Source organism: Pieris brassicae, chromosome 10 (genome assembly GCF_905147105.1).
Source record: "Pieris brassicae chromosome 10, ilPieBrab1.1, whole genome shotgun sequence".
Classification (NCBI taxonomy): Eukaryota; Metazoa; Arthropoda; class Insecta; order Lepidoptera; family Pieridae; genus Pieris; species Pieris brassicae.
Window position 1 is genome coordinate 11,784,210 of NC_059674.1, and position 225,404 is coordinate 12,009,613.

General features: G+C 33.4%; 8 protein-coding genes and 1 long non-coding RNA gene across 21 annotated transcripts; 6 read left to right on the top strand and 3 right to left on the bottom strand.

Annotated features, from left to right (window-relative positions):
* Positions 1-6,964: 6,964 nt before the first annotated feature.
* LOC123714876 (dual serine/threonine and tyrosine protein kinase-like) lies at positions 6,965-29,142 on the bottom strand. 4 transcript variants are annotated; one of them, XM_045669504.1, is made up of 23 exons: positions 28,951-29,142; positions 28,092-28,218; positions 25,968-26,115; positions 25,263-25,423; positions 24,721-24,837; positions 23,511-23,906; positions 22,023-22,210; positions 21,468-21,565; positions 21,193-21,404; positions 20,099-20,215; positions 18,312-18,426; positions 17,341-17,645; positions 16,962-17,115; positions 16,355-16,442; positions 15,784-15,951; positions 14,397-14,526; positions 13,976-14,094; positions 13,417-13,508; positions 12,445-12,577; positions 11,680-11,858; positions 10,615-10,840; positions 9,898-9,983; positions 6,965-9,302 (listed from the first exon to the last, which is right to left on the bottom strand). In XM_045669504.1, the coding sequence occupies exons 3-23, from the start codon at positions 26,074-26,076 to the stop codon at positions 9,076-9,078; spliced, it is 3,420 nt and encodes a 1,139-aa protein (XP_045525460.1). In that variant the 5' UTR covers positions 26,077-26,115; positions 28,092-28,218; positions 28,951-29,142; the 3' UTR covers positions 6,965-9,075. The 4 variants fall into 4 exon arrangements, with proteins under 4 accessions (XP_045525460.1, XP_045525459.1, XP_045525461.1 ...); XM_045669503.1 differs by lacking the exon at positions 28,092-28,218; XM_045669505.1 differs by lacking the exon at positions 28,951-29,142 and having other exon boundaries at positions 28,092-28,504.
* Positions 8,151-15,618, top strand: LOC123714877. The gene is made up of 5 exons (XR_006754368.1): positions 8,151-8,287; positions 9,044-10,007; positions 10,618-10,877; positions 11,697-11,882; positions 15,570-15,618. It is a non-coding gene; the product is annotated as an uncharacterized LOC123714877 (long non-coding RNA).
* Positions 29,143-29,838: 696 nt separating the features above from the next.
* On the top strand, positions 29,839-53,557 carry LOC123715370 (protein boule-like). Of its 2 annotated transcripts, none has more exons than XM_045670353.1 (4): positions 29,839-30,486; positions 45,679-45,741; positions 47,296-47,449; positions 48,228-53,557. In XM_045670353.1, exons 1-4 carry the CDS (start codon positions 30,112-30,114, stop codon positions 48,395-48,397), a joined length of 762 nt encoding a protein of 253 aa, XP_045526309.1. In that variant the 5' UTR covers positions 29,839-30,111; the 3' UTR covers positions 48,398-53,557. The 2 variants fall into 2 exon arrangements, with proteins under 2 accessions (XP_045526309.1, XP_045526310.1); XM_045670354.1 differs by having other exon boundaries at positions 48,246-53,557.
* Positions 53,558-60,580: 7,023 nt separating this feature from the next.
* Positions 60,581-84,888, top strand: LOC123715582. Of its 5 annotated transcripts, none has more exons than XM_045670721.1 (6): positions 60,581-60,754; positions 79,495-79,681; positions 79,975-80,119; positions 80,782-80,859; positions 81,552-81,599; positions 84,767-84,888. In XM_045670721.1, exons 2-6 carry the CDS (start codon positions 79,559-79,561, stop codon positions 84,814-84,816), a joined length of 444 nt encoding a protein of 147 aa, XP_045526677.1. In that variant the 5' UTR covers positions 60,581-60,754; positions 79,495-79,558; the 3' UTR covers positions 84,817-84,888. The 5 variants fall into 5 exon arrangements, with proteins under 5 accessions (XP_045526677.1, XP_045526680.1, XP_045526676.1 ...); XM_045670724.1 differs by lacking the exon at positions 60,581-60,754 and adding an exon at positions 62,188-62,348; XM_045670720.1 differs by lacking the exon at positions 60,581-60,754 and adding an exon at positions 62,189-62,428.
* A 10,858-nt stretch (positions 84,889-95,746) lies between these two features.
* Positions 95,747-130,493, top strand: LOC123714942 (apolipophorins). Its single transcript, XM_045669638.1, has 59 exons — positions 95,747-95,886; positions 99,516-99,542; positions 100,259-100,455; positions 100,669-100,833; positions 100,919-101,068; positions 101,358-101,550; positions 101,676-101,839; positions 102,028-102,098; positions 102,553-102,718; positions 102,944-103,126; positions 103,662-103,814; positions 103,946-104,093; positions 104,611-104,731; positions 104,911-105,073; positions 105,285-105,479; positions 105,550-105,729; positions 105,814-106,351; positions 106,498-106,674; positions 106,745-107,091; positions 107,175-107,390; positions 107,986-108,106; positions 108,176-108,551; positions 108,916-109,144; positions 109,686-109,840; positions 110,496-110,655; positions 111,549-111,770; positions 112,617-112,789; positions 112,904-113,012; positions 113,133-113,289; positions 113,575-113,744; positions 114,436-114,581; positions 114,894-115,145; positions 115,743-115,884; positions 116,065-116,209; positions 116,445-116,636; positions 116,880-117,118; positions 117,384-117,482; positions 117,934-117,987; positions 118,065-118,230; positions 119,200-119,381; positions 119,738-119,937; positions 120,532-120,661; positions 121,145-121,316; positions 121,446-121,564; positions 121,996-122,124; positions 122,322-122,465; positions 122,964-123,129; positions 123,552-123,757; positions 124,081-124,212; positions 125,334-125,438; positions 125,575-125,759; positions 126,493-126,724; positions 127,010-127,157; positions 127,767-127,907; positions 128,069-128,184; positions 128,518-128,632; positions 129,077-129,192; positions 129,729-129,923; positions 130,182-130,493. The coding sequence occupies exons 1-59, from the start codon at positions 95,814-95,816 to the stop codon at positions 130,197-130,199; spliced, it is 9,885 nt and encodes a 3,294-aa protein (XP_045525594.1). The 5' UTR covers positions 95,747-95,813; the 3' UTR covers positions 130,200-130,493.
* A 703-nt stretch (positions 130,494-131,196) lies between these two features.
* Positions 131,197-182,496, top strand: LOC123714860 (talin-B-like). Of its 3 annotated transcripts, none has more exons than XM_045669472.1 (87): positions 131,197-131,258; positions 131,645-132,244; positions 134,367-134,504; positions 136,214-136,363; positions 136,592-136,695; positions 137,014-137,149; positions 137,796-137,987; positions 138,435-138,516; positions 138,751-138,919; positions 139,069-139,241; positions 139,661-139,816; positions 140,113-140,198; positions 140,494-140,579; positions 141,106-141,199; positions 141,808-141,885; positions 142,104-142,222; positions 142,638-142,751; positions 143,216-143,338; positions 143,409-143,520; positions 143,756-143,833; positions 143,903-144,027; positions 144,121-144,225; positions 144,510-144,671; positions 144,939-145,152; positions 145,584-145,732; positions 146,450-146,552; positions 146,626-146,697; positions 147,017-147,156; positions 147,444-147,536; positions 147,645-147,806; positions 148,060-148,270; positions 148,591-148,724; positions 148,798-148,900; positions 148,973-149,044; positions 150,385-150,506; positions 150,732-150,824; positions 150,910-151,074; positions 151,699-151,909; positions 152,025-152,173; positions 152,256-152,352; positions 152,719-152,790; positions 152,859-152,971; positions 153,210-153,302; positions 153,802-153,960; positions 154,208-154,418; positions 154,852-154,994; positions 155,379-155,487; positions 155,873-155,950; positions 156,329-156,450; positions 157,253-157,351; positions 158,194-158,352; positions 159,245-159,443; positions 159,785-159,852; positions 160,364-160,444; positions 162,461-162,586; positions 162,958-163,065; positions 163,570-163,659; positions 163,959-164,075; positions 164,433-164,551; positions 165,514-165,646; positions 166,036-166,187; positions 166,834-166,963; positions 168,097-168,197; positions 168,935-169,097; positions 169,675-169,767; positions 170,460-170,534; positions 170,829-170,988; positions 171,301-171,413; positions 171,553-171,678; positions 171,794-171,967; positions 172,628-172,770; positions 173,198-173,332; positions 173,760-173,846; positions 174,404-174,506; positions 174,927-175,036; positions 176,267-176,391; positions 176,723-176,865; positions 177,135-177,197; positions 177,368-177,479; positions 177,957-178,035; positions 178,793-178,928; positions 179,891-179,977; positions 180,096-180,216; positions 180,505-180,617; positions 181,063-181,153; positions 181,923-181,987; positions 182,389-182,496. In XM_045669472.1, the coding sequence occupies exons 3-87, from the start codon at positions 134,369-134,371 to the stop codon at positions 182,482-182,484; spliced, it is 10,365 nt and encodes a 3,454-aa protein (XP_045525428.1). In that variant the 5' UTR covers positions 131,197-131,258; positions 131,645-132,244; positions 134,367-134,368; the 3' UTR covers positions 182,485-182,496. The 3 variants fall into 3 exon arrangements, with proteins under 3 accessions (XP_045525428.1, XP_045525430.1, XP_045525429.1); XM_045669474.1 differs by having other exon boundaries at positions 152,028-152,173; XM_045669473.1 differs by lacking the exons at positions 131,197-131,258; positions 131,645-132,244 and adding an exon at positions 134,057-134,160.
* An 8,240-nt stretch (positions 182,497-190,736) lies between these two features.
* On the bottom strand, positions 190,737-192,820 carry LOC123715775. The gene is made up of 2 exons (XM_045671063.1): positions 192,629-192,820; positions 190,737-192,264 (listed from the first exon to the last, which is right to left on the bottom strand). Exons 1-2 carry the CDS (start codon positions 192,780-192,782, stop codon positions 191,696-191,698), a joined length of 723 nt encoding a protein of 240 aa, XP_045527019.1. The 5' UTR covers positions 192,783-192,820; the 3' UTR covers positions 190,737-191,695.
* Positions 192,821-193,543: 723 nt separating this feature from the next.
* LOC123715731 (vinculin) lies at positions 193,544-224,281 on the top strand. 2 transcript variants are annotated; one of them, XM_045670979.1, is made up of 26 exons: positions 193,544-193,787; positions 201,084-201,191; positions 201,950-202,095; positions 202,698-202,803; positions 202,938-203,039; positions 203,938-204,070; positions 204,266-204,347; positions 204,656-204,773; positions 205,245-205,366; positions 205,773-205,839; positions 206,613-206,722; positions 207,577-207,679; positions 207,874-208,010; positions 208,422-208,552; positions 208,967-209,115; positions 209,491-209,556; positions 210,165-210,276; positions 210,879-210,972; positions 211,535-211,724; positions 212,020-212,256; positions 212,537-212,666; positions 220,261-220,373; positions 220,824-220,914; positions 221,320-221,340; positions 221,426-221,490; positions 221,880-224,281. In XM_045670979.1, exons 1-26 carry the CDS (start codon positions 193,731-193,733, stop codon positions 221,985-221,987), a joined length of 2,898 nt encoding a protein of 965 aa, XP_045526935.1. In that variant the 5' UTR covers positions 193,544-193,730; the 3' UTR covers positions 221,988-224,281. The 2 variants fall into 2 exon arrangements, with proteins under 2 accessions (XP_045526935.1, XP_045526936.1); XM_045670980.1 differs by lacking the exon at positions 221,320-221,340.
* On the bottom strand, positions 215,764-219,041 carry LOC123715732. 2 transcript variants are annotated; one of them, XM_045670982.1, is made up of 3 exons: positions 216,739-219,041; positions 216,438-216,663; positions 215,764-216,363 (listed from the first exon to the last, which is right to left on the bottom strand). In XM_045670982.1, the coding sequence occupies exons 1-2, from the start codon at positions 218,287-218,289 to the stop codon at positions 216,613-216,615; spliced, it is 1,602 nt and encodes a 533-aa protein (XP_045526938.1). In that variant the 5' UTR covers positions 218,290-219,041; the 3' UTR covers positions 215,764-216,363; positions 216,438-216,612. The 2 variants fall into 2 exon arrangements, with proteins under 2 accessions (XP_045526938.1, XP_045526937.1); XM_045670981.1 differs by having other exon boundaries at positions 216,438-219,041.
* Positions 224,282-225,404: the final 1,123 nt, after the last annotated feature.

A 225,404-nucleotide genomic window follows, 5' to 3' on the forward strand; every position in this document is an offset into this window, starting at 1 on the left:
TCATATGAATTGGTCAATTCTTATATTATTTGTATCGCACCTATGATATAATACATTATTAAATTTATATCAACTACTTTTGAGTTTGTATGACAGAAATGCAGCACCTGCAATTATAACTTTGCTGTCAGATTCGGCCATAAAGAAGCACTACCAACTACAGAATTGACACGAATGCTCATCTAAATATCTATCGTGCAAGCATTGTAATCCTTGGTTCTTATTGTTGCTCGCTAAAATTTTGGCGTAAACGTTAAGAATGAACTTTCGTTTACACTAAAAGATCTAGAAATAATGATTTTGGTCTACCTCTAGCTCTACGTTTGTTTGGTTTAAACGTACCTTAATAATATATATAATAATAGAAAAAAGTTTATTGCCAATGTTTGAAGCATCAACAAATTAGCTTGCGGTTAACTTTAATTAACAGATTAGCAACCCAACAAAGCTGGAATCATTACACAACTACTAATTGTAACTACAAATTAACCGTAATTGATTATGAATGCCAAATCAAAGAGTAATTTTTTATAATGACTGACGGCTACTAACGACAAATATTTATGAAGGCAATTCGAAATACGGCAAATAAACACAACGATTACCTTTATAATTAACGAAGTAATTATATTTTAGTAATTTATTTAATTCGAAATACTAGCGGACCTGACTGACGTTGTTCTGCTGACACGCGTCTTATATACACAAAAACAATCAGCAAAATCGGACGCTTCTTAGGAGTTTAGTTAAAAAAGATTTATATTTTAAAAAATACCTCATATATTTATATTATGTTATGTATGTAATAATAATATAAATTTTAATACAATATATTTTTACATATTGTATTAGTATAACTTTTTCATTAAGTGGACTTTCTTTCGATATGAGCACTTAACATTGGCGCTTAATAATTCTATACAGTTTAAAAACCTATAACTCGTTCTCCTATACATGTATACTTGCACCTGAGATTTTTAAATTATTTTCTTAAAACTTCTTCAGTTACATAAAATCTAAAATCATTATCGATTCGCAAGAAATTGAAACCAACCCCCATGACTTAAGCTTTGATTAAACGCTTGTGGTTTCGATATTGACGAAGCGGTAAGATATACTATCGAAGTTCCATGAAAGACTAAACCTGTACTACAATATAACTAGTCCACACACATATTAAATTTTTCTCCAAATATCGCTTGCCTGTTCTAGTTAGTAAAAAAGACGATATAGATATCGCATACGAATTATCTGTCAACAGGGAGCGCTAATCCCGCTACTATGAATAACTCCGGCGCAGTAATTGAATGAGAGAGCGTCACGTGACACGCACCGCCCGTGATTACTGATCTAATTAAGTCACATTCAATCCCTCTAGACTAAGAGCTAGAACTAAAATCTAAATATGTTTTTATACAAGAACTCTAAACTCCATTAATACTTTTAATGATGTAGAATGGATATGAAGTCCCCTTACACGGAATGGGACTGACAAAATATTTGCGTCTCTTTCAGAACTAATTATATAAAAACGAACAGCCTCATTTAAAGAATTTAAAGATATGTTTATTACGTATATAACAGCTTGTTGGCTGGAAGTCTTCCGCGGTCTGGTTCACTAGGCTGATTCTTTTACGAAGTAGCGAACTGTGGAATAGATTGCCTGGGATATACGACCTCCAATTGTTTAAAAAAGAGTATAAAATGGGTACGCACTCACCATTGGCTTATTGCATTATTTTTTGAACGTCCAATAGCTTTGTTTGTTAATAAAAAAATAACATTGCTTGTTATTGGGGTTCTAACGCAGATTTGCCTACCAACGAAGTACAGTTTTAATAATAAGCAGGAGTTTATTAGAACCTTATTGTATTGTATACATAAGATTGTGTTCTTAAAATGTATAACAATCTCCTAGCCTACAGAAAGTTACGAACAGTCACAGAGCACTAACAACAGAGAATCATTACTATTGGAGTAACTTAAAATACTATATATTACGTGTACGGCTTTTCTTTTCGTAACGTATTTACGCTGTGTTTATAATCTATATACATTCTATTAAAATTAAAATAAAAGTCAAAGTCAAAAATCATTTATTCATATTCATTGAGCAGTGTTGGCCTAGTGGGTACAGCGTGCGACTCTCATCCCTGAGGTCGTAGCACCAACGATTTTTCTTTCTATGTGCGCATTTAACATTAGTTCGAACGATGAAGGAAAACATCGTGAGGAAACCGGCTTGCCTTAGAAAAGTTGATGGCGTGGGTCAGTCACAGAAGTCTGATCACCTACTTGCCTATTCGATTAACAAATGATCATGAGACAGATACAGAAATCTGAGGCCCAGACCTAAAAAGGTTGTAGCGCCATTGATTTATTTTTTATTTTATATTCATTCAACACAATGTACTTTATGAACGTATGTATTAAAGGCGCTTTATTGCTGATTTCTATGCTCTATGTTTTAACCCAATAAAGTGGCAGACTGTACATTTCATGTGTAAATGTGCTCGCTCTGACTTACTCAAATATCACATTTCATTAATTAATCGATCTATATAATCGTTTAATAACTAAAACTTTGTCACTTGAAATTGTATTCTAACGTACTAATTGATTTATTCATTTTCTTGTTTTATACAAAATTATTGTCGAGTTTTTGGGTCTAAGGCGTGCCGCTTTCCTAATGTTTTCTTTTCCGTACGACCGAATGTCAGGTGCATAGCCGGGGTTAAAACCTACGGCCTCCGCAATAAGACTAGCACGATGATACACTAAATACCACTCACAGAACACAACTTAATGACGTAATTACAGTATGTTGGTAAACCGACTAACAAACAGTAAATCATATATTTTTCTGTTTAAAAAAGAATATTATCCATTTTATAGAAAGTTCAATCAGAAATAAGTTGTTTGTGTTCGTCTTCATTGCGAGAGTAAAAATCAACAAGTTAGCCGAGCGAGGGGAAAGTAAAACAGAAGCCGAAATAATCCTGCGATCTCTTCAAAATATTTACACGAACAATCCGACAGAAAGAATAATTTTGTTCCCTTCGTTCGTTCCCTGGACTCTTTATAGATTAAGCATCTAGATGTAACGGCTTCAACACGTGGTTTGTTTTAGTGTTTTGGGGCAGCCACATTCATGCGTTTGTTTCATACTTTACCTTTCCTGTGATTTTATTAATTATTATTCATTCCTTTTGTACTCATTTGTTGTTTATATTGTGTTCAGATTCGATTGAACATTGCATATCACCCTCTCATATATTTAGTTGTCTAGTGCAGCTTTCTCATATATACATTACATATACTATACAGATACTCCAGACATTTAACACATATAAACATGAACACACATTTCACAGTGCACTGGCTAGCAAGCTGTACATATTGTACTGTACTGTACTGTATGCATTTTTGGCTGTAATTAAATGAAGCAAGCTGGTGATCGGGAACTGATCCAAAATCTTTCGCATTTTAACGTTACTTGCTGATCACTATAAGATTTAAAAGTACAGATGGTGGGAAACGACCAAGTTTAAAGTTTGTTGTGGTTAGTATAGAATGTAAAGATTTCAAAACTTCAATTTTTATTTATGGAAACTCATAATAAATTATCTTTAAAGATCTGTAGACAATGATAAGCAGCTTGTTAGGTATGTGCTATCAAGAAGTAGTTTGTGTGTGTCCGAAAGAGTGTATGTAGATACTGTATCCCGCGTTATATTTTGTCGTTATTAAATATGTAACCGTATCTACATATTAATATTATCTTTGCGAGCTTTAACGAAGACGAAAAACCGAGTTAGTAAGGATTGTTTGAACAGAAGTGTATCCAATACTTTTTACTTGTTTCTGTATAATTTCATATCTCGATATTGTATGCGCAGATGGCGATTTATACCCTTAGCAGAAACTTTTTGATAAATTCATCAAGTCCCCGTATTCGTATACGACAATAGATTTTTAGATTGAATGTATGTGGAGTACCTGGTCAAAAAAAGCCGTGTCAGGTGCAGCAGGAGCGGTTGTGAATGAGAAAAATACTGTCAACTCCTTGTAGAAGAAATGACAATGTTTTTTGTTTTCTGTTGTGTTGTTTTACTTATATCAAAGAAAAAAAAATTATATTTTACAGACAGACTTTATCTAATTCCTTACGTGATAACATTAGCCTCCCAATTCAGCTTCATCACACAGAATGAAAGGCGACCCATCGACACACTTTTATAATGTCGTTCGTTGTAATTGAATTTATATTTTAAAATTACCCAAAGAAATAAAAACAAATCAAGCCTGGCAAATAAAAATGCCCCACCTCCTGGTAAACATGTTGGATCAACGGTTAACAGAAAACACAATAAAAAATTGATAAATAAGTTTATACCCTACAAAATTAAAAAATGTGTTTTCATATCTGCAAAAATCTACGACACGTTTCTAACACATATGCAGTGTGTTAGAAGAGCGTTAATTGTCTGTATACCACAGAGCTTCTGCTAGGCGTTGTTTAGAAATCCTAAGCTGCACCAACTTTTTAAAACACTTTTCTTGAACTTTGTAAGTAACAATAATGAACTGTTATTATTTTCCCCTTAATTCACAAAATTGTATTGCAAAACCTGTGTTCAATTGTATGAGATATTTCTCATTTATTATATACAAATATTTATAATTTTTAAATGAGATGCCTTAGGAACGACCCAACTTACATAACATTCTATTCATGGATTTGCATTATATAATTAAATATTGTTTATAAACAGAGCAACACCTGCAAAAAATACCTTTATTTTCCATATTATAAAATAAATTTAAGTCCTTATTGTTCACTATTTTGCTATTTACAACGCATGTAAATTACACAAGAAGTTTTTCTCATTAAAGTCGAAATCTATTCAGAGTTTTTCACATGTCTGCTTAAGCTAATAAAGAGATGAGCATGCGGGTAGCGATTAGGGAGCGGACCCAACTACCCGCATCTTATTACCGAGGGTCGATTGTTTCCAGAGTCCCTGGAATTCGGGTCATCCATTAGAGGTTTTTCTTACATTTTTAAATAACGATGTTTGAACCTTGATCTTTGTTTAAATAGATAAAGGTCTTCCGGTTACAGTATATAGTAAGTAACGTGTATATTATAAAATACGGCTAACCTAATATATACAAGATTCGGCTCAGTATTTTATGTTTCTGGCTTTGTGATGATTATTATTCTGAGTTTTACTTTCAGCACTCGAACTTATTTTTGTAATTTATATTAAACTCACCAAAAGACACACAGCAGCAAAATTTGCAAGCAAAACACTTTTCGAATAACAATTATTTTGTAAATACTTGTTACTACTAATTACTCCTCAATAGGCGTAGGTCGAAATTAAGTTTTACGTGCAGTTCAATTCTGAATTGTTGCCTCGCAAATCTCGTTTATCATCAAAACAAAAAAAAAACTTGCAGTCAAAACCGTTTACAACGTCATCGTTTCGAACAACATACAGGTTTTATTGACCAAAATCAAAGGTCCCGGCGGGTAAAAGTATTAGGTACGTAATAACTACGTCACCGGCAGTTACGGCACTCTTTTTACGACCAAATATGACCCTTCAATGTCGTTTTAATAGATTTTGCCTGTGTATCTATTCGGCTACCTGCTCCCGCCAAATGTCCAATGCCGAACATTAACCATATATACCATTACATACCCTGTCTGTATTTTAATCAAAACAACGACTGTCAAAGTTTGTATCAAGAAATCATAAAAATAGATCTTTTGAAAAATTCAACCCGATTTATCAATTAGAAAATAACTATGTTTTAAGTTCTGGTAGGCGCCCGATAGGGCCTTAGGCAGATCCATTTTTGCATCACTGATTGGCTTTTTAAAGGTGTGATTCTGTGTATTTTTTGGAATAGATTGTATTATTATACAAACGTACGGCCGTTATAACATCGTTATTGTGTACATACACTACGCAGAAGTTTCTTACGTTTTATGTTATCTTAAGGAGCAGCAGATAGTCTTCTAATTGTGAAATATAGATACATCGAAACTCGATAAATTACCCATTGAGATAACCGTACTTGTCAAAACTGTAACAGACTCAGTTACAACTTTTTCTATTAAGTGTTTCTATGTTTGGAATTTCTATAGCAGAAGAATAGCTTTAAATTTAATTTCAAGTGGCCGTACTTGATGACGAATGCTTCCTCACTGAACTCTGTTCACACACATCACTGAAAGGGCGTATATTTACATAATACTCGTATTTAGATTCACCCGCGCCGCTCGGCCAGACTAAATAATGCATGCAAATTCGTGGGAGATTTAATGAAAACCTAGCTCTTATTTGGGTTTATAAAAAACCAGACAATTGTTTTCTGGCCTCGAAACTCGAATGGAATTTATTTTCGGCTTACTTGCAGGTAATAATTTAGTGTTTTTACAGTTGTATTGACGTTTATTTTAAGCCTGTATGTGTAATGTTAATTTACGCTTATTAAAGGTATGAAAGCGAAGGCTAGGCGCTCTCAACCCTGTTACGTGTTTGAATGACGGCTACGTATAAGAGTTTTAATATGCGCACCTAACACTTGTACGTAATGTCAAAGAAAACATCTCGAGGTAACAGTATGTCTAAGACGCAAAAATCGGTGAGTCACGTTCCCTGAGGCTGATCACTAAATCAGTTAAAAAAACGTTACCAAGGTAATATAGATATGCATTTGTTTTTTCTTTTCATATAGATACGTAAACTTATAAACTAGCTATGTAATAATTTGTCTGGTATCACTTTGAAAATAAATACGCGCCAAACTAATGAGACACACAGCGTCCACATTTATGAATAGCAGATGTTCTTTAATAGTGGAGTCAACTAATTTAATATCGTACAGAAACAGTATTTTAAGTTATTAGGTAAATTAACTATATATAGGGAATAAGAATAAAAAGAAGAATCTGAAAAATATTTTATTATGATAAATAGCATTTAATTATTGCTTACAGAACAAAAATAAAACAACATTTGAACCTTAAATTTGTTCAAACATCTATAATATTTCAACATAGAAAACATAAGTAGCGAATAGTTCCATCGTTTGAAAATACTTTTATATTATCAATATGGCGGAAACATAACTTTATTAGACTGACACTGAATATATAAGGATGGAAGACTTGTGCTGTGTGAATTAACAATCATTATCTATAGATATCGCAAATGTGTTGAAGCGTGAAGTGGTGGTCGAAATAGCGACACTTTAGTACAATATTCGAATCCCTTCTAACATTATCTTTTCGCCGAAACTATAGACTACATAACACAAATAAAGCCAACAATATAATAAAATGCATATAAAAATCAATTACGAGATCACTTGATCAAATTTCATTGTTCAATAGGGTGATTTCCTTAATTTCATAAAACCAAATTGAAAATGCGAATATTTTTAATTTATGCTTAACGGTCAGTCTTAGTTTAGCTCGAATGTTGTGTATTTATAATTTTACAGTAACGTTTAATAGTTCGTTTAAACATCGAACGTGCCAGATATGAGGTAGCAGACAAAATAATTTTCATCTAATCTGTATAAACGTTTGTTTACAAACGTAAGGCCACCAATCAGAGGCCGTATCTGGCCAGTATTTGTCTGTGCGTGCCTAATTTGGAAGGTATTGTTAATGGAACATTTCTGCGCGGCCATAGTGACTGTGATAATGTGGCTTAATGTTTGACACGGTATAACCGTCACGGTTGATTGCGACACGGCACGTGTCATGCTCAATGACTGTATATATAAAGGAACCTTTAATGTAATAATAATATATAATACGTGACCTCTATATATATTAAAACATGTTTTAATACCGTTTATAATTGCGCTATACTAATATATATAAGCAAGAAGCGTATATTAAAACATACATATATTCAGATCTTTCCTGAGACCTCAGAAGAAGCACTTAAGACTAATGTATTCATTTAGAATAATTTCATTATCATTTTTAATTTAGCACCACTGAAACATTTTAATCTAAGGATATACCGAAAGTTTTTATTGACACGTTACTATAAAACTTGACATTTTTATTACTTCCACTCACCCGTAAATATGTGCTACCAGTGCATGTCTCACTGTTATATTCTATTACGAGTCGTTCGGTAAAAGAGTCAACAGCTGAGTGTGAGAACTCAATGGATGCAAGCGGAAGCAGTACGGGAGTGTGATGTTCTTAAAACAAATACTTAAGTGTTAACTAGACTGACGTGACTTACGGGTGAGTCCAGACTTTAGCCCCCGATAATGACCTAATTAGTATCACACGTTTGTATAGATTATAGAATAATCTTTGTTTGTGGTAATATTAACTGATTGTGTATAAAACGATTCAAACAGATTTTACAGTATTCATAACTTTGATTGCGTTATCCCTGACAGTTAGATTCACCCTTATCAGCCTTACTTCATATTTTTTAATACTACATACTTTTAACTGATACAAGCGATAGAAAATCTATCACTTATTATACTTATCGTAGTGCTTTTGTTACGCAAACAATAATTTTATTCGTAAATTGTTGTGAAAAATTCAATACAAAATTTTGGGAGAAAATTTACGAATATTTTTATCTCTTATTATAGAGAATAGGTGTTGCTAAGTTTATTGGGCAATGATGGCGTAATAGGAGGCTTATGGAATTGAACTTACAGATGCGGTATCAAACACTGAATAAAAAGAAAATAATACAATCGTGTCGCGTTTTGCAAACGCGACGATCCATCGCTTTCTTATAACTGTTAAGTGCCATATATTTAAAAAAAAGCAATCATAGATTGAGTGCTTATAAACAAAACGCAATTTCGATAAAAATCTATATCAATTTCCTTATAAAACATGGATTCAATCTTTTTTATGTGGGAACTGTATTTATACATCGTAACCATGGTAACGCTCTTAAATCCACATTTAAGGCCAATATCATTTGTCATTTTTTTTAAATTGAAATGTATTTTTTTCATATTTTGCCAACAGTTCAAAAATTTTGTCACAAACAACAAAGGCCGTCAATCATCCAGACCTGTCATATTAAGACTGTCATCTTCGGAAAGACTGTTCCGCTGTGTGAATATAGGTCCGGGTTCATCTTCGATAAGAGCAGCGCGTAATACTGCCTCAAGCCGCGGTTGGATATCCCCCAATAAGGCTCTTTGGCAAGGCTCTGTGGCCCAACAGGACTGCATTATGTCCCAACACTCGTCTGAAAACTGGGGCAAGCGTTCCGGTCGAAGACCTGAAAATATTGTCAATTAGGTTTATAAATAACTGGAAACGAGAAATTTTTGTTTCATCAATAAAGCATGCAGTGTTTATAAATATAGTTGAGAGATACAGATAAAGTTAAGAATTTCCAACAGTGCTGCCATCTTATGAGCAAAAATATGTTCGTTCCCAATTTAAATAAATTTACAAAAAAAAATCAGTAATTATATCACGATTCGATCATGTAGATTTAACTCTATTGTTATACGCATTTCCTTTATATTGACTTGATTATATACGAGTCGCAGTAATCGAAATGAGACAGACCTATCATCAGCACTGTCATTTAAGAACTTTCTTTTACTCTTATTCGTAAAAAGAACAAAACATTATTTACTTCTTTTCATCGTAGCGTAAACGCAATTTGACAGAAAGAGACAAATGAGTACTTTATAACAGTTGCAACAGTGGCACTGAGGTTGACTTGGTTTTTATAATTGTGTCATTATTAAATCATTTTTGAAGGCATAGGCAGGGACCGTATCTATTTGTCTATACTTTCTAAAATAAAAAGGAAGTTGAGATGTATATGCATTGTATTGTAAGATAAATGACTCTGATCTCACCTCGTTTTACCTTACTCCAGAGCTGTTCCTTGTTCTGGAAAGTCTCAAAAGCAGCTGGCAAGCGGATACTTCCCGCACAGAGATACCTGCCATGAACATTTAGTTATAAGGTATTTTATTATTTATTTATTAAGACTTCGTTACACTACAATATAAAAAAATGAACATAATTAAATCAAAAGGAGGGCAACTGGCGACCTTATTGCTATGAGCGATCACTTCCAAGCAACCACTGTGAGTAAAGAAAAAAAAAGTATTAAATTACATAAGATAGGCAAGAAGTGCAAATATATATGATATACACAGTTATTAAGACAAAACTAAACAGGAAACAAACAAAAAACAAACTAAACTAAAAAGATGATACATTAAAAATAAAAAGTAAAAAGACACATAAATCACGATAATTTAAGATAAGTCTCACGTCAGTAAGTAGTTAGTAAGAAAGCTCGGGATAGGATGTGGACAGGTAATATTTGGACAGAATAAATTTAAAGGTACTTAAAATAACAACATAAAATTAAAATAATCTTTTGACAATTAAAACATATGGATATCTGCATTGACGATTATAAAAACTTTAAAAAAACCCATCAAAGTAAAACTATATTTTAAAATTGCAAAGCTAGAAATTTTTAACTTCAAAACATTACAAAAAGATATCGTCGAGATAACTTTTAAATGAGTTCGTTAACTGAAAATATTTTTTTTTCTTACCAGAAGAGTATCCCAAATGCATACACATCGACCGCACTCTGATATCTTCCGGCCAGCAGTTCTGGTGCCATATGTACAGGTGTTCCTACCAAAGACCCCGATACCAGCGCTCCAGCGGCACAGAAGCCCAGATCAGATAATGCAGCTCTATTCTCGTTGTTCAAGAGGACATTCTTGAGTTTAATATCTCGATGGACTAGGCCTAGGGAGTGAAGATGTCGGATGCCTGAAACCAATACAACCACATTTTCATCTTCTCAAAGGTTTTCTTCGCACCAATTCTTGGTATAGAATATTCAAACACGTAACGTGAGGGATAAAAAATTGCTAAAGTACCTCTTAAAGCTGACTCAAGGGTTTTACTCAGAATTGATTTAGTCGGTGGTTATAAATATCCGGGTATAACGATCTGGGTTCGACACCTGGTTCTTTAAAAAATATATACGTTTGTTACTGCTTAGAAGAAATACACAGACTTGCCTACAATAGCATATGGAAAAGTGTATCTGCCGTTTGCCCCAGTTGGACAAACTAGTCTACTATATCATCACATAGATATTACTGCATCTAGAGTTAAGAAAAATAATTGTACATAATTCATAAAATTACAGTTAAATTCGCACACATAAATACATAGTATTGGCTTTGGTTAACATAGCTTTTACACATTGAAAGAAAACATTTTTTTAACCGGATTAAAGCTATTTGTATTATTATAAACTTATAATTATTTTACATAATTTTAAATTTAATTTTTACCGACTTTTTGCGTGCTTTACAGCGTGCATGGTTACGGTGACTGATGACAAAAAGGCGTTGAATGTCAAAAGTATCACAGCTGTAGAGAAAGCTGTGTTATCTGTATTTATTTCTCCGCAGTTGGTATCGGAAAAAAATAAATTTAAAATTATGTAAAATAATTATAAGTTTATAATAATAAAAATAGCTTCAATCCGGTTTAAAAAATGTTTTCTGTCAACATAAATACATGTTAAAACGTGTAAACTTATTGTTATTGTTATTCTACGGAGCCTTTAAAAACAATACTTTATGACACTAACTTACCTTCAACAATATCACAGCTGACTCTCATCCTTTGGGCAAAACTGAGTCCAGCTCTTACGGCAGTGTGAAGATCGCGAGCCCATCTCTCTGAGACCAATGTGACGCTAACACATCCGCCACCGCCACGCTGTACCAAGGACCCGAGTAGGCGGACGATACGCGGGTGGGACGGAATACTCCTGAGTTGGATAACATATTTGAAGGTGTGCTTTTTATAACATTCATGTACATTTTCGAAAATAATATATAGTTTATTTGCCTATTAATATACTTTTCACGTTCATCAAGTACTCTTACAGTTTTAGTATATTCAGGATTAAGGACCTTCAGAACATTTATTTGCTTTCATTATCAAGACTTTATATTTTTGATACATTATCCCGAACAGTTTTATATAGTTGTTGACAATACGCGCACAGCGTTTTCCATACTTTTTATTAATAATACAAGGGCGAACGTTATTTTGGCGTTCTTTAGATTAAAATTTGGGTGAATTAGACCGAACCGAGCGTTGTCATAAAATGTTACTATTTATAAGAAAACACTAAACATAGATTTAAATGTAATCATCTAAACTTATATTTTAAAGCTAAAGAGTTGGGTTGAACGTGCAAATACCGTGATCACGCACGCTGTAAAGTTCGCGAAACGTCGGAAAAATTTAAAGTTATCTATGTATTAATCAGGGTATATTTTTAAATTGATTTATGCACCGTTGTATAGAATTGATGTATATATAAAATTAAATGTATACAAGAAGATCACCTGGTATAGAAAAACTCCATAGCTAGCTCGTGGTAGTGTCTATCGTCAGCAGGCAATACAGACTTAGCAGCCACAGGCGTCGTTCCCGCCCATGAACCACGCACTGCGTATACCACACCGTACTGCCCTCGACCTAATGAATAGCACGTACATATTATACTGACTGGTTAAAATGCTTATATAGTATGTACTAGTATATAATTTTGTTGTCTAAATAACTAATAAATATATAAAAATACTAGCTGCCCCCGCGAACTTCGTTTCACGTTAACATGACTACTTAGCCTACCTATAGTACATATCAACATGGAACATTTTGCTATGCTACCCCAGAGAATGTTCGGTTTTCCTGAATGAAAACTTTTTACATGGTTCTGTGAATTTTTCTCTACATAAACCTCAGAGTTTAAGACATAAGTTTTTAATTTACAAATAAAAATAGGGGTTATTCGTAGAGGGGTGAAAATTAAGAGAGTATGCATTTTTGTTTGCTGTATCATGATAAACAAAAAAAATATAAAAAATTAAATAAAAGTTTAGGGGTGGACCACCCTTATCACGTAGGTGTTTGAAAGATAGATAGTAGCCGATTCTTAGACTTACTGAATATGCATTTAAAAAATCATAAGAATCGGTCGAGCCGTTTCGGAGGAGTATGGGAACGAACATTGTGACACGAGAATTTTATATATTAGAGATTAATTATTTATGAAATTTAATGAGTCTAATTTATTCGGTTGTAATAATTATCCGTTGAATTATATATAATAATATATAAATATAACCATCTGGGTTCGACTCTAGGTAAAAAAGTTATACGTTTGTTACTGCTTAGAAACCAACTTGCCTACAATAACATATGCAAGTGTAGTTGTTATTGCAACAGTTGGAAAAACTAGACTACTACATCTCGTCTGCATCATCTAGTTAAGAAAAATAATTGTATCCATAAAAGGACAGTAAAATTCGTACCGATTTCTCGGCCAAGGTCCGGTACGCCGTACATCAGAAGATCACACATTGATGTACTCTCTAGACACAACCGGGCGAAGAGCGGAGCGTACCTGAATGAAGATTTTATCATAATAATTACCAATATGTAACATATTATTGATTTATTAAGACAAAAGTTATGAGATAGTTGCGACGTGATACGGTCAACTACCATTTTACAATGTAAAGTACTTGGAAATAATTTCATTCCTAGATTTATATGCGGCTCTTAAAAAATGTATAGGGCGAGTCGTAATTACTATTTCTATCAGTTGGTTACATCTGTGTCCACATACATTTGACACGTATTTCAAATACTAAAAACTCTCTTTAATAAAAAGAAGGTTTATATTTTTGTTCAATTCAATCGATTTTTCGAGGTCTTCCTTCGCATTGAAAAAAAAAATGAATTAATTTAAGTCCTTTCTGACAATATGCTATTGACACGTTAAGCGATAATCGAATTTTAAGGATTCATATAGCTTGTTTCATCAGTAGACTTTTCTAAACTAATGTAAATGTATACAAGACAGCTCACTTCTTTCTAATGGTGAGTTTGACGTCTTCAGTATTATGCAGACGAGCAGTAAGCGCCGTGTCCAGTGACGTCAGCGCCGCTTGGTATCGCCCATGAGCGACGCTCAGACGCTCCACGATCTGTGAAAAACATTAATGCTAGATTTAAAATTTGCATTTAAAGATTTGTTTTTTTCATAATTATATCCATACATGACGTCGTCACATCAAACGTCAAACACCACACCGACTTAATGACTAACACGGACTCCCCAGTCTTCACCAGTCTTGAAGTCTTATATTCTTGATGTTATACTTCTTTTGACGCGTTAGGGAAAAATGATAAGAGTAAATTTTTACGTCACAAAAAACTGACACCCTAAAGTTAGCTATAGTCAACATTTTAGCTTTTTTGAAGTTATATAGTTTAACACACGTATTACCTGTTCGGAGATGAGGCGAGCGAGCTTATGCGTGGAGAGGGACGCGAGTGTGTGTAGCGCCACCTGCCGTCGCCAAATTGGACTTAGTGCACAGCACGCCGATTCGGCTTCGCCAGTCACTACTCGCAATCTGATAAATTAATTAAAACCATTAGTTAAACTTAAAACTATTCATAGATCATATTAGTGATGTTGAATTAATTCAATGCTTTCTGTTTTTTATGCGAATAATACGCAACAAAAGGAATTTTTACAAATAAATAACGCTCTTAACTTTATTGTGCAAATTGGGATTTTTTCGATTAAAGCAAGAGATTATATCGCTTGCCCCGGGAAACAAGTCACTATTAAGGGGCCGTTTAATTTTTACAAAAACATTAAAAATATGAGGATGTCTTCACTCCACGGAAATTATTTTGTGTACAAGGTTAGTAATACTCGTTTACTTAATTTACTTTCCTGAAGAATAGCAAACAATGATTTACGTTACTATAGTATATAGTATATATTATACAGTTTTAGTTTAGAGTGTAATTCTACTAAATAATCAAAATAAAGAGTGGTAATACATTATTACGTTACGTTCTAGACATTTGTCAAAATGTCCGGTTACTGTGTCGTCCGTAATTAAGTTTGGATATTTTTTTATATAATAATAATTATTATATTATGATATAGTTACTTTAACTATTTATACTAAATGCCCAACAAAAATGTTTCAATCGAAATCGAATGAAAAAAAATGTTTTTGAGATATATACATATATATATATTTGTATATGTAATGTACTAAGTTTCCTAGTAATAAAATAGCATTATCTTGATAAACTTTTCCTGAAAAAAAAAGATAGAAGAAGATGGCGATTCCTTTAAGGACTCTGCAGTTAGGTAATGGAAATTACTTCCCGTCCCTTTAAATTTCTTCTGTACAAACATTACCTGTCCACATTGTATCCCTAACTTTCTTACTTACTACTAATTGACGTGAGACTGATGTTAAATTATCGTGATTTATGTGTCTTTTTCCTTTCTATTTTTAATGTATCCTCCTTTTAGTTTAGTTTGTTTTTTTTGTTCCTGTTTAGTTTTGTCTTAATAACTGTGTATAACATGTATTTTTGCACTACTTGCCTATCTTATGTAATTTAATACATTTTTTTTCTTTACACACAGTGATTGCTTGGAAGAGATCGCTGGAAAGCGATAAGGCCGCCAGTTGCCCTCCTTTTGACTTAATTATGTTCATTTTTTTATATTGTAATGTAACGAAGTATTAATAAATAAATAAATATTTTGCTTTTACAACTTTGTTCCCCGAGACAAGCGATATGTACCGTTACTTATTGTGATATACTTTACAATAGATTAATAAATTAAGCCTACCGACCTATAGAACAGTCTTCTAATGGAGTCTAATAAGCTCCTCAGTAGGGAGAAGGATGCGCAAGGCTGCAAGTCGATCCGATCCGCCGCAGAAACCACTTGCCGCATCGCTTCACTCGCCGGACGACCGCCTAGCTCTTCTCGGCAACACAACTCCAACGATTCTAGACACCTGAAAATGCATATTATCTAAAATGAACGATACAAATTAATATACACAACGTTTATAGAAGCATATTTTTAAAACAAAATATTCAATTTTGATTGAAATAATAAAAAGATTGCAATTAGACGAATCTACTTATTATTATGTAGTATATGGTATTGTCTTTTATTAACATAACTTTTATAGATTTAAATAAAACACTTTTTTACCGGATTGAAGCTATGAATTATTATAAACTTCTAATTATTTTACATCATTTTAATTTTTTTTTTAATTTAAAAATTATCGCAGTCCTGTAAGCTAAGGAAAAATGTATTCAATATGTTTTAATTATATTTTCCAAAGAAAGTTTCATACAGTTTCCATGTATAATGTACAATTCTAGTATATGTGTATGTATTAAACTTACCTCTGTAAAGTACCAAAGTAAGTGTCTTTGAGGCAATCTACAAACTTGACTAGCTTCACACTTATCTTGTGACTTAGTTTGGACAGGACTGAAATCAAATAAATTTTGATATTACTTCAACTTTCGCTTACAAATAGTTTTAATGTATGTTTGTTATTAGTCAGGCTAGGCCTAGTTTAAACGCTAGAGCTTATATAATTATATTCGATCGCTCAACGATTCGTTGACTTTTGTATAGTTACAACCTTTAGAAAGTAATTACAAAATGTAATTATTTTTGCGTAAAATAAAGTGATTTTTGCTTGTTTTATTAAAAATATATTTTTGTAATACTCAAAATGAATGCTGAATGTATAATTTGACAAACATCTCTCATTTAATACTATCACCGTATTGTCTTGTTGAAAATCAATACAAAACAACAAACATCTTACTACAGCTAGTATGTAAAGAAATAGCTTACTCATATAGAAATAAATTTAAATATGTTAAGGCTTCGTAAGCTTTACACAATAATTAGTGCTCTTTACCCAAAAAAACTATTATACAAAAAGACAATTAGTCAGAACAATGCTCATATACCTAGGCTTAGGGAAATTGAACATACCTGTCCTTTGCACGTCAAGCGAAGCCTGCTTGGTGGATAAGGTAGTGTTTGAGCAAGTGGATACCGTGCTTCGACCACTAAAACTTGGAGAAAGGGGGAGCGACTCAGTTTCGTTCGCTATTGGGATTGTACCGCTGAGAGGCTGTCTTGTACTCTAAAAGTTCAATATTCTTACTAAGACCTTTTTTTTGGATGACACGATAGGAATAACTAGAGACCTAAATTAATATATTCCGAAAACTTTTACGAGTAAATGTAATATAGCCATCAATTACTGCATAGCCAAAATGCAGAAGGGAATGAATTTTTAAATTAAAATGATAAAACATAAGATTCCATAATCCGGCTCGAAGGACCAAATAATGCAACCTTTATTTACCTTAAAATAATCTATATAACTCTGACTAGCTCCAAAGCTTTCCTCATTAGACATCACAACATCATAATCATCGATGTTAAAACTATCGTACGACAGCGCTTCTTCACCATCCGACAAACTCACATTGTCTTCCTCATTGTCCACCAAATGGCACGAATCTGCCTCATCCAAATCGTTTTCATTTCTAGTACTACTTTGTGGCCGATTGATTTGGCTCAGTCGTATTGCTTTATTCGGAGACTTTCTGGGTGTGTAGAAAATTGAATTCGAGATCATGAATTGCCTGTCTTGATGACACGGGAGATCTAAAATATTAAGATTAAATATTAGTAGTCGCTTGTTAGATATACGACCGCTCGTTTAGTATAAATATGCAGCAAATAAAATAGTATGTAAGAAAGAAATGCAAAATGGAGGACTGTCTATAAAAGTCATTTATTCAATTTAGAAGATACCTGTTTATAGTATATGGGAAATATTATATAAGTCAAGCATATGGGCACAGAGGGCACTGGCACACGCATCACTTCCATATTACTTACGTGCTCGGACACATACGCGCGAAACAAGCACGACTAGTTTTTGTGGTTACGTGCGAGTGTAGGTTAAAAGATGTCAATGTCACGTGTCGATAAAGTTTGAGTAACAATAACTTTGAAATGTAAGTATGAGAATTTTAAGATAATAAGTATGTGGAACTAATGAATAATATGCATGTGCTACTAGTATATTACCAAGTAGTTTAGAAAAATAATAAAATATAATGAAGTGAGCTGGTACAGGTATAAACGACTTATTAGTCAACAATCGAAATTAGTTTTAAGTAAACTTCAATTACGAATCAAGCAATTGTTTATTAGCTAAAGATGAGAGAATATTAATTAACTTTAATATTTTAACCACATTTCCTGTCCTTCCTGTCCTCAACATTTTTCTGAAATAATTAAGTAATTAAATTTAAAGAACCCTACCATCAACGCTCCAATCCATATTGTGTATTTCATATTTCATCTCCTGTAATACTTCTTGCATTATCTGCACCAATTCCTGTTTCTTGTCACCCTCCGAGAACTTAGCATTTATAGTCTGTAAAAATAATTATATTTTTTTTACTATACACAAACATGTACTTTCCTATTTGCATAGTATTTTTTCATGCATCGTAATGCAAATTAAAATGTCAAGATTTATGACAGAGTTACCCGTACACCTCAAAAAAAAATCAGTATCATTGCACGATTTTATCTAAAGGGAAAGTTTTTAATTTGCTGTAAGTATAAGCTAAAACATAAATTATTAAACCTCAACAAAAATTGACTTAGTATAAGCTAGAGGGTTCAAAGCCAAGTTGCCGGTAGTAGATAGATGTAATTTTCAATAGAAAAAAATTACTACTATTTTCTATATATAATCGATTCATAACACTTATGTTGGACTGTACTAAACATTCGGTCCTTACAAATGAAATTGGAGTTTTGTATGGGAGGACCAACAAGTAGATTTTTTGTAAATAACTAGTCCAGCCATAAGTTCTGTTACAAATGAAAATGCATTTTTTAACGAAGTAACGTAACTATTAAAATTTATACCTACATATTTATGAAAGTCACAGCAAAAAAAATATATTCTATTCGAAATGGCTACCTTTGGTTTTTATACAGGACGTTAGTCTTTTGATTTACGCACTGTTTCCAAGGGAAAATTCACCACTGCTTGCTCCAAAGATATTTTAAGCGACCCAATGTCATCGTTTCTTTCATGTCGTCTAAAACCGACCATAATTTAAAGTCGACCTCATCTCGTGACTAGATGTAGAATCCTGCTGAGAAATACACGATATACTTTTTAAAGTGTATTGCTGAGACGTCTCACAACATGATCCAAGACTGTATCTTGATACACTTACACATCTTGACTGAAGGATTCACTCATTTGTCAGAAAACTGTAGTCTTGTAACTCCTTAATAAGACACGCCCCACCAAACCATCACTGACGCAGGATGATGACCTTGTTGTAACTTTCCGACCAGTTGAGCAGCTTCTTCAGAACTGTGAGCGTACACTTTATCATTTTGCTTATTGTAGTGTTCTTCAATCGTAAAATTTTTTTCACCTGCATTGCGCAACAGAAGACGTTTTGATCGACTTTGACTTTTGTTTGACTCTCTTTAGGCGTAAATATTGATTTAGGACATGTCCTATATATCGACGATAAGCACCGAGCTTCAGGTCTTGTACGCGACAGGATCCCAGCGGGAATCTTCATTTCTCGCGATAAATTTTTAGTTCCTAATGGGCTTTCGACGCATTCTGGCTTTAACAGCCTTTCTAGTTCTAACAGCACGCAGCCGTAACGATCTTTTCTCGTCTTCGAAAGACGAAGTGTATTTGTATCTGTTGATAGTACGATATACGAACATACAGCTGATACCAAACTTTTTAAGCGTTGAATATGGCCGACGGCTCCATACACACTTAGTGCAATACGATCACTGCAATCCTATTTTCTTTAACACCCCATTCCATATTGTAATTTGAAAATCAACACGAAAAAGTATATGAAATGGCGTAAAATCGAAAGAAAACTTTTAAAATAATATACGTTCTAAATTCAAAAAAATTAAAAAAAAGAAAATTGTAACAGTATTTATGCCCAGACTAGTTAATATCGATTAAACTCAACTCAAAATGTTTTTATTTTTATAGCTAAACAAGTACACTTAAGTAAAATTAATTGTAAATTTATTTATTTACTCACTTCATACAAATACTGTTCCTGTTTGGCAACATACTGTATCTTTTTAGGCACCACCTGTAACTCTCTCGCCAGATCAAACGAAGACAATATCAACTCTTGAAGTACCTTTACATGTATCTGAAAAATTATACATTTATATATAAATATCACTGTTAAATCTTGCTTTAAAAGAATTCTGGAAGCTCTATAAGAGACATATTTTTTATGTTAGTATCAGCGAAAATGTTTTAAATTGCTTTTGTAGCTGTTAAATTGTATTATTGACGGCCTGAGCTGGAAATTTTTATATATTTTGACAATAACTATTGCCTTGGTTAAGAATAATGTGGGGTAGAAATAATGTGACATTATATTGGTGAAAGAATTTTAGAAATGAGCCCAGTAACTTTTTGTTTATTCGTAATAAACATAAAATATTTCCCAATCAAGTACTATGAAAAAAATATTTTATATATTTATTTATAGTAGTGAAACTTCTTTATCGACGTTGTAAAAAAAAACCGTCACAGTTTCCCGTTACGCGTCACATTTTACCGTTACGCGCCATCTTTTTATTTCCCCTACCACGGTTGATTCGAAGAGATTCGAAACCATTAATAACAAAAATATATAATAACGATAACAATGACAGTAATCATTCTATTACAATTAATGAAATTCTGTAATAATCTTAGTAGTAATAAGATGAAATGAAATAATTATATTATTTGTATTCATGTCTATGATAATAAAAGCCTTTTGTTAAACTTTATCTAATTTAAGATAATTTTCCGAAAAATAAGGTCATAAAGAAGTTGCACTTCTTATGTGTGTACACTAAGTACACAAACACATTTTGTTTTAATATTCTTTTAACTTATCACAACGTTTTTAACGACTTAATTATTAAAAGTCCAGTAACAATGTAAAAACAAATTGTTAAACATTTTGCACATATACTTAAACCATCTCTCATACGTCAAAAAAGTATTGGTTTTTGACAAACAGGAGTTCTTGTTCGCGCTAAGTCTTGTTGAAGCTTATCTACATACAGACGGCAAAATTAATGAAAAATGAATTAAATTCGTATAGAGCATTTATTACTAACAACTCACCTCACTTAGAACCGAGAAGTGTTCCAATATGCAGTTCTGTACACATTCAGTCGCGAACTTAAGCACATTATTTATCAACACAGTTCTGCTTTTAACTGTACGTACGACTGGGTCTCTCTTACGCTGTGTATCCGTCTTATCTATGTTCTTAAAAATATCTGAGTCGTCTAAAATCAGCCATTGAGATTTTGCGCGATGCTTTGCGGAGATTGCTGCAAGTATTGCCGTGGTTATTAAAAAAAAAATTATATGCTAAGGCGATACTAGGTACTTACAAGCAACTTCCCACTGATCAAGCAACTCGTTCAAGAAGGCTGTCTTTTCCTCTTGAGATCGGATTTCTAAAGCTTTCCGATCCAAGGACTTTGTGGCACTGTATAATCAGAATAACATTAAATTCAGAATTTTTAATTTAATAGTATTACTACAGAAATTAAAGTTTTTATTATTTTTTGCTTTTCAAGAATGTTTTTATTGCAGTTAAGTATGCAGTTTTTATCAAAGTTGTTACTCCTTGTTGCAGAGCAGTGTTGCTCTACGGGCTTCGGCATGCGAATCTCATCCCTGAGGTCATAGGTTCGATCCCCGACTATGCACCAATGGACTTTCTATCTATGTGCGCATTTAGCTTTTGCTCGAACGAATATGGAAAACATTGTAAGGAAACCTGTTTGCCTTAGACCCAAAACGTCGACGGCCAAATGACAATGAAACAGATAAAGAGATCTATGGTCCAGACCTAAATGGGTTGTAGTGCCACTGGTTTTTTTTTCTTATTGCAAAAAAATGCGAGCGAAATGTTTGATAATTAACTACAATTAAAGACTCACGCAATTCCATCTTTTAAAAGATCTCTGTCAGACTCGGGCAGTTCTTCACTCCTATACGGCGATTCAGTCGACTCAGTCGCTTCATTCACTTCCATTCGTCGGTCCTCACTCAGACTGTCCGAGAAAAGAACGAAAAGGACCTGAGAGCTGGAATTAATTTCCTTTATTTGATGGAGATCCAGACAATTCTGAAAAAATACAATTTATTTTACTATTATTAAACATTGTTATTTAATCATTTACACTGTTGGAGTAATACAGTAGAATTAAAATAATTAAGCAAGAGGAGGGTACTGTGAGAACAAAAAAAATATTAGATATGGTGATTAAAAAATAATGCAACAAAACAAAACAATTAAAACATATGTGTACTAGAAAGGGATAATATAAGAAGTACACATCCTTACCAATACATATCCGAACCGATTTTGGAACGCAACGAAATTTGACTGACATCGCCATTATATTAATCGTTTGAATGCCATGTAATCATGAAGTTACATACATATAAGCCTTACCCAGTATGGAATAAAATCTTTAAAATATATTATTCATTTAGTCACACTTTATTGTACAACATAAAACCTTTAGTATGTAAGTACAACATTTAATGTTTTTTTGAGTCAAATAACGTTTTTTTTAATTAACAAATAAAATACAACGCGCGGCCTTACCGCTTTTGATTCATGCTTTTTAGAAAATATAAGTTACAGTATTTGTAAGAGCCAAGGCTGTACAGTGTACATTTTGCTCACTCATGCTTTCTTAGAATTATAAGCGTGATGATCCCTATGTACGTGCCAAAGTTGATACATTTTACGTACGTCCATGGCACGTACATTTTGATCACTTATAAACGTGAGTTACGCCTCGAGAGTATAGCAGGCACTCTCTTCTACATTACAGCTATTCGTTTCATAGCAATTAACTAAATCATGGGAGTTACACCCCGAGAGCATAGCCAGACGTAGGCACTCTCTTTGACTTATTAAGAAAAACACTTTTTGAACGGTTTAAACCTATGTATTATTTTTAAAGCTTATAGTTATTTACATAACTCTAAATTTTAAATTTTTTTCGCGTTTCGCGTACTTTTCAGTGTGCGTGGTCACGGTGACTGCGTAAATAACTATAAGTTTTAAAAATAATACATAGCTTTAATCCGTTCAAAAAGTGTTTTTCTTAATGTGTCAAAGCTATTTTAACAAAAGACAATACTCTCTTTGACTGTTAAATTTGCATTCATTCGGTACATAGCAATTAGCACGTCATTATTTCGCCCATATTCTATTGTAATACGCGAGTGGTTAATATAGAGTAAACCAAGAAACCTCTTTTATTTAAAGCACCCGATGACCCAGGAACCGTACATTTTGGTCCTTCGAGCCTTCCAGGAACCGTACAGTACTAAAACTTTAACTTGATGCACTTTTACGAGTTAATGCGACAAACTTACATAACATATATTAAGAGACCGTAAAATCTCACCTCTACACTGAAGACCGCCGGTTCACAGCTCTCCTTCCAGACAACGGGATAAATTTTCTTGACTATATCAACTTTCGTGACATTATACAAATCAAAGGTCGCCCAAAAATCATCATCGCTTCTCGAAACCGACATTTTATTAATTGGTTCGTTGAAGATATTCCTTCCATAGCGGTCCAGCGCGTAGAGATATATCGGGGAGTAATTCCGTAAAATGCTGTCTCGTTTTTGATAAAAATCTGAGTAGAGCTCTTTTAGACCGTGTAAGGATGTCTGGCCAGAATCGGTTTCAAGGTCCGGCGGAATGATTATTCGAAGACCATCTTTGAGGAAGGAATTGTTCAGTTCGATTTCAAGCATCGTTGTGAGGTCGTTACTGTCTTGACGAAGTATATCCTAAAAATATAAAATTACACATCAAATTGATAAATTAGGTTAATAATAATAATAATCAATGGCGCTACAACCTGTTTAGGTTAGGCCCAGACGGCCTCAGATTTCTGTATCTGTTTCATGATCATTTGTAAATTGAATAGGCAAGTAGGTGATCAGCCTTCTGTGCCTGACTCACGCCGTCGACTTTTTGGGTGTAAGGCAAGTCGGTTTCCACACGATATTTTCGTTCACTGTTCGAGCGAATGTTAAATGCACACATAGAATGAAAATCCATTGGTGCACAGCCGGGGATCGAACCTACAACCTCAGAGATGAGCGTCGCACGCTGAATCTACTAGGTCAATGCAGCTCTAAAGATAAATTAGGTTTATACGTGGAATAAAGAGCGTTTTTATCCTGATAACGAATTTATTCACTTATTCAAACCCAAAACTGTAGTCTATAAATCAATTGCACATCAAAATTTGGCAGGTTTTCTTTGTCTGACAAACGAACCTACGGGCTGCTTTAAATGGGTTCGTTGCCAGCCTTTGAGGGAGGAAAATGCTCTTTTTTTAAACAAATTGATTTTCTCTGGTATACTTGTTAGTTCGTGTATTACACGCTTAGTAACTTAATTAATTTTATATTGTTTTATTATTTCGAAACAACGGGCAAATACGCTGATTTAATTTGAGTCACGTAGGTGACTTGTGCCTACACTAAACAATTTTTTTTCTGCGGGAAACTAACCAAAAAATATCGTTTGCTAAAAGTGCTACTAGCTAAGCAACAGAGGCAATACTACAATAGAAAATGTTTGATATTTCAATACCTGCAAAGGCAAAGTGTCCCATGGCTGTCGATTGCACTCCAATTCTTCAACCAGCTCGAACTCACTTGTCCCTAGCGTGAGGTGTACTTGGGTGCTCGACCCATACTGAATGCGTAACTGGAATGTACAATTTAGACATGTTACTCAAACATACACTTAAGAGTTCTATAATCTTAATTCCTTTTATCAGCTCGGTACTTCCTAAATAAATGTCTTAAATCAAGTATTCATATTAAAAACATTTCAATTTTCAAATTGAATCTTCTATTTGATAATAAAGCAATAATAAGCAGCAGCATAACAAACCTATATACACCACATATATTCATACATATAGTGCCACACTGACACATACATTTTTAGATTTTAAGACACGTCGGCTTCCTCGCGTTATTGCTTTTATCATAAGAGCAAAGAATCTATTACGCACTTAGTAATAAAAATCCATTGGTGCAATCGTGATTCGAACGCAAGAGCACAGTCTTGAGGGGCAGAAGCTTAAACGTAAGCAAAAGAAAATAAGAATGAATAATTAGTGGTACCCAGCGGCATCCTCTAGGAAGTGGGTCGGGCAGCAACCGCCTTCCAAGAATGCAGTGCACAAGACGAGCCTTTGCATCGGGACTAGTTCCCAGAATAACCAGCGCAGTAGGTCGGGAACATTGTTCATTTATGTCTTCTACAGTTGATGACACATCGGGATCTGCGCATATTGAAAATGTAGTGTACTTTTTATTTCTATGCCTAATTCTGTTGAAATCTAACAATATTACTATTTCGAGTTAAACTTCACTACAGATTCAATCGCAAGCTAAAATATTTACTTAACTGCCCTATGCTTATTTTAATTATTTCTCAATTAAATTGTTTACAGAAAATCTCTTACGTACCAGATCAATATCTTTAGATCGATCAATTACAAATATCCGCACAATCAGCCATATATAATAGGCATGCAAATGTCATATAAATTTTTACAAAGTCTTATTAAGAACCTAAAATAATGTCAAAGTTAAATCGTTACAATCGGCGTCAAATCTATGGTCCAAATACTCACCTACGTTATAAAGGCACGTTGCCTTTAAAAATTTAATTAAAGAATTAAATGGCAGTGATCTATAACTTCTGGGAAGGTGATTAAACAGTTTTGTAGCCATTGCGTAACAATTGTTGTATACATCGTGGTGGAGCATGCCGGAACCCACAGCCGTGTTCGATCCCTTGTAATATAAATAATGAAATCTTACCACAATTCAACACGTCTCTCACATCTCGCAGGGCGCGGTTCGTGTCTCTGAGCAGAACGCGTAGAGTGCGCAGGCGACCCGCGCTCCTTCGCCATCCGCTTCCTGCCATCACCACCCATGTGACCACTAACCACGATTAGACAACAGCCTAAAAACAAAAGTCCATATGTATCCTATATTTGGAATATTAAAACTACAAAATGACCTGATATCCTAAGGCTCATAAAATGTTTCAGGTTTAGAAATGCAATAATAAAAGAGGCAGACATGACTCGTATCGGATACTTTGATTTTAGAGGAAACTCAACCGAAACAATCGGAGTAATCGCGTCATCACTACACGGAGCAAAGGACCCAGGGATTTTCCCTATTATTCAAGTCCAAGCCCTTTTTATGGAAAACTTATGTGTAAACTACCTAACTAACAATAAAAGTTATATGCTTTTCAATGCTTTCTAATTTTCTTACTAAAATAATAATTAAAATGATTAGCAGCGTTATAAGAGCTTTTTCATATCATACTGAACATTATTTCAGTAGAATAAAAACAAAAAGTAAGGTAAGGAAAACAAATAAATATAAAAAATAACGAAATTAAACTATCTACTTATAATATAAAATAAGGATTGTATGCACTCCAGCGTCTAATAAATGCAAATATATGCAGTTCGATAAGAACACAGGAAACTATTAAATAAAACCGATATTATTAATTAAGGGCCAAAAGGAAATGCGTATCACATTCTAGTACTATTCTAAGATATGAATATAGCTTTGAACTTTGGTAATGATTGGAAAAAGATAAATAGAGTATAAGTCTCTTATTACGATGGTATAATCGTCAAAATATATCGTGTTAATAAAACTAGCCGGTTTACAAAAATATATTTAACAACATGTTGTTCGATAAGGCAGAGAAAAAGTAGTATATGTGTTAATTATACTATTATAATTTGTATCCGATTATTACCGATATCGACACATGTATATTTAATACGTATTTTCGATGTGGTTTGCGAGCGTGTTTTACTAGTTTTAATGACGCATCCATACGCTAAATTGTGAAATCAACACCGAGGCCGTTAGTATATACTTTAGAAATAAAATTTTACACAGAATCTTATAATTTTTTAATTAAAAAATACCATATATGATGAAATAACAATTATGCTAGGTGGACAAATCATAAAAAAATATGAAGCTGGAATGTGGGTTCTTCAGCCTCTCTTCTTTCTTGCTGCACTTAACTTTTAAATGCAATATCGAAAATTACATGGAAATGCTCAGGATCTAGGCATGCATACCTTGCATGCAACCTAATAGAACAGGTATTCTACATTTGAAAAATTACATATATAGTTAAGCAGTTTTATACTAAGCTGTGAATCCAGTAATGTTTATAGTAAGTGGCTTATAATTTACTCAATGATGTATCTTATTCGACGGTGAGGTCATCATAGATAATTTCAGATGTTTTATTATCAACTATTCATGCTATGTGTTATTACTACAATTGGTGCTTATAATTTATAATATTTAATTTAAATCTGACAAGACAATTTGTTGCATTAAAATGGCAACATCTTTAAACAATTTTTTGGCTACAAACATATTTTGTTAGGTAATTGAAATGCACTTAATATTTATATATATTATAAGCAGTAAAGTTAGTTTATAGGGCCACTGCCCTACTGGCCGGGGTTATCTATGCCAACCTTGGTGATGGGTCAACCAAGCTGCCTTGATCTCTGCTATACTGGTGCTTATTTTATAACAAATTGTATGAAAGGCTTTAGTTACAGTAGAGCCCATTGTATTGGTCAAATTATGTTCTAAAACAAACACATTATAAAAAAAAATGTTTTTCTACAACTCCAGTACCTACTAATTAACTAAGAAACTGTAATAAGTTTAACAAATAAATCTTTGTTAAGCACAGGCTGAATGTTAAGTACAGGGGTCAGGCTAACGGTTGCAGATAATGGCCGCCCTGAGTTCCTACAAATTTAACACTACATAAAAGTACCACCCAGAGTCTGTACATATTGATAATTTCAGAGAATGATGACAGGACTTAGAATAATTAATTTTTAAGAGAACAAGGCAAATGGGCTGGTGACTCACCTGATTTAGTAATATAGCTGCCCATGGACACTCACACTGCTAGAAGGCTTGAAAATGTGTTGCCAGCCTTTTAAGAATTGGTACCCTCTTATTTTGGTGCCCGTTTGAGGTCCATGGCAAAACATGCCTTAAAAACGCTCAGTTACTCAATACTAAGGCCAATAATTTGCAACATTATATTTAATGCTACTGTGGAGTACAAAAACAAAGACATATTTCAACTCTTTAATATTATGCTAATAATTATGCCTACCCCTTCACAAAAAAAACCAGATAAACCGCTCGAAATGGATTATCCCCCCTCAAAAATGGAATTATGGTAATAAGATGTATATTATATGATATAGGATATATTAAAAAGTTTTATTTATCTCAGTCTACATGATGGGAGGTTGGAATTTAGTAGATAAATAATGATCATAAATGAAAAAATATTACATCACCATTGTGGCCCATAATACATGTTATATTTATCAAATGCCCTTATAACATATTTAAATTTGTTTTACAAAATAACGCAATTCGTAAATCACATGTTTAATCTATCAGACTTTAATAAGATTTATATAATAAAATTATTCAATAGCTCTATAACTAACATTCTTTATAGCACATGGGCTTAGTAAATATAATTGCTTGTATTATTACCTTCTACAACTGCACGTAACATTATTATTAGTTCTAAATAAAAATGTAAGTAGGTAGGCACAAGTCACAACGTCAAACTTGCGAAACTGTTCCGCAACAATAATTTCTGTGTTTTTGTTGGTGAAACTCAGTAAGTAATAATTACACCGATAAAAAAAACAAGTTAATACTCATTTTAATAACTGTGCAACGTAAATAAACAACCACTTACCTACAAAAGCAATAAATTGATAGTAATTGGTACAAATTGCTATAAATTCACTTTACATATTAAACACTCAGTAGATACAAATGAACTGCACGGTATGGTAAATAATCTCAAAAACCTATTAGATAAATATAAAGTAATTTATTTTTTTTCCTATCGGAATTAACAATATACACAGTCTATTAAGAATAAGTAAAAACATTTATATTTTTTGTTATGACTTCAATAAGTTTTGACTTATGACGTCTAATGTGGTTTACCGTTGACATTTCAGGTTTGAAAGACGTCAAGTATCTGACAGTGATATCACATCGATAGTCAACGGTACTTGTTGTGAACAAGTACTCAAAGCAAATTAATAAAATTAACTCCAAAATATATCAATGTATACATTTAATTTTGTGATAAGTTATATAATTTATATTTGTGTTTAACAACCAATTTAATTAATATCTAGAACATGACCGCAAACGATACAATAGACAATAAGGCCGCAACATCGTATCTAGCGCGCAATAATTCAAAATTACGCAGATAATAGTGACTGAGAACCTAATTTCCATAAAAAATAGTAACTAGAGCAATATTAACATTGTCTTTTAATGACACACGGTATTAAATTGTATGTCATTTCGGCGCATGCGGTCTTTTATAAGGCTTAATCATATAATTGAAGACATTATTATGATAATAATTTACGTCTCTAATAAAATATTATAGCTATTATAATTGAGCTATCACTGTTCCTATTATTGAGCCAATAACGATAACACTTAATCGATTATAGGCTACCGCCATCTGTACACAAAAAATAAACACGAGTGCACCTCGATAACAACCCATCGCGCTAAAACATTGTACATCTGACCCAGTTCTCTCGTACAGTAAAAATAGCGGGCGACAATAGCTCAAATACTATTTTTAGGCGCGTATCGCTAAAATCTTAAGCAAGACCCTTATCTTACCTTGTACCAACATCTTGTTGAAGTCAGTTGATGCGTACCGCACGGCGCAACTCACAACCTATACGTACGGTATAGCCTTAAAAATCGATATTCCGCGCTTTAGGCCAGTACTCGTTCACCCTTCAATAGTGCCGTTTTAGTTATCGCTAGAAAATTGTAGTTTAGTAAACAAGGGAACATGTTTTAAATTAAAATTAAAATGGAAGGTAATTCGAAGCGTTATATTAGGAGTGAGTCCGCAAGTTGTGCCCATATGGTTGAGGAAAACACTGCGAATAACAGAAAGAGCGCTGATCCTCATGAGAAGCTGAAGGCTCTGTTGAACTCCCCGGAAGAGGATACGGATGACACCCTGCCACCATCTGATGCACCCAAGTTCGGAACCGTTATTCACAATAGAATTTTCGTCGGCGGATTTTCATTGACCACGACAGATGAGGATTTGTGGAAATTCTTTTCTGGGTTCGCAACGGTGACAGCTGCTCGAGTGATCTACGACAGGGCAGGGGTCTCCAAATGCTATGGCTTTGTTACGTTCGCCAGTCCGCGGGTCGCAAGGCTGATTGTCAAACAGGTTAGAGCGTTTTTGTTATCTACTATGCTACTTCTTTGTTTTCGAGATCTGATATCATTTAAATATTTTTCTTTAACGAAATAATAATAAACATCTCTTATAATTTATGGTTAACTGATATAATATGAATCAACTTTTCAGTGATGATGCAGGATTTTTCTTTTTTTTAAGATTAATATTCAATGGTAATATAAAAACCAGTTGTTATATTTTAATAAGAATATTAACTGTGGAATATATCTGTTTTTTTTTTTGTATATTATACGTATTTTCTTTTAAATACATGTAATTAATTAAAAAGTATAACATAACGTAAATTTTGCTACCGATTTTATATGTTATACAATAGATAAACTAACTAGGCCTCTTAAATATTAAATTATATTTTAAATATTACCATCAATGCAGGAGGTTACACGCAGAAACAAAAGGTAATTCCATATTCAAGGCTCATCTGGATTTTATCAATTTGTAAAAAGTTTTACGTGTTTAAATTTAGTTCGTGTACCGACTGTTCAATTACTGATGTAAGTGCCTTCCAATTAATGAACGTTGGCAGTCATATTTTGTTCAACCACTCAAATATTGACTGTCCTGCAATAAACGGCAAATAGTTTTATTAAAGAATCCAAGTAATCAATTATGAATGGCTTAATTTTATATTGTTATACATAATACAGAGCGATAATTATAGCGCACTACTCCGCGACACTTATTTGTCGATAATTATTCTACGCCTTTAAAGAACGTTAACACAATTTTACTTAAATAATAACTCAAAACATAAGTATCACTATTATACTTTAACCTTTTTATTATTCATCCCCGTAATTATGCTACCGTGATGCATATTATCCGATATTTTCTAAAGTTTTATCGATGATCGATAATTCAGAGTAGGAGAAAAGGGCTAAAAATATCGCTATCAAGTGGCAAGACTAAGCTTTGAAGTGGCTTTTGAAATGCAAAGACTTTCAAACACTTGTACTCGAAATATGCGATACCTCAGACAAAAGAGAGTGCCCTTTTTAAGTCGAAGAATCTAAGACCTATTGTGCGGCAGCTGGAGGTAAAGAATGCTACTTTAACGTAAATTATACTTGGAAAGATTACTTGTAAGTCAACCTAGCTTCTTTGTCGCGAAATTATAAGCCTGATCAGTAATTAAATTCAATAAAAAAATAGACAAAAAACAACGTATTGCAGGTATTATTATGACAGGACAAAAACATCTCTAGTCTATTAACAAACAAGAGACGCGTTTTGATGTTTTCTTTAACTATGCAGTATCTCAAAGTAAAGCTTATATCAAAGGTTTAGTTAATACCAGTCCTTTACTGGCTTAGAAAGTAGGACCATCATAAAAGCCTTTACGGCCGGCCCTGTCACGCCCCATTCGTGATTGAAATATTATGTCAAACTTTGAAAATTTTCGATGAAAGCACTCTTAATCCCGCCTAACTCTCCCTTGTGACCAGCTGGCGCAAGATTAATTACTCTAATTGGAAGTAATCTGGTTCTTAGTAGTAAATATAAGTTCTAGTCAGTCACGTTGTTAATGGCGACTAATCAAAAAATAAAAATCTAAGAAATCTAAGAATAAAAACCCACGATCTGAGTGTTAAGATAATTTAATGTTAAAGAATTCTTTATTCCAAGAAAACAGAACAGAAGTTAGGCATATTTATTCAACCTTTAAACACAACAGTAGAATACCGGATATTAAAACGTCGAGAAGAGAATGTAAAGAGTCAAAAGGTACTTGAAAAAGATGAACTGGCAAAAGAGAATACAATGGTTTTACCATGAATACCGTGCAACTCAGAGCAAGTGTCTTTCTTGTATTTTACTAACTAGAACCAAGTTATCTAGAGAAAACGGATATAGTTTTTCTGTTAACGGAAGCGTGTTATCTTGGGTTTTTTTTAAATTAATTATGCACTTCTTGTACTTTACCCTCTGTAGGTATTTTTTTTTATTGTCTCATATTAGGGTTGCCTGGAAACAATCGCTTGTTAGCGATAAGGCCGCCTGTTGCCTAAAAACTTATGTAACCTACTTACTTTTTGTTTTTTGTTTGTATAATTATGTATATTATGGTAACAAAGTATAATTAAATAAATAGTTGGAAGAGGACTATACCCATAAGCACACAATCTGTATTGGTAGTATATAGAAATTTTAAAATAAACAAATCCCTTATGTAACGTTGTAATATTTGAAAAAGCGCTAAAACGTCCATAAAGCGTTCCGCGGCGCTGCACTGGGACAAAACGTGACGATTTGAGCACAACATTCCCACCTCACTGATTGCATATTGTGTGCAGTCATTACTCTAATGGAAGCACATATTTATTACGATCGGTTTATTGGCATATATATATATCTGAATTTTTTGAAATAAAACTGAGAGCTTCTGTTAAAGCTATTGACTAGATCTCAATAATTAGAAACTATTCAAGGGTAATGTACGAGATCCACTAACTTTCCATGGAGGATATATTTGTGCAGCTGTTTTCATGTTAATATTTTCTTGATACCAAAGACACGGCTACTTACCATGTTATTCTTATGGTAGCCAATCAAAGATATATCAAACGATGGAACTAAATTATGTAAATTATTTTTGTAAATAAATAATAGGTCTTAAACGAAAGAAAAGATAAAAAAATAATAAATGTGACAAAAATTTTTGATGCACTACCCCATTCCAAAAATGTGGAAACGGGCAGACACACGTGAGCAATAATTATAGAGGGACAAATGGTAATTAGTTGGAGAGGGTGGGGACCTGGTGGGGACCAGGGAAAAGAAAGAGAGGTCGCGCTCTTTTCACGATGCCCTGACAAGCTTAAAGAAGTTGGTGATGATTGGTAGAAAAATGTTCAATATAGAAAGTAACTATACGGAGGTCTGTTGAGGAGGAGTTTTGTATAAGTGTCTAGTATATAAATGTAGGTTTGTATGTATATTATGTAAATATTGTTACTTCAAAGAATAAATGAGGATTAATTCTTATTTACATTTAAATATTTTATAGTTATAATTAATAGTTAAATTTTATGTTATATGAGCTGCGAATACAGAAGTAAAAATGAACGCATTTTTGTTATTTTTTAAACTAGTTGCCTAAAATAATGTCATATATTTCAGTGTTTTTATTCACCTTTAAATTTTGCAATAATTTTTAACTGACTTCAAATAACACAGGAGATTGCGTCTCTTTTTTGTACAGTCAAAAATTTTATATCAGAAATCATAGAAATGTTTTTAATATAATAATTTTGAATTTAGAACTAAAACTAAATAACATCATTAGGCCTTTCAAGTCCCTTACCACATGAGGTACCAACTTTAGAAATATCTACCGTTTAGTGATATATGTTTTTATATTTTAAAAAACAATATTATGGTAGAGAGTATTCATTAATACACGTTCGTCTTGTCCTCGATAGAGAGGTGTGCGTTTCGTTTTCCTATATTTAAACAAATCACGATAAGAGGCACAATAAAGTACATTAACCCATATCAACCCTCAACCCCAGCTAATACAACCCCTAAATGTCATGCCGTGACATTCCATGACATGCAACATTTTATTTGTACCAACACGCCATGTTTTGGGTATTTGTGCAATGCTTATGCTCGAAAATCCATATGAATGCGTCAAGGCTTTATATTTGTTTTATCAATTTGGTAGCTATCTCATATGCGTTATCAACTGAATACTCACGGACTCTTCACTCTTCAATACCCCATTACATCTCATATTGACGAGCAGAACTAAAACCTTGGTCCTTTTTTAATAACAGAAATGAAATTGTAGTGGTGGAAAAAGCGATACGTTTATGCGAAATTCAATCTATCGAATTCAAAGATATTTTATAGAAAACGTCGATCTGTCAATTTCATACAAATTTCAATCCAAAAATACCGATCGGTCCTCCCAAAGATTGTTTACAAAAACAGATTGACTATCAATCCATTGATCGGTTTTTGAAAAGTAGTTCATGAGAAATGGATTGAAATATGAATCTCAATTAGTGACAATTGGACTGGGATTGAGTATAGAAAGCGGCCGTTGGTTAACGATGGGTTTGATAATTTTTTATCTTGTAAAATGTTAAATTAAAAAAAAAAGATCCAAGATCCAATTTTCACTTCGCTGGCCCGGTAAAACACAAGAGCAATCACGCAGCGTCCGTAATGTGGCCTTAATGGAACTGCCCGAGATGTTTTAGTGGGTATTGCCCACCCGCCTCTTTTGACTATCAGAGATTCTGGTCTTGGGCAAATACCTTTTTACCTCATCAAAATAAAAGAAGATTAAAGTGAATTTTCATTCGAAGACTAATATATAAAACAAGAAATAATTGACATGTAGTCAAGAATTATGTTTATAACAAATTTATAGAAGAGTCAATCAGCATATAATATATAAGTGGACACGAAAGAGGCAAATGAGGTAATATCTAATAAAAGTCCCGTCATCGTCAGCGAAATTTAATGCATCCTCGATTATTCCAAACTCTGAAGCAACTTTATTAACCTTGAAATTTAAATTAATAATTTTGAAATTTTGAAGCATATTATCTATACTGTAATTTTATACACAGGAAGAACTTGTGTAATGAGTTCTCTAGTAAGGTATAATAAAGTTCAGAAAATTGCCCCCACATAAAGAACTGAGTGCAAAGGCACCGCTTACATGGCCCGGACAGCAGCAGTAATGGTAACGCTAAAAAAGGAGGTTGAAAAAGAGGTAGTACTTACGCCACGATACTGACAAAAGCACGACGAAGTGAAGCTCCATCTAATCTGCCCATTAGTCATATAAATGTTAGATGGGCAGCCGCTGACGTTAATTGAAGGAAAAAGCGGATTGCTCGCCAGGCAATTAAAAGTGGTGCTATCTACGGTGGTAAGAATCTGTGGGCCAGGGAAAATGTCGTATCAGCTTAAGTAATGCCGTCAGCTTAGTTACTGTTGCAGATGTGGTCACTGGTGGTTATTTCTCTCATTTATTCTTCTTGCCTAATTTATGTTCTTATATTGCACTACTTAATTCCAGCGTTATGTTTTTTATTTTTATTTAATGTACATAACGTTGTACTGTAGTATCTTTTGAATAGCGCCGCGCCGTTACGGAAGTGATTAATAATACTGATCAAAAAACTGTATTCCAGGTTTTTAAACCGATGTCTGTATCTAAAAGATTAGCTGTTCTCTGCAGTTTCCCTTGTATTTATTTAAGTATCTCCACATCATGGAGCAGTGTTGGCCTAGTGGCTTCAGCGTGCGACTCTCATCTCTAAGGTCGTAGGTTCGATCGTAGGCTGTGCACCAATGGATTTTCTTTCTATGTGCGCATTTAACATTAGCTCGAACAGCGAAGGAAAACATCGTGAGGAAACCAAACCCAAACAGTCGACGGCGTGCGTCAGCCACAAGAGGGTTTATCACCTACTTGCCTATTTGATTAACAAATAATCATGAAACAGATACAGAATCTGAGGCCCAGACCTAAAAAGGTTGTAGCGCCATTGATTTATTTTTATTTATCTCCATATCATACATTCGCACATGGTAGTAGTAAAATTTGTTATATTGTTGAAAGTTGATATCAAATGATGTCAAGGGCAACTTTATTCATATTAAATACTTGTGATAAATAACGCCTTTGTTTGGAAAAGGATTGTATGCTTGCCCCGGTTCGGAAATAACGTATTAATTACTAGTTTTACTGAACGAGATAGGTAAGCTTTAGAAAGGATAATAGTTTCAGCGTCATAATATACCCGTTGTTGATCCAGATTTAGCAGACGCTTGCCCTGTACATTCATATTGGAGGCTTTTAATTTCCACGAGGTGCTTGTCAGATTTTTTTAGAAGACCGTCAGATTCTATGTAAAAGTCTCAGGTGTGCTGATTCGGTGGCCAATAAGGTACGGGGTTCTTCAGGGTAGGTTACTTGGACCTGATAAGCGATGTCAGAACGAGAGAGGAAGCGTTAGCAGATCAGGACAATAGGAAAAGATATGCCCATCTCCTATCTCCTATGTTGTTTTTACATTACAGGTGGTTTTAAGAATGAAAGCCTCTCCAACGTGGCCTTGTAGGCCCCTACCCGAAATGCTTTTAGTGGGTATTGCTTATCCAGTCTCTAAATAGCAGAGATTCTGGTTTAGGTTGAGCCCTACATTCCCATGCTTTCGGAGGATGCGCATTTCCAGCTAGGACCAACAAGGGTTTAAATTTCGTAAACTATTTATTACACTGATCACGGTTTTATTCTATTGCCATGTTTCAATTAACCTTACATCTGTATCAAAGCTATCGTGTCGCATGTGATATCTTTGTTTGAGATAGATAACAGACGATTGCAATCTGTCATTTTTATCAGCGACAGCCGAACTTATTTTGGATAAACAAATGTAAGTGAAGATAGTGAAAAGTGACATATTCTGTTTTTACTTAAAACCTGACATATTTAACATTTCAGTCCTTACAATAATGTTTTGTTATGTTTTATACGGTAACGATTTAAAAAATAAAAAAAAATCGTTTACCCGGGACATTACATTACATTATTACGGTACGGATAAATCCAGCTATAGTTTATAGAAAACAACAACATCCCGTTTATACATTTACAACACTTTTATATAAAAGGTGCATCACGGTGATAAGATACATTACTACATTATTCTTTAGAATTCAATGATAGTTATAAAAAACGGAGGTACTTCAATTCCAACCTCTTTTCTTATTGAGGAGCATTTTCGCACAGATCCCTACCACCCTAACTTGGAGTCGCGTAAGCATCATACCAATAGACCCCGAGACTGCTACAATAACCATCTTCCATTATATTGACATCGCCTTACAAGTCTTTACAGTAGGGTTGCAATTTCTTGCACCCAAGACGTGATTCGTGACGGCAACAATTACAACCCTAATAACCCTAGTAACTAGGAACTTGGGTTCAATCGCTGACAGACCATGTACATTTTTAGGACTATGCGGTTCCCTCAAGCTGTTTTCCTTCAGTGAACTACTAATTATTTAAGTTACTTTAACTATTAATTACTTAAGATGTCATTTGGAACATGGTGTAATGGTTGCCGCTAGTTTTTAACATTGTGTAAAACAAAAAACTTAGTGATTAAAAAGAGAGTGGCGGAGAGTTTATTGCCAGTTCTTCTCTTCCGTTCTACGCCCTTAATTTGAGAAGTGGCAGTAAATGTAAAATTAGAAGCATTTAATATACATTCTTTTTTGACGTTCATTGTGTTACCTATATGAATAAATGATTTAGATTAAAGATTTTTGAACGAGTGAGCGTTAATTGTGCATATAAAGGTCCAGTTGTGCACGTCATATTCAAACGCTTGACATCAGAGTAAGAGGCAGAGGGAGTAAAGAGGCCTACGGGCTCAAGCCTAACACTAAACAACCCAACACAAAACATCTTATTGCGATTATTGTATAGAAATTTCAAAACATTGAATGATAGTATTATTTCATAAAATAAATTGTTTTCTTAGAAAAGCAACGAGCTCCCGTACTTACTCGACTGAAAAGGTAATTCTAGGCACAATATTAAAAATGCAGCTAGTTTTAAAACGAAACAATTAAAAATATTTGAAGAATTACTTTGAAAAACATTTTAAACATACCTAAGGAACGGTAGACCAGCTTGCCTGTTTTGTTTCGGTCCACTTCCGTTATTGTCCGTAAAGACTTTATCACTAACTATAACGTGTATAGTTTATATAACATTAGCTTCCGCCCGTAGATTTTATGCGACCTCTAACAATAATCGTTATATTTCACTCAATTTGCATAATACCTTAACGAAATTAACTTAATTAAAGACCTTCTTCGGGAGTCTTCCAGTATCGTAGTATCCAATCCATCATTTTTTTGAGTTTATGGAATATGGAAGTCACCATTTTATAATAAAAGTAACGGCGTATTTGTATTATGCTTTTACATATGGTTTCTTCTTCAATTGGCATGGAAACCCACGATTACGTTTGATATATTATAGGCATTAAGATAATGACTTAATTAAGTTGTTTAATTTATTCCTCGACTATAATAAATTTGTCTTGCTACTTTTGGAACCGAAGAAATATAATTAAGTTTTCAAAAACAGAATTTCAATGTCTAGACTAATCACAACCAGGGGATACAATCAGTATATTCAATTGCACGGTTGAACAAGTCATCAGATAACAATTTGATTCTCTTTCCCAGTGGGAGATGAATCTTTCCGCGTATCTATCGACCAATCAAACGAATCGCACAATTGTATCGTCTCATCACACAAAGATAAACGATAAAAGAAATGTCCCTTATAAAATAAATTACAGTCTTCAAATTTAAGAGCTTCTAGCCCTACATTCTTACAAGGAATGTGCACTTAAAAATGTATTTTTCACAACATTGAAGTAGGTTCGCTTCATGCTCTCTCAAACGTTTAAATTAAGGTTATTTCGCTTATGTTAAAATATTACGTATGTTTTAATTTGAAGTTATTACATTGCTTCGTAATAAAATAAGATTTAAATTAAACATCTACATGAATGTTATGTTAAGCGTATTGTCAATTATAATTATTGTACCTATTTTATAAAGTTCTGTTTCACCCAGAAGGCGTTAAATACCCTCTGTATTCAATATAACAACACGTTCATGTTGCTAGTAGCTAGTTTGCAGTGTGTCAGGTAAGTTTGAGAAGACGCGAACTAGTTTTAATACCAACAACCGGAAAACGGTGGCAGGAGTTTTGCCGTACTATTAATGGTGTCTTGAATGGGTTAATCACAGAGAGTACGGAGATGAAGGCGCTGTTCATGTCCCAAAATAGGCACTTTTGTTTACAAACCAATACTAACATAGCAACTAAGAATGAATTATTGCTAATCCATTTTGAGAAAATATTTACAATTATAATAAAGGGAAAATCTTTGTAAATTTCTGAAATGTTTCTTGGAAGATGTGATCCTATGAACTACCAAAGCATTTATTTCTTTATTTTGTTTCGTTTTGTTTTATAATTGAAAGTAATAGATAATCCAACATATTTTCGTATTTAGTAAATAACTTTCCTGTTTTTATTGACACAAAGTCGCGTGGGCTACTAAAATCTATTATAATTATAACTACTAAATATATAAAAATAGTAAAAACAGATAATATATAAAACAAAATATTCATACAATTTTATGAAATATGTGCTGAAGATAATTTCAATACATCGAATAGTTTAATACACCGGGTATTTTGGTATGTCACAAAACCACAATTTTGCTACGCTGATCGACTTAGAAACCACTTTGCTTTAATAACATCAATATTATGGGATATTCGTCTTGTAAGACTTTGCAAGTAAATAATTATGACAAAATATTCAGTAACAATCAATAGTTTTTAAGTAATAGCATTATGTTACGGTAGTGTAGTAGTCCGAATTGTTCATTAAGAGTGAACTGTTATTTACAGACATTTGGTAAAGATTTCACGTAGGCTGAGCTGACGCCTGTAGCACTGTTCTTAGAATATTGAATTGTAAATACTATTATAGTATTAGCAAAAAGATTAAGGGCTTAATCAAGTACAAAGAGCCATCTTAAGCGGAAAGGCACAATATTAGGGAAACGTATGCATATATTGTGTAATTGATAGTACCTATGATTTGACCTACACGTTTTAATCTACAGTTAAGCATCGTTTTAAGAGAGAAATAAATCTCTTTTTAAATGGCATATAAAATGCTTACTTTTAATGTTGCATCTTGACATTTCATTGATAAAGTGATACGAGAGTCAAGGCTCATTCAGTGAGCTACGAGCTCCGCAATCCTACCGTTTCAATAGGTTCCTATTTTGAATACAATCATTACATTTCTAAGATATACTTAGTAAAGCAGTTATTTTCAAAATTAAATAGAATTTCTTGGAGTTATTTTCGGTGCCTTAACGTGTATTCAGGTCAAGTACTGTACGGTTCCTGGGTCATTGGGGTGCTTTAATAGAAGATTTTATTAGTACTTTATAATTAACCACTCGCGTACGACAATAGAATATATGCGAAATAATTAAATGTTAATTGATATGAAACGAATGAAGGGCCTTAACTCTGACGAGTTAGAAAATCGCTTATAAAACTAAAAACGCCTTAGTGACCAAATGTATAACCTTGACTCGTACAAGTTCAATACCGAAGAAACGTGGTTTTGCGTATAACTAAACGTTTTGTTGTTTTCAGATTTACGATAACGAAAAAATCAACGATAAAAAACAAATTAACAACGTTTCTGAGGATATTATCTACAATCATAACCGAAACAGTGATTTGCGAAAGTATTAACAAAGCCAAAAAAATCAACGTTTTCCAGACAAAATAAATCGTCTTAGATATCGAAGCTCAAGATTATATTATTTGTTGCTGACTCATTACTTCGGCTCCTTTGACCTCAATATTAAATTTTGCCTTTGAATTATTAGGTTCTCTAATAATTCGCTTCAGTTGGTATCCCTTAAGAATTCAATATAGCATTGTACCTATCCTACCTTGGGATAAATCAGAATTATTTGTTATATTATATTACATGTGTTGCGAGTCATATAATGCTTTCTTTGCTTACTCTGAGTGAGGTAAGGGTAGCGCGAACAATGGCTCCTGTCTGCCAATCCTATAGGTTTTTAACATACAAGAGTTATAATTCGTGCTAAGGCTTATTCTGAATTTGAGGGTAAGAAATATCGGCTTTACCTAGATTGCAAAACTTATTAACTTAATGTTACTGTTAACTTTACTATTAATGTTTTTTATTTCATAAATCTGTGATTGGAACTTTAAACAGTGATTTTGAAAGCATTACCTAGGAAATATTTTATTAAACATAAGACGTTCCGTTCTGGACGAAGACGCGAAAGTGACGCTTGACACGAAATTCGTAAAATATGCTTACTCCAGAAATAAACGTAATACACATAAATTTCCATAATTTCTCGAAGTCCAGTCGAGCGATATATTTTAACAAAACCCCTCAAAGCTCTTTGAGAAATAATCACACGATCTTCGAAACCAACGGCTTTGTGCAAAAATGGAAAATTATTATGAGAGAACCCTCGAAACTTTTAAATTGTGGTCGCAATTTCATGTTTTTTACTGCTCATTATTATGTCTTTAATGACGAGATTTTTGATGAAGTTATTTTATCCTTCACAGATTTGCTGAAACATTCATTTCTACTGTGAAAGCGCGCTTCTTTGTCTTAAAACTACTTCTTTACGTACTTTTTTAAATCAAAATATCAGTTATTCATGAATTTAACTTAAAAACGTAATTTTTACATTTTCATTTACTGTCCGTTCTCAAATCAAGGTCGTTGAACGCACGAAAAACTAACAATACACTGCGACATTCTTTTTAATCGCCAATCTTTTCCATTTACAAAACATTTCTAAATACCTTCAAAAATTACATCATGCACCTCATAACATGTATGAGTTGATTATTGTAATTTCATAATGAACAAATAAATAAGAAAAGCAAGCGTTTCACTTCAATTAGGCACGGTGAAATAGGAGTACAACAACCAAATACATTACTGTAGGAACAATACGCAAACACGTAGTATGAAGATTCATATATACCAATAAGTAAAATCTCTTAAACTTTAAAAGCGTGGAAGCCTTTTCTGTGTATTTCTGAAGAAATTTATCGACATATTACAAAAGAGTCAAGGTGGTCTCAGAATTTGGTAATTTTTTTTATTCATTTATAAATTTCTTCAGTTATAAACTGTAATAGTAAGTATTTATCTGTTTAAGCTTGGAAATTATTCCCAGTTTGAAATTTGCGTTATTCAGAGACGTGAACTATTTTTATTCACAAAACCCAGACGTCGCACTAATTAATGTTCGTAAATCACTCGTTGCGACTACAATGGAAATGTTAAAGGTCTACTACAGAGCGGCTGTCATTTTGAGAAAGATTTTAAAAATTGAACTCATCATTGTATTACTTTGAGGACCATTTTCAAGAATCTATTTTAAAGTCATGCCATAATTAGAGTGATTGGTTACAAAACAAAATTAGTTAAAAGCTTAATGTGATCTTTTAGTGGGCTATCCTTCAAATACATCAAATAAATATCTTAACGAATATTATAATTCCAATAAACTCTCTCTTTTAAACGCTAAAATGTAGAAGAAAAATAAAACATCAGTTATTCCACTTACCGCAGAATTAATGATTTGAGTCTTCATAACAATGTTCTTTTCTCTTGATATATTTTTGCTGTATTTTTTTCAGCGTGAAATAACTTGTGTATCACAATAGTGTCACTTTTTTCACAATAAGCGTCTTATTTCACACCTATTATTTTCTTATACTCATTTATAACAAAAGTATCTGGAAATTCATTTATTTAAAATGATTTTATTATTTTGGGTCTACTAGCTATGACTTGCGGCCAATTACGAATTAACGCTGGTGTTGATTAAATTGTTGACTTCACAACTGTGATGATAATGGAACACAGCAAATTTTTTTTAACGCTTCAGTAAAATAAACTAGTCTGTGTTATGATTTGACGTATTAATATTATTTAAGAATATGTAATATTACTCTGAAAACGGCTTAGGAAAACTGTATAAGGTACTTAATTTCTAAAACTCAGATATAGCAATTTAAATACGAAAGGAATATAATTCTTACCGAAGAATTCCAGAAGACATTTTAAAATTATTTTCTTCTAATGTACTGACAATGTAACAACCAATACATATTATATAAATGTAACATAAAAAAAATGTTTTAACACATAACAATACATCAAAAATTTACACTAGATAATTTTCGTAAATTGTAAAATGGTCGCCATTGTTGTAAATATCAATATGTAAACTAAAGTGAGATTCAAATTATCAAACTTTGCTTGTCTTTCTGTTTTTCAATAAATTTAAAGCGACGATGGATATGAGAGGTAAAAAGTTAGTGATTGTGAGCAAAGTGTGTCAGTGAGGCAGCCAAGTCTCATTGACTTCGGACGAGAAAGACTCTTCAAGTTTTGGCAAATTTGTTCGAATTGAAGAAGCTTTAAGGTGAAAATTTCATAAAATTAAAACATAAAGTCATTATTTATTTCTTAAATAATCGTAATAATAGTAGTAATAATCGTTAGTATAGTATAACCAAGAGTTCTCTACTCTAGTTAAAACCAAGTTGCGGGATAATTTTTCAAACCAAAGTAAATAATGTCTGAAAATGTACCTGCCATTTGAATTGTAATTGTAAAGTAGATAATTGTAAAATAGTAATAAATTAAACATGTATTAATTAATATAAATTTGAAATTATATAACTAGTGAGACTGTTACATCAAGCTGACAGATAACTATTTGTATTTGTATTTATAGTCAATTAAAACGTTATCCTAACCTTATGTAAATCATTTAATAAGATCTAATTTATATTATAGAAATTTATATTATTTAAACTGTTTAGCACTCGCGTAAACCAAGATATCAAATAATTTCCTTTTAGATAAATTGTAATCCTTATTAAACTTTCATACAATCCAACGTTTCGTTGACGGAAATTTAAAACATTCGCGTCAAAATGGCGCAGGCTAAAATCTTGTTATATAGACACATTGTGACCCTCGAGGCGCGAGCTCGCTTTTTGTACTTGAATTTTTATTCGTTTAACTGTAGTAGCTGTTTTATGTTCCACTGTTCAACATTTTCATTTTAATTAACGTATAATATTGTTTTAACTGAATGGAGAGTGCTTATTTATAACCGTCTACACTACTGGAGACCTAAACGGCGATACAATTACGATCGCTTATTGATTTTATTAGCCTTACCTAATAACGTGTGAATACGATACAATGATTTATGGCTGCTAGACAGTAGCCTTGAATGAGAAAGTCCTGAGTCCCTACTAATTATAAAGATTTATTATTATATTCTTTTATGTCACCATCAATATAGATAAAAATATGTAGACAATAAGTAAGAAAACAATTATGATTACAACCAGAAGATAATCTTAAAAACGGATTACCTAAAACGTAAAAATGAAAAGTCTATTGTCGTATCAATAACGTACAATAACGTACGTATAGCACAGGTTTAATAAAGCGTTGAAATGGCACACAAAGAAGATAAATAGAATCAATATACCCCTGCAACCTCCCTGAGCCCTTCCGTTGAGAGCACATCCAATTATACCGTTGTATTGTGCTGCTACTGATTTACTCTTTACATTTCATATTTGCGACTTTACAGAGATTTGCGCGATAGCTAACCATTGTTATTTTACATGACGGAATATATGACAAGATTTTGTTCACTTATCTTTAAGAATGTCATTAATAATATTATCATATATATTAAGCTGCACTTTAGATTTATACTGAAATTAAAATATGTTTATGGAATATAAGATACATCTATCACTTACACCACGTCATTAAATTTGCCAACCTCCCTACTTATCGGCAAAGCCAGATGGTGTAGGCCGAGAGAAAAAGCCTCTTATGTTATTTGATATCCCAAATATATTAAATTAGTTAATTATATAATATACTAGCTGCCCCTATAATAACCTACCTTTTCAGTACAACATGGAACATTATGCTATGCTATGTTAGGATTTTCTGTGAATATTTACATTAATAAACCTCAAAGTTCAAGCTATAATTTTCTTAACAAACAAAATATAAGGGTTGTATGTAATTTGTATGTTGTATCATAAATACATATAAAAATTATCCTAAAAGTAAATGATAAATTGTTGGGGTGGATGTCCCTTATTAATTAGGGGTTTGAAAGATAGTAGCCGATTCTCAGACTTAATGAATATACATAAAAAAAAACATAAAAATCGGTCAGACGTTTCGTAGAAGTATGGGAACAAACATTGTGACACGAGTTTTTTTTTATATTTAGAGATGAAATATTTATAAGTCAGTAAAGGATGAAATAAGTCTTTTCTTTGTAAGTTTTAAAGGCATGAATACATGTTTAGACCAGCGGCTCTCAGAAACAAATCGCCATAAGTGTTTAGTTGTATAAATATTCCAGATTTTCTACCCTGGCTAAGTTACTCCACGGAAGCGGTGAACTATTTTCAATATAATAATTTTTACTTTACAATTTGTTACAGAGCGGTGGTGTCATGTTTTCTCCCCTTGGACGGCTTAGAGTAGCTCAGGCAGTAAGAAAACAGGTAAACGACATTTTATTTTTTCTTATTTGAAGAAATCTTATGGTCTAGTGGTTTTACAGCAATCGGGTTACTTTATATTTATCAGAATATGGAACCCCTTTTAAAAATATTTGTTATGCCTATTTAAAACTCTAGTTGTTATTTTTTTCGAGATGACAAAAAAATGAGTTGACCATGACGTACCCGAGCGGTAACTCACATTCGGCTCGAGAGCAAACAACGTATATGGCAAGAGAACGTTGAGGTGTTTGCCACCTCGGCTAGTAAATTGACTGGGTAGTTATTAGATATCCTTAACGTAGCCAACAAAGAGTAAGTTAAAAAACTAGTTTGATATGCATTAGTCGCGTTTCTAAACAATAACGCTATGGTTACCTTTATAGAAACCACAGGGGTTTTATAATGTAACACATTACGATTTTAGTTTTATAATGTAACATATTATGATTTTTTCAGTTCTTCTTACCCGCTCTACGCCTTTTATATACGAACTGGTGGTCTAAATGTAAATTTAAAATCAATTTAATATCATCTCTATAAACTTTCATACGTGAGGTTGGTTACCAATATAAAAATAAATGAATAATTACAAATTACTTGTGCCTTACAAATTTCGAATCTTCTATATTACTTGTAATATTTGTCAAAGTTATAATACATAATTTCTTCGCGACAACTGTCTCGCCTTAAATATTGGCCAAATACGGACGTCAAAGCCAAAATCCCAAAGAACTAAAATAGCTCACCCGATGTGCTTAATCGAACCTGCTCCAATATTTGTGTTCCATCAATCTCGACATTTTGGATACTTTCCAACACGAGACAAAACTATTTACATATGCCTTACAGTGGCATCTTGCTTTCAGTTAAAATTGCATTGAAGATGTTCAAGAATTGTTTAGAACATAGGTAAAACACTATCCTAGATCGTACTTAGATTGATCCAATAATTTTATAAGAAAACGAAAAGACTTCAATCGGGAAGTCAAGTAAAATTTTATGAAATATTTTTTTACAAATGTTATACACGCAGATTTGCGACGCATTAAAATAATTCAACACGTTATTGTAAGTAACTAGCTAAAAAAACACAATGGCGCTACAACCTTTTAGGTCTGGGCCTCAGATTTCTGTATCTGTTTCATGATCGTTTGTGAATTGAATAGGCAAGTCACCTACTTGCCTATTCAATTCATCATGCTATCAGCCTTCTGTGCCTGACACACACCGTCGACTTTTTGGGTCTAAAGCAAGCCGGTTTCCTCACGATGTTTTCCGTCACCGTTCTTGCTAATGTTAAATGCGCACATAGAAAGAAAAACCCATTGGTGCACAGCCGGGGATCGAACCTACGACCTCAGGGATGAGAGTCGCACGCTGAAGCCACTAGGCCAATACTGCTCAAGTAACTAGCTAAGTGTAACAAAATCTTTTTCTCTCTCTCCTACTGCGTCTGTAACTTATATCCGAGTAGCATCTGATCATAGAATCTGGCGCTAATGATTTCTACAAACGCTCAAAATCAAAAACTGAATCTTGTATAATGTTTTTCAGTTAACTCAACTACCAGTGATCAGCTCCGAGGCAACTCAACTGCAGGCACCACTGCACTGCTACCAGTTGATCTGCCCACCCTTGGCGACGTTGCCTGCGTGTGCGCCTTGTGAGATTCCCCCACCATATGCAGTATATCCTCTGCCCTATGAAAGTAAGCATATGTTTCATCTTTCTTTATATTAAGAATATTTATCATTTAAAGTAGGCAATTTGGGAACATATATGAGTCAGTAACTGTGGATGTTTCACACTATTCTTAACCTACATAGTAATATAATAATAAAAAATGGATAAATAGAAAATTAAACGAATTAAAGCCATGTGGCAAGGTACACTACATTTAATGTATATTTATTCGTAGAGCGAGGAAAGCACCAGCTCTGGGGTCGCCGGTAATATGTACTAAACGCCAACTTAAATATTTATTTAGCATCTGTCCACTTGAACCCCACTCCTTTGGAGAAAAGACTCATAGCCAATGAGTCTTTTCTCCAAAGGAAACTAAATCAAAGTTGGAGGAAAGACTAGACCAGGCTTGTATTTATGACTACTATTTTTTTAAGTCATATGCAATGTCGTAACTATTGTATCTTTTTAGCTAAAATAAGAAAAAAAAACAATAGCGCTACAACCTTTTTAGATCTGGGCCTCAGATTTCTGTATTTGTTGCATGATGATTTCTTAATTGAATAGGCAAGTAGGTGATCAACCATCTAAGCCTGATCGTGGCTTGCGCCGTCGACTTTTTGGATCTAAGGCGAGACGGTTTTCTCGTTTCCTTCATCTTTTAACAAATTATACATATGCTAAATTAATGTTTACCGATCTTTTAAAATTATTCTTCATTTCGTTAAAATACCATAAACAACACATTAGTAGCTATAAGTAAGAACTATTTAATCCGAACATAACGTTTGTATTTATATTAGGGCACAAAACCTTTCCAGCGGCACCAGCCATCTATGGACCACCAGCTCAATTTGCGCTACTCCCGGCTCCTGCGCAGTACGGCGCGTGTTGCGAACCAGCGTGCTGTGCGCCTCTCGACAAACAGCCCCGCATACCGCCGCCACCACTTCACCCGGCATTCATTTATTAACTTCCCTCGAATCATGTATAGCATATAGTTATTTTAACAATTAAAATCGCGTGTCTCTTAAGCTTTTACGACTAAATTATTCTGCAGATTCTGTATAACAAAAGTCGCAAGAGGTGGACACCTCATAGATATTTTAGGTTTGTATATTATAAGTTATAATTTAATAATCTTAAATTTCTGTATTCTGCATATACTGTATTACTGAATTCATTTAGAACCCTTGATATGTATCCTATTTCAGGGGAACGTAGGTAATTCACGTATCTTTTACAGTCATTCCTTCGAGTCTTCCAAAGTTTATATGCTCAAATATTGTTTGTTCGCTACATTATAGTTTCAATTTACAATGCAAAGGCGTGAAAAGCTGCGGCATAGCTTTCGGACTCACCAGAAAATTTATTCGGTAGTAAAGTTGCATTTTATAATACTGTTCTACTTATAGAATATCTATTTCTCTAATACAAAGCCTTGGTTACAAAGGGTTATATGTGATGGTATAAATCACCCTGAAGTATGTCGTGCTGTGTCATTTATTAATTAGCAGTGTACTTAAAAACAATCAATTAATAAAGAATTGAGTTTCTTTTACACATTAAATCAACCAACTAAACGAAAAACAGATCTCAAAAGATATACTCTTTAATGTTTTAAACGTTAGCCAGAAATTTAAACAAGCTCCAATATTTGACAACGTGCACTGATAAATGATAATATTTACTGTCAACTGTGACGTAGTTTTATTTATATATGACCTTATTTTTCAAATATATTTTATTTAATTTGGTAAGGGTAAGATGCTAAGGATGGGATGTGATTCACAAAGTGTTCAAGAGATAGAATTACTATGGAGTGTGTTTTTGACAATTTTGTCTTTATTAGAGTGAAATAATATGTGTATCACATTTCAAAATTGTTGTTAAGGTATTTATGTACAAATTGCTTCAACCGCACAACCGACATTGTACTAAAACTGTAATTGGATTGACATGAAAATCACAAACGTGTTTCAATTAATTCATTATCAATTCATACAATCCAATTGCAATTTGCGTTGTAATTGTTGCAATTGAGTCAGATAAATATTATTGTGTCGGACACTTTAGTATTATGTAATTTAAAATGTTTATGTAATGTTCATGATTAAAACGTAACGGCACTATATATTTATTAGCTGTCAGATGAAACTATATATATAATTTGAAAAGACATAACTATACTAATAAATGTACCAATCTAAAAATGAAGATTTGCATAATTAAAGCACAAATAATAGCAGTTCTAGAATTTTTCTAACATTGTTGATAGCTTGTTATCCTTTTAAAGGAATTTTAGTTAATCCATAGAAATACATTTGTTTGTTGTCCTAAGATAGTACAGAGAACCTATTTTTAAAAATTTAGTTATATTAAAATGATTATCTGGGGTCCAAAGTGTGATAACATCAAATGAATTCAGATTAAATTCACACACGATTTCCACAAATAGATTTCTTGAAAATATTTTCGCGTTTCATATTTAGATAACTATGTTTCTGCAGCGTAATCCTTAACATTAAACAATTGTCAAACAAATCTGACAATACATAAAACAAATTATATTTTTGCTTTATCTAAAATGAATTACCTCAAAGAACACATACATTAATTCTTGTCGAATTCGATTCCTAATAACAACGATTCTAATTTCTCTCAATGATCGAAGTAGCATTCTATGAATATTATATTATTTTACGCTCGTATTGTTATGTAAAACGGCACCGAATATTTATCTTATAATCAAATATATATCAGTATATTATGTAATGAAACTATCTTCTACTTGAGTGGACACTAAGCTTCAATAAGTGTAGTGTAACTAAAACGCTGTCAATTTACTATTTTGGACTTGTACTACTATAATATTTAGCATTTAAGTATAGCACTTACTTTATGATTTCTTAAAGAAATGCACTGGTTTATTTTCACTAAATATTTAACTTTTCTCGCCATGTACGATTTTATTTATATCTTCAGCGTTATATACGTAAAAATATACTCTATCGCTTGGAATTTGCTATAAATATATGCCTCCTATGTGTTCGTCAGCCATTGTTCCCTATTCAGTAGCGTCGGTAGTTGTCCTTCTGTCGGCATATATTTAAAGCATTAATCTATTTAAACTATGTGGCCTAGATATTTACTGCCTGACATATCGGATAAACTAGAAAGTACTACGCTATAGTATTTTATTTGTTGTCTGTATATAATCTTTCGCTAGATATCTATATTTATATATTCGACGAAGTAATTTAGACAATATTAATGTAACCAAATCTAGATATCTTGTTGTAAGTCACTTCATTACTATTATATTAAGCGCTTAGATTAATGTGATGTCTATCGTGGTTGTCAAATTTAAACTTTTTAAACTATTTCTACAATAGTATGAGCCTCTTGTTGTCGGTGTGAATTTAAATATATTTCGTAAATGTCTATTACCGTGTTGCTTGATGTCGTATTTCAACCTTTACAGATCTCCTATCATAACTTTTTGACTCTTAAAATTGTACAATTATTCAGCTTTATCATACTTTGTTGCTTTCACTTTAAGATTGTTAACGTTGTTATAATATAGATCTCATAGGTACGTGTTATCAACAATTTTGAATTAAAATCGCCGTCCTGTGACGAACATCTTGGTCTGAGGCCCTTCGAGTCTTAAAGGTGACGTTTTTGGTGTGGATTTATCTTACCTTAACAAAATAAACAAATAAATCTTAAAATATGGTTCTTACTCACAGAACAGGTAACAGATAAATTTTCACCAAAAACTGTTTTGTCTTAAGGCCCTGTTGTAGGTACTTTACACCGATTCTAATACATGGAATCATAAATCCGTCGATATTGAAGCGTAGATAATACAGGGACAAAGACAATACAATGACAATGTGGTTGAAGTTGTGTTAGAGAGTACGGAAAGAGGATTGTTCGTTACATGTGCAATTGTTTTGTTAATTTAGATGTCAACACATCCTCTAATTCTTATTCATTGCAGTAACATTTATCGGTATTTTTATAATTGCTGCATGTTATAGAAGTTATCAAAGATGTGTGTGAAAGTATTTGTAAAATTGTTTCTAACCTGCAACACAACGTTGTTCAATACCTCTTTACATTCAATCACTTTGTCTACTTGTGTTCTGTGAATAACATATTTATCATACAGTTACAAGCATTTATTTCTTGGTTTAATGGTGATCTATAAACAGTCTCTCTCAATAAAATGAGAAACAAATTACCCAAACAATTTACAGTTAATTTGTAATTTTGCATTTACAAATTTTCCGTGCAGTTTTATCACGAGTAGCAAGTGATTTATTTACATGAACCGCATTTGAATGTAAATGAGGTTATATTTAGAAGGCTTTATATTTGTTAAAGTTTGTCCCCTACATCAGTAAGAGTTTTTATATACCTTTACAAATTTGTAGTCAGATGTTTGGTTATGATCGTTTTACCCTGTTAGACGCTATATCGCTAATTACTTTTCCGTGGGGCGTGACCCGTTATAGTAAGTTATATATCTCCAGTTTACTATGAAACTGAACGAAATTAATAAACACTTACTATAGGGGTAGTCCTATCGATCTGTTCGTAGTGACATGTCATAGCTGTATTGTAACTGTTGACTACTTGTAAGAAGTCTATTTTAAATGCTACGCGTCGGTAACTGATATACGACCATTTAGTCTGATGTTTTAAAATGATAATAAAATCAACTAAAATTTATGTGTGAATCTATTTATCTGTATTTGTAGATCTATATACGTAATATTCATAAAAATCTAAATGTTAGATGCTGGTGAAAGTATTCCACAAAATATTCTAAGATTATATTATTAGATTTAATTAGAGTAAATGCTATGAAAATGAAATATTAGCAATGCATACAGTGATCATAATCTGTCATTACGCACATAATAATTATTATACGAATTATGATAAGAGAAATATTTTCTAAAACATCATCATCGAATGTATGTAGGATTGTTGATAGTTATATATAATTGTCTAGCTATTATATGTGATATTGTTATTGGATTAATAGATATTTAAAAGGCTAATATTAATTCTATATTCTCCTTGTTGACTTTTGTGTATTAGAATTTAAGACATTCTATCATAAGAGGTCAAGACAAGTGGGATTGATACTGGTGTGTAAATTATTCGTTTTTTCAAAATCACTGGCTTTTCTCAAATAAAATACAAATGGACTAAAATACATAATTAAAGTCTCAGCTCACATCTAGGCACAATAGTCATGACTATAGTAAAAAAGATACATATAACAGATAAATGAAATTTTGAGTGCATGAATAAATTTATATAATGTATTATTTAATGAGAAGTAGGATTACTTTGAAAGATCGAATATATATATGTGTGTATAGGCCGTATGAAATTGAATAAGCATCAAAAGACATTTATATAATTAATGTAGATACATCGATTTGCTCAAAATTTTTGTTGTACCATCCGAATCATTTTACCGACATAATATATTGATTTCTATATCTAGTCCAGTACCCGTTATACATTGGATACCAAACTCTAGATAAAGATGTATTATTTTTATTATTTTACCAATATTTTAATTATGTTATGCACTTACGTACTGATAATAAACGCAATCGTAGGATCAGGTACGTGCTCGTGTCTGGGATGCTGTTAACCAATCACAAGCAAGCGAAACGCACCATCGTTTTGTGTTTCGTTCACCTGCCTGGTCTGTGAAGGCCGTGCGTAATATTTTTTTTGCGAGCGTATAATTAACTTTAATGATATTACATTGAGCATTTGCAAGCAGCTTTAGTTTGACGTATGATATATATTTATTGCCAATTTATCCAAAGGATTTTTAACATCAAATTATATCGGTAAATATCCGTCAATACATTGTGACTATGCTACTTTAGGTGAAAATCACTTAAACTGGCTACCTCCGAATATAACCATACAATGATACCGTATAAATTATTTTGACAAAATGGCATGGTCACGTTCTTACCACGTATCGCAATAAACAATGAAGTTCATATCAGAATCGCATCGATATACTATAATATAGGTATAAGTACAATAAATGAAGCAATAACAAATAATGTACTGTAATGTAGGTAAGTCACGTATAATAAAATAATTATAATTTAATGACTTTTTATTAAATACCTAAACAACCTTTAACAAACATCCTATTTGATATCTAAATCCTATCCTATTTTATCCTTGAAAAACAGGTTTTAGTTTTAAAAGAGGTTTAGAATTTCATTATTTATTTAATTCTTGTGTCTACACGAAAGGCACCAAAAAGTTTCATTGGGATGATATTTTATAAAATTGTTTAGTTAGAAAGAACCAGTAACTACAACCTTTTCATCCCTCGACCTCAGATTTTTGTATCTGTTCTGAGATCGTTTTGCATTTCTCATAAGCAAGTAGGCTTTTTGTGCCTGACCGTCGGCTCTAAGGCAAGCTTTGTGCACGATTGAATACGCTTAGGTCACACAAATTTCTTAGACACTGCAATAAAATCCTTTCCCTATTTAATTCAAATGCAAATAAAGCTATGATAAATAATGATGATATAATACAATACAATCTACAAAATATTAACAAATAATAATATAAAAGGTAGGAGAAGCGCGAGCCTTAGGTACGATTACGATTCAAATTTTCTTAACACCTTTTTCATAAAAAAAGCAAAAATGTTTGTTCTGTAAAATTAATAAACACAATTTAATTTCACCACACTACTTATTAGCGGATATGGCGTGAACAACATTCATTTCTAAACTTTTTTATATATAAAATTTATAACAAAATTATATTATATAGATTTGATGCGTTGTATCAAACGTTATAGGTTAGACTTTACATTAAATGTATTAAAAAAATATGTTTATAATGGAATATAAGATACAGATATCACTTATTACGCGTCATTAACTTTGTATCGGTAGACATCCCTATTCATCGGCAAAGCCAGATGGTGTAGGCCGAGAGAAAAAGCCGCATATATAAGTTGGATATGGCTTAAAAAAAATGAATCGTTGATGTCAATTTCACAATTATTAGGCATCGAAGTACATTCGCTGACAATTAGTACTAAACATAATGTTCCCGTATGGTAAGGATAGCAAAAAAACTAATTCCAAGAAGTAAATAACCATAAGTGGTCGTTTAAAGTCTATTAGAGACTAAAACGATAGGGCGTGGGTTCGGTGCGAGCCTCGAGGGTGCTTAAACCCAACTTATCAGTGCCCTATTGCCTACGCCTTGGACACTTTCCAGACCACAGGCGACTGTAATTTTAGATACGGTATTTTAATTGACTCTCATGGATAAAACAATAAATAAAAAATCACAAGAGCTGAGAAAACCTTATAAGCATATGGTGTGTTTACGAACTTGAAACCCATTATGTTCTCTCGTCAGTTTTTAAGGTTAGTTTTTACAGTAACGTATACATCCATTACTGTATTTAAGAAACAGATGTTATACAAATATATAACAGTGTCAGCCTAGGTTCCAAGCCCATGTTTCGCAATCTGGGTCCAGACAGCGCGACTCCCGTATATCAAAAACCAACATGTTCTTGACATATTCTCGATTCTGAATCTTACCCGAATTCTTAATTCAGTAGTTAAATAAAGTAAATTCGATAAAGGTTAAAACCAAAAAATCCACGGCGTATGTAACATACAATTGGCTTTTTTTAAAAAAAAGCCAAAGACTGAATTTGGTTCTCTTATTGCTGTTTTCTAAGTCTAAATAACATACAATTTATCAAAGTTTGGTGCAAATATTTATTTTGAATTCGAATATTTCCTTTACCACATCCAAAATTCTCCTTTTCCATGTGTCATAATAGCTGTTCAACCCAGTCTTAAAATTATAATGGTGAGTGTCTCATTTTGCATCACACTGTGACATTTAAAGTAAGGACCTTTAACCTTAACCTTTTTGACTTAAATACTCATTACATTCGCGGGCCGTCTGACCGGCCTATTTCCATTTCAACTTTTTGAGTGTGTTACGGTTTGAGGCTGTTTTTCATTGTCTTTAACTTTCAACCGAAAAATACAACGCTTCACAGCTGTCTAAGGTTCTACTTTATTAGCGCTTTATTAGGAATCCACCTTTGGCATATTCATAATAGACAGAAGTATGGCTGTTCTTTTTATACTCAATATCGGATTTTAGAACTTGCTTTAAAGCTCATTATTTTCCATGCTAGGTTTATTCTTCTGATTCATCCACATGTTGGTGATGACTAAACGATATTTACTTTCCTATGTATGTAGTTTATGACATATTTAAAAGACTAGTCGTTCTTTGCTGTTAGTCATAATTTAAGTTTTGGAGGTATTTCGTTGCAATGCTTTTATTTACGTAAACCATACTACAAAGAACGATTCGGTGGCTGTCGATACACAATTTTATATTAAAATAATAAGTGCCGAGTTTCGTCCTGACTTCGTTTTGATATATCCTTACCAAGAAGAAAGGCACACAATTGTCAGTCGTAAGGATAAGAAGACATTGTAACAGTTTGGGAACAATAAGAGAGGTTATATATTAAAACGCACAAAACACTCACTACAAAATTATAAATCATGAACGTAATTAGTAAGATAACCTGAGTGAAACTAAGCAGTGACTATCAAAAAATATGACGATCGGCCGATTTCAAATATTTTGTATAATCAAAATTAATTAAACTAAAATTATGTATTTCGAACCCATTTCGTTTGACACAATAACTATAATCGCGAATCTGAAATTGCTTAGGTACTGACCGTTTATATCTAACCCTTTTGAATGTGAGAACGATTGAACCTTCTTCAGAACCGTACAAATATCCTAGGCGATATAGGATCGGCTAATCTTACGCTACTGTATAATTTTAGGCCTATATTGTCTAACTTCGCGCGGCTTTCGCTTTCATGGTATATATTTTGTATGAGTTCTACTATTTCACGAAGAACATTACATTTACCTAGAGCTTGCGTTATGCTTTTGTAAGTATAAGTGTATATCGTGTCGCTTTGCCGTAATCAAGGAAACCTAGTATAGACCGAGATGGCCAGTAAAAAATAGTACATATTTATTGCTATAAATATTTGTAGGAAGCTGTGGTAAGGCGTAAAATATATTTTGCACAACAGAGTTTGAAACCTCAAGTTAAATAACATTATAACTAAAAACAGTAATACTCTTCAAAAGTACAATTGTTTACAACAATTTCAAATTTCTGAAATATTGGGCATCTTTCCATTTATATGGATATGTAGGTTAATGCTTTTTGTTTAGCCATTTTTTAAGACCATCTATTTCTAAGTGATTTATACTGCACCATATTTTTTGTATTTCTAATCTTACTAGCTATTTCGAAATTTATATAATCAATAAACTATTTTTGCTACTTTCGTGATCATTGAAAATAACTTTGCTAAGCAAATACAATAAATTTCGTTGATATATATAAAAATAAAGTTAAAATTTGAGAAAATATTAAATAAAATGGAAAAACTATATAGAAGCGTCCTCCAAAGCCTCTATCAGAGATTGTAGGTTTAAAAATAACTGTTATATATACAATACAAGTGAAATATAATAGTTTAATCAACGATTACAGATATTTTTTTTATAGTCGCATTCTTAAAACTCATAAATTCTCGTATCGAGTTTTTGACGCCTTTTTCTCGTATTAGAAATAACAATTATTTGATAAGATCATAATGCTTTTTATGAGTCACGTTTCGTTACATTTACCCTTTCTATATGCCATGTCTGACTAAAATAATCATTTTTATGTTTCCACAATTTTACGAAATTTCCTGGTTACTAATTCAAAAAAGTTTCCCATAAGAACCTATTTAAAACGGTTTTGATTCTAACCGATAATTGGCTATGAGAGAAGTTAATCGACAAAATTTTGGCAAAATCCATTCACAACCACAAATCAGTAAGTGAGCTTAAAAGTGAGGTTAGTGCACAACATCGAGATAAGCAAAAGGCATCATAAATATAAAATATGCGCCCGCATTGCCGCAGCGTCTTGATATATTTTATTATAAATCTCTCCTAATTACTCCGTAACTAGAACGGCGGTTAAAAAGTATAGATAAAAATCATGCAGTGACTTGTTTTGAGAATGTTCGTAGTTTAGTAGTTGGATTCTATTTTAAAAGGCACTAAGCACCCACTATATGTCCGTGGAAATTTCAAATAACAGGTGAATCTTCTAACCATTTAAAAATATACTAATTGAGTGAATACTTAATGCCTTTACATCAGCATTAATTAAATAGTAAATCTATATGTGTTTACAAAAATATTTGGAGGTTTTAAAATAAAAATTATATTTCACTTCGATAAATGAGGGCTTAGTATAAGCACAAATTGCGATGAAATGTGAGATGACGAAATGCGAAATGCGATGACGAATTTACTTTCTGGAATAATATGGCTGGAAACATTTTTGTTATTTGCAGACACTGTTAGCCTAGTGGTCAAGCATTCGATTCATCACTCTAAGGTCTTGAATTCAAATCCCGCATGCTTAGATTTTTAGATTTCTCATTTTCGTGTGCTGAAGACTAATATCATAAATCATACGGTATCTCCCTCTTATGCTTGACACACTCGCCTATACATACAGATAAATGCCCTCGACTATATAATATTATTCAATATTAATTTCCACATATCTACCATTGATAAAATTATTTATCTACTTAGTACAAATTAATTTTACAAGTATAATAAATAATTACACTGAATGATAGTTCTCCAAATTTTATTTCGTAGAGGACGTTCTCAGCAAGCCCACAACACACCCTTCAAGAAATATTACACGAAACCTTACTTTATTTTAAAGCAGTAAAACTCAAACTCTATTGAAACAAGATTTTTTTTACCGGATGCTGTAAAATAGAACCTAACACCAGAAATTAAAGTTGCTTTTTAAATGAAAGATGATATTTTTGATAATACGTCTGGGCGAAGACATCTATGTTCAGTGTTTGATTTAGCCTAAAGATATGCGAGTGTTTGAACCAAGGTCACTTAGGTTTTTGGAAGGTTGTTGCTATGGGGACATTAGTGCCATGAAACTCCTGCTAATATATTTATGAAATACTACTTCTATAATGTTAAAGGGTCAGTGTAACCCTTTTAGTTAGAAATAACGCATAGTAATTCGTTATTATTTTAGTTGATATTGCACTGTGAACCAACTGTCAGAGCCAAGTATGAATTGTCAGCGAAAAGATTTGTTTTCACCTTAGAAAAACTACTAGTAAACATACACTAAAATGGGTCCATCCCCAAGTAGGGCTCACGAAATTTCCACAACAACATCTAATATGGGTTTAAAACAGAGCCATTTACAAAACCGAAGAAAAAACGAACCCATAAAAAAAGATCCAACAATAAATTACAAAGCATATTCTTTGTATTAAAATTTGTTGTGTATATTCTCTAGACACTATTTGTAAATGCACATAAGTGTATAGTAGTGTAAATGTAAAGTGTTACATTAGTAGCTATCGGCGAGTACAACGCATGACGGCGCTACGGACTGAGAGTATACTTGCGTGAAAAATATGAACTTATATTTATAACGGTAATATTCAAATCATATAGTTTCGTCTTTTTTATCTGAGTTGGAAATGCATTTGTGCATCCCCTGCCATCATCTATATGAGCAATCAACCCACTAGTAATATCTTCTCCTATTAAACCTTATAGTATAGTAAATTAGTATAAAATACACATAAAACTCATATGCTATCGATGTGTGTAATACTTTATATTCTCAATAGCGATATTGTGTATCTTATGTATTTAATATTATATATTTAATGTTATTTGACCTTGTCCATTATTATTGTGATTAAATGAATAAATATAGAAATTACTACATTGTTCATTACAAGTACTTGTAGTATAACAACAGAAAAGCAGTATGAGTTTCAATAATGGGTACATTTCCAGCCAAGTTTTTTCTTAAACTGCTTAGCAAACTTTGTTTAATTATACCCAAGTTTTTTTTGCCCATAAATCCACATTGAGTTTATATAGGTTATGGATTTCTATTGTTTTTATTATGGATTTATAAAAGCAACTTTTCCTTTGAATGTACGTGTCGCCAGCGCCCGCTGGGATGCACAAAATATAATGTAGCAAGTGTCCTTTGATGTGAGTTATGTTGGGCACAGTACATGTACGCAAACATACAAATATCAACCTGACACAATTTTGAAAATTATAGCTACCATGTAAAATGTAATTTTGAAATCCAACTTCTCTATTTGTTACTCTTTAAATTTTAATATTTTTGTAAAATGCAAGATATGATCTAAACAACTATTGCTAGGCTAGGAAGCTACGTGTCAACTTCTACATCTACGATCGTAGGCCTGTAGCACATTCAAGCTACAATACGGCACGTTAAGCGCTACGAGAAAGCTACGATCTTCATGCAATTTATACGATCAAAATATTCGTTTCGTTATTAAACTAAAACTAGAAATACGAAAGAAGTTCTCACGCATTAGTTAAGTATAAAATGAATTAAAGTAATCGAAATATTAAATGTCACAAATAAATGTAAAAAAGTATTATAATATCGATCTGCGTCTATAAAAAGCTTTTATAAGATTGGCCTCGATCAGCATCGAACCTTGCTTCATGAGACGCTATAACAATCGAGACTATGATTACGCAATCATCAGCTTTGAATTACAAGCAAAACGTGTTCTAAAGGAAGCCAGACGAAGTTGACATCATAGGCCTGTCTAGCCGTATCTCGATAAATTTTCGGGTCAAAAACATCCCGTCTACATAAGATATGTGTTAAGTATTCCCAGTCTAAGTCTAACGTGGTTAAAGTTTAACAAGTAAACTTATTAAAGTACTGTTTTATCGTCGAGGACATTGCAACACGAGGGTTCAAGGAACTGGCCAATGAGGGCTCACGCAATTACCGCCTGAATCATCGCCAAAAAAGAGTAGTATGCGGCGATCCAATTGCAACTGTGTGTTGTATTTTCTCCCGATTATCAGGGAGCATTTGAAGGATGCAGCTCGGGTACGGGGCGAGGGAGAGGCGACGCGGCGCCTCAGTCGAGTGGAGTCCAGCGCGCGGGACGCACGTACCCATGTCTCACCGATAACCAAATGAAGACTCCGCGGAATACAAATTCGCGATCATCGTGCATTTGTTACGAAAAACCCACCGGTTATTGTTGATTGTGTGTTTTTACATCACCTAGGATAAGACTTATTAGGACTGTTCCTGTTTGTGGCCAATGTGAGTTGATCTTGCATCGTGTGTCTGAAAATCACGTGCCCTAGATTTGGGGTGTCGTCGCTGGAGCGCTCAAATGCTAAATTTTACGTTTATTTACTATCAAAGCTTAAGTAATATTAGAGACAGTAGTATTTAATTATGCTTCTGCAAAGATTTTTCATTTTCATTTATTAAATGTCATATTTACTATTAATTCATGTTTAAACTTTCAATGTTTATTTTATTTATTATTTTATTCATCATTATATTTCTTAATACATGTCGCATTAAAAATACTATATTCATTTTAAATGTATAATCCATAAGCAGTTCAAGCTAAACGTATATATGCAATAGCACTTTAGCGAGCAAAGTACTAAATGAATCACTGGATCGTATATTTTGGTAATGGTCCTAAAATCCACAGCAGTTTCTTGAAAACCACATAAGAGTCTACTGTCGCGCCTGACGTACATTTATTATAGCGCGTCCACGATTGTAATTTAGCCCTTACGAACCTAGAACTAAGATCTATATTCCAAGTTGTGTAACAAGTAGAAACATTAAACCCGAATGTCTGTAAATTCACCATCTTATTTCTTCATTTTTAGCAAGTCTTTGCAATAATACTTCTAGAATATTCATACAAAATATTGGAATTAAACTCATCGAAATATTTTGCAATACGCATTGCTTTACTATTCTGCCTCAGCTTACGTAAAAAAATTTTTTTATAGATTTTGAATATAAGTTATATGTTAACGCACGTGGTTTACCTTAAGGTAAATAATTGTTACCACGTGGCTCTGTGCTCAATTAACCTCCCCCATGAGGGGTTGGAGCGCGAGTTTCCGGTAATAACGAACCTGTACAAGAGCCATAAATAATAACCTACATAAGCATTTACACTTGAAGTTTCCTTCATAAATTTGAGTACAAACAAATTAAATTTAATAACTTAACTATAAAAAACAAAATAAAAAATATTTTTAATTTAAATTGGACATTAGTAAAGTAGTTGATCCAATCAGCGAAGATGACTATCAGTTTTCAACTACATAGACGTCTTAATATTCGAAACGGATCATTTGGCAGAACACATTAGATGAACGTGTCTGCGTGCGTGCGCGTGTATGCGGCGGGCGCGGCGCGGCGCGGGGGGTGGGGCGCCAACTGCGGGTAGTCGGCACATGGATCGATGCGGTGCGCGTTCCTCGCGTATCATTTGCGTGCGACCCGTCGCTCCCCTCCCCGGGATGACCCGACGGCATATATAACCAACTATAAAATCTGACAGACTTTCAGCCGTCTCCGATTGTTGTTGGTCCTTGAGATAGTAAGCATGACAGTCACATGGCCCGACCCTTATCACTCCTGATATTTATTTATGCAGTATTCGCAAAACTACAGTACTAATTGTACGCGCGGTATATTATTATTTTTTATTTGTCGTAAAATTTAATGCCAACTTTTCACATTCAATTATATTTTCCGAGTTGGTTTACGAGCATACGTTTTATGGTCGCCTGATGCGTCTGTTGCGATTTTCAAATAAAACATGGCATTAAACTGGTGGATGCAGTTTCCCGGCGCTTACAAATAAAGAACTTTTTAAGTAATGTTTCGCTTCCTCTCTCATTCGCCCTTGCTTCTCGTAAAATTTTAACTTTAATTTCCATTCATTAAGGAGAGTTGGTGAGTTTTATTTTAATTTCATAAAGAAAAAAGAAAACGTAATTTCACAGTAGTCAATATTTTATTTAACAGAATATGCAACGTGGAAACATAAAATTTATAACTGTAATCAACTTCGAAAGGATTATCAATTATATTAACATTATCATGATTATTGGTAATCGTCACAGAAAGACAAGAAACATATTACATTTACAAAATATGCAGCTTTATTTTTTAAGATTTAAAAAAGGTTTATTTTTCGACCATCTTTAACAATTTATTATTTAGAATAAAGAAATTATAGTGTAACATGCCTAAGCTTGTAAATTTCGTATAACATATTAAAATTTATTTAACTGGCTCGGAACTTTCGTTAAAAAGCCTATACAGTAGTTTCAAAGAAATTACCTGTTAACAATTTTTTAAATCCTTTTTTTTTCGTTTGCATGTACTAGAAATTATGTCGTCAATTCCAGCCAAAAAATGAACGTATATTGTCAATGATATACCAACACAATGTCTCTTGTTAACTCTGCAAAATCGTAAGTGGCTGGGGCAAGATATGATATGCTCACTCGTAATAGATCATAAATAACGTACTCGTGTAACATTCAGGCGATAAGGCCCAATTTGCATGTCAATGGTTGCCTATCAATGTACAACAGCACTGATTTTATTATAATTCAAATGAGCTGTATATTTGTTCAAATTGCTAGAATATTTAACATTTTAGGTGATGAGTTAGTTTACGACGACGTTAAAACCGATTTAGGTCTTACGTCACAGGACATTAGTATTTTTTATGTTGGACAAATTTTGTACATCATTAAATATGATAGCAATTTTGTGTTTTATTGAGTTTGTTCTAGTATTAAAAATCTATAAAAAAAAACTTTTATACAGATTTAAAATAAGTTTACACGCGTACGCTGACACATATTATTAAAATTTTACATATTTCTAACTATTTTGTACAACCCGAAAACGAAATATCTGAGATTTCAGAGCATGGATAAGAATTCTGTAAAACTTTTCCTTCCCTTTAGAGGGTTGGCGTGTAGAAACGGCGGAAACGTGTAGAACGTAATGCCTTATAAGTTCAAGATAATAGATTTAACTAATAATTAGCTAAAAAGTAGGCTTTAATCATTAATATATTTTATGACCATATTTATCATATATTAGCTGTGCGGTGCGATTTCACCTACGTTAATCGTAATATACTCTATGTTCCATGAATGAACAACACATTTTATGTATTTGAATAGAATCAGAAAATATCCTGTGACTTCAATCCGGTAAAAAAGTATTTTCTTTAAATGTGTAAAAGCTATGTTAATAAAAGACAATACAATATCCTGACATTTTCAAGCGAACAAAAAATAATATAATATTACATTCATTTTCCATTTTACATACATTAAAATATTTGCTACAGAAGTCCAAATCACACAAGACTAACAATACTAATTAAGAACACAAAGGGATTAAAATTTATGTAAAATTTATTGTAAATTTTTATGAGGATTTCTCTCTTACCAAAATCAAACCTACCCATCATACTTGCGCTGTCATTGACAATTTATTTTATAAATATTGAACAGCTTTCGCCATGTTACCTGTATACGCAGGTAGCCTTAAATGATTAATGATAAGCGGTAAAGTAGTTCAATAGAGCCGCCAGTCAACCTTGACTTCAATACGTCTAACTATGATGGCCACTGCGGTACACGCCAACTGCATAGCCACAGAGTTTGGGCGAGTGGGTTCGTTGGCAAGCGTGCAACTGTTCAACTTGCTTCACTTTTAAGACCGATTTAATAGGAATAATAAACTAAATGTTTAAACAACATCAATTTTAGTAATGTCCTACATTAAAAAAAATTGTATGTCATATGTTTAATTATTTGCAAGTGCTTTTAATTGAAAGCTAATTAATTACTTAATAATTCATAAATACATAAATACTTAGTACCAGTGATTTCGTCATATATCATCATGAAAATTCCGATTAGAGTAAAAAAGTTTATTTTCACTGAACTAAAATATCGATTTAATAAAGTATGCTTTAAAAATTGCGCTTTTTGGATTTGCTTTACGTCAAGTAAAATCATTATTTCATTATTATAAGTAATACCAACCTGTACCCCGATTATCCATCTTATTTATAAATATAATAACCTTTAAATATTAATAGAAGCAGAGCCTCTGTAACTTTCAATAGACAGTAATATCCCGACGTTTTTGTATGCAAGTTCGATGAATACTCAAATGCGTAGCGCTGAGGTCACCATTGTATATCGTATAACAAAACTCATTATTGAGATCAAACGAATGAACGCGAACGAATAAATAAACGTTAAAATCATTCTATAAGGATGCATATGAATAAGAGTCTACAAGTAAGTATGCTTCTTTTCAACATATTTGCATAAATAATTACCAGCCACATAGCTCCATCAAGAATAACTTATCAACCATTTGCGAACTGTTGTGCAAACTAAATTACGACTTGTGACGTTCGTGGCTTATGACACACCTACAAACTTTACTTACCTTAAAAACATTTTATGTTAGCAAACTTTCTTCAGGGCTGACATAATGTGACGTTTCCTATACAATGTTTAAAGTAAAAAAAATATATTAATATAACATGACACAAATTATTTTATTAATTCATGGTGCTGTTTCTAGAATTTAAAATATTCAACCGGTTTTAATTGAATAAAATTTCACGACTTAACATATTACCTTAATTAAATTTAAGAACATTTCAATCACAATGAAAAACAGAACTCTATTATGAACATTTACACGTAATGTTGCCAGCTATCTTTAGTTAAATTCGCAATAATAAATTCCCCGAATGTAATGTAATGTTACTAATTTAAAAAGTCTATTGGATATATGAACTTAAAAAAATTCACAATATATTACAATTTTTATTCATTTTAATCTTCTAACGTTATTTTATAAACGATATTTATTTACTACATCAACGACGATTCTTCAGGTTAGAAGAAACTATATATATTTATGTATTAAAAAGCACGCGGGTTTACGCATAGAGAAAGAAGTGACAGAAAATATTATTATAATCAATGTAGCTTTATATAAAAAGATATATTTTAAAATTTCTTTAATTATATTACAAAAATACAAAACTTGGTATTTGGTATAGATAAGCAGCTGATCGTTTATGAATTATATTTTTGAAATAGCTAAACTAAAGTAGTTTAGTGTACTTATTGGCAAATTGATGCGAGAGTGTCAAACTAGGTATTTACGTTACTAAGATGAATTTCAAAGTCATTTAGATGTCCCCTAGAATAAGTTACAAGTAAGTAACTGGCAACACAAAGTACATACGACATATTTTCTATAGAAAGCCATAAATTATTTTGGTATATAATTCTGGCTGGATATTTAAAATTTAAAATAAATAACAGTCTTGAATCATTCGTTTAGGTTCTATTAAATAGTCTGGTAATTTAATCAGACGCATTAATCTCTTCAATAGCCTCTTCCAATTTTCTCAAACGCATTAAATGCAAGATTAAAGCTTTATGACTTTCATCGTATAGATGACGGTTTTTTCTTTGAAAATGTACTCAACGTTTATTATTTACATTTATGATCTAATTTAGGAATTGTCTGTAGTTTTTAGAGGCCATTAACATCTAGCATTAAATTTTTATACGAAGCATTACTATTATTTTGTAGTTTTTTAGAACACTTTTTATATACAACATCCGGATTATAATTATATTTAGGTTTTATGAGGTAATCCGGTTTACCATATAAACTTAAATACATTGCTACATTTGCTTTTACAATTCAGAAATTATTTCAATGGAAAAAGAAAAAAATATTTGTGTCTATACAAGATTAAGCACCTAAACACGACTTTGAACCCATGAAAGTCACTGCACAAGTCACCTTGCTTGATGCCATTCAAATTGCTTTCAAATCACTGGATTTATATTTCACAGATCACTGATGGTAATGTTACGTAAAAAATATCTTTATTCTATGAGATACAGTTTGAGGGAATCGGACTTAATAAAACTAACTAGATTAACACAAAATAAATTATAAAAATACTAATACTATACATAGAACGTACTTTATAGTGCGAATGAATATAATTCGAACCCAATGCATTGGTTACTTATTAATCATAAGATTCTCTTGCATTCTCTTGAATTTTATTCTATTTATCTGAATAAACCACATATGATTACGTAACGTAAATAAATACAAATCTGTGTAATACTAAGAATGAATTATTTGCTAGGCGTAGTAAGATTTACGTTCCCATAAAGACAAAATATATTTAATTCCTTTGTATCTTACGTTGTTATTCTGTTCTTCAGTCTGAAAGGATCAAGCCTAAATTCATCAAAAAGCCTAGAAAATGTAACCAAAACACAAATTGGAGTGTCGATATCGTCTAGACTGCTGAGACGATTAAATCCGAGGTCACCTCAGTGACATTGTATTTTTTTCGCCCTTCAATATCCTACCGAGTGTACTTTTGCAACTTTTATCTATACTCTATGGCAACAATGTCTTTAATTTATGGACTATTTACTATGCGTTGCTTTGAAAATACTTTAATGGCCGTCGTTTACTAACACATAAATCTCTCCCGAAGGGTCAGGAAAATTGATTACAACATTCAAGAGAATATTAAAATACATACATTTTATATAAATTCAAAGTAACGTCTTGACATTTTCTAAACTAATAGTAACTAAATTTATTACAAGTAGGCATGTATAAAGTAATCCTACAGCTAATATAGATTGATATAACAAAAAACAATAACTAACCTTAAAATATAATGACTAAAATATATTATTAAAAGGAGGGATTCCTTTTAGGTAAGGTTCCAAAGATACTGGCAGCGAATTCCTTTGAATTCTAGACGAATTCTTTGTCCGAGGTAGCTACCAGCTCTTCGATCTCCTGTGATGTCAACTAACCTTTTTGCTATTTCCTTAAATAGCCTTTTACCGCTAGGACCCCACGGACCAAGGGACACCGAATGGGACAAAATCATATTTGGACCCCTATATTTGCATACTTTAGCTTTTCCACTTCACAAACCTCACCATCTCTGTTCTTGGTTTCATGTAGGTGGGAAGGAGCCAGCGTGTCTGAACAGGTTGCGTCCCATACCAGCATCCGGCCCCTCTTCCATGAAATCAGACTCATACCGTCGGGTGTCTTGCAAAACCAGTCGGCTCCAGTAGACTTGGCACGTTTATGGTGACAAGGGACCGGCGTATAATGTCGTTCAGTCGGGTTGTCTCGAGAAGCGACCTGCACTTTTTTGGCATAAAAGTCCGTGATGTCCTAGCGTCTCGAAATCACGGCCACAGGGTAATTTATGAGGAGCAACATTTTTTTCGTAACTTCGTAAAATTGGTAAAAATAAAAGCAACAGATTTAATATTTACGCGTAGCCATAAAAAAGCATTGAAAATCAAGGCAGGTGATCCCCCAAAACATTAAGCCGTAACTTATTTATGCCAATAACTTATCCTATAACAGCAACCCCATGCAAGACAGCAGACGTTACACTACATCATATTACTTAATGCTGTCATTATGGCGGTTAGAGGCTTTGGATAAATAAAATTCTCGTAAAAATATCGTAAACATGGCGCTGTCGTAAAATCGGTTACGAAAAAATTGTATTGATTGTTTTTGTTTATTGCTTATGGACTGGGCTATTTGAGTTTGTGCGTGGTGCTGAATTAATTTTGATATATTTTTTTTAAAAACAGGTACTGTACGCAAAACTAATTAATGTTTACTAGTAACTAGTTTCTAAAACAAAGTAAAAAGTAGTTTAAACTTTAAATGATGAATTATAAAAAAAAATATACATAATCTTCTATTATATCATAGAGAGAGGAAAAAAACTGTAAATTGCATTATACAATTAAAAGTCCATATCAAAACAACACACTATCTTGTAGCAATGCTTTACAATTTGCCTATAATAAAATTTTAATTTATATGACTACTACATGAAACAAAACCCTCTTCATATTTACTTTCCACTACTACCACTTCATTTCCCAAACGTTAAAAGGGCATTTCAAAATGTAAATACTAGCAGCAATGTTTTACGCCAAATCGGGCGAAGGATTTTTAAACTTTAAAAATAAAATGGGACAACCCTGTTTGGATTCCATGCCAAGAATTTAAGTGTGTGCGTGAGGAGTTCGTTCGCATGCGTCGTATATAGTTCGCACACAGATGTACAACTACGATAGGGGTGTTTTTTTACGCTTCAAGCTGAATCAAAATAAAAGAGTATCAAGTACGTTATTTTAGTTCTAAATTTTGTATGATCTTTCAATAGAATATAATTACTTAATTGTTTAATGGTGTTTGAACGATTGTCACCTCAAATCAATCTTTGAAAATTATTACTAATCCTGTAATGACATTGGTACTTCTAAACATTCAACAAAATAAACATACGCGTTATATTTTTCTTAATATCATTCAATAATAAATTAAGTAAGTCTGATAACAACCAACTATAACGGGTTTTATTTGTTATAAAATTAAATTCCAGTTAGATATATTATAAGCAATTTTAATTTAAATTTGAATTGTTCATGGAGCAGGGCATTTGGCATCGGCTCTCAGTAACTGAACATAAATAACTGCATTGCACTCGTCTTGAAATGTGAAAAATATGGAAATCCGCGCGATGCATCAGAGTGGACTTAAAAAATATAACTTGTAATTAATGTTTAATGCTTTATCGTAGTTTTGGTTCGTAAAATTGATGAAAATAATGTATATGGTATTGGCTATTGTTAGCACAAAAACAGTATTACGTAACTTGACAGATATAAAAGTCTAAGTCGTAGATTAAAAATTTAACACGCAAATATCTATTGCTACCAGACACGATGGGTCGTATAATACAACAAGGTTGATTTACAAAAATGTTACTGATTTGTAATTAAGGCAACAAATTTTGTAGGCTTTTTGTATGCAAGTTCGATGTTGTTCGCTCTAGTAATATCCACAGCGCTGATCTCGCAATCTCCGTAATAAGCGTATAATTTTATATCATGAGACCGTGTTAAACTCCAACTGTGAAACAATGTGTTTTCTTTCCTATATGCCCATATTGCTCATGCGGTTTCAATAAAAAAAATTTAACCAAACATCGACGATGTGTTTGGCGTAGAAAATACTATTTATTTTTAAATACTTAACCTCCTCTTAGTGATTTTTATAATAATTAATTAAACGTTAAACACTTTTAATTTAACTTACATAGGCCATTGTTTTATTTGTGTTACCTTGCAAGAACTTGCTAACACTAGTAGCTGAGAAGAACTTCTTTATGAGGTGGTGTTAAAAAATTCTATGTTAGATATTATGATATAAATATAGCGTCGTTAGTCAATTTAAAATATAATAACTACCTCACATGTTTAAATTTATCTAGTTTTAAGTAAAAGTTCTTACATGGTGAACGAACAACGTCTTTAGATTATCTTTGAGAACTGAAACTTATCGAATTACAATGGATTTAAATAAATTGCTTAAGAAATTGTTCTTGGTATGATAGTTTCTTATTCTTTCTTTCGTTTAAACAACTTTCTATTTACTTTAGTAAGGTGTATTCATATTAACTTTTTAAAATTATACTAATACATCAGAATACAGTTTGTTTAAAAATCACAATTTGCTGCTATATCGCAACAGTGCTAATCATTTTTATATAATTCAGTTTCCGTGACTTATAAGTAATATTTAGGTTATAGCCAAGACCTTGTCATGTTATGTCCTGGGGTTGATTCTCAGTTAAGCAACAAACTCTCAACAAACTCCTTTAAAACTTAAAGTAAAGGTTTTCAAATCCAATAGTGTTTTACAATATAATGCGCTAACGTGAGAATATGTATTTCTGTTTTATCGTAATTACCAGCAATGCTTACAGGTAAAGCGCTTTTAGCGCTATTTTACTTTTTATAACTAAAATAATATTTGTGTATATACAACATTTAAATTTACTGATAATACACATTTTTATTCCGCGCAACCTGGACATTTTTATAGATATAAAAAATCCTAATCATATCCAAAATAAGTCCGTTTCGACCGGCGCTTAACTCTAATGATTCAAAAGGCGGTAAAACTATTGAGAAACATTTCCATTTAGGAAGTCTAGACAAGGCACGCTGATATATTACCGCCGGAAGATTTACGGGTCTCAAAGACTGGGCGTGGTTAAACCGATATTTAGGGATTTATTAAGGAATTAAAGGAATTTTAGCTTAGAATACTACCACCAAAATTCAGTAAAGAAAAACTGACCTTACGATTTTGTTTACTAAACACTTATACAAAAAATAAGTACTCTAATTTATTTTTGCGTTTGCCACATCATCAAAATATCAATAGCCTCTTTTAATGGGTTATTTATACCATTGTTAGGTATCATGGTTTTTTGGTATCGAAATATACAAAAAAGTACCATGTTAAATCCACTATTACAATACGGCTGCATGTCTTTAAATTATTTTGTTTTGTAGAACGCTCTATCGATATTAAATACCGCCGCCCATGGACACTCTCATTGCCAGGCGGCTCGCGATTGCGTAGCCAGCCTTTTATTGGTACGCTTCTACACGTACGAACTAAGTAATACAACTCTAAATCGAATTGGTTCGGAAATACTTAAGTGGCATTATATATTTTATTTAAATTATTGTATTTATAAATTAAAGATTTAAAAGGAAAAAAACTTTATGAATACAATAATATTGTATAACAAAAAACCAAACAGTAAAAAAACTTATTAACCATAATACATATATACAGCATCTAAATAAAAAAAATATGAAGCCAAGCAAACCGGCTAAAAATTATAAAGTAACTAAACAACATTGAATAATTTAAATAATACGTTTGCGGTAAAGGTTGTAGTTTCAGAAACAAACAGTCGATCGGGTAACACCAGGATGAAATGGTGATTAATAATTCAATGAAATGTTAATTCGAACTTATCATCGTTAGTGTTAAGAATTTTAATTTGGTTTATTATATCGTTATTATATTCCGTCCATGAAATTAGAATATAAAAAAACAGCTTTTACAGTTTATTAACATAAAATAATTATCTGTTTGGTCGTTTTTTCATCACGATAAACTAGTTCTACAATAATTCGATCGAAACATCGTTTGACTGCGCAATAAAATAATCTACCCTCTTTTTTATTTATACTGCTGACTTATTTTTTACGCAACTGGTATTTGCATATGCTATATATAAAATATAACAATAATTTTAAAAAATGTGTGCGTGTACTAGAGTACACACGTAAGAAGTGAAACTTCTTTATGACATTATTTTTCGAAATTGATCTATTATATACAACTTTACAAAAATTTAAGTTAAATTAGATAAAAAATAAAGTTAATTAGATAAAGTTTAACAAAAGGTTTTTATTGTCATAGACATGAATACAAATAATACAATTATTTCATTTTACCTTATTACTACTAAGATTATTACAGAATTTCATTAATTGTAATAGAATTATCACTATCATTGTTATCCTTATTATATATTTTTGTTATTAATAAATAATCAATCAACCGTGGTAGGGACAAGAAGTAGATGGCGCGTAACCGAAAAATGTGACTGTAAATTTTTCGGTTTTTTCCAACGCCGATAAAGAAGTTTCACTTCAAAAAAGAAAAAACGACTGAACGAAGCTTACGCTATCGCTAGCCTGTGTTTCTTTGTTATTTTAGATATATATACACTTTTGTGCAATTACATTAATGGTTAAAAAAGGCCACATATTATACAACAGAGTTAGGAATTACGGTCATTTTGACATACTCTACCAAAAAAAAAATCTTACAGACATTGATATTGAGATATGGGCTTGAATAAATAAGTAATAAATCATGTTTGTATAAAATGTGATTATATATTACGTACTTAACTAAAAAAGTAGAATGTATGTAAGGCAATTCTATAATTGGTGTTATTGTAAAAAATATTACGAAGCCACTTTTGTGAACTTATTCATAAACTCTACATTACTATCGTTATCGATTAGTTAACTAAATAATTGTTGGTTTTATGATGAAAATATCAACGCAAAATGGAGCAACGAAACAAAATCTTTAGTAACTTAATAGGGCTGAAATTCTTAAGGCGATAATGGAAGCTAAACGTATTAGTGTGATAAGGGACTGTAAATAGATATAACCGTTTAATTTTATTTGTATTTTGTATTTCTAAAGCTAATTGAAATTACATTATATAACAAATAGATTCAAGAATAGAATACATTATTAGATATTAAGTACATGTAAAAATATTTACCAGTATTTTACAATTATATTAAAGTTACAGTTATTATAAATAAAGTTATTAAACATACACGTGCCATCCATCTCCTCAGTTTAGTGCCAATCGATATGTCTAGATTGAAAATAGCAGATGACCAACGTTATAAACATGTCTTTATAGAAGCCGTTAAATTTTTATTTGGTGTTTCGCGTGTAGATTCTCCAATGTTCTGTGTCATTAAATGAATACCATTCTTCTGTTTAGTAAAAATATATTAAATTAATTTAATGAAAAATTCTCAACTCTAGCGTACTCAGTAATCTTTGTAAAGGTTCCACTGCTACAATGTAGGTTCAAAGAATATAGTAAGAACTGTATATTGCGGATAAATTACTTATTCGACTTTTCAGTCTATGTCACTGTGGTTCTCTTCATAATCTTTTTCTCCATCGTGAAAGCTTGTGTAAATCTCAGCACTTGAGATATAAATACGTAGATAAAATAAAATTATGCAGTAGGCAGAATCTCAATGATGAGAATCTTATATATAATTAGGCCAATAATTTGAACTCAAAAAAACGCTGTGTTGGTTTAAATTTTACTAAAGTATTTAACTTATAAATAAGGTAGTAAATACTGTTTTAACTTAAATTCAAACAAAGCCCGGCAACGCATCCACTAATAAAATGAGTATCCATGGGCTGCGGTGACTTCTCCCCCCCCTACTCTATAAAAAAATACTTACTGTAATTATTCATATAAACTCGGCATGACACCCGAAAAGATATCATACTCATGATGTACACCGCATATTGGTGACATGAATATTTGGCCGGTTAGACAGGCACGTGTGTAAGCCCTTAACCCCCCAGACAACCTTGTGAGGCGCCACGCCGCCCACCCTGGGGCCGGGGTGGTGTTTGGGTGTGAATTGTGATGCGTGATGGGCAGCTGCCTTGAAAGTGATAAATTTAAAACCTTTATTTTAATGTTATAAAGGAAATTATGTACATAGAAATCTATTTCAAATATATTCAACAACAGTAGAGACGAGGTTGTTAGCCTGACAGTCTTGCGTTGGAATCATGGCTTTAGACCAATGGGTTTATCTTTCTATATTAATATAAAATTTTCTCGTAGAAGACAGAACATCGCGAGAAAATCGGTATGTAGACTCAAAAATTGACATGCTTTTTAGGAACCAAAATCATAAAGTATCAAGCTCGTGCGCGTTCGACTATAGGCTGAATTTAAAAATACGATTCAGAACTTTTCTATACTGAAGTCCAATAGCTTTTAAAAGTCAGCGTGGGAAGGTCTTCTTTGGCTCATAGATAAGGTAATAGATTCTGTCAACGGCCTCACTCGAATACATCTTATTTTTATATTTCTTTTCCTCGCTGTACGTAAATGCGAAATTTTATGTTGATCGGAACGGATTATCATCATCAACTTACACATTTATAATATTATGAAAATTGGATAGGTTTTTTATACATAAAAAATTGCTACCTGTTAAATTCCGTGAATCCTGGTTGGAATATATAGTGATCACACCGTTACGGTGTGTAGGTAATCAGCCTTCTGTTAACATAAATTAAATATTGTTTTTCCGCAAATTGGAGTAGTTAAACACTGCTTAGAGCAATGTAGGCCTAGTGGCTTCAGCGTGTGACTCTCATCTCTGAGGTCGTATGATGATGAAACAGATACAGAAATCTGAGGCCCAAACCTAAAATGGTTGTAGCGCCATTGTTTTTTTTTAAACACTGCATTAACCGCGTCTGTAAGAGATTAGTACATTATTTTTTTATTTGTATTCATATTTGTATTAAAAATAAACTAATAATACGTATTCTCTAAACGAGGCCGACGTATAGTATAAAAAAACATAATTCTATACATAAAATATTATTTTCATAATAAAATTATTTTCGCCAGACATACTTTCCACTGTTTGAAAAATGTATATTTCGCAAAATAAAAAGCAAAGTTACTATGTTAATAATTGTTTTCTCTTTGACCCAAATTTCAAGTTGAAGAAATAATGTCTCGGGTGTAATGGATCCGTATAACTTGACAAGTTTATACAACTTTATCGATGGCTAAGTAAATACAATGAAATTTAAGATTTTATACAATGTTGAATGATTATTTGAATATATTGACCAATACACAGATTATTTCTTATTTTTCTACAAACTTGTAACTTTACATACAATTTTGCATATAATCTAGGGGTTTTGCAGACACAAGTTTGCGCATTTTCCGCTAAAATAACTCTCTTTATCGCTCTACTCCTCTTTTTGAATACACTCTATTTAAAGCCTCAGCTAGCATCGGAATACTGGCCGTTAACATATCGAATGACGTTCAGTTTCGCGGTCATTTGGAAGGGAACTCCAAATTAGCCTCTAAGAAGCTTGGTGTCCTCAACAAGGCGAGACGGTACTGCACTCCGGGCTACCGCTTGCAACCCTATAAAGCGCAAATTCTGGTCCACATATCTTACTGTTTTCACCTCTGAGGGAGAGCTCCCGAGTATTAGCTTTGTCAACTTGACCGTATTTAACGAAAAGCTATTCGAATCGTTAACGACCAGTCACTTTCTGTGCGGCTTGATCCCTTGGCGATGTGTAGAAATGTGGGTCTGTGGTATAAAATGGCGAAGAGATAAGGTGATGTCAAAAGCATCACATGTTTGTATATACTAGATACCCTCCCAGGCTTTCCACGGGTAACTACAGCGTTCGAAGGACAATATTATTGTCCCAACTTACTTTGCAAATCCGAATACCACAAAAACGTATTTTAATTTTTTGATTAAATAATTACAAATAACTCTCTAATAACGTGGCATTCATTGGTGAAGTTTCATAAAATCTGTTTGGTACATCCAGCGACCCCCTTATAAACTTTACTCTTTCTAATATTGGTATAGATAAATAATGAAATTATTTATTACTTTTTGTTTATTTTACAATTTAAGCAAATTTATTTTAATATGAAGGCCTTAAAAGTGGCACAGGCATACATCGTCAAAAATAGGTATAGCAAAAACTCAAACTCCTTGATGTAAACTGTGTGGAGTACGTCGTTATCCATTATTACATTTGGGCTTGTTATTCTTATAGAATTGCAAGAACAGTACATATATTGTTATGTATGAATTATATAGTACGGCGAACCTATTATTAATTTAATTATATATAACCTTGGTACAATAAAGGGAACTGCCTAAATAATCAATTTTGTTCCTTCAATAGCACCCACGCGTCTTCAAGTTACGGCTTATGCCATCTGATATTTCCGTTCAATGTCTATTAATAAATATATATTTTTATTATTTATTGGTACAGAGGCTTATACTTGATGAAATATATGTCAGAGATTATCTTATAAAATAATACGATATCATTTGTTTTATTAGAATGGTACGACCACGCAATATCATAGTCCTCTTACAGGTTGTAAAATTAATAAATACACTTTTTTAACGGATTAAAGCTATGTATTATTATTAAAAACTTATAATTATTTACATAATTCTAAATTGTAAAAGTTATTTTAGCAAAAAACAATACTAGGTTGTAAAAGGTCAATGTCTTAAAGTCATCACTAGTGAGTAGAATCGATCAGAGAGCAACTCTACTCAAGTAGAGTAGAAGTAGTAGTTGCTCTCTGATCAGCGCCTGCGCTGGACGTGCGCATTGACTGTTTAAAAGTAGATGAAGAAAATCTTTAAACATTTAACGTGCTTTACGAATCATGACTATACAAACACCTTTTTTTTAAATGTAATCGGAGGCAAGCGGGCAGGAGGCTCACCTGATGTTAAATGATACCACCCCCCATGGACATTCACATTGCCAGAAGGGTCGCAAGTGCGTTGCCTTAAAACTAACTATTAGTAAAAAATGATTGATTTCCATTTAAAAATTCCGTATTATTATATTATTAGTATTGCGTATTAGTTATAAAATGGATTTTTTATAGTCTAAAAAAAAATTATTTGAAAAATTTTGTGTTTGTTAACGAGCGTCTAAGAAATTATTACTATTCATTTAGTTACATAATGCCGGTTGTAACAGGCAACCTACCTGAACTTTAAAAAAAATTGTACATATCATTAGCAACTAATATTTTTATTTCATATAGCTTATTTTCATAACACGATGTATATAACTAACCAACTCTAAAGTTTCTCTCTAAGTGAATATAATTCTTTAAGAAATAAAGTATCTTTGAACCGTAGTTTTAAAAAAATGATTAGAAAAAAATGTAGCTAAGTTTTTGACCATTTATTTTAGGCAGTACGCGTTTTAGGCCAATCCTTATAAAATAACATTTAATAGAAATATGAAATATGTTTCTTCATTTATTCCGTAAATAGATGACGTGTCCGATGTTACTTAGCCTTATTCATTAAGGAGAAAACATATTAATAACTATATAATTGCTGCTCTCAGCAATTTTCCACTCAGTATCTTTACCGTCCGTACATGTATTACATTGTTAAATTGAACTCATCAATCTTGGAAGCAACAACTTTTTTTTAGATTTTTGACGCAAATGTATTTAAAAAATTTGCGAGATATTTCTTTCGTATATTGATTTTTTAATGTAAATTAACACTTAATTTTTTATTCTGTGCACATTTGAAAATATTGGTTACTAAACTAAGTCTTGGAGGCCTTATTTCTTAGTATAACAATTTAATTTAAAAGGAAAATTATCATTATAGAGAATATAATTTATATCACTCAAAAGACAAGATCGTAGTCCGATCGCTAAATATGATGTTTAATAACCTATGACCTTTTCCCAGGTATTATCAATAGAGCCTTCCTATTATTAGCGCGTGGGTTGCTATATAAATTATAAAACTCTGAGAAATATACCAGTATTCGTATAGACGCCACGCTATTAGGAAGTCGTAAGCAATAATCGTCAGATTTTCTTAATATTTAAACAGAAAATAGTGGCGAAATCTTAAGTATCTTTTAAAAAGTAAGTTTCATTAATTATATTTTTATTGTCTCTTTAATAAGTATTGTCTTAAACATAAATGTAACTATTGCTAAAGCGACAGTAAACGAAAAACTCTGATCTGAGTCTGTTTTTTGGAGTAATAATAGGAATGGTTTGTCTCTCTGACTATTTGTTTTTAATTCCACATGAATTTAATTTGTTTGACAACGCCTTAAAGTACCTACTTATTAATACATTATATATTATTCTAAACCTTCTTTCTGATAAACTTATGTTTCTGCTTAGTCCGATAATTCTAAACTAAACTAAATTGTCACACTTTTTACATTGAAAATCCAATTAAAATTTCTTCGTAAATCTCGGTCGTAGATTTAAAAGTTCAGTTAAGATAAGTGGTTGTAATAAAACAAGTGTAATGAAATTTATCGGCGTTCGACCTATTTTCACCACAATCGATTTAAATTTAATCGGTTATTTTATGTCGTTCTTAAGTTTGGCATAAATTATTAAAAAGTATGAGGGTGATTGATTTGAGATTAAAGTAATATGTTAAGGTCATATTAATAATATTGATCATTTAGCAGTCATGATATGATTACCTAAAACAAGCATTATTGTTTGATGATACTATATATATATATATATACATTATCAATTATAAAATTTGAAATGAGACTGATGTGAGTTTTTAGATGTACTAGCCCCCGCAAACTTCGATCCGCCCTAATATGATTTATTTAGCCTAACTTTTTAGTAGCTACATACCAATATATGTAACATTTTGCTAAGCTACCCCATAGAGACTGTACACTTTTCCGGCATAAAAACATAACCAAAACCTAACCTCATTTTTAGGATATTTCGTGCAATTTTCCCATTTCCATAAAAACCTTCCTCGTCTAGCCGTCTTCGAGTTTTGCGCGTAGCAGCAATTTTTGCGATTCATTTCTATAAATATAGATTCGTTATTATTATTTTTGTTTACAGATTAAAGTCTGTGATTTCTAAACCCTTAACGATAACGATGCGACCTGCCGCATACGTCATCAATACGGAACAATATCGGCACCTTTAATGAATAATTTAACAAGTCTTGGCTATGCATTTACTGAGTGCTCTTGTTGACGTTAAACGCTTATTATTCATTTATCATTATCCATTGCGTGAGAAAAATTGATGACTACTCTGAAATAAGAAAGCATACGTAGACCTCCGTATGTTCGTGTTGACGATTCGAAACCAATTTTTATTGAAATTAATTTTGACTACAACCAATTGCTATTTTCGAATATAGGTATATATAATGTTTTACATTGTTTAGCAAGACAACAACATGATACTTATATATATATATAACTATAACCTATTATAACCCACTGCGGGATTTTTTATCAACATTGTATACTTGTATTTATTTTATTACCATGAGAATAATATTAAATTTCTATATATACTTTACTTTTCTATCTGATTATTTTTAGTTTTCATCAGCATTATGGTTTGACCTGAAAAATGATGTCTTATCATCACTTGTATTACAGCGTATTATGTATACTTTAATTTGCAAGACACTGTAAATGAAAACAGTACTATATCAAAAGGCTTGGGCTTTTGGTCTTTTGTTCTTCTTTTCTTGGCATTTCGTCGACTAACGTGATTACGTCTTCCAATGCTTCTTCAATTTTCAAGATTCTTTCAATTTGGCGTATAATTTAGTAACGAAATTAATCTATTGCAGGCGCCGAGATGTTCCGAAGGCGCGGTGCCGATGGCGCGGGCTAACCGCTCTCGGCTAGGCGCCCATGCGCGCCTGCCTGCTCGTGTGCGCGGCGCTCGCGCTCGCGCCGGGCCCATGGGCGCGCGCCGCCGCCACTACGCACGAGCCCGCGCGTCTCCAACACATCAAAACACAAATTTTAGCCAAGGTATCTATAATAAAAACCAAAATTCTAAGAATTGACGTATTTGAATTGGCAATGAACACATTTATCGATAAAAATTCTTTTCACTTTTCAAAATTTGACTTTTACAAATCTCATGTTCCTATAGTGTACAACTATTGTGTACCTTGGTAAAGGCTGGCTTCTAAAAAACTTCTATATAAGGACTGAGAATACCAGTGAAAACTTGACAATATCACCCTTATATGACCAAACCATTTCAATTTTTAAATTACGCACTTTAAAATAAATATTGTAAATATTTAAAATTATTTTAGCTGGGTTTATCATCACGTCCGACGCCACTGGGGACTCCACCACGTGACGTCGTCCGCCAGATCCTGGCGCGAGCGGCAGACCCTTATCCTGAGCCTCCACAGGTCGAGCACAGCATGAAGGAGATAATCGCCATCGCGCATAGAGGTGACGTTGGGGTCTATACCAATTAGATAAATATAAAAAATAGTCATATATCATATATTATGCTAGCGTTGGTTTAAAATTAAAAACTTACGTAAAATAAATATTCGCTTAACGACCGCCGTATAAAATCAAATCATTATAAGGGCTAAATAAAAACAAATGGATTCAATAGACGACAATCAGACGTCAGGATTTTACTTACGATTTCACCAAAATTGCTGACCATTTTCCGCTAAATCTCTTTATTGAACAAGACGGTTCGATTTAACAAATTTCTAGTCATAAGAAAAATATGTTGGTATAAGTGATGCTGAAATGAAGAAAATATATTATTCATCTGAGCAGACGATGACTCGACAGAAATATCGATATAAGTAAACTCGTCCGAAGATAAATTAATTTAGTTGTATGAGAATTCAATGCTTGTGAAAATAACTGTATAAATATGTTTATGTTGTCTGTATACATAAAATAAGTAATTTTAAAGACATATCGGATGGGATTAATGTTTTTTTTTTTAATATCTTTGGAATATCTGGCTGGCTATTCTTGAGGTATTTTTTTTATATTTCATAAGATGAACCAGGCGTTTCCTACTAATATTTTTTTATATAATACTCGATCCTATTTACAAAAACTATTTGATACATTTCTTAACAAAGTTATTCTAGACTGCAGCTCTACATTAAGGTTTGCCACTAAATCACAACTTAACAACGCTGGAAGATCGTCACATAAGAGTAAGTCATTATGATGTAATAATAATTTATAATACAAAATGTTGTTAGTCATTCTCACAGTTCTCATTAAAATTATAAGTATAGTATCAACAATTCAGCTTAAATATAAAGCAAATAAATAGCAGAAGTAGTAGTGGCTTCAGCATGCGACTCCCATCCCCGAGGTCTAAGATTCGATCCCCGGCCACAACAAAGGACTTTCTGTCTATGGGCGCTTTTTAACTTGCTCATACGGTAAAGGAAAACGTAGTAAAGAAACCGACGCATGCCTTAGACCTTAAAAAGTGGACGGCGCGTTGTTCTTATAGGCACAGAAGGCTGATCACCTTCTTGACTATTGGAATAACAAATGATCGCTATCAGATCAATATCAGCTAAGTGATAAGTGTTGAGGTTTTGTATTGTAAGTTATTACGTTTCTATTAAGGATACAGACTTCATGTGTTTGTCCTAGTTTTATAAAATGCATGAAAACACACGCCGTCGAATTTTTGGGTCTAAGGCAAGCCGGTTTCCTCACGATGTTTTCCTTCACCGTTCAAGCGAATGTTAAATGCGCACATAGAAAGACAGCCGGGGATCGAACTTACGACCTCAGTGGGTGGGGTGAGAGTCGCACGCTGATCCACTAGGCAAACACTGCTCCGATACATACACGTTAACAGTTAGTTATTCTCAAAATGTAATTTCAGGTATAAACAAGAACAGTTGGGTGAATCAACAGCAGGATTATTTTATTGGTAAGTAAAAATATATTTTTACAAAAGATTTTTATTAAATAGATATGTAAAATATTAGATATTGTAACTGCACTGTACAATAAAATGGCGGAGTCCTTATTCATAGTTAGGACGAAAATAAACCCGGCGTTATTACCACGGCATTGCCAACAATGTTAGATTTAATAGAAATACTCACAACTTTCTTATTGCTGCATTCAGACCAAATATAGGTTTAACACTGAATGATATACTTTGATATACTATGACCAAAATGTTATATCATTTCTTTACCATATTTCAAATTCGTTTTACATAGTTTCATCCGAAGAAGTCATTTATATTGTTAATATCTTGTTATTTTGCTTATGCTTGACTAAGAAATCATCAGTGATTCTCGTAATATATACCTTATTATAGAAGCGATTAGCTACTACCAAATATTTTCTATACCACCAATATTGTGTTTATAACAAACGTTCAAAAGTTCAGCGTCGTCCCCGCATTGCGTAACGGTCTTATGATTCAATGGAATCGTGAATAAATTGACGATTGAAAGGCTTTAAAAGGCTGAGTGCGAGGCTCCTTCTTTGACTTTATTAGAACAGACAAATTATAATATTGGCTACAAGGAAGTTGATATTGCAAAAGGATTAAAAAAATAAAAGTTGTTAAACAAAAACATTTTTACCAAAAATTAAAATCTTGATAAATTACAGAAAAATAAACTGCATTAAATCTATAAACCGACTAAAGATATACACGAAAATGACGTAAAAAGCATTAAATAGTTGACTATCTATATGGTCACCACTGATTACCTTAATACATCAAATCACTACAAAATATACCTAAATCACTTGAAGTGTAAAAACCTTTAAAAGAATAATTTGAACGGGAAAAGCTTCAATTTTATATCGAAGCAATATAAAGGGAATCAATATAAACTGTATAGTCTATAGCAATGACCACGAATATAACACGCGTGTTAAGTATGAACAGAAATTAGCTATATTCTCATAGTTAAATACATTGAAAATTACTTCCTTATCTCAAGCAACGCAGCATAATAATATTGCGATTCAGAAACGCAACGACAAAACTACAATGGCTAGTAAGTAGCTCGCATTTACAAAAAATTCATTGTTCATACAAGTTTTTATTATTACTATAGATATCTTTGCAGAATGACTGCAGTTGGGCGCCCGCCAGCCGCTATGTGCTGCCGCCCGACGTACTTGCGTATAAGTTTTTATAATAAAAAATATTTTTCTCAATAAAACAATTCATACGTATTAGAACGCTTTTAATGCTGCATACTCTATGGTACATACGTCAATAGGTTCTATACAGGTAATATCAACGAACGAAGTTAATAGAATCTGCTTTAGGTCGTGATTGTGTTGAAATATTAAGAATAACAAAACAACGTCTATCGTGTACATTGTGCGCATATAATAGGTATGTCTAATTAAATAACACATACACTAACAACAAACAAAAGTATGAATCCCGAAATTAATTTTAGAATTGGTACATCACACCTCCACATCCTTGAAGACACTCAATATTTGACGTCGTGTACCTCATAATTTTCAGTCAAAACTATAACTAAAGTATTATTAAAGATAGATAATCATATTTTGTAAGATTTTTAGTACTTTCTGAGGGTTGCAAAATGAATAGGTTTAAAATAAAAATGATTTTTTAATAAAAATACTGGCCGAATATTAAAATATCTTTAGACAAGCGTTTACTGTTTACTGTTCTCGAAAGACGACATGTTGTTATGAGGTTTGGATAGCTTAGGTTAATTAACGATAAAAGGTTAAGAATTAAGATGTTATTTTCCTGATAGGTTTTTATTTATAATTTATAAGTATGGTGCTATATTATAAATATTTTCCATTTGCATAGGGGCCGTTCAAGTATTACGTAAGCAATATAGGTGGGGGGGGGGGGGATCTTTGATTTTCTTATTTGTTGATTACGTCAACAGTAATTATTTACTTTTTTACATGATTGAAAACGAAATGCATTTTCGAAGAGTCCTACAAAAAATGTATAGGTTTATTTATGAACTAATTTTGAGAGTTTTGCTCTCATTTTTTGACAAGAGGAGGGGGGGATAAATTGCAGTAAACCTGCTTACGTAATACTCGAACGGCCCGTAGAAGTGGATAACAATGACCACACCGCTTCCTCTAAAATAGAAACGAGTGGTTAAGGGTTCTTGATATATGCAATAAATTGCATCTAGTGTATCCTTAATTTGATAAAACTTGGCTTTAAAAACCCCCGTTTTTTTATTACATAATATATTATATGTAAAAAGACATACCATACCAAACAATAGTAATACCGTATTGTATGTAGACATGACGTATATACTTCGTCTTAACTTGACCTATAAGAAGCCAAAAAAACAAATGTTTAAAATTTAAGTCCGAAAAATTCTACAAAGACATAAACTCGGTAATTTATAGGCCAGACTTAACTCATTTGGAGTACTCGGTCGATCTAGATGGCTAGACTATTTCTAGCCAAAATGGCTTACTTAACAAATTCTGGAACTTTTCCATTTTTTGTACTTCTCAAATGGCCGTAATCTTCAAATTAATCTTATGAAATAAATTATTGTACGAGGCTGCGCTGGCCTTTGATGTTTACAAACGCCTGCTTGAATAATTCAACAAAATTGTGTTTTGACGTTCCTTGCGTGTTTCGTCCATTTTCTTTTGATCTCATTATTCTTTCTCTAAACTACTAATGATTTATTATTTTGGATATTTTGTACATATAGCTGTCGTTTCATTAATATAGGTTAATGACCTCTCGATCGAAACTTAAATCGATTGCTCGGGGAACGGTGTTAGGAGTAGTAAAAATATGCAATACCTGAATACTAGATACATTTTCATCATTCACTAGTTACGTTCACGGAGATATACAATAACTGAGGTCGATATCCTAAATTATTCCCATGTTTTATACAATGCAATATAGAAATGCCATACGTATACTCGTAAATATAATTCTGATCAAAATAGGAGTTGAACTATTTCAGCAACTTTTGCGTATTGACAACGCTGTCCGAAGAACAAATTAGATTTAGAAATTTTAAGAATATTACCATAAATATAAAAAAAACTGTCTACTAATTTTAATGATTAATTTACTAATTTCAGATAGCGGGCGAGGAAGTATCGATGTACCCTCTACATATAACTTGGAATGAAGACCCATGAAAAGGTTATAAAACTACCAACGATGTACTGGTGCTTTGGGAAATACATTTTACTATCGACCATTTAGAGTATTTTTTTTCAGGCGTTACGTTTATAGACGTAAAATGAGCTTCATATAGGTATAGGTCCAAAGGTGTTCGTTTTTACATATGTCATCAAGTGACTTGACAGCAATGATAATATATATAAAAAATCGTGAAAAATAATTGACTGTATTTTTAAAATAGCATTAAAAGTGATTCTAAAAAGTTAATACAACAACATGATCTATCAATGATTACGATTTTAATACTACTCTAATGGCAGGTTCATATCCTACTGAAGATAAGATTTTACTTTAAAAAATTTCCTTTAACAAACTATATTATATTTGAATATTCTCTCGAGCTATCAATTTTTTTTAAGGTTACACTTATTTTACATCAAAGAATATTGCATTTTAGCTTTGAAATTTAATGCTCAATTAGTTAGTGACTGATAGCTCATAGATTATGAATTGAGGATTTTTTTTTAAAATAAAATATCCTTGAGTATATGTCTACTGTCTATCTCTCGCATTTTACTACTTACCCATTCTCCATAATAAAAATTAAATGATTTATATTTCGACAAAAATAATTTTAATAACGTATAATTTTACTTTTAATAAAGACAATTTATTTGTAATCTGTTTTAAAATAATTGCTACAGATTGTAGTCCAATTTGAAAATCTTTTTGTTTAAAACGGATACTTCTTGCGTGATGTGTGTGTTTGTGTGATATGGACGATGATCATATCACCAAAAGAAACCAAACTAATTATTTAACTTATAGTTACAATTTAAGTGTTTTGTATTGACTCGCCTAAATCTGAAGATATACACTTTATTGGTTACGTAGTGGAAAAATTTCTTTTTAGTGTTTGTTGAAATCAATGAGAAATATTTAAAATCTTGTATTATGTATGCTTACAAATTTTTCAATAAAAAAAACACCATGATTTTTAAATTTATTAATAAATATTACCGCTTCATATTGTCGTTTTGCATTTATGTAATTAATTCAAAATAAGCATTTACTTACTTCAGAAATACGTTGTATTACTAATGCACATGACTTCTAGAGCAAAATCGGATTTGATTGCTGGTGAAATAAGAATTTTTACTGTTTGGTAGACCGATTATCAGCTGTTGGCTTTATAAAAATGAGCAGTGATATAGACCCTGACAAGTGTACCCCATTGCGCTAAATAGGAAAAGTATATATTATCGTCTAACTGTATATATCTTCTTGACATTTATACTTATTATTATTAGTTAACCAAGCACATTAGATCAAGGTTATACGATATAGAAAACTTCTAGAGTTCAGTTTGGATATCACTATTTTAATTCTAAAATTTAAATATATGGATAACAACAAAGGGTTAAGAGCAATGTTGGCCTAGTGGCTTCAGCGTGCGACGCTCATCCCTGAGGTCGTAGGTTCGATCTCTGGCTGTGCACCAATGGATTTTCTTTCTATGTGCGCATTTAATATTACCTCGAACGGTGAAGGAAAACATCGTTAGGAAACCGACTTGCCTTAGACCCAAAAAGTCGCGGCGTGCGTCAGGCAGACGGCTGATTACCTACTTGCCTATTCAATTCCTATACAGATCATGAAACAGATACAAAAATCTGAGGCCAAGATCTAAAAAGGCTGTAGCGCCATTGATTTATGGGTAACAACACACTTTTTGGGTGAAACAAATATACGAGTTCTATTTTGATAGGACTTAAAGATTTTAATATTCAAAGCTCTTTATTACATTATATAATACTTATTGTATATATTTAACAAATTGAGACATATCTACTTACATACCAATAATGTACCGAGAAAATACCGCTATCGTGGCTTAATTATTACCTAACCTGTATTACATCCTGGATTCGATTCGCTGTATTAATCAGTTTTACTACAAGTAAATGATCACCTTCTAAAGCGTATGCTTCATATGCTATTGGCTGGTATGGAACAACGTATGAACAATTATTTGTATATAACAATTATCAACGTATTTAATTACCTAAGAAGATAATTTAATGTACCTGTGAATTTTTTATATGTTTAAATGTTGGTAAGATGATATATGAACAAAGAAAGCACGATTCTAACTATAGGTCTACTTTTTTTTTATACGACTGTCCACAGTCACATGGAGACGGCTCACGAGTGCGTTGCCAGCCTATCAGTGAGCTTTTTTATGGATACAGTCGAATATATTGGAGATACTTTGGGCAAAGTTTTCACAATTATTGGTTTGCCACAAGGTCTATTAAAAATGCTCAGTTGTGGAATAAGGGACGACATTGATCTACGTTTACTGCCCCGACGCCGTAACTTAAAATTTAGCCGATATATATATATATATAATCCGAACAACCGTGGAAAGGGTGCTGTGTCATCTGTATACAGTATTCTATGTGGGGCAGGATCTGCATTAAGTCATTTAAAATGCCTTATTCGCTACTAGAATGAATAAGCAGGATTTACATAAACACTTCAATGTTATATGAAGTTAAAACATTCACCCAACTATCAACAATTAGTAATAATTAACCTTATCTGTACGAGAGCAAATAGTGCTAGTTCAAAGTTTAATGATAGCCCGCTAAGGTAAACGGATATAAAGTTTCATTATGTTGGTATTAACAATAAAACACTAACAGATTATCTAGGTTATTCTTTCAGGCATCATAATGAATAAGATTTCTATGTAATACTCGTGCTTAGTTTTGTGCATAGGTGTAAGTTATAACACTTAATGTGTTGGTTGAAATTTTTACATTTAACTAAATACAGTATAAATGGACATATTTAGCGAATTATCACAGACCTCCTCAGAACACTTTTCCAATAAAAATTTATAGTTTGGCGAAAAATTAAGGTACTACGATTGATCATAATATTACAGTTTTTCATATAGGTTGACCATGGCATAGCGATAAAATAAAATTAGTTTGATTTATTTAAAAAACGGTAAACGAGTTTATGCTATGATAATAAGCCGTTTGTGCTATTATACTTGAACCATTAGATTAAGCATTTAAGCATTCAAGACAATTACAGCAGAATCAGTAAGGTCATAGTGTAAAAACACAGGAGGTCAAACATCCTTTTAACCAGGAAAATTAATTTGAAAAAGATACAGAAATGCTTTGCCAACGTACATACTCAAACTCAAAATAACTTTATTCATATAAGTAACCCAATACACTTGTGAACGTCAACAGAAAAGATATTTAATTGATTCAAAATTTACATTTACACCAATTTGCAAGTCAAGGGCGTAGAGCGGGCAAGAAGAACTGACAAGTAACTCTCCACCACTCTTTTTAATTCCCAAGTTTTGAGTCATACAAATTGTTTGTAAGGCAGAGCAGCCACAAATATTTTAACTGGAGCAATCATTTAAATAATCGTCAAATTTATAAAAAGCTTTATTGACTAATTTACCTTTAACGAGAGTTTTGAAATTATCTAGTGATAATTCGCTAATTTCGCTTCGGAGTTTGTTGTAGAAACGAATACACTTTAAGGAGTATTCATATAAGGAGTAGTTTATCGTCTAAACCTTTGTAGTACGCTTAGATTTGTTCTGTTTCTATGCGTGTGAAAGTCACCATTTGTTTTAAAATCGTTTATACTTTTTTACACATCCAACAAGACTTCAAGAATATATTGACCATATAGTGTTAAAATATTTAATTCCTTCAACTAACCCCCAAATAGCCCGCAGTTACAGTTTATTGGCTTACATGATAACATAGTGTTGTCTTTGGTTAACATAAAAACAAAATTGTTTTCTTTCTTACACGATAACATTATTGTGTAAGACTAATTTGGAAGTCTAAGTTAGCAGAAACGTAGCTTCTGTTTTATCTAGAACAGAAAGAGGCTACCGAAGACCAAATGCTATATAGGTAACTTTCATATTGAGCCGCTACCAAAGACACTAGACAATGCCTTAGAATCGCAAATTGTGAACGATTAATAAAACAAATGGCATTCACCTCACAGAGAGGTTCATGCATCTTGTCAATAATTCATATTTATCTGACTGATTATTTACGTCAATACGCACTTAATGTGTTGGAAATCACGCTTCAACATCCTTTCATTATATTTCTTTTAGAGGCGAGTCTACGGGATACCCAAATATGGCAGTCACCACAACGGAGGTTTGAGGGAGGAGTAAGCTTACTTTATAAAAAACTTGAGTTAGGATTTAGTATTTCCAACGGAAGATATCCATCGGAAGCCGCTTCTAGAATTGGAAATCATGTTTTATACTGTAGCTTTTTTTTATAAAATTGGGGGCAAACGGGCAGGAGGCTCACCTGATGTTAAGTGATACCGCCACCCATGGACACTCTCAATGCCAGAGGGCTCGCGAGTGCGTTGCCGGCCTTTTAAGAATTTGTACGCTCTTTTCTTGAAGGACCCTAAGTCGAATTGGTTCAGAAATACTTCAGTGGGCAGCTGGTTCCACATAGTGGTGGTGCGAGGCAAAAATTGCTTTGAAAAACGCTCAGTCGTGGAACGTCGGACGTCGAGGTGATACGGGTGGAATTTTGTATTCTGCCTCGACGTCCGATGATGAAACAGGTAATGATGAAGGTATTAATCCGAACAACTCCTCTGAACACTCTCCATGGTAAATGTGGTAGAAGATGCAGAGTGACCCCACATCTCTACGCAACGCCAAAGGATCGAGCCACTCGGAGAGGGATTGGTCATCGATGATTCGAACCGCTCTTCGTTGGATACGGTCAAGTGGAAGGAGCTGGTACTGTGGAGCCCCCGCCCAGAGGTGAGAACAGTATTCCATGTGGGGCCGTATTTGCGCTTTATAGAGTTACAAGCGGTGGCCCGGAGTGAAGTACCGTCTCGCCTTGCTGAGCACACCAAGCTTTTTGGAGACTAATTTAGCCTTTCCCTCCAAATGACCGCGATACTGAACGTCGTTCGATATGTCAACGCCAAGTATTCCGATGCTGGCTGTGGCTTCAAGAAGAGTGTTTTAGTAATACTATTATAATAATAGTAATGTATACCTTTATAATTAAATACCTTTGTGTAGGATGGATGTTGTGTTTATTCTCCGACCCTAAAAGGAAGCATCCTCAGCCCGTCTCACCACTCACTAGCCTGAAGGCCCTAGTGGCTAAGGTTAAGAAGTAAGTAGGCTTAGAACAACTTTTTTATCGATTATGGGATCATCATCGTAATGATTTTTGCCACAGATAGTAGGTATCGCTACACATTTACATAATTACATATAAATAATAATAGCTATAGAGACTACGGCGTACTCAGTTGCAAATGTTAGGCAAATTTTTTTTAAAATCCAGTATGAAATGAATAAGTCTTTCTTTGTCTTTCTATACAGAGGTAAAAAAAAATCAATAACGCTTCAACCTTTTTAGGTCTGGATCTCAGATTTCAGTGTGTGTTTCATGATCATTTGTTAATCTAATTGGCAAGTGGGTGATGATCAACCTTCTGTGCCTGACACACACCGCCGACCTTTTGGGCCTAAGGCAAGCCGGTCTCGTCCTTCACCGTCCGCGCGAATGTTAAATGCGCCCATAGAAAGAAAGTCCATTGGTGCACCGCAGGGGTCGAAGCTACGACTTCAAGGATGAGAGTCGCACGCTGAAGCCACTAGGCCAACACTGCTCCGAATACAAATACAAAAGTAAATATACAATAACTGTAGCCTATTTTTAGAGATTTTTGAATATTGTATTTCACTAGCACAGTTTAAAGGGAAAATTATAATTAATTTGTTAACGTAACCGTCTCTATTGCATGATGAATACTCGAACGGGATATGGTTAATATATGGTAGGTATCTCGGTCATATGCGATCTGTGATATGTGATCCTTGCCCTTCAGAGAAAAACATGAGCTGGTTTGTTTAAGGAAAGTATTTGGATTCTTCCCAAGTATAATATAATATATGCGTTTAACATAAATGAATTTTATATCGCAATTCTCACAATAAAACACTCAGTTCCTGGTAACACAGATTGCAACATTGTACAATAGTTCAAAGTTATCAATATTATTGGCGGATGTGAATATCTCTGCACGTGTCAAATGGAAGAAAATGCATCATTTCAATACATGAAAATTTTACTCAAATCATGACATATAAACAACACTCTATTGAAAAAGTCTTAAACTTACTTTGTATTCACAAAGACGAAGATATAGGTAGTTCATATCTACGCAGTATATTATTGTACCTTTTGCTTAGCTTGGAGGGTATACTGAATACAGTTTCTAGATGGATCGTCACTTAACATTACTGTTTAAAAAACCAGTGCCTACAACTAGATGTGGGCCACACCTAGTTGTAGTCACAGATTCTGTATTTATTTCATTCTAATTAGTTTTTTCTAACAGACAATTAGGCGATGAGCCTTTTGTACCTGACACATGTCGTCGACTTTTTACGTTTAAGGCATGCCAGTTACATGTTTTAAAGTTGTTAAGGTCGCATATTTTCCGGCACGGTACGCACGAGTGTTAAATGCGCACATAGGCAGAAAGTCCATTTGTGCAAAGCCGGAGTTCGAAGTTACGATCTCGGGGGTTAGAGGCGCACGCTGAAGCCACTAGGCCAACACTACTCTAACATTACTGTTAACATACCATATATTTCCAGTAAATTCGAGTTGCTGAAATGTTGACAATGTTTTAGTGCGATTTTAACTAAAGCTTCTTAAAGTTCATTAAATTATTCGTATAATTAGTGACACATAAGAAAAAATTATAACTAAATATCTGATCAAGTTTTTTGAAACCAAAACCTGAATGATATATATTATTAATTATCATCATTAAATGCCACAGGGACCAAACTTAGTTATCCATTTTAATTATTATTATTACTTTGTAGGTTAAAACTATTGTAAAAAAAGATTTGAACATCAATGACATATATATATATATATTATATTTCATACCACTTCCAAGAGACGAGAATCCAATATTGTATTCATTGAATATAATATAATAAAAAACACTTACTATTAATAATTTATTCCTATGAATGTTTCTACCTACATTTTAACATTAATATTATGAAAATCGTTAGTGAGTCGTCAAAAGATTAATCTTTATGTTTACTTATAAATACGTACCTTAATTTTTAACAATAATATATATGAAAATTTGAACATAAATAATGATAACGTCCAGTAACGGAAACATTTTTGTTACATTTTTATACACAGATCAACCTTTCACCATCAAGTCTTTCTAGACTCAAGTTAGCCAACCTTGGGTATGAATTATCCGTAACAAAATTTAGGTTATTGAATGTTTTACTTAGAGGAATTATTATATGAAAAGTTTACACATTCGTAATTATGTCCATCGCGCGTGTCCTCTGTGGCGACTATCATAAAGAAGATTGCTGGAGTTGATGAACGAGGACTCTTCCACCATATGAATGCCCATATGATACCCACTTGACACCACAGAGACTTAAGTTTGTTTAAGTGATTAGAACAATTAAAAGAACACAACAATAATGTTTTGTCATTTTTAATTTTTTAATTCCATTTTCCTCGATTTGGAAGTGCTTTCTTTCCGTTCCATAAAAAGATATTCTTCAAAATAATATTTATACCGCTATAAATATCTGTGAAACAAAAGATTTCCAATAATAAGTTGAGAACCACTAATAAAATATTTATGTATTGTGATAACTATACATTGTTTATGAAACTCGTTCATTCACCTACGCACATATCAAACATACCTAATGTAACTATATGGGCGAAAAAGAGAAAAAGTTGTGCAATAATTTTAGCTAATAACGACCTAATGTTCAACAACATAACTCAATACAAGATACAAATATTCCATAAAGGTTTAGGTCCGTTTCTAGGTAACTTACGTTAACGGACTTTTTAAGACCCATAAACCTCAGAAGAGCCAGTAAAATATTTATTTATTTCGTTATACACATACACCTAACTTAAATTATATATAATAAAAAAAGCAATTATACCAAAGACAAAGTCAAAGATGAGATACATAATATATACAAAAGTTTCAAACATTTACGAAACATAGAAAACAATCGATAAACAGTTGACATCATGAAAATGTTCACCAACAAGTCTTACAAAACCAAGCTTTGTTTTTCAACTATTGTGTCAATTTGGTCCTTATACATCATTTTATAGTCTAGCAACGGACACAATCTACTTTAAAGGATTCGTTTTCAATATTATAACTAAAGTTAATTTTGTTTTCTCGTGAATGTTATTTTGCAGTATTATATTTTGTCTACAATAAATACAAAGGTTAATCAAGTCAGTCTGAGCTTTGAGACAATCATCTTCTTTATTTATTTTTAAATACATGTTCTTTCTCTTCAGCGATTTGTTTTTCATTATTCTTAAGTTAGCTACTTTTAAAATATAAAATAAGTATTTATTTATCTACAAAACCATTTTAAATTTATTCAATGACTTTTAGGAATGTTTCGTTGTTTGGATTGAATAGGTTTCAAAACTACTGGACCAATTTGAAAAAACCCTTATAACCCCACTAATTTATCCCAATATCCACAGATTATAATATTTTCTAAAAAGTTAAACATAACCGTTAAACGGAACCGAAAATATTTATTTATTAACTATTTTTACAGTAAGTTAATACTAATACAATATAAAACATATTAATATAAAAATTAAACTAAAACATAATATAAACCACACAAGAAAATATAAAACCTGAACCTTTTTTATAACGAATTATAATGCAATTATTCACAAGAATTCAACCAGTGTGCAACGCATTATATCCGACACACATGCAATAAAATTCAGTGTGGACAAGACACGCGTAGCGCTTCTCTGAGTAAATTTGTACGCGTTTGAGGCACTGCAATAATATAAGACAATAGTATAGATATATTGTTAGTAAAATACATAAATATGGAGAAAAAATCAAAGATACCAAGTCTAACAATTTGAACTAAAAAGTTGATTTACCGAATAAGGATTTTAGTCATGTTTTGCATGTCTTTAATAGGGTATATTGACATTAAATTAGGACATTATTAACATAATAAAATCATATATCTCTTTTCAGTAAAGGAATAAAATCTGTAACTAATTTAACAACATCATTAACGATAAGCTCAATTCTACAAATTAGTATTGTTTTTAATGATATTGATGTTGTGAATCTGTTGTTTATTACTAATGACACAAAAATATTCGCAGAAATATATTGTTAATTATTTGTCTTTTCTTAACATAGCTTTTACACATTGAAATAAAACGCTTTTTAACTGTATTGAAGCTATGTATTATTATTATTATAAACATATAATTATTTACATAATTTTAATTTTTTCCGAGGTCCGCTTGCTTTACAGCGTGCGTTGTCACCTTAATTGTTTATAATAATAATACATAGCTTTTATCCGGTTAAAAAATGTTTTCTTTCAATTGTTAATTATTTGTTTGACAAGAATTTGAAATCATAATCATCCAGTACATACAACCGCTACCTTAAACCACAGATCTATCATATTAAAATAACTATCTATTGTTATTAGATATCGGTCGATGCATTATATTCTTCTTAAACCATAGGATTTAATTGAGGTTAAATATGTGAAATATATTCATATCATTAGCATCACCAACAACTGCACATTTCGATTTTTTTATGATACAACTGCTTAGAAGTCTGAAAACTATAGCCACCACATACATGAACCAAAAAACACTAAAAAATAGTCCAAAGCTGTACCGATGAGAATCAATAAGAAGCACTGATAATGTGGTGTTCCATTTTCAAAATAATCGGATGCGATTAAACAATTATTTAATTACGTACACTTTATAGACAAGTACAAAATATTATGCAATGCGACAACAGTTTAGGAAATTCCCTAACACAGTAACTTAGAGAGGTTTTACTACCCTAAAAATATGACACTAACTTAATTATTACCTTTTTAAGTTCACAGAGCATTTAAATTTAGTTTTTGTAATAATGTATTTATATCAAACTTAACGCCTATTTAATTTTATATAATTTACTTCACTAACAGAATTAAGAGCTTTAGTTTATTTTCTATTGTTTTTATTTATTTATTTAAACGGATATTGCAAAGGTAACATAAATTACATCCATTTCGTCGTCTAAAAAGGATTTAAAACGTTGAAGTAATAATGCAAATTCAACTTGTTTAACAGTTGTATCTTCTAATAGGTTGTGACCTTAAACTTTTATAAGTTGATAACCCAGGTGATAACCATTTTAAAAACTAAATACCTACGCTTTTCCCATTCGATCATACATGTAGAAAGTGATAAATAGTCAGAATAATCAATCAATGGTTAATAGGAACCGAGTTCACTATATTTATTTATATAATGTCAACTTTAATAACTATAGGCTTAATCTACTATTAAGTGATTACATAAATTTTCCGTGAAATTACGCAATACGCAGTCAATTCAAGTATCTTCTTTCTCTAGTAATCTTCGTGTTACATAGAAAATGGCGCTGAAGAAAATGTATAGTCTCTTGTTAGATACTATGTAAATATCTTTAGTATTTAAAAATATTGCTACATAAATCGTATCTTGTTCCACGCAAGATCTTTTTACGATGAATATTAGACAGATCATCTATGAGATTTGTTAACTTAGGTATTTGCGCGTAGAGAGCTAATTTACTGGAGCCTTCGCTTTAGGTACAGATAATTCTATAGTGCTTAAGTAACTGGGATCTAATCACTAATGACCTTTGTCACCGCCTAAATAAACAATTAATTTTAGTTCAGTGTATTCTTAATTTGAATTAGTCCTGCGTCTATATAAGGAATGGAGGGGGAGCTTTTTCTGCATTTGCCGTTGCGTCGCGTTCGCAGACGCACGTTTGTAGAGACTGATAACAGTGATACCGTCCCACAATATGGGGACTCATAGTTTAAGCATTTTTAGTGTTGTATTATTGCTATCGATTTTATGGAGACCGGCGCTTAGTGGTATGTATTTTTTTATATTTTATTTACAAAGCAAAAAATGGAGTGTTAATAATCATTACTTGTCATTTTTCAAGTTTGCATTAATTAATATCGAATTTAATAACCTAATGTTATTTGTTAAGATCGCATAAATATACAGAAAGAAATTTCATAAGAATCGTTGACACAAGATATGCAATACGAACACCATAATATCACAGTCGGTGTAATTATAAACGTGAGACACAAATCTATTAACATGTAATGTAATACAATGGAATTTAACTAAATACTGTTGTTATCTGTTTAGTACTTTAAAAAATACTTAAAATAAAATAAAAATCTTCCAATGAAATACCAATTAGTCTAAAATTTGGTCAAAATTTACAATTATTTAAGTTACTATTCTCAATATTCTTTAAAATTAAATTATTTGAGAAAAATAACAACAAACTCAGTGTCATATGTTTTTCGACATAAATTTTAATACAACCTAAATAATCGAATTGTTTGTTTATTTGTGTAAAAAAATTATTTCATTGTACAGATATAAAAGCTTTTTGTCAAATTTTGATAAAGAACGCACAAGTCTTGCCATCTCAATCGTGAATTTGGCATTAGTGTGTCATAAGCAAAATCTATGAAGTATCGCAAATCGTTCAATCATTCTACATTACCCTTTCATCCATATTTACCTATCTTTGGCATATCCCGTGGAGAAACACTGTTGCTAACTCCGATAATAATTTGCAGTTTGCAGATAAAGGAAACTTTAACCTTTGATTGTATTATCAATGTCATGTCCAAGAAAAAGCAATCTTCGACTGTCTTACAATAAATAAAGGGTTATAATTACATAAAAAGCCGAAGTAGCCATAGGTCATCTTCGCTGATTACAATAATTAGTTGTTTGTGAAGTTAATGAAAGACTTTGTTTATTTAAAACAACACTTCTTTAATGAGGAATGTTTATATGTATATGGTAAAATAAGTTATTGACGAAATTGCACGAATTTGAAAACATGTTTTTATGTAACCGGAAAATATCGATTGAGAATAACAAATTTATTTAAAAAGCTTTAACTGTAGCTTGAAAACGTACCTATACCTATATTAATGTAAAAAATACTAATTCAGTCTTCTGATATTAAGCGGTTATACGTATCTAATATGTATTCTTAAATGAATCTTAGAGGAAAGGTAGCGCCAGTTAAATCTGCAATTACCACATCACTAACAAAATATGAAATGAGAAATAAAATGACACAAGTTAATTATTATAAGTTTTGAGTGAGATAACCAAATAAAAGGTAACATTTTAACGTCATTAACGATAAGTAAGGTCAATTGATAGCCGAAGTCATCTTTAGTGGTCATTGTCAAGGATTATTTTTCTTATCATAGAAAATGACATTAAATAATTCGGCAGAAGTTTCAAGACGAAATTGCATCTAAATAAGGGCGTCTGAAGAGAAGCTTCAGCGTTTTCTAATATTTTTGTTTGTAAGAAGCGAAGCCTTAAGACAGGCCGAGTAAGGAGTGGCGTTCCATTTTTACTGATATTGATAGTTTCCTGACAGGTCGCATAAAAACTTGTACACATTCGAGTTTTTTGGGTTCGGTAAAACATATAGGTTTCCTGTTATTTTTATACCTATTAGTGCCTGTCAGTAACCTTACTTTGTTATAGAATTTATATTTGCTTATTACCCTCTGCTACAATGTTGGGAAAAAGTTCCGCTTCCTCTACGACTCACTTTCTATTTTAGATATATAGTATTATATTATGTGTTTTTCTTTGTTATTTTGTATTGAATTATAAGTGCATTCCCACGTTGTTTTACGATGTCGACAATCAGCTAATTTGTCAATCAATAACCTAAACTGGCACATCCGTGCGGGGCATCTAAGTACTTGTATACACACAATAAATATTATTCTCGCTCACTAATATATTATATACATATAAAATAATTATTCTCCTCATAGGTCTTCGCTTAGTTAAATAAAAACTGTTTTGTTTTTGTGTAAATCCATACCTGTATATGTTTTTAAAACAATATGGCTAAGTTGGTAAGATTAGAAATTACATAAAAAAGTTAAAAAATTCTAAAGCTTCTATTATATTATTAGCTTTGTTTAAATTACTTAAATTTGTTACTAAGAGTTGATCTTGAATATGTAGCTAGGTATTCAATGGTCACCATTATGCATAACAAATAATAAAATAAATCGGTGCCGTAAAGCATCAAAAGCTCGTCGTATAATAAAATGAGTATAATATGGTTTATCCTCATGTAGTCTCTGTTTTTTGTCATATATCCGTAAAAGTTTGGCAAATTTTAAAAATATTTTTTTTGCGCGTTTTTGGCATCAGTCTAAGGCTATGAGCGAAAATGTGCTGTTCTGCTGTCATGTGGAGTAGCTTACCATTGGAAGCATCTACTTATCTACTGCCTAGAGCTACTGCCAGTCTTCTAGCTCTAGAATATGGTGACGAGCAAGTTTGTTCGGGTGATTAACTACTCTTTGTAAAAATAATGGACATAAAAAAATAAGTCAATTAATAAAATATTATTCTTTAGATTAAAGTTAATCCCATCCCTAAGAACCTCGAAATAGTATGTATAGCCTCCAGATCTTTACTAAGAATTTTGAAGTAGCTCAGGCTAACACAAGTAGAAATAATGTAATTTGATGAGTAGTTGTGCGATATATGGCGCAGTTTGGTTCAATTACCCAATTTGTCGTCCAGACGAGATTGGACCCCATTCGGGCTTCGCTAACCCCAGCTTCTCGACTTAAATGTACCTGATTACTTACCAATTAAAGTTGTTATGATCTTAAATGTTTAAAAATTGATCCGTCGTGTTTTTTAGTATGATAAAAGCATAAAATTTGTAAGGAAACTTAGAGAAAACAATAGATTTACGCATATTGTTAATGTAATAATTATTAGTTTATGCGTAATATCAAAAGACATAAGGTCTCTAAGCATATAAACAAACTATACTTGCATCATATTAGGATTAGGGAAATACCGAATATACTTATTTTTTTTAACTTCAGGAAATTTATTAATAAAAGTTATATAAGTACAAAGAACGGGTTTGGAGAACCAGTATCGCCAATGATCTCGACGGCATCTGATACCTTTACATATATTTTAATATTAATTTTACGGCTATCATTGTGTCGACGAAAGTTTAGGAAAATTTGTTACTTAATCTATTATTCACATTTGACAAGGGCATGAGTCACTTATTTATATCCTGACCCTAAAGGACCTTTAACGGAACTAACATTGTTATTTGTTGTTTAACTTATCAGCTCTGACCCGCGATAAACCTAGCAAACTTGGAAAATCGGACCTTACAGTTTGCCGATTGATTATATTATGGAAAATTAAGTTTGGTTTTAATTTGAACTAAATGAGTCAGCTGTATGTATTTGTATAAATGTATTTTTTATAATTTAATAAGATAGTATGAACAAAAATAATTGGCAAGTTAATAATATTATCATATTAGTTACACACGCTCAAATTGCTGATTGAAATTTGGTAAATAATTAAATCAACTACTTAACTACTGTGTCTAATTCTTACTCTCTCTCGATACTTAATTGTACAAATAAAATTTCTGTTTCAGATAAATGTTCCATAGCCTGCAAAGGACGTAAGTACCTGCATTATTTATTATTGTATCATTGAGTTTATATATTTTTATTGAATACACCGCGAACTTTTTGCCCTAATTTTTTCTTACATAGCCTACCTTCGTAGTAGTTATCTACCAATATATTATATAATATTTTCCTATGATACCATATAGAGACTGTTTGCTTTTCTAAAACAAAAACATAAATAAATATTTCTCTTACTTTTCCCATCATAAAAATCTACCTCAGATTTTTTTTTAAATTGTTCTAATTCTCCAGCGGCCTTTGAGTTTTGCTCTGAGGAACATATTTAGCGATTTATTTGTTTAGATATTTGATTAAAAAGAGCTTAGGCTTAAATAACTTCTTAGTATTTATAACTTATCGTTTTTAATTCAGTCCACTAGTTAATAAAAATTTAAATAATGGCAATAGTTGTCAATGTCACCACAAAAAAAGATAATTGCTATTGTCAAATCTTCATGTCCAATCAGACTGGAGAATTCAATTTTCATAAATATAACAATATTATTCGGTATCATTCAACAATAAGCTGATTTGTTTAAGAATTTAGTTTTAATACTTATACAATTTTGATGTTCACAAATTACTAGATATATATCTACTGTTCATTAGTAAATGTTAGTAAGCTAGGCTTAACTTGCTTATCAGTTATTAATTTTATTTTGAAAATATGATCACACTTTTTAAACATTTTTCAAAAACTTTCTAGCTGCATCATCAGAAACCTTTTTAAATGGACATACATACACATACGGAGTCGAAGGCACCGTATCGGTTTATCTGACTGGCGCTGAGAAGCAAGAGACTAATGTCAAAATATTTGGGCAAGTTTCTGTAACTGCTTTGGGTAACTGCGCTAATTCGCTGAAGGTCAACTCGTTGGCTATATCTGGACCCAATGGCAAAGTAAGACGATATAAACGCGAATTTATTATATAATTTACATACCTTTGTATTTATAAAGCTTCAAAGCAATTATAGTCAAGTGTTTATTTAATGTTTTTGGATAAACAAAAGACATTTTATATTTTTCATTTCATATTAATATTATTATTTCAAATCAATATTATTTGAAATAACAAAAAATATCCAATATCTGTATTTTGAATTCCATTTCAGAAATACCAGGCACCATCAGGTATAGATAAAGCTGTTCTCTTTAACCTCCAAGATGGAAAATTGGGAGCTGAAATCTGTGCAGAGGATGGTGACACCCGGGCCTCACTTAACATCAAGAGGGCTATCATCTCATTGCTACAGACTGAGCAGAAGCCTTCCACACAGGTAATACAAGCTTCACAGTATTAATATTAGTTCAATTTTATTTTAACTGTTCTATGGTTTATAAATAATATTTGACATGTTTTAGGTTGATGTATTTGGTGTTTGCCCAACGGATGTGTCTTCATCAGAGGAAGGCAACTCAGTATTGCTCCACCGCAGAAGAGACCTCTCAAGGTGTGCTCTCCGAGAACAAGGCAAGAATGATCTGATCACAGCCATCTACAACCCAACTGCTGTAAGTATCATTTTGAAATTAAATAATAATTATACTTATAATGTTGAGTTACACAAAATTACATTGTTGGTCTGACTTGGATAACATTTGTGTTTAGAAAACAAGTTATTAAGAACACATTTATTATTAAAGATACTGAAAAGACAAAGATAATGGAAAAGGTGGAAAATTTAACTTTTTACTTTACTCCTAATATAAAACCATTGTAATTCTGTAAATTTCTAACAGCTTATAATAAGTTCTGTATATTAATTTGAAGTTTTGCTGAAATTACTTTCATTTCTAACAGCAAATCAAGAACACTCAAATCCTACAATCCACTTTAAGTGTGGAGACCAAAGTGAACAAGGGTGTACCTGAGAAAGTTGCTGCTACTGAGGAGTATGTATACAGGCCATTCTCTGCTGGAGAGAATGGAGCTAGAGCAGCTGTTCATACCAAGCTAACCCTCTCTGGAACCAAAGGTGGTGGCAGCAATGGAGGTAATTATCTTTATAATTCATACAGTGTTTTCTATTGTTAACAAATAATCTTATTTTATAAATCCATAATATATTAAATTAATGAACAATGAAATTACATTGAGTTACTTTTCTTATTCTTACAGCCAACTGCCCTGATAGCCGATCGATCATTTTTGAGAATCCTCACCAAGGTCATGGAGACCACAGCAGCCCACAAAATGTACTCGCGGCCATCAAAGAGGCCTGTAAACACCTTGGTACCGAAGCTGGATCTAAGTCTGCTGGAATTTTTGCCCAGCTAGTCAGGGTAATGTGTGACTCATGTATTATGTATTATGATTTCAGGTAGATTCTATATTGTACTTACATTTGTACTTTTTATATAAAGTTAAAAAAAAACTTTTTTTTTCATAATTCGCGCAGCATTTTTACGAATCTGTTACAGGAGATTTTTAATTTAAATTTTTTTCATTAACATATTATAATAACTTGCAGATTATAAGAGTAACAAGCAAAGATGATCTGATGAAGGTATATGGACAAGTTAAAGGCAACAATTTAGAGAAGTAAGTTAATATTTATTATTTCTTTCATGTATAAAATTTCAAATATAGATCATCACTATATATAGGTATATAGGCATCACTTAGGCATATTAGAGAATCATGAAGTGATTATTTTAAAGTGTTTTCATATTTGCAATTAAAATAACACTGATTTGCAGTCAGCACGGGTACAACGTAGCGACAGCAACAACACGAAAGTACCGTTTGGTAGGGGCAACTAGAATCATCTTTATATTTTATTTAACGTTTAAAGTGTTATTATAGGTGGTCTAATTAGAATAAATTATTTGACTTTGACGTTTTTTAACGATAGCGATTGCGACCCCGACCTCACCACAACCTTAAATTTTATAAATGTGTCGGAAGTATCGCTATCGATATTGCGAGTTACCGCGCTAGCCGCGCTATAATGGGCTTTCAGCTTATAAAGCATTCTAAATAATATTTTATATAGGCGTGTATTCCTGGACGGTCTGCTACGCGCCGGTACTGGTCCCAGCATCGAAGCTTCAGTACAAGTCCTAAAGAACAAACAGTTGTCCAAACTTGAAGAGAAATTGGTGTTCCTCTCACTCGCGAATGCCAGACACGTTGACAGCGATACCATAAAGGCCGCCACTGTAAGTAGACCTTCGGAGTTTTGACGACTAAATTATGGAAGATTTTTTTTAAAGTAGTACACTGGCTTTATCAGAGCGACCTTGTCCTTTAATTCGTTATAGGATGAACGTAGATTTAATTATGATCCAATGCTTTTCTGGTTGGTGTATATAAAAAAAATAGCCGTAATTTTAGGTTACGTAGAATTTCACCTTAATGACGTGTATTATTTAATCTTTTTCCAGGGACTTCTCGATATTCCAGATGTGCCAAAGGAGCTCTATCTCGGCGTTGGAGCCCTAGCCGGTGTATACTGCCGCTCCCACGACTGTCACAACTCTAAAGTTGATGGAATAACCGCCCTCAGCAAGAAGTTTGCCGCTAAATTGCAGAACTGCAAGCCCAAGACTAAAGTAGACGAAGACAATGTAAGTTTAAAATAAATAAATGTATAAAAATGTGTTGATATCCATACACATACTGAAAACTAGTACTCTTTCATAATTGGACCGAGGACCATCTTCATATAGGGCCATTCAAGTATTACATAAGCAGATTTACTGAAATTCATCCCCTTTCCCCTCCCCCTTACTCGTGTCAGCAAAGGTATGCAAAGCTCTCAAAAATAATAGTACATACACGTATAAATTTTTTGTAGGAATCTTCGAAATGCATTTAGTTTTCAAGCATAGACAATGTGTGGGTAATATGTGTAAAATAGTTAATAATTACTGTTGACATACCACCCATTACACCCCCCTGTGGTGCTTACTTAATACTTAAACGGCCCATATGACTCACTTATGATAAATTTATGGGCAAACATACATACGTTTTAGATCATGTTACTAAAATATTATCTGATCTCAACTATCACATACTGTCAAACTCCCTTTTTTGAAGTGGGTTAAATATGACACAATTCATATCTGACCCGCGTAATAAGGGACATGATATTTGCAGGTAGTAGCGGTGCTTAAGGGTATCCGTAACGTCCGGCATCTTGATGACAGTCTGATCGACAAACTGGTCCATTGTGCCAATGACAATGGCGTTAAGGCCCGCGTTAAGGTCGCTGCCCTTGAAGCCTTCCAAGCTGACCCCTGTGCTGCCAAGGTAGGTCCTAAAACCCTGTGTATAAATCTCATTTTAAAGGCTATGTTATATGTTATAAAAGATAGTGATTATTGCCTTTGAACATTATTAATTATAGTAAGTATATCATTCTAAAGTTATTATATGTTTAGGTGAAGAAAACTGGACTAGATATTCTGAAGAACAGACAGCTCGACTCAGAAATCCGTATCAAGGCTTACCTCGCAGTAATTTCGTGTCCGTGTGCCAAGTCCGCTAATGAGATCAAGACTCTGTTGGACTCTGAACCAGTACATCAAGGTAAATTAATGCCGTGTTTACTGTGCAGCTTCTAGTCGACCTAAGTGATGAAAATGAACTACGGAATACAGATTTTTTTTCTGTGTGTTAGTGATTTATAAAAATAACGCAAGAACAGAGTGTCTTCCCTTTAATAGAGACTGTAAGTAGTGTTATTGGACACTTACTTATGATAACAATTCTTTTTAGTAAATTAGTTTAGACTAAAATTACTTATTAGTCTTATGTTAGGATCGTAATGTTTCATGTATTAGTAAAGACACACGTATAAAAAATAAGCGTTATGTACAAGACATGAAAACATCAGACCAATATTAATTAGGTTACAAAATGAAACAGGCATTAAAAGAATTATTAGAATAAAACATAGCGAAAAAGTTTGTAAGTAAAAATATAAATAATACAAAATTGTATGGAGTATGATTTACACATATTGATGAAAATAATCGTAACAGAAAAAAATAGTACGTAGTTTAAATATATTTTTTTTAATATTAATAAATAACGTCTTACGCAGTGGGTCGTTTCATCACAACATCCCTGCGTCACATCCGCGCCTCGGCTAACCCTGACAAGCAGCTCGCTAGGCAGCACTATGGACTGATCTCTACCCCCAGTCACTTCAAAATCGACGACAGGTATTTATTATTTATATTGTATATATAACATTTGTCATGTCAAAATATTTTATTTGAGACTTATCGGATCCTAAAAACTTCACCCTGCGTACGTTGATTTCTTACGTGCACCTATTTTTTGTAAAGTTGATGTTCTCTTGTTTTATATAATATCCATATAATTTGTTTTTTTTTAACAGAAAATACTCATTCTACCGCGAGTTTTCATACAACGTGGACGCTCTTGGCGCTGGTGGTAACTTAGAGCAGACCGTGATCTACTCACAGGACTCCTTTATCCCGAGATCTGCTACTTTCAACCTTACTGCAGAAGTATTCGGACACAATGTCAATGTGTTTGAGGTAAATACAAACTTTTTTTTATAAGATGAAGGTACATAAAAATTATTTATAGGTGATCCTGGTTCGAAAGACAGGTTTTTTTAGTTTTTAATTAATAATCGTTCGTAATTTAATCACCCATACATTGATACAATGTGTCTACATTAACATAGGACTTCTGAAACCAGCATATTCTGTTTTTATGGTTCAAACAGAAAGTTTATTTTTACAGATCGGTGGTCGACAAGGCAATTTGGATCGTGTGGTGGAACATTTCGTGGGACCTCGTGGTTTCCTTCGAACACAAAAGCCGCAAGAAGTCTATGATAACTTGTACAAACGCGCTGAAGAAGCTTTCAACAAGGTGGACGGCAACATGCGCGGGCGCCGATCAGTCAAGAGTGAAATTGATAACTTCGATAAGAACGTATGTATTCTTTAAATTACTTCTCATAATGACGTTGAATATTTTGAAATAATATTTATTATTTTTTCAGTTAAAAGCAGAGTCCACTTCCTACAACAATGAGTTAGATTTGGACGTGTACCTAAAATTATTCGGGACTGATGCAATTTTCCTGTCACTCGGAGATGACAAAGGCTTCGACTTTAACAAGGGTCTCGATCAGATCCTGAAAATCTTCAATGAAGGAGTTGAAAAAGTCAAGCATTTCCAGGTAACTTATATGCAATTTTAATTGTTATGTACGGTTTTTTTAATACAAATCGTTATCGTCTAAAATACCACTTTTATCTTACAGCAAGAAGTCCGCGCTCACATGTTGTTCCTGGACGCTGAACTGGCTTACCCCACCTCAACCGGTCTTCCACTCAAACTTGATGTCATCGGTTCAGCCACTGGACGCGTAGATCTCTCCACCAACATCGATCTTAAGCAAATCCTCCGTTCTCCACAAAATGCCAAAGTGGACATCAAGGTCGTTCCCAGCACTGACATAGAGGTATCCATGGTGATGATGGTCGATGCCAACTTGGTGAATGCCGGTATCAAGGGAATAGTTAACCTACATTCCTCCACTGGCGGTCACGTGATCGCAAAGGTCATTGAGAACGGCCAAGGATTCGATCTCCAACTTGGTTTGCCGATTGACAAACAAGAAATCCTGACGGCTTCAAATGAGCTCGTTTTCTTTTCTGCTGAGAAAGGTCAACTCGAGAAGCACACAGCCATCAAAGTGGACGCTGACAAAAAGGAATATTCTGGATGTTTCGATCAACTATCTGGAGTTCTTGGTCTTACCCTGTGTGGAGAATTCTCTGTTCCCTTCACCTTCTCTGGTAAGTGTGAATTTAAAAAGCTTCATCTCTCCATCAAAAGTAACAACATTTTGGCAGTATACCGTTTCATTTTCATCAACAGCTGTTGAAATTTATTTAATATTTAAATTAATATTTAACCTGGTATTGAAATATTGCATTTGCAGGTACTGAAGCACAACAATCCATCTCAAAATTCCTAGCGAAGTACCCAGTAGTTGGTCCATCGAAAATCCGTGTTGCGTTAGAAAAGAACGACCTTCGGGGATACCACATCAAGGGCGCCGTCAGAAACGACATGCAGAACGGCAAATACGGTGTCGAACTTTTGTTTGACGCTGAAGGTATTAAAATACTTTCTCTTTTCATATTATTTTCTTCTACTGGAATATGTTTTGATCAATCTATTTTTAGGTTCACAAAATCGTCGCACACAAATCAACGGTGACCTAATAAGCAACCCTGAAGAGAAGAGCATCAAACTATCCCTGGAATCTCCAATCAAGAACCTTTACGGCGAAGTTACTCTGTTAACTAAATCGAACGAACAAGCCCTTTTGGTCCAAGCCAAGATGGATGACATGCAATACTACGCGAGAGCCGGTTTCACCGCCTCTGGCAATGACAGGAGAAAGATCTGGAAGCCAATTTTGGAATATGAATTGCCAGACAAGAATGGAAAGCAAAACCTGAAGGTTGACGGACAGTTGATCCAGGAAACCAATGGTCCAGCTGTCAGATACACTCTGGAAGGCATTAAGGTATTCTCGCCTGTAATATGTTGACGTACCGTACTTTTAATTTTTTTATATTCTATTTTTAAAATGATTATTCCTCATACCAGGTCATCATCCCTAACTCCAACGAGCCAGTGAGCATGGAAGGTCACTTCAGCCAAGAGCCCAAGTTGTTGGAGATGGACCTGAAGGCCAAGAAAGGCCAACACAATATGTTACTAAGCGGTTCTCTCAAAGGCAGCGACGCCAAGATCGAGTTCCAGAACACTCTTAACCCGTTCGTTAACTTCAAGATCATTGGACATTTTGAGAACACCAAATCTGTGAGTTCGCTATGAACAATTATTATTTACTTTACAATTACGTTTATTCTTTTCTATCTACTCCTAATAACATAATGTCTTCTCGTTTGTCCACCTCGTAGTGATCGTGTTGCGAGTCTTGCGAGATACGTCTTGACTTTATCTGTTATATTATTATTTACAACATTCATGGGGGAGCCTGGGCGCAATTGTTTGCCAGAATTTTTTTGTTTGCCTCCTTCACATATTTATTAATTTTGTCGCAGAACCGTTCCAGACCCGGTCTGTGCTTAGATACATATGTACTTGCAATACAAACGTTATTTCTTGCTGTTTTTGCCATACACAACCATGTATTTTAATATATAAATAAATTCTTACAATCGCTAAAATTAAGAAAACACTTTTTGAACGGATTGAAGCTATGTATTGTTATTAAAAACTTATAATTATTAACATTTTTTTCCGACGTTTCGCGTGCTTTTAAGCGTGCGTGGTCACGGTATCGGTGATAATACATAGCTTCAATCCGTTTAAAAACTGTTTTTCTTAATGTGTAAAAGCTATGTTAATAAAAGACAATACTAATGGCTAAAATATTTATTATATATTTCAGCTCATTCACAATGACATTGACCTATACTACGGTGGGGACCTCCGTAACCAACAGAACAGGGTCACTTTCAACCAACTTCTCAAATGGGCTGACGCTACAAACGTTATTACAAAGAACAAATGTTAGTATTGATTGTGTGTTTATTATTTTTTTGCCATTTTTACAGAATTTAATATTGTTTTTTTTTCAGTTGAAATCCATGCCCTACCAGCTAAAGCTCAATTTGACCTCGAATACGATCCTAAAAAGTTCAATTTGGATGTTGAAGGAGCTTACGTCGACCGCAAATTCGATTTCGAAGTTGACGCCCGTACGGAGATCAAGAAAGTTGGTGATTACAAAGTGAAAATGTGCCTTACTGCTGACAAACAATCCATAGAGCTGTTTGTCAAACGCGACATAGTCTCCGCCGACAAATCTAATTTGGAAAATTACCTTGAGATCAAAAACTTGGGCAAATATGAATTGTCTGGTGTTGTTACACACAAGAACAAGCCTAACGATTTGAACCTTGGGGCAGTTGGACATTTCAAAGTGTCTGGTGGCAACTTAAGGGAGGAAATTAAGTAAGTGTATAATTTATATTTAAATGTGACAACTTAAAGTTCAACTTAGCCCACTTCATAATTCAATATTTTTAGTAAAATCTTCTGAAGGTCAAAATTATATTTTAGTTAGATTCATTCTATTTTTCGTTTTTTTTTATATATATACATGTGTCTTTACTACGACATCATCGAACATTACGATCTAGCCTAACTTAAGACTAATAAGTAATTTAAGTCTAACCTAATTTACTAAAAAGGATTGTTATCATAAGTAAGTGTCCAATAACGCTACTTATAGTCTCTATTAAAGGGAGGACACTCTGTTCTTGTGTTCAATTGTGTTTTCGATTTTTTTTCAATTTTATAAATAATACGTTCACAGCTTCGACGTGGGTATCATTGAGAACGACAGTTTGTACTCTGGTCACGCTAAGCTGTCACGCGCTAAGGACGGCACTATTGTGGACTTCCTGGCTAAGGTCAACCGCGGAGACAATGTTAACGGCCAACTCAAATTGCTGCTCAAGAACACTATCAACGCTAATGGACAATTCAAAGTAACTGACAACTCGGGCAAAGGAAATGGAGTACTCATTATTGAATTCAAACAGGTAAGAAAAACTTGGTGTTAAAGTGTTTCTGTGTCAACCAATCATAATTAAGAGATTCGATTTTTTTATTACTTGTTTGATATACAGTCAAAATCATTTACGACGACATCGTTTAGATCAACACGGGGCACACTGGCAAGAGGCTCAACTGATGTTAAGTGATACCGCCGCCCATGGACACTGTAAATGCCAGAGGGCTCGCGAGTGCGTTGCCGGCCTTTTAAGAATTGGCTAGTTATATTGACCTAAAAAATCAAAATCGGCGACTAAAAGTATTAGGTACTTAATAACAACGTCATCGGCTGTTACGACTATCAACGTATACAGAGTGTCCCAATATACGTTGGTTTTTACGACCAAATATGAGTACTCATTTCGATGTCGTTAAAACAGATGTTGACTGTATTCAGTTTACAGGTCTTTCATATTATTTAACTTTAAAGACTTACCATTCTTAAGCCTTAAAATTTATATAATTTTTTACTTTATTAGAACGTGCTTTATTATAATATTTTATTTGAAATTACTTTATGAATTATAGGCGCAGCGTAAAATCAAAGCAGACGTGAAGTTCGTGTCCAAGGCACCCGAATACAGCGCAAATGTCGAGTTGTTCCTCAACTTTGATAAGGACAACAATGACAAAATAAATTTCGTCACCTCCAGCAAAGTAACAGAAACATCTATGGAATCCAAGTAAGATCAATGTCTATATATATTTAAAATAATTAACGTCAATGACAGAAGACAAAAACTTCTTCATTTATCGAAGATCTTCATTTCTTAGAATATTATTTTATTAATGATTAGTTGCGTTGTTGATAACGTAATAATATATTTTAATAATGTGATGTTGTAGTGATAAAATAATTAACAGTATTGATATGACTCATAATGTAATTGTAAATTCTATGTAAAATTCTACTTTTTAAGACAAATTGCACACCATTATGTGTGACGGAATATACGAACTTTAGATTGTACCATATTTTTATAAATTATTATTATTATTATTACTATTTCGTTTCGTTAATTAAAAATTAAACATAAAAGGCCTTACGCAGAAAAACACTTAACAAAGCTTCGATATGGTTGCCCATCGTCATAGTATGAAATATTAACATTTAAGTTTTTGAGACATTTATAGAAGTATTTCACGTAGACGCAACATTTTATATGAGCGTTGTTATACGATATAGCTTGCAATCCCCTATAGTATAAGTTAGCCTTACCTAAGAACATTGAGATAAGCCTTACAGGCGGTAATGTAACTTTTCCTATGTAAAATCATTGAAATCTTACAATCCAATGTAAACTAATTAAACAGAGTTTTTCTTTTATTTACATCAAGGAACCAATTGGAGTACAACGGTAAGAAGGGAGAGCTGAATGTTCATAAAAACGGTGACTTGATTGGCGTTGCGAAGGGAAGTGCTGAAGTAGAGTTGGTGCTGCCCACGGAACGCTGCCTCACTCTTAAGATAAACCGGGACATTACCTCCAATGACAATGTAAGACTTAATTGTACATAAATCTTTTACATATATTTATTCATAACTTACAAACTAAACAAAAGTTATGGCAACAGGCCTATATGGGCTTTTAATAAACAAGACTCACTTCGCTGGCTCTGCGAACCAAAAGGTGAGCCTCAAAAACGAAAACCTTCCAATTCCACCCCCCGCGAATTGCTGTCTTTCACCAATTACCAAACTTCTTCACTCTGTAGATCCAGTGGTACCTAACCCGATCACTAGGCCGACTATTAACAAACTGCCAACTTCAAACTTCAAAAAAAATCAGAAATCCTTGTTTACTATTTTTTCAAATAATACGAGAGTGATACAGACGAACTAATCTGTTACTATTTAAGACTTGTAGCTATGAAGAATGCTAGCTTGATGAAGATGGGCGTTTATTGTAATACATGATACATATTTTAGCTTTTATCGATTGACATTTATATCAGACGAGCTCAGTTTTTAAATTTATTTAAAAATCTTTTTGAGGATTTTTCTTCTGCCTCGCAATTAGCTACTACTTATATATATTAATTGTGAGTCCATTAACCTTTTGCAGAGCTTTTACATGTCTGTTTATACATATTATTATTTATATTTTTTCTTTGGATTTTATTTTAGTTATAATTGTATGTTATTTTGAGTTTTTTTTTGGTTAATTAATTATGCGCTTCATGTACTTTACGCTCTGTAGGTGTTTCTTTTTTTATTATTCCATATTAGGGTTGCCTGGAAGAAATCGCTTGTTAGCGATAAGGCCACCTGATGCCTAATAACTTACGTAACCTACTTACTTTTTGTTTTTTTTATTTGTATAATTATATATATTATAGTAACGAATTATAAATAAATAAACAGTTTTTTTTAATCCAAATATCTTTTAGGTATACAACGGTAACGCGGAAGGATTCTTCTCTGACGCTGCAAAGAAGGGAGGTGCCGCCTCTACCGTGCAGTACAAAGGCAGGCTTATTAACACTGACTTTACAAAGAGTTTCGACTACGAAGGTTCCGTGGACATTCGCCTATCAGATGGACGCAATATGCTTAACAACTTCTTATACAAAGATGTGCCAAACGGCGACAAAAATGATGTCAAAGTCAAGGTAATCATTTCTATAGTATTAGGATTTAGATTAGTATAGAATATAATGATCGTAATTCAATTTCTTAGTTTTATTTTGTTTTTATATTCTTTATTAATCTTTTGTAATTTTGTGCAATTGTAATATTTTTAGTATGCGTATGCGCTGTAAATTAAGTGTATTTATAAACTCAAGATTCTATCATTCATTATTATTATTATATGATTAAGTAGTAACGGCGCTCAAATCAACTGATATGTTGAAAATAGTGATTGTAGGAAAATATTATGAAAGTAGGATTCGTAGCAAATACACTTAATATATTAGAGTTTCTGCGAAAGAAAACCTGCGTGGCAGGTAGGCAGGTAGTATCATTCTAATAGAACATATTAAAAATCTCTTGCATTTAAAACATAATAATACGGGCTCTCAACAAACTTCAATATATATAACAAACTTCACTATAATTCAAGACAATGTGACAGGTAGAAGAGACCTGGCCGTAGACGCACGTCTTAAATAATCTTCGGCAATGGTTTGGTCATAGTACCAACTCATTGTACAGAAGCGTGGCATACAAAACTAAACAGTCCATATTGATCACCAACCTTCGAAAATAGCTATTAGCTTTAAGAATATTCATCTTATCACAAAAATGTTGTACTTTTTTTTATTAAAGACGTACTAGACGTACTAGCCTGTCGGGCACGCAGTCAGTCAGATATGTGACCGAGTAGCTAGGTCGCAGAGGATTATTAATATTAAGATCGTTACTGTAAACATATTGTGAAATTAGTGTTGGATTTTTTGAAAACTGCCCAAATTTTTAAATAAAAATATATATATATATATATATAATATTTTCAGCTCGATGTATCCGGTAGCTTGATTCCGAAGAAGATCTTGATCGACGGAAGTGCATCATACAAGGACTTTACAGACTTATACGCGTGCCACTTAAAGACCAGCTACGGGGATGACCTCTCGGCGGAAGCTGTTGGAAAATATGCTGCTCACTTCCCCAACCATGGAGAAAGGAAGTGAGTTAATCTTTACCAAATCTAAAAAAACGAAACTTTCAAGCTGTATAATTTTCTCGGCACTATACATCACAGTACTCCATTTGTTTCATATAACATCATATTTTGTTTCAGATTATTGAATGACTTCTCGGTGACCGTAAGACTGCCACTAGAAAAGGCTCACGACGTTAAATGGGTGTCATCTTTCCTCTTCCTTCAACCTGAGGGCAAGGACAACGAAGTAAGTGAAACTTTTATAACCAAGTATTCCTCCGATTTATGTAAATAAAATATCGCATCAGCTATTAAAAGTTTTTACAAAGACAGACATTAGTTGTTCTAATAAATTTTAATTGTCTAGGTAACTATTATCGAGTCGATCCAAATCAACGGTGACTTATACAAGATCGACGGCAGCGGCAAGTTCAACGAGAAAATCGGTAACAACAAACTGAAAATCATTGTACCTCACAACGACCCCGTTATCTTGGACTTTGGGTACAAGGCTGAACTTCAAGGTAAGTTTTAATTAATGTTTAGTTAAATTTAATTTTTAAGTATAATTAACTTATTGTCTATAGAGTAGAAGTCTTTTCTCATCCAATTTTTTTACATAAATATAATAAAATATCATATAAAACTTTAGCTTGAACTCATAAGATCTTTTATAATTTGATTCTAACAATCGCATTGGTTTTTTTTTATAAAAATTTTAATTTTTTTTCTGCATTACACTTGAGTAATTGAAACATGTTACGTCTTAGAGCGCCTTTTTAAATATACATAAAATCCTATCTTTTCAGGCGACGAAAAAGGTGGCGATGTTAACTTCAAGGCTCAGTACGGCAAAGGCAAAACGATGGCTTTAGCTATCCAAGGAATTGCCGCCCCAAGGGACTACAAACTAGTGATTGACGCGGCTGCGCCTGAAAATACCCAGGCTAAGAGGCTCTCAATCAACTTGCACAACAAGGTATGTTACACTCATTATATATCGGAGCAGTGGGGTTATCGATAGCTGTCTTTATCATTATGTATCACAATTCAAATCACTTAAAAACTTTCAATATTAGTCATAATTGTAATACTGATTTCATAGACATTATTGTTACTTACAATAATTTGTAAGCTCTATGACAATCCTCCGACGTAGATAATTCATTGGTGTATGTATATAATAACCACTGGTTAGTTTCATCATCCGATGTCAAAATACCATAAGTATAACCTCGACGTCCGGCGTTCCACAACTGAGCCTTTTTAAGGCAGTTTTTGCCGCGAACCACCACTATGTGGAACCAGCACTCAAGTATTTCCGAACCAATTCTACTTAGGGTCGTTCAAGAAAAGAACGTACCAATTGTTGACAGACCGGCAACGCACTAACGAGCCTTCTGGCTGTGTGAGTGTCCATGTATCACTTAACATCAGGTGAGCCTCTTGCCAGTTTGCCTCCTATTACATAAAAAAAAACAAAAAGAACCAATAGTGATATAGTGATAGTAATGTTGAGGTCGAATGCCAAAGAGATACAAAATGTATTCCATATTTTTACCTTGGTTAGAAGCATTAAGATTCCGCATATTTTTTTAATTTTTATTTAATAAACTAATAAGAGTTTATAAAAAATAGGTAAAACTCATAATTTATTTTATCATTTACAGAACCCAACCACTGACACCTACAACTCACTACTTTTGGTGTCCGTAGACGACCGCGTATACAAATCAGAGTCCGTTGTCGTTCTTTCCAACAACCATCCCTCGATCGACTTCAAGTACACCAGCCCCACCTCGCAGAAGATTACCAGGTAACAACTCCTGCTTACAGACACCTGTACAAAAATATTTGTTTAATATTTTCCATAAAAAATATATGGCTTACATTTCCTTCATTCCAACTTAAAAAGCAGGGACTTTATTAGTTTACCTGTATATATTAATATGATAATGAATTTATTCTACGACTACATGTATGTATTCACAAAGTTGAAAAGTCCTATCGAGATGATTTTTTAATCTTAATCACAGTTTTACTCAATTTTGTTCAGCCGTTTTTAAGATAGTGTAAATTACTAAATAATTTTTACATGCAATTTAATGCGGTAAACTTTTTTTTATAGAATGCACATGAACGGTAAAATGGAAATTAACCGCGGTCAAGTGGACGTCAAATTAGAGAACTTCCGTGATTTCGACTTGGACGCCTCATTCACGGCCGGCTTTGACAAAGATATCCTTGTTAAATTCCACGGAAACTCGGCGAAATTGGAACTGAAGGACTACCGTCTGGACATTACCACAAAGGATGCTGGAAATGGCAAGAGGCTGGAATTCAGTGCTATGAATGACAACAAGAATATATTGAGTGGAAGGTGAGTTTTGACTTTATGTACCTTTAATTCTATATTGTGAATTAGACCTTCTGCTAATGCGATAAGGACGTCATTTCAATACACAAATATGAACTTGCATTATTTGAATTTTCATTATTCGTAGTAGATTATATCTATTATTTTTTTATAAATTGTCTCGTTACTGAAACATAATTTAATAATACGATCTAGCTAACTTAAACTAATAACTAAAATTCTAACCTAATTAACTAAAAAGAATACATAATATAAAAAATATCCAATAACACTACCTACAGTGTCATAACACTTTCCACTGTTTATAACACTTAAGATTAACGTTCTCTAATATTTACATTTACATAAAATTCTAATTCACTATATCGAATGTTTAAAAATATCTGTCTTAATAAGTTTCGGGAAATTTTCATTGTTATGTATATGAATGTATATGTTATGTTATGTATATATGTTTTAATACTGATTATATACTAATATAATAGTTACTGAATAATGAAATAGAAATAACTCCTTGCACACAATGCAAATCTCGATAGATATCCTACCGTGACTGAGTCGATATAGTTGGTTTAAATACATTTATTATTGTTTTCACAGTACATCTTTCATCAAGAAAGAGGAAGGGCCCAAGACAATCATCGAAGGATCTGGAACGTTGAAGGTCAAGGACACGCAGAAACCCGCTAACTTCAAGTTCATCCGCACAATGCTTACAGAGGGCGCTGAACAAGGAGTTGAGGTAAAATTCTATTTTTGATAAATATTTTTGTTCAATTCGCCCTTCTATCGGTTTATATTGTTTAAATTAATGTATTAAAATAGGCTCAAAGTGAGGTTTTGTCCCTCCTTTAATATCTTTTGGGGTTATAAATGTACCTGATATGTTAGAAAAACAATAAAATGCATAATTTTTGTTCAGACATTCATCAACGTAGCGGTTGGCGAACGCAACCACGTAGTAGAATCCCGCATTACTAATCTGGAGTACAAGAGCTCGTATGTTTACTGCGAAGAGACCAAACAATGCGCACACGCAGAACTCAACTCCAAGATCAACGTCAATCGTGAGTAGAATATATTAAGATTATATTTAAATTGTCTTATTAATTTCAGTGGATTTTTTATTTGATTTAATTCAGAAAGCAAGACCAGCTTGGATGTTTCTGGAAGAGATTTTAATTGTTTGACAGCGTTACGCATATAAAATCCTACAGTTTTATTATAGTAATTAAGAATAGTGTTTTTTATTTCTTATCATTACGTTTTATTTATTTAACTAAAATCGAATTAACCTTTCAGAGCCTGGAGTAGTCCAACATCTCTTTAACGTTGGCTTTGACTTACGCAAACTCGGATTTGCGACTGAGTTCGGTCTGGAAGCTGTGAACGAGTTCTCCGACAAGATGTTCCCGCAATACCAACTTAATTTGCACGTAAACCGCGAGACGGAGAAGATTCATCTCAACGCATACAGCAAACCTGAATTTGGCAGTAAGTATTTATTTACTTTATACTACTTTTCTTTATTCATAGATACTTTATAGTATCTATGAAGTTTATAAAATATCCGTTTTTCAGACAGACACTAATACAGAATCTAAATATTGAGAGAACTTAAAAGAAACAACTTTTCATACAAATTATAATCCTCGTAGGATATACATATATTTAGAACTATTTAATACAAAAAAAATGAAGACTTCCCAAATAAACACATTAAACTTTATTTTTCAGAATTCCCAGCTGGTATCACCATCGAACTTCCCAAACGCATATTCGCAGTGGAATCCCTCGTCCAATATCCCACAGACAAGTCCCTACCGTTCCCGGTCCGTGCAGAAATCAGTGTATTCCCGGACAAGAAGAGGCCCGAAACCAAGACTGGAGCCCGATTCCTGGTGGACCTCAACGTCAACGACAAGGGCGGAGACGGTGTTGCTGAAGTTGGATTCGTTCACCCGAAGATACGCAAGGTTTTACACTTTATTATACTCGACTATGATATGATTGTTTTGACTAATCGTTCTCTCTTATTATTTAATTATCAGAATTAATATACAGTACTTATATTATTATTACATTATATATTATAATTGTCTAGTTACGGCTACATTTCCATTCAGACTAATGACTCGATTGTAAAGAAACTCGATAAGTTGTATGAATTATTTAAAACATTTATAGATCAAATTATTATATTTTTAAACGATTGTTATAAAGGTTTACTATATCTTTTAGGAGGCCCTGGTTCGTCTGAGTGGTGGAGTACAACGTCCCACTGAGAACTCTATCAAGATCTCCAGTTCCGCTCTCGTCTCTCACCCGCTACTTGGAAACGTAAGCATAAATTATTATATGAAAATGTATGCGTGTGTGTGTGTGTACACACGTAAGAAGTGAAACTTCTTTTTGACCTTATTTTTCGAAAAGTGATCTAACATGCAACTTTACAGAAATCGGTTATATAAAGATTAATTAGATAAAGTTTAATAAAAGGCTTTTATATCATAGACATGAATACAAATATTTAATTTTACCTTATTATTACTAATGTTATTACAGAACTTCATTAATTGAAATATAATTATTACTATCATTGTAATCGTTATTATATATTTTTGTTATTAATGGCTTCCAATCAACCGTGGTAGGGACAAGAAAAAGATGGCGCGTAATCGAAAAATGTGACGGTAAATGGTTTTGCAACGCCGATAAAGAAGTTTCACTTCAATAACAGGATATTAAAATTTTAAGAGTTTAACAATCTTTATCTTACTTATTTTCGTAGGACCGCAAAGCCGAATTCAACCTGGAAGCTAATCCAACTCACGTCAAACTTTTGGTATGTATTATAACAGCTTTATAAATGTTCTAATACATTTCTCTTATGTTCTATTAATTTATACTCTTTGTGTTTAGTGGAACACCCCAATCGTGAAGGTCATTGACCTAGAAGGATCAGCCGTGTTCAAGGACAATCTTCAACAGGCGGATGTCCGCTTCAGCATCTTACAGCTTAAACCCGTACAAATCTACGGCGTGGTGAAGGACTTCCAGTACTACGAGTTCACAACTGGATACAGTGGTAATTAAACATATTACTAGCGGCCCTCGCGAACTTCGTTTCTCCTTCATGTGATTTTAGTTAGCCTTAATACCGTGACACGAAAGAATAATTTCACTGTATTATCGTCACTATAATTTAAATTTGATTTATACTTCGGTCTAAGTAACTCGTGGTTGGCTATGCTAACACCAAAAATTAAAAATGTAGAAATAATTGAATTTCACGGTATTTCATTTACTACAAAATTAATTTAATTTATTTAGCTTCAATAACACGTGGTAATCATGATATTGAATTGTAGCTTATATGACACTTTTCGGTTGTTCGGTTCGGTCGGTTTACCATAGCAGTGCCATCTATGGATTACTTACTCAATCCAGTCGAAAAGTATCGACATCTGTTAGAATCTTTTGGAGTTAACAGATAATTGTGACTGTCAATTAATTATAGATAAATAATTTGCAATAAAATAAAATTGCGACTATAATTAAAGATCTAAGCTATCCTATCTCTTATGTTGGACCAGACTGCTCACGGTGTGCCAATTTAATTTAAAATCGGTTAAGTAGTTAAGTAGTGTAGAGTCCATCGCGGACAAACATCGTGACAGGAGATTTATATATATTATATTAAGATATAGAAGTTAGGGTCCTTCTATTCAGGGTCTAGACAGCGATAAGTCTGGCTCCCTTATGTTAAAATGTAATAAAATCGATATTAGACTCTTATAGGCCGGAGGATACCCGAATCCTGTTATGTACCCTCACAGTGACAGAATGCTTTGCGTTGCCGGTCTTTTGTATATTAGCTAGTCGAGTTGAGCTTAAGAGTTTGTTAAAATGAATTAAGTAAAAGTGTTTTTGTTTTATTTAAGACGGTTTTCAATTGTTGAGGGAATCTTTTGGAAGAGCTTCTGTAGTGTTGTATGATTTATACGTTATTCTACATATTGGTGTATAAATTTTTTACACATCTCTTATTTTTTAGATCAAAAGGAACGCAAGCTCTCAGTAGTCGGTCACATTGAGCCCGAGAAGCGCGTAGACTTCTCCGTTGACATCGTTTTGCCAGGACAAAAGAAGAACATCGTTCACGCTGCCCTATTCATGAAGGACAATCTCGTTAACTCAGAATATGGTATCTCGCGGGACAACTACAACCACTTCGTGGTAAGGCTTTTACTAACTACATTACACTTTTTTACACAAAGTAAATTGGTATTATTGTCCTTGCACGAAATACGAATCGCCCCTGATGTTATGTGATACCGCCGCCCATGAACTTTCACATTGCCAGAAGTCTCGCCAGTGCGTTGCCGGCCTTTAGCTTTATTTATATAGTATTGTCTTTTATTAACATAACCTTTACACATTTAAAGAAAACACTTTTTTTCACACCGGATTGAAGCTATTATAAACTAAAATTTTCTCGACGTTTCGTGCGTGGTCACGTCACGTTACTTTTTTATAGCCAAAACCTTACGTAACATTGCATATTGACAAGAAAAATAAATTTGATGTTACAGACTGCGTTCAGGAGTGATTTAGACACACTCATAGCTAAGTCCAAGGAGATCCACGAAAAGGCCAGTGGGGACTTCAAGCAAATGCTGAAACGCGTTGAACCCAAAGCAAAGGAGCTTGAACAGATGTACCGCGAAGACTTCCAGAAACTGATGCAAGAGATCACCAACGACAAGACCATCAAGGAGCTCTCAGAGGCTGCGTAAGTTTCAAAATTAGTACAGTAATCCCTGATATAACACTGATGATTGGTTGCGCGTTATAGGAATCGCTTCGTAGGAGTATTCTCTTGCGCTTGTATTATCCAATATAACGCGTTATGTACAGGTGATTCACGATTAACTTTGAAGTGGATTTGAATCGGATATTTTAAAAAAAATTCTCAACGAAATAAGCGTGTTTAATCATTATATATCTCACATTACGGAAATATAACGTGTGAAGTCCTCGCGTTATGTGGGAGAATAACCTTATACGAGGAACTGAAATTGCGTAATATGAAAATGCGTTATAAGAGTACACGGTATAAAAAAAGTTTTTAATTAAAGATGCATTTCATTTGATTGTTCACAAGCTTTATTTTTGGATCCTCAAATGCGTTCAGTCTTTAAGGAGAGTTTTAGTAACCCAATCTAAATATCATACTCATATTATAGATTCAGCACGTTCAGCAACGTACGTATATCTTTGCTGTACGTGTATTTGCAAAGAGTTAAAATACAATTATGTAGAAAAGATGAAAAAAAAAATTTCTTTAAATTTCGATGATTTTGTAGTATGTTTTTTGTATTTTTAGACATGACTTGATCCAAATCATCGCAAAGATGATCGACGAAGTAGTGACTGTGACGAAGCCACTCGTAGACAAGTCCATCGAAGCCGTTACTACAGTATCCAAGAAGATTTGCGAATTATATGAACAACAGGTAAGAACTCACAACCAAAGGTCAAAATAACTTTATTAATATAGGTAAACAAGTACCCTTATGAACGTCAGAAAAGAAGTTAAATTAATTCTAAATGTACATTTACTACCAGTTCGCAAGTCAAGGGCGTAGAGCGGGCAAGAAACTTTCCGCTAGTCTTTTTACCCACTAAAATACAATGGTCCCGCCTGACTTCTATGTATTATGTACTTAATAACAACGTCATCGGCTTTTACGACTATCTACGTATATATACGTTGGTTTTTACGACCAAATATGAGTACTCATTTCGATGTCGTTAAAACAGATTTTGACTGTACTTTGATTTGGTTTATATGAATGTATCTTTATTTTGGCATATTTCTCTAAAAAGATGTTTGGTTATAATGGAATAGTTCAGTTTATATGACTAATAAAAATGATAAATTTATATTGTTCTATTACTATGTGTTCCATATATCTAAGACAGTAAATGGTTTGCAGGTTGAACCCCAACTGAAGGAACTCTACACGAACATATCTGCAGTTGTCCGTCAGTACTTAGACGGTATTATCGATACGGCCGCGCATCTGTCTGCTATCGTCATTGATTTCTTTGAGAAACACAAGGCTGAGGTGGATGAACTTGTCAACACCATTTCTAACATCTTCAAGGGTGAGTCATTTATGTCTATATCAAATCATATTCATTCATATTAAGATAATTTCAATCAAAGATTGTTTGTTGTTTTAGTCCTTTAATAGTAAAGATTATCATATAACAGCATATATATTATATTTTTAGATATCGCCCGCATTCTCTTCGCGCAAATGAAGGAATGGCGTGTCCGTATCTCTCAAATGTTCTCCGAAGTCACACAACAAATTCAAGAAATTCCGATCTTCGCCATGATCAAGGAGAAGGTAATTGAAAATGTTTCATATAATCAACAAATACTATACTTAATTATATATGCATACTTACATTGTACGAGCGGCATTTACAGATTTCTCTACGTATTTTACAGATTTTTCTACATATTTCACAAATTTTCCTACATATTTTTTCAGATTTTCCGCATACTCAACGCGTTAATAGTTTCACTTTAGTTTTTAGTTCAATAATATCAAAGTTGCCAATAATTAAAGAATGTTCGTGATAACATTATTAAATCCTAATTACAATAATAATTTTTAATAAGCCGTTTATAAACGTTGTGTTTGTGGGACTGAAGGACTCCTACAAGTTCGCATTTTCAGAGTTTTTCAAAATTAGTTTCCTTACACGCCAATTTTTACTCGATCACTGATTATTAACATTATACACGTATTGTTGACTGACATAAATGTTTCAGTGGAATGAACTGGCAGTCCCAGAACAAGCTTTAGCCATCGTGCAAGAGGCCCACCAAACAGTCCGCGCTTTCCTTCCCACCGAAGAAACCAAGAACTTCTCTGATGCCCTCTTCAACTATGTACAAAAGGTATGGATATCAATACAATTGTTTACGTAAAAAATACGTATGTATTCCATGCTTAGTAGTGGAGGATGGCTTTTATCTAAAAAAAAACGATTGAAAAGCCATTACCACGTTTGTTTCTTATTTACAGTACAAAATTCTAACAAAATATATAGTTAAAATCTATAATAATAACTATTTTTACTTTTTTTATATTATAGAAACTTAGACAAGAGAAGATTGACGAACAGGCAGAACTCAAGATCGTATACGAGAAGTTGGTGGTGGCAGTCACGTCTTTGGTACAGTTCGTCAGAACCAACCTTAGTCAGTTGGGTATCTCCACTGCACCTATCCTCGGATTGGTAAGTTAATCTGATCCTCAAAATCTTTTTAAAATTTGGCTTCGTCTAAATCTCATAATTCCCGGTAAATAAGTTTCCTATTGTCACTTCCAAGAGGTTTAAGGTTCTATATAACCTATAGATAATTAAAAACATAAAATAAAAATAAATCAATGGTGCTACAACCTTTTTAGGTCTGGGCCTCAGATTTCTGTATCTGCTTCATGATCATTTGTTAATCGAATAGGCAAGTAGGTTAGTAGGTAGGCTATGGATCAGCTTTCTGTGCCTGACGCTTGTCGTCGTCCTTTAGGGTCTTAGGCAACCCGGTTTCCTCATGATGTTTCACCGTTGTTCCTTAACTGTTCGAGCTAATGTTCGAGGTAATATTAAATGCGCACATAGAAAGAAAGTCCATTGGTGCACAGCTGAGTATCGAACCTACGACCTCGGGGATGAGAGTCGCACGTTGAAGCGCCAACACTGCTCTTTATTAAAAACATATGAACTTTTTTCCAGCCATCGTTCTCGAGCCCCAGCGCCATATCAGCTCCAACCTTCGGTGGATCTGCAGCCTTTAGCTTCATTACTCAGCTGATCAACGGTGATATCCCTGATCCATTCAGACTCTTCTACACCTACCGCCCACGTAGCTTCAACCCACTTGATGAGGTGCCAGCCAAGAGTAAGTTTCTTAATATTGTTTTTAAAAATGTCAAAATTTCATCTTATCGATTTTAAATTGTATTTCATTATAACAGTTTTGTAAAATGTATTTTCTTTGTCTGTAAAAGTATTGATTACTTGTATTGTATTTGTAATCCCGTAATATTTAATATTTTTGTAATATTTTACCCACCTATGGGACATGTTTAAACATTTTTACGCCTCTTATATATGTTTGGTGAGTATCATTTCGTCCCTCAAAACTCAGGATCTCAGTTTAAGACCATTTTTGTTAATCAAGCCTCGATATTTTTTTCTGTATACAATGACTATGTCTCCTATTCGAATAATGCTGGTCACTGCTGTTTGCGACTGAGACAGGAATCCTTTCCTGTAATTAATCTTTGTCTTTAGAATACATTAACTGATTAATGTTTGTAGTGCGCGCTGTGGTTGTGAACGGCCAACACATATTTACATTCGACGGGCGTCACTTGACGTTCCCTGGCAACTGCCGCTACGTACTCGCCCACGATCACGTCGACCGGAACTTCACACTGCTCCTCCAAATGCAGAATGGAAGCCCCAAGTCCCTTATTCTGGAAGACAAGGACGGCGCAGTTATTGAACTCAAGGAGAACGGACAGGTATGATACAAAAAAATATAATTTATTGATGATTTATACTGTTTTCCCTAAATTTTGACTTTAATTTCATTAATGGTTGGTCAATAAAAACAGGTTGATGAATATGGATGAATTTTATTTTTTTAAATTGCCCATACTATGATAATGTAGTAGAAGTTGATTCATTCTTAACATCCAGTCTAGAGCTATCGAAGCCATATTGTGTTATTTTTTTTTTAATTCCATAGAAAGCAGACGTTTAAGAGAAAAATCCATAGTTTGGTTCTACAAAATAAAACCAATATGAAGCGTTTTATAATAATTATATAAATATCATTTTACAGGCAACAATTAACGGTGCTAATCACGGCTATCCGATCGCAGGAGACAACTCGTTTGCCTTCAAACAACCCAACGGTCGCATCGGATTGGGATCGCTGTACGGCGTCATGGCTTTCTGTACTAGCAAACTTGAGGTAAGCATTTACCCCAAAGGAAAAATAAAATAACCTATAAATATATATATGTATGTATCTCGCGAGTTTACTTAACAAAATATGTGTATGAAATAAGGGACCACAAGCGTCAGGGAGATATGAAATTTATATTATATGTTAATAACAATACATAAAGAGCCCTTACTCGAAACAAATACAAAATGTATCTTTTGCAATAACGCCTATAAGCAACGCTATGCTAAATAAACTAAACGGTTCGAAAAATGTACTACTTACAAACATTATTACTAGTTGGAGTACCTGTTTGTACAACCAAGTCCTCGTTTTAACTCGTGTAATGTTTGGACTATTAGTAAAATATAAAAAAAAATACGTATACAGCATAACGTAATTATTAAGTATACAGCGTAGTACAATTTTTGCCCTTCAATTAATCTTAAACTACGACTATCAACCTATCCTATATTTCTCCAAAAGCATTCGTATCATCGACATAGTTGAAGTTATGCGTTTGCAAATAGAATTGAGGTTACATTAAAATAATGTCTTAGTAGAATTACTAGGTGATTTATCGCAAATATCTATATTCATTTATATCATTTATATATATATATATATATATATATATATATATATAAATGAATCCCTATTTCCCTTGGTCACGGCATCACGCGTGCCCGGCTGGACCGGTTTCGCAAATATTTTTTTGTTGTGTTTGTGCTATTGTCTGGAGTAGGTCCAGGTCATGAAAGAAAAGGTTAAGAAAATTTAAGAATACTTAACCACCATATTATCATTAAAAGTAATGCTTCGATCGGAGTTATTATATTGATAAAATTCATATAAAATAATTACAGTAGCTAATTGTTTGTGGCATTAATCTTGAAAAATCCATGTTTTTCACATATCCAGTTATATGTCGGAATACCAACAAAACTATTTATATACGCCGGAAAAACAAACAAAGAATGTTGTATACCATAAAGCATTTTTAGTTAATTATACCAATTCAAAATCAATATTCATACTTAAGACAGGACTTCTGTGGGCTCCGCTAATTTATATATAAAAGAATTTTAATTTGATAACACTTAAGACTGCTTTAACATAGATTTAACATATTTTTTATTTTTAATAAGGTGTGCTACATTGAAGTATCAGGATTCTACCTTGGCAAACTTCGTGGTCTCCTCGGAGACGGCAACAACGAACCCTACGATGACTTTAGGCTTCCTAATGGCAAGGTGTGTAACTTGTTAAATACATTATTTTAAACCCGTCACTATCAAAGTTCGTACAAGACTTTCAATTACATTGTATAATAGAATTTAAAGTAAATTTTATTTTCAAGATGATTAATTACATGTGAGACGTTTTCAGATCACGAATTCTGAAAGCGACTTCGGTAATGCGTACCGTACGGCCGGAAGCTGTCCACAAGTGAAGACTCCGGAGCACTCCCACCACCAACTTCACGCCACTCTCCCGCCTGCTTGTGAAGCTATCTTCGGAGGCACCTCCACTCTTAGACCCTTGTCCTTGTTGCTCGATATAGCTCCCTTCAGGTAATAAGATTAACTATCTTAAGCACTGTTTAACTATGATTCTATTTTATTTCTTCTACTATATCTTTACTTAGGTATACAAATACTAGCAGTACAATTTTTTTAAAAGACCTTTTAATAGGTCACACGCAATTTGTCTTTTCTTTCAACAACTGACGAGACTCAAGACTTTGGACGCCTGGAACGAGCGCTATGTGGGGGGTGAAACAGCCACACAGAAATGTTTTTTAAAGATACAATCGCGGCTTAGGAAAGGGGAGGTTTCGACACTCTCGATGAAAGGGGGTGTGGGGAGGGGTCGGGTTCTGTTTATAAAAACTAAAAAAATTACTTACAATTAATTTCACAATAAAATAAATAATTCCTTTACTTGAAGGAAATTTACTTATTTCAGTGGAACAAATCCAAGTACCAGGGTTGCCTGGAAGAGATCGCTCATTAGGGATAAGGCCGCTCGTTGCATCCCTTGTTGTTTTTATGTGTTGTGTTATTTGGGTTTCTTTAATTTTTGCAACGTAGCAAATACATTAAAAATAAATATTTTTATGATCTAACCTTTGTCTTAACTAGGAAGCCTGGTTGCCTGAAACGCTTCTTAACGAAAAGACATTGCCCTGCCAATTATTCAAATCTCCTGTCTTAGTATTGAACAAATACATATTGTATAATTATACTCCAGGAAAGGATGTTTAACACGTAGTGGGAATTTACCTAATAAAGAAATATTTTACAGACAAGCCTGCATTCACGCGGCTTCCGGCGAAGGCGAGGAAGCCTTGCACCAGGCCTGTGACCTCGCTCGAGGATACACAGCATTAGCCCTCACTGGCATGTTACCAGCCATCCTTCCAGAGAAATGTGTGCAATGCACGGATGGAGACCAGCCAAGGAAAGTCGGAGACATGTACGAGTTCAAATTACCTGCCAAACAAGCTGATATTGTTGTCGCTGTTGAAGTTACCAAGGTATATATTTATTTATGTAAATGTCTTTCATTTAATGATCAATAAATCAGGATTAGCAAAGGCCAAGATTTCTTGAATAGTGTAATGTATTTTGGTCTTAATAACGAGCTTTGAAATTTACGTTGATAGATTTCATACAACTACAGTATTATATACACTTGTCTCTCTAACTCTAACTTTCTGAAAAATTAATCGACTTTTTCTAACGCCAGAAAATGTTTTCCTCCACAAATCTTCTCTTCTCGGAAAATGACCAAGGAAGACTAATTTCTCTTTAATGAACAGGCAAATGAAGAAAACTACAAGGACCTGGTGGTCCCTCTCGTATCACAAGTGATCGACGGACTGAAGAGCAAGCGCATCTCAGACATTAAGGTGTACCTAGTTGGACTTACATCTAAGTACCCATACCCCATCATGTACGACACTGACTGTGAGTATAATTTTTAAGACTAAAACTAACAAAAACTTAAATTATTAATAAGATTGAAGGAAACACTTTTGACATTCAACACCTTTTGTCTTCAGTCACCGTGACCACGCACGCTGTAAAGCACGCGAAACGTCGGAAAAAAGAAAATTCTTAAAATGTTTATTTTCATTTACTTCCAATTCTCAAACTTATCTAGACTTTAAACTCGATCGAGATTTTTTTTTCATAGATTAATTTTAAAGACAAATCGGTAAGGAACATGTGTGCAAAATATTTTTCGCACTAAAACTTATTCAGAAATATAATTGTGACAAAATTGATCCCCTAAGAAGCCCCTGAGTTATACGTAGATTACAATTATTCAGATATACATGTATGTTTCAAACAATTTGTTTTAAGAAAAAGTAGTCTGTTATATCTTATCAAACAGAATTCGTACATAGGTTTCTAAATAGGTCACAAATGATCCTAAGAACGATTTATACCCAGTTTCTATAATAAATTGAAATAAACAGTCATAATTCCTACGTGTCGGTTAATTCGGGGTTCAGAAAATCAACAGACCTTGTCGAGCGCGATGCAAGTTTTTACTGTCAATTTTATTCACAGTGAAACTGAAGACCGCGAAGGTGATGTTCGATGATGAAAGCAGGTACGAAAGCTTTGACGGCGTCGTCACCGGAAACAAATACATTGACACTGCGGAAAAAATGGTACTTGACGTCATCGAAGCTCTGCACAAGAGGCTTGGTAAGATTTCCTCAAATTAATATAATTTTTAATTCTCAATCCAATTTTTTTGCAAAAATTCTAAATCATATATAAAAAGTATTTTTTTATATGGTAGATCCAATATTTAGCTTACACCCCGAATTATATTTAAACATATGTTAATCCAACTTTTCCCTTAGGTTTGACTAACATTATGACCTCGTACAACTCCATTCTGGAGCTGCCGCTCAGACCAGGCGCTGTCAAACATCTGATCAGCTCCATCGGAGGACGATGCGTACCACAACTGTTCTTGGTAAGTCCTTATTATTGTTTCTATTATTTATTATTTATTTTCAGCTTTTTAACATGACGAAAAATATGTCTCACTGTTCACATTAAATAGAAAACGTCGAGTTAAACTTCGCGTTTCTATTCCCTAAAATAGTTTTACTTCGATGTGTAGTACTCGCGAAATGTATTATGTTTTTTTACTCAACTCTATAAATTATAATTTCATGAATCTATTTTTGCTTAAAACCTTTAAGCAACTTCATACCGAGTGTTTTATATTACTGACAAAGTAATATTCATTATATATAAATGCATATTTAGTTGATGATTAAGCTAAATCAATTTATTTTTACAGGTGGAAACACTCCGTACAGCGGTACAAAGTATATGGATGGAAAACAACGCGTACAGTGTGTCCATTATCACTGATACCAAGGAATTCGCGCCTGTTGGAGGAAAACCAGTTGTTGGTGAGTATTTACTTTACAGAGCCCTTTTACAAATTACAAATTAATTTCCGCCGTAAAATATTGTAAAACTAATGTCCCTCTTTTTTGTCACAATTGTCATGAAAATATAAAATACATAAAACAAACTATCAATTTTAATATTTTAAATGTGAAAATCTTTAATTGCGTGTGTCATGTTGCTGATGATGCAGTCTGTATCGTGAGTGTAATAAACTGCATGCTGAGTTCAATATTAACTTTGTTTACATTAAATTGCATGAACTAAATTGTTTACTCGTTTAGTGATAATATAATTGTTGTTGTTAATTATTTAGATACGCTGACGGTTGCGTATAATATTTGTATGAAAATATTGCGTTTGTTACTTTATTTATTAAATAGATAGTATTTTCATAAACTATTAAGTAATTTAAGCTTTTTAGTAAATTTTCTAATAATTTGCAGGCTTCTCTAGGAACTCCGTACTAGTGTTGGGTGACAAGAAGCAACGGGATACAACAGAGCAAAGAGCCAACCTTGACATCGGAGAGAGGGACGGATGTGTTGAGTTCGCACAAGACGTGAGTATTTTTAAACTAAGCAAAGCAAAGCTTTTAGATATTTTTAGTATATCTTGCTGATATGCAACACCCTAAAAACATGAGTGTTTTTCTAACAAGAATCACGTGGTGTACAGAAATTAAATTAAAAAGAAACTTTTAAATAGCTTTCTTTAAGGTTGCAACATATCATTTTTTTTTGGGAATCGAATCCAGGCAATGTGACCACATATTTTGACAAACAAGAGTACATCCATGATTGATGAACAAATTAATATTATTTGAAGGCAAATCACTCGTTCTCCAAATACTTATTAAACAAATTTTATAGATCGCCCATATTCACCACAAGTCTATTGGTTGTACGATAATCATTTATTAATTGTCTTAACACAAGCAGTTTATTCCTATAGTCCATCATTAAGTGCATACACTTGCCATTCGAGACCCAGTTCTTCCTATATTATATTTTGTATGCGTGTGTGCGTGCACGTTTTGTATACTAATCTACCACAAAAGCGGTAGAAGTCTTACAGGGTTTTTTTTATTTTTTCTAGACTGACGGCTTCGTATTCTCCGCATCGACATACAGAGGCTTTAACCCCGCTCAGCGTAAGCAGTTCCTTCAAACGGCTGCGGCGTCTGTCACCAACCGTCTTCTACAGTACTCGTCTGTGCAGTCCTGCACTTGCACTTACGTCGACCCCTTCAGAGTACGCTCCCTCTGTGTCACTGAGGACAAGAAGGATGCTGTAAGTCATTTATAATATCTCATTTGTTGATTAAGTCTGAAGTCAAAAATATGGTATTAGACAAAATTAATGTTTATCGACCCCAAAGTAAAGAATTACTGGACAAAATCCAATCCAAAAAGAATCGACTAGATCCAGCATTCCGTTGGTCTTTCTTGGTATTATTCGCTTCTATATTTATCTAAAATTTCTTATATTCCAATTCCTCGCCTGATGATTCATAGATAATGACAATAACGTGAAATTTCTTTGTTACAGTCTCGCAAAAGAAAGTAGAGAAAAACTGTGATCGCTACGTTAGTTCCACAAGGGCCTTGAAATAATCGATTGGAATAAAAAGAAAAAATCGGCTTTTTCGAATCTAAACTATTGTAAAAAAATTGGTATTATTAAATTATTTATTTGTTTCGTTTCTCGCAACAACAGATGACAGATGTTTAAATTGCTTCAGAATTAAGCATCATAGATATAATGTGTTCAAGGCCATTATTTTTATAACTATTTATACCAAAGCGCAGTTTTCGTAAGTGTTAACCATTAATTTGTATTAAAAATGAAAAAATTATGTAATACTTTTGTTTTTTTTTACTTCCCCATCTATTAAACACACCAATATCACCACTTAGAACATTAACCACACAACCAACTCTGTATAAGGAGTCGCCTCTATTATATGCCGACAACGAATCATTTACATCTCGGCCATTAAATGCGCAGGCGATGAGAACTTGGAGAAACTAATAGTGGTAACACAGAAGACAAAGATCAGGTCACCAACCAGATGGACCGATGAGTACAACGTCCTAAAAACTAGAATGTAGAAGATTAACTGAATAGAAAACGGGGAAAACCGATAATCCGCTCCTGATGATTCCTTTATGGCCACGATATTTTTATATTGCCTATAAAATAAATAAATGCCTATTTTTGGATAATAAAAAAACACTATTGTACCCGTAAATATCGTATACAAGATAAATGGCACGTACAAAATATTACATCAAATAAGAAAATTAATTTAAAAAGGTTTTTATATAATATTTCTCCTACCCTACAAAACGCTGAAATGTTTAAAAATAAACCTTAAAAAAGATGTACGAAGACTAATCCACGCAAAATTAAATACAATAACTACCTATATAATTAGTCTTAAATATTGTGGTGCTATTAAACTAAACAAAAGATAATTAGCATATCTATTCCATACTAATAACGTGTGGTTTCCATAATATTTGCGCGTGAGGTCATAATGCGTCACACACGGTCCGTGTTTGTACGACTAACCGATACATACCTACACAGCCATAAATAGGTCACTGCACTTGAGACGAACCGGTAAGAAGCATTTTTATTTTGACGCTTAGTATTATTTGGCCCTCTTCGCCGAGGTTCGTGATTTCGGGATACAAATTACAAACGAATTTTATGCTAATAATACTTTTGTGTTTCACTGATTGATTTCGAAAATATGTTTAAATAAAATACCAGTTAAATATGTAAGTGTTTAAACAGAATTAAGTGTTATGTTACAAGTCTATTAAATCATATTAGTCGACAATGTAGTCCTGCGACTGTTTTGTTGGTATTTTTTAGGTGACCAGTTATTACTATGAACATGGAACAGTTATTGTTTCACTAGCAATAGAACTCATGAGGTCGTTGTTACACGATATGCGTTTACCACTAAGTCACGTTTAACTAAAGAGATTATTATTATGTAGGTGAACACACTAGCCGCTTAAGAAGCTGATGCGTGCGTGTCTGCGGATCTGGTGACAGTATCCAGTCTGTTTTTAAATGAGTTTAAAGAGGATGCACTAATTACACTTTCTGGAAACCTATTCCAGTAAGCCACTACTCGGTTTGGAAGAAAAGTGAAAGGGGTTTCCTTAGGAAATTTGTATTATGTTAAGTAAAAAAGTAGATTAATCAACTGTCAACATATGTACATAGTATTAATGTCAGTAAAATTTATTAGCTTAGCGAGATTTTATTTCACTTAAATTGAACCCATACCATATATACTCTAGAAGGCACGAACAAAGTACTAAGCAATTCAATCAAGTAAACCTAACCTTGACTTGACTAGCTCCTTGAGACAACTTTCAACAAATTCAATAGGAAAGAAACAAAAATCATGTTATAAATGAGTAGACATTGGTTACTACGCGCGTTATCAATCTATCCTGACAATAAATCCGAACTAAAATAGCAGAAGCCATTCAAAGTACGAGAAGGAAAACATTACGATAATATAATATCGCTGACTCACAGGACAGGACAATGTTAACTAATTAGTGCTACAGAGAGGACGTGTTCAGGTCAGTCAATTTATTTATTAAAAATATCAAATTAGATTTAACTGTTAGGAACAATATTTTAAATTATTTTATCTCTTTTGTGTTACACCCATATTGGGCTTGACTAAAATCTAGTCTAGTCTAGAGATGTATCTCTTACATTAATCTGTAACAACTGTTTTTGTTGTAAAATTAGAGATTATAACGTTATAACAGTCTTAAGTTAAGGCTCAGATATTGTTAAATACTGTTGTGAAGTTTCATAGAAATTGGTTAAGCAGTACCGTGTTAGCACTTGGGAAACTACGGAAATAATAAGACGTCTTTGTATAGAGATGAACACATAAGTTGTGGCTTACAATGTAATTTGAGCTCATAGTAATAACCGTAACATTTCAATCGGCTTGCTATTTGTTTTTAATACTTCAATATATCAATATTTATTCAAAGAAATATAGTGTTTAAGTAGCTATTTTTTTCTTACAATAAAGTTCACAAAAGAGTGCTTTAGATGAACTACTAATCTTACCTATACAGTAATTATGGCTAATATGTTATATTATCGTGACTTCATTTTCTGCAATACCAGTGAAAAACTAATAGCTTAATCTAAGATAACATTCATCAAACAGTCTTAGTGTTCATTTATGTTTTGACACTATGTTCGTGTGTCCGAGATACCGCACTTGCACTTATTTTCACTACACAAGGTTTATTAACTCAAAGGGTCTTCTCAGTTATAAGTTATCTTAGTCAGTTATAATTAGTTAAGTCATCTTATAAGTTTCGCACTTTCAATCCACAATTTTTGAATTATGTATTGATAAAGAGTTCTTCATTCGGCGTTTCTGGAAGATAAGGCCCGTTGGATAACATAATATTTAATTTTTATTTCAATAAACGTTTTTAGGTTTGGGCCTCAGATTTCTGTATCTGTTTCATGATCATTTGTTAGTCGAATAGGCAAGTAGGTGATCAGCCTTCTGTGCCTGTCGCACGCCGTCGCCTTTTTGGATCTAAGGCAAGCCGGATTCCTCACGATGTTTTCCTTCACCGTTCGAGCTAATGTTAAATGCGCATATGGAAAGAAAATCCATCGGTGCATATCCGGGGATCGAACCTACTATCGTCGCTGTAGCCACTAGGTCAACACTACTCCATATACATATATTAATTAAATATATATATAAATATATTCTTATCGGAGTGATATTATTGGTAATTATAACAATAATTACCATTATTCAATACCATTATAATTAATAAAATAACATAACAGTACAATTTATATTTATAATTTTTATTATCTACAAAGTAATAATATAAATTATTAAAAAGAAAATTAAAACAATTAATATATATTAGATTTTATATAATGTTTTCTTGTTATTGTACGTGTAAAAAATACCAAATAAGGTTTGGTATTGAATAATGGTAATTATTGTTATAATTACCAATAACATCACTCCGATAAGAAAGTACATAAGGATATACCTATATATATGTGATATGTCTATGTTTGGATATGTAAGCGTAACGGGAAACTTCGTCACTGACGATGACCGTTTTTAATCGAAATCTTGCTATGATTCATTAATCTCCTATCAGCTGGAAGCAATAGTCACCTGCGTAGGTGATGAAATCATACAGTGACGAATTTTATACAACGTAAACATTGAGTGCTAAACCGGTTTAATATCGTATTCTCTATAAACGTTATTGACATACAAAAACCATTCATCAAATTGTGATAAGATTCGGAAGTTGTGTGTACGCAGTTCAAACACGTCAAGAACGCTAGAGTCCGCGTTGTTTCTTAAATAATACGATAATTCCGTGTCTAGATTAATGTTGTGTTTGTGGTTTCCCGACTAATAGTTATTTCGGTTTTCCCGCTTTAACAATAATCGTTACTTCATTTTTATCTTTATAACTGTGTATGTATTCATTTTATTTAGTATTGTAATATTATAATCACTTTAATTTACCAATACGGTTGGTGTGGACTGTAAACCGCATTTTATAGTAACAAAGTGTTGGAGGTAGTTTAAGATCTATATAAATTGTCATGGTCTTAGTGTAAAAAATATAAACAAACAAATTGAAGAATGAAATGTTATAAGAAACAAAATATATTTTCCAGCAATGGCGCCTCTTTCGTTGAAAATAATCCTAGATGAAGCCGCGGTGACGAAGACCCTATTATTCGACACAAGAACCACAGTTTCACATGTCCACGACATCGTTAAAGACAAGATTGTCTCGTTAAATCCAGATAAAGGTACAGTAAATACATATATTTTCTTATAACCGACGAATGACCCGCAAGTCAATGCTCTCGAAGTTCGAACATCGTTGCAAATGACAAAACTCTCTCTGCAAGGGTTTTTGAACTCGGTGAAGTCTTGACACATCAGGCCAAATGCTATATATAAAATGGTGTAGTAAAAATGCTGGAGCAATACAATGCGCGCTTTATACATATAATTGTCCAAATTTTAATAGAATATGTTATCTAAGCTTATAAAATATTTTAGAATAATTGATTTTTGGCTCGAATTCTTTACGGTTTCTTTATTTGTTATGCATTAAGATGTATTTTGCTATTCCCTAATATTTTAAATAATGCTTTATCTCGTTTTGTCTTACCCTGGACCACTTACTGATAGCGGCGGCCTTGGCAAAAAAACAAATGGCATAAAACACAGAATAACCGTCAACAATAGAAATATAGCATATGTGGAAAAGTATGTCTACCTTGGCCTACCCTAGGTGTCTACCTGGAGTTGATATTGGTCACACAAGCACAGACGGCCTATCTCAGCTAAAATAATAAAGAAAACACAAATATTTCAACGATTAGCCGAAAGAAGCATGTTAGAATCTGAGAAACAGGATTAAGTGTACAAAAATACGTAATAAAACGAAAATAACAGACGCATGTATCATCATCGGTGAAGGCTGTTAAATAACGACTAATTGAAATATGTGATGCTTTCAAGGATTTAGAAGAAAATACAACAGATGGTCAGTTAATCAGTGGATGCCATTCCATAGAAAAGGAAATAGCTACTACAAATTTGTAGTTTCACTTGTCATATGGTAAATGTCAATAAGTTTATTAAATTGAGATATAAACTTTATTTAATTCAGATATAAACATTATTAATCTGAGATATAACTTGTATCAACATTCTTACAAAGATAAATGTTAGTAGTAAAATGTGGCGAAGCAAATCATGCACTTAGATGTGCCTATACAACACCTAGACGCATTCAGGGAAGTTGAAGATGAAGCTCGTGAACTGCATGCTGAAGAAATTTTCACAATAAACAATTTTTATGTCATTGTCAGCAAAGTGAGCGCAAGCTGTAGGAGAATCATGCGATATTGATGGACATGAATTGTACGAAGAACTGAATATGTTCATCCGTGTGTATGAAGGAAACTATGACATTATCTCGGTGCTAAAATACATACTTAATAGAAAAAAAATAACTGAAGTTTACCCCACTGTTGTAATAATCCTGAGGATTATTGCTACCGCACCTGTTGCAGTTGCATCTGCTGTAATGAGTTTTTCGAGGCTTAAAATGATTAAAACATATCTGAGGAATTTGATGACACAAGATCGACTTTCAGCCCTTGCTATTATTTCAATCGAGAATTATGTAGCTCATTGATGAGATTATTGTCCTTTAATTAAAGATTTTAGCCTTAGGAAAAGCCGCAAACACCAATTTTAAAATGTTCTCATCAAATTATTTTTTATTTGTTAATTTTGTAAACCTTTCAATGTAAAATATTTTCCAACTCAAATTTCATTTATTTGTATGACTTAAGCATTTCTCCTCAAATATAACTAATACTTAAACCAAACAACCAGACCTTCTTTCGCATAACATACTTTTCACGAAGGAAAATGGGTAAGGCCGCCGCTGCATACTGATACGCTGTACCTATATTGCAATGTGTTTTCCTTGTTATAGAATATGGATTCTTTTTAACTTCTGCTGATGACGAGTGCTCAGGAGTATGGCTGGAGGGTCACCGGACCTTAGAGTACTACATGCTGCGTGATGGTGACTCTCTCTACTACCTTGAGAGAATGAGGAACTTACGACTTCGAATGTTGGATGGTATGTATGGTCGTGTTTACTTACATGTAGTAATATCACAACATTTATAGCTTAACTAAAAAGGATACACGTAAAATATTGCTCCATCTATATTCGCTTTTTTATATGTATAAAATATAAGCTACGTATATAACTACAGTCGATTGAAATCTTATATAGGTGGTAGTAGTAGTTGTTTTTTCATTTTTGCTAATTAATAAATTCTAAAACATATTTTTGTACGAAAAGGTTCAGTAAAGACTCTTCAAGTGGATGAATCGAAGGCAATAGGAGACCTGATGTTATACATCTGCGACAAGATAGGAACTACAAACTACGAAGAATACGGTCTGGTATGTTCAGTTTAATTATAATAAGTTACATTAAAATATTGTCAATAGCTTGCCTAGTAGAATTAACTTCCAGTCCTGAGCAAAATCATAAAGTTTATGGCACAATTTTTCCTTATATATATCTCTAATATATCTATTAATTCGGTCATCTTTGCATGTATTTCAGCGCATTGCGAGGATAATTTATATACATATAAATAATTAATCGACAATATAAAAATCTTTTATTTGTGTAACTTCATTTAAAAAAAAATAGTACTTGAATTATTTCGCTATAACATATACGGCCCATTCTAAAGACGGTTAATAAATTTTCAGTGCCGTGAGCATATGGAAATAGAAGATGAAATTAAGCCAATTACCGGAACACTTACACTAAAAAGGAAAGCCCAAGCACGTGAAAAAGACGCCAAACTAGAACAGCTCAGCAAGAAACTAAAAACTGATGACAATGGTAAGGTTCTTAATTCTGTCATCTATCCAGGCCGAAAAATCGCGTTTGGATTTAATGAAAACAATAATGCTTAATTATTTCTTAGTAATTCATAATCTACTGAAACAATCCCGTCTGGGTCTTGGCATCAGATTGCTTCTATTTCTGGGAATGTTTTTGTGTGTATAACTGAAGTTTACCCCACTATCGTAATAGTCATTAGAATTATTGCTACTTATTAGTTTTTCGAGGCTTAAAATTAGGCAGATATGTTTCATACCTGAGGAATTTAGCCGATCTTGTGTTGCTAAATGTAGCTCATTAATTAGATTGTTGTGCTATAAACCAAGTGTTGAACGAAATGAATAACGAAAAATCAATTGCTGTACAGTGGGGATTCGATCGCCGACACTGCTCATTATATTAATTACGAATACTGATAAAAAACATAAGTGGACAACGGAAACGCCTGTCTGCCCGATGACACTAAGGGCACTTTGTATTTCACTCCTTGTGTCAAGTGTTTTTTGCGCTGCAATACGTCCATGAAATCAGATATGCTTTAATTTTAAAACCGCTGTTTTAAATATTTTTTATCGTTACACCTGACTAAGTGATAATATAGGTGTAGTATTAAGTATTGTAATTGTTTCTTTTATTCTTTCAGTGGAATGGTTAGACCAACATAAAACATTGCGTGAGCTTCGTGTTGATCCAAAGGAAACTCTCCTATTCAAGCGAAGGCTCTTCTACTCTGACCGCAAGGTGGATGCACGGGATCCGGTTCAATTAAACTTGCTTTATGTCCAAACGAGGGATGCTATCTTGGATGGACGGCAGATTGTTACGGAAGCGAAAGGTATTTATTTTTTTATTTCGTAATCCTACAATTAACATAAGTTATATAACAAAATAGTCAAAGATGGAATATATTATATTTACAAAAAAATTTATTTTGTGTTCGGCTGTGCTGTGCTGTGGTATGTACGTTAGGGTGTGCTTATGATGCAGGTTATGAATATTCTTAATACTCATTTTAAGCATGGTTAACTATATTTAAATTTAAAAAAAAATAAGTGTTCTAATTAAAGTTTTATATTATAGTAATGGTTGCAGCTCCTTACAAACACTGTAAACAAAAAAACTTGGCGATTAAAAAGAGTGGCGGAGAGTTTATTGCCAGTTCTTCTCTTCCGTTCTACGCCCCTGAAAACTGGCTGTAATTCTAAAAAAAATAAGACTGTTTAATGTATCGGTTTATGTTTTTAATTCAGCGATATCGATTTTCAAACCTTATTATTTTCAGCTACTGAGTTTGCGGGATTACAATGTCAAATACATTTCGAAGACTTTAATGAGGAGAAACACAAACCTGGTTTTATAGAAAAGTAAGTAGTCAGTGTCCATAAATGAAAATAATTAAATGCGTTAACGATAAATCCTATACTTTCATAAATCAATTGTTAACTAATAATCATTAAGGTACATAAGTTGCACCTTTTTTAGTTTTTGTTATCGTAATTATTAACCAACGAATTTACTTACCAAAAATAACTTAATATTTACGGGGGTTATTTTTGGTAAGTAAAATTATCTGTGATTAACATTGTTTTATATTGAAGCTTAAGAGAATTCCTCCCGGCGCAATATGCAACATCATGGGGTATTGAAAAGAAAATATTTAAAGAGCACAAAAAACACCAAGGTTTGAGTCCGTTGGAGGCAAAAAATTTGTATACAAAAACTGCGCGGGAGCTGCCAACTTACGGAGTCACGTTCTTCCTTGTTAAGGTAAATTTCATCTTTTGTGTATTGTATACGTCGTGGTTCGATCATTGAAATGATAATTAATGTCCCGGATTAGTCAAAGTTTATATAAACAGTTAAACACATGGGGAGTTGTGACCAAAGATAAAACTTTTGCATTATCCTCATTACAGGAAAAGCATAAGGGCAAAAAGAAACTCATTCCTCGTCTGCTGGGAATAAACGCATCCTCCATACTACGCCTGGACGAGGACACTAAAGAGATTTTGCAAGTATGGCCACTCACGCAGGTGAAAAGCTACCGTGCCGCTAGTGAATCGTTTACCCTGGATTTTGGAGATTATAGGTAATGTTAACTTCTCCAACCCACGGAAAAAGTAGATGTTTTTATAATATTTATTATTTATTTATTAGACAACTTAATGTAATATGATTATACGTAGATTATAGTGTAAAAAAGTACAAGATATGAAAAAGTAACAGTACAATGATGAAAAGGCGTAAAAATACTAGGAAATTGCAGAGCACAAATGTCACTCACATTCAATTTTAGCTTCTATATGTGAAATGTAATAAAGTCTGGAATAAATAGCGTATTTACGATATGGCTGCCCGTTTATCTATTATTTTTATTTCTTATTTACATTGTATCATGTCAAATAACGTGCTATACATAAATTAAAGTTACTACAGTATAACAGATTTTTGTTCTTATACTTTAAAAGTTGTATTCATTAATATGATTTTATAATATTTAAATTTTAGTGAAAAGGAGTATGCAGTAAAAACAAATGAGGCTTTCCGTATCAAAGATATCCTCCAAGGCTACATCGACATAATTCGCAAGAAGCTGGCTGCTCCTTACAACGTCGTGCATACCGAGGGAGACGTCATTTGTGAGGAAAATGTTGAGATATCAAGGTAAAATTAAACATTGTATGTGAACTAATAAAAAAGTAAGATTGTTAATATACCGGCCATTTGAATATATGTATGTAAATACAGACGAACAATAAGAACAAATAAGTTTTCATTTATTTGTTGCAAATTCTGCGTTGTAATCATCGCAAAGGAATATTTAAGTACGAAATGTATTTTGAAATTTTGTTTAACTGTATAACAACATGTCATAGTAATTATTAAATTCAAAGGTATTCCTCTAATTAAAAAATATATATAATTATTTTACATTTTTGTAAACTTTATTATTCTTTCAGAGGCACCATAATCCAAAATATAGTACCGTCAAAAGTTATCGAACAATCATTCGTCGGGCCCAGCAGTATAATTTCTGTTCAGCAAGGTATATTTACTTTCTTTATTTAAAATTGTTATTAAAATATATTTAGGTTGACGGCGTCTTTGTAGCGATCTACAATCTACGGTATAATCAATACGATGGCGCACGTATAACTGTTAAGTAACAACTTTATTTTTTTTTACTTCGTTACCTTAAACATACATATAAAAACAGTTTAAGTTATTAGACAATGGGGGGCCTTATCGCTATCAAGTGATTTTATCCTGGCAATCTTAGTGTGTGAAAATAAATAAGTAACACTACTATACAACTTTGTCACTAATGTTTATATCTTCAGGACACCGGTCAAGTGAAGGGACAAAAATAACAACTGTCCATGAAGTTGTTAGCGTCACTCGAGGGGATAGGAGTCAACAAGGAATAGTACGTAAACTTCATTGACATAAGCATAAATACTTGAAATTCATACACGTACTATAAGCTTCAAATTGTTGAATACTTTGTGCTTATCAGTCTCGTGTCAAATCATGTTTAATGAATCAAACCTGAAGATTTTTTAAGATTCACTCCTTAAATTCTCGTAGCATTTCTGGCTCGTGTTCTATCAAAATATCAAATAGTTGAGTATATAGTAGAACGGAGCACGTTTTACGAGAATTCAGTATGGAAATATGCAAAAAAACTGAGTTATTAGTCTTTACCATAATATGACACTATTTTGGTTAAAAAACTTCACTTTAATGATAGGCACACATATTTATGTGTCGTCTTAAGTCTTAAAATAAGGACAATTCAATACAGTAGTAGTAGTAAGTACCCAATGACACAATCTAATATTACGAATGCGTCTTATTACTATTCATATTTAAATATAGTAATAGAGAAGAATGAAAACAAAAAAAAACTAACTTAAAATACAATTTTCACTCGGAAATATAATATTTTTCAGAAAGGAGAAGCCCTCGGCGAGCCCCCTAATATGTTTGGAAGGAGATTAAACAGAATAAACTCTCTTTCGGTCAAAACCGTTGTTCTTCTGTCAGGTAAGAGTGTGAAGTTGGTTTGTATTTATTCATAAGTTCTATAATAACGTGTCTGCATAAGACAAGAAAGTGTGACATCACAAATATTACACACATACACATAAATTATATTCGAACATAAGCAAGCTAAAAAAATAAACAAGCAACCACAAAATGAAAAAAAAATAACTAAAACTAAATAGAAGCTTAAACCTCATTAAACCCGTGCTGTTATTCCAGTAAAAAAATTGTGTTTATTCATTTACAGTACATATGCATTACAATGTGTAAGATTTGGGAACCCTTTTAAGTAAAAAATACCTGTGTCAGAGTGAACTATAAATTTTATTGTATATGACGATATAGATTTGTCTCCGGATTTAAGTACTGGTATTACATGTGTTAATGTCCTTACATAGAAAAAGATACCTAATAATAAAAATCAATTATTGTAAACAATTGTTAACGGCAGTGAGAGAACAATAAAACACGATTTTGCGTAGTGTGACGGAATTCCATCTGGGCCGGATTATTATTATGATTTTACCGGTTTTAGAATTTTACTTGTATCTTTGACTGGTACTTGACTTGTTTACGGTATCAACAAATTAAATTCGGTACATTTTCAGATGGAAATGAAAGGGACTATGGCAATATGTATGATATTGTGTCGGACATGGAAAATGAATTGCCTGCTGTAGTTAAAGGTAAATGTTCAATTATGGTTTATCTTTTCAGTTTGTTGCAACTTTTATGGGTTGTTGGCGAGGGGCATTTCTTTTTCTATTTCGTGGATCATTTTTATTTCTGGCAATTAACTGATAAGGTTTTCTTTTAGGTCTACTTACACACATCTTGTCATCTTCGACTAATGTACCAAAATTTAAGCTAGTCCAAATAATTAAACTTTTCGTTTTTGTTACAGGCGTAAGAGATACAGCAAAGAAACTTAATGACGAACAATCAAAGAAACTACTTGACGAGTTGGATGAATTGTGCGAGTACATTAACAATCTATCTAATATAGCCAAAAGCTCTGATTACGTAAGTTTTAGTATAGTTTACACGCGCCACTATTTTAATACTAAAATACCATTAAGACCTTAATGTAATCGTTATTTAAAAAAAGAACTCTGGAGGATGTTGGTTAAATGGCTTTTTTTTTAAATTCAGATACTTTTACATTTAAATACGTTTCTGTTTCAATGTTCTTTTAGGTTGTTCTCTATCTGTTTGCCCTTTTTTGGCGAAGGCCTCCTCCAAATCCCACTACCTATTCTGCACTGTGTCACTCGCTGTCATATACCACCTGCTGTTTCTTTGGTCTATCCACCTTCTAAGTTGTCTTCCTCGTTTGCTGTTTATATGGACAATAATTCTGATAAAGACCAAAACATATACCAAAAACGACACATTATTTCAGAAATTTGTTCATAACAATTACTATGAAATGTTTTAGGATAAAGACAAAATGGAATCTGCAAATGAAATAGCTAAAAAGTTAGCTGATATTTCCGCACAGATGTATCTGTCACTAGACCCCAAGAGCAAGAAGCGGTCTCAGTTTATAAATGTAAGTTCATAATTTAACATATTGCGCATTAACTTTTTGATATTACAACTATCGTTTAATTCTAATTTTAAACTAAACTAAACTTGTTTCTAATGACGTGCAATATAACTATTTGAAAAAAGAACAAGAAGAGTATCCATATTTTTTTACATTAGATAATAGATTACAGAACGCATTTAAGAGGCGTGCAATGTCTATGACGTATTATAATGGTTACTTATATGTTGCGGCGCCTTTAGCGTATGCGCATTACATGGTAATGTGGTCGTTTATACGTTAATTTAAAAAAGAAATTGTTCACCCTTTATGTTTATAGGTATAATATAATCAAAAGCAGTAGTAGTGTACCAAGTAATTACATTCCAAATATTTAAAATTTTAATATCATATCCTACATACCGAAAATTTTTCTTCTCATTATGTAAAAAATATTCCATATTAAAACTAAACTTATGACTTTCTAGAGCTCGCGCAACAGTTTTATAGCTGATGAACAAACAGAAGCAAATCTTAGAAGGATGTCACTCAGAACAGTTGTTGAAAGTACTCACGAAATTCTTGATAACTGTTACTCAGATTTAGACCAGGTAATATAAACAACATATATATGGTGAAGTCGAACTTTTCATAGTTTATAAAATCTTTATTAACTTTTAGGAATACGCCAGTTCCAGAGAACCATTAATATATTCAACTTTGGAAAAGAGTGTAAATCACAAATTGGGAAAATTAAATGCTGCAATTGCGTCCCTCATAATTGCCCACTCAGGTATTTTCGTTCTGCATTTCGTTCTTTTTAATAAATTCTTACTATATTAATTTATTAAGTGATTATTCTAATTAATAAATAAATAAATATAGATAGAGTGATTTGTACTTAAAATACACATTTCTTACAAATTCATGTAAGTCGGTTGTCTCTAACGAAACACTTCGGAACGATCTTATAACGATAAGCTTAAATTAAGGAAGAACTACATTTATTTTATAATTTCAATTTTCAGACCCCAAAGAGGTTAATTACTCAACAGCTGTAACGTGTATGAGCACTATCAAGGAATTGGTCCCAGAATTAGTACAAGGTACTGTTATAATAGTAATTTCATACGCGTTTAATATCGGATTTGTAATATATTTTGGTTCTATTACAGATGTAAAAGCTTTGAATAGTTTGAACGAAGATGGTGGAGCTAGATTAGCTCTAACTGATGAAATAAAGAGATTGATTGATAGAACAGCTGCTCTTTGCAGACTTAACGGTACAGATGATCCACAGGTAATGTGATTGTGACCGGAAAATATTTTTAAATATCTCGTAATTATAATATACAGAACGGTACACCTTATTACGATTTGTTCTATTTTACAGAAACTTCAAGAAGCTGGCAACGCCTATGGAGAAGTATCAAGAAACTTAATCTACAAATTTAATCGTGGGAATAAGATGAACTTAGTTGCTGATAAAGAAAATGAGGTATGTGATAACTTTACCTATTAAAATTTAATATTAATTAATGTAACTTTCCATCAAGTGAAGTGCAGACAAACGCCTGTCCTTTTTTAATTAAATATATATATTTAATGATGTTTCTATGGATCGTGCTTATTTTAAAAACAATACTTAGTTTAAATACAATGGAGGTACATTAAACCATTATTTTATTGGATAACTCAAGAGAAATTATGTTCTTATTATTCAGGATACTCGAGAACTACAACGCAACCCACAATTAAGCATTTATAAACTCTTTTCAACAGATAATGGATCTTGCTCAGGATGTCGGCGAAAGTGCCTCAAAATTACTGATTGAAGTGAGTGAGTTAAATAGTATAATTACTGAAGATCCTCGCTCTGAAGAACTTGACACTGCTGGGGTGAAGTGCGCCGATGCTGCGAAAGAACTATACGAGTGTGCGAAGGTATTTAAGATCTCTTTTTCTAGCACATGTTTGCACCTGTGATTCCTTTTTTTTAGATGTCTTACAATCTGATTAATAATTACCGAATTGACGTTTCTTATAGTATGACTCGGTTGCTACTATGAGAAGTTTGTTGATTTTTTTTTACTTCTAATCTTTAGGCAACATAGCTTTGACCTAAAACGTAGACATTATATTCCATATAAGTTAAATATTGAAGCAATTTTTGTTATTGTAAAAAAAACAACTTATATTTATACATTTCAGCTAACTGCTCCATCGATTCATGAGCCTCACTGTCAAAGTGCATTAACAGGAGCCTGCGAAAATCTAACCTCATCAGTACAGCACTTGTCTCAAATCTATAAACCTATAGTTGATGATCCCGGCCGACATTTTTATGGCAAAAGGCTGGCTAATGAAGTAACAGATCTAAACAAGGCATTAGAAAGATTGATGAATGCATATTCTAATTTGAATGGTAAAATTTGATTCAAAAATAGTATGTTTTAATATATATGAGAGTATTTTGTTTATTTTATCAAATGTACTTGCATTTGTGTTAAAAATGAAACTTTGAGTTATTTTGTTAATAATATTTCAATATTTATTTCTAATATTGGATTTTAGTATCGAATGCAATACCGATTTAGTCGTTTATGTATGCAAATTGATGTAGTTTTCTTACTAATACAAAACAAAACTAATTATTAAAATATATCTCCGTCTCTATTGCTCTTTAGAGTTACAGAGCCCCATTCTTAAACATCCATATAAAGATAGTGCTTAGTTATTAGGTATAACACCCTAATATAGATAGTAAAAGAATCAACCTACCATATTATTTTGGGACTAGTAAAAGATTTGTAAAAGCTTGCACTTTTTATTTAATATACTGCGATATTCTTACAGAAAATGAAAATGATAATGATCCTGATGGAAGTTCTAATGGAAGGGCACAAAAACTTAAATTTACACTATCCCGAGCTCGTAAAGCTTTAGGAGATATGGAAGATCAGCTGTTAAACGATACAAACTTTGATGCACCAACCAATTACGATGTATGTATGAAAGCAAAATATTATAATAAAAAAACATTGTTAACTGAAATTTGGTGAGGTAGTTAAAATAAGTATTTTTTAACCATTGGAAAGGCATTCTAAAGTTACATTTTTATGTTACAATTCCACCAAAATAGCACATTTATTTACAATTATTTTGTACAAATCAATCGCGCGTATCTCGTTTAGCTTGTGTCTCCACCTGCAATGATGTATGTTACTTTTGTGCGCGCACAGTGTTGCACACTGTTTACGAACTTCTTCACTAATACGATTTTCTGCAGCAAGTTGCTAATATGAACGCGCAGATAGACGTCTTGCTTTGTGTCGAGCCTACGTGTTACTATGTGGTGCGCGCATATTTAATTTTTTTCGCTTAGCAGAAGCAAGACTGAGTTCGCGAACAATGAGTGTTTGCACGTCGAAACCAATCCACTAATTGTACCGTGTGCACAGTTGTGCGCTGCGTACTCGATTCCAAGAACGCTATTTTGGTGGAATCGTACCTATATTCAAGTATGCTATTTTGTACCTCAGTTGGACTCTTGATAATTACTGTGACAATTCTAGAGAAATAATTAAATGTTTATAAATTATTTTAAAGTTATAAATAAGAGCAGCACATATGTCTCCCTCGTGTCTCATTGAAATGTTTAAGTTTATGATTAGATAGTTACAGCCTTGCTAGATATAAACACAGCTTGAATCTTCTTTCAGGATCAACAAAAGGCCGATTTACAAAAGCTTGAATCTAAATTAAGTCAAAACGTATCAAAATTAAATGCTGCAATCGCGACATTGCTCCGAGCAACGTCATCAGGTATTTTTAGCCTCAATATTTCGTTTTAATTAAATTTGAAATCATAGTTGTATATACCATTTCAATGTTACAGATTCACCTGACTATGGAAAGATAAATGATGCAATCAATACTATTTCACAAATTACTCCAGAAATCATACAAGGTAATTATATATTTTCTAATACGTTGTAACAACAGAGATGTTATTGAAGCTAATAAAATTGTTAATGATTACGTGTTACTTGAAGAATAGTGACGTTACAACCCTTCGTCTCTGCTTCATGCCTTCAGATTTCTGTATCAGTGTTATGATATTTCCTCCACCGTACGAACGAGTGTTTGCGCACATAGAAAGTAAAGTCCTTTGGTGCCCACCCGTGATTCAAACACACGACTAGGTTTGAGAGGCGTACGCTGGCTTAACCACTAGGACAACACTGCTCTGACTGGCTATTTTAGTTATAATTGATGTTTTATTACAGATTCTAAGGTACTTGAAGAACGCTTACGTGAATTAGGAGGAGGTGATGAAAACAGCAAACAAAAACTATTGGACAATCTTAAAGACATACTCCACTCTACTAGAGATATTTGCGCTAGTGCGGAAGATGATAACAAAACAGTAAGCCTAATATTTTTATAAGTATTTAATCGACCAAAGTTTGATTGTTGCATGATGTGGTTTTACATTTGATTTCGTTATATAAAAGAGTTATGATTACAAACATTATTGCCAAATTATCAAATCTTTAGTGTTAATCTTCTTTTATGGAATTACCATAAAAAAATTAAGTTAAAATTTGGTGCATAAGACGTCTTTGCTACAAAATTCTCTAGTAATTAATTGAAAAAAAAAACATAGGGATTTTGTAAAAAATGGGCGTTAATATTTATTTATATTCCATTTAGGATCTTAATGCTGCTGCATCAAAACTTGCAAAAGCTACGAAGAAACTTCAATGGATGTACAATCCCCTTACAAACGCCCATAAGGAGCATGTGGTAAGTTAAATTTATTTTAATAAAACCATCTTTGATCTGAATTAAAATTATTTACCTTTAATATGTATTTAAAATTAAGGTTGATTGTTCTCTAAAATTCATTATAAGGTCATGGAGCAAGCCAAGGAAGTTGGTAACAAGACATCAGCACTTTTATTGGACACAAGTGAACTAGTGACGTCCATCGGAAACGATCCACGCGCTGATGATCTGGAAGCAGCTGGAGTCCGATGCGCTGATGCTGCTAAGGATTTGATTACTTGTGCTGAGGTAGGATATTATACTTCTAATTATTTTATTGCATGTTTTAATTTAAATAACTTTTGAATTCGTTTAAATACTATTTTTATATTTCAATCTTATCTTTATTCGTAGGGTATTATAGAGTGTATTAAAGTAATGTTTTTAAAGCATCGCGACTTATCTTACTTTATGCTGTAGGTACAGCATCTCAATCTTATTTTACTACTTCATTAGATGCTATGCTATGGATAAATATAATATTTTAAATTTACTCCACCAGTTGACATCACCTACCATCGAGAACATCGCCAGTCAATCCGCTTTGATGGCATCATGTGGTATCTTGGAGTCAACTCTTCAAAGTCTTAACGATAGTTACAAACCAATAGTATCAGAGCCAGAACGGTATTACTACGGAAATACTCTCGCTGCAAGAAACGAGGATCTCGTGAAGGCTTTAGATAAGCTGAAGGACCTATGTGGTAAAAATGGTATGAAATTGAATTAAAGTTCTAAACTTGTAAGTAATGACTTCAGAATTTATCGATCTATGGTATTTTCGTAAATAATAAAAAAATATTTTGAATAACAGAGAATTAAAATCTGTTTTATTAAAACCGTCTTTTACATAACATACACAAAATTAATTTTGCGCAGTTGTTCGGGATCTATGCGCATGTATTTTTACTTTTAAATATCAATTCACAGCAAACATAGCTGTGAATGAAGCTGTTCCGTTGCTATAGCAATACATCAATACAAATGCAGAGTACTATGGTATAGATTAACTAAAATTATACTTAATTTACAGATAATATGAATATCGAAACATTGCCGGAATCGGAAAAGGAACACAGACTCAAGTTTGTAAAGTCATTATCACGTTTTAGTGATGCTTTGAAAGATGCAAACTATAAATTGAACAATCCCTCAATTACCAATGACGTAAGAGTTTTACTTCGTAATTTAAGGCAAACACGACTCAAACATTTTTTGTATGGAATTATTTATTTTACAGAACGTGAAAGGTGATGCGAATCGTGATCATCTTCAAAACGAGTTATCAAAGAATATAGCAAGGTTGAATGCTGCAATTGCTCAGTTATTAAATTCGATATCAGGTAATAAATTAATCTCAACTATAATCTTTTAGTTTAAACAAATTGTAAAATATATAGCTTTTAATTTTACAGGACTTCCCGATTATGAAAAAACAAATTCTGCTATTGAGGCAATTGCTGAACTTACACCCGAGATTATCAGGGGTAAGTGTTTACTAAACTTAACATTATTTAAATTAATGTGCTGACTATATTACCCACGACGTTATATGTTACGAAAACATTACATATATAGGGAATAAAATTGAAGCCATCGCCAACATTTTACTAATTTTTTTTGGTAAAGTAGACAATCGTACCATTGATTAAAATTACCTTCTCTTTATAACACAACTATTAAATAACTCAAGCATACGAAACAAATAAATAATTTGCGCAATTCCCGAAAACACGCATATAATTACAACTAAGAGAAAATCGTCATAATTTTAGTATTGACTTGTTCACTTATCCTTGACGAATCATTGAAAACATTATTAATAATCCACTTGCACTATAACTCTATATGGTAACACTACCCATATAGTGTTATATATACCACTATAGAGTTATAACTATAGCATATACATCACGGATATAATCTTAGGCCACTGCCTCAGATTATATCCGTGTAAAAATGTTATGTCATGTTTATTCATTTTCAAAGTAACATTTCTTTTTATTGTATACATAATCTTAAATAGAAAAGAAGTCGGTGTGGTAGAAACACAAACTGGACACAGTTTTTCTGTCCACCAGGACGTCAAACATAACTAAATTATTTACACACTATAACAGTATAAACCTTAACTATTAAAATTGCACGTAAACCAATTGAGACATTGACGCCCCATAGATAGTCGATGTAAGAAACCTGTTCTTGACGAGAATTCTTATTCGAATACAGGTGTATTCCTATATTCGATTTTTTTTTATTCATTATATAATATATTTTTTTTAATTTAAATTTAATATTGTTTCTTATTATAGTATAGAAGTGTAGCTGGTAGCGAGTTTATTAAATATTGAATAAGATTTTTAATTTTCTACGTGTTGAATAGTGATAGGGAGTTTTAATTGTTTTGAGGTAATTTTCTGTAATACATTTAATAATCCTAGCTGCACTTTCTCTTGTATAGGTATAATTGTAATAATTTAAATAGTTTTCTGTAGTCCACTTTATTTATGATTTGAATTTTATAGGAGCAATTGTTTTCAAATTACGTATTTGTATTGCAAATGTTTGATTTAGATAGGATTTGCATGTTCTCCCATAGCTTGAAAGTCCATATGTTATAATGGATTATTAGTGCTTTGTATAGAAGTACCAGAGTTTTAAGAGGTATTATATTTTTTATTATAGTGAACATGGCAAGTATCGTTAGCCTTTCACATTATATGTGTCGAGTATATAGTATTATACCTTATTGTAATTATCTTTGTAAATCACCTAATGTTTGTTTATTTATATGAAAAATAGAAGATTTAAGTTTACAAAATTTTAGATGGTCGAACCCTCGAGGCCCACATCGATGGTAACGAACAGAAAGAGTTACGACAGAACTTACAACACATTCTTGATGCAACCCACGATATATGTACTCACACAGCGGGACATGACAATGCGGTATGTTTTTTTTAATAGAATAGCAAGCAAGAGACCAACCTGATGTTAAGTGACACCGCCGCTCATGTACTCTCACACTACCAAGCGTTACTGTGCATGTGTGTGATACCGTACTTTAAATAATTTGTACGCTCTTTGATTGAAGGAACCTATGATGGTGTTCATATGTTTTTTAAAGAAACTCGGAATGCATAGCTATAATAAAATATATCATTTTGTTTTTAGGGTCTAAAAGATGCGGTGGCAAAATTTGCGCAGACGTCAGGAAAACTAAATTTCGTTTTTAACCGTCACTCAAAACCCAAAACAGAAAACCAGGTTAATACATTTTAATGTTATATATTTTTGTACTTTATCTTACGTCAAGATACTTTCGATTTAAATGAGATATAAAACTTTCCAGACAATAGACTTGGCCAAGGATGTGGGAGACAAGACGGCCGTGTTATTGTACCAGACACGTGGACTGATTGGGGTAGATGATGAGTTAAAACCAGAATATCTAAAACTAAATGAAGCTATTATGGCTTGTAACTATGCGGCGAAAGAACTTGAATCTTGTGCTCAGGTATGAAACATCGATTCTACGTACTAATTATAATATAATTGATATATTAATAAATAAATAAAAATCCGTTTTATGAGAAAGTAAATTACTTTTAAAGTTATTTATGATTGAACCGAAGAAATTTTATGTATGAAAACATTTGTATATATATCGTATAAATTCAAAGCAATTCTCAGATGATGACTTGACTAAGTCTCCAAAACGTCACTTCGTGTAATTCTTTTATTGCAAATATTTGGATTGAATTATGAAAATTGCTAAAACGGTTTTTTTTTAATTTTATCTTAAAGAATGATATTATTTGTTAAGTAATACAGCGCAATTTTTTTTCAAAAACACTATACAAGTATTTATAATAAATTTCATGAGTAGTGGCCTAGTGACGTCAGCGTTCGACTCTCATTCCTGAGGTCGTAGGTTCGAGCCCCGGCTGTGCACCAATGGACTTTCTTTCTATGTGCGCATTTTACATTCGCTCGAAAGGTGAAGAAAAAAACATCGTGAGGAATTCGGTTTGCCTTAGACCCAAAAAGTTGACAGAGTGCGTCAGGCACAGAAGGCAACATTGATTGATTGATTTATATTATAATAAGTTGCATTGCATTAAAATCCTTATATGTCCAGATTACAGCGCCATTCCTCTATGAGCCGTCTTGTCAAGGGGCTTTGGCAGATGCTTCGAAAAATCTAGCGAATAAATTACAAAGTTTAGCTTTAGCATATAAACCATTATTAGACGATCCGAATCAAATCAACAATCGAGAGATACTTGTTAATAGAACTATGGGAGTCATAGAGGCTTTAGATAAATTAAAATATCACGCCGCCTCACAACGTAAGTACTAATTTGTTATTTAAATGTTTTAATAATTAATCATTATAAATTATTTTAATAATTAAATGTATAATATATTACATTTAATTCTTACATAAAAATATTGTTTTATCAGAAGCTTGTGACGTCGTTCGTAAGTCTATCATGGAGGACGAACCAAAACGTATGTTCAAGGCTAGTTTAAAACAGAGTAAAAAAGCGTTGTCGGAAGCGATCCAGCAGTTAGAAAGAGACAGCGAATATGGAGTAAAACAATGTGAAATGGTACGGTTGAACTTCCTTCTTCAATTGTTTAGTATAAACTAAATATAAAAAGAAAAAATCAAGCTTAGGGGTATGTTTTTAGGTTGCATCCGAGTCAAAGTCCTCACCTAAAGAGTTTTTGTCACAAAACGTGGCACAACTCAATGGAGCCATCGTATCGCTACTACATGCTACGACAGGTATCAATCATTTAATTTCTTTTGTTGCTTTAATAAAAAAAACAAAGGTGCTACACCTACTTCTTTTCTACCTTTACTTCTGAGCCACAAATTTCTATATCTGTTTTGTCTAATAAGCAAGTAGGTCAGTCATCTGCGCCTGACATACGCCGTCGATTTATAGATCGATGTCATGTCCTCGTAATGTTTTCCTAACATTAAAACAAACCTACGTCTTCATGGATGAGACTCGCACTCAGAAACCACTAGACCAACACTGCTCATTTGTTTTACTGATTGTTTGACACATTTTAAATGAATTTAAAACCTTAAATACAAATTCAAGACATGACATGCAAATAACTAACAAAAATCTCATTTGTTCAGATTCACCAGACTATGATGCTGCCACGTTTGCTGTTCTTTCAATTTCCAACATCATTCCAAAAATCGTTAAAGGTATGTTCTTATTGCATTTAATTTTATGTTCTTGCAACACAATATACTTATATTTGATTAAATTTAAGCGGGAGAATGTATTGACGGTGAAAACCCAAAAGCAAATATGATTGAAAAATTGAAACCAATGATAACGACTGTTCAAGAGATATGCAAAAGTGCTGAAGAGGAACGGTTTAAGGTAATAACTGAGTCAATAATTACCTTTCTAGATGTTTCGGCTTAAAATTGCAAGATTTTCTGAATAGGTAACGAATTAATACAAAAATTAAACTTGGCACTAAAATTTAGCCTTTTGAAGTTTGTGATTGTCATATAGCTGTCATAGAAATAAAATTACTGTTTAAAATGGATTAAATATTTCAGCAAGAACACCTAAAGATGCGATAACTATTTTTAAATTTAGAATATTATTTTAGGACCTTAACAATAGCACGATGCAGTTTGCTGAACAGTCGGAAGCAATATACAGTGAATGTAGTCCTAAATCCTATGAAAAAAAGAAAGATCGGGTATGTACTTTAATTTCAATAACAAGACTTGGATTCGTATAATTTGATTCTAATTTCTTAGTTTAATTACCTTGTATTCTAAGACCATTTGCAGTGTATGTGGAAAGCTGGTGACTTCGTTGAATAAACGTCAGAACCGTTTAATAATTCATTGTAGATTTGAGGACTCTTTTGAGTAAAGATACCTTTGTCAGCCAGTTCTATCATAACAAACTTAACATTACAAATTAGTTAAGTACTCACAATATTAATCTTAACTTTTGCCGACGTTTTAAAATTTATTATTTTATTTCAACTTTTACATCAGCATGCATACAAAAATATTTCTAATTAATAATATATGTAGGTACATGTTTTAATGTCTTAACTATCTTTAATCATCAATATTATTCAACGAGATTTCGTGGAAGCAAAGAAAATAAAATTGAATTTTCTATACAATCTTTTCTGTATCATCCAATGTCTACAACTAACTATATTAATTATAATTGATTTATAGATATTAGACCTTTCAAAGGGTGCGTGTAAGGACGCATCGGTGTACCTTACAAAAGTGTATCAGCTAGCCCAAAAGGTTGGTGTTGAAGAGGCCACAGATCTCGATGTCGGTGGAGCGAAGATAGTTGACACTGCGCAGGTGTTCCTGACTGCTGCACAAGTAAGTTGAACCTACCTAACCTTAAGGGTCAAGACTTAAAACAAGCATCGAATTAGAATTTAGAAGGGCATTAATAACCGACATTAAATTTACTACGTTGAATCTGTACCGTTAAAATATACTGAGTATAGAAACAATGATAAAGTTTCTCTTAATTTTTTTTCCAAAAAGAGTTGCTATATCTAATAGAATTCATATACAATATCTATTACACTTATTCACGTGACGTGAAATCCTTATTATATAGGTAACAGCACCAACAATTGCGGAGCCACAGTGTCAGAATGCACTAATTTCATTCACGGACACCTTTTCAAAGAAAATTGACGATTTAGACAACTTGTGGGCACCTCTTACTGGACCCCACAATCAGGATTTGGCTGACCTAATGAAAAATGACTCTAATAAGCTCCAGAAAACTCTGAACGAGTTGCGAAATATCTGCACGTCTGATAGTGGTATGTTTTTTGGAAAATTTAAGTTAATTAATTGATTTTTAAAATAAAATTTATTTAAAAATTTCGTAACAATTCAGCTGGCTGGTTATAGTGAACACAATAATGTGTATAGATACGGAACGATCGAGCTATCGTGAATACTTATTTAGTTAAGCATCGTAAATATTTAAAACTTAAAAAATACAATAAATTATTAATCAGTCACGGAAATTACATGATTTATTCTATTTTACAAAGCGCGCCATGTCTATGGATTCCAAAGTTGAATATACATTGTCTATTGGTGCGTTGATGTTAGTTTGCCGGTTTTTTGGCGCCATTGTTTTTGTACAGATTTAATTTATTCGTTTTTTTTTTGTTTTGATTTTTTAATAACATTAACTAAATAATAATAAAAATGTTAATATCATAATATCAAACATTTAATCTACAGGCGATGAAGATAAAGAACAACTACAAACGAAAGTTTTGGAGGCAAAGGATAAATTAAAGGCAATGGAAAAACTTGCCTCCAAAGAACGATTGAGGGAATTGCCCGAGCCGCCACTATTGGAATTTGTTTCTATTATGACTAAGGTACTTTCGAATTAACTTTTTAACTATTACTACTGCGGCTTTGATAATTAACAATATACTAGACAACAATTTATGCATTATACGACAACTCTTTAATGGTATTATTATAGACCTTTGAGATATATCATAATTATGATAACCTAAGAACTTTAAATATACTGTTACGTAGACTAGACTGACAGAAGTTGAATGAAATATTTCTAGATTTCTCTACAACTTAAAGGCGTTTCCTGAAATATTATTTAAAGAAATCTACGTCTTTTCTTCCTGATCACCTAGCTCGTTACACTAGCATATTATATTTTGTAACGAAAGCAAATTCTAAAATATTTGTATACGTATAAAACATGTTTATACTATAATGGTTTTGAAATGTTATTAAAGGACCAAGGATGTATAGAGAAAACCACAATTGAACCCACTAAGTTGTTACTGTGCGAAAAATTATCACAATTAAATCAATCCATCGCTCTTTTGGTTCAAGCTATGTCGGGTGAGTTGAATTTTTTATTAAAGTATTAATCTCTGCTTTACTAATGTCTTAAATAAATATTACTACACATGCGTCACAGTTATATTTAAGTGGTGGCTTAAGCGTGACTCAACTCTCAACTCTCATATAGACACGTGAGAACACAAGAACGTAGAGGTTCTTGACTGAAACTAGTAGTAAATGTAAATTTAAAATCAATTTAGGATCCTATCTGTTGTCGTTCATAAGTGTACTTGGTTACCTATATGAATAAAGTTATTTTGAGTTTGAGTTAGAACACCAAACCATTCACAGAAATGTATCGGTTTTCATGATAGTGTTTATGTAATTAGCTCGTTTTTTAGCTACTCGAACCTAAAATATATTTTATTAGTTTCAATTTCAGGCCTTGGTGAAATTGATTACAAAGTCCAAGAAGAACTCGTGCAAAGTATATCTCAAACAGCACCAGAGACGATAAAATGTAAGTTATTTAAAATAACACAACGGCTATACACGTTGGCACTTATTCCTTATAAGTCTAATTAAGAAACAGATGTAGTGCTAAGTATGACTCCTGTATGTCAAAGATGTTTTGAATTTTGAAATTCGGATCATACTTCGTGCTGTCTCATTTCTAAATCAACCTAACTCTTTCAACTACACTGAAAATATATTTAACCTTTGAAATACGTATTTTCAAAGAAAAGCTTATTCTTATTAATAATAGAAAGAGATGGATGTAAGCACTATTAGACTTTATTCTAGAAGGAATATTATAAGAATATTGTGGTGCAAGAGTGATTAAGGAATCTTTGTATAGAAGCATTTTTCTTATAGTACTTTTACATCTATTTCTTAGATATCCTATCTACGCATAAATATTTAGAAGATGACGCGAAGGAAGTAATGATTGCAGAAGCGAAAGCTCTATGCGAGGCCACTCAAGGTGTTCTTGACAACTTAGACAAAGACAATACTGAGGTATGGAAATAATTTATAAAAAAATTTCAAGTTGATAAAGTTCTTGTTTAAAAATATTTTTTCTAAAACTTAATAAAATAAAAAGTTATTTTTCATAAAACTTAACCGTGTCACTCTTTTCCTAAAATGCATTTTGTCTATTTCTTTCAAATAGTGTTTCCGCTGTGATAAAAAAAGACTGATTTATTTTTATTTGGATGAGAACTTCAGTTGAAAGAACGCAATAAGACTGTGTGTTATGAATGTAGGTGTTAAAATAAAATATCTTCAATAATATTCACTGTATCCGTAATCTAGAACGCCAATCAAAAATTAAATCTAGTTAATTATTATTAACAAGTGCTGCTTTTTTCTGTATGAAGTTTTACATTAGGCAGCGCTCCAGACGAGATTGTGACGTGAGATACTAATAAATAAATATAGACGTTAAAAGTATTAGACTTGTTCTTAAATTTCGCATCTTTTGGAATTATTGATTTAGATTTATATACTGAGGTGAACAGTATTGGTCCAGTAGTTTAGGATATAACGCAATCCTTAGTTCATTAGATGTGTGGCTGATACATACAAAATAACAAAGAGAATTTTTTTTTAGTATAGTAGAATGAAGTAGAATTGGTACGCTGTTTTCTTGAAGAACCTATGATATTTTCTATGATTGTAAAGAATACACTCAACACTACAATTCTGATTTTATTATCTAATTATGCTAATGTAGTTCCACAATATTAAAAAAGGCCTGTCTTGCAAGTATTTATAAATACCGTTAAATATTTATCCTGTATATTCTGAATTATTTTAGGAGTTAGGAGACGCTGTATCGAAGTATGCGTATTCCTCTGGAAAGCTGTATTTCATTTTTAGCCCTTACAAGAAAGCGGAGAGCAAGAAGGAAGCTGAGGTAAAGTTCTCAAAAATCCTTCATATAATTCATTATTTCTTAGTATTCTTCTTCTTCTTAAGCGTGCGCCTCTCAATCTTAAGGTCAAGCTTTTATCACAGATGCACAGGTACTTTCTGCCTATGTGTGCATTTAACACTCGCTAGTACGATAAAGGAATGCCTTCCTTGCATGCATGTAATGCAATGCATGCCTTCGACACAAACACGTCAACGGCGTGTGACACCACAGAACGCTGATCACCCATGCGTATTAGGAAAAACAAATGATCACGAAACAGATACACAAATATGGCCCAGAACTAAAAGGTTACTAGGGCCACTGGTATTTTTCTAAATGTGATATTGTTTATAAATATTATATTAGAGAGAAAATCTATGTAAAATTCAGTTTAATATATTAATATTTAGTAATACAATACATATATGTATAGATAGTTGGTTATAAATAAAAAAATGTGTGCATGTATTAGTGTTCACACGTAAGAAGTGGAACTTCTTTATGACCTTATTTTTCGAAAAAATATCTATTATATGCAACTTTACAGGAATTGGTTAAATAAAGTTAAATTAGATAAAGTTTAACAAAAGGCTTTTATTATCATAGACATGAATACAAATAATACAATTATTTCATTTTACCTTATTACTACTTACTATTAATTGTAATATAATTATTATCGTTATTATATATTTTTGTTCTTAACGGCTTCGAATCTCTTCGAATCAACCGTGGTAGGGACAAGACAAATATGGCGCGTAACCGAAAAATGTGACGGTTTATTTTTTTTCCAACGCCGATAAAGAAGTTTCACTTCAATAAAAATATGGAATTGTCATCAGATCGTCCACACAGCCCGTTCAGCGTGTGAGCGGACTTCATTAATGCTATCTCGCGTCTCACGGCTTGCTCAAACCCTAGACGCTTCCGAAGCAGAGCCATTGGACCGTACCGGAGTTGAACTTGCTGATGCTGCGCAAGCGCTTCTTACTAATGCTCAGGTATAATTTAGAATATAAATATAAAATGCAGTATTTAAAATCATATTGTAAAATTTTGGTTATCAGGAATGTTTTTTAAATTAATTATAATAATTTTACTTTATTGATAATGCATATTGCCCGCAACATATGTCATGAATATAAAAAGTCTACATTTACTTGTGTATTACTACGGGTTTATTTAAATATCATTAAAAATAAGATTTACTTACACAAGAAATTAATAAGTACAATAGGTAAGAAACAGAAGACTTATTATGTTTTAAGAAATTAGCAATCGGATATGTGAAGGTGTTTTAAAATGTTACTTTAATGCTACCATAAAATACAAAACAGATGTTTCATACAGAATAATTACAAACTAAAATTAGGTCACGATTTTTATTATTTTTAATTATACTTACTTACACATAGTATAAGCCTTTATCTATCCACAGGTTTAAATACATTATACAAAAATATACAATTTTCTTACTTACTATGTGGTCCCTGTCCGGGATTGGCCTCCTCCCAACTTTTTCCACCTTATTGTTTATTCATCATATAATTCTTTCCAGCTTTGAGTCTGAATTTCTACACATAATATAAGTTAAGCCTTTTTTTGGTATGTAATAGGAGGCAAACGGGCAGGAAGCTCACCTGATGTTAAGTGATACCGTCGCCCATGGACACTCATTGCCAGAAAGGCTCGCAAGAGCGTTGCCGGAAATTTATCATTTCTGTTATTTAGCTAAAGTATAAATATATAATATTTTAAAAGAAACAATCTATTGCAGTTCCCGGCAAATAACTTGTCAATCGTCGTAAATGTGCAGAAGTTGTTGAAGCCTCAACACATTTAGGAACTATGTATTTTTTTCTAATATAGATGTGATATGTTATTCTCTTTTAGTTAACATCCCCAAGTATTCGTTTTGAATGCTCGCAATCTGTACTCGAAGACTCAGTGAACCAAGTCAATGAGCTCTCTGAAAAGCTCGGCAACGCCTGGTCTCCATTGGTTTCGTCTGATGAACAACTGGGTCAACAACTTGATAAAGATCTTAACCACCTGCAGACTGATCTTTACAGACTCAAGGACATCATTCATGGTATGTTTAAATAAAGATGAAAGAGTATGCCAGAGATATAGAAGATAAAGAGGTACCGAAATTAAATCAATTCGTGTATACGTAATAAAGCGTATCCAAGTGATAAATCTAAGTTGTTTATTTATTAGAACCATCTTTTAGATGTTTCTTTATTTTTATACGTTACATCTACGTGATTATTTCATTAATCGAACTCTTAGTCGATTGGATTAACTAACGTGTGTGACGTTCGCTTTTAATTTTATTTGCGTAGTTATACCAAGTGTATGATTATGAATAGTAAACATAACTATCGGTAAATATCTATGAGAGTATTTTTTAATTAATATCTTTGTTTACAGAAAGCAATCAATGGATACCAACAGCGGATATTGAGATTGATGATAATACGAATAAGAACATCGATTCAGTAAGTTTTACCTTTAACTAGTATTACCTATAAAACATCAACAATCCAAAGTAATGTCTCTTTTTATCACAGCTTAAAAGCTAACCTCGAAAGAGTACTTAGGATTTAAGGATTTTGTTTTTACAAATAATTTTATCTTACTTCAAGCCTCAGGAACGTTAAACGAACGTTAATATGGAAACGTTACTTCCCGAACTAGTGGTAACTTACATGTCTGTGATGTAAAATGATTGTAATTGTCTCAATAATATTTCGTTGTATGAATAATGTGAATCGACGTTGTATAGTCTTTAAATAAGATTATTTCTAATATATGAATGCACTCAACTCATAGTTGATAAATTTGTTTTAAAAGTTAAAGTTTGGTGCATTTATTTATATGTTTATCTATCAATCCTTGGACTAAAAACATATGTATATTTATAAACTAACTCGTCCGTAATATGCAATTAATACGAAAGCATAATATATGTGGTCCAATGATTGATAGAAGAGATAACACTTTTTACAGGATTCAAAACATGACAAAGATTTATTGATAGAAGACACACCAATCAAGGAATTAGCATCAAAGATTCTTAACTCCGCCAAGGTATTGTGTTTTATATATTACTTTAACAAAATCACATCTGCGTAAAAATATTAGGTCCTTACATATGAAATTGGCGTATTTCGTACTGGCCACTTTAATCACGATGTTCTCCTCTTTGGTAAGGAATTCCAAATTCAAATTTGTACAGCTATTTACTCATGTATTTGTGCTTCGAGGACCGTCATTCATTTGTTTTTTCTGTTTGCGTCACTCATTTTACAAAATGGAGAACTTAAAGTATCGCATTATTTACGAGTACGAGTTCCGCCGTGGCACTAGTGCTGCGGAAACGACTCGAAGGGTGAATGATGTGTATGGCGGTCATGTTGCAAAAGAAAACACAGTTCGTTTTTGGTTCCAACGTTTTCGTTCTGGAAATTTCGACCTGCAGAACAAGCCCCGTGGACGGCCTGAGACCCAAGTTGATAATGAAGTATTGAAGGCTATTGTGGAAGTGGATCCATCGCAAACCACGTCCGAGTTAGCTGCAGGCTGCGGCAGTAATAAAACTGTTTTAATTCACTTGAAGCAAATTGGGAAGATTAAAAAGCTTGAAAGGTCACGAATTGATTGAAGCAAACCGGCAAACGCGCGTCGACTGCTGCGTTACATTACTGAACCGGCACAATAATGAAGGTATTTTAAACCGAATCATTACCTGTGATGAAAAATGGATTCTTTACGATAGTCGGAAGCGCTCAGCGCAATGGTTGGATCGTGGCCAGCCAGCCAAATCCTGCCCCAAGCGAAAATTAACCCCAAAACAGTTACTTGTAAGTGTTTGGTGGACTAGTGCCGGTATTGTTCATTGCAGGTTTCGCAAATCTGGCCAGTCTATTACGGATGATGTCTATTGTCAGCAATTGCAAACCATGATGGAAAAGCTAGCGGCTAAACAACCTAGGCTGGTCAATCGCTCCACGCCACTGCTACTTCACGACAACGCTAGACCACACACTGCACAACAGACGGCTACCAAATTAGAAGAGCTTCAATTGGAATGTCTAAGACATCCTCCCCGGACCTTGCTCCAACAGATTACCATTTTTTTTTCGAAATTTGGACAACTTCTTGGCAAGGGAAAAAATTTAACTCTGATGGGGCAGTCCAAATCGCCTTCACAGATTTTATTGATTCCCGTCCGACTGTTTTTTTTAGTAAAGGGATCAATGAACTACCTATGAGATAGCAAAAGTGCATAGAAAACAATGGTTCATACTTTGATTAATTAAATATATTATATTTAAAAATATTCGACTTTTTGTTCCTCCCATACAAAACGCCAATTTCATATGTAAGGACCTAATATATATTCATTTATCAAATAATATTTATAATTGTCCTTTCTTCCTTTTATATCAAAAAGTATATTTACCGACGCAACAAATAAAGCCCTGCCTTCTGATTTATAATTTAATTTACACATTCCACAAAATGAAATTGAATTATCAGTACTAATATTACAATAAGGTGCCAGTAAGTTGGCCGGTGACATTAGATGTTTTAGTTTGTAGTTATTCCGGTTTGTTAGTGACTTCAGAGCGAGATTGTAGGTAACGTAACTGTGAGGAAGATCTGTAAACCATCTAATTTTGAATATTTCTCCATTCCTCCAGTAAAAAACTCTGAATTAAACCATTTCGTAAAAATATACTCGTATTGTTATATAGCATTGCTGTTCTTATGTCTCCCTAAAGGGCATGATCGATTTAGCTAATTTTGATTTTGAAATATGGAAGTTCAAGGAAGGTTTAAATTGAGAAAGATTATATAATAGAAAATAAAAATAACAAAAAACATAATATAATGTTTTGCTATGCAATACAAAGAAGATTATTTTAATTGTGTTTTTAATTTAAATTTGAAATTTGAGTCCTTAACTGACTTTCAAGTGAATTCGAGAATCGTTTAGATTTACAATTAGATTTTATTTTATATTACCTGTGTACAGGACAACGTCTGTCAGGTCCGATAGTAAATGTTTAAATATATATATATAATTATAATTGTCTTTAGAGTGAATTGGAAGACGGAAACCTCTCAGTAGAGAAGCAAGGTGCATTGAAATGCTTCACCAATGAGTTGACTGCCGCCCTCTGTGCTTTAGACCTGGCAACTGCTCGCTGTAAACGAGATCCCGTGGTGAGATTCCAATTGTTATTATTTTTTATAGATTTGGAATAAAACATTTAGACATCGATGTCACGTGTACTATGTATTTTAATTAGAGACAATATTATTGTATAATAACACTCCACTTGCAAGTTGCCGGCCTTTTAAGAATTGTGACGCTCTCATCTAGAAGGACCCTAAGTCGAACAGCTGGTTCCACATAGGGGTAGAGCGTGGCGAAAGCTACCTTTAAAAAATGCTCCGTTGTCGAACGACGGAAGGCTAGGTGATACGGATGGTATTTCGTATTCTGCCTTGACGTCCGCTGATGAAACTCTACTTCCTTATATATATACTTTGATTTGGAAACCACCCAAAGGTCAATATTTCACTGTTTTCAGGACGCAAAGAAGCGTCAAGACTTGGAAAACGTGATACAGAACGTTCAGCATCTCTGCCTTGTAGGACAAAGAGAAGCCGATGCGCAAACTAATATAATTGATTTAATGGTAGGTATTTTTTCGGTTCCTTTATTTATTTAATTCCAAAAGCATACTTTTAGAAGTGGTAAAAATATCTAAGGTAGTTTAAGCCCCGATTGTGCATATATTGTGGTTCATAAACCACCTCGCTTTCCTTGGCTATTCAAGGAAACCGACATAATCAACGTTCACTTTGTCAGAGAGCTCGCAAATTCGTTGCCGGCCTTTTAAGAGTTGAATTGAAAAGTATTTTCTTGACCCTAAGTTGAATTGGTTCGGAAATAATTCAGTGGGCAACTGGTTGTAATCATCTACACTACTCTAAAGAAAATTGATGATAAAAAATGAAACAGGTGTGAATGCATTTTGTAACTGAAGATGTCGATAACGAAAGGATATTAAAATCACAATCCAAGATTAATAACAGACGATCGGATTTGTTCCGCTCCGTACCAAATCCGCGAGTGTGTACTCTCTGACCGGACAAATGTACAGCAGTCAGGATCGAAACCTATCAAATTTGTGTTTTAGGTATTTGTCAAAGAAGTGATGACAGCTGCCAATGAACTCTACCAATCGACGGAGTTTGTTCACCCTAATTGTTCTAAGAAAGCTCTAGTGGTAAGTTTTGATACAATAGGTAACATACAAAGCAAGCTTAGACAGTCCCAGGTTTTAATAATTAAAATTATAAGCCTAGAAGTCAAAAGAAAATTAATTTATTTACATGAACGTCAAAAAACGAATTTTCTTCAATATGTATAGACAATGGAGATATCATACAACGTTTTACATAACTTTTATAATTAAATAAATCTATAAAATATGATAGCGGCACGCTGTTTACGCTTGTTTTGTTCACTGTTTACGCTTCTATATTTATTTATACCACGGTTTTAATGTAAATTACCTGGTTCCAGAATATAAGAGACGCGTGCGACGATATAATAGGGAAAGCCGAAAATTTGTCAAACACTCCAGATATTCCAGAAGATTCAATCTTGCACGACATGTTGGTTACCGAACAATTTGCTCAGGTAATACTGTTATGACGATTTAATTTTTCAATTAACAAATGACATTCTTTAAAAAATTTAATCAAATTTTTAATTATTCCAACATAAACCCATATTTATTTTTATAATTGTTGAATTATGTACTAAATCGTCAAGTCACCTTTGAAATAAAGTAAATTAGATTGTAATACATAATTATTATATAATTATACTGTTACTTATAGCTTTTTCAGCTTTACAAAGCTGCTTACAAAGTTTTGTGCTTGCGAAGCTCATCTTGTAGTGATGATAAATAAACTATTATTTTTTAAATTTATCGCTTTTAAGTTTTCAAAACTGAGGATATTATACCTTTTGTAATTTATATTTATTTAATAGGAATGCGATGTTTGTGTAAAAACTATCCAGGATTCGGTTGAGACAATAACGGAAAATAACTCAAGGAACTTGCTTCATGAAAAACTTCGAGCTCTGATCGAAAAGTGTGATCTGTTAAAGTGAGTTTAGATTTATGTATTTATGTAACTTTTACAGATTTACGAATAATTTTCATATGTTTTATTTGATGTTTTGTTTTTTAAACTTCTTGCCTTAGTGTACGCTAGATGCTGAAATTGTGGGTTCAAACCCTGACCATGGAAAATGGATTTTTCTTTATATGTGCGTATTAGTGCGAGCTAGTCCTCATCCAGATCAAGTGAACCTCCCGCCCGCTTACCCCAGTTCTATATAAAAATACACTTGTATTGTAAACTATGTAGAGAAACCTGCTTGTGGGTTGTTTTAGGGAGCGTTCAAGTATTACGTAACGCATTTTGGGAGGGTCATCCTTTTGTAAAACGTTACGATGCGGGGCGGGGATTGAATTACGCGTTATTGTTAATATTATTTTCTACTTTCCAGTACTTTACACAACATAATAGTAAGTTTTAAGTTTAAAAAGTCACTGGAGTTGGTCACGAAACGTTTTACTATTGGAAACAGAAACGTTACGGCGCGTTTCATGGGGGCGTCAAGAATCTCTAAAAAATGCGTGACGTAATACTTGAACGCTGATAAGGCTGATGAAGGGTCTTCTGACCCTAATCTAACCCTAAAAGCAGGGTAATTACATATTTCTAATCGGTATCCTAAAAATAATGACCACACTACGCCTATCATGCCGATTGAGGCATACTCGCTACTCACTCACTCCCCTGGTTCTGCGAACCAAAATGTATGTTGGCCTCTGAAACGAGGCTCTTACAGCCCTACTTCCAAGCTTTCCCAGCAGATCCCCTCTACTCTACCTATACCTGAGCACGTCACCGATCACTCGGTTCACCGGTCGCACACCTACCACTGCCCGATCTTGACCCATGCGATTAAGGGATACCACCTTGATCCATATTAAGTTTATTCATAATTTATACAAATGATGCAAAAGTGATATTTCTTACACTATCCAATATTTATTAAGGTTCGCCGCAAAAGGCAGTGTTTCATCAGCAGCCGGCGTGGCGATAGAGGAGGACTTACAGAATCTGACAGATGCCGAAAAGAAAATTGAATTGTTGCTGACAACTAATGACATGAGCGAATCCACAGAAAACGTATGTTAATTTATTGTATCCTGTATTACCAGGTCGACTGTTACTTTATCGATTAAAATAAAATATGCGTCAACTTTTAAGTAATCTACCAAATTTTCATAAACATAGACTCAAAGTTTTAGTTTGACTTGTATTATTGATTAAGGATGCAATATATAACAATAAATTAGCGTATGGTTCAAAGAAATAAAATAAACTTATTTGGGATAAGGAGCGCTAATGCCGGATAGGACAGTTGTCCTAAGCGGCATCAACGGCTCTAATGTTTGTTCTGGACATCACCTGCCTACCAGATTTTTCTCTTTAACGTGTTAGAGATCGCTTCAGTAAAATTATTAAGGTTTCAGTTTGTTTTGCTTATGCATGTTTAAATTAAATAATTATTTTAGGATAAACCCATAAATATCGAAGCAATTAAAACAGCGCAAATCCCACTCACTAGCGCAGTGATAGCAAAACAAGATGACGTACCGCAAGCACTTACCCAGTATGCTATGAGGATGTTGGCTGTAACACCCAAGGATCCAGCTAGTCAACTCAAGTATATATATAATTAATTTATTGAACATTTTGTAACTGTTATTGTTACGGAAATATATATAATCTATATAAAAAATTGTAAACTCAAAAACCTCATTTAGCACTTACTGCTTAAAAAATATTTCTTAGAAATTTTTATTATTTAAATTTAGGAGAAATGGAATGTTATGTGGCTGAAACAATGTTTTCCTTTCTAATATAATGAAAACAAAAGATTTTATAATGAACTTGATTGATGAAACAAAATTTATTTACAAAATATAACGAAATATCCCGGCTGGCGAATCCGATAAAGCCCGCTGAAACGTGTATGTTTAATTATTATGACATGCATTCATATTACTTTCCTCGGTAAATGGACACTCACAAAAATAATATTTTAATAGTAGTATGTCTCTCAAAAAAATTCGCCAGCTTTACAACATTAGTCCTATAGACTTTTATTTTAAAAAACTGCCACTAGGCAATGATTTTTTATATATTAAACATCTATTCTTAAAGGTCATCTATATCTATATCTCATCATCTATATCTTTTATGTTAGTAAAATACCTTTATTTATCAGAAACACTGTTTTCATTCAACCGTAAATAACACTTATTCATATTTTAACCACTGTAAGACTTATAAGACAATGTTATATTTAGATTAAACGAACACTTGAAGAAGTTATCAAGTTTACTAACGAAACGGAACCTAGCCAGTGGGAGACGAGTAGCGACCTGGCAAGATGCCGATGGCGATGACGTCACAGATATCACCAACCAAATCCTGGAAGTAAGTCTTGTATCCCTTAATTTGACCAGACTAAAACATAATAAAAATTATTTAACCTGCTTTAATGAGGTTATCAGTTTGACTTATATCTATGTGCTGTTGTTATTATATAGTATTGGAGTATGACGATTTATTTAGGATTCCACCTATGCATAATTTTGTACAGTCCACAATGTGCCCGGTTTTTTTTTTGTCTTTATTTATTTAAAGAATTTGCCAGCGCGTAATAAAGTAAAATCTTTTATTTGTATATACAAAAGAAAACTTAAGGCCCATCCTTTATGAGACAAATATGCCTTAAAGGTGCTTAATGACTATTACTAACTAACACTTAGGAATATTTTTCGTAGACAGCTCTGCGGTGTGGTTTCACAAGAAATTGTAATAGTATTGGCAAAAAGAAAAATGTATTGCTAGTTGCCTGGAAGAGATCGCTCGAAAGCCTCTTGGCCTTTTTTAATTATATATATTATTATATTTTGTATTAATTTTTGCAACAAAATATTAAATAAATAGCTAAGTCAAATCATGATGATATTTTTTTAATATCATGTATATACATGGAATATTCCAATTAATAGAACAGTCCAAGCTTCATAAAAATCAATATGAGTTTCTTTCATTGTTCAGATAAAAATGTAACGGGTTATATTTTTTCAAATATTTTTATTTACGCATTTAGGATAAGATAAGATTGAAATAGAAACGTGTTTAAATGTAAAGTATCTTAATTGAAAGGCAATTATTATTATTATTTATTATTTTTATGTATTAAAACCTAAACCTACATCGTAGCTTCTCGAGTCGAAAGTTATATACAAATCTCGATACGCAGCAATATAACCTGAAACTGGCGACGCTTCCCCGTCCACCGCGTTCTTATCGTTATGAATTTTTGATCCTTTAACTATAATATAATTTATTTTTTAATGTAGAAGTTATATTTGAAACTATAACGCCAAACCGGCCAAACCGGAAATCCCCCGTATGGAGAAAGTTTAAAGACGTATTCACGTTAAAATTTATTAAATAATGTTTAATTTTAATTGAAGATCGAGTCACGTCCAATACGGATGCAAAGATAGTCCATATTTATAAAATTATTAGTGATATTATTATGCATTTTGTTTCAGGAAATTCACGAATACATACCGAAAGATAAGAGAGCTACAGATGGAAATGATCTTAAAGCTTTAATGATATTTAAAGATGGTGAAATTGACGGTGATATCAAGTGAGTTTCACATAATTACTACTAAAAAAAACATTTTTTAAATCTTCGAACGTTAATATGATTAAAGATGTTATGTACGCTAACTGAAAGACCATGAAAAATTACTTATTTATAATATCAATTTTTCACTTGAATTTATGATGTTGTATAAATTTGTAGAATATAAATCTACTACCACTCGTCTTTAGGTGTTATAATGTATGTTGGTTTACACAAAACTTTAAGCACAAAGCTTTACTTACATTGTAAGCTGAAATTAATACTAATACGAAGAACACAGGTATAAGATGTAAGAATGTTTTATTGTACCAGCCTAGGAAGTACATTTACGCAGTTACGCTCCGAAAAAGCCAGACACACAACAGATAATCAGAGCATTTAACCTTTTGTTATACGTGACTGTTGAATATAGAGAGCCCCTAACCCAAGAACGGTATTAATAGTATTCTAATTGAAACATATTAGCAATAATTTCGGGTGCATATCAGTCGATTTTATTGCTTTTTCGTCATGACGAGAAAACGATCCACACAAAGGACGCGCGTCAGGTGCGAGCTTTAACAACATAGTTACGATACTGCTGCGACATAAGTTATAAGTTTTGTACTTTACGTTCATAGAAAAAAATTGTTGGTTACTGATATATAATATAATAGTTCGTTGATAACGAACTATTATATTTTGCATATTCGAAAAATCAATTAAATGTTTAAGATTGATTTATGATATTTCCGCAGTGAATTAAATTCCAAACTGAGTCAACAAACACAAAAGCTAAGCTTTATGATAGGAACAGTCATCCTAAACAGTGATAAGCCTGAAGGAATAACGCGGGCCGTTCGCAGTACTGGTGAAGTGGTCGCAGAGATATCAGCTATTTCCAAAGCTATCAGACATAAGGTACGGCATATGTAAATTTACAATATTCTATTAATAACAAACTTTATTCAAAACAATTTCAAATAAAGTTTATATTGTTATATTAATATTTATACAGCTTTTAATATTTTTTATAACAAGCCAGTTTAAAGAAAACACGTTTTTACCGGATTGAAGCTATGTATAAACTTATAATTATTTTACAAATTTAAAGTGTTTTCTTTAAATGTGTAAAAGCTATGTTAACAAAAGACAATACTAATAAGCAAGTTGCCTGTTACTGCCGAGCAGTGTTGGCCTAGTGGCTTCAACAAACATTCATACCTGAGTATCCGATCCGCTTCGATTCCCGGATGTAGTTTCGGTCTATGTGCGCTTTTAAAACTCGCTCGTACGGTGAAGGAAAACAGAAGGCTGATCACCTGCTAGTCGATTAGAAAAAAGAAATGATCAGGATCAGATTTTTTAAAGTTTTTTTTTAATAAAATAAATAATATAATATTTTTCTTTGTAACAGTATTAATAAGTAAAAATGTTTAGCTAAACAAGGTAAACCTTGGTCTAAAATTTAAAATTGTCTATTTCATCCACGTTTTAGGACGTCATCCAAGGAAAAAGAATGGAGAAAGCAACATATTATTTGACAGCTGCGATGTATAATCTTCTCGAAACGTCAGAATCTGTCAATCAGGTAAGCAAATAAGTATAATTAAGTCGGTTATTCAACGAAGCCTTGCTGTAATAAAGTCAATGTTATAAAGCCTATCAAAGCAAAATATTTGATTTCTTACGCTTTTATAAAAAAACTAATACATTTTTCACACATTTCTGTATGTATTTTGAATTGAAGGTTAATATTTCAATCTATATAAATCCTTCACGATGTTTATGGTTGAACTCCTCAGAAACGGCAATTTTCTTAAATGAAAAGAAATTGTATATATTATATGAGGTAGCGTTTAGAATAAGCGCAGTGTTGGCCTAAGTGGCTTTAGCGTGCGACTCTAGTATCTGAGGTCGTAGGTTTGATCTCCATGCACCAAGGAACTTTCTTTCTATTTACTTATTTTTACATTTGAACAAACGGTGAAGGAAAACATCGTAATACATCGACTTCGTGTCAGGCATAGGAGGCCTACTTGCTTATTAGGACGATAACTGATCATGAAAAAGATACAGAAATAAGAGGCCCAGGCCTAAAAAGGTTGTAGCGCCACTTTATTTATTTTATAAGAATAAGCTGCTGCTGATTGATTAGATTTTTTATACTAAAGTAAAATCAGGTTCATATTTTAAACCATGTTATTAAGAGTATTACGAACTATACAGTACCAACACTCTAGTTTAAGAATTGTTAAGGCTTCATATAAATAACTTTCTCAGGAGTTCGAAAAACCCGAATCCCGAAGGAAACTGCTCGATGCCTGTCGAACTCTGACTGAAGCGTTGAATAAACTTGTAAGTATACCAATAAAGGGGCAATACTTATGTTTGCCATGGATTTAGTTGCATTTTTCATTAGTTTTCGCTGGTCTTTGTGTAAAGCATGACCACGATTATTACTCCAAAACTTGACGTTACTTATTTCAATGATGTTTGTTAAACAAATTGAAAAAAACATGGACAGGTCTTATGAGGGCCTAATGTTTCTGGTATTTTCCTAGAATAAGTCTAAGGTTTAAAATTATAGTTTCCACAACAGTATTGTAAACATGTAATTCAATTTTGATTATGACAAATTAATCATATTAGGCTCAAGTATCGTCCCGTGCTGACAAAACAAAGCGTGATGGTGAAGAGTTCCAACGCAATATTCAGCTCCAGCAGGTTTTACTTAGTCCGAATTTGCCCACATGTGCACTTGGCCTGGAGGATACTCTAGACGCTTTACAGGCACAAGGAGAGATTATACGTGAGTGTATATTGCTGTTAATGTATAGTAAATATTTAAGTTTTTTATTTAATATTTCTATAAATTTATTTATGTATTCGTAATAAAAATCTATTTTAATGGTAAACTTACTAAAAAAAAATATACAATCCCATTGATGCCTTAAAATATAGAATGTGTTTTTTTTCTTATTAATGTGTTTGTACATTCAGTAACATTTAAAAGTTTCTCACACCACATAAAGGTAGAAAATATTAACCGATATATGTTTTTTGATATAATAAAAAAATTCACATGTATAAGTCTAAAATTATTGATATTATTTAATAACAGACAAGCTGAATAGCGAAGAAACGATGTCCCAGTCTGAGTGTGGCACTACATTGCGGTACGTTGCAGCGGCTGCCTGCGCAAGCGCTCAATACGCTTCACATTCCGCATATCTGGTAAGGAAATTGTTGGTTCTTATACTCTTTTGATTATACGCCTAACTAAATTTTAGTGACGAAATTTACTATTGCTAAGATGTTGTTTCAAAATGTCGTATATTTTATTGTTATTTAAGAACAATATTTTTAATCATAGCTAGCGATATCAGAAGAGAACCAAGATGCGGCGAAGAAAGGACTCATAGATCACACTAGACTGAACCAAATTTCTGACAACGTTGATGAAGTCTGCTCAAAAATAATTTCTGGAGATAAAGAACAGGTTTGTTTCATCATTCGAAATGTGTGTTGTTCGGCAATCTATATAGTAAAACTAAGAATACTGGTAATTACTATCTAAATGTATGTCGATTTACGGGATTGATTTTCTTTTCTAGGCGAAATCTTTGGAACCGGTTCTAACTAAACACATACAAATATTATCTGAATTTGTTGACGACTGTACCATGAAAATGAATGAGGATGACAGTGCCAAAGTAAAAGAAGACTATACTGTCATTAATTCAGCTATGGATCAACTCAAACATGGAATACACGCCTCTCCTTATAGGGTAAGTTTGGATTATAATAATTTTCGTAAAACGTAAGCTAGCTATTTTCCACCCATAGTTAAAACTGGGTCGTATACTATCAATCAACTAACATTTGAAACTTGTTCACAACACAGATACTAGTAATTTATCGGAATTTTGTTGTGGCTGTACAATAATACAGTATGAAGAAAAAACATAAAATTAAAAAAAAATATTGATTTTTCTACATCAGTCACATGACAAAATGGTCATTGATTAGTCGAATCGACTAAGACGTAACTGGATTGTAAACCAGGTTTTCATCTATCTAATACTTCTTTACTACTTTCTTAGATGATAAACACGAAAAACTTTGAAACAAAGTTTGTACGTGTTTACAGGCTTGATATATGATAAGAACTAGTGCAACGGCACCTTGCCTAGAGAACAGTTTTGACGGGTTCTTGAAATTATAAACATCGATTTTTAAAGAAACAGCTTAGCAGAATGAAAATAGACCATTTGTGTAGATTCTATTGTAAATAAATAATCTTTTCTTTCCCTAATAAATAATCTGAAATAGTTTTTAAAATCTTGTCAAATAGCAAACCTTTGGGCTTAGGTTTATAAAATCCCAATTTTTAGTTGACATGCAGATTTTATTTCTGCCCGCGTCATATATTCCCTATTTATTTTCAGGATGATATAGTAATTTGTAGAAGTTTGAAACTCTTGGATGCTATAAATCGTTTGAAGTTTACAATGAAACGATCGCCTACGCCTCGGTATAATGGATCGACAGCAGAAAAACACAACCTTGGCATAGTTATGGAAAACGCTAAGTATGATTAGTTAACTTGCTTTTTAGTTGTTTGAGTTTTAAATTAGAGTCCACACACTGTTATTGTGCTTACTGCTTTAGTGTAATTGTCTGAGTAAAGGTAGTATTCATAAAATCTGTTTCGAAGGACCAAATGTTCATGATCTTTGCATATTTTATCTTTTAGAGAGTTTTTACCATATTTGTAGTTATACAAAATCTAATTCCATGACATATACGTATATCATAGTAGGGTCTTTTTTGACCGTTTAAGCTATTTTTCTTATTCCCTTGTTTATTTTATCTTATTCTATTATTATTATATTTTCATTTTAAATAAACTCCGATAGAAACATTGCCCTTTTAGTAACTATTTGGCTAACGAGTTAACTTTATTAAATATTCCTATAAAAATGCGCGTTACTAAAGATTTATTCCTTGACTTACAGAAACCTTTTAAATGACACATCCCGTCTGGTGAGTCAGGTGACGTCATCAGAGGAAGAAGTACTTACGTGGGTGATGTACGGAGCTATTAGTAAACAAGTTATCAAATCATACGAGGCCTTACTCACTTGCATAAGGTAACATAATAAAATTTACTCTTACAAAAAGGTGTTTGCAAACTAGAGCTTTTTTGTAGTTGCGTTTGTGAAGGAAACGTTCGTAATTAAATCGGCAATTCGACGTCGTGTGTCTGGCCACAGAAGGCAAATCACCCATTACTGAAAAACAAATCGTAACGAAGCGATTCTTAATGTTTTATTCAATAGTTCAGTGCTGAAAACTAACAGATGTCAAATGTCAAAATTGAACTAGCCCTACTACGTAAATACACTTAGTAATAATGAAAATTTCTAATTTGTTTGGTAGTTCCAGAGACTACAAATTTCATAAAGCTTTAAATCAGTATAAATATATGTTAAATTTAATTATTGCTTTTTATTAGGCAAATAATATGTATTTAATAAAAACGAAGGCCCTGGAACTAACATAGAACTAATATTGCAGAAATAAAGGAAGCGAGATGAAGATGCTCCAAGCTACAGTAATATCTAATGACGACCCAGAACCACAGAAGAGTCATCTTCAGACACAGTTAGTATACCTTAATTCTTATTAATTAGGGGACTTTTATTTAGTAGCATACTAGCAGACCGACAAATATCAATCATATATTTTTTTAAATCATCTCATTTAAACCAGTCTCGAATCAACTTAATCAACATTGGTCCATTCGTTTAAGAGTTTAATTACAAACAGGCATAGAAAATTTAGATGAGAAAAGTTTAAACATATCATACAATGTCTAATTACCATAAAACACTTTCTTTATTCAAATTACGAGTCGTAATTGCGACAACTGTCAAGATGAGATTCTAAGTATATAATATTGGATTTTAGTGGAATCAACTTTAGTTTCAAGAGCTATCATTCCGAATGTTTCACATATTTGACAGCGCTCAAGACGCGCAATTCCTGTATATCAAAATTTAATACGTTTTTGATTAACCGGAGTCAAACTTAGGGCTGACTCTTACCCATAATACTTAAACATTTTTTTAGGAAAGAGTTCTTAAATACGTTTTATAATTTTTACAACGTAGAGTTTAATTAAACGTCTCATAAAAACATCTGTTAAAACTTTCTTCTAGAATTGACTTGATCAACAAATGGCTCCGAAACCCGGCGTGCAAACAAGATGTCAAGAACGAAGCAATACGCGCAGCTGACAATATTATTGATATGGGTGAAAAAGTATGTAACATTTCTTTTCCATAATCTTTCTTATATTCTATATGTTTTATAATCATATATATTTAAAGTCGTAATTTTGTTTAGGGTATTTGTATAATTCAGAGTAGTGTTGGCCTAGTGGCTTCAGCGTGCGACTCTTATCCCTGAGGTCGAAGATTCCATCCCGGCTTTGCACCAATGGACTTTCTGTCTAAGTGCGCATTTAAAATTCGCTTAAACGGAAACATCGTGAAAAGACCTGCTTTAAACCCAAAAAGTCTTCGGCGTCCGTCAGACACAGGAGGCTGATCACCTACTTGCCTATTATATTGACAAATGCTCATGAAACAGATACAGAAATCCAAGGCTACATTGACAACATAAATTTGTAAAAAATATTATTCCTAAGTTTTATTAAACACAGTTTTCATTATTTTACAGATATGTGAAGATCTAAAAGATCCAGAGAAAGAAGAAATGCTGCATGTTGTCGTAGAGTCAAAAGAACTTCTGAAAGAGTGTTCTGTGAAATATCAAAGTGCGAAAGCAAGGTTTGTATTAATGAATTTCCGTTTAAACTAAGTGACTACAAGAAAAAATCCACAAAATTTTGACGATAATAATTGTATGATTTATATTCTCATATATAAGTTGTATAACACATTTCAATGTCTCGCTGTCAATCAAATGGAATTGGTTGGAATCAAATCCTAGTCCTATATTTAGTTAAATCAATGAGCATAATAAGCAGTAAGAGATTGACGAATAGTTAAAAAGTTAGCGTAATTTATACAAACGTAACGTAAAGTTCGATTAAAAAGTTCACATATTTCTGTATTCATCATAGCAAATAAATATTATTTAAATAGGTCATTAGTAAAAACTAAAGAGTGTAACTTTTTTTTTTGTAAAATTAACTATAACTGACAAGTATTTGTCAGTAGTGGCTTTAGCGTACGACTCTCATCCCTGAGGTCGTAGGTTCGATCCCCGGCTGTGCACCATTGGCCTTTCTTTCAATGTGCACATTTAACATTCGCTCGAACGGTGAAGGAAAACATCGTGAGGAAACCGGCTTGCCTTTGATACAAAAAAGTCGACGGCGTGCGTCAGGCACAGAAGGCTGATCACCTACTCTGCCTATTAGATTGACAAATGATCATGAAACAGATACAGAAATCTGAGGCCCAGACCTAAAAAGGTTGTAGTGCCATTGTAAAAACAAAACATTGTAACTTATATAAGAAAATGTATGTTATATAATGTACTCTAATAAATAAATGTAAATATCGTAAACTCCATTTGGCAGAAAGAGACGAAAAGATAATTTAGTTAAAACGGTGCAACTAGACTGATTTAGTTGACTGATCCGTGCGCTTGTTTTTTCCATCTTCTTATATGGAACAGAAAGATGGACAATAGTCCGAGAAAAGCAAAGGATTGACGCTTTTGAAATGTGGTTATAGTGGCGAATGTTAAGTATACCGTGGATCACTAAACGCACGCAGCTCCATATAACTCGTTTATCAACTATATGACGACAACGCATCATTTCGTACTTTCGTTACACAATACGTAACATCGACGAGAACCAAGAAAAGCTCATCGTCCTCAAAATTATATACGCAGTGCCGAAATCGGTGAAAGATTATTCGCGTCAGATCTTACTATACCTTCGATACTCAGACAGGAGTTAGCGACCAAGAAATAGTTTTATGAACTATATGAAATGTTTTTTATCGTGTAATATTTTTTATCACATAATAATTTTTTTTTTTAAGCCTACTATTGGAACGACTGAGAGACCTTAAGGGGATGTTAGAACGGGGCGTAGTAACGAGAGTTGTAGAGGAATTCCTTGAAGAACAACCCTTAGAAGATATAGAGAATATACGTAAAGAAACAGGTATTACTATTGTTTTAATAAAGAAATATCGACTTTAATAAATATTTATTTTTTACGGCTTTGGTGTACACTAAAAAAAGTAAAATAACATTTCTCGTTTTGATGGCTACAATTAATTTTGAAATGTATTTTTAAAAAATAAAATGACTTTAGTATAATTTAATTAAAAATATCTTCGTAAAATTTCTATTTATACGCAATTTTTTTGGGTCATAAAGAATTGATTTTTTTGACACTTAGCTCACGTCTTTTTAGACGTATTTTCTTAGCCCTAATACTTTTATATCTAAACGCATTTAATCGCTATGAAGGAAATTTTAACTATTATCAGACATGAAACGGCGTGACCTCCTGTTAGACAAGAAGATAGCAGAACTTCTCGCACAACTTGGCCGAGTTTCACGAACCGCTCAATTTGTGTCGGACACCACCACTGCACCTATCAGATATGACATTATAAACACCAGCAAACAGGTATTCAGAAATAATAAGTAGAATTATTACAGTAAAAAAACGTTTTCAATCACTTTAATGTCTTGAATTGTCTTATCAAAGAAACATTACGCGATTATTTGTGTTAATTAATAATCTCTTTTTTGTAGCTTCATGAATCAAGAATCTTATTTTTATTTGATATTTAAGTGTTCTCATTTTATTTTTGACTAGTTGTGTAATAAAAGTTTGTACAAAATAAAATCAACAACAAATTCTGTTAAATTATTACAAACTATCTACGTTAATAGGTAGAACTTCTCGCCCCATCACTTGTCAAAGCTGCGCAAGATTCGGTTAAAAATCAAAATGACGTAAGTATTTCTAATTATTATTTGTTCTTAAATTTACTTTGCAATTAAGATTCAAACAAATGAATCATTTGTTCACTGCATCATTAGTTATATTCATTTAGAAGTTTGCATACGTCCACTTATATTTGGTTCTGCTATTGATGGATCTAAGATTATCTGTATTTCTATAGCAAGCGATAGAGAACTACAAAGACATGGTAATGAAATATGCTGAATCCCTTTCGCGGGTTCGGGAATTATGTGACCGCGCGGTGAATCCCATGGACTTTGCGCAAGCAGCGGGTAAGTTAAATATAAGTTAATATTAATTTATATTATTAATAATAAAAGATTAGAACTGTATGGCCAACGACTATAAAAACTGCGCGCTTCCTAACAAAATTATTCATGAATATTCTTTTTATGAACGTAAGAATGAGCCTTAAAGCGATGCAGATAAATAATGTTTGTGAAATGTGTGTAATACAATACGAAAATAAGTAAACCTTTTTTACAATAGTACAATAGAACAAACACATAATCTAAAAATATAGGATCTTTACTGTTACTCTCTAGATTTTTATTTCGGATTCAGCTAGTAAATTAAACTTATGATAGTATATTAAAGACCGTCGTATGCGAACCGCGTACGATTTGTGCGAAATACTAATTATTATAAGTCACAAAATATTCGTATTTATATTATTGAAAAATATCGTAACAGACTGTAATGAAATGTAATGTGTTTTTTTTTATTTATCCGTTCGTATGACATTTCAGTTGAAACAATGGCCCGCATCAAAGAAGCTTCCAAAAATGATCCGATTAAAGCAGAATTTGCATCATCTATTATTACTAGGTAAGTTACATTACCTTTTGGGTAGGTACCTATTGTGCATCCAGAAATAATTTATAAAAACTTTATACCGAAAGTCATTTAACGTGATTCTTTGAAAATCTGGTTATCGATTTCGTATAATTTTCGTACGGTGGTGATAATTGCATAACCATGTACCATAGCAAACGACTAATATACGTATATTTTACGATATTTTTTTAATGTATATATTTTGAATGGACATATAAAACTGGTGATTATCCAGGTGGATATGATCATTTTAATTCATAATAACTACTATAGATAACCTATAAGTGTCGTAGATGCTATGCGATAAATTTACGGTCTTGATAGGACTGACTTCAGGTAAACATTACACAGTCAAAATTTCTTTAATTATGAAGATTAAATAAACTTTATTTAACTAGATTATGTGTTATAATAAAACTTTCAATGTATTAAATACCTTTTTCCTATTGTTGGAGTCGTTTTTTTCTACAAACGTAGATTACGTACGAACGTAGATTAGGCGAAAGATAATTTTTACGCCAAAGAAGTATAACTTCTAACGCGTATAAATAAGTACACACATTATTACGTAAACTAATACTAATAATACTAATAATTCGAATTATTATGTGTCCGATTGAGATAAATTTAATATTTAATCCAATTATTCGATTTCCCCTTTCACTATAACCTATGTCACGCTATTTTAGTACCTCTGAAATATATTTTTGAGAATGAGAATGTTAATAATCTGTACGGTACTGCTTAGGCTAGGTAACCGCGTCGTGGAAGCAGGTATGTCAAGCGTCAACGTACAGAAGGACCCTGAGCTTCAGCAAACTCTGGCCAGCATCAAGAAGAGCATCAAAGACGCACATCACACCAAAACCGATCTTGCTGCTGAGGTGATATATCCTTTGTTTCTCCTTTAAGACTGTCCGTGTTATTAATTTCGCCTACTTCTTTAAAATAAATTTTCCTTCTAATCTCTCGCTCTACAATAAAGAAGACTCATGATGTTGTTAATATTATATTTAAAGCTATGATATAATTCTATAAATAACTAAAAATACAGTAATTCATCCATAAACTTAGAAATAGGCTATTGAAGTTGACTTATTTTACTAGAGACTTTTTGTCATCTGTGACGTCATTATTTGATCTTACAGCGATTTTAGTGCTCATTTGTTCGTACTCGGCGATTACGCACCGCGTACGCGTACGTGTCGTATATATCACGCAGTATCATGTGTCGTCATTTGATTAAAGCGTGTTGCGATATTGATCTTAACAACTTCAAGGTTTCGCGTTCTAGAAAAAAATACACCATTACTAAAACGGGTTAACACCCAATTTGACTTTGCTTTAAACGATAAAATTTCAATATTTGAGGTCGTAATAAGGCAAAAAGAATACATGACCTGAAAAAGTTTGCTTCTGTATTTTGGAGGTTGAGTGAAAGATAGTTTTTGAAATCTGTGGATTTTATAACTATCACAAAAACAAAGTTTATTCTAAAAAAGTTATATATTTTAGTTAGTTTATGCATAATAAAATGAACTTTAGAACAATTAATATTTTTGTGTCTCTACACTTTAGTAAGTACTAAACTTACTTAAGAGTACTGGAAACGGTAAACAGTGAAATTTGCATTCATATTCGTTCAAAGTCTTATATATATTTCTTCAAATGTTTGCATGCGATGCGCGATGCGTTTTTCGTAAAACAATGGAACACCTCATTATAGTTTGCAGGCTCTTGAGTCATTCTAAGTCATTATGTAAACTATTAAAAATTTGCTTCGACACTTGAAGTGTCGAGTGTCGTATATCTATACGAGGATAAATAAATCATACATTTCTTATAGATTATTCGTAAGACTGGGGAGGTGGAGTCTGCTCTCGGCGGAGAAACAATTTTCCAGAAGGAGCCAGAAGCCGATCAACCAATCTTTGTAAGACTCTATTAATGCATTAAATATTTATACGTTAAAACACGAATATCTTTATGAAAATTTGTCCCATACACTTTGAATCGTGTATGAGGCTATTTTTTTAATAATTTTTTTTTAGGCGGCAGCTCACGGTTTGCACGCGGCAGTACGCGATTGGTCAGCTCGAGATAACGAAGTGGTTGCTGTGGCCAAACGCGTCGCAGTGCTTATGGCCAGGCTGGCGCACCATATGTATAATGGTAAGATAACACTTGAACAAAAGTTGTAACTTACGTGGTTTAAGTGATTACAGATCGACAATAATCAGCTTGTGATTTGATATGAAAATATTTTTTTTTTTAATTTAAACGCGTAGCAAATAATAGTTAATTAATGGACTAATTGTTATTTGCGAAGAGATCGCCATGTTAATAAGCGGATACGACCTCTCGACACCGAGAAATCAGTTAACGGAAATGAAAACAATCAATATCAGTATTGTAATTAATTAACAATAACTACTGACCCCATATGTTTGTTTAATGTAGATCGCAAATCTGAGCTGATAGCGACGTCAAAGGAGATCGTGGCAAAATCCCACGAAGTGGCGGCTCTCGCCCGGAAACTAGCTATGGAATGTAGTGATTTGAGGATTAGAAACGTATGTATTTTAAATATATAGTATATCCCCAAGAATAGTTCAAAAAATGCCCTATATTTATCTTTATGAAAAATATATATACTAAATATCATGAAATAGGTACAATAATATAGAAACACACCCAAAATACGGTATAAATATTGAAATTAAATCTTGACACACAACTTGTGTTATCTCAAATCAATAAAACTAAAGAATAAAGTCAGCGAACGGAAATACGTTTTCGAGTCTTAGTTGGTAAGTTTAGGTACCGGATTATATATTACATATATATGAAAAACTACTTCACTATGTAGAAATTAAAAGAAAAACTTTCGTTCTCATCAATAAGCTTAAGGATGTTAAATTTTATTAAATAAATGTAATATCTATGTGAGTCTTATATATATTTATAAATATGACTATGATTTCTTTTGTTATTTCGATGTTCAATTATTTTTTCTAGAACTTACTACAAGTATGCCAAAGGATACCCCTAATCAGTGGACAATTGAAAATGTTGACTACCGTCAAAGGATCCACATTAGGAAAGCAAGGTATGTTTATTTAACTACGATTTCTTTTCAGAAGAATATACGTAAAAATGTCTTATTTATCTCGGTTACGTGTTCAGTCAAATTCTAAGGTGTTCTTACCTTAAGATTAATTAAATATTTACCAATAAACATTAACATATTTTAATTATTTACGTGCTAATAGTTTGTTTTTTTAATTATATTTTATTAGTCGAGTGTCGTAGTTAGTCGAGTGTCGTATATTTTATTTATCTCGGTTACGTGTTCAGTCAAATTCTAAGTTGTTCTTACCTTAAGATTAATTAAATATTTACCAATAAACATTAACATATTTTAATTATTTACGTGCTAATAGTTTGTTTTTTTAATTATATTTTATTAGTAAATGTAAAAAAAAATATATGAATTTAAATGTTATTTAGAATATTTTATTTTTTTCTTAATATTATTACAAATAGTCACAGAGTTTACTGCTAGTTCCTCTCGTCCGTCGACCTAGATTTGAGAACTGGCAGTTTATATACCCTGTGTAAGATTGTATTATTCTGTTAAATAAATAAATAAAAATCTATAAGTTTAAAAGTGTATTCAGATGAATAAAAGATAATGTTTATATTATCATACTTAATATTGATAATGCAGAAAAGATCTATTTACTTAGCAATTTTGATCTAACATGTTTTATATTTCATGAACTTCGATACTCAGCTTCTCTGTAAAATTTGTTCTTGACGTATCTCATGTTTGATTCATAATTTCTTCATAATATAATATCCCTAATTCATTCTAGGTTCAGAGGAGGATAAAGAAGCCATGAACATGCTCGTTGGCAATGCACAGAATCTTATGACCAGTGTAAGTTTCTATAGTATTTTAAATACATTTGATTCTGATAAACTTTACCATCAATACAAATTTTATTAAAAAAAAGATTAAGGCTTCGTACTAGTCTAATAACAGTTACAATAGATATATCAGTATAAATGCATGGCTTAATAAAAACAAATATAGAAATATAATGTATTTTCCATAAATAAGAGATTAAAGAACTATGGACTTTTATCTAATATCATAATTAAGTCTCCAGATTTCGATTTTAAAGAAACAATATTCGTACCTACATTTCTTAATAACTTAGATTCCAAAATATTATCGAATCGTATTGCGCGTACTATTAAAAAAACATATTAAGGCGCACACTCAAATATTAATTAAAAATATAGATATAGTAAGTAAAGTTGGAAATATATTTATAGATACAAGAGATAGTGAAGGTGGCTGAGAGCGCATCAGTGAAGATAATGTCCCAACGTGGACGGAGAATTCGATGGGTCAGACGAAACTACTACTGAAGCTCAATAAAATCGTCGTAAATAGTAATTACTTGTTTTGATTTGCGGATTATGATAATGATAGATTTAATAATATGTTGTATATTTTTGATAAAGAAATAAAATATATAAAGGTAGCAATTTTAGCTTCGAGAGAGATTTTTATTATATTCCAAATACATTATCGATTGTATTTTTTAAGTTAATTCAATAAAGGCCATTTTCGTATACAATATCCTTCACACAAATACATTTTTCTGAACTAGTATTTATTTCGCCATATGTTCGTTAATCTAGTCTTATTAAGAGTAAAGATCATTGTACTTTTAACCAATGCCTAATGGCCCTTTAAAGAAAAAGGTTGTCAGTAAAATAATAATTTTGTATTTTGTGTATAAGATTAATAACTATAAGCGTACGTAAGCGTAACTTTTTTATCTTATATCATAACATATCACAAATACTTTAAATCGTAAAATTGTAAAATATATTATATTTTATAAATATATTATTTTATTTATACACTAGTTAAGTTCGGCGGCGGTTGTTGTTGATATGTTCAGATATATGTTAATGGAAAAAAAATGGAAAGAAACAATGTGGTTTTTTGGAGTTTGGCGACCATATAGGCCCTTAACAACTAACTCTAAAGGTTTGAAAAATGAGCTTTAATGAAAATGCCACGTGCACATCGAGTAGTTATGATATGTTAATAACAATATATCAATATATCAGTAACTATTAGAGATAATATCTTATGTTAATTGGCACGTTTAATTTTTTTATAAACAATTACATCACAATTTAGATAACCTTAGTATCATTAATTAACAAACTTTCGATTCAACATAGTTTATGATAACAATTACGAAAACAAGATAAAAATGAGGTGATCATATCGCGCCATACGTTTAATCGACAACCTTCCGGTAGCCTATGTACTAGCGAAGATAATTAACTTGGTATTATCCAAATTGTCAGTGTGAAAGTTAAAATTAAGTAAAATAAAGTAAATTTTCTATGGGGCTTTTCATTAATCACGTAAGGTTCGTGTTTTTGCAAAAATCACGAAATAGCACAAAGGTGATGGGGAGGTATAGTAAGATATCACGTGTACTTATTTTTTCTTCAAACGCGTGATTTTTAAACCGAAAAGCGGATTGTAGTGTAACCTTGACTCGCCGTTGCCAGGCAACGAACAAAGTACAATATAAGTTTATCGTATTATTACACCATTCCTTTAATAATATTTGTATGCCAGTCAAATTCAACCTACAATATTTCCGACTAGACGTTTTTTATCAGGCTCCCTAATTTTCTAGAATAGGATTAGATTATACTTTATACCGGTACTTAAAGATAATATTATAAAAATTTTAAGATTCTTTGTAGGTAATAAAAAATACACATGATTTTTGGGGAAAGGGGGTTAATCATAAACTTCACCACGTATCACCATAGGGGAGGGAGGAGTTAAAAAATGATAAAAAGACATCACGTGATTAATAGACAGACAGACCCTATGTCGTACAAAATAAATGCTTTATTAAGTTTGTAACCTTTATCCGATTTTTTTTAAATATAATCATGCATGGCTGATTTGATTGTTTCAATTAAACATTTTAAATATATGAATAAAGCATTTATTCATTTCTCACTCAAAGTGGGAAAGAAGACTTTGAAGCCCACAATGTGGTGAGCCTGCCCGATAGTTTTGAGAAAATCCCACCACCTTGAACCTCTGATCCTACCCGTAGGGCTCCGTCTGTTACCTTAGGTCTCTCGGTGCAGATATCCCGTAGTTTTTTATATATTGACTACTTATATGTTAGGGTACAACTGTAGGGCGTAAGGTCGTTGTAAGTTCTTAGATAACGCCCTTACGTAAAGCAGATTGCTAATAAACATTCCAAATAATTCACTACATATTTGGTGTGGTGTATGTATATTAGAAAATAAATTAGGGCCATTCATGGCTATGTCTAATACCTTTTTAGAATGCCTATTAAATGCGCCAAAATTTGTAATACAGGGTAACTTTTCGGTAGAGTATTTTTTACGAGTGTGGTCGGAAGTATTATAAGGTCGATTATGATTTGAGAAATTTTCATTTAGTAAAACTTAATCTTCAATGCACCCAGTAAACAACCAATAGCATGTCTAACGCAAGGACTCATCAGTACCAAACTAGAGGAAGTTATGAAAAAGTACAGATGTAATTTTTTTCGAATTTTAATAAGTAAAAAAAAATTCTTTTAAAAACGCAAAATAAATGATAATTCTACAGGGGTCGAGTTGAAGGACCTCTCGTAGTTTTTTTTTTGCAGCTGATGACCCCATCTAACCCCAAGTTGCGTTTGATCCACGACTTTTTGGCCAACCTTTATATATGGATGCAAGCGGTACAGCATTACAGTAAGTTATGTAAGGTTTAAAAGGCTTGGATGTTTTGGAGCACGAAATACAAAGACAAATGAGTCAACAGCCAGGATTTAGACTCAAGATTTTAAGTTTAGACGCTTATACTGTAGGCATATATTTACGTATATGATCTCTGCACCTAGCAATCCGCCGCAAAATGTCCTTTTTGGTAAACGATCGCACTCGCAGTTACACTAAGGCCCATAAAGCGTATGTATGGTGTACACGTATCGCGGTCGGACCCGCTTTGGTAACAGCATCTGTACTCTGAAACTTCCAATAGAGATAACGATCAACAATCTAACATCAATGTTCAGCTTTTTATCCAATTTCACGATAGTTGTATTTATAGATAGATGTATTTTCAATTGTGCGATACAAAATTCTTTAAGGCAAAAATTCAGAAACAAGACTTAGCGCGAATGACTATCATTTGTCAAAATTCAATATGTTTTTAATACAACTCAGTCACGTTTCTGAAAATATCCCTGTTAGTACCGGTACAGTTCGACTCGCACTATGGTTCTTGTACTGCTATTAACTCCTCGTGTGTAATGACACGATGCGCTGATAAGCAATCAACTACCGATACAGACGAGGAAAATTAATGCTAATTACTTTTAATGATCATAGCTTTCTGACCCCGTCTAATAAATTTTATTTACGACACAATTAATCTGGTGAAATTATTAATATATAATCCTTTATTTCCCTTAAACTCGTAATAATTATTTATTGAACATACAAAATGAATAGGAATTTGGTATCGATAAACAGCGGGTAGATAAAGAATATGTTATCGTCTCTAAAGTATAACTATACTTTTAATTAGAAACTTTGAACTTTGATACATTACTTAACGAAAACATTAAACGAATAAAATTATTTCACATTACATATTTGTTTAATCTGGGTAATAATATCGATTTATATTTTTTTAAATAGGGCAGTATATTTTTAGGTGTTATTCGTCTTTTCGAAATTAGCTATTAGTATTTGCTAATATAATATAATACGTACAACATTTGAATAAGAACATTACATCCTATTTAATATCGAAATATTAACTGATGAAGATAAATTATATGAATGAATGATAATATTTTATAATATATGGAATTTTCTTTGCGTAAAATGTTATAAATTTGTATCTTCAAGTAATAAACATAACGAATCATTTAAAATATTGCATTAACAAATTTTATACAATAGTTCGTGTAATAGAGAGTTTGAGGTTAGGTCTTGTTGAGTGATGAAACTTTTGTAACTATTATTGCAAGCAAGGAGTCCTTATATAAATTCAGACGTAGCGGTCTTAACGCATTCCTTAGGATGGAAGACCATAAAGTTTTGCGGAGGTCTCATACAAACCACCCCTAATTTACTACAGAAAGTACTATTTTAGAAAAGATAGGTGCTCCCAGACCACGCGTATTAAGCGAAAGTTTCGACCGTGGCTTCATTAATGCTAATAAAAAATTAATTACAAAACACATAATATCAAAAATACTTTTATTTACTGACAATAAAGTTAATAGTCTAATCGCAAGTTATATACAATGAACTTAGATGATAAAGTGACGTCGAAATTCAGCAACAATCCATAATATAAAAATTGAAGATTATCAGTAAAATCATTGATGCAGGCCCATGCCATCCATAATCTCTCGCAATTGCAAGTCATCCTTGCGTGATACAAAACCTTAATTAGTTCACAGCTTTTCCGTTCTGTTTCTGACAGCTGTAAATCTTAAGGGTGAATGGCTCTTCAAATTTTATGGCTGATTCGTAGACCAAGTGAACACAATAGGCAATGAGAATTCCTGCGGGCTTAGCGTGGAACAAAGCATAGCCCAAGAACGTTAGAGTGGACCCTCGGTACATGGGGTTATTGCAGATATTGAAGGGAAATTCTGTCACTCTCTCTTTCATCAGAATACCAAAATAATCACCACAATACGTCCCAACGATGCCCAGCTGATACGTCGATGTCACAACCAGGACTTGACCCACGATTATAAGCACCATCGCAATTGCTTTCGTCAAATAATTCTGCAGGAATTCCGACGTGGCTTGGTTATTCATAGCTTCTATAAAATAATGACTTCTAATAAGACAAAGACTGAAGATTGTAGTTCCCAGTATGTAACATCCATTCCGCGGATTTTTCGTTATTTTCGTTAAGAAATGTGTATAGTATTCCAGCCGAGACACGACATTCCAATAGACAGGATTGAATAACACAAAAAATAAAGACATCTTCAGTGTCGAATCACAGAAAGCAATTGAGGACAACATACCCATTGCTGCTTGGTAGATTTTAGAGCACATTTCACAATTGAATAAAAGTAGCCCCATACAAACAGTAAGGTATATGTATGTACTTAATATATTTAAAGTTTGCATATTGCTGAACTTTATTGCAACTGTATTCTTTAATTTCCTTAAAGTATTATAAAATATATACAGTTGTATAGTTACAGCAGACTCGTAAACAGACTAACTAATAACAAAGTTTGCGACATGTTTTATAGAGATCAGACAATAACGCGATTAGCGTCATAAAATATGCCCGCCAGTCAAATCAAGCGTGTTACAGATTTTGATTAATTAATTAATGGTTTGTAAAAAAATATTATTTGTATTTCTTACTTGAACTACAAACCTTCAGTACCCATTTTCGTAAGGAATTAGGTTTATTAAAGACCAATATATATAGCATACAGTCATAATACCTTTTACTGTAAAGGATCACGAATTCAAAGGGAATAATAATAAAAAAGATGAAGTTAATAATGATAAACAAAAGGTTTTAGGTGTAATATTTATTCTGAATATCTATTTCATACACATTTAACTAATGATAAGTCGGGCCTAATATTTTTTTTATAATTTTTACGCCATTTTTTTTTTAAGGATTCATCTGAATATGAACTTAATTATTAATTATAATAGAAATGTATTATGTTCTTCACCCATCGTACGGTGAAGATATCATGAGGATAGGCGACCAAAAATTCTACGACTAAACTATTTTAATTTAAACTACTACATAAAGTAAAAGTAATAGAATATACTACTATGTCTCATATAGTAAAAAAAATATTTTTTTTTATATTTAGGATATTGAGATTAGTGTTTTGAGTTTAGGAAGTGTCATTATGAAGAAATTATTAAATAATCGATAAAGAAATAAGATGACAATATCGAGTTTATAATGTAGAAGTTATAACATAAGTTACAGAAGTTAAAAATATTCCTTAAAACATCATATTTTTTTTTCTCTCTTGCGACTAACTTTATGAATTACACAATTAAACCTTCTTCAGCAATATGTTTTATAGTTGAAAACTACAAAAAATAAGAATGCTATATCACAAGTATTTATGATAATGAAATTTCCTTATTATTTTCTCTACTTTTTAAAACCTTCTGTCGATCCAAATTGGTAGAGGCCTGATGCCCTGTAACACAGGTACTCTTACATCAGCAGGCATCAGTCTCACGGATACAAGCATTTCCCTCAATAGAAGAAAGACAACTATTTATTTATAATAATAAATAACTGTAACTCGTTTATATGTGAAGCTTTCGTGAAAAACATAAATAAGGATTATTATTATTATTTTCATGAATTATATTATTCTTGTCTGATTTTTTTCGTGTCTTTGATTAAACATATGTATTTTTCAAATTAATAATATGTAAATAATAATAAAAATTTACATTCTAATAACAGTGTTTATTAGTTAGAAGGAATTAATACAGAAGGATCAATACAGAAAAACATATCTTCAGGCAATGTTCAATTGGGTATAAACATATATCTAGTCATATATTTCATTGGGGTTCTTTGCCAACATGTATGTCAATTCAGTGAGTTTGTCAGGTTCAAGCTGTAAAAAAATATAATTATTTATATTATAGAAATTAGTAAACGTATAAGCTAAATTTAAACAATTTAAAGGAATTTATTATACTATTGGCATATTGAATGACGTTCAGTTTCGCGGTCATTTGGAGGGAAATAAATTAACTAGCTCCAAAAAGCTAGGTATGCCCAGCAAGGCAAGGCGGAACTTCACTCTGGGTTACCGCTTGCAACTAAATAAAGAGCAAGATCGGTCCCACAGCGGCTTGATCCTCTGGCGTTGCGTAGAGATGAGGGGTCACTCTGCATCTTCTACCGCATTAACCATGGAGAATGTTCAGATTAATACCGGCAGCTGAGTTTCATCGTCGGACGTCGAGGCTGAATATGAAATTCCACCTGTATCACCTCGACGTCCGCCGTTTCACAACTCACGTTTTCCAAGGCAGTTTTTGCCGCGCACCACTATGTGGAACCAGCTACGTACTTAAGTATTTATGCACCAATTTGACTTAGGGCCCTTCAAGAAAAGAGCGTACCAATTCCTAAAGGGCCGACGACGCACTCGCGAGGCCTTTGCCATTGAGAGTGTCCATGGGTGGCGATATCACTTAACATTAGGTGAGCCTCCTGACCATTTGTTTGCCCACACTACTGTTAAGTCATCTCGCCTAAGCCCCCACACATATTATTTACAAGTATTTTGCGTCAACGTCGTCAAGGAATGTGAAGATGTATTATCACGTCACATACGTATAAAAATAAGGCTTTTTAATGGATATTTTTAATAAATGTATGTTTATTTACAAATTATTATCCCCATACCACTTTTTAAAGTGAGATTTTATAAAACAATACTTTCAGTACTTTATTTAAACTATTATCAAATAGCACATTATTAACACATTATATGATGGCATCGCAGACCACACTGAGAAGTATACAGTGTATATCATGTTTACTATCTGCTTCCTACTTAGTCAATAGTTGACAGTTCACATGTTATATTTTTTGACGTTTACGTTTTATAAATAGACCTCATTGTGAATGTGACAGTGTTAATAATGCAAATTGTAAACAATTAGTATATAAATTAAATAAACTTAGCTAAAAGAAAATATAAAAAACACACTACCTAAGAGCTATTAAAAGGAAATTAAAGATTATAAATCCGTCAATAATTCTTATTATATGTACTTAATATTACGTATAATAGAATTATACTAATAGAATTCTGGTAACATATCAAAATATGAACTAAACAGAAGACGGCAGAACTGCATCGACATCCGTCATGCAGTTGACACGGCTGTGGTGTAGGCACATATGTGATCATCAAACATCCTTGGTCCCACAGTTGCAAACCCGAACCATCTCCTTACTGCTGTATTCTCAATCAAAATCCACTACAAAATTGTGGCCTTGCTCCACATATGCACATAAACATATTATATGCCTCTTTTAAACCAATCTTAGGTTAATTACTCAGACTGAATGAGTACACTCTTACTAGTCATTCTATGACACTGATTGAAATTAACATTGCTTATTTTGGAATATTGGAGCAACACAGCTATCTATATATATATTTGCCATGGCCCCAGGCCTCTCACGCTTTGCATCATTTACCATTCCAACAACAAACACTTATACCTGCTGTGCATTTCTTACCCATCCTTCACTCAGAGAATGTGAAATCAATCATGAAGGTAGTTAAGTTAGCTTAACTCAAATTACGTAAAGATATAACTAGAGAAAAAGTAGCAATTTATTTATTAACACAAATACAAAGTTACACCGAAACATGTTTACATTACCTGCATGAATCTTACATAATTTGTAGGATGAAAGGACTCACTTTCAGTTACTATTTTAAATCAGGAAAGCCTCCTGGTTGTTTGCCTTCTGTTCTATAAAAATGTAATAAAATAACAATCCAATAATTTATTCAACTTATCCCTATTATTTAAATAAACGGGATTTGATATCCTATTTTATCTAAATCATTTTGTATGATCATTTATAGCAAGGCCTTAAGTCTTAATGAGAAAATTACCACTATATAATATTACTGTAACCACCTCCTTTGGTTTTTTAAAGTCCATTTAAAACTACTATACAATTCATGTACACAAAAATTTGCTGATGTTTTTTTGCTTGTCTTATATCAGAACTATGTTATGTGAATTAGTATGATGATGTAGGTATGTTCAATAGATTTACGTTGTCTTATAATAAAAGTCGCCAAATGTATAATAATATATTATATATAATACTTATTTATTCTAAAATACGTCATACTATTCTAAATATACCTAACAAATAAACCAACGGAGAAGTCGTTAAGATGTTAATTGATACGATTACACTTTAACCCCTACCATGTAAATTATAAATATAACATTTCGAATGTACTCATGTGTACGACTGCTTAGTACGTGTGTATTCACGGTGCAATATATTTTCCCCTACTCAAAAACATAAATCAGTCTTATTGCACTGTTTTAACTAAAGTAGTCATGTCTTTTTCATCACAGCGTAAACACACCAACCAACGAGTACTTTAGTTAAATGAGTGCAAGACAAGTGCAATCAGTGTAGATTTTTTTTAATGCATATGAATTTAATATTTAAATATTAAAAACATTAAAATAATAATTAGTCGTTTCTAGACATTAGTTTAGTCGATTAATTTAATCTATGACTTTTTTAACGTTTCTTTCTTGCCTTATTATATAATACATTGCCTATTTCTATTTTTCTTACGTGTGTGGTAAATATTGATTAAATGTAATTAATGTAAATGTTAAGTTTATCACTTACACTAACAAAGGTATATGCGAGTAAACGGTTTGAAATTTCATTATTGGTGGCATGCACGTAATCTTCTGCATATCGGGTATTTCGCCTTGATGTGTTTATATGTAACTTATGTTATTACTATTGCATAAAATTGATATCATTATCTGAAGAAGATATCCTTTTAATATCATGAGATGTGCCTGACCGTTCCTTTTGAACAATTTGTTGAAGTTCGTGTTCTTGTACTATAGAAAATATTTTACTTTTAGCAACATTTAAATGATAAGGGGAAAATGTCTTTAGCGTTGTACCGATGCTAAGCAGAAATGCATCAACGGGATCAGATGCGTCAAGTTCAGTTGGCATTGATGTATCCGTAAGAATAGTTGGAGCCTCATCCTCCTGGTCATCGCTATCTTGGCATGGCACTTCTCTTCTTCTTTTCTTTCTTACTTTCCTCTCTACTTTTGGCTGAATAGGTTCATCACAACCGTCATTACTTTCTTCTTCATTATTCAAAGGGTCACTGCCTTGGTCTGACTCGTATTTATAAAAAGATGTAATATCTTTAAAGAAGGGTTTCAAAAATGATATCTCGTTTTCATATTTATATTGTTTTTTTCGAAGACCAGTATTAGTTGCTAGCTGCCGCAAGATTCTCCGATACACGTCTCTAATGTTTATCCATCGAATTTTGCAATCAGCAGCTGGAAAATAATACTGAAAGGTTACGAACGTTAATTACGCTCATTCAAATAAGAATTTGATTTTTTTTAACCGAAATTAAATTAGCACATAACACGCTGTTTTGTAATAAACAAGCCTATGTTTTTCCTGAATTATTAAAAAAATAAAAATGACCTTGTTGACTAAAATAAATTGATTTAAATAAATTCAATCTAAGAATGAATAAATACGAATTATAGAATACCCAACCCACATATTATAAAAAAAAAATTAATTAGAAAATACGAGTTGAAAAGAAAATCACCGATTACAGACAAAAAAATACCGTGGTAGGGGCCAATATAATTTCGAGAAAGAAATATCGTGTATTATAAAAACATTTACCGGGCCGCTTCAATTCATCCCCAATTTTTTGCCATGCAACTTCCCTCGCATTGCAATCCATATATCTGGCATGATTCGTATTATACAGAACCGGGTTTTCTTTCACGAGAAGTAATAATTTCTTATCAAACTTCTCGGTTGCGGTCGGCAACATGGCGGATTGTGTCGCACTGTCGTTGTCGTTCTCGTTGGCGTCGGTGGTCGGACTCGTTTCTTGGCATCGTAGTCGTACATCGCATTCGGAAGTTAGATAGAATACAAAATGGTGTTGCCATTAGTGGCAGAGGGTTAAAGTATTTTGTGGGCTATGCGCTATCTGCTTGATCAAAAACTATATAAAATGTGATTAGTAGGTTTTGTTCTATTTTTCTTAAATAAAATAAAAACAATTTTACTATTACAAAATCTTTGTTTATTGTGTAGCGACACCTACAACCAGTCCCTAAAAATTAATATGATGAACTTGAAATGCGATAACAAAGTTATTTCGACTGCTCAATCTATATAAAATTTTTCAACCTTAGCCAACGCAGGCCTTGAGCTGACCAGTCAGTCAGACTGCTCAGAATCCTTCTTTTAGGTCAAAGGAAGGGCACGCCGTCCTTCCACAATTTATACATAAACAATATTCATAAAACTTTCCTAGAGGGCAGTAATAGCAAAATTGATTTAAGAATTAACTCTCCTGTGAGAATAATACACATTATTTTAATAAATTTAATTAAATCTGCTCAAATAATTTCGGGACCGCAGAATAAAATTACTAGTTTTATGTTTTGACATGATTTTTTTTAATAAAATTTAATTTTCATCTTTTGTCACTTCATGCTATGACAAGTTATTACTCAAATGTTCTGACAGCTGACACTGACGAAAATAGAAATTGGAATTACTAAGTCACAATTAACAATTCGTGCTCGCGTGTGGCGCGTGTGACGTTTGTTAAGTTAGTGCAACTGTTTTATTTTTATTGGGTGGACTTTGAAGGGGATTTTTGTTTTTATTTCACCCTTAATTTTTGTGTTAGTGATTCATTGTGTTGTGTTCTTGTTTGCTTCGCGTTTGTCTTTGTGTTTCCCTAATGTATTGAGTATCATACAAGATGCCCGTATTTCACACGAAGATAATCGAAAGTATTTTAGAGCCGGTTGCTCAACAGGTGAGTCAGTGAATATTATTTATAGCTCGTGGTTACAAAGATCTGTAACTGTTTCGTTTTGTTTACTAATTTTTTATTACCTCACAACTCTAAATTGATATCTCAACAATCTTAAAACTTATTATTGACCAGAAAGTTTGACTCTATTTTAAAATGCAATTCGATGATGAGGACAAGACAGCTGGATCAATTTATTCGACCATCCGAAGTTTTGAAATCCTATTAGAGAATTTATATATTAAAATATACTAATAGCTAGTGCAGTGTATACCATAACTTTATTTGTGTATGAATCCTTCACACACAAAGCAAACTTGGGTTATTCTAAAGCCTGATGCCTCTAACATGTATTAGTAGAATAAGAGTAAAATTAAAATAAAACTAACATACATACAACAAAAATATAGGCACCCCCACCCCCACCCATATCATAAAGTGTTTAAAGTATACAACTATTAAACAGTACATGTTTAAAGTATTCCTACAATCCATATTTACATATCTTTGTATTATGTCATCACTATAATAAGAACATGGAGAAATTGCTAAATTTGGAGGTTGAGATATTGAAAAATAATTGTAGGTGTTAAAAGTTGTTTTAAACTGTATGTGTTAGTAAATGATTAGTAGGTTTTATATTGTACTGATTTGATATGTTGGATTTTCTTAATTTTTAGTTTTCAATGCACTTATGTGTTACATTTAAGATGTTATGTATTTGGTATAGTTCATGTTAAACTCCCATACCCTAGACTTATTTTGTAAATAATTATAACCTAGGAAAATATGGTTATTTTCTAAAATATACATTTATATAAAATATAGTAGAACACAGTTATCTTAATCTACCATCAGCTGTTTTTACTTATCAGTACTTTCAGACAGGAAACATCGCTTAGCTGATAGAATGAAGTCATCTTGAGTTGTGCTTAATGAGCCATAAGACTATTCAATGAGTATTCAATCAGACACATTACATTTCAACTAGTTGTTTAAATAAATATTATGTGGTTTCTAGGTTGTACAGAACTGTTGATAATTTGATATGCTAATTTTCAATATGCTGATACTTTTTAAGTTAACTAAGTTGTATAACTTTGTTAATTAATAGTTTTATAATTTAATATTAATTCATAACTATTAGAAAACACAACTCTCATAAGCTTTCTTTAATGAATAGCATCCTTTAAAAAATCTTTTTGTCAGTTTAATTTTTTATAATTGTACAATAGTTATCATAAAAATGACACATTTAATAATGAATGAGAATTATTTTCTCTTATAAGTGTAGATAATTCATTTTAAATTTCAACATTAAAATTAATAATATCGTTAAATACAAATTAAAAATAGTTTAAACATAATGTAATGTCATGAGCATTAAAATGAGGGCTCAAAGAAAAAATTGGGAACAAAGGCTGTGATTATACCGCACCACATATTTAGGTCATACTGCAATATAAACGGCGCATTATGACGTCTAATGATATATTAATTTTTATTTCATCCAAACTCATTACTCAGGAGTTGCATTTAAAGCTACGCAAAACATGATGATGTTCAAAAGAAAAATGGTAAGTGCTTCACACTACCGCCCAATAGATACAGACGCATATTTGTGTTTACTACTATTATTTACAGAATTGTTGCATTATCTATATAATATTTTTAACCACATTAGATAAAAAAATCATTTGACGCTTAGTAACAGGAGTGTTATTCTAATTAGTGTAATTAGACAGTGTTGACATCCGTTGGTTATGAAACTTGCTATTTGTGTGCCCTTTGAGTGGTTGTTTTGAAGGTTACACTCGTAATTATCGGATTATTATCACTACCGTTAAGCTTGATAATAATTTTAGCTTTAAGTCAGGTAAATATGCGTCTAGATGGTATACCATACGTATACGTATTATAATACGCGGTGATGTTTGTCGTATTAATTTTCATGAAGTCACTATCGATTGAAGTTAATTAATTGCGTTCACGATATCAGGGCCTAATATAGTATGTTGAAAATTAATGAAGGATATTACGTTATTAATACTATTAATAATTGACCGATCTATATTTTTATAACTAATTTTTATTTATTGGTTTTTGATTTAGCACTCAGTTGCCATCTAGTTCTGCAATACACATGATTGCGCAGTCTGCACATACAACATGCACAGTAGATTTAAATTGCTTAAAGGTAGATTATCGAGCAGTGTTGGCCTAGTGCTTCAGCCTGCGACTCTCAGCCCTGAGGTTGTAGGTTCGATCCCCGGCTGTGCACCAATGGACTTTCTTTCTATGTGCGCATTTAACATTCGCTCGAACTGTGAAGGAAAACAACGTGAGGGAACCGGCTTGCCTTAGACACAAAAAACCGACGGCCGGCGTGCGTCAGGCACAGAAGGCTGATCACCTACTTGCCTATTCGATTAACAAATGATCATGAAACAGCTACAGAAATCTGAGGCCTAGACCGAAAAAGGTTGTAGCGCCATTGATTTCAAGGTAGATTATATGAAAGTCGAAATCATTTCATTTTTAACTATGATTCAACCGTCAGTTTGGCTTGTTGTTTCCGTGACTTCTACTATTATTAGAAATATTTTACGCCATTGAGGTGATGCTTTAGATATTGTTGAAACGTTTTAAAGTCTACTCTCTAAGTAAATTATAGCCATTAGTTAAGTTAATTTTAGGGCGACAAACTGTACATTACAGTTACAGTTGAAATTATCCTTTTTAATTCGTGCTATAATTCAATCTTCTTCTTCTCGGCACATTTTTAAAAGCTAGCAAAGTATGAGCATCGTTTATCGTGAAAAAACAGTGGCTTGTTGAAGCTTTATGGAAGTGGGCTTGTGAGATAAAGGCTTAAGTAGAATAACGGCGGGATTCTGGGTCAAGGTCACACGCTGCGACAGCGTCCATGTGGATTATATATGTTAAACTTTATTATAGCTAATACACCTGTAGATATTTAGGTATACGTATATTTCTAAATCCGATGGTTACTATGAACTTCAGTTAAATCGGAGATTGTAGTTTAGTGAACACTCCTTAACATGCCATATATATTAGACTAAATTCATAATTCAAAATCATTTGTTAGGTAACACAATGTGCACTCATCAACGTCAAAAACAGAAATGTATATAAAATGCTTCTAATTTTACATTTACTGCCAGTTCACAAATTAAGGACGTAGAACGGAAGAGAAGAACTGGCAATAAACTCTCCGCCGTTTGTAAGGCTGAAACAATTACACCATGTTCCACATGACATATTAAGTAATTAATATTAATAAAAACAAACATTTGTCCTCTATCTTAGTAAATGTTTTGTAAGCTAAACTTATGAGATACAAGGTATGATGAAATAATTCATTGATGATTTAAAAGTTGCGTAGGAAGTGTCAACTCCGCCATATGGCATATCGCGGTTGGCAAACAAGTTTATGTTCCACGTCTTTTGGTTGCGAAGGATGCACGAATTAGCAGATCTTGATGGTCAGGACAGTGTGAGAGTCAATTGAGCTTCATAATGCACTTGTTCCTTTTCTATAAACAATTGCAGATAAGAGTATAAAATAAATGTAAAACGAATAACTATGTTTTTTTGCTTTCTTCTAGATCTAAATATAATGTATATCTGTGAACAGAAACAAATAACAGAGCTCATATTTCAAATAAATAATTCGTTAGTTTTCCCGCTTTTCTTATTTCAATCTCTTGCGTGTAATAAAGTTAGTTGACGCCTGAACGTCAGTTTGGTGCGTGGGCGTCAGTTATAAACGATCTATTCTCATCCAGTTGCATCATTGTAAGGTTACTGTAATTTATTGTGTATAAGAAGTAACGCGCTCCAAGGCATCTTGGGACAAAATTTTTCTTCTGCAAAACCGTGGCCTATATTCCTAAATGTTAAAACTAAAAAAAACAATAATTCCTGAAGATATCCTTTATAGGATGACAAGTTTGCGTTGACAATGTACTTAAGCGATGTCTAACCAATAAAAACTTATTCAAACCATAACTGTTTTAAAACTCTTTATTTAGGTGTTCTTCGGTAAAAGATTTCGTAGCTTTAATTTTCTTAAGGGCCATTAAAACAGCGTCATAAAGTCAACAAAAACATCGTTAGATGTGAGGCGGGGCTAGCATAAAGGGCGCGACGCACCCTACTGTCTACCCTCAAGGATGCCTGCGGATGTCTGACTCACCTTTACTTCGCAAAATGTCTGGGGATGCGCCAAAAGTTCAATAAGTCATTTGATACGCGCTATTAGGTGGCAGTCTCAATATATAAAAGCTATCGAAGTTACAAAATACTATCTATTATTATGATCTAGGAGATTTAATCTAATTAATTAGAAGACAATCTACTTTGTACCTGTAAACCTGATCTTGTAAAGGAAGTGTAGTTAGATATATAACTATATATACAAACATTTTTTAAATACCCCAAAAGTCGCTAAATAATTTTAAGCGGTATCGTAATTTAAAAGCGTCATGTTTCATTACCGAATGTTTAGAAAAGGCGGCTTCATGATATAAATACAAACAAGTATACAAGATATATATCAGAAAGCGAAAGTAATGTTACACTGGAGTTTGTACTTACATTGTACAGTATAATGAGGCAGGTCGTGCTTCAAGCATCCTTAGACGTCATGCAATGCAAACTAGATACTATAATAGGTACTTGTCACTGCGTAAATATATAGAAGGATTTCATGTATAACTAGTCTGGCCATAAATACTGTTACATATAAACTTTTCCGTTTTTTTTCAACTATGTCTTTTTAATTATTTTGAATTTGGAACTCGTATTTTAAAAACTTCTTTGGATTTTGCGCCATTTCACATATTTTTTCGAGTTCATTATCAAATTACAATATAGAATGGGGTGTTCAAAAAAATAGGATTGCATTGATCGGCTTGCACAAAGTAGGTTTGGAGCCGTTGTCATATTCCAGACAGGTCAAAAGCTCTTGGTCTCAGCCGTTCGTATTTCGTTTTAACAGATACAACAACACTTTGTGTGTCGAAGACTAGAAAAGATCGGGGCGGCGTGCTGTTTGAACTACAAACGCTGTTAAAGGAAGCAAAAAAGTCTTATCGTGGGAAATGAACATTCCCGCTTAGACTCTGTCGAGTATTATAAAACAAGACCTGAAGCTCGGTGCTTATCGTCGATATACAGGACATGCCCTAAATCAATCTTTACAACTAAAGAGGTAGATTGATCAAAACGCCTTCTATCGTGATACTCAGGAGAAAACCACAGAAATATCCGCTTCACCGATGAAAAAAATTTCACGATTGAAGTACACTACAATAAGCAAAATGATAAAGAGTACGCTCACAGTTCTAAAGTAGTTTGTCAAGTGGTCGGAAAGGTACAACATGATCCTGCGTCAGTGATGGTTTGGTTGGGCGTGTCTTATCAAGGAGTCACAAGACTACATTTTTGTGAAAACTGAAGCCAAAGTGTATCAAGATACAGTCTTGGATCATGTTGTGAAAGCTCTAAGCAATATACTTTTTCAATTAAGATAGATTGCATGCTATGCATTTTCATTTGTAAAAGAACTTATGCTGGACTAAGTATAAAATTAGTTAAGCTTATTTGTTAGTAGTATTGGTAATCTCTTAGTAGAAATACTAGGCTAGACTTAAAAATGTTAAAGCAAACCAAAGAGATCGGACCTCATATTACAGCTATGAAACACACATTTCTGAAGACTTCTATAAATATATCACAACCAAGTGACAATTTTTTATTTCTATAGAGATATCAATATATACCCAGCTAGGAATACTTTTTATAGGAATTTAACTGTCCCTGAACTTCCACAAATATTTCAAGGCATTATTAGGCAAATCGTTTCAGCCATTCTCGACTTTTAGCGACTCAAACGAGCCGCAATTCATATATTGATATATATTACTGTGTAAGATAGATAGATAAACTCATAGGTTAGGTGCTTCGACTCCTAAATCGATCAAATATTTAGCATTAAGAGAACAAAAAATAAGAAAACTTTGCATTCAAAACGATTCTTAAAAATCTGCAATATATACCGACACTAAAGTTGATCAATATCAATAAAACCTCAAGATAGCTTTTAAAGGCAAACCCACACCTACACTTGATGGTGTGCGGGCACCGCTGCCTTATACGGTTGTACACGTAACCTAGTAAGGTGTCCATTCATAGATTTTATTACATTTTAGCACGTACGCTATATTTAATCGCTTGGTATTGTATTTATTAATCATAAATAATCCATAGGCACTACATCCCGTTATTAGTTTGTCCTCATTTTTGCGTATATTTGATTTATAGATATTCGTAATAAGCAAGAAGGTGACCAGCCTTCTGTTCTTGAAGTAAGAGTTTTTTTTCTTAGCTGCGAGGTCTTTTACACATAAACAAACAAATATATTCAAAGCAAACGTGCTATGTCGAAGTTCGACTGCCCGACCTCCTGGTTGAGCGCTGATCCACAAAAGAAAGTTATTTTTTGTATTTGATCCCTACTGTCAAGTCAAAAACCTATAATGTTACTCATATGTTGCTTACTAGTACGATGTGTAATAATAAAAATCTCCGAAGAGCCGATGATGATTATTATGGGGTCGTAAAACGACGAAATCCAGTTATGTTGTAGTTCTTTTAACGCCCTCTGATTTTGCATGGTACGGTAATACATTTATTTGAAATTGCTTTATGATTACCAGCTAGAATAACAAAAATCAACTACACTTTCTCTTCGTAAATGTAGTCATTGTAAAGGACGTATTTTGTTCATGATACCTCAATAAGGGCAATGCAAGTCGAGCTTACGTCAGAGCTAAGAATATGTTTCTTATCGAGGCAAAATACGCAGTGTTATGAAGGGCATACTGTGATAACTCGCGTCAGACAAATAATAAACGCTCGGTTGTCTTTTATTATAATGTATTTTTACTCTAAATTTGCATTCATACTTAATTACTTCCTAATAAATAGGCTTATGCTATTATATTTTTGAAACATACCTATTTAGAACTGGCAAAGTTAATATTCTATAATGATACATTTTCTATTAAGAAATGACAATGTTACATACTAAAAACGTTTCGTTAAGTTACACACAATTCGTTTAAGCTAGATGTCCTGGGTCTCGATGTATTTTAATAGTTTTAGGCGTTACGGTTATTAATAAAATATGTAAATCTGTTCTAAATCCTGCTATAGGTAGCTTTTATACACTAAAAAGAGATTTCGTTTGAAAACCATTATATTAACTTTCAGGTATCCCGTCTAGTGATCCTTCATGAAGAGGCAGAAGATGGAAACGCGATGCCGGACCTGGCACGGCCAGTGCAGGCCGTGTCACTTGCCGTCAACAATCTCGTGAAGGTAATTAGTTGTTAAGAATAGAAACCATACACATACTCACTCAATTATTGTTGTTGTTTCGACTGCTGAATTAAAATATTATTTTTACATAGGGTATTACTAAATCTCAAGTTCAAGCTGCAAAAAATGTTATAAAGTGGATTTCATTTATTACGACTTTGGATGTAGCGACTATTAGTATAGTAGTAGTATATATTAGTACAAAAATCATGTGGCTATAGTGTTTTTGGATGTAACGCCGAGTTCGGAGATGTTTGCGACTGCGAGCGACTGTTTTTAATGAATCATTTGTAACAAATTGCTACAAATCCCATATTATTGCGACCGGAGTCATCCGCCAACGACACAAAGATTTATCTCTTTCACAAATATAACTCGTCTTTTATTTACATTTATACTGAGACCTTTACATTTTGTGTACAGGTATCGGCTAAATAGGTATGTGTATATATTGGTATTCAAAGTGATATTGTGAGATATTTTTTATGTACCTGTGAATAACCATGTGTGCCAATGTTGTCAATGATAAATTAGTATAAACTGAACACCTATACGTGTCTTTATCTCAAGCTCTGCCTGTAACGACTTTTGGCTATAACGACGAAATTAGAGTGGTCCCTTCATCTTTCCTGTCCCGTCGTTATATCGCGAAATCCACTGTATATACAATAGTGTTCATTTTTTATATTAAAAGATCGTTTTAAAAAGGCATTTACTAATCTACGACTATACTATATATGGATTTTTTATTGCTCTAGGTTGGCCACGAGACCATTGAGTCATCAGACGACCCAATCCTGCGTGGAGATATGCCTGGTGCCTTACGTCGTGTGGAAGGCGCGGCGACACTACTCCAACAGGCCTCTGACATGTTAAGGGCCGACCCGTATTCGGGACCTGCCAGGTTTGAAATAACTACTTAAAAATTTAAACTACAAAAAGTAGGTCATAAAACATACTGAGCTTTATTATCTTAACAATATGACAGAGTATAAGCGCAGCACTAAATGTATTAGGTTGGCGGAAAAGTCTTTTCGCATTATAGTAAGTATTAAAATCTCTTTGGCTATACTATTTGTATCTGGCTGGTTACGGTATCATCAAAAGTTTAAATTTTAAAGAAGATCATTCCAAATTCAAATTAAGAAAATGTGTTATTTTTATTTATTTTTCGTACTGTGAAGATGAGTGAATCTAATGAAGAAATTTGATACATTTTAAAGTTTTACGACAATATAGGTAAAAATAAAAAATATACAAATTATATAAATACAAATGTATAATCAGAAAAATGCCCTAATAAATGCACAGTAAAATACTAATTATCTAAAAGTTTGTTATGGCCTTGCTGCAGTAACTATGGTAGACGTTTAGGTAGAATTCCTGAGGAAATTAAAAAGACGATACCAAAGTATGATCACATGGTTTTTGAGTCATAAATGTTATTCGTCGTTCTGGAAAAAACCTACCTTATATCGATGACTCATTGAAAATTGCCGTTTACAGGAAGAAGCTGATAGAAGGATCTCGAGGTATTCTTCAAGGTACATCGGCGCTTTTGTTGTGCTTCGACGAATCGGAAGTCAGAAAGATCGTAAAGGAATGCAAAAAGGTACTTTCATATAAATTGTCGACAGCTTTAACATATTTTTAGGCCAATGTAAAATTTAATTGCAAAACTACTACAGTCAGTCCTCCTTAGCCGAACTTTCGCTGTATATACTCTATTTATTGATTTTGTTTCAGGTGTTAGACTACTTAGGCGTGGCTGAAGTAATAGATACTATGGAGGACCTAGTGCAGTTCCTGAGGGACATATCGCCAGCGCTTTCGAAAGCAGCGAGAGAGGTAAAAAGCGATGAACTTTTATCGAAATTGAGTTGATAATATTTTTATTATAATCAAACTGTTATAATAATAAAGTTGACTTTACAATGACATTTTATTTAAAGTTAATAGGTATTAGGTTTAAACTTGAATGACATTTTTTTTATCCGAACTCGGTACGATTAATTAATCATACGAATTTGAATTGAATATGAATTAACAGTATGTAATATAATATATTTTAATAAATAATGAACTCGTATGAAAGTAATTTTTTTTTCAATATATAAATATTTTATATAATTTCCAACAATGGTGTAATTTTACCGTATATTATGTCAATATTTGAACAATCTTTCGGCACTCAAGCCCAAAACTAAGATATACAATGACGGATATATTTAATGATCGCGTTAAATCCTATAATAGAATTTACAATTTATAACTTAGCTATACGAAACAAACGCCATCTATTGATAAATTTAAACAACGCAATTGTAGCGCCATTAATAAATTATGGAAATTTTTTGATCCGTATACATAAATAAATAATAAAATAGACTGTATTCGAGTACTTTAATAAGGATTAATTTAGGTTTCTGTTATTATATTTAATGACATGACCTCCGACGGATTGTAGGCCTCCTCCAAATTTTGCCATTTGTCTCTTATTTTCGCTTCTCTTTTCCAATCAATCCCCTCTCTCTTATTTCTCTTCTCTTGTCTCTGGTAGGCGTTCACACTTTTTTCCCCCACTAGATACGTATACGCAATATGCTTCCAATTAAACGCATTATTTTTCTTTATAAAGCCAATAAAACCAACTGTCAAATAATATAACAATTTTACGTTGACATACTGTCGCTAATGTTACTAAATATACATGATAGTGACAAAAACATTGCATTTTTTTCTATAGGTAGCAGCCCGCGCCGCGGAACTAACTCATCCTCCACACGCGGAAACTTTGACTCGCTGCCTGGAAAGTGTCAAAAAGTTGGCTCCAGTCCTCATCTGCTCAATGAAGATATACATCCATATACTGTCTGAAGGTAAGTCTCAAAAACATGGGAGGGAATGTTTTTTTATTTTATTTGCGATTTCATCTAAGCGCATCAAAGGGCAAGCTTTTTAAAGAACAAGTAGTAATTTGGCCTACACTCGAAACCAAGTTCCTAAATACATACTTTTTATGTAATGAAATCAACTACAAAATAAAAATTGGAAGGGTTTTATTATTATTCTAGGTGGCAAGGGCATAGAAGACGCATCAGAGAACAGAAACTATTTAGCAAAACGCATGGCGGATGAAATTCACGAAATAATTAGGTATGAATTTTATATCTTTTATACTTATAGAATGTGATTAATAAAAATGCGAGTAGCACATATAAGCTGCTGCGCCATGCTTTCTCTGGGTAGTAGGGAAGTAGAAATCCTTGAAATTGAAGCAAGAAAGACCTGCCTTGACTTTATTCATATAAATAATATTCTTTATACTCTTAAAACCGGGCTTTAATAATTATTAAGCCTTTAATAATATTTTAATAAACATATTTTTTTAGAACCATATAGAATTGTAGATAGGCATGCTTGGTGTTTGTGATAATATATGATGAGTGACGTCACTTCTACAGGGTGTTGCAACTAACGTCATACGTAGAGGACGGCGGAGAGAAGGACAATATCGCAGTACTGAAGGCGCTGCAATCCATGATACATAACAAAGCGGGAGCTGCGCACGAGTTTCTTAATGTAAGTGGCTTTAAAGACTAAATATATGTTCGTGTAACATTTTCGTATGTTGTGCTGTGTCAGGAACTAATTAGGTGTACCGAAGACAATATTTAGTATTTATGCATACATACAGCATGAGAAAACGCTCCATACAATATGAATTTTGGTCTTGTAAAAAGTTACGATGCGTTAATATTAACGCGATTTAAATTTTAAACAACAAAAGTATTTTGGCTACTTTCCGGTAGGTATCTTACGCCACATTCAGTAACGTTTTACTTTGAGGGGTTATGTAGAGAAAAACATCACGGCGAGTTAGACTGTTGTTAAAAATCTCCAAAATTTGCGTCACATAATACTTGCATGGTCCGATATTAAAATACAGTTTTTTCTTATTATACATTTTGACCCCTAAAAAATGTCTTTCTTGACGGATTCTAATAAATAATATTTCCTAATAATGCTTATAAACTACTTTTAAACTTACAGGATCCCGAAGCCCTCCGTAATACAGTGGGTGAGCGTGCATTACGCTCCGTATTGACTTCGGGACAACGTGCAGCTGAACATCTCACTCCCGCCCACGCTGATACGCTTAGATCTACTGTCAGGTACGGCCCCTTTATTTTCCTGTGTCATTTGACACATTACTTGGCAAGAACCACAGAAGGTTGTTGTGTTTAGCTACCAATTCTAAGATTAAAGACAAAAGCCAGTTTCTCTTACGACTGCGTGCGTGTCAGTGATTGGACATGTGTTGACTAGACATAGCGTCCTTATAAATAAAAAGCATCAAGGCCAAACAGTTAAACTGCCCAGAGTAAACTAGTTTGCGGAGGTCGTGATACAAACGAAATTTACAAATTGGACAAGCGGTATCACGCTAGGTCACGTGGTCTTTTTCCGATAGCGGTTCAACCTGTTAGATATTTATTTAGTTTCATGGAATTGATAGGTGTAGTTATGATTAATGTGTCTGGACTTATTTGGATTGAAAATATGTAAAATATCTTCTAGATCTGGTGGTATCAATGCTGATATACTGTGTGATGAGAGACAATTCGGGCGAGGCAAGGAACCTAAGGTATGAAAATAAAGAACATTAGGGTAGAGGGAACATTACACGAACTAATTTTATTTTGTAAAAATGTCCAATGATTTCGGCGCTATTTGAGTTTTTCTATCGAAACTGTTCCTGTTTCAAAACTATAACACTAAATTCATAATAAAAGGACCCATACTAGTAAATTTTGGTAAAACTTCTACACATTTTTGCTACATTCAGAAAAGTAATGGTATACAATACCATTACTTTAGCTTCATTGTGAATGTAGCTCAAAGCTCCTTACTCTGCAACTTCCAATAGCGACAGCGATACCGATCCCGACGTTTTGTATGCAATTTGAATATAGTTCTCAATATCTGTAGCACTGATGTCGCCGAGGTAATGCTTGAGATCGGGACCGCTGTCGATATCGCTATTGGAAGTTAAATTTACCCAGAAACGTTCTAACAATACTTATATGTCGCGATATAAGGGACCCCGAGTTGTTCGTGAGAACAATCGCATTTAGAATTTATTATTATCGAATATCAATATTTCGAATTTAGATTTAAAGGGCAGTGAGTTCTGCGTACGACTTTGCTGGATGCCGTCGAAAACCAAACTGACCGACTAGTGGTCGGCGACCACCTCTCGACCCTTTACTAATCGTACACAGACCCTCAAACGCCATCTGTGAAAGAGACAGCATTTGACGCTTTTTTTCTACTACTAATAACGTACGACATCTATGATCGCTTTAACGCAACCTCGCAGATACATATAAAACTTTCACAATGTTTACTTGATTACAGGCATTAAAACTAGCCTCGGATCTGGGCAATCAGCTTGACGAGGTAGAAGGTGTGGTCAATGAAGGAGTAAGGGCCGTCGAGCAACAAGGCGGGAAGACGATACAGGCCAGGTATGTTGCACAAGATATACCAATAAAGTATAGCCGGGCATCGAAAATATATGGGGAATCAATAGAAACCCGACCGATGAAAAAAACAGCTCTGGGGCGCAAAGTAATATGATTATAGCAACACCAAGTTTGCGTATTTATGGCCATTCAAATTAGTATGACGTCTGACACATTATTCGTGGATCCCCTTAAGACTATTCCCAAAAGATACTTGATATTGTAATTATCTGGCTAATAATACGTTGTGGCATTTTAACTCACATAAACATGAATTAGACGCACAATTTAATTGACACCTGACAGATGACATTGACAATCAATAGTGACATTTTAAAGATTGTTGGCATTTGAAAAAATTTGTACCACTTTGGAGTTATCTGCAATTTGGCGAGGTTTATTTATTTTCAGTTAGTTGTATAGTTAAAAATGAATCAATGGCGCTACAACCTTTTTAGGTCTGTGGCTCAGATTTCTGTATCTGTTTGATGATCATTTGTTAATCTAATAGGCAAATAGGTGACGCACGCCTTCAAGTTTTTGGTGTAAGGCAAGTCCGTTTCTTCAGGATGTTTTCCTTCACCGTTCAAGCTAATGTTTAATGCACACATAGAAAGAAATCCCATTGATGCACAGCCGGGGATCGACCTCAGGGATGAGAGTCGCACGCTGAAGCCACTAGGGCAACACTGCTCTTTGTATAGTTATAAGTAAATAAATAAATTTGATTATTTAATATCTTTATTGTCTCAAGCCCAATAAGACTTGTAAAGCACTTAAGACCGTTACCTTAGCCTTAAAAATGTTAAGAAATTTGTAAGGTTTTTATATAAAAAGCATGATTTCTTCGATTACAGATTAGAAGCAGCTCACAAATGGTTACTTCACCCGGCAGCCGAACCTGCTACCCGTCTTGAAGGACAAAAGGCTATTAGCAGCATTGTGGCCCAAGGACATACTGTATGTTTACAATTGTTTATTGAATGATAAAATCAAAGATACTAAGTAATTAAGAAATGTTTTAATCAATTAAGGTATTGATAGGCATATCACATATGGTCTATCAATACCGAAGACAGCATTTGTGACTAATATCCGAGCCAAAAGAGCTTGCGTCACACTTCACACTGCTTAGTTTAAAGATTAAATTTTAGATTGCCGATAACCTGCACGGACGAGAGAAAGCGGAAATAATGCAGCTCTGTTCCGAGGTGCAACATTTGTCTGACAAGCTGTCCGATCTGTGTATGCGCGGTCGCGGCGACTCAGAGGAAGCCAGGGCTGTCACTAGGTGAGTTTTTAACGAACATCTTTTATTTACGTTATGTATGTTATTACTGTGCTTTTACTAATTAATTCTTTACTTATAATCTTTAAATGAAAATAAAAATAAATCATGAATAAACTCACTTGACATATGACAGATGACAGTCGAACGCAAGGTTTCGTCTTTCATTATACATTCGTTTCCCATACTTTCTTTTAAAGAAAAAATGATTACTTCTCAATCTCGTCAAATTACAATCTCAAGCCAAAATTGTCTAGATAAAGTTGAAGAGAATCTTGCTTTTTGTACGAAAATATTCGACGTAACGAAAAATTAAAGATTGTTGCTAACGATAATTTCCATTGCATTCTTGATTATTTTTACTACACTAATTTTGTTATGTAGCGAGCTGTTACATATAAAATAATATTTCAGGGAGTTGACGGACAAATTGCATGAGTTAAAACGCGGGTTGGACCGTGCTGTTGTCAATCGAGTAGTCGAAGACTTCATAGATGTCGCTGCGCCTCTCCGACACTTTACAGATGCTGTTAACGCTCCATTAGGTAGTCATTATTTATTATTTTCTTACATCCACCTCCGTACGGAACTTGGCCATATTTTTTTATCATAAAAGGTCATATTTTGCAACATTGTCAAAAATAAAAATAATCCGTTTAGTTTATTTAACGAAAATTATATTTGCCTTTACGATTTTTATACATGAATTTAGTAACATAATTTATAAAATCGCTGTAGTGTACAAATAACGAACTCTAGGTAAAACAATTTGAAGGGTCAAAAGTTGGTTATTAAACAGAGCCCTTGCGAACTGGTAGTAAATGTAAATTTAGAATTTAATTGACATCTTTTCGTGTATATTAAACTTTCATATTGATTACAATTAGGAGAGAATATTGAGTTTAATCGTTGAAAGGCCTTCACACAGTTAGTAAATTTATTTGTATGCAATTGGAAAGGAACCCCGGGCCGTGAGTTAAAGTTCGAGGAGAAGGCGAATGCCTTGCAAGCGTTTAGCGGAAAGGCTGCTGCCGCTGCGGATATGGTGGCTGCTGGAGTACGCCATAATAAGAAATTGGCTGATATGCTGCATCATAATGCTAAAGAGGTAAGGAAGATTTTTCTTTAGTTTGAGATATTGGGATGAATAAAATTCGTAATTTTTACGAATCGTAATCTTTATTAAATCAGACAGAGGATAATAAGCATTTTATGTATGTCAAACTGTTATGTCTGTCTTTAAAAATTTGCCTTAACATCTCGATGTCCTTGTATATAAATAAAATCTTGATTGTTATTGAAATAAATATATGATTCTTTGAGAAAATGATTATAGTGTTTACCTTATTAATGCCTCAACTATTTCATAGCAAAAATACTTTTTACAGATATTTAACGCAGATTTTGTGTTAGATTTTTCACCGAACCCGCAATACAAACAGCTCATGGAAAATATTAAATGTAATATGAATACAACTTTCAGGTCGAAAAACTTTCCCCGCAACTGGTCTGCGCAGGAAAAATTCGTCTACATTATCCTGAAAGCAAGGTATTGTGATTTTTTTTAAATTTAAAAGTTTACTTATTTAATTCGTTTAACAGAACAATAAGATCCTGAACGTTTTTGAAGTGAAACTTGTTTATCGGCGTTGTAATAAAATTTACCGTCACATTTTTCGGTTACGCGTCACTATTCCGTTATGCGTCACATTTTTCCGTTACGTGCCATCTTTTTCTTTTCCTTCCACAGTTGATACGACGAGATTCGAAGCCGAAGAGATTAAAAAATAAAAATATATAATAACGATAACAATGATAGTAATATTTATATTACAATTAATAAAATTCTGTAATAATCTTAGTAAGTAATAAGGTAAAATGAAATAATTGTATTATTTGTATTCATGTCCATGATAACAAAAGCTTTTTGTTAAAATTTATCTTATTTAACTTTAATTAACGTAAAATTTCTGTAAAGTTACATAGTAGATCATTTTTCGAAAATTAAAGTAATAAAGAAGTTTCACTTCTTACGTGTGTACACTAGTAGACGCACACATATATTAAATTAAACATAATTTAACTCAATGTGATAAGTCTCATAAAATTTCAATGTGTCCCTTTTGTATAAGGCTTTTTTCAATATTTTTCATTAAGGTCGCAGAAGAACACTTCAACAACTTAAAGAACCAATACGCGGACGCAGTGTTGCGCTGCAGAGATCTTTGTGACCAGGCACTTGACCCGCTCGACTTTGTACGCACTGCTGGTAAGCGATTAATAATATTTAATATGTATATACATAACAATTTATCATTAAAAAGTTCGTTCGTTAAAGAAGTTATATTTAATGTTGTGATACTCGTAAAATAACGAAAAGGTTCATATTCGTATTAGGAAGCGTTCAAGTATTACGTAACGAATTTTGGGAGGTGGTCCTTTTGTAAAACGTTACGATGCAGGGGCGGGGATTTAATTACGCGTTATTGTTAATATTATTTTCCACTTTCCAGTACTTTACACCACATAATGGTAAGTTTTAGGTATAAAGAGTCACTGGGGTTGGTCACGAAACGTTTTACTATTGGATACAGAAACGTTACGGCGCGTTTCATTGAATCAAGAATCTCCAATAAATTGCGTGACGTAATACTTGAACGCTATCTTATGGATGCTTGATGAAGTGAGTTGAAATGAGAACGATATTGTCCAAACCAAGTTTATTGAATTTTCTCAATTGTAATATGTATATCCTTATTTTAAGCTTATGACAACAAATTAAAGTTCACTGTGTTTAAGAAAACCCAACAACTTGAAGTAATAACGTATTCCACGGCAATTGTAACTAAAATACATATTTGGTCGTTTTAGGTGAGCTGATGCAGAAGCACACATATTTATGTGAAGACGCTATCCGTAACAACGACTCGCAGAAAATGGTCGACAACACATCCGCTATCGCTAGGTTAGTTTGCACTGTGTGTTTAAATCCCAAAAATTCTCATTACGAAGTTATCAGCTTTATAATTTGACGCTATCGTTTTGCTCACTAGAGATAGTTGGAGAACCAATGCCTAAAGTTTCACGAAATCTATATTATGAATACTAATATTATAATCAGGAAAGAATTGTATGTTTGTTGCAAAAGGGAGAAGTTCTGGATCGTATTCTTTCACAATTAGTATAATGTTACCGGCCTTGGAGTGACACACCTTAGATTTTATAGTTACAGAAAGCTCATATATCGTTTATGATTTATTTGAGTGTCGTGAAAACGTTAAAGATATAGTATCCGTGTAGTGGTAGGGAAAGAGTGTTCAAATGTCTAAATATGACAAAAACAGTTCAGAACATGCAGAGAACACGTCTACGTAGTGAAGGTAAAGTACGTTTAGCGCAAATGAAGCTCAATCGTACCTCAAAAATATTTTAATTTTGTCATATGGGAGTTAGTTCGCATCAAGTTTCGACTCTCACTCTAATAGTAGATGCCGAAAATATATGAATAGAATTAATATCATTTTTAGGCTTGCCAACCGCGTACTCCTCGTGGGTGGAGCGGAACGCGAGAACACTGAAGACAGTGAGTTCGCTCTAGCTTTGGGCGCTGCCCAGCAACGCCTACAGGCCAGCATTCCGCCCGCCGTAAGACACGCGAAACTAGTCGCTCTACAAGACAGAAGCGCTGTTCCCGCTTGGAGAGCTGCTAATAATGAGGTATGATCGGAGTCGGTAAGAGTCAAAAGTGTTATTTATATATTGTATTAATTAGATTGCCGTCCGATCTAATGTTATAGGAATAAGGCTTAGCTGTGGTTCTTACGGGCGTTACGCCAATTATTAGATAAATATAATGAACGGCTTATCAATTTAGATTTAAGTATTATATGGTCTGATACTAAGTAATAATAAGCGAACGTCTAAATCCCAAAATAAATTATAATGACTTATTTACACTGATAATGACTCCTAGGAAACGGATTTATATTTAAGGATTTCCACTGTTTATCAGATTATTAAAGCGTCGAATGGCGTAGAAGAAGCCCTATCCCGGCAATACGGGCCTCCACCACCACCACCGGCATTGCCGGAGTCGTTCGCTGCCCTCCGCGTCAACGTGCGAGAGGCCGCGCCCCCCAGGCCTCCGCCTCCAGCCGTCTCTGCACCACCCAGGCCGCCGCCTCCAGACACTGACGACGAGGGAGAGGATATCTTTGATAGGCAGCCGCATCCTAGTCAGCCTATTTTGGTAGGTTGATTCAGAGAATGGGGATATGCTTAATTATCACAAATACATACAAATTAAATATTATAATTATCTTAGTTAAATAACGTATACGCACGCGTATACGTAATCGATAATCGTATGTATCCAAAGTCACAATAATAATCAACGGTCAATATACTCAATGATAACATTCCCTGACATATGTATGTTAAGTACCTATAATGGTAAATGCATTTAATAAACACGGTACTGTTACAGATAAGGTTCTTATAAATTAACAACACATGACATTGACATTCAGGTGGCAGCCCATAACTTGCACCGCGCAGTTCGCGAATGGTCTTCGAAGGACAATGAGATCATCGCAGCCGCGAAACGAATGGCTATTCTCATGGCTCGACTCTCAGACCTCGTACGATCAGACTCCAAGGGTAAGTAACCATTTTATTCATCACAATTATTATACATAACTGATCATTAATCACGATATTTACCATCAAAAACTCCCTATTTCTTCAACGTCCGTCCTTCCACAACTGAGCATTTTAAGGCAGTTTTTGCGCACCACCACTATGTGGAACCAGAAGACTGAAGTATCTTCGTACTAATTCGACTTAGGGTACTTCAAGAAAAGTGCGTAATAATTCTTAATATGCCGGTAACGTAGTTGCGAGCGCTCTAGCATTGAGTGTGTCCATGGTTTAGGTTTAGGTTTAGGTAGGTGGACTCAGTTTCCGCACTTAGACACGTAGTCGGTCCGTTGTGCGTAGAAGCCCTGGCTAATTTAGCCAGCCCAACTCCTTCCAGAAGCACAGAAGTCTCCCGGGCACTTCACAGGCTTCGCGGAGCGACCTCACTGTTCCGAGGATTTTTGTACGTTGATTAGCCACAGCCTCGCATTCCAGGACTACGTGGGTGACTGATTCCTCTGCGCTGAAACAGCCTCTGCACAAGGGGCTGTCTGTTGCGCCTAGGACGAAAAGATGTTTGTTAAGGAGACAATGGCCCGTGATTGTCCCTATGATTGTTTTGAGATTGGTTCTGTTCAGGTTTAGAAGTCGCTTAGTAAGTTGCGGGTTCACAGCCGGCAGAGCTATTTTGGACTGTTTGCAATCTACACTTCGCGACCATCGTTGATTCTGGAGTACAGTGGATCTCTGGCGAATCCAGGTTCGAACTAGCGAGAAGGGCAAGGGGAGAAGCGGATGCGGGCCAGCAGGTATCATACCAGAGCCTCTTCTCGCAAGCTCGTCGGCTGCGTCGTTGCCGAGAGAGCCACTGTGTCCCTTAATCCACTGTAAGGTAACTCTATTTGTTAGAGCTATTGCCTCCAGTGCTTCGTGACACTCCAGTATTAGTTTGCTGTTTGTGTTTTCGTTACCGAGCGCCATCAGCACGGATGCACTGTCCGATATGAGCTTAATGTGAAAGTCGTTGACTCCCATCCGCTGTACGGCTCTGGCTGCTTCGGTTAGAGCGACACATTCACATTGGAAGATTGTGCTTTGTGTGCCCAGAGGTAGGTGTATGTTGATGTTGAGATCAAAGGAGAAAATACCAGCGCCTGAGCCACACCCTGTTTTTGAGCCATCAGTGTATATACGTAGCTCATTCAGGGGCGACTGATCTTGCTCCTCTTCTCTCAGTTGTATAAGATATTTCTTGTTGAATATTAATTGATTTGTGATTCTGTCACATGGCGCAGCTATAAGAGGTTGGTACTCTATTGCCCTGTTGAGAATCACTGTGTGTGAACTATAGTGGTTTTTTCCCCATAGGTCCAATACCATAAGCCTGATGGCCGCAAGTGCCGCCTCCTGCTGTATGTGTAGGTCTAGAGGTAAGATTTGCAGGGCTATCTCCATTGCTGCGGTCGGAGTTGTTCTCATACAACCGCTAGCAGCGGACAAGGCAAGCCTTTGGAAGCGTCCCAGTTTCGTGATCGCCATTTGAAGTTCAGATCTTGGCCACCAAACCAGGGCTCCATAGGCCAGCATTGGCCTGATTATGGCAGTGTATAGCCATAATGTTATTTTAGGCGATAAGCCCCATTTCACGCCTAGCATCTTTTTGCATTGATAGAAGGCGATCGTTGCTTTGCTCAGTTTGTGTTCTAGGTGTTTGTTCCAGAGCAGTTTACTGTCCAGAATCACACCCAGGTACTTTATTTCATTTTTGAGTTTGAGTTGTGTGTTGAAGAGTTTTGGAAGCCTGTGTGGTCCCAGAACCCTCCGGTTTGTAAAGAGTATTAGCTCTGTTTTTGATGGGTTGACAGATAGCTCGTGCTTGATGCACCATCTCTCAATTACTTTGAAAGCCCTTCCCATGAGATCGCATAGGGTACTTTCAAAGCTTCCCGATATCAAGATAGCTATGTCGTCCGCATAACCCACTGTGTAGAGGTTGCCAGCGTTGAGTTCTGTGATGAGCTCGTTAACTACAAGGTTCCACAGTAGCGGCGATAAGACACCACCTTGCGGGCAGCCTCTGCTGACAATGCCCCGTGTCGTGGAATTAACAGTGAACTGTATAGCTCGTTGTTTTAGCATGTTGTTTATCCACCCTATCAGGGTTGATGATACTCCACATGTAACGAGTGCTCTGGTAATGCTCGTGAAGTTTGTTTTGTCAAAAGCGCCTTCGATGTCAATAAATGCACCAAGGGTTGACTGTTTTAACTTCAGGGAGTCGCCAATGCGAGACACAACGTTGTGGAGTGATGAATCTGTTGACTTGCCTGGGCTGTAGGCATGCTGATTTGGGTGCAGGAATTTGGATAGCGATACCTGGCTACGTATTTCCAGATCTCCAAGCCTCTCCATTGTTTTTAACAGGAAAGATGTGAGGCTTATGGGTCTGAAGGATTTTGCCTGGGTATAGTCCTCTCTGCCTGGTTTTGGGATGAATATTATTTTCACTTCCCTCCATTTCAAGGGTATGTAGCGGTGGGCTATACATGCTCGGAAGATTGAGACAAGATAGTCCACCAAAAGGTTTCTACTCCATCTTAGTAGGCCTGGGAAGATGCCATCCAGGCCAGCCGCTTTGAATGGTAGGAAGGAGTTGATTGCCCATGTTACTTTTTCATTTGTGATTATTTTGTGAGCTACATTCCAGTCTGAGTCGGTGGTGGCACTTTCTGAGTAGGGTTGCCATGCTTGGTCGTTGGCAATTATGCAGCCTGGAAAGTGTGTTTCCATCAGTAGTTCACATGTTTCTGCATCGGTTTTTGTAAATGATTTATCAGGTTTTTTAAGACAACCAATTGAGTGATAAGGCTCACTAGAGAGGCATGATTTCACTCTGGTTGCCTGGTTGTTGCTTTCAATGCTGGTGCAGAAGTGTCTCCAGCACTCTTGCTTCCTAGAGCGTAAAAGTTTTTTGAATCGTCTTCTCGCGATTGTGTACTTGTCCCAGTCGGCAGGTAAACGGGTATTTCCTGCTCTATTGAACAGCTTCCTGACCTTCTTTCGGTGTCTCTCCAGTTCGGGGCACCACCAGTTATGTCTACTCCCCCACCTAGGCATGGTCAGGGGACACGACCGTTCAAAGCTGGTCTGGAGTAGGGACGTTAGGTTATTTACATGTTTGTCTATGTCTTGTACATCAATGGTGGTTGGTATTGTTAGTTTGCTTACCTCTGAGTCGATTATATTGTAAAATTTTACTGAATCAGTTCTCCGAGGTATGCGTCGTGGTTGTGGTTTAGGTAGCTCCCCTTTGATTGTAAAGCGGATCCACCTGTGATCTGAGCATGATAGCTCTCTGGAGACATGCCAATCCTGTATGTGATCTGACAGACCAGAGGTCACCATTGTTAGATCGATTATGGTTTGCGAGCGTGCGTTGATAAAGGTTGGTTCAGAGCCGCTGTTTGCTAAGATAAGATTATTGCTAAGAATGAAGTTAAGCATATTCTCACCTCGAGCGTTGGTATTTGCATTACCCCATAGCGTGTGGTGCGCGTTGGAGTCTGCTGCGATTATAAGCTCCAGTTTCTCCCTCTCACAGTAGTCAGCCAGAAGGCCGAGTTCTGGAGTGGGCACGTCCTCGTCACCCGGTAGGTAGGCGGACGCCAGGACGATGTCTGGATGTGCGTCCCTAGGTAACCTAATGGTTGTAAGGTCCCTTGAACACAGTTCGTTAATTAGGTATGCTGGTACATGTTTAGGTATGATAATGCAGGTTCTTGGGTTACTTACTGAGGTATCCAGCAAAAGTTTACCACCGGTGTTACCCAGGCCGCATACCTTGCCATTCCTGATCCACGGCTCCTGGATCGCGGCAATGGTCTTCGGGTTGGTCTCCAGCAGTCTGCGTAGTGAAGCCGACGCTGTTTGGCTGTGCTGGAGGTTGGTCTGGATAAGGTCAGTCCGGTTAGGGGGAGGAGCGCAAACAGCTGTCGCTGAATTCACTCCCCCCTGTCTCCTGAAAGAACTCGTCATCCGAGGTTAGTTGCACCGGTGAGGGTGGTTGTTGAGCTGTCTCCATGGGGACGTTTACCTCGGCAACCGCGGCTATCTCCGTCGTTGACGAGGGCGGCTTTGGCCCCGAGGATCCCGTCCCCGATGTACTGGCAGTAGTTACTGTGGCGGCAGCTACCACTGAGGGTTCATCCTTTTCCAGAATTCGGATATAGATGTTCCCCATCAGATAGTAGATGCGACGTTCGTGAGCCTTGATCTTTGAGATCTCATATTCCGGAACACGAAGGAACAAGGATACGCCTGTCGGGTCCTGTGTTCTACGTTCGTGAGTCAGGGTCCAAGATCTGATGTTTAGGTGGCGGTTTTGCCTGGTGATCAGTTTCCGTAAAGTTTCCGTGCTACCAGTGAACCCTGGAACATGCAGTAAGCACGGCACCTTCTTCGGAATGTCTGACTGAGGCCGTACCACCAGTTTGGTGTCCGGTATCGGATTATTGATGACATCGCATGCTCCGGTAAGCCATCCCAGCGTGTAGGTATCCTCGCACCAAGTTTTGAGGACACCATCTGAGAAGTGGGCTCTTCCCCGGAATCTGATGTCGTTGGGTTCAGTTGCTAGGGTAGCTTCAAGATCCGCCATGAGCTCATCTTGGATTTTACCCTCGATTTGTAGGCGGATGTTATCTGCCTGTTCTTGTGTCATGTCTATAAAGGGCTCAGTCATCACGGCAACACAAAGCTCGTTGGCTTTGTAGGATGCTGCCGCTTCCGCGTAACTGGCCGAGGTCCCTGACTCCAGCCGGAGTTTGTTAGGTTTAACCCTTTTACTCTCCCCAGTCGGTGTCACGGTTTCCTCTGGCCGATCGCGTTTCTGGCCCTTTGTTTGTTGTTTGGTTTGGTTTGGGTTTTTGGTTTGGTACCCCCCTCTAGGTCCTTTACCGCACCTAGAGCCAATAGGCTTGAGCGCGGCAGAGGACCCAGTCGGCTTCGGTGCCCTTTTCCCGCGTCCTGCAGTTGTGGTAACCGCGGGGGCAGTTCCAGGGTTCTCAGGTATCCTCTGAGAGCCGGTAATCAGCTGTTGCTGTTCCGTCGCTCTTTTGGCCTTCCTGAGCCGTCGCCTTTTTGAGGAGCTTAGGACCATCCTGGGAGTCGATTCCTGAATCGCTGATTTCAGGGCCGACATGTCCATGGTCGAGGTTTGTGCACTGGACGTGCTCATCGTCGCAGCCTCGGTCTTCCGCATCGATCTTGCTTCGGATGCCCCCCCTATGGACGCAGACATTGCTGTATCATCCTTCGGAGTTGCTATCTTCTGCTCGACCGACGCAGTCAGCCTGGCCGCAACAGTGGACGCATCCTTGTGTGGTGGTGTATGAGATACCATTGGAGTGGGCACGGTTAAGGGTGCATCCCGGTTTGGCGCTTCCTCAGCCGCTGCCCTCTCCTTTGGTGCCTCGGACGCTGCCCTATTGGGTGCATCCGTTTGCGAGATAGGGGCATCAGAGTATCGTGTCACTGGTGACTTGCACCTCAACACGTCCTGCGACGCAACCCTGTTTATGTTAGTTTTAGGCGCATCTGTGGATGCAGCCTTTTGTTGGTTTGTGTGTTTTGTCTCTCTATCCATGTGGTGGTATGAAAAAGATTCACCGTCGGAGCTCTCCACCCGCCACGGAGCCCTCAAGTCGGGGACGTCCCTTGCTCAGCAAGCGACGTCAGAGCTACTCCTTCGGTATAGAGTCAGCGTGTAGAGGGGCAGGCGCGCCCGCACGCCGCAAGAGAGTACGGAGCTGTTCGCATCCCGAGACGATGACGCAAACTCACCCCGAGTCCCGTGCCACGCCGACGCCCCCCCCACCCACACCCCGACTCTCGCTTGGTAGCCCTCTTACGGGATACCACAGCCGGTTGACCGTGGTCAGCTAATCCACGGCCTCCCGTGTGAGGGGAAATCCAGACCAAAGAGGTGTGTTGTGTGCAGCGCACAACTGTACCGGCGCACTACTCCACTCAACCTCCAGGACTCCTTCATCCCCCCGTACGGGTCCCCGCGCACGGCACAAACACGCGGGAGGTCATTTACTGTCCACCGTCCTTTTATTTTGGACGATGAACTCGCAAGGACATGACCTCTACATCCCTGCAAAAGTTCGCTTGGTGGTTTTAGTTACGTCTAATACATAGGGTATTAGACCAAAAACAGGGTTGGCAACCTCGGGAAGGTTAGTCCACCAAACTTGCCTTGGGGATCACAGCGACCTGCGCTACCCCCAAGACCACGCCTCCCTACCCATCAGAAGGATGTGGTAGGGTGGGTTTGCACCTATGCTACCATGCTAAAGCGAGCATGTCGTGCTGGAAACCGTAAAAGCATAGATCCAAACCCAACCCCGTGTGTCCATGGTATCACTGTATCACTTAGCTTCAGGTGAGCCTCCTGCCCATTTACCTCCAGTGTATTACTCCATTACGTAATACGTTTTTTTAATTAAAATAAATAAATAAATTATTCAGTGATTATGTTAATATATAATTAACAATTTGAAAATGACATATGTACAAATAAGATAAATCTATTAAAATGTGTCTTAAAAGTACCCTTTTCTTAGTCTTAGTCTAGAAGTTTTCTATTCTTGTTGTTCAAAATGTAGCTGTCGTTGTCTAAAGCATACAAAGCCAAAGAGACAGCTATAGTTTTAGGGACTTTTTATATTTGTGCATAAGTCTTTATATTAGCAATTCATCATATATTTTAGCACAGCTGTATAAAAAAAAAAAAAAAAAAAAAAACTCTGTGCTTTTTTGTAATATTGTCATTGGATATGTGTGCAAAGCTTGCTAAGCTCATATAAACTTGTCAATCATGTATCCATCTGTATCTTTCATTTATTGCTGTATATTGTGCATTGTCTGTTCGTATGCTACCTGGATAGAAGTCTTTATGAACTTAAGTGGTAAGTATCGTGTGCTTTGTGTTTGCTACGCCTGCCATTAATAAATACAAATTTATATGAATTTATAGATTTAATGTATTAAAATTTTTCCTTAGTAGATAAAATATTTCTTTATTATAGTTCTACATACAAATTCTGGACCAGTGTTTGAGAGCTCGATCGCGTCGTTGTAATGTTTAAAGAACTTTATTTCTCATTACAAAAAAAAAAAATTATTTACATGAGAAACTTAATATGTATATAAGAACGAGATACACGACGCCATTAGCCGTCCCAATTTTAGTCTACTAGGTTCACTCTGACATCTTGAATGCCCTTTTGAATTTGTTAAACGAGCTACTATTGCGAATTTAAGACGGTAATTAATTAAATAATTACCCACCCTCATACTTAATAGACTTCTTCAAATAATTTGCATGCGGCTTCGGCAAGATAAGCAAACTCGCTCGATGAGTATTGCGTGTAGTTACGTGTTTTTTTTAAATGATAATATAAAGTTTTCGAATTATATTCGAACAATGCTTTAGTTTAATTCCAAATACAATTAGTCACCATGATAAAAATAGAGACAGGTCCTTAGGTAGATTTTTTAGAATTTCATACATATGCAAAATATATCGTATTATAAGTAACATAATATACAGGTAGTAAGCGTGAACTGATTGCCACCGCTAAAGCTATCGCCGAGGCTTCAGAGGAGGTGACCAGACTGGCGAAGAAACTTGCCCTCGAGTGTACTGACAAGCGAATTCGAACCGTAAGTAGCGCTTGCACATCCATCTATCATAACACATTAATGTATTATATTTATGAAATCTATGATAATAATAATCTATAATTACGCTCTCATACAATTCAAAGGATTCAAAATGATTTTACAACTGTCTTGACGTTTTGTGGCTTCAGTAATGGTAAATGTAATGTAATGTAATTGTATTATTATATCATGGTCAATTAATAAAAATAAATAAATAATTACCCTAAATCAACGTTTCTCAACCATTTTTATGTCGCGACCTACGAAAAATCCAAAACGTTACGTGAAACAGTCTAGCCACCCTGTCACTGTAAAATTATAATAATATGTGTATACAAACGATTCGTTAAATTCGTTGAAAAAAAAACAATACCCGACCCCCGCTTGAGAAACGTCATTAACCTAAATGATAAACAAAAATATTATATACTGTCAATTTTATTTTTCTAGAACCTGCTGCAAGTTTGCGAGCGTATACCAACCATCGGTACTCAATTAAAGATCTTGTCGACCGTCAAGGCTACTATGCTTGGAGCACAAGGTATACCTTAACTTTATTTAGTTTAACAATTTTATATATTTTTAACGCTTTCAACAATAATAAAAGAAGTCTCCAACCGTTTTTAAATAAGCATAACTTAGTTTCTTTAGATCTTACAGATCTATATCTATATTTTTTATTTACAAAAAATGTTGCCATATTGTATGTTTCAAAAATTTTAATGAGATGTTGCAATAATCTATATTTTGTAAATAATATGCGAAATGCATTTTATTTGAAAACAATGGCTTATATTTGTAACTTCAGTAGAAAAATCCTCCTGAAATATCAAACAATGTTGCCATTTTCAATCACAGAAAATATTTTTATCTGTGTTTTTTATCTACCTATACTTGAAAAAACAATTTTGCTTCTTACTTAATATATTATATGTATTTTATGCAGTCGGTATGGCGGATTATAGAGGTATTTATTATATATATTCTTTATTACCCTAAAATTGTAATTGTATCTATGATATTTTTTTTAATAGTAGAGTTGACATTTTCAGGTAGCGAAGAAGACCAAGAGGCGACTGAGATGTTGGTTGGAAACGCACAAAATCTCATGCAAAGTGTAAGTTTAAATAAAAAAATATTTCTTGCAAATTTATTAGACTAGAATAGCAATTCAAATATATATTGTATACGGCGCAAATAAAGTAAGTCCATACAAAGTATCTATATCATGTATAAAATAAAAACAACTGATCATCAACACTAACAATATGTAAAGGACGTCGTGCGATTGCATTTCTAAAAAGTCAGATTTATGCTAAAACATATTTAAATTTAAATATTATCTACGACTACTGCTACAATATTAAGTATGTATATCTCTATACATATTTAATAATATGATATCATTCAAAGCATTTAAATTATTAGCAATGTTTCTAACTGGCCAGTTCTATACATTTTCAGTGTTACCCACGTATGAACCAATTTCCATTTTTTGTTTTACAGGTAAAGGAAACAGTGAAGGCGGCTGAAGGCGCTTCAATAAAAATTCGCACAGAGCAAGGAGCCTACAGGCTTCGTTGGGTGCGCCGTTCTCCATGGTACCAGATTTAAACAAAATCGGGTAGAAATCAATTTCATCTAATAATAATGCATCTTATATTGTATTAATAAATTAATACTCCCACAAATAATCAACTATATACTCTATGATCAAAAGCATCGTACACAATATTTATCTCGGTGCTATAATATTTTTTGTTTTATAAAAAAGAAACGTGTGATTATGATATTGAAAGTGCCATTTTAATGTGCTTTATAGGTGTAGGATATACGCGTACCCTTAGCACGGATAATAAAAAAAATCGTATAATAACATTTTAAAGGGAAGTTTCGCCACTTCATTATTTTTTGAAAATATGCCTATTTTCAAGAAAACATTAATATGTATGATGCATATTCAATATTTGACTTGGAAGTAATAATGTTTTTATGGAATACGTACACGCCAATAACTGTCGATTTCGTGATGACGTTTACGAATACTGGTTAACACTATCGTATTTCGTGCTAAGGGTACTGGTCTGTGTAATGAACGGATTATATATATATTTTTTTACGGATGTAACGATAACCATTATATATATAAAGAATTGTCATATGGATGATATTTAAAGAAATTTCAAAGAATTCATGGCGTACATCATATACGTGAGACGGTTACGGGTAAGATGAACCCGACGTAGTGTTCTTCAATTAATTTGTATCTACCCTCCTTTGTCGTATACTGTACCTAAAACTACCGTATTATACGTACATGGAATTTAAATTCTTCAGATCATTTAGTTCGTCTTGATTCAATATATAATGCATATAAAATGGCTGAAAAGTAGTATACTGTGTGGGTACATATACATAAGATATATGATTTACATTTTATAAATGTTGTACTCATTCTAGTGGCGAGGTGTTCGCTGATATATAAATTCTTTAAACCGAATATAAACTGATACAAGTTCTCAAAGTCTCACTTTAACGTAACTTTTTTCACACCATACTTATAATATATTGTAAAGATAGGTTTGTGTAATCTCTAATTCTGAGCTTTTAGTATATACTATGAATAATCCTTTCCAAATAAATAATGGCCTTAACGTATCTAATATCTATATTATTAGAGTTTTTATACACCTTAGAAATAATCTTTAATCCTGTCCTACGTAACTGATTGAATATATAAATTATAATCAACGCTATCTAGAGTATATCTAATATCTAAATTGTAATCTATATTTTTATAACTAAATACAGTCAAAATCTGTTATAACGACATCGTAACAGCCGATGACGTCGTTACTAAGTACTCAATACTTTTACCGGGACTTGATTTGGTCCATATAACCGATATGTTGTTCTAAACAATGTCGTAAAAGGTTTTGACTGTAAATGTATTTTTCATCTCATATTAATGTTTAAGAGTTGTGAGGAAGTATTTATAAGCAATAATTGTGACTAAGTATTAAATCTAATGTAAGTTGTTATTGAGTGTCTTGTGCGCTAACTAAAACAAACGCGTGATTTTTTTTATATAAAACGCCACAATGAATTTATTTTTAACTTCATTTTTTTATGTTACGATGAATTAAGATTTACATATAATCTTTAGCGATTATGAAACACATGTTCCGGACATTACACATTGCTCGAAACTCAGAGCATCTTACCTGTTTATATTACTTCTATTTTGCAGCAGGCCGTGATGGGATTTCTATGAAAATATATTGGATGTATCGGCCTTGAATACCTTTAATATAAATATCGCTCTAAAACTTGCCTCGAGCCAATTTGGCCCCAATACTTTAGAGATTTTGCAAGATGGACTAAAGGCCGATTCACATATCAGCGAAGCCACAGTTCCGTCAACATGTCCGCTCAGTTCAGTATCAGTGATACAGTATTGCGTCAGTCAATCAATTCACATATGTCAGTTCTCCGTTTACGGATCTTCAATGAAAACCCTATTTTCACGAACCAAATATATCAATCGCTTGTGAATTTTGCTTTCAATAAGGCGGCGTCAGTGATCCGACAAAAAATATCGTTGTCAACGAATCCGTCCGTGATTGTCGGTGGGGATGCGTTCATAGAGAATGTAATGAATGAATACTCTTTGTATTTGGTGCTGTGAGGCTACTATGTCGGAACTGTGGCTTCACTGATATGTGTGAATCAGCCTTTAAGGTAGCTTATTGGTTTTTTAGTAATATGGAAATCACATTTTAACGATTTCATATTTTACAAAAATAGTATAATCTTGTGTATACTTGACTCTTTTTATTTGCATACTTTTTACCTTTGTTACTTACAATTGTTTTTTTTTATTTATTGTAATAAAGCTTCTTTTACAATTTGGTTTTTTTTCTTACGTTTCAATTTTTCTTCCATTTGGTTTATAATATATATTTTCTGTTAGTTCCTTATTGCGTATCTACCATTTTTTATTATAGTAAAATTAATCGGCAACATAATATTCTATTAGTATTGGATACGTAAACGTTTTAGTTGAGATGTATCCATTCATAACTTTCAGAGCTTCAGTTATCGAATAAGGCATTGGAAATGTTAGTTGCCCTCTATATTATATATTTTTATTTTAAACGTATTAATTACAATAGAATAATTAAAAATAGTCATAATCTTTGTACTAGATAGTGATAAATTGATATTAGTTTCGCCTTGCCTAGACAGTATTAGAAATGCCATAGAAACTGTGATGCAAAAAATAAATTATTCTTGTATTTGTCTGACCTTTTTTATTTCAACGTTCGATACAAATCCTTAAAATAAAAAATAGCATCTATTATCTTAAACAACATTATTATTATGAAAAATACTTACATTTGTTAGCGGTAGTTGATTTAGTTCTTAGGGTAGGAAATTAAACACTTCAATGACGACTTAATTCACTATAATTTACTTTACTAATTTTACGCGAACTGTATAACTTCAAACTTGTACAAAGAAAAGGTCCGTGCGCTTTTTTTTTGTAGAATGGAATCTCGCTGTTGGCCTTAAGGGCCTTTACAGCTAAGCTCGGGCTGTTTTGGCGAGCGTAGCTCGGCTAGAATGGCGTTTTATCCCGCGGCTAGCGCAAGGGCGTCTCATGTGAGACTCGAACCTCGGCTTGGGCCGTCGCGGGGTGGTCAATCGCCTGAAAGGCAGGACGGAAGCTCACTGGAGTGAGCGAAGTGCGAAGTAAAGGTCCTCGCCGGTGAAGGCGGTATTTTATCCTAATCTATGATTGGCTATTTTTATTATTATTATTGGCCGCGCGGGCGGCTTTTAATTTATTGTTTGCTACGGTAATTGGATCGTCCGGATCCGTTAGCGTGTGTCGAGGCGTCCTACGAGCCCTTTTCGTCGGGAAGAGGTAATAGTTGATGCTATTACGCACCAGCGGATTGGGATGGTGTTTAGCCTTGTCAAAGTGGCGTGTGGACGCCAACTTCATCCATTGGGCTATGGTAGGGA

Excerpts from the sequence above, each read along its gene's own strand:
- LOC123714876 (XM_045669503.1), bottom strand. The coding sequence starts at position 26,076 with ATGGCAGGAAGCGGATGGCGAAGGAGCGCGGGTCGCCTGCGCACTCTA. Across the intron at positions 20,216-21,192 it reads ACTTCTCGGTTCTAAGTGAG|ATACATGTAAAGGTACTTCA; the intron begins GTGAGTTGTTAG and ends ATAATTTTTCAG. Across the intron at positions 9,984-10,614 it reads GCATTTGGGATACTCTTCTG|GTATCTCTGTGCGGGAAGTA; the intron begins GTAAGAAAAAAA and ends TGTTCATGGCAG.
- LOC123715370 (XM_045670353.1), top strand. The coding sequence starts at position 30,112 with ATGGAAGGTAATTCGAAGCGTTATATTAGGAGTGAGTCCGCAAGTTGT. Across the intron at positions 30,487-45,678 it reads CAAGGCTGATTGTCAAACAG|AGCGGTGGTGTCATGTTTTC; the intron begins GTTAGAGCGTTT and ends AATTTGTTACAG. Across the intron at positions 45,742-47,295 it reads CTCAGGCAGTAAGAAAACAG|TTAACTCAACTACCAGTGAT; the intron begins GTAAACGACATT and ends AATGTTTTTCAG.
- LOC123715582 (XM_045670721.1), top strand. The coding sequence starts at position 79,559 with ATGCGCGCCTGCCTGCTCGTGTGCGCGGCGCTCGCGCTCGCGCCGGGC. Across the intron at positions 79,682-79,974 it reads AAACACAAATTTTAGCCAAG|CTGGGTTTATCATCACGTCC; the intron begins GTATCTATAATA and ends AAATTATTTTAG. Across the intron at positions 80,120-80,781 it reads AATCGCCATCGCGCATAGAG|TTATTCTAGACTGCAGCTCT; the intron begins GTGACGTTGGGG and ends TTCTTAACAAAG.
- LOC123714942 (XM_045669638.1), top strand. The coding sequence starts at position 95,814 with ATGGGGACTCATAGTTTAAGCATTTTTAGTGTTGTATTATTGCTATCG. Across the intron at positions 101,551-101,675 it reads AGGTGGTGGCAGCAATGGAG|CCAACTGCCCTGATAGCCGA; the intron begins GTAATTATCTTT and ends TTATTCTTACAG. Across the intron at positions 128,633-129,076 it reads TGGAGGAAAACCAGTTGTTG|GCTTCTCTAGGAACTCCGTA; the intron begins GTGAGTATTTAC and ends AATAATTTGCAG.
- LOC123714860 (XM_045669472.1), top strand. The coding sequence starts at position 134,369 with ATGGCGCCTCTTTCGTTGAAAATAATCCTAGATGAAGCCGCGGTGACG. Across the intron at positions 144,672-144,938 it reads AACTATACGAGTGTGCGAAG|CTAACTGCTCCATCGATTCA; the intron begins GTATTTAAGATC and ends TATACATTTCAG. Across the intron at positions 159,853-160,363 it reads CGAATAAGAACATCGATTCA|GATTCAAAACATGACAAAGA; the intron begins GTAAGTTTTACC and ends CACTTTTTACAG.
- LOC123715775 (XM_045671063.1), bottom strand. The coding sequence starts at position 192,782 with ATGTTGCCGACCGCAACCGAGAAGTTTGATAAGAAATTATTACTTCTC. Across the intron at positions 192,265-192,628 it reads GGATGAATTGAAGCGGCCCG|CTGCTGATTGCAAAATTCGA; the intron begins GTAAATGTTTTT and ends ATTATTTTCCAG.
- LOC123715731 (XM_045670979.1), top strand. The coding sequence starts at position 193,731 with ATGCCCGTATTTCACACGAAGATAATCGAAAGTATTTTAGAGCCGGTT. Across the intron at positions 208,011-208,421 it reads GAAGCCAGGGCTGTCACTAG|GGAGTTGACGGACAAATTGC; the intron begins GTGAGTTTTTAA and ends ATAATATTTCAG. Across the intron at positions 221,341-221,425 it reads CGGTATGGCGGATTATAGAG|GTAGCGAAGAAGACCAAGAG; the intron begins GTATTTATTATA and ends TGACATTTTCAG.
- LOC123715732 (XM_045670981.1), bottom strand. The coding sequence starts at position 218,289 with ATGGATAGAGAGACAAAACACACAAACCAACAAAAGGCTGCATCCACA.